We start from the raw sequence: 250214 nt of genomic DNA on the forward strand, positions 1-250214 counted from the left end.
CAGCACATCCGCAGATAGTGTGGGTTGTTAATGCAAACAGAACGTTTCACTGTATGTTTTAGTGTACATGCGATTAATAAATACTTATAATCTAATCTAAATTAGGGAGGTTCTTGCTGAACTGCCAAGACGGTGTATGAGGTGTTTGCTCCTCCAACCCGGACTTATCTGGCTTCTGCCTCCTCCCTTTCCAGCCCTGATGAAAGGTCTTGGCCCAAAACGTTGATTGTTTATTTCCTTCTATGGGTGCTGCCTGACCTGCTCCAGCGTTTTGTGTGTGTTACTCAAGATTCCCAGCATCTGTAAATCTCTTCTGTATTCCATGTGCGATCTTGTCAGCGGCCTCACTAAAGTCCATCTGGATGATATCTACTGCATTGCCTTTGTCAATTCCCTTTGTCACCTCTCTGAAAAACTCATTAAAAATGTGAGATGTGAATTTCACACGGAAGCCACGCTAACTATTCAAAATGTAAATAAATCCTGTCTTTCAGAATGCCCTCCAGTAACTTTTCCAGCATTGATGTTAGGCTCTCCAACCTGTAGTTTCCAGGCTTGTCCTAGTAGCCTTTCTTAAATAAGAACACAACAATAGGCTCCCTCCAGTTTCTTGGTACCTCATCTGTGCCTAATGCAGGTAGATAAATCTCCGCCAGTCCCCCAGTAATCTCCTCCCTTGCTTCCCACAACTTCCTGGGAGACACCTGTTCTGGCCCCAGGGATTTATTCACTTTAGTGTCACTCAAGACCGCTAACATCTCCTCCTTTGTAATATCAACATGATTCAGGACATCATAATACTCTTCCCTGAATTCCCAAGCTTCAAATGACCCCCTCCCCCCACAGTAAATATGAGAAAATGTATTAAGATTCCACCTATCCCCCATGGTTCCGCATTGATCCTTGCAGGAACCTACTCCCTCCCAGTTATCCTATTGTTATTAGCATGTTTAACATGGGACACTATAGAATCAGAATCAGAATCAGACTTTAATCGCCAAGTACCTGTGCGCATGCAAGGAATTTTCTTCCGGCAGATGTTGTCTCTCTGCTCATAACAATAATAATGATAAATATAAATGAAAATATAGATTATATATACAGGTAGTGCAATCCAAGTAATAGTTAGCCGACAGTTAGCCGGCAGTTAACTGTTCAGCAAAGTGACTGCAGTAGGGAAAAAACTTCTCCAGTGCCTATTAGTCTTAGTCTGGAGGGATCTGAAGCGCCTACCAGACGGAAGCAGTTCAAACAGTCCGTGTGCAGGATGGAAGTGCGCAAGAACAGGCTCTTTGGCTCATCTTTGCCGAATGTGATCCCAATTGCTTGCACATCTCAATAACTCTCTGCTCCTTGCCCTGTCCAACTACACTTAACTTATTTGCAATCCATTGCTATGAATGGGGAGGAGGTTCAGGAGTATGTAGACAGACTCTCAACATTTTGGAAGAGTTTCTTCCCATCCACCATCTGATTTCTGAACGAATCATGCAGATGACCTTGGATTTTGCCCTACTTATTTGTTTTAGTAATTTGATGTCTTTGCACTTTACTGCTGCTTCAAAACAATGAATTTCACCTAATACCAGACAATAATAAATGCCATCTGTTCAAGTGTTTATCTAAACACCTCTGAAATTTTATATGCTTTGACCACCTCCCTGGCAGCGCATTCCAGGCAGCCACACTCTCTCTGTAAAAAGTTGTCACACGCATTTCCTTTAACCTGCGACTTGACACTTGCTCCCTGATGGGAAAAAAAACTAACCCATCTACAGAAAAGGATCTTGGCGATTGTAGGGATGACTTACAGCGGACTGAAAAACTTGAGCATATAGATATTAAGTAAGAGGGTGTGCTGGAGATTTTGGAAAGCATCAAGTTGGATAAGTCACTGGGATCGGATGAGATGTACCCCAAGCTACCATGGGAGGCAAGGGAGGAGATTGCTGACCCTCTGCCGATGATCTTTGCATCATCAATGGGGATGGGAGAGGTGCTGGAGGATTGGAGGGTTGCAGATGTTGTTCCCTTATTCAAGAAAGGGAGTAGAGATAGCCCAGGAAATTATAGACCAGGAGTCTTATTTCAGTGGTTAGTAAGTTGATGAAGAAGATCCTGAGAGGCAGGATTGATGAACATTTGGAGAAGCATAATATGATTAGGAATAGTCAGCATGGCTTTGTCAAAGGCAGGTCATGCCTTACGAGCCTGACTGAAGTTTTTCAGGATGTGACTAAACTCATTGATGAAGGTAGAACAGTAGATGTAGTGTACATGGATTTTAGCAAGGCATTTGATAAGGTACACCATGCAAGACTTATTGAGAAAATAAGGAGGCATGGGATCCAAGGGGACCTTGCTTTGTGGATCCAGAATTGGCTTGTCCACAGAATACAGAGTGGTTGTAGACAGGTCATATTTTGCATATCAGGTCAGTGACCAGGGGTGTGCTTCAGGGATCTGTTCTGGGACCCCTTCTCTTTGTGATTTTATAAATGACCTGGATGAGGAAGTGGAGGGAGGGATTAGTAAATTTGCTGATGACACAAAAGTTGGGGGTGTTGTGGATAGTGTGGAGGGCTGTCAGAGTTTACAGCAGGACATTGATAGGATGCAAAACTGGGCTGAGAAGTGCAGATGGAATTCAACCCAGATAAGTGTGAGGTGGTTCATTTTGGTGGGTCAAATATGATGGCAGAATATAGTATTAATGGCGAGACTCTTGGCAGTGTGGAGGATAAAGAGGGATCTTGAGGTTCATAGGACACTCAAAACTGATATGCAGGTTGACTCTGTGGTTAAGAAAGGCATATGGTGCATTGGCCTTCATCAACCATGGGATTGAGTTTAAGAGCCAAGAGGTAATGTTGCAGCTAAATATAAGCCTGGTCAGACCCCACTTGGAGTACTGTGATCAGTTCTGGTCACTTCACTAGAAGACGGATGTGAAAACCATAGAAAGGGTGTAGAGGAGATTTCCAAGTATGTTGCTAGGATTGGGGAACATGCCTTATGAGAACAGGTTAAGCAAACTTGGCTTTTTCTCCTTGGAGTGATGGAGGATTAGAGGTGACCTGATAGAGGTGTATAAGATGAGAGGCATTGATCATGTGGATAGTCAGAGGCTTTTTCCCAGGGCTGAAATGGCTAACACAAGAGGGAACAGTTTTAAGGTGCTTGGAATTAGGTACAGAGGCTATGTTCAGGGTAAGATTTTTATGCAGAGAGTGGTGAGTGCATGAAATGGGCTGACGGCAGCGATGATGGAGGCGGATGAAATAAGAGGCTCCAGGATAGGTACATGGGTAAAGGGATATGGGTAAGCCTAGGTAATTTCTAAAGTAAGTACATGTTCAGCAAAGCTTTGTGGGCTGAAGGGCCTGTATTATGCTGTAGGCTTTCTATGTTTCTGTCTAAGCTTCTCATGCTTTTTATCAGGCCTTCCCTCAGCCTCCAGCGCTCCAGAGAGAACAACTGAAGTTTGTGCAAACTCTCCGGATAGCTGTGAGTGTGTGAGTGTGGGAGAAGGGTGTGAATTTTAGGGGGGGGGGTAGAGGAGGGAGGTGTATGTGTGGGGTAGTGGTGTGAAGATGTGGTTACATGTAGGGGAGGGTTGTGGAGGGGCATGCATGGTAATTGTAATGAAGACTGTGGGTGTAGGGTGAGGGTGTAGGAAGGGGAGTTAGAGTTTGAGTGTAGGGTGATGTAGGGGCTGGGGTGAAGATGGGGTTAATGTGGAGAAGGATTGTGATGGTGGGGGCAGAGATGTGAGTTGTGTCGGTGAGATCAGTGGATGGGTGTGTGTGAGGCGGCAAATTGAGGATGGACAGTGAGGGTGAGGGGGACTGATGAGGGAGATTTGTATGGGAATGAGGATCATGAGCGGTGGGGAGTGTGAAGGTGAGGGAAATCATGGAGAGATGTGAGGGAAGAGCTGGGTGAGGTGTGTGAGGAAGGTATGTGGCTGGGTTGTAGGAGTTAGGGATGATGGTGGGGATAGGGAGAATTCAGTGTGGGTGAGGAATGTGAGATATGAGTTAGGGTGAAGGAAGGGTTAGCAATGTAGTGAGGGTGTGGGTGTGAGAGAGAAGGGACAAGGATTTGGGTGGGACGGAAGGAGGAGGCAGGCGAGAAGAGAATGGGGGAAGGGATGAGAGAAGTGGTGTGAGGGAGTGGGTATTAGTTTGGGGTGAGGGAGGAGTCAAAAGTGTATGAACCCCAAGGGTAGGGTGAGGGTTCACATAGGGAGTGTCACTCAGTGAGGAGAGGACAGTCAGGTGTTGGCATTAGGGAAGGGAGTGGTTGTGACAGGGGCAGCTGCGATGGGGTGGCAGAAGATGACCAAGTTGGGTTGGGGGATGTGAAACGATGGGTGGGAAGGGAAAGAGCAGAATTACAAGGGAAGGGCTGGAGGCAGAGGGGAGAGAAGGGCTGACAAGGTGGATGGGGGAGAGCATGGGGATGATGAGCTGGGGGGGGGGAAGTGATGGGGAGATGAGGATGCCTGAGGGAGAGTAGGGATGAAGAGGTGGATGGGGGGGCCTGGGAGGGAGAGTGGGGTTGACGAGGTGACGAGGGGGGGGGGGGGGAGGGAGGCCTGGGGTAGAGTGGCGAGGACGGGGGGGGGGGCTGGGGAAGAGTAGGAATGAAGTGGTGGTCGGGGGGAGAATGGGGGTGATGAGGGGGGAGTGACGGGGAGGGAACGAAGCTCGGGGGGGGGGAGACGAGGGGAGGATTGGGGGGTGGGGAAGACAGGGTTGCGGCGGCGGCCGCCTGTGGTGGTGGGGGGGGGAAGAGTCGGGGGCTGGCGGCCCGGGGGCGGCGGTTGGCGCCCGGACTCCCGCCCAGCAGCAGAGCCGGTGAGGAGGGACCGCGGGGCGGTGGGCTGGGTGAGCGGGACTGCGGCCGGGTCCAGGCACTGACGCCACGGTGGTAGAAGCGGAGGAGGAGCGGATTCAGCGGGAGAGGTGGGAGCCGGGAGCGGACAGGCCGGTGGGGAGGGGAGGGGGGGTGTGCGCCGCGCCGGGGCGGACCGGGTCGGGCCGCGGGCTCTGCGGAGCTCGGTCACCGGCGGAAGGGGAGGTGAGGCCGGTCGGCAGGAGCGTGGAGAGCGGCGCTCGGTGAGTGCGGCTGGAGGAAGTGGGGAGGGAGAGGACCGGGGCATGGCAACCATCAGCTTCCGACAAGACAGTCCCCCTCCTCGATTCCGATCCTCCCCTTAACACCTCACGGAACCCCCATCTTTCCTCTCATCCCTCCCCCTCACCAACACCTTCCTCAACATCCTTCTCCCTCTCACCATCCCCCCACCCCTTCATCATCTTTCTCCCTCAACATCCCCTCTTCAGTTCATCCTCTTCTTCCTCATCATCCCTCTTTCCCTCCTCAACATCCCCTCATTTTCCCTGTCCCTCCTCAACATACCCTCACCCCCATCACCACCACCTCAATCTCCTATCATCATCCCATCCATCCTTCCTCGTACAAATACCACACCCACCGACACAGGCTGAAGACGCTGTGACACTTCCTCCCCTCTCACTACATCTTCACCCCCTCACTGCATCCCCACCCCCCTCACTACATCCTTACCCCAACTCATTACATCCTCACCCCCCCCAACACTACATCCTCAACCCCCCCACTACATCCTCAATCCCATCACTACATCCTCACTCCCTCACTACATCCCCACCCCCCTCACTACATCCTTACCCCAACTCATTACATCCTCAACCCCCCCGTCACTACATCCTCAACCCCCCCTCACTACATCCTCAATCCCATCACTACATCCTCACTCCCATCACTACATCCTCACCCCCTCACTACATCCTCACCCCCTCACTACATCCCCACCCCCTCACTACATCCTTACCCCAACTCATTACATCCTCACCCCCCCGTCACTACATCCTCAACCCCCCCCGTCACTACATCCTCAACCCCCCCTCACTACATCCTCACTCCCATCACTACATCCTTACCCCAACTCATTACATCCTCACCCCCCCGTCACTACATCCTCAACCCCCCCCGTCACTACATCCTCAACCCCGTCACTACATCCTCACTCCATTACATCCTCACCCCTCACTACAACCTCACTCTCATCACTACATCCTCACCCCCACTGCATCCTCACCCCACCTCACTACATCCTCAACCCCCATCACTACATCCTCACCACCCCCCCCCCAAGACCATAAGATATCAGACTCATAAGCTGAGTCAGACCATTTGGCCCATCAAGTCTGCTCTGCCATTTCATCATGGCTGATCCATTTTCCCTCTCAGCCCCAATCTTCTGCCTTCCCCCCATATTCCTTCATGCCCTGTCTTATCAAAAATGTATTTACTTATGTTTTAAATAAACCCAATGACTTGGTCTTCAGGGACACCTGTGGCACCAAATTACACTGATTCACCAGTCTCCTCATCTCCATTCTAAAAGAATGCCCCTCTATTCTGAGGCTTTATCCTCTGGTCCTAGAGTCTCCCACCATAGGAAACATCGTCTCCTCATCCACTCTATCGAGGCCCTTCAACTTTTGATAGATTTCAATGAGGTCACTCATTCTTCTGAATTCCAGTGAGCACAGGCCCAGAGCCATGAAACACTCTTCATATGGCAAGCCTTTCAAACCCGGAGTAAACTTTGTGAACCTCCTTTGAACCCCCTCCAATGTCAGCACATCCTTTCTTAGGTAAGGGGCACACCCAGTGCTTTATAGAACCTCAACAATATATCCTTGCTTTTATATTCCAGTCCTATTGAAATGAATGCTAACATTTCCTCACCACAGACTCAAACTGCAAATCAACCTTTAAGGAACTCTGCACACGGACTCCTAAGTCCCTTTGCACCTCAGATTATTGAATTTTCTCTCCATTTAGAAAATAGTTTATGCTTTTATTTCTTCTATCAAAGTGCATGACCATACACTTCCTGACGCTGTATTCCACCTGCCACTTCTTTGCCTGTTCTCCCAATCTATCTGTCCTTTTGTAGCCACTCTACTTCCTCAAACTGCCTGCCCCTCTACATATCTTTGTATCGTCCACAAAACTATCAGCTCTATCACCCAAGTCATTGACATATAGTATAATGTAAAAAGCAGTCCGAACAGACCCCTGTAGTCACCGGCAGCCAACCAGAAAAGTCTGCCTTTATTCCCTTTTTTTGCCTCCTGCTAATCAGCCACTGCTTTATCCATGCTAGTATGTTTCCTACAATACCATGGGCTCTTTACTTGTTATACAGCCTCAGGTGTGGCACCTTGTCAAAGGCCTTCTGAAAATCCAAGTACACAAAATCCACTGATTCTCCTTTGTCTATCCTCTTTGTTATTTCTTCAAATAATTCCATCTGATTTCTCAGGCAATGATTTTCCCTCGAGTAAACCATGCTGACTATAGACTATTTAATCATGTGTCTCCAAGTACCCCGAAACGATATCCTTAACAATCAGATCCAACAACTTCCCAGCCACTGAGATCGCACTAATTGGCCTATAATTTTCTTCTCGTCTCTCTCTAGTAATGGTAACTTCACTCACTTCTGCCCCCTGACACTCTCGAACTTATGGTGTACTGCTAGTGTCTTCCACAGTGAAGACTGGTGCAAAATACTTATTCAGTTAATCCACCATTTCCTTGAACCCCATTACTATGTCTCCAGCATCATTTTCCAACAGTCCGATATCCACTCTCGCCTCTCTTTTACATTTTATGTATCTGAAGAAACTTTTGTTATCCTCTTTAATATTATTGGCTAGCTTACCTTCGATTTCCATCCTTTCCTTCTTACTGACTTTTTTTAGATGCCTTCTGTTGGTTTTTAAAAGCTTCCCAGTCCTCTAATTTCCAATTAATTTTTGCTCTATTATATGCCCTCTCTTTGGGTTTTATGTAGTTTTTGACTTCTCTTGTTAGCGACAGTTATGTCATCTTGCCTTTAGAATATTTCTTCCTCCTTGGGATGTACATATCCTGTGACTTCTGAATTGCAAGCAGAAATCTCAGCCATTGCTGCTCTGCCATCATCCCTGCCAGTGTTCTGTTCCAATCAATTCTGGCCAGTTCTTCTCTCATGCCCCTATAATTCCCTTTATTCCACTGTAATACTGATACATCTGACTTTCGCTTCTCTTTCTCAAATTTATGATCATTATCCCCTTAGGTCTGCCTTATCTTAAACTCTCCAATCAATTTCAGTTCATTGCACAACACCCAATCCATAACAGCTGATCTTGTAATGGGCTCAACCACAAACTGCTCTAAAAAGCCATCTCATAGGCATCCTAGAAATTCCCCCTCTTGGAATCCAGCAACAACCTGATTTACCCAATCTATCTGCTTATTGAAATCCCCCATGACTATTGCCCTTTTGACATGCTTCCCCATCTCCCGTTGTAATTTGTAGGCCACATCCTTACCAATGTTTGAGGGTCTGTATGTCCATCAGGGTCTTTTTACCCTTGCGATTCCTCAGCTGTACCCACAAAGATTCAACACCTTCCAACCCTATGTCACCTCTTTCTAATGATTTGATTTCATTTTTTATCAACAGAGCCACGATATCTCCTTTACTTACCTGCATGTTCTTTCGATACAATGTGTATCCTTTGAGGTTAGGCTCCCAGCTATAAACTTCTTTCAGTAATGATTCAGTGATGACCACAATGTTATACTTGCCAATCTGTACATGCGCTGTAAGTTCATCTACCTTATTTCATATTCTGCTCACATTCAAATATCACACCTTTAGTCCTGTATTCATCCTTTTTGATTTTGTCCGCCTTTTACATTACAACTCATCCTGTTGAATGCAATTTTGCCCTATCATCAGCCTCTCCTTCCTTGCAGTCTCACTACACACTGAATCTGTTTGTAAACCAACTACCTCATCCTCAGCACTATCACTCTGTTTCCCATCACTTTGCAAATTAGTTTAAACCCTCCCGATCAACTCTAGTAAGCCTGTCCGCAAGTATATTGGTTCCCCTTGGGTTCAGGTGTAATCCATGCTTTTTGTACAGGTCGTACCTTTCCAATGATCCATAACTCTGAACCACTGCCCCCTCAGGCATGCATTTATCTGCTAAATGCTCCTATTCTTCCTCTCATCAGTGTGTGGCACAGGCTGCAAACTGGAGATTACCACCACGGAGGTCCTGTTTTTCAGCTTTCTACCTATCTCCCTGAAATCACAACATCTTCCTCCACATCACTACGTCGTCACCCCTGTTAATACATCATCACTCCCATTACTACATCCTCACAACCCTATCACTACATCCTCCCCCCGTCACTAATTCCTCCTCCCGTCACTGCATCTTCACCTCTGTCACTGCATCCTCCCCCTGTCACTGCATCCTCACTCCCCTCACTACATCCTCACCCCCACTACATCCTCACCCTTCATATGATGTCCTGACACCTTGACATAGAAACAGCACCACCTGTCCAGAAACCTGTACATGCTCCCAACACACACACCCCAATGCATGCTCACCACAAATGCACACTCTCCTGTACCTAATGTACATACACCTCTGTACGCATACAAACCAGATGCATTTCAATCAGAGCATACGTGTGTACATCCTTAAACACATGCACGCTGCTTAACACAAAAGCACTCAGACAGACAGACACTCTCTGATAAGTATACCCTATCATGCATATACTTACACAAAGATGCTCCTGTGTGTTTGTGTGTGTGTGTGTCTATATATACACACACACACACACACACACACAGTCAGGCCTAAAGACAGAAGGCCACATATGTGGTGAGACAGGCACACGAAAAGACGTACAGGTACACACTGACATGCATGCATACACAGAAAATAAACTGTTGTGAGAGAGAGAGAAAGAGAGAGAGAGGGAAGGAAAGGCAGAGAGAGAGACAGACTGGTACAAGGACCACACACACACACACACACACACAAGCCCATGCAGTACTGAAGCATCAGCTTGACAAACCAACAGCAAACACGCACAGACAGACACACACACATATACACACACAGGCACAGAGCCCAGTGCACAACACAGACAGACAGGCACACGGACCAGCTGCACCTCCAGTGGATCGAGAACGGGAGAGCTGTCAGGGAACTGATATGTTATTCAGCAGAGTGCTCCATTTGCTTACGGTAACTGATGGGGAGTGGGGAAAATGTTGCCTCCCGGCCTCCATCACAATGGCTGCATGTCGGGAAAATTTACTGCCAGATACTGAACTGCTGGATCCTTCTCTGTTTAACGTGTATCCTCAGTCTGTGGGGTGTGTGAGTGAGGCCTCTTGATATTCTCAGTTTATGGGGTGTGTGAATGGGGCCTATTAGAATTATCTGTCTGTACAATGTGTGAGTGAGGCCTGTTGGTATTCTCAGTTTGTGGGGTGAGTGAGTTATCTGCCTCTCTGGTTGATGTGTGAACAAGGCCTGTTGGTATTCTGTGTCCACGGGGAATGTGTGAGTGAGGCTGCTAATATTCACAGTCTCTGTGGGGATGTGTGAATGGGGCTGCTGGTATTTACAGTCTCTATGGGGAAGTGAGAGTGGGGCTGATGGTATTCACAGTCTCTGGGGACGTGTGAATGGGGCTGCTGGTATTTACAGTCTCTATGGGGAAGTGTGAGTGGGGCTGATGGTATTCACAACCTCTGTGGGGATGTGTGAATGGAACTGATGGTATTCACAGTCTCTGTGTGCATGTGTGAATGGAGCTGATGGTATTCACAGTCTCTGTGTGGATGTGTGAGTGGGACTGCGGGTATTCATAGTCTCTGTGGGGATGTGTGAGCGGGTCCTGGTGATATTCTTTTTCCCTGTGCGGACTGTGTTAATGAAGTCTGTGGTATTCCCACTTCCTTTGTGGCATGTGCCAACCAGTTTTGTAGATATCTTTTCTCTCTCTGTGATTGAGCCCTGCTGGAATTCTTTCTCTTTGGGAGGTGTATTGTTAGTCCCGGGATATATGAGTGTAGTATGCCAGATTTCCCTTTGTTGGAATCTGTGTGTGTCTTGCTGGCAGTTACTGTCTCTGCAGGAAATATGAGTGTGTCCTGCTGGTATTTACTGTCTCTGTAGGATATGAGTGTGTCCTGCTGGTATTTGCTGTCTCTGTAGGAAATGAGTGTGTCCTGCTGGTATTTACTGTCTGTAGGATATGAGTGTGTCCTGTAGGTATTTGCTGTGTCTCTGTAGGATAAATGAATGTGTCCTGCTGGTATTTGCTGTCTGTAGGATAAATGAGTGTGTTCTGCAGGTATTTGCTGTCTCTGTAGGAAGTGAGTGTGTCTTGCAGGTATTTGCTGTGTCTCTGTAGGATAAATGAGTGTGTCCTGCAGGTATTTGCTGTCTGTAGGATAAATGAGTGTGTCCTGCAGGTATTTGCTGTCTGTAGGATAAATGAGTGTGTCCTGCTGGTATTTGCTGTCTGTAGGATAAATGAGTGTGTCCTGCAGGTATTTGCTGTGTCTCTGCAGGATAAATGAGTGTGTCCTGCTGGTATTTGCTGTCTGTAGGATAAATGAGTGTGTCCTGCAGGTATTTGCTGTGTCTCTGCAGGATAAATGAGTGTGTCCTGCAGGTATTTGCTGTCTGTAGGATAAATGAGTGTGTCCTGCAGGTATTTGCTGTGTCTCTGTAGGATAAATGAGTGTGTCCTGCAGGTATTTGCTGTGTCTCTGTAGGATAAATGAGTGTGTCCTGCTGGTATTTGCTGTCTGTAGGATAAATGAGTGTGTCCTGCAGGTATTTGCTGTGTCTCTGTAGGATAAATGAGTGTGTCCTGCTGGTATTTGCTGTGTCTCTGTAGGATAAATGAGTGTGTCCTGCTGGTATTTGCTGTCTGTAGGATAAATGAGTGTGTCCTGCTAGTATTTGCTGTCTGTAGGATAAATGAGTGTGTCCTGCAGGTATTTGCTGTCTGTAGGATAAATGAGTGTGTCCTGCAGGTATTTGCTGTCTGTAGGATATATGAGTGTGTCCTGCTGGTATTTGCTGTCTGTAGGATATATGAGTGTGTCCTGCAGGTATTTGCTGTGTCTCTGTAGGATAAATGAGTGTGTCCTGCAGGTATTTGCTGTGTCTCTGTAGGATAAATGAGTGTGTCCTGCAGGTATTTGCTGTGTCTCTGTAGGATAAATGAGTGTGTCCTGCTGGTATTTGCTGTCTGTAGGATAAATGAGTGTGTCCTGCAGGTATTTGCTGTGTCTCTGTAGGATAAATGAGTGTGTCCTGCTGGTATTTGCTGTGTCTCTGTAGGATAAATGAGAGTGTCCTGCTGGTATTTGCTGTCTGTAGGATATATGAGTGTGTCCTGCTGGTATTTGCTGTCTGTAGGATAAATGAGTGTGTCCTGCTGGTATTTGCTTTCTGTAGGACAAGTGAGTGTGTCCTGCAGGTATTTGCTGTGTCTCTGTAGGATAAATGAGTGTGTCTTGCAGGTATTTGCTGTGTCTCTGTAGGATAAATGAGTGTGTCCTGCAGGTATTTGCTGTCTGTAGGATAAATGAGTGTGTCCTGCTGGTATTTGCTGTCTGTAGGATAAATGTGTGTGTCCTGCTGGTATTTGCTGTCTGTAGGATATATGAGTGTGTCCTGCAGGTATTTGCTGTGTCTCTGTAGGATATGAGTGTGCTCTGCTGGCATTTGCTGTCTCTGCAGGAATTGTGATCAAGTTCTCTGTCTTGGTAGCATTGTGAGCGAGTCCTGCTGGTGTTCTTTGTCTCAGTGGGATGAATGGGCAGGGCCATTTGCTCTTTGTCACTGTGAGTTCTCTTTAAGAGTTGTGTCACGCAGCCTACTCTTATTGCCTTCGAGATCCCTTTATGGGATGTATGAACTATTCCTGCTGGAATCCTCTCTCTGCAGGAGGTGTGAACAGATTCTGCTGGGATGCGTGATAGGGGTATGGTGGATTTTACCGAACTTCAGAATGTATAAACACCCCTGCTGGTATTCTGTGAAATAGTGAGAGTGGGTTCTGGTATGACGTGTGAGCGAATCCTGCTGGTACCTCTGATCCGCAGGGCATCTGTAGGCTATGTTCAAGTGGCTGCTGGTATTCTCTGCAGGATGTCTGAATAAGTCTGCTGGTTGTGCCCCTGCAGCTTTTGAGTAAGTGCATCATGCGAGAAGTGTTGACACCTGCTGGTAACACTGGATGAGTCTGCAGGTATATGCTGTGCCTCTGCAGCTTCTGAATGGGTCAGTGCATCCTCCTGCTCCTCTCTGTATCTCTGCAGGATGTGTGTTGAGCTCTGCTGGTATAGACTCCCCACGGTCTGTGTCAGCAGGGACTTCAGGTGGACAGTGATGTGAGAGCTGCTGGGATTCCCTTTCTTGGTGATAAATCTGGGTGGTGTGATCGTCTCTGTCACAGTGAGGTGTACGAATGAGTCCTGCTGGGAGCGAGGTCTGTTGGTATTTTCTGACTCATGATGTCAGCGAAGTTTGCTGGTTTTCTGTCCCTATGGTGTTCTCAGTACATTCATGGGAAGTGTGTGTAAGAGGTATTATCTGTCTGCAGTATGGGTGAGCAAATCACTGTGGGTTGCTGTATTTCTTGTCTCTGTGGGATGTGTTGGTTCAGCCTGCAGGCTACTTGCTCTTTCTGCTGGGTGCAAAAGTCAGCATACTGTCTCTGCAAATGTATGGTTGGGACTGCTGGTATCCTTGTGAGATGTGTTGGTGTGGCTTGCTAGTATTCTCTGCCTCTGGAACAGGTTGTGGGGGGGTGGGGAGACAAAGGATTCTGCTGTTCAGTCTCTGCAGGATGTGTGAAATTGGCCTGCTGGTGTTTGAGTCTGTGCAGGATTTGTGTGTGTGTATGGGGGTTGGGTGGTTGGGGGGAGGTTGTGCTGTTATTGTCTGCTTCTCCAGAATCCGGGTAATGCCTGCTGGTATTTCCTGTTGCAGGATGTGTGGGTGAGGCCTGCTGGTTTTTCTCTCTCTCTCTTGCCTATGAGCATCTGTGTGTGATGTGTGTGCAAGGGCTGCTGCTTTCTCATGCCCTCTGCGGGCTGCTGGTGTTCTCATTCCCTCTATGGGATGTGTGTGTGAAGGCTGCTGGTATTCTCGTTCTTTTTGCGGGATGTGAGAGAAGTTTGTTACTCCCAGATCCATGAGCAATAGCTGCTGGGATTGTCTGTCATCCTGTAGGAGATATGGGCAAGGTCTGCTGGTACTCTCTTGCTTTATGGGGTATACTCTGCAGAGATGTAAATGTAATCTGTGGAGTTCTGCTGGTATTGGTTCCTACAGGGATTCTTGCTGTGTGGGAGGTCTGCTTGTGTTCATTGTCTTTGCAGAATTTAGAGACACATGCTGCTGGCAGTTTTGCTCTCTGCAGGTTTGTGTGAGCGAGGCTCCTGGTACACCCAGCCCCTGTGTAATGGGTGCGTAGGCCTGCTGACATTCAGGTCTCTGGGATGTGTGTGGGGCTGTGGTGTTAGCAAGACCTTTCAATATTCTTTGCTTCAATGGGATGTAGAAGCGTGGCCTGCTGGTATTCACTGTATGTCTGCGGGATGTGTGGTGTGCCTTGTTGGTGTTCCCTTTCTCTCTCCTCGCCCTCCCCCTTCCCTTCCTCTCCTCCCCTCTCTCCCTCTCCCACTCCCTCCCCCCCTCTCTCTCTCTCTTCCTCCCCTCTCTCACTACCCTTCCTCTCCCTCCCCCTCCTCTCCCTCCTCTTCCTCTCCCTCCCCCTCTCCCTCCCCCTCTCCTCCCTCCCCCTCTCCCTCCCCCTCTCCCTCCCCCTCTCCCTCTCCCCCTCTCCCTCTCCCTCCCCCTCTCCCTCCCCCTCCCCCTCCCCCTCTCCCTCCCCCTCTCCCTCCCCCTCTCCCTCCCCCTCTCCCTCCCCCTCTCTCCCTCCCCCTCTCCCTCCCCCTCTCTCCCTCCCTCTCTCCCTCCCCCTCTCTCCCCCCCCTCTCTCCCCCCTCTCTCCCCCTCTCTCTCCCCTCTCCCTCTTTCCCTCCCCCTCTCTCCCTCCCTACTGGTATTCCCTATCCCCATGAGATGTGTTAGCATGACCTATAGTAGGTTATAGGGAGAAGTTCAATATGTTAGGACTTTATTCCCTCGAGTGCTGGAGATTGAGGAGAGATCTTGTAGAGGTAATGATGGGTAAAGACAGGGTGAATACATAGAGGTTGGCTGGAATACTCTCCTTCTGGGAGATGTATGAGGGAGGACTGCTGGTATTGTAGGACCTCCATAGGATGTCAGTGTATGTCTTGCTGGTGTTCACATTCCCTGTGCAGGATGTGTGGGCGATGCCTGCTGGTATCCTCTATCACTCTAGATGGATATGTGTGTGAAGCTTGCTAGTTATGATCCGTCTCTATAGGATGTGTGAATGAGTCCTTCTGAAACTTTCTCTCTCTGCATGAGGCGTGAACAGACCCTTCCGGAGGTGTGATAGACGCCTGTCTGTGTTAGTCTCTGTCTCTCTGCAGTAAGTCCTGCTGGTATTCTCAGTCTCTGTGGGATCTCAGTCTTGTTGGTGAGGACTGCTGGTATTCTATGACTGTGTGGGATATGTCATGAGGCCTGCTGGTATTCTGTGTCTTTGTATGAGATATATTATGAGTCCTGCTGGTATTCTGTCTCTGTGGCGTGTGTGAGCTGGTCTGCTGGTATTTCACAGTCTGTGGTCTGTGATGAACCATTTTCTGTTTCTGTATAGTGTGATTGAAGCCTGCTGGTAATTCCTGTCTCTCTGTGGAATTGTGACTGAAGCCTGCTGCTAATTCCTGTCTCTCTTTGGGGTTGTGAGTGAAGCCTGCTGTTGTTTTCCATCTCCTTGAGATATGTCAATCCAGCGTGCAGTTTCATTTCAGTCTACAGGATGTGTGAGCCTGGCTGCTGTTATCTCCTCTCTGTGGGATGTGTGAGCTTGCAGGATGTGCTGGTGTAGCCTCACTAGTAATCTTTGCAGGATCCGAGAGTTGGCCAACTGGTGTTCTTTGTTTCTCTGCAAGGTATTTGTGAGTGAGGCTGCTGGTGTTCCTTGTCTCTGCAGGATGTGTTGGTGCTGCCTACTGGTATGCTTTGCCTCTGTGGGAAAGGCCTGCTGGTTTTCTCCCTATGGACCAGTGAGGCTTGTTGGTATTCACTTGTGTTCTGTGGGATGTGTGTATCAAGCTTGTTATCTGGGCAGATGGTGCTCGTCAGCCGTGGTTAGCAACTCATCTCTGATTTAAAACTTCCGCTGCCTTGTGGCAATACTTAATCATGGAGAATGCTTCCGGAGTAACTACCAAGGAAAAATCCGGAATTGGAGTCTCTAAGGCAGTCCTACATTGAGTTCAATGCTGACTGGCAACTCCTGTGACGTCTCTGCCATTCCTTTGGATTCATCGTTGTGTGGAGAGAGGAAGCCTGCTGCATTGCCGCCAAGGCAGTGTATGGCCTAAACCATTGTGGCCTAACTCCCACCAAGAACCATGAAGGGGGACACGAGTAAGCCTCCTAGTATTAAAGAGGTGCAGACGGCTTTGCAAGAGATTGATGAAGAACAAGGCCACTGGGTCTGATGGAATTCCATCAGAAATCCTCAAGAAAGGTGACACAAAAGTTTTAAATCATATTCATGACCTGCTTGTCAAGATCTGGGACCAAGAGAAGAATCCAGCTTTCACCTCTGGCAGAAAATCTCCCCGTTCAGTCAGAGGAACATCTGACATGATTTTTACAGCATGCCAATTGCAGGAGAAAGCCCAGGAACAAAATCTCCCACTTTATATGGCCTTCTTAGACCTTGCAAAAGCATTTGACTCTGTAAATTGTCCTGCCCAAAAGCCGGTGCCTGGAGAAATACCTCAATGTCCTGCAGCTCTTACACTGTGTTTGCCATTTTCATTGCAACCATTCTTCACTTCACAGACCAAGACATCCCACAAGAAGGCCAGATTCTCTATAGGACAGATGGGTGGAGGGCACTTTAACCATCACAGGTTCAATGCACAGCAAGGTGTCAACTACTTTCATCATGGAACTCCAATATGCAGACGACAACGCTGATGTAGCTCACTCTGAGGATGATCTGCAGTGCATCATGGGAGCTTTTGCCAGAACGTACAGACTCCTGGGACTTGATCTAAACATCAAGAAAACCCAAGTCCTGCACCAGCCTGCTCCAGATCAAGCTCCTAAACCTCCAACCATCCAAGCTGACAACATCCTTCTGGAGAACATTGATCATTTCCCATATCTTGGCAGTCTTCTTTCTTCAAGAGCCACCATTAACCTTGAAATAAATCGCAGAATAGGCTGAATGAGTGGAGCTTTTGCCAGGCTGAGAAAGAGGGTTTTTGAATATTGGGATATCAAGACCAACACTAAGCTTCTGGTCTATAAAGTTATAGTCCTCCCCTCCTTGCTATATGGAGCAGAGTCATGGACAACATGCAGCAGGCACGTAAAATTCCTAGAAGCTTACCATTAAAGAAGCCTCCAAAAGATTCTGAGAGTTAGCTAGTAGAGCAGGCGTACTAACTCCAGCATCCTGGAGGAAGCTAACATTAACTCCACGGCCACAATCGTGACTCAACAGCAGTTGTTATGGGTCAGCCACATCATCCATGTACCTGACTCCTGCCTCTGTAAACAACTCCTGTTCAACCAACTCAAAGCTGTAAAGTACACTCCTGGAGGGCAGAATAAGTCATTCAAGGACAATATCAAGAGTCGTCTGAGGAAGTGCCACATCGACCTGAATGGGTGGGAGAAATTAGCACAGGATAGAGAAAGCTGGAGAAGGACTGTCTATGAGGGGTCTGCCACGAGAGTCAGCCTGCTAGTATCCCACATTTCTGTGGGATATGTGAGTGAGGGCTGTTGGTATTCTCTGCCTTTCTGGGGGAGGTTTGTGCAAGGGATTTTGTTGTTTACACTCTCTGTGGGATGTCTGGGTGAGGCTTGTTACTATCCATCACTCCAGCATCTGTCACTCTCTGGGATATGTGTGTGGAGCCTTCTGAGCCACAATAGATCACCCCCCCCCCCCACCCCAGTAATGTTTACTCATACAATGTGTGAGCCAGTCCTGCTGGGATTCTCTCTCTCTTTCTGCAGTCGGTGTGACAGAGGTCTGCTTGATTTCATACTGTTAGCACAGCCTGCTGGTATTCCCACTCTCTGTGGGATTAGCAAGTGGGGCTGCTGGTATTCTCTGTCCTTGTGGGATGTACAAGGCAGGGCTGCTGGTATTCTGTGCCCCTGTGGGATGTATGGTCGGGCTGCTGGTATTCTTTGTCTTTGTGGGATGTAGAAGGAAGGGCTGCTGGTATTATGTGGCCCTGTGGGATGTGTGGTCGAGCTGCTGGTATTCTACTTCTCTGTAGTTTGTGTGAGCGAAGATTCTGACACTGTAAGTCTGATATAATGTGTCTGCAAAGCCTGTTGGTGATTTTTCTCTCTGTGGGAGCTGTGAGTGGTCTCTGGTGTTCTCCATGGGGAGTGCCATTGAACCCTGGTAGTAATTTCCCTCTCCCTGCAGGAAGAGTTGTGTAGCCTGCTGGTAATTTTCCTTTCCCTACTGGAAGTGTCAGTACAGATTGCTGTTGTTTTCTCTCTCTCTGCATGATGTATGAGCCAGGTCTGTTGGTATTCCCTGAGAGATGTGTTGGTGAGGCCTTCCCTCTCTCCCTCTGGGATGTGAGAGTTCATCTACTCTTTTTCTCTCTCTGAAGGATGTATGTGTGGGTGCTGCTGGTATTCTCAGTCTCAGTCTTTGTACAATGTGGGAGTAAAGACCACAGATGTTTCCCTCCACATGAATTTTAGTAAGGTCCTTCTGGTGAGGTGGCCATTTAGATTTAGAATAGCACTCACAAAATGCTGGATTTCACTGCATCTGTGGGTCTGTGATTGTGTCTGGGTTGTATCAGTGAGACCTGGTAGTATTTCTCTCTCTGGGAGGGTTGTGTTTATGATTTCCTTGGGCATTTGCAGTCTCTGTGGGATATGCCGGCAGGTCCTGCTGGTATTTTCTCCCAGTCTGTGGTGAACAAAAGATGCTTGATGGAATATGTGGTAAAGTCTGCTGGTTTCGCAGTACTTCAGAAGGATGAGTAGTAAGCGCTACTAGTATTCTCTATCTCGCTGCAGGATGTGTGAGTGAGCCCTGCTGGTATTCACACCCTCTATGAGATGCTACGTGAGTTCTGCTGGTATTTACAGTCTCTACGGAATCTTGTTTAATATATCACCAGCAAATGTGAAATTTGTTGTCTTTGCAGCAGTGCAATACATAAAACGCAATACCTAAAAACAGAAAAAAACTGTGAATTGCAGTAAGCATCTATCTTATATATAAAATTTTATACATATTTAAATAGTTAAATGAAGTAAAATGGCTGTTGTGACACGTTTCGTGTGGTAGTATACTGGGTAGTGCTCGTCTCTCTCACTTAGCTTCCACCGTTGGCTGGCAGTCTTGCAAAAAGGGGAGCTGAGTACGTAAGTCTCTCCCTTCCAGTGCACGGCCTCTTCAACAGCAAGCCTCATGTGTTGTCTCCTCGCTGGTGACACACGGAAAATGAACTCGTTTTGGACTCAGGCTGAACTACAGTGGACAGGGAGGGGGTCTGGCTCCTGCACACGTAGCACGCCGGCCCACCAGTATATGGACATGCTGAGGTGCTCGTGAACCTGATCCCTAGCTATGGGTAAGTAGCTCCATTGCCTTCTGGGCAGTCTCGGGAGAGACGAAAACTACAGGAGTAAACCCAGACAGCAAATCTGGAATGGAGCCCCTAAGGCGCCTGGATATCATTGAACATCTTTCTGGCAATTCCTTGAGCCAAGCTAGTGCCAAGAATATTGCTTTATGAGCTTTCCTTTGAAGAGCAGGACCTTTGATGACTGGGCATCTCAGGATCTCTACACCTTCTGTCCAGGCTTGTGATGACGATCATCATCACCTATTGTCCTTCAAACTAACCAGCAAATGAATTAAGTAGTGTAAAAATTAAACTAATTAAAAGTAAGGAGGTAGTGTTCATGGGTTCAATGTCCATTCAGAAATCTGATGACAGAGGGAAAGAAACTGTCCTGAAACTCTGAGTATGTGCCTTCAGGCTCTCGTACCTCCTTCCTGATGGCAACAATGAGAAGACGGCAAGTTCTGGGTGATGGAGGTCTTTAATAATGGACGCTGCCTTTTTGAGGCATTGCGCCTTGATGACCTGGATACTCTGGAGGCTAGAGCCCATGATGGAGCTGACTGAGTTTACGACTTTCTGCAGCTTATTTTGATCCTGTGCATTAGCCCCACCCCCCCATACCTGATGGTGATGCAGTCGTTTAGAATTTTGTGAGTGAGTCCTACTGGTATTCGCAGTGTCTGTGGGATGTATGAGAGTGCCCTGCTGGTATTCGCCATCTCAACTGGGGATATGAATAAACCCTGCTGGTATTCACAGTCCATGTGGAACGTGGGAGTGAGTACTTCTGGTTTCTTTGAAGTGCTTGAGCGAGCCCTGCTGGTATTCACATGCACTCTGCCAGGTGTGCACGGTCTGCTGGGATTCTCTGTGTGATGTGAGAGTGTGGGCTGCTGGTGTTCTGTCATTGAGATGTGTGAATTGGTGCTGCTAGTAGTCTCACTCTCTTTGTGGAAGGTGGTTGCATGGCCTGCCAGGATTGTCCATATCTCTACTGGTTGTGTGGGCAAGGCCTGTTGGTGTTTTCATCCCTGTGGCACGTGATTGTGGTTGGTTCACCCTGGAACCTGCGTGATCATAACACTTTGTGGGATCTTCCAAAGGCCTTGCTAACGTCAATATAGAGAATGTCTATCTCTCTGTTGGTCAATCTTCTTGCTCCCTTCTTCAAAAATCTCAATTAAGTTCATGAGGCACCATCTCCAGACCATCCTTAATCAGTCCTGCAAGGGCAAATAGATTCCATCCAATAACTTCTCCCCAACCCCCAACTCATTGCAATCTGGATCACTCATATCCTTTGTGGTTCCGTGTCTTCTCCTGGCAGCCCTCCTTAAATAACAGCACCACGTTTGCCACTTTTCAATCTTCCGGGACCTTGCCCATGGCTAATGAGCAAACAGGAGTTTCTGACACAAGAAATTTTGCAGATACTGGAACACTCACAAAATGCTGGAGGAACTCAGTAGGTTAGGCAACATCTATAGGTGGGGGAGAATAAGTAGTCAAGGTATATTTCTCTTCATAGGTGCTGACTGACCTAAGTTCCTCTTGCATTCTGTGTGTGTTATACAGGGCTCAGTGCCAGCACCCTAGTAATTTCTTACCTTGCTACCCACATCATCCTAGGATACCCTTTGTCAGGCCTCAGGAATGTGTTCACAGCCATGCACCTGTAGACCACTACCACCCCTTAAAATATTTCAGGACTTCACTATTGTCTAGTTTCCATGGTCTTCTCCACAGTAAATGTAAATGAGAAATATTCATTCCTTTCTCATTTCCTGTGGCTCCATATTTAAACTACCACACCAAATCTTAAGGGGATCTATTTTCTCCATAGCTACTCTTCTGCCTGTTATATACTTAGGGAAGGTAAAGGAGAATACTAAAAATTCCCTATCAAGGATATCTAATGTCCCGTTTTTGCCCTCCTGAATTCTTCCTTAGGTGTATTATTACCTCCCTTAGACTTCTCAAGGGATTTGCTTGAATATTTGCAGTCAGTATTCACTAAAGGAGAAGAATGGGGAGGGACTGAGTTAGTGGAAGGGTTTGCAGATATTCTGGAACATGTTCATATCAGGAAGCATTAAGGACATTGACATGGATATTGTCATGAGGAAAAGTTAAGAGGATCAGAGGCAACTTGATAGAGAAGCATAAGATTATAAGAAGCATAGATAGAGTGGACAGAGTGTACCTTTTTCCCAGGGTGGTAATGGTGTTCACTGGCTGACGTCCTTTTAAGGTAAGTATAAGAGAGTTTAGGGGAGATGACAGCGGTAAGCTTTTATATAGAGAGTGGTGGGTGCTTGGAACGCACTGCCAGGGTTGGTAGCCGAGGCCGATTCAGTGGGGACAATTAAGAGATTTTTGCATAGGCACATGTGTGTAAGAGAAATAGACAGTTATGAGAGGAAAGGGTTATATTGATCATGGAGTAGGTTTCGTGTTTTACGTTATATGTATTAAGATAGAAAAACCCCACAGTGTTTGATGGGATTTATCTAAGGTTGCTATGGGATGTAGGGAAGGAAGTTGCTGGGAACTTTTGCATCCTTGTTATCCTTGGGTGAAGTATCAGAAGTCTGAACAAAAGCAAATATTTCCTGATCCAAATAAGATAACTCGGGTAACTCTGGGTCAATGAGTCTTATGTCTGCAGTAGAGAAACTATTTTGAAAAATTCCAAGAGACATGATTTATGTTCACTTGCAAAGGCAGGGACTGTTTAAGGGGAGTCAGCATGATTTTGTGCAAGAGAAATTATGTCTCGCAAGTCTGATTGAGGTTTTGACAGTGGTAAGTAAGAAAGTTTATGAATGTGCATTTGGTAACATGGCTTTTCACAGGGTCCAGAAGGTTGAAGGACAAGGAATCTGAGGTTTTGGCGCTCTGGTTCCAAAATTGACTTGGGGCTTGGAGTTAGAGTGTGATGTTGGAGGGAGGTGTTCTGACTGGAGATGTACCACAGGGATTGCTGGTGGTGCCTTAGCTATTCGTAATCTATAAATAATTTGGATGAGAATGACAGGAAAACAGGTGCAGTCACAGATAGCAAAGAAGCGGAGGGGTTGTTTAAGGATATATCGGGATTGACATAATCTGGAAAGTTGGGTGCAGATGTAATTTAATCAGGACAATTTTAATCTAGATAATGATTTTGGTAAATTGGTTTATTATTATCACATGTACTAAGGTACAGTGAAAAACTTTCTTTTGCATGCCGCTGTACAGGTTATTTCATTACAACAGTAAATTGAATCAGAATCACATTTAATATTACTGACATATGTCATAATTTTTTTTGTGGCAGCAGTACCGTGCAAAACATAATTAAAAAATAAAGCCCTATACAATCGGAACTGTTGCTGCTTATGTTTTAACTGTTGGTCAGGAAGTCAAGGATTCAACTGCAAATGGAGGTGTGGAGTGCCATGTCTAGGAGTCTGGAGATGAGTTTGCTTGGAATTATAGTATTGAAGTCAGAACTGTGACCAATGAACAGTCATTTACCATAGGTGTGTTTACTGTCTAGATGCTCCAGAGATGAGTGTAAGGCCAGAGAGATGGCGTCTGACATGGACTTCTTTCAGTGGAAGGTGAATTGCAGTGGGTCAGGGTTGTCTGGGAGGCTGGAGCAGTTGGTCCCATGACCAGCCTGTTGATGCTGGTGGATGTCAGAGTCACTGGGCAAGTTTTATTAAGGCTCTTGGGCATTTTGGTTGGTCATGTACTGGCAGGACCTAAACAGTGAATGATAGGAACTTATGAGTGTTGATATAAAAGAGATGCAATTTGATAATTCTCTGGAAATGGCAACACAGGTGGATAGCGCAGTGAAGAAGGCAACTGGTAAAATTGTGTTACAGAGGCTGATGAATTAAATTTCATCTGTCACTCCATGTCTATGTGGCCAACTGTCATAGATGATCTAGGGACGTTATGTTTAGCTTTATAGAAAATTGGTTAGGCCTTGATTGGAGTATTATGTACAGTTCCAGTCCCAACAGTGCAGGAGTGGTGTGGCAGCGACAGAGAAAGTACACCAGGATGTAGCCTGAAATTAAAAGCAATGCAAATAAGGAAAGAATGGATATTCTTTCCTGACGAAGGGTCTCGGCCCAAAACGTCGACAGTGCTTCTCCTTATAGATGCTGCCTGGCCTGCTGTGTTCCACCAGCATTTTGTGTGTTTTGTTTGAATTTCCAGCATCTGCAGAATTCCTCGTGTTTGCTCTTTAAAGAATGGATATGCTGGTCTTGTTCTCGCTAGAGTGTGGGAGGTTGAGGGGTGATCTTATAGAGGTTTATAAGATTGTAATGGACATGGATAGGGTAGTTGGTTGTTATCACAGGCCAGGGGAGTCTAGAACTAGAGACCAGAGTGGTATGGTAGCATGACAGCACCAGCAATCAGCGATTGGAGCTCAATTTCCACCATTGCCTGTAAGGTGTTTGTTAATTCTCTTGGTGGCAATGTGGGTTTCCTCCAGGAGCTCTGGGTTCTTCCCGCATTCCAAAGATGTGCGGGTTGGGGGTTAGTAAGTTGTGGGCATACTACGTTGGTGCCAGAAGCATGGGTAACACTTGAGTGCTGGCCAGCAAAATCCTCTCTGATTTAATTTGACACAAATGACACATTTCACTGTATGTTTCACTACATGTGACAAATAAAGCCAATCTTTAACACAGGGTTAGGTCGAGAAAGGGAGGTTTATAGGGAATTAGACAGGCAAGATTTTCACAGAGAGTGATAATTGTGTGGATGAGTTGCCAGTGGAGGTGGTAGAAGTGGGTCAATAATGTTTGAATGGCATTTGAATGGGTAGATAGGTAGCAAAGGAGTAGAGAGATATGGGGTTAATACAGGCGAATGGCTTTGTGTGGGTAATCTGCACAGTCAGCATGGATGAGCTGGGCCAATGGATCTGCTTGTGTGCTGTACGGATTATGACAGAGGAAGGAAATATTGGTATATATTTTGTCACTGGTTATAAAATTATGATTCGATTTGATGTGCTTTTTTGACTGAGAGCCGGCATCGTATATTCACAGGATGTTTCTCATGTAGAGAGTGGTCATTCATTCTGTGTGTCTCTCTTGGTGGAGCTCCTCCCCCTACCCTGAACCCTCACATTCGCTCTGTGAATGTTCACAGACAGATTGTTCAGCCAGTATCTTTTTCCCAGGGTTGCAACGTCTAATACTAGAGGTCGTATGTTTGAACTGAGAGGGGTAAGTTCAAAGGGGACGCGTGGGGCAACTCTTTTGACACAGTGCCTGGAATGTGCTGCCGGGGTGGTGGTGCGGGTAGATACAGTGGAGGTTTTCAAAGGCAGGATATGGGCAGAATGGACTAGTTTAATTAGGCATTTAATTTGTTCAGCACATCATCCTGGGCTGAAGTGCCTATTCCTGTGTTGTACTGTTATGTGCTCTGTGTTCTAATGAAACCCCTTTGAATGCTGCTGTTAAGTATGCTTCTCCAAGCCACTCCAGTAATGAATTCCAGACTTAAACCGTGAGTTGTGTGAAACATTTCTCTCAACTCTCTCTCTTGGTTCATATGTCAATCACCTTAGGCCTCTTGTCTCCTGGTTCTTGACCCCCTCCATCAGCACTTTCTATCTCATCTGTCTACATTCTTCATGAGTTTAAATGTCTCAATAACTAGTCTGTCCTGAGGAGAGTAATACCATCTTCTCCAGTCTACACGCATAAGAGGTCATTGTCTCTGCAATTATTTTGGAATATTGTTCTCCAACTCCACCAGCGCTTGAAAACATTTCTATATAATGTAAAGATTCATAAAATGAACCAGTCTATTTATCAATTTCTTGCACAGATCCCAGTGTATTTACTCTCTCCCCACTGATCCCAGTGTATTTACTCTCCCCACTGATCCCAGTGTATTTACTCTCCCCACTGATCCCAGTGTATTTACTCTCCCCCTGATCCCAGTGCATTTACTCTCCCCACTGACCCCAGTGCATTTACTCTCCCCACTGACCCCAGTGCATTTACTCTCCCCACTGACCCCACTGTATTTACTCTCCCCACTGACCCCAGTGTATTTACTCTCCCCACTGATCCCAGTGTATTTACTGTCCCAACTGATCCCAGTGTGTTTACTCTCCCCACTGATCCCAGTGTGTTTACTCTCCCCACTGATCCCAGTGTATTTACTCTCCCCACTGATCCCAGTGTATTTACTCTCCCCCTGACCCCAGTGTATTTACTCTCTCCACTGACCCCAGTGTATTTACTCTCCACACTGATCCCAGTGTATTTACTCTCCACACTGATCCCAGTGTATTTACTCTCCACACTGATCCCAGTGTATTTACTCTCCACACTGATCCCAGTGTATTTACTCTCCACACTGATCCCAGTGTATTTACTCTCCACACTGATCCCAGTGTATTTACTCTCCCCCTGACCCCAGTGTATTTACTCTCTCCACTGACCCCAGTGTATTTACTCTCCACACTGATCCCAGTGTATTTACTCTCCACACTGATTCCAGTGTATTTACTCTCCACACTGATCCCAGTGTATTTACTCTCTCCACTGACCCCAGTGTATTTACTCTCCACACTGATCCCAGTGTATTTACTCTCCACACTGATCCCAGTGTATTTACTCTCCACACTGATCCCAGTGTATTTACTCTCCACACTGATCCCAGTGTATTTACTCTCCACACTGATCCCAGTGTATTTACTGTCCCCACTGATCTTAGTGTATTTACTCTCCCCACTGATCCTGGTGTATTTACTCTCCCCGATCCCAGTGTATTTACTCTCCCCACTGATCCCAGTGTATTTACTGTCCCAACTGATCCACTCTGCTCTGTTTCCTAGCTCAGCGTGCTGTGCCCACAGTTTACTGTGTCTCACGAGTCCTGATGCCGGTGAGTAATTGGGTGATTTAGTTTTGCATGTTGAATTGTTTCACTTAGTTTAAAGTGTTCGATTTGTTTATTCTTGTAAATCTCATCTTCAGTGTGAAACAAGTCCTACAGAAGTGGTTCTGATGAGTCTTCTGCCTGATTGGTGACTGGGTAACCAGCCATGTACTGAACATGCTGAGCCAAGGGACCAATGTCTGGGCACAGTGTCCTTTCCCCAGTTTGCAGTGTCTGGTGAATGTATTGGCACAGACAGGAAAAAATGAGCCATTTTTTGTCTGTGAGTGGTAGCTACTGGGGCCCCAGCTGTTCACAGTCTAAATGAATGAATTGTATAAGTGTAATATATCCAAGTTTGCTGATGATATAATGCGCCTGTGACTCAGTAAAAGATAACATGGATTAGCAGGTGATTAGGAATGTGGACAGTATGTTGGCATTTATTACAAGAGATTTGAATTCAAGAGTTGTAATGATACAGGATCCTTGTAAGACCACACTTGGTGCTTCTGATCTCCCTCCCTGTGGTAAAAGGGCTGCAATGAAGGTTAATGAGATTGATTCTTGGGATAGTGTATTTGTCTCTTTGACAAGTGATTAAACAAACTGGGTCAATATGGGTTTAATGAAAGGATGTACTGGCTAGGTTCAAGTTTATATTTGCCAAAGGTAAACTAACTGGGTATAAATGCTGTGAAAAGTAACTTTTTTGCAACAGCAGCACACAGCTCAAGATGAGGACAAACTTAAATTAAGGTAAACTTAATTTAACAAAAATCAAGCACAACTTGCATATGCAAAATATCAAAGAAAGTAAAGACACTAGTTCAAGATGAGGGAGCAAAAACATTTATAATTAAAGGTAATTTTAAGGTTTTTCCAGGTTGGTTCAGTAACTGGATGAAAGTGGGGAAGAAGTTGTTGTTGAACCCTGAGGTGTAGGTCTTTAGGCTCCTGTGCCTCCTGCCTGATAGCATGCTGTTCATGATATTGGATGTTTTTCATGTTGAGGCTTGGCTTCTTGAAGATATCCATGACAGTGGGAAGAGCTGTACCTGTACTGTACCCAGGCGAAGGCTCAGCCATGATCTTTGAGACACCAAATAATGCAGATTCTGCAGTCCAGAGTCAAATGCAAGCTGCTGGAGGAACTCAGTGGGTCAGGCAGCATCTGTGAAGGCGGGGTGGGGTGGGGAGGAATGGGCAACAGTTTGGAATGCAATATTCTGGTGTAGATGGAAATTTACCACCCACCTCTCTCCACAGTTGCTGCCTGACTTGCTGAGTTCTTCCAGCAGTTTTTCTGCTGAACCATGATCTTATTGGCAAGTGCAATGGGTCCAGGTTGCCCAGATGACAAATCCAACTGCTTTTTCTGATCATCCTCATGATCCCAACATATTTAATCTCAGAGCATTCCGTTTGCTTGTACTTTTAAAAGCGCAGAGGAAGACACTTCAACGTGTCAGGTGCTGCTGGTTCCGAGTGGAACAAACCCATCTGTTTTCCAGTACCTTCTCTCCCACATGCCCATCAACTCTTCTTTCATTGTTTTTGACACTAGCAAAAACTTAGATAATACAGATAAAGTATATAACCTGCCTGTAAAATCTTTCAGTTGGGGCATACAAAACAGATCACCCAGTGGAAATCCATACTGTCAAGTGGAGCTCGTGCAGACTCCACAGAGACAGTGCCAGAGGTCAGGAGCTGTGAGGCCAAAGCACTGTCAGTTCTGTCATCATGCTGTTCAGTGTATTTACTCTCCTCATTGGTCCTGCTGTACTTAGTGTCTCCCTATTGGTCCTAGTGTATTTACTGTCACACCATTGGTCCCAGTGTATGTACTGTCTCCCCATTGGTCCTAATATATTTACTCTCACCCCAGTGATCCCAGTGTATTTACTGTCTCCCCATTGGTCCAATTTATTGACTTTCTCCCCATTGGTCCCAGTGTATTTACTCTACCCCCACTAGACTCAGTGTGTTTACTTTCCTCTCCCTGCTTTCTAGCTCAGCCTGCCGGGCCAACAGAGTGTTGTGACTGGATGTTGGTGAGTAAATGGATAATTTAATTTTGGATGTTGAATTGTTTGATTAAGTTTTCCTATTTAATTTGCTCAGTCTTGTAATTTCCACCTGATTTGGGTGGTATACAGTTAGAAGGTATCCTGTACCTGTCTTATATTTAGGTAACTGCAGTACTATATGATGGAAGTCAGAGTCTTTGATCTTGTTGAACCTGGTGATCTAGGACTGGGCTCTAGTGATATTTGATGTATTTTAGCCCAGTGTACAGTGCTTGTTCAGTGTGATGTGCGGACAGCAGTAACTGGGTAGAATAAGCAGCTCATTTATTTTGCATCCATCATCAAGGACATGTCCTCTTCGTCCTACCATTGGGGAGGAGGTACAGGAGCCTGAAGTCTCACGTTTAGGAACAGATGCTTTTCCTTCACCATCAAATTTCTGCATATTCCATGAAACCATGAACAAGACCTCCCTATTATTTATGTATTTATTTTTATGGATTGCTCTGTACTGCATCCACAAAACATAAAGTTTCACAATGTACAGTATGTCAGCAATGCACTGGCATTGAAGAGGGTTCATGGGAGAGTCATGAGAATAGACAATAGACAATAGGTGCAGAAGTAGACCATTCGGCCCTTCAAGCCTGCACCGCCATTTTGAGATCATGGCTGATCAATTACTATCAATACCCGGTTCCTGCCTTGTCCCCATATCCCTTGATTCCCCTATCCATAAGATACCTATCTAGCTCCTTCTTGAAAGCATCCAGAGAACTGGCCTCCACTACCTTCCGAGGCAGTGCATTCCAGATCCCCACAACTCTCTGGGAGAAGAAGTTTTTCCTTAACTCTGTCCTAAATGACCTACCCCTTATTCTCAAACCATGCCCTCTGGTACTGGACTCTCCCAGCATCTGGAACATATTTCCTGCCTCTATCTTGTCCAATCCCTTAATAATCTTATATGTTTCAATCAGATCCCCTCTCAATCTCCTTAATTCCAGCTTGTACAAGTCCAGTCTCTCTAACCTCTCTGCATAAGACAGTCCAGACATCCCAGGAATTAACCTCATGAATCTACGCTGCATTTCCTCTACAGCCAGGATGTCCTTCCTTAACCCTGGAGACCAAAACTGTACACAATACTCCAGGTGTGGTCTCACCAGGGCTCTGTACAATTGCAAGAGGATTTCCTTGCTCTTGTACTCAATTCCCTTTGTAATAAAGGCCAACATTCCATTAGCCTTCTTCACTGCCTGCTGCACTTGCTCATTCACCTTCAGTGACTGATGAACAAGGACTCCTAGATCTCTTTGTATTTCTCCCTTACCCAACTCTACACCGTTCAGATAATAATCTGCCTTCCTGTTCTTACTCCCAAAGTGGATAACCTCACACTTATTCACATTAAACGCCATCTGCCAAGTATCTGCCCAATCACCCAGCCTATCCAAGTCACCCCAAATTTTCCTAACATCCTCATCACATGTCACACTGCCACCCAGCTTAGTATCATCAGCAAATTTGCTGATGTTATTTTCTATGCCTTCATCCAAATCGTTAACGTAAATAGTAAACAGCTGTGGTCCCAATACTGAGCCCTGTGGCACCACACTAGTCACCACCTGCCATTCCGAGAAACACCCATTCACCGCTACCCTTTGCTTTCTATCTGCCAACCAGTTTTCTATCCATGTCAATGCCTTCCCCCCGATGCCCTGAGCTTTGATTTTACCCACCAATCTTCTATGTGGGACCTTATCAAATGCCTTCTGAAAATCGAGGTACACTACATCCACTGGATCTCCCCCGTCTAACTTTCTGGTTACATCCTCGAAAAACTCCAACAGATTAGTCAAGCATGATTTACCCTTGGTAAATCCATGCTGGCTCGGCCCAATCCTATTACTGCTATCTAGATATGCCACTATTTCATCCTTAATAATGGACTCTAGCATCTTTCCTACCACCGATGTCAGGCTGACAGGTCGATAGTTCTCTGATTTCTCCCTCCCTCCTTTCTTAAAAAGTGGGATAACATTAGCCATTTCCCAATCCTCAGGAACTGATCCTGAATCTAAGGAACATTGGAAGATGATTACCAATGCATCCGCAATTTCCAGGGCCATCTCCTTTAGTACCCTAGGGTGCAGACCATCTGGACCTGGGGATTTGTCAGCCTTCAGTCCCATCAGTCTTCTCATCACCGTTTCCTTTTGAATGTCAATCCGATTCATTTCCTCTGTTACCCTATGTCCTTGACCCATCCATACATCTGGGAGATTACTTGTGTCTTCCTTAGTGAAAACAGATCTAAAGTACTCGTTAAATTCTTCTGCCATTTCTTTGTTATTCCCAGAGTAAAAGGGTTAACATATGAGGATTGTTTGATGGCTCTGGGCCTGTGTTTAGTGGAATGAGGGGGGGATCTCACTGAAACCTAGATAGAGTGGAGGCAGAAAGGATGTTTCAGATACTGCACAAGTCTAGGACCAGCCTCAGAAAAGTGGGACATCCATTTAGTGCTGAGATGAGGAGGAATTTCTTTAGCCAGAGGGTGGAGAGTCTGTTGAATTCATTGTCATGGATGGCTGTGGAGGCCAGGACGTTGAGTATACTTAAAGTAGAGATTAATTATAGATGGGATTCAAGGGTTACAGTGAGAAGGAGAACAGGGTTAAGAGACAAAACAAATCAGCCATGATGGAATGGTGGAGCAGACTCGATGGTCTGAATGGCCTAATTCTGCTCCTAGAGTATGTCAAGGTTTTGTGATCTTATAATAATTCTGATAAGGTTATGAAGGAATATGGGGAGAAGGCAGGAGTTTGGGGCTTGGAGGAAAATTGGATCAGTCATGATGAAATGATGGGGCAGACTCGATGGGCTGAATGGCCTAATTCTACTCCTATGTCTTATGATTCTGACTTTTAGCTGGTGAGCCTATGATTAGTGTGTGATACAGTGATGAGTCCCGAGGACTCATCCATTCACCATCTCCATTAGCAAATTGTACCAAGGCACCAAGTGTAATACATCTAAGCTTGCTAATGGTACGAAGTGGCATGAGTGTGGGCTTCATGAGAGACTTTATAGGCAGGCTAAAGGTGTGGCAGATGGAGCATGATGTGAAGTGAAGGTAAGTGAAAATTGAATGTTGTGAGATTGAAAACAATGAGGAAGGCAAAGACCATGCCCTCTGACCTGCCCAGAGATCCTCCAGCCTTTGTATGTTGTTTTAGATTTCCACCTCTGCTATCTTTCTTGTGCACAAGAGTGAGGTAGCAATGCAGAGCCCAGGTGAAACTGGACCTAGAGTTCTGTGCACTCAACTCCTCTCCCCACTGAAGCGAGGACGTTGTCATCATGGGTGAACTGATTCCCAAGGTACTGGTTTCATCAGAGGGTCATAAATTGAACATAAGGCTAGAAGACGTAGGAGCAGAATTAGGCCATTTGGCCCATCGAGTCTGCTTGCTATTCAAGCATTGCTGCTTTATTATCGCTCTCAATCCCATTCTCCTGCCTTCTCCCCATAACCTTTGATGCCCTTACTAATCAAGAACCTATTAACCTATTTAAGTATACCCAATAACTCGGCTATCTGAGGCAATGAATTCCACAGATTCACCACCCTCTAGCTAACAATATTCTTTCTTATCTCTGTTCTGGGGGACGTCCTTATATTCTGAAGCTGTGCCCTCTGGTCCTAGATTTCCCCACTATAAGTAATATCCTCTCATTGTCCACTCGTCTAGGCCTTTCAATATTGGACAGGTTTCAGTGAGATCCTCCTCATTCTCCTAAACTGCAGCAAGTATAGACCTAGAGCCATCAAATGCTCTTCATATGCTAACCATTTTATTCCTGGGATCATTATTGGGAACCCCCTCTGGATTCTTTCTAATGTCAGCACATCTTTTCTTAGATAAGAGGCTGGAAACTGCTCACAATACTCTAAGTGAGCAAGCTGAACCTATAATCTGTTGCATTTCAAAGAATGAGAGGTGAGCTCATGAGAACATGCAACATTTTTAGGGAAGTGAGAGTGGATGCAGAGCTAATATTTCCTCTATCTGTAGCGTCTAAAGTTTTGAATGGCAGACAGACTCACCGAAGTCCATCCACAATGCTCTGGGTACCAGGCAACCCAGACACACAGATACACTGTGGTAGACTGTGGGGGAGGGGAAAGTACCAATGGTCAAGATTGTGGCAACCACAATTGACTCCGCAGCAGAGCAAGAGAGGAAAACCACTAATACTATAGTGGATTAGAGAGTTTTAGCTATAAGGAGAGCTTGGACAAACTTGGATGGTTTTAGAACACAGTACATATAACATACAACACAGTGCAGGTTCTTTGGCCCACAATGTGGTGGTGACCTTTTAACCTACTCCAAGATCTAATGTTTCCCTCGATTTTTCTTTCGTTCAAGTCCTAATCTAAGAGATCGTAAATGCCCCATTTGTTTCTGCCTCTACCACCACCTCCAGCAGCATCTTCTAAGCACTTACAATTCTCTGCTTAAAGAAAACTACCTCTCACATCCCCTCTATACTTCCTTCCAATTGTCTTAAAGTTGAATTAGGCATTGTCATCCTGGGTACAAAGTGCTGGCTGTCCACTCCCAACTATACCTCTTATCATCTTAAACACTTCAGTCGTCACCTGCCTTTCACTCACTGGGCCTCTACTCGGCCTTGGATCAGCTGGATGACAGCAATTCCTATAGAACGTTTTTTATTGATTACCACTCAGCATTTAACGTCATAATCTCCTCAGTACTAATTAACAAGATTCAAAACTTGGGCCTCTGTACCTCCCTACAACTGGGTCCTTGGCTTCTTAATCAAGAGACCACTGTCAGTGTGGATCAGAAACAATTTCTCGTCATTGACAATCAACACAAGTGCACATCAAGAATGCGTGCTTAACCCATTGCTCTGTTCTCGCTACACTCTTAACTGTGTACCTACGCGCAGCTGAAACAGGTACAGGAGTCTGAAGGCATATGCTCAGATTTAAGGAATATCTCCTTTCCCTCTGCCATCAGACTTATAAGTGGCCAATGAACCCCTGAACACTACCTCACTATTTTGCTGTCTTTTTCAGTGCTTGTTTAATTTTAATGTTTGTTATTATAACAGAGTATTTTTTATTATGTTTTGTATGGTATTGCTGTCACAAAACACCAAATTATATAATACGCATCTATGATTCTCACCTCTGATCCTCCTTCTCTCCAAAGAGAAAAGCCCTAGCTTCCTCAACCTATCCTCATAAGAAATGCTTGCTAATCTGGACAGCATCTGGTATATCTCCTCTGCACCCTCTCTAAAGCTTCCATATCCTTCCTATAATGAAATGAGCAGACTGAATGCAAAATTCCAAGTGTGGTCTAACCGGAGTTTTATAGACCTTCAATATTACCTTGCAACACTTGGACTCAGACCCCAACTAATGAAGGCCAACACACTCTACAGCTTCTTAACCACAACTTGTGAAACAACTTTGAGGGATCTATAGACCCTGACCCAAGACCCATCTGTACCTCCACACTGTTAAGAATTCTGTCATTATCCTTGTACCCTGGAATGTCAGAGAATGAGGGATGGCCTGGCAGGAGTATATAAAATTATGAAAGGCATTGTCTGGGTTGATAGGAAGAGCCTTAGACCCATGGCAGAATGCCAATTACCACAGTACATAGCTTGAAAATGAGGGAGGAAATTTAAAGGAGATGTGTGAGGCAGAGCATGTTAGGTGTCTGGAACAAGCTGTCGGGGAAGTGGTGGAAATGGATGCATTAGCACTGTTTTAGAGGCATTTAGACAAACCTGTGAACAGGCAGATTAAATTGGCTTTGTGGTCAGTACAGATGTAGTGGGCTGCAGGGGCCTTTTCTTGGGCTGTACTATTCTATCTTCCAGTAGTACAGTTTTCATCTGTAAGGGGTGGGTGGGGGGAGGTGGCGGACAGCTGTTTCTGTGGCTACAAACTAGACTCTAAAATGGAAATTCCAGTGTCAGCAATGTTATCACCATGATATGAAGTTTCTTGTTTTATTGCAGTAGAACAGTGCAAAAATCACTATAAAGTACAGAAATAAATAAATAGTGTAAAATAAAAGGAATAATGAGGTAGTGTTGATGGGCAGGGGTGGCTGAACAGCCAATAGTTCAGAATCAGGTTTATTACTACTGACATATCTCATGAAATTTGTTGTTATATTTCAGCAGTACGGCACAAGACATAACACATTATTATAAGTTACAATAAAAATAAATAATTAGTGCAGAAGAAAAATATGAGTAGTGTTCATTGATTCATGGACCATACAGAAACCTAATGGCAGAGGAGAAGAAGGTGTTATAGACAATAGACAGTAGGTGCAGGAGTAGGCCATTTGGCCCTTCTACCCAGCACCACCAGTCACTGTGATCATGGCTGATCATACACAATCAGTACCCCATTCCTGCCCTCTCCCCATATCCCTTGACCCTGCTATCTATAAGAGCTCTATCTAACTCTCTCTTGAATACATCCAGAGACTTGGCCTCCACTGCCTTCTGGGGCAGAGCATTCCACATATCCACCACTCTCTGGGTGAAAAAGTTTTTCCGCATCTCTGTTCTAAATGACCTACCCCTTATTCTTAAACTGTGGCCTCTAGTTCTGGACTCACCCATCAGCGGGAACATGCTTCCTGCCTCCAGTGTGTCCAATCCCTTAATAATCTTAGATGCTTCAATCAGATCCCCTCTCATCCTTCTAAATTCCAGTGTATACAAGCCCAGTCGCTCCAATCTTTCAACATATGACAGTCCCTCCATTCCGGGAATTAACCTTGTGAACCTATACTGCACTCCCTCAATAGCAAGAATATCCTCCCACAAATTTGGAGACCAAAACTGCACACAATACTCCAGGTGGGGTCTCACCAGGGCCCTGTACAGCTGCAGAAGGACCTCTTTACTCCTACACTCAATTCCTCTTGTTATAAAAGCCAGCATGCCAGTTACCATGTTCTGCAAACGCTGAGTGTACGTCTTCAGGCTCTCGTACCTCTTCTGGATGGTAGTAAAGAGGAGACTGTCCATAATGATGGATGCAGCCTTCTTGAGGCATCGCCTTTTGAAGAGATCCCCGATAGTTGATAGGTTTTAGGGTACAACTTAATGTCAGAGAAATGTATGCATTATACATCCTGAAATGCTTTTTCAAGGTGCTTTGCCTGTGAAGGAGCACCAAGATGGTGGAGAGGCTTATGCCTGTGAGGGAGCTAACTGAGTCTTCAAGCCTCTGCAGCCTCTTTCGATCCTCTGGATTGGAGCCTCCAGCCAGAGGTGAGGCAACCAGTCAGAATGCTCTCCACCATACAGTAGAAATTTGCGAAACTCATTGGTGACATAACCAAATCTCCTCAAACTCCTAATGAAGCATAGCCACTAGTGTGGTTACATTGTGACTGCATCAACATGTTGGGACTATGATAGATCCTCTGAGATGTTCATGCCCAGGAACTTGAAGCTGCTCACCCATTCCACTGCTGATTCATCAATGAGGGCTGGTGTGTTTTCTCCCAGCTTCCCCTTCCTGACGTTCTTGTTTCTTATATGTCAGTACCAATGACAGGGGTAAATTCTATTTGCCATTGCTCTGCCCACCTTACCAGCTGTTCAGTATTCTCCTGTAGCATGTCTGACTGTTAACACCACTAATTTTGTGTCATTTCAAGATAATTGTATATCTCCTGAAATCATATTCAAACAGGTAATGATGGTAACAAGCAGCATCAATCCCCACGATACGCCTCTGGTCACAGGCTTTCAATCACAGAGCGACAATTCAGCAATCAGCCTTGGTGCCTTGCCAATTTTGGATCCAATTTGTCAGCTTGCCTTCAATCACATGGACTGTAACGTTACATTTAACATGGAACAGTATAGCACGGGATCAGCCTCTTTCACTCATGATGTTTTGCTGAATGACAGTACTGTGCAAAAGTGTGAGGCACATGTAAAAAAATTCTGAAAAGCGAAGATGTTTTCAAAAGTAATTGAATGAAAAGTTTCTAAATAAGAAAGAATTTTCTATGAAGAGCAGTAAACAGTAAAAAACTAAAATCAATTATTTGATGAGACTACACTTTCCCTTTAAAATTCTCTTAGGTACACCATTGTGCAGTCTTATAAGAAAATCAGCTGGTAGGTTGTTCTAAGCACCTTGGAAGAACTTGTCCCAGTTCTGCAGAATGGCTGTCTCGCTTGCTTCTGTCTCTCCAGGTAATTCGGGACAACCTCGATGATGTTGAGATCAGGGTTCTGTAGAGGTCAGACCATCTGAAAACATATTTTAAAAAATCTAGGGTGTCTAAGACTTTTGCACAGTATTGCAGTTAAAATAGTAATCAAATGCTAATTCCTTCACAATACTGTATCTATATCCCTCCATTTCCTGCACATTCACGTGCCATTTGAAGAGCCTCTTGAACGACTATAGAATTTGCCTCCACCACCACCTGGGTAGTGTATTCTAAGCAGTCACCACTCTGTGTAAAATCATGCCCCACACATCACAAAGTTCAAAGTACATTTATTATCAAAGTATGTATATGTTAATATATACTACCCAGAGGTTAATTGGCTTGCTGGCATTCACAGTAAACAAAGAAATACAATAGAATTAATGAAAAACACATAAACATTGATAAAGCAATCAATATGCAAATACAATAATAATAACAACAAATAAATAATACTGAGTACTCCTTTCCTCTCCTCTTCTGAAGTCCTTTGAGCTTGCTCCCCTCACCTTAGATACACACCCTCTGGTATTAGAAATTTCAACCCTGGGAGAAAGATGCTGTTTGCCTACTCTGTCTATGCCTCTCATAATCTTATGAACCTCTGTTTGGTCTCCCATCAGCCTCCACCACTCCAAAGAACAACTCAAGTTTGTTGATCCTTTCCTTATTGTGCATGCCCTCCAATCATAGTGAACCTCTTCTGTGCCCTCTCCAAAACCTTCACATTCTATCTGTAGTGCAGTGACCAGAACTAACTACTTCATATGCTGCCTAACTAGAGACTTATAAAGGTGCAACGTAGTTTCCTGACTTTTGAACTCAATCCTTGACTAATAAATAGAATCATGCCATATGTCTTCTTTACTACCCTGTCAACTTGTGTACCCACTTTCAGGGAGCTATGCACCTGGACCCCAAGACACTTCGTACATCAACACTGTTAAGGGTCCTGCCATTAACAGTGTACTGTTTCTTTACATCTGATCTCCCAAATTTGTTTGGGTTAAGTTCCATATTTGCCTATCTTCAGTGCTATCCACACCGCTAATCTTTATATCATCTACAAACTTACTAACCCACCCAATTACATTTTGAACCAGGTCATTTATAAACATCACAAACAACAGAGGTTCTATTGTGAATCCACTAGTCATGACTTTCATCCAGGATAAGTCCCTTTGACCACCACTCTCTGTTCTAAGAGTAAGTGGTTTCTGAATCCCAGATGGCCAATTCACCATGAATCTCATTCATCTTAATCTTCTGGACGAGCCTCCCATGCAGGTCCTTGTCAAACCCCATACCAAAATCCACGTAGACAACATCCACAGCTCTCCCATTATAAATCACCTATATCACCTCCTTGAAAAATTCAGTCTTTAGTAAAATGGTGCTAGCTTTGCACAAACCCATGCTATAGTTTTCCAATTGCTCATAGATCCTACCTCTGACCTAGGTTCACAAGGTTAATTCCCGGAATGGAGGGACTGTCATATGTTGAAAGATTGGGGCAACTGGGCTTGTATACACTGGAATTTAGAAGGATGAGAGGGGATCTGATTGAAACATCTAAGATTATTAAGGGATTGGACACACTGGAAGCAGGAAGCATGTTCCCGCTGATGGGTGAGTCCAGAACTAGAGGTCACAGTTTAAGAATAAGGGGTAGGCCATTTAGAACAGAGATGCGGAAAAGCTTTTTCACCCAGAGAGTGGTGGATATGTGGAATGCTCTGCCCAGAAGGCAGTGGAGGCCAAGTCTCTTGATGTATTCAAGAGAGAGTTAGATAGAGCTCTTATAGACAGTGGGGTCAAGGGATATGGGGAGAGGGCAGGAATGGGGTACTGATTGTGTATGATCAGCCATGATCACAGTGAATGGCGGTGCTGGCTAGAAGGGCCGAATGGCCTACTCCTGCACCTACTGTCTATTGTCTATTGACATGAGAAACACTGGTCTATATTATTATCCCTATTTCCCTTCTTGAATAATGGAACATCATTAACTTCTCACCAGTCCTCTGGTACCTCACTTGTGGCTAAACAGAACATAAAGATATTTGTTAAGGCTCCAGCAATCTCATCTTTTGCCTCCCTCAGTAACCTGGGATTACATTAGATGCTGTAGACTTATCTAAATTAATATTCTTTAAGAGACCCAACACTACCTCCTTCTTTATCACAAAATGCTCTAGCAAATTAGCATGCTTCACACTGATCTCCCTATCCTTCACATCTTTCTCTTTGTAAATATCGATGCAAAGTACTCATTAGGAGCTCATTCACATCCTCCACCTTCATCCAAGCACACATTCCCTCCTTTATCCTTGATTTGTCCTACCCTTCCACAATTATCCCCTTGTTCTTGATATATAGAAAGTCTTGGGATTCTCTTTAATTCTACTTGCCAAGGATTTTTCATGGCACCTTCTGGCTTTCCTAATTCCATTCATTACAAAGTCATAGAGCATTACAGTACAGAAGCAGTCCATCTAGTATGTGCCAAAATATTTGCTGCCTAGTCCTATTAACCTGCACCTGAACCTTAGCCTTCCATATTCCTGTCATCCATGTGCTTATGTAAACACACACCATCCTCTGGGTGAAGAACTCTTCTCTCAGTTTCCCCTTAAATATTTCAACTTTCACCCTAAAGCTATAGCCTCTAGTTCTAGATTCACCCAACCTAAGGGGAAAAAGCCTGCATGCATTCACCGTATGTATACCCTTGTGATACCTCCTATCTCCTACGTTGTGAAGGCTGAATATGACCCCATTGCTGCACAACGTCCCAGTCAACTGGATATTGCCACACTAGTTGCCTTCATCCTTCTAAATCAACACCTTTGACCTCAAGTCCGTCAGGTGATGATCAGTATGGAACGTCGTGCAGATATTGTAAGAGGAGGACTTGAAGGACACTGTGGGGTGGTTCCCTGAGCAGTCTGTCCAAACCACCTGGCAAAATACTTCATAGCCAGATCTTCCCAACAAGCACCAAGACCTTGCTTGGCTGCCTGTGAGAGTGTGCTTCCCTGTCAGATCCCTCCTATATGCCCAGACCATGTACCTACTGCCGAGAGGACTGTGGTGGGGACAAGACGGTTGCTCACCTCTTTGTGGGCTGTGAGTTTGAGAAGAAAGTGTGGATGAAGATGCAAGGGCTTTTGTCACAGTTCACTCAAGCAGCTGCGTGATAGACGAGTGTCTAATCTCTGGGCTGTTCCCAGGGACATCCAGAGAGATGGACATCAAGTGCTGCTGGAAGATCATCAACTCAGTAAAAGATGCCCTTTGTTCTGCCTGAAATGGGTTAGTCTCTAACACATTGAGGTATCAGGAAAGGAATGCTGCTGACTGGCACATTCTAGGCTGGACCACAGTTTATGGTTCTTCTGTTACTGAACAGGGAGGGGCTGGGTTGGAAGCTCCTCAGTTATTGTCCTGTGATACTGTAGTGCTGTTGTTTTTAAAATTTAATTTACCATTGTCTCTGAACACAAGAATGAAATATTCTTGTAAATATTTTTATTATGAATAAAGTTTATTTTGGATTAAAAACACCGCTATCATGTCGTCTGTCATCCTTTTTCGCTTCAAAGAGAAAAGTCCTAGTTCACTGAACCCTTCCTCACAGGATAATATGAGGGAAAGGTGAAAGACAACATATTTGTTCCTTCCAGCTCCTGGTTCCAGCCAACCAAAATGCCACGGATCCATGCACTCTGTCCAAGTTTTCTGAGGATACTAGGCTGGGTGTCTCTGTAGATCTTAGGGAAGGTGCAGAGGGAGGGAGTTGAACAAGTGAAGATGTGCGAGATGGAAGACAGTACGGCAAAGTGTCGAGAAAAAGGAAGTGTTTGCTGTGACCTTTTCCTGGCAAAGCGTTAACATACCGAAAGAAATCAGAAATGTAAACACAATGAACACACTAAATACTATTTCTGGGGTCCTAGTTACGGTGACTTGAAGTGGCGCAGCTTGATGGAAACGATCACATATTCATATTTCAGCCTGCTACAGCTAAAAACCATGACTGCATCTAAGGTGTGTACAGTCAGTAGCAATGTTTTAATGCAATTAAATAATCTATTGCTGCTAAAAACCAATGGAAATAGATCCAGCAATGGTGATGGAAACAAGGTAGTTGCAGTGGGCTAATTGTGTGTTTAAAAAAATGAGGTTTTTGACTCTCAATGCTGACTATCTTGCTGGCAAACGTGCAGTCTCTGGGAAATAAAATTGAAGATCTTGGAGCTAGGGGACGTTAGGACCACTTGCATCTTTTGTTTCACGGAATCTTGGTTAACTACATATACCTGTCTGGACACGCCCCCCCCCCCCCCCCCCCCCCGCCGCTGACTGCTCCTGTGGCTCCTCCCACAGACCCCGGTATAAAGGCGATTGGCGCCTGAGCCCTGCCCTCAGTTTCCAGGATGTAGTATGATGGTCAATTGCTGCTTGTTCTTTCTTCCAGTCAATAAAAGCCTATATCTCGCCTCACGTCTCAGAGAGTTATTGATGGTGCATCACCTATATTCTGCCAAGATAGGGTTGCTAAGTCTTTTAAAGCCAAAGGCAGGGGGTTTTGCTTCATAATCAATTCCTCGTGGTGTACAAACGTGGCAGTACTGTCCCAATCCTGTTCAGCTGATCTGGAACACCTTGTGATTACTTGCCAGGCATCTTACCTGTCACAGGAGATTTTAGCCATCATTTTGGTAGCCATGTACATTCCACCTCAGGCCGATGTCCAGCAGGCTCTAGGCAAGCTGAGCGATGTATCAACAGGCATGAAACAACACATCCTGATACCTTCCCCATCATTTTGGGGGATTTTAATAAGGCCGACTTGGAAAATAATTACTATCAATAAATCACTTTTAGTACCAGAGGAAACAACACACTGGACCACTGTTATACCACCATCAAGAGTGCTTACTGTACTATTCCACGCCATGCTTCAGCAAGTCTGATCACCTGGCTATACTTCTGCTCCCTGAGTGTAGGCAGAGACTTAAGGCTGCAGCACCAGTCGTGAGGAACAAGAAGGTATGGACCAGGGAGGCACAGGACTGCTCTGAATTGGTGGACTGGATTGTATTAGGGATTCATCTTTGAGTGTCGATGAATATGCTGCAGTTGTCACCGACTGCATTAAAACCTGCGTGGATGAGTGTGTGCCTATGGAAACTAACTGTACATTCCCAAACCAAAAGCTGTGAATGAACCAGGAGGTTCGTGGTCTGCTGAATGCTAGATCTGTGGTATTTAAGCCTGGTGACCCAGGTCTGTACAAGAAAGCCAGGCAGGACTTGGCAGAGAGCTATTTCAAGAGCGAAGAAGCAATTCCAAGCGAGGTTGGAGGCAACATCAGATGCATGATAACTCTGGCAGGGCTTGCAGGACATTACTTCCAACAAAGCAAAACCCAATAGCATAAATGGCAGCAATGCTTCACTGCCAGATGAACTCAACGCCTTTTATGTTTGCTTTGAAAACTACAGCTGTGAGGATCTTTGCTGCACCCGGTAATGCTGTGACCCTGTGTTGGTATCTCAGATGTCAGCATCAAGCTGTCTTTCAGGAGGGTGAACCCTTGCAAGACAGCAGGCCCTGATTGAGTACCTGTTAAGGCGCTGAAAACTTGTGCCAACCAACTGGCAGGGATATTCAAAGAGACTTTCAATCTCTCACTGCCATGGTCTGAAGTACCCACCTGTTTCAAAAGGGCAACAATTCTACCAATGCCCAAAAAAATCAGTGTGAGCCGCCTTAACGACTGTTGTCCAATAGCACTCACATCTGCGGTGATGAAATGCTTTGTGAGGTTGGTCATGACTAGAATCAACTTCTGCTTCAGCAAGGACCTGGACCCACTGCAGTTTGCCTGTCGCCACAGTAGGTCTACAGCAGACGCAATCTCAATGGCTTGCCACATGTTCTTGGATCACTTGGACAATATAAATACTTATGTCAGGATGCTGTTCCTTGACTATAGCTCAGTGTTTAAAATCATCATTCCTACAATCCTGATTGAAAAGCTACAGAACCTGGGCCTCAGTATATCCCTCTTCAACTGGACCCTTGACTTCCTAACATCAGATGCACAACAACTCCGGCAGGGTTTGCAAGACATTAAGTCCTACAAAGCAAAACCCAATAGCATGAATGGCAGCGATGCTTCACTACCAGATGATCTCAATGCCTTCTATGCCTGCTTTGAAAGGGGAAAAATAACTACTGCTGTGAAGATCCCTGCTGCACCTGATGACCCTGTGATCTCTGTCTCAAAGGCCGATGTTAGGCTGTCTTTAAAGAGGGTGTACATTGCAAGGTGGAAGGTCGCGATGGAGTACCTGGTAAGGCTCTAAAAACCTGTGTCAACCAACTGGTGGGAGTATTCAAGAATATTCTCAACCTCTCTCTGCTATGGGCAGAAGTTTCCACTTGCTTCAAAAAGGCAGCAATTATACCAGTACCTAAGAACAATGTGAGCTGCCTTAATGTCTATCACCCAGCAGCACTCACATCTACAGTGATGAAATGCTTTGAGGAGGTTGGTCATGACTAGACTGAACTCCTGCCTCAGCAAGGATCTGGACTCATTGCAATTTGCCTATCATCACAATAGGTCAAAGACAGATGCAATCTCAATGGCTCTTCATCCTCGACTTCCTAACCGGAAGACCACAATCTGTGTGGATTGGTGATAACATATCCTCCTCACTGACAGTCACCACTGGTGCTCTTCAGGGGTGTGTGCTTAGCCCACTGCTCTACTCTCTCTATACCCATGACTGTGTGGCTAGGCATAGCTCAAATACCATCCATAAATTTGCTGATGATACAACCATTGTTGGTAGAATCTCAGATGGTGACAAGAGGGTGTACAGGAGTGAGATATGCCAACTAGTGGAGTGGTGTCGCAGCAACAAACTGGCACTCCACGTTGGTAAGACGAAAGTGCAGATTGTGGACTTCAGGAAAGGTAGGACGAAGGAACACATATCAATCCTCATAGAGGGATCAGAAGTGGAGAGAGTAAGGAGTTTCAAGTTCCTGGGTGTCAAGATCTCTGAGGACCTAACCTGGTCCCAACATATCACAGTTATAAAGAAGGTAAGACAGCGACTATACTTCATTAGGAGTTTGAAGCGATTTGGTATGCCAACAAAAACACTCAAAGACTTCTATAGATGTACAGTGGGGAGCATTCTGACAGGCTGCATCACTGTCTGGTGTAGGGGGGGGGGGGGTGGGATCCTACTGTACAGGACCGAAGGAAGCTGCTGAGGGTTGTAAGTTTAGTCATCTCCATCTTGGGTACTAGCCTACAAAGTTCTCAGGATATCTTCAAGGAGTGGTGTCTCAGAAAGGCAGTGTCCATTATTAAGGACCTCCAACACTCAGGACATGCTCTTTTCTCACTGTTATCATCAGATAGGAGGTACAGAACCCTGAAGGCACACATACTCAGCGATTCAGGAACATCTTCTTCCCCTCTGCTATCCAATTCCTGAATGGACATTGAACCTGTGAACACTACCTCACTTTTTTAATATATATTTGTTTTTTGCCTGAGTTTTAATCTATTCAATATACATACACTGTAATTTATTTATTTATTATTTTTTTTTCTCTTCTGCATTATGTATTACATTGAACTACTGCTGCTATGTTAACAAATTTCACAACATACGTTAGTGATGTTATACCTGATTCTGATGGTAAAGTAATGAGTGACATAGGTGGGGTAGACCATGATGAAGCCACTCTCAGGGTGGAGGAGCAACATCACATATTCTAACTAGGTAGCCTCGAACCTAATGGCATGAGCATCGATTTCTCCTTCCAGTAATTTTTTCTCTCCTTTAATTTTTTACCCTTCCCACCTTCCCTCTTCTTCTATTCATCACTGTGGCCTCTTGCCTCTTCTCCTCACCTGTTTATCACTTACCTCTGGTGCCTTTCCTTCTGTTTCTCCCATGGTCCACTCCCCTTTCAGCTATTTAGTTGAATGGGACCCTGAGATTAACAGCAGTCCTGGTAAAGTGAATGGCAGGGGAGCTATATGACAAGCTGAATGGCCACTATATTTTATTTCTGATATTCCAATGATCCCAGTATGTGCACCCTCTTCCCACTGATCCCAGTGTATTTACTCTCCCCACTGATCCCAGTGTATTTACTGATCCCAGTGTATTTACTCTCCCCACTGATCCCAGTGTATTTACCATCCGCACTGATCCCAGTGTATTTACTCTCCCCACTGATCCCAGTGTATTTACTCTCCCCACTGATCCCAGTGTATTTACCGTCCCCACTGATCCCAGTGTATTTACTCTCCCTGATCCCAGTGTATTTACTCTCCCGACTGATCCCAGTGTATTTACCGTCCGCACTGATCCCAGTGTATTTACTCTCCCCACTGACCCCAGTGTATTTACTCTCCCTGATCCCAGTGTATTTACTCTCCCGACTGATCCCAGTGTATTTACCGTCCGCACTGATCCCAGTGTATTTACTCTCCCCACTGATCCCAGTGTATTTACCGTCCCCACTGATCCCAGTGTATTTACTCTCCCTGATCCCAGTGTATTTACTCTCCCGACTGATCCCAGTGTATTTACCGTCCGCACTGATCCCAGTGTATTTACTCTCCTCCCTGATCCCAGTATATTTACTCTCGCCCTGATCCCAGTGTATTTACTGTTTGTCTCCCCACTTTTCCAGCCCTGTCTGCAGTGCCCACAGATCGCTGTGTGTAGGAATTCTGGATGTTGGTGAGTAAACATTTTTTATCTTAATCGTGCGACTGTTATAACAGTGCCTTTCTTTTGCAGTAGTTAGTATTGCTATTGAGTTCTTGAATGCTAGCCTTTCTCTATAAATGTGCTCCTATCCCTGTGGTCCACATGTACAGGTGTCTCCCCCTTTTCAAAGATAGAACGTTCCTATGAAACATTTCTTAAGTTGAAATGGTGTAAAGCGAAGAACCATTAATTTATATAGGAAAAATTTTCGTAAAAGCGAAAATCCTCTTTGTAATGTGAAAACAGGTTACTAATGTAGGTCTTTTGTAAAAGCAAAGTGGCGTAAAGGGAACATTTGTAAAGTGGGGTCACCTGTATTTATTCTCACCCTCAATGGTGTCAGAGTGTTTACTCTCTCCCCACTGATCCCAGTGTATCCTTTCCTATAGCTGCTCTATCACTGATGTAAGCCTCACTGGTCTGTAATTTCGAGGACTTCCTTTCTTCTACAGCAACCTGTCAATCTTCCAGGAAGTCATTTGCAGTTAAAGGGGAATAAGGATCTTGGCTAAGGCTCTCGCAATCTTATGTCTTGCCTCCCTGTATATTTCTTCAGGCCTTGGGAACTCGCCCAGCGTAACATTCTTTAGGAGACCACCTTTTCTCTTTGCATGCTCTTTTCCCTTTTTCTGCCCATGTCGTTGTGCCAATGTGCATCACAACCTCTGGTTGCTCATCCTCCCCCTTGAGAAAGTCCTGCAGCCACTCAGAGACATCCTCGGCCTTGGAACCGTGGAGGCAATACACCGTCCTGGAATTTCTTTTGCTACCACAGAATCCCTTGTCTTCCTGCAGTCAAGCCTTCTATAACTATAGTCCCAGTCTGACCTCACCCTTCCCCATTGTGGCCGAGCCAGAAGTGGTGCCACAGACCCAGCTGCTTCTGCTGCTTTCACCTGAACGGTCATCCTCCCCTAGCAGTATCTAAAGTGTTACGCTTGTTTCCGAGCTGATTGGCCATAGGGGAATCCTGCCCTATCAGTTTACCCTCACTGCCTTTCCTCGTGGTCATCAGTATTACCCAAATTGTAAATGTATATTACAAATGGCGAGGGTACAGAAGCAGAATTAGGCCATTTAGGCCATCGAGTCTGCTCCACCATTTCATTGTAGCTTATCCATTTTCACTCTTAACTCCATTCTTCTGCCATCTCCCCATAACCCTTATGCCCTGACTAATCAAGAATCTATCCTACTCCACCTTAAATAGACTCAGTGACTTGGCCTGTGCAGCTGCCTGTGGCAATGACTTCCACAGATTTGCCACTCTCTGGCTCAGGAAATTCCTTCTCATTTCCATTCTAAATGGATGCCTCTCTATTCTGAGGTTGTGTCTTCTGGTCCTAGAATCTCTCACTATGAAACATCCTCTCCACATTCACTCTGTCTAGGCCTTTCAACAATCAATTGATCTCAATGGGATCCCTCCTTATTCTTCTGAATTCCAGTGAGTAGAGAGCCAGACCATCAAATGCTTCTCATACAATAACCTTTCCATTCCCAGAATCGATTCCCGTGAATCTCCTCTGGACCTTTTCCAATGCCAGCACACCCTTTCTTAGATAAGGGGCCGAAGACTCCTCACAAGACTCTAAATGAGCAAGCTGAACCTATAATCTGTTGCATTTCAAAGAATGAGAGGTGAGCTCATGAGAGCATGCGCATCTTGTTAGGAAAGTGAGGGTGGATGCGGAGCTGATATTTCCTCTATCTGTAGTGTCTAAAATTTTGAATGGCAGACAGACTCAGCGAAGTCCATCCACAATACTGTGGGTACCAGGTGACCAAGACACACAGATATACGGTGGTGAATACTGTTGGGGGAGGAAAGAACCAGTGCAGCATAGTACTCCAAGGGAATTCTCACCAGTGCATTTTAAAACCTCAGCATTACATCCTTGCTTTTATATCCTAGTCCTCTCGAAATGAAGGCTAACATTGCATTTGCCTTCTTCACCCCTGACTCAACCAACAAACTAACTTTTAGAGAATCCTACACAAGGACTCTCAAGTCCCTTTGCACCTCAGATTTTTGAGTTATCTGCCCGTTTAGAAAATTGTCTATGATTTTGTTCCTTCTATCACAGGTTATACCGTACTCTTTTTGACACTGTTTTCCATCTGCCGCTTCTTTGCCCATTCTCGTAATCTGCCTAAGTCCTTCTGCAGCTTCCCTGCTTTCTCAATACTATCTACTCCTCCACCTATCTTTGTATCATCTGCAACTTTGACCACAAAGCTATCAATTCCATCATCCAAGTCATTGATAAATAATGTAAAAGAAGAGGACCTAACACTGACCCCTGCAAGACACTACTAGTCACTGGCAGTCAACTAGAAAAGGCTCCTTTTATTCCCACTCTTTGCCTCATGCTAGTCAGCCGATCTTCTATCTGTGCTACACATACAACATGCTAGAAGAACTCAGCAGGCCAGGCAGCATCTATGGAAAAAATTACAGTTGACGTTTTAGGCCGAGACCATTCATCAGGTTGCCCAAAACTTTGACTACTTACTCTTTTCCGTAGATGCTGCCTGGCCTGCTGAGTTCCTCCAGCATTTTGCGTGTGTTGCTATAATTTCCTTTCTTATGCCTCCCTCCCTTCTTGAAGAGTTAAGAAACTACAAGGGTAAAAAGATGGCGGCACATATACACGCAGTGGCCCCTCAGGAGCCAACCAAAGGTAGTTTGTTAAGTGTGTTTTTATACTTAGTAAGACTATTCTTGACTCCAATAACTATGTGTGCAGCAGGTCTAGTGCATCAGTAAGCTGCTCATTGTTTGGAGTAGCCAGCCGGGGAGTTTGAGTTGGGCTGTCAGGCTACAGGAGAAGCCGGACTGTGTTCCAAAGGGCTGACCTAGGTACAGACCATGCAGCTGCCTGCTACTCGGAGGCACCGGAGCTGGTGGATTCGAGTTGGTGTGAAGGCGATGTGTAGTGAAACTGTGTATGACTGTCTTGGACAGGGGTGACTACCTCCTCGTAGCTTCTATCTGTTACCCCTTCAGTTTCCCGTGTGAGCCAATTTTGGAACCAATTTGCTAACTTGCCTTAAGTAGTGTGGGACATCATCTTCAGGATTAATTTTGCTTATATTAGTGTTGATTTATTATGGTCACATATACCAAGATACAGACAAGTCTTGTCTTGCATACTGTTCACACAGATCAAATCATTACACAATGTATTGGACAATGCAAAACAGTAACAATACCAAATAAAGTGTAACAGCTACAGAAAAAGTGCAGTGCAGGTAAACAATGCAATACAAGATCATAACGAGGTAGATTAAGAGGTTGACTCCATTTTATTGTACATGAGGTCCATTTAAGAGTCAGGGAACAGCAGGGTTGAAGTTGACCTTAAGACTGGTGGTACATGCTTTCAAGCCATCTGTTGCCTGATGGGAGGATGTGAGAAGATAGAAATGTCTGAGGCGGTAGGGGTCCTTGATTGTGTTGGCTGCTTTACTGAGACAGCAAGAAGTATATACAGAGTCTATAGAGCAGAGGCTGTCAACTCTCTGCAATTCCTTGTGGCTCTGCAAGATCAAAGAGCAGGACCTCTAAACTCATAATCTCTGGATTACTTCCAGTGCCACACGCTGAGTGTAGGACTAGTTTACATAAATTTGGAGTGATCGGGAAAAATGTAAAAGAGAAGGAGGCTTTTGTTATGAGTGAAGGAGAGAGTCACTGCAGTAATGAGGGAAGATGTCTGAGTTAATACTACAGGCCTCCCTCTAGTCTAGTGGTCACCAACCTTTTTAAGCCCAAGATCCCCTAGCTCAGCCTTAGTGAAAGGCAAGTTTGACCCCAAATTGATTAGTTACACACATGCGTACCGGAGCAGAAAAGACCAGAAGTAAAACCCAGCAACCCGGAAGTAAAAATACTGTACGAGCACCAGGAGCCACCACCCTTCTTTTGCACCGCGGGCTGGTTTAATATTGACAATATTCTTGCAGACTGGCCGACGGGGGGGGGGGGGGGGGGGGTGCAGGGGGGTGTTAAACACGATCGGAATACAGCGATACTCGAAGCAGGTTCCTTATGTCCAGTCTATTCCGCAATTTAGTTTTCGCGGCTCTCAGCACTTAGCTGCTGTCCTGCTTGCTCACGTTTTTTCTGCTGAAAAAACTCAAAAGGTTTGGCTTTAAGTGCAGGGCGCCGAAGCAGTTTTGAGGGCTTCATTGCCTCATTAGATAGCCTCCGGGCCCGAACTCCAGCCGCTCGCCCGGCTGCCGCCAGACGCCTTGGCCAGGTGCGGCTGTTCCCGTGCCAGGGCTGCGGCGGTTGCAGTTCAGAGAGAGTGACCAACTGACTGAGCAAGGAGTGTGACAGTGCGCCTGCCCTGTTTGTAGGATCTTTTGGCCGACAAAAGTTTGGCTGGAGGGATGTTTTTCAGTGGATCGCAGCAAGGTAGCTGCTCTGCTATTTACGAAAGCCTGAGCCTGAATCAGGTCGTCTGTGAATATTTTAGCACCGGGTTCCTCACAAACATTCAGTGTGCTAAACAGGTTCAGAGCCGGCGCCCATCTGTCTGCGCTCCAGGCCAGTAGCAACGGCACTTCTCACCGGCTGCATGAAGCAGCCGGTTACCCGAGGCCAACCAGTGATCACTGACGCGCTTGGGTAATGACCTCGCTGTATTCAAGTTCAACAGTAGGCGTGACAGGGAATGAGGAAAGGTGCAGCTGACTCATATCATTTCATACCGCCAAATCATATCTTTTCCAGTGGTTGGGGACCACTGAAGTACACTGTAGTGTGTGGTGGGGGAGCTACATGCATGCGCACTGGGCAGAAAGAATGGAACTAAAACCCTGCAACCCAGAAGCAATCTCTCAACAGTATTTGTGTATTTATTTTTCTTTTTTCTTCGGGATCTGCTGGGAAATTCTCAAAGATCGACAGGTTGGCGATCACTACTCTAGTTGGTGGGAGAAAGGAATTAAGTGTTTGTGGAATGTGTGATATTAGTGTAAAGGGGGTTTCTTTTTTTTCTTTGTTACTGTTGGGAAAGGGTTTCCTTTTGTTAACTAGCAGGAATGCTAATTTACTGATAACGAGAATGGTATTCCTTTGTAAACCAAATGGGGATTAATGTTCTTTCTTCTGAGTCTGTAAGCTTTTGTTGATGGGCTTTTGGGCAGATCGGCGCGAGGGGGTCGAGAGAGAGGACGCAATGCTCTAAGCTGGGCGAGGCGAGGCCGGGAGATTCTCCGAGGGGGGGGGGGATGAAGCTAGATGTGCTTGGTTGACCACTCGGAGGGTCCTGAGCTGTTTGGAGAGTCGAGGAGTTCGGAGGGTCCTGAGCTGCGAGTCGAGGAGTTCGGAGGGGATCGAATGGTGGCCAGAAGACTTCAGTAATTGAGCTCCAACGGTTGTGCACGAAGTGGTTTGGACTTTGGCGCCTTTTCTTTAATTTTCTCTTCATATATACTGTATCGTTATTAATCACTTAGTTATAGTAACCTTTATAAATTGTACTCATTTAATCGCATATGGTGTACTGTCTGATTTTGGGCGAGGCGGGGACATCACACAGCATCCACACCAGCTGATTACCCAGTTTGGCGGGGCCGAAGGCTGCTCCCCCTAGACAAGAACGAGCTGAGCGAGCCTGAGGCGACCCAGGGAGTAACATTGTGGGGTGCTCGTCCGGGGTTGATTTCTGTGGAAGCTGTGTGATCACCCTCTTTAAATTGTGTCTGCGGCGAAGAGCTGGTGTGCCTTTGTGGGTGTGCGATTGCTGGTTATCGCTGTGTATGTGTTGGGTGGGGTGGTTGCTGTTGGTAGCAATTGTCGTTGTTCGAGTTCCGACTAGTGCTGACGAAATGGTGGTGGGACCATGGGTTGTCCGTACTGTTTGGAGAGTGAGGAGTGACAGGTTGGGATGTTTCAGCAGTGGTGAGCTCTGCCCAGTTATTGGAATAACGTCCAGCCCTAAAGGGGCGGAGGCGTGGGCGGAGCGGACCTCTCAGTTGTTGGGTGAGTGGCAGTGCTTGGCTGAGGAAAAGCGACAGGGACGGGTTGAAAGTTTGAGTAGGCGGGCTGGTGACTTTGTTAGAACTGTCAGGCGCAATTACCTCGAAGTGACCGCTGCCAGTTCTGGGAAAGTGTGGGAAAATGGGTGTGGTTCGACTGGAAGTCAAATGCCGCAGCTGGGGGGCTTATTATATCTGTGGCAGGAGATTGGTGGGAAGTTTTTAGGGTATCCCTTTTTGCCTAGGGGGGCAGATAAATTGCTTGTGGTGCCAAGGGGATCTGTCAAGGGGATCAGTTGTTCCGTTGATTCGAGAGGTGTCGGGAAACTTAGAGGAGGCCCAGTGGGGGAACGGCTTGGGGTCTCTGGGGGAGCACGTTCCCAGCAATGTACCAAGGAACTCCCGAAAGGAACAGACCCTATTCCTGAAGGCTTAGAGGGGCCATGCGCACAGGTGTTGTTACAGATGGATGGAAGTCAAGTTAAAGCCATCCTTGGCACCGGGGCGCCGGTGAAGTTGCTGTACAGTTTGTTTCATAACCGTTATTGGAAGCATTTACCCTTGACAACATTGAGGACACTGGAGATTCAGGGTACCAGTGCCGGTGATTATCCAGACAACGGTTGTTGGTCAGTGAAAATGGAGTTCTTAGAGGCAAATGTGGAGGAGACTGAGGTTCATGAATCGTTAATGCTGATGTGTCCGGACCCTGTTGAGACGGGCAGCGTTTCTGTTCTAGAGAGAACCAATATCCTGCTGGTGCGCTTGGGAGCCTGCCCGGAGGAGGCGGGTGAGCGCTGTTTGGAGGCACTGTCGATGCACCCAGGGTTTCGAGCTGCTTGTGCGGACATGTGTAGCAGCATTGGGCTGATACCGAATTCAAACAAGAGCCAGTGGTGGTACGGCCTGGGGGAAGTATCTGAGGGTGAGACCCTCTTCGTGGACGCTGCGAAATACCACAAGGGAGGGGAGTTGACTGCTGAAGACACCTCGGAGAGAGAGAGATTGCGGCGACTGGCCCCTACAGCCGTGGAAGATGTAGTCAGCGTGTGTATGGATTATATTGCGTTGAAGAGGCGCACTGTCAGTGACCAGAATATGGCCCTGAGGGCCAGAGAGGTGATGGCCTGTCTGAGTGGTGTGAAGTGGTTTAAGTGGATCTGAGGAGTGGATGTTGACAGATCCCGATGAGTGGGGCCAACAAGGAGAAGACGGCCGTTATAAATTCCCTAGGAGTCTTCGGGTCCGAAAAGATGCCACAGGGCATATCTGGAGCCCTTGCAACCTTCCTGCGGGGCAGGTGGAAGACCATAGGGAATGTGGAGGCGTTTGGAGTTTTGGTGTATGTGGATGATCTCTTGGTATTTGGATTTGCCTCAGGAGAATATGAAGTGAGGTCGTTGCAGGAGGAGCTGAGAACTACTGAGTTAAAGTGTTTTCGGGACATGTGCCAGGGCTGGCGAAGGTCGCAGCTCGTGAGAGACTGTCTCTACGGAATCAAGTTTGAAATGAAGACGGAGAGACTGGAAAAAGTGATCTGGAACCATTCGGAAGACTTATAAGTTGGAGAGAATGAAGAAAGTTGTCTGACTGAGGGTAATAGCAAACTGAGAACCCGGAGAGGGGAGTTTGCAGAGGTGAAGAAATTACAGACGAATCTCAGAAGAGAGAAGCGGAAGCTTGAAGGGAACCTGAAGATGACCATCGACAGTTCAAATGAAGTGCAAAACCTGAAAGTTGATCTGGAAGAAGACATGAGGAAGAAAAAGCTGGAGAGAAGTGCAGTGAATACTGAACAGGAGGCTGAAGAGACTGCGGGAGCAGTGCAGGCCACGTGTTTCCGTTTGGAGAAGATCAAACAGCAGCTACTGATCACAGGAATGAGGAAGAATACAGATTCGATGGATGATGTGCTGGATGTGTGGTACATGCTGCCTTTTGCTGACTTTCCCTTGATTGAGTAAGAGACCTTTGGCCCTTCTCCCATTGAGTCAGGTGTAGCGGGGAGGGTTAGCTCTGTGCAGTGTGGGGCAAGAGTGAGAGGTTGAGAGAGGAGTTGGTAGTGGGCCCAAGGTATCCCCAGTTGTGTCCGAGCCTGAAGGGTTTAGGTGAGGGGGTACGGAGGCCTCAGAAGGGTTAGGGAACTCCCAGATAGTTGGCCTAAGTAGCGCCTGAGGAACAGGGCGTGAGGAGATGTCACTGTTTGTGCTTGGGTTACGGTGTGTTGGCAGGAAAGGTGGCGAGTTATTTAGTAGTCATGAGGACATGACTTTTATTTGGTGGAGGAAGTGTGTAAAGGGGGTTTCTTTTTTTTTCTTTGTTACTGTTGGGAAAGGGTTTCCTTTTGTTAACTAGCAGGAATGCTAATTTACTGATAACGAGAATGGTATTCCTTTGTAAACCAAATGGGGATTAATGTTCTTTCTTCTGAGTCTGTAAGCTTTTGTTGACGGGCTTTTGGGCAGATCGGCGCGAGGGGGTCGAGAGAGAGGACGCAATGCTCTAAGCTGGGCGAGGATCGGACCCCAAAGGGGGGTCCGAGGCCGGGAGATTCTCCGGGGGTGGGGGGGGGGATGAAGCTATATGTGCTTGGTTGACCACTCGGAGGGTCCTGAGCTGTTTGGAGAGTCGAGGAGTTCGGAGGGTCCTGAGCTGCGAGTCGAGGAGTTCGGAGGGGATCGAATGGTGGCCAGAAGACTTCAGTAATTGAGCTTCAACGGTTGTGCACGAAGTGGTTTGGACTTTGATAAGTTTGGCGCCTTTTCTTTAATTTTCTCGTCATATATACTGTATCGTTATTAATCACTTAGTTATAGTAACCTTTATAAATTGTACTCATTTAATCGCATATGGTGTACTGTCTGGTTTTGGGCGAGGCGGGGACATCACACTGCATCCACACCAGCTGATTACCCAGTTTGGCGGGGCCGAAGGCTGCTCCCCCTAGACAAGAACGAGCTGAGCGAGCCTGAGGCGACCCAGGGAGTAACATTAGGAGATTGTGTTGATAGTGAAGTTTGCCAAGGGGATCTTGCTCAGTTAGGGAAGTGGGCTAAGGAATGGCAAATGAATTTCAACATAGATGAGTGTGAAGTGATGCATTTTGGAAACTCAAACCAGCGTTGGACTTGTACTATAAATAGGCACCGGGGAGTGTTATGGAACAGAGAACTCTAGGACTACAAGTACATGTTTTGTTGAAAGTAGCGTCACAGGTAGACTGGGTGGTAAAAAAGTCGTTTAGCACACTGGCCTTCATCAATTAGGGCACTGAGTATTGGAGTTGGGACATAATGTTGCAGTTGTATAGGTCATTGGTGAGGCTGTACTTGGAGTATTCTGTACAGTTTTAGTCACCCTGTTATAAGACTCGAATTAAACTCAAAATAGTGTAGAAAAAATTTATGAGGATGTTGCAAGGTCTAGAGGGCCTGAGTTATAGGGAGAGATGGGCCAGGCTTGGTCTTTAATCTTGAAGAATAAGGGTTGACCTTATAGAAGTTTATAAAATCATGAGAGGCATGGATAAGGTGGGTGGTAGCAGTCTTTTCCCTAGGAGAAGGGAGTCCAGAATTGAGAGGCATTGATTTTGGGTGAGAGGGGAAAGATTTAAAAGGTACGTGAGGGGCAACTTTTTCATGTGTTAGTGATTCTATGGAATGAGCTCCCAGAGCAAGTGGTTGAGAACGGTACAATGGTACAAACACTGGATAGGTACATGGAGGGTTAAGAATAGGGGCCAAACACAACAAATTGGAACCAGCTGGATGGGCACCATGGTCGGCTTAGACTCATTGTGCTGAAGGGCTGATATTGGTGCAATATTACTCTATGATTCTAGATATGTAAACCAATGAGAGAGACAGAATTACAATAATAGGGGATTTGAACTTCCATAGTTTAGAAAGGGCAAAAGGATTAGACAGGGTAGAATTTTTATAATGCTTTCAGAAATGCTTTTAGTACTGGTACATATATAGTCGCACTTGGTACCTAATCCCAGGCATCAAAGGAAGGCAAATGGTTGAAATATCAGTAGGCAAGTGCTTTGGGGATAGTGACCATAGCTGAAAATTTCATATTTATGTGAAGGGACAAACACAGTCCAGAAATTAAAGCTGAATTTAATATCACTGTTTATCTATATGCACCAAAGAGAAAGCTGTTGTAGTTGGAGATGTCTAGAGCATGTTAAGAACATAGACCATAGAACAATACAGTGTAGGAACAGGCCCTTTGTCTCACAATGTTTTGTCAAATTAACCAAATGAGTAATCAGATGTCCAACTAAACTGATCTGTTCTGCCTCACAATGTCCATTTCCTTCATTCTCTGCACATCCACGTGCCTATCTAAGAGCCTCATGAACAATCTACCATGTCTGCCTCCACCACCACACCAAGTAGCACATTCCAGGTGTTGTTGCTGAATAACTCATCTCTGAAAACTCACACTCGTTCCTTAGACACACTTTATTTACTTATGCATAGGGAGAGCAGCATGGCCCATCACCACACTGTTCAGAAGTTTGAGCAAAGAAATGCCACTTTGAGACAGTAAGTGAATAGTTGAATGCAGATACTAACCAATTGGAAACACTGTGGATATTGAGATTCCTTATTTTCAAGCTCAATCGTCAATCACTGTACAATAATACAGGTATTAATAGTTAATAGAATCTACATGTTAAAGGCCAATAATACTTCAGAATTAGTAAAGTAATACCAATAGTAAGTGTTACTCTAGATTTCTTTGCATCCTTATTCACACATTGGATGTTTGACTGTCTTTGTGGTGTGGCGCTTATTGTGTTTCTTTGTTTTGTAGCTGCCTGAGAAGATAAATCCCAAGGTTGTTTAGGGATACATACTTTGATATTAAATGTACTTTGGCTTTGAACTATTTTGTCTTGGTGTGCCAAATGGCTCCAGTCCACTGCTGTGCAAAGGAGATCTATGCTCTTCAAACAACTCTCTACCAGGGTTAACTGTACATTATTTGTAAAGTATCCATGCCTGCACATTATCTGAGCTTTTGCGTTGTCACAACTTCCACACAGGCACCCAGCACTCATTTAAAAAAGACCTGCCCCCTACATCTCCTTTGAACTTACTTCCTCTCACCTTTAATACATGCCCTCTGCTATTACATTTTTTAATTCTGGGAAAAAGATACTGGGTGTCTATCTATGCCTCTCATAATCTTATAAACATTTATCAGATCTCCCCTAAGCCTCTGCCACTCCAGAGAAAACTACCAATTGAATCGCTAGGCCTGATGAGTTGTGCCCCAAGCTGCAAGGGAGGGGATTATTGGGATGCTGGTGGACAGATTTAAGTCATCTGGAGGAACTCAGCAGGTAGGGCAGCATCCGTTGAAACGTATCGGCCGAGACCCTTTGTCAGGACTGAAGAAGGAGGGGACAGGGGCCCTATGGAGAAGGTGCAGGTGAAAAACCAATCAGAGGAAAGATCAAGGGGCGGGGGAGGGGATAGGCAGCAGAGGTGAAGAACGAGTGTAAGGGGAAAGCACTGTGAGTAGTAGAAGAAGGCAGAATCATGAGAGAGGTAATAGGCAACTGGAAGAGGAGGCAGAGTCAAAGTGGGATTCCCTCCCTCTCCCTTCCCCCATCCCACTTTCACTCTGCTACTTCTTGTACTACCCATAGTGCTTTCCCCTTACATTCCTTTTTCACCTCTCCTGCCTATCCCCTCCCTGCTTCCCCTCCCCCACCCCTTGATCTTCCTCTAATTGGTTTTTCACCTGGCACATTCTACCTTCCCCCACCTTCTTTATAGGGCCCCTGCCCCCTCCTTCTTCAGTCCTGACGAAGGGTCTCAGCCGGAAACATTGACTGTTAGTTTCAACGGATGCTGCCCGACTTGCTGAGTTCATCCAGCTTGTTTGTACGTGTTGATTTGACCACAGCATCTGCAGTGTACTTTGTGTTCAGATTTAAATCATTGTTGGCCACAGGTGAGGTACCAGATAACTTGAAGACAAGAAAGATTGTGTGAAGGATTTTGTGCATGATGACTGGATAATTATAAGGCAGTAAGCATCTGTATTGGTGAAATTATGGAAAAAATATTCTGAGAGACAGGATTTATCTATTGGAGTTAATCTAAGGTAATCAGCACAAACATGTTAGTGGGAGGTCCCTTCTGACTAATGTTTCTTTTTGAAGAGATAAATATATTGATGAGGAAATGTCAGTGATATAGTCTTCATGGATTTCAGTAAGGCCCTGATAAGATCCCATATGGTAGATTAGTGCAAAAGATTAAATCTCAGGTAAATTGGCAAATTGGATCCAAGTGGTAGCATAGCTGTTAGTGCACCAGTATTACAGCTTAGGACATTGGACTTCGGAGTTCAATTCTGGTGTGGTCTGTAAGGAATTTGTATGTCCTTCTTGTGAATGTGTGGGCTTCCTCTGGGTTTCCTCCCACTTTCCAAAGACGTACCACTTAGTAGGTGAACTAGTCATTGTAAATTGTCCAGTGATCATACTAGGGTTAAATGGGTGGGTTGCTGGGCTGGAAGGGCCTGTTCCACGCTGAATCCCTAATAAAAATAAAATTAAATTAAAAATTGGCTTGGTCATAGGAGACAGAGGGCGAGTTTCGGCCGGAAACGTCGTCACTACCTCCACCATAGATGCTATCTGGCCTGCTGAGTTCTGCCAGCATTTTGTGTTTTTATTTATTTCCAGCATCTGCAGATTCACTTGTGTTGCAATGGTGCAGATCACTTTTGTGACTGGAAGCCGGTGACCAGTAATGTATGAAAGTATCAGTGCCTAGATCCCTGCTGTTTGTTGTACACTAAAGTGTGAATGTAGGAGGTATGATTAGTAAATCTGCAGATGAAATAGATTAGTGGTGTTGTTGATAGTGCGGAGGGCAGTCTTAGAGTACAGAATTGTGAATCTCGGAGATACAAGATACTAGAGATGCTGGAACCTGGAGCAACACACTAAGTGCTGGAAGAACTCAGTGGGCCACAGAGAGCAATGGATCTGTATTTTGGTTCACGGACACAGCCCTCCCCGCCATTGAGACACCTTGAAAAAGTGGTGCCTCAGGAAGGTGGCATCCATCACAAAGGACCCTCACCACCTGGGGCATGCCTTTTTAACGTTAATACCATTGTGAGGGGGTACTGCAGCCTGAAGACCCACACTCAAATGTTTTAAGAACAGCTTCTTCCACTCTGCCATCAGATTTCTGCATGGTTCCTGAACCCACTATTCCTCTTTTATACTACTGTATTTAATTATTTAATGTAACTTACTGTAATTTTTATGTCTTGCACTATACTGCCACAAAAATATATATTTCAATAATAATAACTTTCTGGTTTTGAGGGGAGATAGATGGTATGAAGAGGTGAGGGGAAGGGGTGTAGCAGGAGCTGGTCAGTAATATGTGGATCTAGGTGAGGGAGGTGATAGAGTGTTGAGGGAAGGGGAAGAATGGAAAGGATAGAAGATGGTGAGATCTGATAGGAGAGGATGGTGGAACATAAATTAAAGGGAGAGAGGTGGAGAGGGGATCCAGTGTGGGTGATGGGCAGATGGAGAGGGTGGAGGAGGCGAGGGAATAACCGATCAGTTTGAAACAGATTGGCTGGCACCTTGTGCAGTTGGAATTTAGAGATACAGCCTTAGAGGCCTGTGCTGCCCAATTACACCCATGTGACTAATTAACCTACCAACTTGCATGTCTTTGGAATGTGGGGGGAAGCCTGAGCACCCTGAAGAAACCTGCACGGTCATGGGGTGAACGTATAAACTCCTCACGGTCAGCAGCAAGAATTGAATCCCAATTGGTGATTGCTGGTGCTGTAAAGCGATTGAGGTAACCGCTAAACTACGGTCTTACAGGTGGACTCCGAAGGTGACAGCAGAAGTAGGTAGGGTGATGGTGAAGGAAGCATACAGCATTTGCTGGAATGTAGAAAATAAGTACAGACCAGTCTTAGTAAAATTTATAAATCATTGGTTTAGCTACAGGTGGAGTATTGTGTGCGCTACTGTTTGCGACATTATAGAAATGATGTGGTAAGACTGGTGAGAGAATAGTATAGTTGTAGCATGATAGGAAAGATATAGAAAACATTTTGTAGGTACCACGGCATTGCAGTGGTTAACACAACACTGTTACGGCTCGGAGTGTTCCAGATCAGATTTCAATTCTGACGACATCTGTAAGGAGTCTGTACGTCCTCTCTAGAATGCGTGGGTTTCCTCTGAGGAGTCCTCCCAGAGTCCAAAGACATCCCAGTTCATAGATTAATTGGTGCTTGTAAATTGTTCTATCATTAGGCTGGGTTAAATCAGGGACTGCTGGGCAGTGTGGCTCTAAAGGTGCAGTGTGGTAGCAGCATTATATGATTGCTATAGTAAGATTGGTGAGGAGGAAAAGGAGATTCCATCAGGATGTTGGCTGGGGTGGAGCATATCAGTGGTGAGGAGAGACTGGATAGAATTACAGCAGTACAGCACAGGAACAAAACTCAAAGCTCCAAGTACATTTATTTTCAATGCATGTATACAGTATACAAACTTGAGATCTCACTTTTTGAAAGGCAGTCCCAAAACATAGAAACACAATAGAACCCTTTTTAAAAAAAATCCACACAAGACCATCAGACATCCAATGTGTGCAAAAAAAAGAACAGATCATGTGCAAACAATAAAAAGTAAACAAGTAACATTAACCACAGAGTCCCCAAAAGTGAGTCCACGACTGAAGCATGTGAAGCCAGTTCAGGAGCCTGATGGCTACAGGCCACAGCCATGGAATCAGTTCAGCTCTGCCGATGGTTACAGCCACAGTTACAGAGTCAGTTCAGCACTGACATGCCTTGATCAAATCATGCATGTAGTAAAGAAAAAGTAAACAAAACTGCATAGAGCATGACCTGCAGAGTCCCCGAATGTGAACCCACAGATGTAGAGTGTGTTCAGCACTGAGGCTAGTGAGACTCAACCAACAGCCCAATAGCAGCAGGGCAACAATTGCTCTCGAACCTGGTGGGGTGGGACCCAAGACCTTCCACCCAACAGCAGTAGCAAGAAACGAGACAAGAGGGAGGCTGGCCAAATGCAAGCAGACGGCACAGAACACCTGTTTGTTTTCCGGTCTCGTCCTCGATGATTTTAATCTTGTCCAATGCTTTAATCGGCGTGGAGTAATGGAACTGACCACAGTTTGTGCCTGTCACGATTTGTGACGTAGCTAACCCTAGCAGTGGCTGTACCTGCGCTTTCCGCTCTTATCCACACCGAATTCCTTAGGAGATCTCAAAAGCGCCAGATTGTGTAGACTGCTCAAAAATACATCCTTAAGAGGGAAAGTACAGGTTGCAATCGATCACAGTTTAGAAGAAGTATACTTAGAAGAAGTTGTCGCCATTGGTCACTGGGGCCATCTTGCCCTTTGGCCCACAGTGACCGTGCCAGCGCTGATGTCAATTTAAGTTATTTCCATCTGCCTGCATATGAACTATGTTCCTCCATGCCCTGCTTGTTCATGTGCCTGTCTACATACCTCTTATTCATTGCTATTTGCATTCACCACCACCCCTGGTAACACATGCCAGGCATCTAACTCATTATGTGTTTAAACAAAAAACTGCCTTGCAAATCTACTTTAAACTTTCTCCCTTTCATCTTAAATCTATGTCCTCTGGTATTTTACGTTCCCACCCTTGGAAGAAAAAACTCTTGACTATTTACCTTCTCTGTGTCTCTCATAATTGTATATACTTTGATCAGGTCTCCCCTCAGCCTCCAGTTCTCCAGAAAAAATAATCCAAGTTTATTCAACCTCTTGTGGCAAGTTATATGAAGCATAACAGATTACCAGTCCACCCTGCTTGTCCATGACAGTGCAGCCTCCCTTTGTGATGGGCTGAATTCTTTCTGTGTATGATTTGATGCAATTAATGATGTGACATTGAGGAAAACTGCCTCTCCCCCTCGGGAGCAGCTACCCTGTCTGGTGACAGCTGAGTTGAGGAGGATTCTAGGCAGGGTAAACCTACACAAAGCTGCAGGGACGGATATCATACTAGGCCGGATGCTGAGAGTTTGTGCGATTGAGCTAACAGGTCTTAGCAGGCATCTGTAATGCCTCTTTAGAACATTCCACTGCAGGCTTCAAGGCAGCCACCATCATTCCAGTGCCCAAGAGAATGACTGTGACTGGATTAAATAATTACTGCCCTAAGACACTCGTCTCAACAATCATGAAATGCTTTGAGCGGCTGGTAATGGATCGTATAAAATCCCACCTTCCAGCTACCTTGGGCCCTTTCCTGTTTGCCTACTGCCTAAACTAGTCCACTGATCATGTCATAGCCTTGGTCCTCCACTCCATCCTGTCCCACCTAGAAAGCAATGCCTCATACAGCAGGATGTGAGTTTTCGACTTAAATTCAGTGTTTAAAGCAATCATCTTTCAGAGGCTGGTGAGTAAACTGTCCTCATTGGTTCTCAACACCCCTCTCTGTAACTGGATCTTGGATTTCTTGATGGAAAGACCCCAGTCAGTCCGAGTTGGCAGCAACATCTCAAGCTCCATCACACTGAGCAGTGGTGCTCCCGAGGCTATGTGCTCAGGCCATTGCTGTTCACACTGCTGACTCTATTACTCCACTGCCAGATCCAGCTCAAACTGCATCATGAAGTTCGCTGAAGATGCAACAGTTGCTGGCCTCTCAGTAATAATGATGAATTAGCATACAGAGAGGAGGCTTGTCACATGTGTGAGAACAACAACTCAAGTTCAAGTTCACATGACTGTATATGTGCGTGTGTGTGTGTGTGTGTGTATATATATATATATATATGTATATCAATATATATATTGATCCAGACAACATCATAGTAAACCACTTCTGTACCTTCTCCAAAATCTCAATGTGAACAAGACAAAAGAGATGATTCAGGGAGATGCAGGTTGACCACACTTCATTGCACATCAATGGCTCTGCTGTGCAGAGAGTGAAGAGCACCGAGGTTCATTGGTGTGCACATAACAAATGATCTAACCTGAACTTACAACACATCCTCATTAGCCAAGAAGGCAAAGTGGCATCTACGTTTTCTGAGGATATTGAGGTGTGTAAGGCTCCCTGGCCCCCTTCTAACAGCTTTCTACAGGAGCACCATTGAGGATGTTCTGTGTGGTAAGGAAACAGCTAGGTATCAGACTGCAAGACCCTACACAGGATAATAAAACTCACTGACAAAATCACCGGGTCCCCCCCGCCACCTCTATTTGTGACATTTACTGGGAGTGTTGTATACGAAGTCCGAAGCATTGTTGCTTACCCACAGTCTCTTTGACCCACTCCTGTCAGGAAGGAGATACCAGAGTACAGGACTAGGACTGCCAGACTAGGTAACAGTTTCTTCCCCCAGGCTGTGAGACTAATGAATACCTGCCACCACTGAGATATCATTACTAGGATAGTATAATGTTTACTCTACTGTTTACTATTTACCTGTGCTGTGTGCTTTACATGCATTTTGAATTTTATTTAGGTAATTTATTTGTGGTCATATTTTGTTTTATGTCTAATATATATAAATATATAATATATATAGTGGGTGCATTGTGCTCTGGAAGAATGTTGTTTGGTTTGGTTGTATATATGTACATTCAAATATGAGCTTGAACCTGAAATTATAGCTCAAACCCTCCAATCTAGACGACATCATAGTAAACATCTTCAGTACCCTTTCCAACATCTACGGTAATGCAGTGACAAGAATTGACCACAATAGGCCAAGTGTGATCTACCAACGTTCTGTACAGCTGCAACATGAAATGTCAACTTTTATTCCCAGTGCTCCACCTGATAAAGGCAACTATGCTGTATGCTTTCTTTACAGCTTTCAACGTTCAAAGTAAATTTATTATTAAACATATATGTCAGCAAATTCACCCCTGAGATTAGTAACTACAAAGAAACACAATAGAAACAATGAAAAATGCACACAAGATGGACAAGCAACCAATGTGCAAAAGACAACTAGCTGCAAATACAAAAAGAAAAAAATACAAATTAATAATAAATAAACATTAAATATCAAGAACATGAGATGAAGAGTTCTTGAAAGTGAGTCCATAGGTGTGGGAACAGTTCAGAGTTGGGGTGAATGAAGCTGATTGAAGTTATCCTTTCTGGTTCAAGAGCTTGATGATTTGAGGGGTAATAACTATTCTTCGAACCTGGTGGTATGGGTGCTGTAGCTCTTGTACCTCCTTCCTGATGGTAGCAGTGAAAAGAGAGCATGTCCATAAGACATAGGAGCGGAATTAGACTATTTGACCCATTGTCTGTTCCGCTGTTTCATCATGGCTGATCCAATTTTCCTCTCAGCCCCAGTCTCCTGCCTTCTCCCTGTGTCACTTCACGCCCTGCCCAATCAAAAATCTGTCAACCTCTGCCTTAGTTATACAAAGATTTGGCCTCCACAGATGCCTATGGCAAAGAATTCCACAAATTCCCCACTCTCTGGTTAAAGAAATTCCTCCTCATCTCCATTCTATTCTGAGGCTGTGTCTTCTGGTCTTAGACTCTACCATCATAGGAAGCATCGTCTCCACATCCAGCTTATCGAGGCCTTTTACCATTCGATAAGGTCACCCCTCATTCTTCTGAATTCTAGTGAATACAGACCCAGAGCTATGAAATACTCCTCATATGGCAAGCCTTCCACTCTGGATTCATGTTCTTGAATCTCCTTTGAATCTTTTCCAGCTTCAGCACATCCTTTTTAAGGTTAGATAAGATAAGATAAAACTGCTCACAATACTCCAATTAAGGCCTCTCCAGTGCTTTATAAAGTTTCAGCATTATATTCTTGCTTTAATATTCCAGTCCTCTTGAAATAAATGCTAACATTGCATTTGCCTTCCTCACCACAGACTTAAGCTGCAAATTAACCTTTAGTGAGTCCTGTACAAAGACTCCTAACTCCACTTACATGTTATTTTTAGTATTTTCTCTCCATTTAGAAAACTGTTAACTCTTTCGTTTCTTCTTCTAAAGTGCATGTCCATACACTTCAGGATACTATTTCATCTGCCATTTCTTTGCCCAGTTTCCTAATCTGTCTAAGTGTTGAAGATGTAGCCTCTCTACTTCCTCAGAACTACTTGGCCCTCCATCTATCTTCATATCATCTGCAAATTTTGCAAGAAAGTCAATTCCATCATCAAAATCATTGACATATAATGTAAAAAGAATTGGTCCCAACACAGACCCCTGTGGAACACCACTAGCCACCAGCATCCAACCAGAAAAGGTTCCTTTTATAAGAATATAAAAATGTAAGAAATAGGAGCAGGAGTAGGCCATCTGGCCCGTTGAGGTTGCTCCGCTGTTCAATAAGATCATGGCTGTTCTGACCATAGACTCATCTCCACCTACCTGCCTTTTCCCCATCCCCCACTATGCAAAAATCTATCCAAACTTGTCTTCAATATACTCACTGAGGTAGCCTCCACTGCTTCATTGGGCAGAGAATTCCGTAGATTCATCATTCTTTGAGAAAAGCAGTTTCTCCTTATCTCTGTCCTAAGTTTACTCCTCTGAATTAAGAAGATTCTCACTCTTTGCCTCCTGCCAATCAGCCACTGCTTTATGCATGTTAGAATCTTTCCTGTAATGCCATGGTCTCGAAGCTTGTTTGGCAGCCTCATGTGTAGCACCTTGTCACAGGTCTTCTGAAATTCCAAGTACACAACATCAACTAATTTTCCTTTGTCAATCCTGCTTGTTATTTCTTCAAAGAATTCCAACAGATTTGTCAGGCAAGCTTATCCCTTGAGGAAACTACTCTGACTGTGGCCTATTTTATCATATGCCCCCAAGTACTCTGAGACCACATCCTTAATAATCAACTCAAACATCTTCCCAACCACTGAGGTCAGTTATCTTTCTTCTGCCTGGCTTTCTTCTTGAAAAGTGGAATTGCAATTTTCCAGACTTCTGGAACCATTCCAGAATCTAGTGATTCTTGCAAGGTCATTACTAATGCCTCCATGATCTCTTCAGCCACCTCTTTCAGAACTCTCTTTCAGTACACCATCTGGTCTTGGTGGCTTATCTACTTCAGAACTTTCAGTTTCCCAAGAACCTTCTGTCTAGGTATAGTAACTTAACACGCTTCATGACTCCTGACACCTGGAACTTCCACCATACTGCTAACGTTTTTCACAGTGAAGACTGATGCAAAATACTTATTCAGTTTATCCACCATTTTTTTGCCCCCATTACTACCTCTCCGGCATCATTTTCCAGTGGTCCGATATCCACTCTCATCTCTCTTTTACACTTTATGAATCTGAAGAAACTTTTAGTATCCTCTTTAATATTAATAGCTAGCTTTGTTTCACATTTCATTTTTACTTTCTTTATGACTTAGTTGCCATCTGTGGTTTTTAAAAGCTCTCAATCCTCTAACTTCCCACTAATTTTTGCACGATTATGTGCCTTCTCTTTGGCTTTTATGTTGATTTTGACTTCTTTTGGTAGCCACGGTTGTGTTGTCTTTCCTTTAGAATACGTCTTCCTCTTTGGGAAGTATATATCCTGTGCCTTCCAAATTGCTTCCAAGATTTCCAACCATTGCTGCCCACTGTCATCTCTGCCAGTAATCTTTTCCATTCAATTCTGGCCAACCCCTCTCTCATGCCTCTGTAATTCCCTTTAATACTGATACATCTAACTTTAGCTTCTCCTTCTCAAATTTCAGGGTGACTTTGATCATACTATCAGGACCAACCTGATTTTCCCAATCTACTTGCATATTGAAGTCTCCCAGGACTATGGTAACACTGCCCTTTTAACAAGCATTTTCTATCATCCATTGTAATTTGTAGGCCACATCCTTACTACTGTTTGGCGGTCTGTATCCAACTCCCATCAGGGTCTTTTTACCCTTGCAGGTCCTCTGTCTACAATGATTCAACACCTTCTAGCCTCATGTCACCTCTTTCTAATGGTTTGATTTCATTTTTTTACCAACAGAGCAACGCTGCTCCCTCTACCTTCCTGCCTGTCCTTTCAATACAATGTGTATCCTTGGGCATTAAGCTCCCAGCCATGATTCAGTGATGCCTACAACATCATACCTTTAACTGTGCTGCAAGTTCATCTACCTTATTCCATATACTGCATGCATTCAAATGCAAAACCTTCAGTTCTGTATTCACCCTTTTCGATTTTGTCTGCCTTTGATGTTGCAACTCATCCTGTTGACTGCAATTTTGCCCTTTCAACAACCTCTGCTCACTACACCTTGCCTCTGTTTGTAAACCAGCTACCTCATCTTCAGCACTATCAACCACCTTGCCTATGATACTTCTTGCAATGAAATATATGCAGCTCAGGACACCAGTCGTACCATACTCATTCATTTGATTCTTAACTTTGTCTGAGGTCTTACCAACATCTGCCTCCACAACCTCTCCACTAACTGTTCTGGCACTCTGGTTCCCATCCCCCTGCAACTCTAGTTTAAACCCCACCATGCAGCATTAACAAACCTTCCCACTAGGATATTAGTCCACCTCCAGTTCGGTGCAAACTGTACTTTTTGTACAGGCCCCACCTTCCCTGGAAGAGGGCCCAATGATCCAAAAATCTTATGCCCTCCCTCCTACACCAACTCCTTAGCCACTTATTAAACTACTATCTTTCTAGTTCTGGCCTTGTTGGCATGGGTAACAATCCTGAGATCGCAACCCTGGAGGCCCTGCCCTTTAACTTAGCATCTAACTCCTTGAACTCCCTGTGCAGAACCTCATGACTCGTCCTCCCCCTGTCATTGGTACCTATGTGACCATGACTTCTGGTTGTTCACCCTCCCACTTTAGAATGCTGAAGACTCTATCAGAAATATCCTCGATCCTGGTACTCAGGAGGCAACATACCATCTGGGAATCTTGTTCTTACCCACAGAAACTCCTGTCTGTTCCTCTATCACCACAGTGCTTCTCTTCTCCCACCTTCCCTTCTGAACCACAGAATCAACTCAGTGCCAGAGACCTGACTACTGTAACTTTCCTCTGTTCAGTCATTTCCCTCCCCGCCCAACACTATCCAAAGTGATATACCTATTGTTGAAGGGGGTTGCCACAGAGGTACTCTGCACTGGCTCTTTAACCCCTTTCCCCTTCCTGACTGTCACCCACTTTCCTGTGTCCAGCACCTTGGGTGTAACTACCTCTCTATATGCCCTGTCTATCACCCCCTCAGCCTCCTGAATGATCCAGATTTCATCCATTTCCAGCTCCAACTCCTTAATGCAGTTTGTTAGAAGCTGTAGCTAGATGCATTTCTCGCATTTGTAGTGGTCAGGGATACTGGAGGTCTCCCTGCCTTCCCACATCCTGCAAGTGGAGCATTTCACTATCCTGCCTGGCATCTCCACTGTCCTAGCTGAACAGATATAAAGAAGAAAAGGGAAAAAAAAAGATTTTCTTTCCTTTGCTTTCTCTGAGTGAAGCCTCTCTTTGTGGAAGCCTTGAAAGAACTGAAGTCTCAAGATTACCACTCTGACTATGCCCACTCAGACGATGTCCTGGGTGGTGGGGTTTCCTGATGATAGATGTTTTCCTGCGACAGCTCTCCTTGTGGATGTGCTCAATGGAGGGGTGGGCTTTACCCAAAATTTATTGGGCTGTAGCCATGACTGCTTGTAGGCTTTTATGTTCAAGGGAGCTTGCGTTTCCATACCAGGCTGCGATGCGAGCAGTCAATGTATTCTCACCCACATATCTATAGAAGTTTGTCAAAATTTTAGATGATATGCCAAATTGGCTTTCAAGGAGCTGTGAACTTGTACCTTGAGATCTGTCTGTACAACAGTGCTCCTAAGGGTCCAGCTATTCACTGCATCATTTTTCATTTGACCTGACAAAGTGCAGCACTCGTCTGGATTAAACTAAATCTACTATTTCTCTGCCCATATTTGCAAATGATCTGTACCCTTTGCGAACCTTCCTCACCATTCTCAACTCCACCAACTTTCGTGTTGTTTGTAAACTTACTAATCAGCCCATCTACATTTTCATTCAAATCCTTTAGGATGAAAATATCACAAACAACAACAGTCCCAGTATTGATCCCCTATGGAACATAAGTGGTCACAGACCTCCAGTCAGAACAACACCCTTCCAGCATCATCTTCTGACTTCTGTGGCTGAACCAGTTTTGAAACCAATCTGCCAAGTCTCTATGGAGCCCACATGCTTTAATCTTCCAGACTGGCCTTCCATAAGGGACCTTGCAGAAATATTTTTCAAAGTGCAGAGAGACAGAGTTTGTTTCCCTTGAGCAGGAGGCTAAAGGGTGTCCCGAGAGAGGTATGCAGTATAAAATTACAAAGAACATAGATAGGCTAGATAATAGAAAACATTGGCCTTTAACAAAGATGTCAAAGAGAGAGGGCATAGGATTATGGTGAGAAGTTAGTGGTTCAGTAGAGATCTGGGGAAGAAAATATTTCTCACAAAATCTCAGAAAATCTCAGAACATTTAAGAAACATCTGAATGAGCACTTGAATTGCCAAAGCAGAGGAAAATATGAATGAAATGCTAGCAAATGTGATTAGTGTTGATACAGTCATAGTCTGATGTTCATGTTCTGCTGTAGGCCCTATTCCTGTGCTGTATTACTCAATGAATTTATAACTCAGAATCAGATTTATTATCACTGACTTATGTCGTGAAGTTTGTTGTTTTGTGGCAGCAGTACAGTGCAAAACATTAAAAATTACTGTAAGGTACAATAAAAAGCAAATAAATATTGCAGAAGGGGAATAGCAAGGTAGTGTTCATGGTTACATGGAATATTCAGAAATATGATGGAATAGGGGAAGAGGCTGTTCCTAAAATGTTGTGTGTGGGTCTTTAGGCTCCTGTACTCCTCTCTGATTGTTGTAATGAAAAGAGGGCATGTCCTGGGTGGTGAGGGCCCTTAATGATTGATGTCACTTTCTTAAGGCATGCCATTTGAAGGTGTCCTTGGTGATGGAGAGGCTTGTACTTGTGATGGAGCTGGCTGAGTCTACAACCCTCCGCGGCCTCTGTTGATCCTGTGTATTGGAACTTCCATACCAGACGTGATGCAGCCGGTTAAAATGCTCTCCATGGTACATCTGCAGAAATTTGCCAGTCTTTGGTGACAGAGTAAATCTTGTCCACCATATTGCCCTTATCAATACATTTTGCACCTGTTTAAAAGTTGAGTCAATTTATGAAGATGGAATCTCTCCCTAACAACACCACAGTTACTATGTTTGGTTAGCACTCTCCTTTCCGAGTATAGATTAATCCTGGCTCTTCACAGGACTGTGCTTACCCTATCTTATCCCTGTTGCCCTTCTCGAATGAAGGTTCCATGCTTGCTGTCCTCCAGTCACCTGGAACCTCACCTGTGTCAGCAAAGGCTCGAAAATCTTCTTTCACGGCCCCTGCTATTTCCACCCTTACCTCCCACAGCGACCAGGGAATGAGGAGGAGCAGAAATTTCTGGGAATAATCAGCTGGTCATTAAGCATCTGTGTAAAGAGATGCTGTCAGTATTCTAGGGCTATTTCTCTTTCTCAGAACTTCATAGGTTTCCAGCATGGCATTGTTCTGATTTACGTCTCATCTGGGAATGTTCCCATTTTGTAGCCCACTGGCTTATCCTATTACTAATTTTTGTTAATAATAACAGTTTGTAGAATTTCACTGTTGCCATTCTTGTAATTTCCTGCTACAACATCCTTCTCCAACATCCTTCTCCTGATGAGAAGCATTTATTTAAGACCTCAATAATTATCCTCAGGCTCATACACAGGCTGTCAATTTGAACCCTACTCTTTCTGTAGTTACCTACTTGCCTTTAATGTAAAATACTTTAGGATTCTCTTTGATCACATCTGTCAGTGATATTTCATGCCCCCTCTTGCCGTCTTAATTTTCTTTTCTGAATGAAAGGTCTGCTCTCAGTTTCTGTATCTTATTCAGGTGTTACTCTCTCTGTACAGTCCAGTACATCTGACACCACTGATCGATCTCTCTCTCTCTCTCCCTCTCCCTCCCTCTCTCTCCTTCTCTCTCCCTCTCCTTTCTTTCCTAGCTCAGCCTGCAGTGCCTACAGAGTACGGTGCCTAGGGTGTCTGGATGGGTGAGTAAATGGCTCATTTTACTTGAGAAATTTAGTTGTTTAGAGTACCTTTTGGGTTTTCCTAGCCTTGTAGTTTTCAATAACAGTGGTAAACAAGAGGTGTACGGTGGTTAAGTGCTAGCCTGTGCCCTTCTGGTAATGGGATAACCAGCTCAAACTGGTTAGTGAGAGGCATCTGACTCTGGTCTTGATGAACCTGTGGGCATGTGGGTTCTGTTCATGAACAGCAAGTTTGTGGTGCCCGGTAGTATGGTGGCACAGACTAGACACAGAGAATAGAATAAATGCATGACTTTTGGTATCAATTTCTCTAACTTCCAGTAACCTCTTCCTTCTGTCCTTCCCCCTCAACACACACTTATTTTCTTTTTACCCCTGTTCTGATGGCCTTCTTATTTTTTTTCTCTCCTGCCTTCATGTCCAACTATTTACCTCCCTCTGGGTTCCCCATCTCCTTCCCTTCATTCCGCCATCCTCTCCTATCAGGTTCCTTCTTCTTCAGCCCTTTACCTCTTCCACCTATCCCTCTTTAAGCTTCTTACTTCATCCCTGCTCCCCCATCCACCCACCTTCCTCCACAAATGGTCTTAGCAATTACCTGTCAGCCTGTATTCCCCCCCCCCCCCACATTCTTATTCCAACTTCTGCCCACCTTCTTTCCAGTCCTACTTGAAGGATCTTGACCCAAAATGTCAACTGTTCATTTCCCTCCGTAGATGTTGAGTTTCCGACCTGTTGAGTTCATTTAGTGTTTGCTTAAGATTTTGAGTATCTGCAGAATCTCTTATGTCTCAATTCTGGGCTGGGAGGCTGTGCTCAATAGATACTGCAGAGAATACTTCTGAGGCCTGAAGAGATTGCCGACCACATTAGCAAATTTTGTTTACACCGAAATTTGTAAGGATATAGAGCTGGATATGATGGTGGTTTGTGAGGAGAAAAAGACAGGTTTAGGGATTGTGATGGATGGAACATGATGTGGAAAAATGTGTACCCTAGTCTTTCACAGGGGAAAAAAATTCTTATTCCACACTGATCCCAGTGTATTTACTCTCTCCCCACTGGTTTCTGAATGTTTAATCTCTGCCCATCAATCCCAGAGTATTTTCTTTCACCCACCACTGGTCCTAGTATGTTCACTCTCTGTCTCTCTCCCCACTTTCCTAGCTCAGCATCCTGCACCAACCGAGTGCCGTGTCTAGGGAGGCTGGATGTTGGTGAGTGATTATCTGAATTTGGCTTTACATATTGAATATGTCAGACTTAATTGCTTGATCCTTAAAGTTCTGATTTTCATTTGCATTGAGAGTCTGATCGTCTAAAGGTTAACAACTAGTGCATACCTCGCTGGATATTCAGGTGACCTTGAACTGGTTAACTTATTTGAGATGCCTCTAAAGAGGCAGCTCCTGAAGTTCTGCTTGTACTTCAGCCCCTTGCTTCTGATCTTCAGTTACCCAGTGAGGAGGGGGTCGGCCGCTTGGGGGATATTCTTTGGTTTCTTGTAGTCATGAAAAGAGTAGTTGCCATACCAAGATACTGATGGAACTCAGCACATTAGGCAGCACTTATTGAAAGGAATCGTCATTTCAGGCTGAGACCCAGAACGCTGACTCTTTATTCCTTTCCCTAGGTGCTGCCTGACCTCCTCCAGCATTTTGGATTTCCAGCATTTGCAGAGTCTCTTGCGTTTATTGTGTTGCTGTGCCAAGTCATAATACATCTGGACAAAGTGCTTTGATAAGGAATGGCGAGGGTCAAAGGGGATATAGCAAAAATCTTTAGACTCCTGAGGAAGCTGAGGCATTGGTGAGCTTTCTTGTCCGTGGTGCCTATATGGTTGGACTAGGTTAGACGTTCACCCCTAGAAACTTGAAGTTTTCAACTCTCTCAACCTCTACACTATTGATGTAGATAGGAGCATGTGCACTACCTGCTTTCCTGAAGTCAGTGACCAGCTCGTTTGTTTTCTGTCTGAGGAGAAGGGGTGGATGTGCCCACTACCTTAAGCAACGTGGGTGGGATGAGATTCATTATTGTTTGGGGTGTGGGGGCATTGGTGCCAGATACTGTTGTGGCCAAAAGTATGAATACTGAAGACTTCGTTGCTTGCTTTGTGCCAGGTTTGAAGGTGAACTTGGAAAGGAGAGGTCCAAATGTGGTCGCTGTGGGAAGTAATGAGACAGGTCAGAGGAAGAGGTTCAGCTGAAGGAATGGGTGCAGATAGGGTCCAAATAAACAACAACCTGAACCATAAAATGAATCACTATTACTTCATGAAACACACACAGATTTGCACAGAGCAATTTGGATGTGTGACTCAAAGATCTATGTGGGAGAAATAGCTTTCAGTTCTTGGGGCATTGACGAAAGAGTGGTCTTCACTTTGACCAGACTGAGAACAGTGAATTAAATAACTGTGACAGTGGACAACCACTTTAAACTGAATTGAATAGTAGGGGCAATGGCTTCTGGTGAGTGGTATTTTAGAAAGATAAAGAGTAAGGGCAAGGTGATAGTGCAGGGCACAGGCGTGGGTAATGATAATAAGAGTCCAAAGATTGACTGGAAGGGAATGGCTACACAAATGAAAGGTTGTCCTTCCAAATGAGTGTAGGACATTCACAATTTAGGAACCTATGGAAAGTTGTACAACAGAGGGACCTGGTTTCAGGAAATGACTGTAGCATCACACATAGACAGTGTGGTGAAGAAGGTTTTTCATCCTGGCCTTCATCAGTCAGGGCATGGAGCACAGAAGTTAGAATGTTATGTTGCATTTGTACAAGACATTGGTGACACCACATTTAGAATACCATGTTCAGTTTTGATCACTCTGTTATAGGAAAGATACCATAAAGATGGAAAGAATACAGAAGGATGTTACCAGGGCTCGAGGACTGTATTATGGAGGGAGGTTGAGCAGGTTGGGACCTTTTTCATAAGAGCATAGAAGAATAGAGTGTATAAAATCATGAGGGAATGGATAAAGTCAATGTACGTATTATTTTTCTCAGGTTTAAGGTGACAGTGGAGAGATTTGATAGGAACCTTAGGCAACTTTTTCACCCAGAAGGTGGTCAGTATATGGAAAGTGCTAGAGGTGGGTGGGTTAACAACGTTTAAAAGGTCCTTGGACAGGTACATAGAGATAGGAAAGATCCGTGGGCCAAACACAGGCAAATGAGACCAGCTCAGACAAGGATCTTGTGTGCTTGGGCCAATTAAGACAATAAATGTGCTGTAAATTGAAACTTTAAATACTGTCAAGAGCAGAGAAAATGGTGCAAAGATAACATTGAAGGATCTTTATGTGAATGCAGGTAACATTTGTAACAGAGTTGTTGGATTAACATCAGAAATGAAATAAAATGGCACATTCTAAAAAAAAATCACACACCATAATTGTTAAGGTTGCATCACAGCATAAAGGCAGACTTGGCCCACCGTGTCCAGGAAGACCATTTTGTCCATCTGCACTAACCCCATTTAGCTGCATTAAAACTGTATCCTCACATGCTCTGTTTACATTCAAACAAGAGAAAATCTGCAAATGCTGGAAATCCAAGAAGCACACACAAAATGCTGGAGAAACTCAGCAGGTCAGGCAGCAGCTTTGGAAAAAAATGTTTTGAGCCGAGACCCTTCACCAGAACTGGAGAAAAAAAAAGATGAGGAGGCAGATTTAGAGTGTGGGGGGAGGGAAGGAAGACACACAAAATGATAGGTGAAACCAGCAGAGGTGGAAGTAGTGAAGAGCTGGAAAGTTGATTGATGAAAGAGATAAAGGGCTGGAGAAGGAGGAATCTGATACGAGAGAACAGAAAGCATGGAAGAAAGAAAAGGGGGAAGGAGTACCAAAGAGAGGTGATGGGCAGTTAAGGAGATAAGGTGAGAGAAGAGAAAGGGAATGGGGAATGGTGAAAAGGGGACATTAACAGAAATTTGAGAAATCAGTGTTCATGCCATCAGGTTGGAGGCTATAAGGTGTTGCTCCCCCAATCTGAATATGGCCTCATTGCGACATGTCAGAATGGGAAGTGGAATTAAAATGGGTAGCCACTGGGACATCCCGCTTTTTCTGGTGGACGGATTGTAGGTGCTCAGCGAAGTGGTCTCCTATTCTATATCGGGACTCAGTGATATACAGGTGCCACACAGGGAGCCAGATTCAGTAGATGACTCTAACAGACCCATTCTATCACCTCACCTGGAAGGACTGTTTGGAGCTCTGAATGGTAGTGAGAGAGAAGCTGTAAGGACAGGTGTAGCAGTTGTTCTGCTTACAAGGCTAAGTGCCAGGAGGGAGAAAGCAGAAACTGAGAGGAAGGAGAGAAAGACATGCTTGGTAGTGGGATCCTGTTGCAGATGGAGGAAGTTAGGGAGAATTATGTGCTGGACGTGAAAGCTGGCGGGGTGGCGGGACAAAAGGAACCCTATCCCTGGTAGGGTGGGGTGAGGGCAGATGTCTGTGAAATAGAAGAGATGCGGTTGATGGCAGCATTGATGGTGGAGGAAGGGAAATCCCTTTCTTTGAAGAAGGAGGACATCTCCTTGGTTCTGTAATGAAAAGCCTCATCCTGAGAGCAGATGCAGTGGAGACGGAGGAATTGAAAAAATGGGATGGCGTTTTTACAAGTAACAGGGTGGGAAGAGATATAGTCCAGGTAGCTGTGAGAATCAGTGGGTTTATAATTGACATCAGTAGATATCGAGAAAGTGAGAGGGTGGGGTGGGGGGAGGTAGGTGTCACAAATGGACCAAGTAAACTTGAGGACAGGGTGGAAGTTGGAGGCAAAGTTGATGAAGTCGACAAGAAGCAGCACCAATACAGTCATAGATGTAGGGGCATCTTTTTCACATTGCGGATGTCAATTGTTGGTGAGCTGCAGAGGATCTGTTTGAGGCAGCTGCAATATTATCTTTTAAAAAGCACTTGAGTAGGTACATGAGGGGAGGAGTTTAGAGGGATATGGACTTAGCACAGGAAATTGGCACTGTCTGGGTGGTCACTGGCCAGTATGGACTGGTAGGGCTAAAGGGTCTGTATCTGTGCTACATTGCTCTGTGACTCTGTCACTTCCAGAAGGCATTCCACAAGGTGTGTAATGAACGATTCAATCAGAAGAGTCTATGGTGTTGGAGTAAAAGATTTACCGAGGGACAGGAGGCAGCAGGGAAGGATAAAGGGGACCGTGGATCTGTGCTGGGACCACAACTCACAACAAACAGTGATGTGCTAGGGATAGGAAGCACATATACAGCAGTAAGATTTACTGACCACCCAAAAATAGATGGAACGGCAGCTAGGTAGGAGACTACTGATTGTTTACAGCAAGTTATAGATCGATGAGGTGACAGAGCAATGAGTTGTCAAATTGGGGTATAACAGGGGAAGATGGAGTTGTTTGGTTTATAGAAACATAGAAAATAGGTGCAGGAGTAGGCCATTCGGCCTTTCGAGACTGCACTGCCATTCGATATGATCATGGCTGATCATCCAACTCAGAATCCTATACCTGCTTTCTCTCCATACCCCCTGATCCCTTTAGCCACAAGGGCCATATCTAACTTCCTCTTAAATATAGTCAATGAACCGGCCTCAACTGTTTCCTGTGGCAGAGAATTTCACAGATTCACCACTCTCTATATGAAGAAGTTTTTACTCATCTCAGTCCTAAAAGGCTTCCACTTTATCCTTAAACTGTGACCCCTCGTTCTGGACTTCCCCAACATCAGAAACAATCTTCCTGCATCTAGCCTGTCCAATCCCTTTAAATTTTTATATGTTTCAATAAGATCCCCCCTTAATCTTCTAAATTCCAGTGAGTATAAGCCTAGTCGATCCAGTCTTTCTTCATATGAAAGTCCTGCTATCCCAGGAATCAATTAGGGAGAGGAGCAGGGGAACGGGATTGCTTAAATGGAGAATGACAGCAGAGAGCTGCAGCACCCAAGGATGTAGCTGTGCCTGTGCACAAAACACACAAACAAGTGCAACAGGGATTAGGGAAGGCTCGTGGACAGTGTTATGGGTATTGAGGAGAGAGTGCTGCACTCTGGGTCTGGTGGTGAGGAGAGTCCTGCACTCTGGGAGGGGCAGTGAGGAGAGAGAGCTGGTCTATGGGAGGGGTGATGAGGAGAGAGTGCTGTACTGAGGGTGGGGTGTGAGGAGAGAGAGCATGGCTGCTGGAGGGGCAGTGAGGAGAGAGCACTGTGCTGTCAGAGGGGCTGTGAGAAGGGAGTGCCGCACTGTGGGAGGAGCAGTGAGGGTTTGCACTTTGGGAATGGTGGTGAGAAGAGCACTGCACTGCAGAAGTGGTGATGAGAAGAGAGTGCCACGCTGTGGGAGAGACAGTGAGGAAGGAGTGCTGAGCAGTGAAGAGGGAGTTCTGTGGGAGAGGTGGTGAGGAGAGAGCACAGGGATGTGGGAGGGATGCTGAGGATGAAGCACCATGGTATGAGGGGTCAGTGAAGGAAAAACACCGGGCTGTGGGAGGGGCAGTGAGGAGGGAGCAGTGTGGGGGGTGTAGTGGTGGGGTGGGGGGTGTTGTATAATCAAAGTTAGTTGAAGGGCTAATGGAGGATTGCTTCTCTCTCAGGTGGACATAAGGGATCCCATGGCACAGTTTGCAAGAAGAGCAGCTGAATTATCATCTGGTATGGCTTTATTTCTGTTAGACCATCCAAATTTAGTGTTACATTTCTTGCTGCCACATTGTATGCATTGCAGTTCTGCCTCTGCTAGTTGCCTCGAGACATGGACAGAAGTTCTGCTGAAATGTACTTCCCTCTCTGTTTCCCACTGTTGCCAATTATGGCCCTGGTTTGTTCACCTCTGGACATTTTAAGCTCTCAGTTTAGTTTACACAAAATTCATACTTACTCTATCCCCAGTGCATCCATGCTCACAGTGATCCCGGTATGTTTAATCTGACAGTTTTCCCACTGTTTTCACTCTTTACATTGCTCCCAACATACTCCTTTCACAGCGTTCCCAATGCATTCCTTTCACATTGTTCCCAGTGTGGCTGATGTCACAGAGTCCCTAATGGAATTTGCTTATTATTGTCACATGTACTAACATACAGTGAAAAGCTTGTCTTGCATGCTGTTCATACAGATCAAATCATTACACAGTGCATTGAGCTGGAACAAGGTAAAACAATAACAGTGCTGAGTAAAGTGTAAAAGCTACTGAAAGAGTGCAGTGCAGGCAAACGATAAAATCCAAGATCATAAAGAAGCCAAGAATCCATCTTATTTCTCAAGCGGGGTAAAGGCTGTCCTTAGGCCTGGAGGTGTGTGTTTTCAAGCTTTAGTAACTTCTGCCCTCTGGGAGAGGGGAGGAGAGAGAATGTTTGGGATGAGTGGGGTCTTTGACTGGCCGCTTGACTGAGAAGTGTAGAGAGAATGTGTTTCCTCTCACCATGTTCCCATTCTATTTGCTCTCAATGCTCCCACTATGTATTCTGTATCACAATGTTCCCACTGTACTTGATCTCACAGTATTCCTAGTGTGCTTGTTCACAGCGTTCCTAGTGTGCTTGATCTCACAGTTCCTAGTCTGCTTGTTCACAGTGTTCCTAGACTGCTTGTTTACAGTGTTCCTAGTGTGCTTGATCTCACAGTGTTCCTAGTCTGCTTGTTCACAATGTTCCCAGTGTGCTTGTTTAGGGTTCTCAGTGTGCTTGATCTCACAGTGTTCTCAGTGTGTTTGATCTCACAGTGTTCCTAGTGTGCTTGATCTCACAGTGTTCTCAGTGTGCTTGATCTCACAGTGTTCCTAGTGTGCTTGATCTCACAGTGTTCTCAGTGTGCTTGATCTCACAGTGTTCTCAGTGTGCTTGATCTCACAGTGTTCCTAGTGTGCTTGATCTCACAGTGTTCTTAGTGTGCTTGATCTCACAGTGTTCCTAGTGTGCTTGATCTCACAGTGTTCTCAGTGTGCTTGATCTCACAGTGTTCTCAGTGTGCTTGATCTCACAGTGTTCTGTGTGCTTGATCTCACAGTGTTCCTAGTGTGCTTGATCTCACAGTGTTCCTACTGTTCTTGATCTCACAGTGTTCCTAGTGTGCTTGTTCACAGTGTTCGTAGTGTGCTTGATCTCACAGTGTTCCTAGTGTGCTTGTTCACAGTGTTTGTAGTGTGCTTGATCTCACAGTTCCTAGTGTGCTTGATCTCAGTTCTCAGTGTGCTTGATCTCACAGTGTTCCTAGTGTGCTTTATCTCAGTGTTCCTAGTGTGCTTGTTCAGAGTGTTCCTAGTGTGCTTGTTCAGAGTGTTCCTAGTGTGCTTGTTCACTGTGTTCTTAGTGTGCTTGATCTCACAGTGTACCTAGTGTGCTTGATTTCACAGTGTTCCTAGTGTGCTTGATCTCAGTGTTCCTAGTGTGCTTGATCTCACAGTGTTCCTACTGTTCTTGATCTCACAGTGTTCCTAGTGTGCTTGTTCGCAGTGTTCGTAGTGTGCTTGATCTCACAGTGTTCCTAGTGTGCTTGATCTCAGTGTTCTCAGTGTGCTTGATCTCACAGTGTTCCTAGTGTGCTTGATCTCACAGTGTTCCTAGTGTGCTTGATCTCACAGTGTTCCTAGTGTGCTTTATCTCAGTGTTCCTAGTGTGCTTGTTCTCAGTGTTCCTAGTGTGCTTGTTCACAGTGTTCCTAGTGTGCTTGATCTCACTGTGTTCTTAGTGTGCTTGATCTCACAGTGTTCCTAGTGTGCTTGATTTCACAGTGTTCCTAGTGTGCTTGATCTCAGTGTTCTCAGTGTGCTTGATCTCACAGTGTTCCTAGTGTGCTTGATCTCACAGTGTTCCTAGTGTGCTTTATCTCAGTGTTCCTTGTGTGCTTGTTCAGAGTGTTCCTAGTATGCTTGTTCACAGTGTTCCTAGTGTGCTTGATCTCACTGCGTTCTTAGTGTGCTTGATCTCACAGTGTTCCTACTGTTCTTGATCTCACAGTGTTCCTAGTGTGCTTGTTCGCAGTGTTCATAGTGTGCTTGATCTCACAATGTTCCTAGTGTGCTTGATCTCAGTGTTCTCAGTGTGCTTGATCTCACAGTGTTCCTAGTGTGCTTGATCTCACAGTGTTCCTAGTGTGCTTTATCTCAGTGTTCCTAGTGTGCTTGTTCAGAGTGTTCCTAGTGTGCTTGTTCAGAGTGTTCCTAGTGTGCTTGCTCGCAGTGTTTGTAGTGTGCTTGATCTCTCAGTGTTCCTAGTGTGCTTGTTCAGAGTGTTCCTAGTGTGCTTGTTCATAGTGTTCCTAGTGTGCTTGATCTCACTGTGTTCTTAGTGTGCTTGATCTCACAGTGTTCCTAGTGTGCTTGATCTCACAGTGTTCCTACTGTTCTTGATCTCACAGTGTTCCTAGTGTGCTTGTTCGCAGTGTTCGTAGTGTGCTTGATCTCACAGTTCCTAGTGTGCTTGATCTCAGTGTTCTCAGTGTGCTTGATCTCACAGTGTTCCTAGTGTGCTTTATCTCAGTGTTCCTAGTGTGCTTGTTCAGAGTGTTCCTCGTGTGCTTGTTCAGAGTGTTCCTAGTGTGCTTGTTCACTGTGTTCTTAGTGTGCTTGATCTCACAGTGTTCCTAGTGTGCTTGATTTCACAGTGTTCCTAGTGTGCTTGATCTCAGTGTTCCTAGTGTGCTTGATCTCACAGTGTTCCTACTGTTCTTGATCTCACAGTGTTCCTAGTGTGCTTGTTCGCAGTGTTCGTAGTGTGCTTGATCTCTCAGTGTTCCTAGTGTGCTTGATCTCAGTGTTCTCAGTGTGCTTGATCTCACAGTGTTCCTAGTGTGCTTGATCTCACAGTGTTCCTAGTGTGCTTGATCTCACAGTGTTCCTAGTGTGCTTTATCTCAGTGTTCCTAGTGTGCTTGTTCAGAGTGTTCCTAGTGTGCTTGCTCGCAGTGTTTGTAGTGTGCTTGTTCTCTCAGTGTTCCTAGTGTGCTTGTTCAGAGTGTTCCTAGTGTGCTTGATCTCAGTTCTCAGTGTGCTTGATCTCACAGTGTTCCTAGTGTGCTTTATCTCAGTGTTCCTAGTGTGCTTGTTCAGAGTGTTCCTAGTGTGCTTGTTCAGAGTGTTCCTAGTGTGCTTGTTCACTGTGTTCTTAGTGTGCTTGATCTCACAGTGTACCTAGTGTGCTTGATTTCACAGTGTTCCTAGTGTGCTTGATCTCAGTGTTCTCAGTGTGCTTGATCTCACAGTGTTCCTAGTGTGCTTGATTTCACAGTGTTCCTAGTGTGCTTGATCTCAGTGTTCCTAGTGTGCTTGATCTCACAGTGTTCCTACTGTTCTTGATCTCACAGTGTTCCTAGTGTGCTTGTTCGCAGTGTTCGTAGTGTGCTTGATCTCACAGTGTTCCTAGTGTGCTTGATCTCAGTGTTCTCAGTGTGCTTGATCTCACAGTGTTCCTTGTGTGCTTGATCTCACAGTGTTCCTAGTGTGCTTGATCTCACAGTGTTCCTAGTGTGCTTTATCTCAGTGTTCCTAGTGTGCTTGTTCTCAGTGTTCCTAGTGTGCTTGTTCACAGTGTTCCTAGTGTGCTTGATCTCACTGTGTTCTTAGTGTGCTTGATCTCACAGTGTTCCTAGTGTGCTTGATTTCACAGTGTTCCTAGTGTGCTTGATCTCAGTGTTCTCAGTGTGCTTGATCTCACAGTGTTCCTAGTGTGCTTGATCTCACAGTGTTCCTAGTGTGCTTTATCTCAGTGTTCCTTGTGTGCTTGTTCAGAGTGTTCCTAGTGTGCTTGTTCACAGTGTTCCTAGTGTGCTTGATCTCACTGCGTTCTTAGTGTGCTTGATCTCACAGTGTTCCTACTGTTCTTGATCTCACAGTGTTCCTAGTGTGCTTGTTCGCAGTGTTCATAGTGTGCTTGATCTCACAATGTTCCTAGTGTGCTTGATCTCAGTGTTCTCAGTGTGCTTGATCTCACAGTGTTCCTAGTGTGCTTGATCTCACAGTGTTCCTAGTGTGCTTTATCTCAGTGTTCCTAGTGTGCTTGTTCAGAGTGTTCCTAGTGTGCTTGTTCAGAGTGTTCCTAGTGTGCTTGCTCGCAGTGTTTGTAGTGTGCTTGATCTCTCAGTGTTCCTAGTGTGCTTGTTCAGAGTGTTCCTAGTGTGCTTGTTCATAGTGTTCCTAGTGTGCTTGATCTCACTGTGTTCTTAGTGTGCTTGATCTCACAGTGTTCCTAGTGTGCTTGATCTCACAGTGTTCCTACTGTTCTTGATCTCACAGTGTTCCTAGTGTGCTTGTTCGCAGTGTTCGTAGTGTGCTTGATCTCACAGTTCCTAGTGTGCTTGATCTCAGTGTTCTCAGTGTGCTTGATCTCACAGTGTTCCTAGTGTGCTTTATCTCAGTGTTCCTAGTGTGCTTGTTCAGAGTGTTCCTCGTGTGCTTGTTCAGAGTGTTCCTAGTGTGCTTGTTCACTGTGTTCTTAGTGTGCTTGATCTCACAGTGTTCCTAGTGTGCTTGATTTCACAGTGTTCCTAGTGTGCTTGATCTCAGTGTTCCTAGTGTGCTTGATCTCACAGTGTTCCTACTGTTCTTGATCTCACAGTGTTCCTAGTGTGCTTGTTCGCAGTGTTCGTAGTGTGCTTGATCTCTCAGTGTTCCTAGTGTGCTTGATCTCAGTGTTCTCAGTGTGCTTGATCTCACAGTGTTCCTAGTGTGCTTGATCTCACAGTGTTCCTAGTGTGCTTGATCTCACAGTGTTCCTAGTGTGCTTTATCTCAGTGTTCCTAGTGTGCTTGTTCAGAGTGTTCCTAGTGTGCTTGCTCGCAGTGTTTGTAGTGTGCTTGTTCTCTCAGTGTTCCTAGTGTGCTTGTTCAGAGTGTTCCTAGTGTGCTTGATCTCAGTTCTCAGTGTGCTTGATCTCACAGTGTTCCTAGTGTGCTTTATCTCAGTGTTCCTAGTGTGCTTGTTCAGAGTGTTCCTAGTGTGCTTGTTCAGAGTGTTCCTAGTGTGCTTGTTCACTGTGTTCTTAGTGTGCTTGATCTCACAGTGTACCTAGTGTGCTTGATTTCACAGTGTTCCTAGTGTGCTTGATCTCAGTGTTCTCAGTGTGCTTGATCTCACAGTGTTCCTAGTGTGCTTGATTTCACAGTGTTCCTAGTGTGCTTGATCTCAGTGTTCCTAGTGTGCTTGATCTCACAGTGTTCCTACTGTTCTTGATCTCACAGTGTTCCTAGTGTGCTTGTTCGCAGTGTTCGTAGTGTGCTTGATCTCACAGTGTTCCTAGTGTGCTTGATCTCAGTGTTCTCAGTGTGCTTGATCTCACAGTGTTCCTAGTGTGCTTGATCTCACAGTGTTCCTAGTGTGCTTGATCTCACAGTGTTCCTAGTGTGCTTTATCTCAGTGTTCCTAGTGTGCTTGTTCTCAGTGTTCCTAGTGTGCTTGTTCACAGTGTTCCTAGTGTGCTTGATCTCACTGTGTTCTTAGTGTGCTTGATCTCACAGTGTTCCTAGTGTGCTTGATTTCACAGTGTTCCTAGTGTGCTTGATCTCAGTGTTCTCAGTGTGCTTGATCTCACAGTGTTCCTAGTGTGCTTGATCTCACAGTGTTCCTAGTGTGCTTTATCTCAGTGTTCCTTGTGTGCTTGTTCAGAGTGTTCCTAGTGTGCTTGTTCACAGTGTTCCTAGTGTGCTTGATCTCACTGCGTTCTTAGTGTGCTTGATCTCACAGTGTTCCTACTGTTCTTGATCTCACAGTGTTCCTAGTGTGCTTGTTCGCAGTGTTCATAGTGTGCTTGATCTCACAATGTTCCTAGTGTGCTTGATCTCACAGTGTTCTCAGTGTGCTTGATCTCACAGTGTTCCTAGTGTGCTTGATCTCACAGTGTTCCTAGTGTGCTTTATCTCAGTGTTCCTAGTGTGCTTGTTCAGAGTGTTCCTAGTGTGCTTGTTCAGAGTGTTCCTAGTGTGCTTGCTCGCAGTGTTTGTAGTGTGCTTGATCTCTCAGTGTTCCTAGTGTGCTTGTTCAGAGTGTTCCTAGTGTGCTTGTTCATAGTGTTCCTAGTGTGCTTGATCTCACTGTGTTCTTAGTGTGCTTGATCTCACAGTGTTCCTAGTGTGCTTGATCTCACAGTGTTCCTACTGTTCTTGATCTCAGTGTTCCTAGTGTGCTTGTTCGCAGTGTTCGTAGTGTGCTTGATCTCACAGTTCCTAGTGTGCTTGATCTCAGTGTTCTCAGTGTGCTTGATCTCACAGTGTTCCTAGTGTGCTTTATCTCAGTGTTCCTAGTGTGCTTGTTCAGAGTGTTCCTCGTGTGCTTGTTCAGAGTGTTCCTAGTGTGCTTGTTCACTGTGTTCTTAGTGTGCTTGATCTCACAGTGTTCCTAGTGTGCTTGATTTCACAGTGTTCCTAGTGTGCTTGATCTCAGTGTTCCTAGTGTGCTTGATCTCACAGTGTTCCTACTGTTCTTGATCTCACAGTGTTCCTAGTGTGCTTGTTCGCAGTGTTCGTAGTGTGCTTGATCTCTCAGTGTTCCTAGTGTGCTTGATCTCAGTGTTCTCAGTGTGCTTGATCTCACAGTGTTCCTAGTGTGCTTGATCTCACAGTGTTCCTAGTGTGCTTGATCTCACAGTGTTCCTAGTGTGCTTTATCTCAGTGTTCCTAGTGTGCTTGTTCAGAGTGTTCCTAGTGTGCTTGCTCGCAGTGTTTGTAGTGTGCTTGTTCTCTCAGTGTTCCTAGTGTGCTTGTTCAGAGTGTTCCTAGTGTGCTTGTTCATAGTGTTCCTAATGTGCTTGATCTCACAGTGTTCTCAGTGTGCTTGTTCTCAGTGTTCTCAGTGTGCTTGATCTCACAGTGTTCCTAGTGTGCTTGATCTCACAGTGTTCCTAGTGTGCTTTATCTCAGTGTTCCTAGTGTGCTTGTTCAGAGTGTTCCTAGTGTGCTTGTTCACAGTGTTCCTAGTGTGCTTGATCTCACTGTGTTCTTAGTGTGCTTGATCTCACTGTGTTCCTAGTGTGCTTGATCTCACAGTGTTCCTGGTGTGCTTGATCTCAGTGTTCCTAGTGTGCTTGATCTCACAGTGTTCTCAGTGTGCTTGATCTCTCAGTGTTCCTAGTGTGCTTGATCTCACAGTGTTCTCAGTGTTCTCAGTGTGCTTGTTCACAGTGTTCCTCGTGTGCTTGTTCTCAGTGTTCCTAGTGTGCTTGATCTCACAGTTCTCAGTGTGCTTGTTCACAGAGTTCCTAGTGTGCTTGATCTCACAGTGTTCCTACTGTTCTTGATCTCACAGTGTTCCTAGTGTGCTTGTTCGCAGTGTTCGTAGTGTGCTTGATCTCACAATTCCTAGTGTGCTTGATCTCAGTGTTCTCAGTGTGCTTGATCTCACAGTGTTCCTAGTGTGCTTGTTCGCAGTGTTCGTAGTGTGCTTGATCTCACAGTGTTCCTAGTGTGCTTGATCTCAGTGTTCTCAGTGTGCTTGATCTCACAGTGTTCCTAGTGTGCTTGATCTCACAGTGTTCCTAGAGAGCTTGATCTCACAGTGTTCCTAGTGTGCTTTATCTCAGTGTTCCTAGTGTGCTTGTTCTCAGTGTTCCTAGTGTTCTTGTTCACAGTGTTCCTAGTGTGCTTGATCTCACTGTGTTCTTAGTGTGCTTGATCTCACAGTGTTCCTAGTGTGCTTGATTTCACAGTGTTCCTAGTGTGCTTGATCTCAGTGTTCTCAGTGTGCTTGATCTCACAGTGTTCCTAGTGTGCTTTATCTCAGTGTTCCTAGTGTGCTTGTTCAGAGTGTTCCTAGTGTGCTTGTTCATAGTGTTCCTAGTGTGCTTGATCTCACTGTGTTCTTAGTGTGCTTGATCTCACAGTGTTCCTAGTGTGCTTGATTTCACAGTGTTCCTAGTGTGCTTGATCTCAGTGTTCCTAATGTGCTTGATCTCACAGTGTTCTCAGTGTGCTTGTTCTCAGTGTTCTCAGTGTGCTTGATCTCAGTGTTCCTAGTGTGCTTGATCTCACAGTGTTCTCAGTGTGCTTGATCTCTCAGTGTTCTCAGTGTGCTTGTTCACAGTGTTCCTCGTGTGCTTGATCTCAGTGTTCCTAGTGTGCTTGATCTCACAGTGTTCTCAGTGTGCTTGTTCACAGAGTTCCTAGTGTGCTTGATCTCACAGTGTTCCTACTGTTCTTGATCTCACAGTGTTCCTAGTGCGCTTGTTCGCAGTGTTCGTAGTGTGCTTGATCTCACAGTGTTCCTAGTGTGCTTTATCTCAGTGTTCCTAGTGTGCTTGTTCAGAGTGTTCCTCGTGTGCTTGTTCAGAGTGTTCCTAGTGTGCTTGTTCACTGTGTTCTTAGTGTGCTTGATCTCACAGTGTTCCTAGTGTGCTTGATTTCACAGTGTTCCTAGTGTGCTTGATCTCAGTGTTCCTAGTGTGCTTGATCTCACAGTGTTCCTACTGTTCTTGATCTCACAGTGTTCCTAGTGTGCTTGTTCGCAGTGTTCGTAGTGTGCTTGATCTCTCAGTGTTCCTAGTGTGCTTGATCTCAGTGTTCTCAGTGTGCTTGATCTCACAGTGTTCCTAGTGTGCTTGATCTCACAGTGTTCCTAGTGTGCTTGATCTCACAGTGTTCCTAGTGTGCTTTATCTCAGTGTTCCTAGTGTGCTTGTTCAGAGTGTTCCTAGTGTGCTTGCTCGCAGTGTTTGTAGTGTGCTTGTTCTCTCAGTGTTCCTAGTGTGCTTGTTCAGAGTGTTCCTAGTGTGCTTGATCTCAGTTCTCAGTGTGCTTGATCTCACAGTGTTCCTAGTGTGCTTTATCTCAGTGTTCCTAGTGTGCTTGTTCAGAGTGTTCCTAGTGTGCTTGTTCAGAGTGTTCCTAGTGTGCTTGTTCACTGTGTTCTTAGTGTGCTTGATCTCACAGTGTACCTAGTGTGCTTGATTTCACAGTGTTCCTAGTGTGCTTGATCTCAGTGTTCTCAGTGTGCTTGATCTCACAGTGTTCCTAGTGTGCTTGATTTCACAGTGTTCCTAGTGTGCTTGATCTCAGTGTTCCTAGTGTGCTTGATCTCACAGTGTTCCTACTGTTCTTGATCTCACAGTGTTCCTAGTGTGCTTGTTCGCAGTGTTCGTAGTGTGCTTGATCTCACAGTGTTCCTAGTGTGCTTGATCTCAGTGTTCTCAGTGTGCTTGATCTCACAGTGTTCCTAGTGTGCTTGATCTCACAGTGTTCCTAGTGTGCTTGATCTCACAGTGTTCCTAGTGTGCTTTATCTCAGTGTTCCTAGTGTGCTTGTTCTCAGTGTTCCTAGTGTGCTTGTTCACAGTGTTCCTAGTGTGCTTGATCTCACTGTGTTCTTAGTGTGCTTGATCTCACAGTGTTCCTAGTGTGCTTGATTTCACAGTGTTCCTAGTGTGCTTGATCTCAGTGTTCTCAGTGTGCTTGATCTCACAGTGTTCCTAGTGTGCTTGATCTCACAGTGTTCCTAGTGTGCTTTATCTCAGTGTTCCTTGTGTGCTTGTTCAGAGTGTTCCTAGTGTGCTTGTTCACAGTGTTCCTAGTGTGCTTGATCTCACTGCGTTCTTAGTGTGCTTGATCTCACAGTGTTCCTACTGTTCTTGATCTCACAGTGTTCCTAGTGTGCTTGTTCGCAGTGTTCATAGTGTGCTTGATCTCACAATGTTCCTAGTGTGCTTGATCTCACAGTGTTCTCAGTGTGCTTGATCTCACAGTGTTCCTAGTGTGCTTGATCTCACAGTGTTCCTAGTGTGCTTTATCTCAGTGTTCCTAGTGTGCTTGTTCAGAGTGTTCCTAGTGTGCTTGTTCAGAGTGTTCCTAGTGTGCTTGCTCGCAGTGTTTGTAGTGTGCTTGATCTCTCAGTGTTCCTAGTGTGCTTGTTCAGAGTGTTCCTAGTGTGCTTGTTCATAGTGTTCCTAGTGTGCTTGATCTCACTGTGTTCTTAGTGTGCTTGATCTCACAGTGTTCCTAGTGTGCTTGATCTCACAGTGTTCCTACTGTTCTTGATCTCACAGTGTTCCTAGTGTGCTTGTTCGCAGTGTTCGTAGTGTGCTTGATCTCACAGTTCCTAGTGTGCTTGATCTCAGTGTTCTCAGTGTGCTTGATCTCACAGTGTTCCTAGTGTGCTTTATCTCAGTGTTCCTAGTGTGCTTGTTCAGAGTGTTCCTCGTGTGCTTGTTCAGAGTGTTCCTAGTGTGCTTGTTCACTGTGTTCTTAGTGTGCTTGATCTCACAGTGTTCCTAGTGTGCTTGATTTCACAGTGTTCCTAGTGTGCTTGATCTCAGTGTTCCTAGTGTGCTTGATCTCACAGTGTTCCTACTGTTCTTGATCTCACAGTGTTCCTAGTGTGCTTGTTCGCAGTGTTCGTAGTGTGCTTGATCTCTCAGTGTTCCTAGTGTGCTTGATCTCAGTGTTCTCAGTGTGCTTGATCTCACAGTGTTCCTAGTGTGCTTGATCTCACAGTGTTCCTAGTGTGCTTGATCTCACAGTGTTCCTAGTGTGCTTTATCTCAGTGTTCCTAGTGTGCTTGTTCAGAGTGTTCCTAGTGTGCTTGCTCGCAGTGTTTGTAGTGTGCTTGTTCTCTCAGTGTTCCTAGTGTGCTTGTTCAGAGTGTTCCTAGTGTGCTTGTTCATAGTGTTCCTAATGTGCTTGATCTCACAGTGTTCTCAGTGTGCTTGTTCTCAGTGTTCTCAGTGTGCTTGATCTCACAGTGTTCCTAGTGTGCTTGATCTCACAGTGTTCCTAGTGTGCTTTATCTCAGTGTTCCTAGTGTGCTTGTTCAGAGTGTTCCTAGTGTGCTTGTTCACAGTGTTCCTAGTGTGCTTGATCTCACTGTGTTCTTAGTGTGCTTGATCTCACTGTGTTCCTAGTGTGCTTGATCTCACAGTGTTCCTGGTGTGCTTGATCTCAGTGTTCCTAGTGTGCTTGATCTCACAGTGTTCTCAGTGTGCTTGATCTCTCAGTGTTCCTAGTGTGCTTGATCTCACAGTGTTCTCAGTGTTCTCAGTGTGCTTGTTCACAGTGTTCCTCGTGTGCTTGTTCTCAGTGTTCCTAGTGTGCTTGATCTCACAGTTCTCAGTGTGCTTGTTCACAGAGTTCCTAGTGTGCTTGATCTCACAGTGTTCCTACTGTTCTTGATCTCACAGTGTTCCTAGTGTGCTTGTTCGCAGTGTTCGTAGTGTGCTTGATCTCACAATTCCTAGTGTGCTTGATCTCAGTGTTCTCAGTGTGCTTGATCTCACAGTGTTCCTAGTGTGCTTGTTCGCAGTGTTCGTAGTGTGCTTGATCTCACAGTGTTCCTAGTGTGCTTGATCTCAGTGTTCTCAGTGTGCTTGATCTCACAGTGTTCCTAGTGTGCTTGATCTCACAGTGTTCCTAGAGAGCTTGATCTCACAGTGTTCCTAGTGTGCTTTATCTCAGTGTTCCTAGTGTGCTTGTTCTCAGTGTTCCTAGTGTTCTTGTTCACAGTGTTCCTAGTGTGCTTGATCTCACTGTGTTCTTAGTGTGCTTGATCTCACAGTGTTCCTAGTGTGCTTGATTTCACAGTGTTCCTAGTGTGCTTGATCTCAGTGTTCTCAGTGTGCTTGATCTCACAGTGTTCCTAGTGTGCTTTATCTCAGTGTTCCTAGTGTGCTTGTTCAGAGTGTTCCTAGTGTGCTTGTTCATAGTGTTCCTAGTGTGCTTGATCTCACTGTGTTCTTAGTGTGCTTGATCTCACAGTGTTCCTAGTGTGCTTGATTTCAGTGTTCCTAGTGTGCTTGATCTCAGTGTTCCTAATGTGCTTGATCTCACAGTGTTCTCAGTGTGCTTGTTCTCAGTGTTCTCAGTGTGCTTGATCTCAGTGTTCCTAGTGTGCTTGATCTCACAGTGTTCTCAGTGTGCTTGATCTCTCAGTGTTCTCAGTGTGCTTGTTCACAGTGTTCCTCGTGTGCTTGATCTCAGTGTTCCTAGTGTGCTTGATCTCACAGTGTTCTCAGTGTGCTTGTTCACAGAGTTCCTAGTGTGCTTGATCTCACAGTGTTCCTACTGTTCTTGATCTCACAGTGTTCCTAGTGTGCTTGTTCGCAGTGTTCGTAGTGTGCTTGATCTCACAGTGTTCCTAGTGTGCTTTATCTCAGTGTTCCTAGTGTGCTTGTTCAGAGTGTTCCTAGTGTGCTTGTTCAGAGTGTTCCTAGTGTGCTTGTTCACTGTGTTCTTAGTGTGCTTGATCTCACAGTGTACCTAGTGTGCTTGATTTCACAGTGTTCCTAGTGTGCTTGATCTCAGTGTTCTCAGTGTGCTTGATCTCACAGTGTTCCTAGTGTGCTTGATTTCACAGTGTTCCTAGTGTGCTTGATCTCAGTGTTCCTAGTGTGCTTGATCTCACAGTGTTCCTACTGTTCTTGATCTCACAGTGTTCCTAGTGTGCTTGTTCGCAGTGTTCGTAGTGTGCTTGATCTCACAGTGTTCCTAGTGTGCTTGATCTCAGTGTTCTCAGTGTGCTTGATCTCACAGTGTTCCTAGTGTGCTTGATCTCACAGTGTTCCTAGTGTGCTTGATCTCACAGTGTTCCTAGTGTGCTTTATCTCAGTGTTCCTAGTGTGCTTGTTCTCAGTGTTCCTAGTGTGCTTGTTCACAGTGTTCCTAGTGTGCTTGATCTCACTGTGTTCTTAGTGTGCTTGATCTCACAGTGTTCCTAGTGTGCTTGATTTCACAGTGTTCCTAGTGTGCTTGATCTCAGTGTTCTCAGTGTGCTTGATCTCACAGTGTTCCTAGTGTGCTTGATCTCACAGTGTTCCTAGTGTGCTTTATCTCAGTGTTCCTTGTGTGCTTGTTCAGAGTGTTCCTAGTGTGCTTGTTCACAGTGTTCCTAGTGTGCTTGATCTCACTGCGTTCTTAGTGTGCTTGATCTCACAGTGTTCCTACTGTTCTTGATCTCACAGTGTTCCTAGTGTGCTTGTTCGCAGTGTTCATAGTGTGCTTGATCTCACAATGTTCCTAGTGTGCTTGATCTCACAGTGTTCTCAGTGTGCTTGATCTCACAGTGTTCCTAGTGTGCTTGATCTCACAGTGTTCCTAGTGTGCTTTATCTCAGTGTTCCTAGTGTGCTTGTTCAGAGTGTTCCTAGTGTGCTTGTTCAGAGTGTTCCTAGTGTGCTTGCTCGCAGTGTTTGTAGTGTGCTTGATCTCTCAGTGTTCCTAGTGTGCTTGTTCAGAGTGTTCCTAGTGTGCTTGTTCATAGTGTTCCTAGTGTGCTTGATCTCACTGTGTTCTTAGTGTGCTTGATCTCACAGTGTTCCTAGTGTGCTTGATCTCACAGTGTTCCTACTGTTCTTGATCTCACAGTGTTCCTAGTGTGCTTGTTCGCAGTGTTCGTAGTGTGCTTGATCTCACAGTTCCTAGTGTGCTTGATCTCAGTGTTCTCAGTGTGCTTGATCTCACAGTGTTCCTAGTGTGCTTTATCTCAGTGTTCCTAGTGTGCTTGTTCAGAGTGTTCCTCGTGTGCTTGTTCAGAGTGTTCCTAGTGTGCTTGTTCACTGTGTTCTTAGTGTGCTTGATCTCACAGTGTTCCTAGTGTGCTTGATTTCACAGTGTTCCTAGTGTGCTTGATCTCAGTGTTCCTAGTGTGCTTGATCTCACAGTGTTCCTACTGTTCTTGATCTCACAGTGTTCCTAGTGTGCTTGTTCGCAGTGTTCGTAGTGTGCTTGATCTCTCAGTGTTCCTAGTGTGCTTGATCTCAGTGTTCTCAGTGTGCTTGATCTCACAGTGTTCCTAGTGTGCTTGATCTCACAGTGTTCCTAGTGTGCTTGATCTCACAGTGTTCCTAGTGTGCTTTATCTCAGTGTTCCTAGTGTGCTTGTTCAGAGTGTTCCTAGTGTGCTTGCTCGCAGTGTTTGTAGTGTGCTTGTTCTCTCAGTGTTCCTAGTGTGCTTGTTCAGAGTGTTCCTAGTGTGCTTGTTCATAGTGTTCCTAATGTGCTTGATCTCACAGTGTTCTCAGTGTGCTTGTTCTCAGTGTTCTCAGTGTGCTTGATCTCACAGTGTTCCTAGTGTGCTTGATCTCACAGTGTTCCTAGTGTGCTTTATCTCAGTGTTCCTAGTGTGCTTGTTCAGAGTGTTCCTAGTGTGCTTGTTCACAGTGTTCCTAGTGTGCTTGATCTCACTGTGTTCTTAGTGTGCTTGATCTCACTGTGTTCCTAGTGTGCTTGATCTCACAGTGTTCCTGGTGTGCTTGATCTCAGTGTTCCTAGTGTGCTTGATCTCACAGTGTTCTCAGTGTGCTTGATCTCTCAGTGTTCCTAGTGTGCTTGATCTCACAGTGTTCTCAGTGTTCTCAGTGTGCTTGTTCACAGTGTTCCTCGTGTGCTTGTTCTCAGTGTTCCTAGTGTGCTTGATCTCACAGTTCTCAGTGTGCTTGTTCACAGAGTTCCTAGTGTGCTTGATCTCACAGTGTTCCTACTGTTCTTGATCTCACAGTGTTCCTAGTGTGCTTGTTCGCAGTGTTCGTAGTGTGCTTGATCTCACAATTCCTAGTGTGCTTGATCTCAGTGTTCTCAGTGTGCTTGATCTCACAGTGTTCCTAGTGTGCTTGTTCGCAGTGTTCGTAGTGTGCTTGATCTCACAGTGTTCCTAGTGTGCTTGATCTCAGTGTTCTCAGTGTGCTTGATCTCACAGTGTTCCTAGTGTGCTTGATCTCACAGTGTTCCTAGAGAGCTTGATCTCACAGTGTTCCTAGTGTGCTTTATCTCAGTGTTCCTAGTGTGCTTGTTCTCAGTGTTCCTAGTGTTCTTGTTCACAGTGTTCCTAGTGTGCTTGATCTCACTGTGTTCTTAGTGTGCTTGATCTCACAGTGTTCCTAGTGTGCTTGATTTCACAGTGTTCCTAGTGTGCTTGATCTCAGTGTTCTCAGTGTGCTTGATCTCACAGTGTTCCTAGTGTGCTTTATCTCAGTGTTCCTAGTGTGCTTGTTCAGAGTGTTCCTAGTGTGCTTGTTCATAGTGTTCCTAGTGTGCTTGATCTCACTGTGTTCTTAGTGTGCTTGATCTCACAGTGTTCCTAGTGTGCTTGATTTCACAGTGTTCCTAGTGTGCTTTATCTCAGTGTTCCTTGTGTGCTTGTTCAGAGTGTTCCTAGTGTGCTTTATCTCAGTGTTCCTAGTGTGCTTGTTCAGAGTGTTCCTAGTGTGCTTGTTCAGAGTGTTCCTAGTGTGCTTGTTCACTGTGTTCTTAGTGCGCTTGATCTCACTGTCTTCTTAGTGTGCTTGATCTCACAGTGTTCCTAGTGTGCTTGATTTCACAGTGTTCCTAGTGTGCTTGATCTCAGTGTTCCTAATGTGCTTGATCTCACAGTGTTCTCAGTGTGCTTGATCTCTCAGTGTTCTCAGTGTGCTTGTTCACAGTGTTCCTCGTGTGCTTGATCTCAGTGTTCCTAGTGTGCTTGATCTCTCAGTGTTCCTAGTGTGCTTGTTCACAGTGTTCCTAGTGTGCTTGATCTCACTGTGTTCTTAGTGTGCTTGATCTCACAGTGTTCCTAGTGTGCTTGATTTCACAGTGTTCCTAGTGTGCTTGATCTCAGTGTTCTCAGTGTGCTTGATCTCACAGTGTTCCTAGTGTGCTTGATCTCACAGTGTTCCTAGTGTGCTGTATCTCAGTGTTCCTTGTGTGCTTGTTCAGAGTGTTCCTAGTGTGCTTGTTCTCAGTGTTCCTAGTGTGCTTGATCTCACTGCGTTCTTAGTGTGCTTGATCTCACAGTGTTCCTACTGTTCTTGATCTCACAGTGTTCCTAGTGTGCTTGTTCGCAGTGTTCATAGTGTGCTTGATCTCACAGTGTTCCTAGTGTGCTTGATCTCACTGTGTTCTCAGTGTGCTTGATCTCACAGTGTTCCTAGTGTGCTTGTTCAGAGTGTTCCTAGTGTGCTTGTTCATAGTGTTCCTAGTGTGCTTGATCTCACTGTGTTCTTAGTGTGCTTGATCTCACAGTGTTCCTAGTGTGCTTGATTTCACAGTGTTCCTAGTGTGCTTGATCTCAGTGTTCCTAATGTGCTTGATCTCACAGTGTTCTCAGTGTGCTTGTTCTCAGTGTTCTCAGTGTGCTTGATCTCACAGTGTTCCTAGTGTGCTTGATCTCACAGTGTTCTCAGTGTGCTTGATCTCTCAGTGTTCCTAGTGTGCTTGATCTCACAGTGTTCTCAGTGTTCTCAGTGTGCTTGTTCACAGTGTTCCTCGTGTGCTTGATCTCAGTGTTCGTAGTGTGCTTGATCTCACAGTGTTCCTAGTGTGCTTTATCTCAGTGTTCCTAGTGTGCTTGTTCAGAGTGTTCCTAGTGTGCTTGTTCAGAGTGTTCCTAGTGTGCTTGTTCACTGTGTTCTTAGTGTGCTTGATCTCACAGTGTTCCTAGTGTGCTTGATTTCACAGTGTTCCTAGTGTGCTTGATCTCAGTGTTCCTAGTGTGCTTGATCTCACAGTGTTCCTACTGTTCTTGATCTCACAGTGTTCCTAGTGTGCTTGTTCGCAGTGTTCGTAGTGTGCTTGATCTCACAGTGTTCCTCGTGTGCTTGATCTCAGTGTTCTCAGTGTGCTTGATCTCACAGTGTTCCTAGTGTGCTTGATTTCACAGTGTTCCTTGTGTGCTTGATCTCAGTGTTCCTAGTGTGCTTGATCTCACAGTGTTCCTACTGTTCTTGATCTCACAGTGTTCCTAGTGTGCTTGTTCGCAGTGTTCGTAGTGTGCTTGATCTCTCAGTGTTCCTAGTGTGCTTGATCTCAGTGTTCTCAGTGTGCTTGATCTCACAGTGTTCCTAGTGTGCTTGATCTCACAGTGTTCCTAGTGTGCTTTATCTCAGTGTTCCTAGTGTGCTTGTTCAGAGTGTTCCTAGTGTGCTTGTTCATAGTGTTCCTAGTGTGCTTGATCTCACTGTGTTCTTAGTGTGCTTGATCTCACAGTGTTCCTAGTGTGCTTGATTTCACAGTGTTCCTAGTGTGCTTGATCTCAGTGTTCCTAATGTGCTTGATCTCACAGTGTTCTCAGTGTGCTTGTTCTCAGTGTTCTCAGTGTGCTTGATCTCAGTGTTCCTAGTGTGCTTGATCTCACAGTGTTCTCAGTGTGCTTGATCTCTCAGTGTTCTCAGTGTGCTTGTTCACAGTGTTCCTCGTGTGCTTGATCTCAGTGTTCCTAGTGTGCTTGATCTCACAGTGTTCTCAGTGTGCTTGTTCACAGAGTTCCTAGTGTGCTTGATCTCACAGTGTTCCTACTGTTCTTGATCTCACAGTGTTCCTAGTGTGCTTGTTCGCAGTGTTCGTAGTGTGCTTGATCTCACAGTGTTCCTAGTGTGCTTTATCTCAGTGTTCCTAGTGTGCTTGTTCAGAGTGTTCCTAGTGTGCTTGTTCAGAGTGTTCCTAGTGTGCTTGTTCACTGTGTTCTTAGTGTGCTTGATCTCACAGTGTTCCTAGTGTGCTTGATTTCACAGTGTTCCTAGTGTGCTTGATCTCAGTGTTCCTAGTGTGCTTGATCTCACAGTGTTCCTACTGTTCTTGATCTCACAGTGTTCCTAGTGTGCTTGTTCGCAGTGTTCGTAGTGTGCTTGATCTCACAGTGTTCCTAGTGTGCTTGATCTCAGTGTTCTCAGTGTGCTTGATCTCACAGTGTTCCTAGTGTGCTTGATTTCACAGTGTTCCTAGTGTGCTTGATCTCAGTGTTCCTAGTGTGCTTGATCTCACAGTGTTCCTACTGTTCTTGATCTCACAGTGTTCGTAGTGTGCTTGTTCGCAGTGTTCGTAGTGTGCTTGATCTCTCAGTGTTCCTAGTGTGCTTGATCTCAGTGTTCTCAGTGTGCTTGATCTCACAGTGTTCCTAGTGTGCTTGATCTCACAGTGTTCCTAGTGTGCTTGATCTCACAGTGTTCCTAGTGTGCTTTATCTCAGTGTTCCTAGTGTGCTTGTTCTCAGTGTTCCTAGTGTGCTTGTTCACAGTGTTCCTAGTGTGCTTGATCTCACTGTGTTCTTAGTGTGCTTGATCTCACAGTGTTCCTAGTGTGCTTGATTTCACAGTGTTCCTAGTGTGCTTGATCTCAGTGTTCCTAGTGTGCTTGATCTCACAGTGTTCTCAGTGTGCTTGTTCTCAGTGTGCTTGTTCACAGTGTTCCTCGTGTGCTTGATCTCAGTGTTCCTAGTGTGCTTGATCTCACAGTGTTCTCAGTGTGCTTGTTCACAGTGTTCGTAGTGTGCTTGATCTCACAGTGTTCCTAGTGTGCTTGATCTCAGTGTTCCTAGTGTGCTTGATCTCACAGTGTTCTCAGTGTGCTTGTTCTCAGTGTGCTTGTTCACAGTGTTCCTCGTGTGCTTGATCTCAGTGTTCCTAGTGTGCTTGATCTCACAGTGTTCTCAGTGTGCTTGTTCACAGTGTTCGTAGTGTGCTTGATCTCACAGTGTTCCTAGTGTGCTTGATCTCAGTGTTCTCAGTGTGCTTGATCTCACAGTGTTCCTAGTGTGCTTGATTTCACAGTGTTCCTAGTGTGCTTGATCTCAGTGTTCCTAGTGTGCTTGATCTCACAGTGTTCCTACTGTTCTTGATCTCACAGTGTTCCTAGTGTGCTTGTTCGCAGTGTTCGTAGTGTGCTTGATCTCTCAGTGTTCCTAGTGTGCTTGTTCAGAGTGTTCGTAGTGTGCTTGTTCATAGTGTTCCTAGTGTGCTTGATCTCACTGTGTTCTTAGTGTGCTTGATCTCACAGTGTTCCTAGTGTGCTTGATCTCACAGTGTTCCTGGTGTGCTTGATCTCAGTGTTCCTAGTGTGCTTGATCTCACAGTGTTCCTAGTGTGTTTGATTTCACAGTGTTCCTAGTGTGCTTGATCTCAGTGTTCCTAGTGTGCTTGATCTCACAGTGTTCCTAGTGTGCTTGATCTCACAGTGTTCCTAGTGTGCTTGTTGGCAGTGTTCGTAGTGTGCTTGATCTCTCAGTGTTCCTAGTGTGCTTGTTCAGAGTGTTCCTAGTGTGCTTGTTCATAGTGTTCCTAGTGTGCTTGATCTCACTGTCTTCTTAGTGTGCTTGATCTCACAGTGTTCCTAGTGTGCTTGATTTCACAGTGTTCCTAGTGTGCTTGATCTCAGTGTTCCTAACGTGCTTGATCTCACAGTGTTCTCAGTGTGCTTGTTCTCAGTGTTCTCAGTGTGTTTGTTCACAGTGTTCCTAGTGTGTTTGATCTCAGTGTTCGTAGTGTGCTTGTTCACAGTGTTCCTAGTGTGCTTGATCTCACAGTGTTCCTAGTGTGCTTGATCTCACAGTGTTCCTAGTGTGCTTTATCTCAGTGTTCCTAGTGTGCTTGTTCTCAGTGTTCCTAGTGTGCTTGTTCACAGTGTTCCTAGTGTGCTTGATCTTATTGTGTTCTTAGTGTGCTTGATCTCACAGTGTTCCTAGTGTGCTTGATCTCACAGTGTTCCTGGTGTGCTTGATCACAGTGTTCCTAGTGTGCTTGATCTCACAGTGTTCCTAGTGTGCTTGATCTCAGTGTTCCTAGTGTGCTTGATCTCACAGTGTTCCTACTGTTCTTGATCTCACAGTGTTCCTAGTGTGCTTTATCTCAGTGTTCCTAGTGTGCTTGTTCTCAGTGTTCCTAGTGTGCTTGTTCACAGTGTTCCTAGTGTGCTTGATCTCACTGTGTTCTTAGTGTGCTTGATCTCACAGTGTTCCTAGTGTGCTTGATTTCACAGTGTTCCTAGTGTGCTTGATCTCAGTGTTCCTAGTGTGCTTGATCTCACAGTGTTCTCAGTGTGCTTGTTCTCAGTGTGCTTGTTCACAGTGTTCCTCGTGTGCTTGATCTCAGTGTTCCTAGTGTGCTTGATCTCACAGTGTTCTCAGTGTGCTTGTTCACAGTGTTCGTAGTGTGCTTGATCTCACAGTGTTCCTAGTGAGCTTGATCTCAGTGTTCCTAGTGTGCTTGATCTCACAGTGTTCTCAGTGTGCTTGTTCTCAGTGTGCTTGTTCACAGTGTTCCTCGTGTGCTTGATCTCAGTGTTCCTAGTGTGCTTGATCTCACAGTGTTCTCAGTGTGCTTGTTCACAGTGTTCGTAGTGTGCTTGATCTCACAGTGTTCCTAGTGTGCTTGATCTCAGTGTTCTCAGTGTGCTTGATCTCACAGTGTTCCTAGTGTGCTTGATTTCACAGTGTTCCTAGTGTGCTTGATCTCAGTGTTCCTAGTGTGCTTGATCTCACAGTGTTCCTACTGTTCTTGATCTCACAGTGTTCCTAGTGTGCTTGTTCGCAGTGTTCGTAGTGTGCTTGATCTCTCAGTGTTCCTAGTGTGCTTGTTCAGAGTGTTCGTAGTGTGCTTGTTCATAGTGTTCCTAGTGTGCTTGATCTCACTGTGTTCTTAGTGTGCTTGATCTCACAGTGTTCCTAGTGTGCTTGATCTCACAGTGTTCCTGGTGTGCTTGATCTCAGTGTTCCTAGTGTGCTTGATCTCACAGTGTTCCTAGTGTGTTTGATTTCACAGTGTTCCTAGTGTGCTTGATCTCAGTGTTCCTAGTGTGCTTGATCTCACAGTGTTCCTAGTGTGCTTGATCTCACAGTGTTCCTAGTGTGCTTGTTGGCAGTGTTCGTAGTGTGCTTGATCTCTCAGTGTTCCTAGTGTGCTTGTTCAGAGTGTTCCTAGTGTGCTTGTTCATAGTGTTCCTAGTGTGCTTGATCTCACTGTCTTCTTAGTGTGCTTGATCTCACAGTGTTCCTAGTGTGCTTGATTTCACAGTGTTCCTAGTGTGCTTGATCTCAGTGTTCCTAATGTGCTTGATCTCACAGTGTTCTCAGTGTGCTTGTTCTCAGTGTTCTCAGTGTGTTTGTTCACAGTGTTCCTAGTGTGTTTGATCTCAGTGTTCGTAGTGTGCTTGTTCACAGTGTTCCTAGTGTGCTTGTTCTCAGTGTTCCTAGTGTGCTTGTTCACAGTGTTCCTAGTGTGCTTGATCTTATTGTGTTCTTAGTGTGCTTGATCTCACAGTGTTCCTAGTGTGCTTGATCTCACAGTGTTCCTGGTGTGCTTGATCTCAGTGTTCCTAGTGTGCTTGATCTCACAGTGTTCCTAGTGTGCTTGATCTCAGTGTTCCTAGTGTGCTTGATCTCACAGTGTTCCTACTGTTCTTGATCTCACAGTGTTCCTAGTGTGCTTGTTCGCAGTGTTCGTAGTGTGCTTGATCTCTCAGTGTTCCTAGTGTGCTTGTTCAGAGTGTTCCTAGTGTGCTTGTTCATAGTGTTCCTAGTGCGCTTGATCTCACTGTCTTCTTAGTGTGCTTGATCTCACAGTTCCTAGTGTGCTTGATTTCACAGTGTTCCTAGTGTGCTTGATCTCAGTGTTCCTAATGTGCTTGATCTCACAGTGTTCTCAGTGTGCTTGTTCTCAGTGTTCTCAGTGTGCTTGTTCACAGTGTTCCCAGTGTGCTTGATCTCACAGTGTTCCTAGTGTGCTTGATCATAGTGTTCCTAGTGTGCTTGATCTCACTGTCTTCTTAGTGTGCTTGATCTCACAGTGTTCCTAGTGTGCTTGATTTCACAGTGTTCCTAGTGTGCTTGATCTCAGTGTTCCTAATGTGCTTGATCTCACAGTGTTCTCAGTGTGCTTGTTCTCAGTGTTCTCAGTGTGCTTGTTCACAGTGTTCCTAGTGTTTTTGATCTCAGTGTTCGTAGTGTGCTTGTTCACAGTGTTCCTAGTGTGCTTGATCTCACAGTGTTCCTAGTGTGCTTGATCTCACAGTGTTCCTAGTGTTCTTTATCTCAGTGTTCCTAGTGTGCTTGTTCTCAGTGTTCCTAGTGTGCTTGTTCACAGTGTTCCTAGTGTGCTTGATCTCACTGTGTTCTTAGTGTGCTTGATCTCACAGTGTTCCTAGTGTGCTTGATCTCACAGTGTTCCTAGTGTGTTTGATTTCACAGTGTTCCTAGTGTGCTTGATCTCAGTGTTCCTAGTGTGCTTGATCTCACAGTGTTCCTACTGTTCTTGATCTCACAGTGTTCCTAGTGTGCTTGTTCGCAGTGTTCGTAGTGTGCTTGATCTCTCAGTGTTCCTAGTGTGCTTGTTCAGAGTGTTCCTAGTGTGCTTGTTCATAGTGTTCCTAGTGTGCTTGATCTCACTGTCTTCTTAGTGTGCTTGATCTCACAGTGTTCCTAGTGTGCTTGATCTCACAGTGTTCCTAGTGTGCTTGATCATAGTGTTCCTAGTGTGCTTGATCTCACTGTCTTCTTAGTGTGCTTGATCTCACAGTGTTCCTAGTGTGCTTGATTTCACAGTGTTCCTAGTGTGCTTGATCTCAGTGTTCCTAATGTGCTTGATCTCACAGTGTTCTCAGTGTGCTTGTTCTCAGTGTTCTCAGTGTGCTTGTTCACAGTGTTCCTAGTGTTTTTGATCTCAGTGTTCGTAGTGTGCTTGTTCACAGTGTTCCTAGTGTGCTTGATCTCACAGTGTTCCTAGTGTGCTTGATCTCACAGTGTTCCTAGTGTTCTTTATCTCAGTGTTCCTAGTGTGCTTGTTCTCAGTGTTCCTAGTGTGCTTGTTCACAGTGTTCCTAGTGTGCTTGATCTCACTGTGTTCTTAGTGTGCTTGATCTCACAGTGTTCCTAGTGTGCTTGATCTCACAGTGTTCCTAGTGTGTTTGATTTCACAGTGTTCCTAGTGTGCTTGATCTCAGTGTTCCTAGTGTGCTTGATCTCACAGTGTTCCTACTGTTCTTGATCTCACAGTGTTCCTAGTGTGCTTGTTCGCAGTGTTCGTAGTGTGCTTGATCTCTCAGTGTTCCTAGTGTGCTTGTTCAGAGTGTTCCTAGTGTGCTTGTTCATAGTGTTCCTAGTGTGCTTGATCTCACTGTCTTCTTAGTGTGCTTGATCTCACAGTGTTCCTAGTGTGCTTGATTTCACAGTGTTCCTAGTGTGCTTGATCTCAGTGTTCTCAGTGTGCTTGTTCACAGTGTTCCTAGTGTGTTTGATCTCAGTGTTCGTAGTGTGCTTGTTCACAGTGTTCCTAGTGTGCTTGATCTCACAGTGTTCCTAGTGTGCTTGATCTCACAGTGTTCCTAGTGTGCTTTATCTCAGTGTTCCTAGTGTGCTTGTTCTCAGTGTTCCTAGTGTGCTTGTTCACAGTGTTCCTAGTGTGCTTGATCTCATTGTGTTCTTAGTGTGCTTGATCTCACAGTGTTCCTAGTGTGCTTGATTTCACAGTGTTCCTAGTGTGCTTGATCTCAGTGTTCCTAGTGTGCTTGATCTCACAGTGTTCTCAGTGTGCTTGTTCTCAGTGTGCTTGTTCACAGTGTTCCTCGTGTGCTTGATCTCAGTGTTCCTAGTGTGCTTGATCTCACAGTGTTCTCAGTGTGCTTGTTCACAGTGTTCGTAGTGTGCTTGATCTCACAGTGTTCCTAGTGTGCTTGATCTCAGTGTTCTCAGTGTGCTTGATCTCACAGTGTTCCTAGTGTGCTTGATTTCACAGTGTTCCTAGTGTGCTTGATCTCAGTGTTCCTAGTGTGCTTGATCTCACAGTGTTCCTACTGTTCTTGATCTCACAGTGTTCCTAGTGTGCTTGTTCGCAGTGTTCGTAGTGTGCTTGATCTCACAGTGTTCCTAGTGTGCTTGATCTCACAGTGTTCTCAGTGTGCTTGATCTCACAGTTCCTAGTGTGCTTGATCTCACAGTGTTCCTAGTGTGCTTTATCTCAGTGTTCCTAGTGTGCTTGTTCAGAGTGTTCCTAGTGTACTTGTTCATAGTGTTCCTAGTGTGCTTGATCTCACTGTGTTCTTAGTGTGCTTGATCTCACAGTGTTCCTAGTGTGCTTGATTTCACAGTGTTCCTAGTGTGCTTGATCTCAGTGTTCCTAATGTGCTTGATCTCACAGTGTTCTCAGTGTGCTTGTTCTCAGTGTTCTCAGTGTGCTTGTTCACAGTGTTCCTCGTGTGCTTGATCTCAGTGTTCCTAGTGTGCTTTATCTCACAGTGTTCTCAGTGTGCTTGTTCACAGTGTTCCTAGTGTGTTTGATCTCAGTGTTCGTAGTGTGCTTGTTCACAGTGTTCGTAGTGTGCTTGATCTCACAGTGTTCCTAGTGTGCTTGTTCACAGTGTTCCTTTTTTTAAAAAATCTTTTTATTAGTTTTAAACAAACATAAATGAAACATGAATACAAAGTGTTTGAGAGTACGTAATTAATAGTTTAAATAGACATTCAGATATATAATAATAAAAATATATAACCTCTCAAACTCAGAACATTAATGAACAAAGAAGTAAAAAGAAAAAAATATGAAAGACCCCCCCAAAAAAAGAGAGAGAAAAAAAACAAAAAAAAAACACTATCCAACATGGGCCTTTGAATAATATTAAGTACATATACAGTAGTGCCAATAACTCCGAACCTCCATCCAAATAATTAAGTAAAATATAAGTAAGGTTTAGGAAAAGACAATTCAACTCATATGAAATGTTGAATAAATGGTCTCCAAGTTTCTTCAAATTTAACTGAAGGATCAAAAACCACACTTCTAATTTTTTCTAAACTCAAACAAGAAATAGTTAGAGAAAACCACTGAAATACAGCTGGAGGATTAATTTCTTTCCAATTCAATAAAATAGATCTTCTAGCCATTAATGTAACAAATGCAATCATTTGTTGAGATGAAGCAGATAAACGGTTATTATCCATCACTAGTAAACCGAAAATTGCAGTAAGAGGATGCGGCAGGAAATTAATATTTAAAACTCTTGAAATAATACTGAAAATATCTTTCCAATAGTTTTGTAAACAAGGACAAGACCAGAACATATGAGTCAATGAAGCAACAGAATGACATCTATCACATGTTGAATTAAGATGAGAATAAAATTGAGCCAGTTTATCCTTAGACATATGAGCTCTATGTGCAACCTTAAATTGTATTAGGGCATGTTTAGCACAAATAGAGGATGAATTTACCAATAATAAAATTTTATCCCATTGCTCAGTAGATATAGGACAATGCAACTCTTCTTGCCATTCCTTCTTAATTTTTTCTGATACATCTGACTGTAAATTCATGATCATCTTATAAATGATGGCCACTAAACCCTTTTGATAAGGATTAAGGGCTAAAATTCTTTCTGTAATGTCCAATGGACATTCTTTCGAAAAAGACTGTAACTCATTATACAAAAAATTTCTAACTTGCAAATATCTAAAAAAATGGGTTTTAGGTAAATTATATTTATTAGATAGCTGTTCAAAGGACATAATGTTATCATCCAGAAACAGATCACGAAAACATATTATACCTTTTGTTTTCCATAAAAGAAAAGCTTGATCCATAGATGAAGGCCGAAAAGAATAATTAGATACTATAAGACATGATAAAATAAATTTATTCAAACCAAAAAATTTACGAAATTGAAACCAAGTTCGTAATGTATATCTGACTATAGGATTAGTTATCTGTTTATTCAATTTGAATAAAGAAAAAGGAAGTGAAGATCCTAAGATTGAAATCAGTGAAAAATCTTGCATAGATTTACATTCCAAATTTACCCATTGCGGGCAAGTAGCTATAGTCAATTCTTGTGTCCAGAATATTAAATACCGTATATTAACTGCCCAATAGTAAAACCTTAAGTTTGGTAAAGCCAAGCCGCCCTCCTTCTTAGGCTTCTGTAAATATTTTTTGCCCAATCTAGGATTTTTGTTCTGCCACAAGTAAGAAGATATTTTGGACTCAATAGTATCAAAGAAAGCTTTAGGAATAAAAATTGGTAATGCTTGAAATAAATATAAGAATTTAGGTAGTATCATCATCTTAATAGCATTAACTCTACCAACCAATGACAAAGATAGTGGAGAGCACCTAATAGCAAGTTGCATAATTTGATCAATTAAAGGTAAAAAGTTAACCTTAAATAAATCTTTGTTTTTTAGTAATTTTAATACCTAAGTAAGTAAAATAATCTGTAACAATTTTATATGGTAAATTTTTATAAATTGGAACTTGCATATTTAATGGAAATAGTTCACTCTTGTTAAAATTCAATTTATAACCAGAAAAATTACTAAATTGAGCAAGCAAAGACGAAATAGCAGGAATAGATCTTTCAGGGTCAGATATATATAATAACAAATCATCAGCATATAATGATACTTTATACGTCCTCACCCCACGGGTAATACCCAGAATATTAGGTGATTCACGAATAGCTATAGCCAAAGGTTCTAAAGCGATGTCAAATAGTAAAGGTCTTAAAGGGCAACCTTGCCTTGTACCACGAAATAGCTGAAAAAAAAGGGATCTTTGATTATTGGTAAAAACCGAAGCTAAAGGTTTATGGTATATTAATTTAATCCATGATATAAATTTTGAACCAAAATTAAATTGTTGCATTGTAGTAAATAAATATGGCCATTCAACTCTATCAAATGCTTTTTCAGCATCTAAAGAAATAACACATTCTGGTATTTTTGATGAAGAAGTATAAATAATATTAATTAATTTTCTAATGTTAAAAGATGAATAGTGATTTTTAATAAATCCAGTCTGATCTTCAGAAATAATTTGAGGTAATATATTTTCTAATCTAATAGCCAAAATTTTACTGAAAATCTTAAAATCTGTATTTAACAAGGATATAGGCCGATAGGATGCACATTCAGTAGGGTCTTTATCTTTTTTAAGAATTAAAGAAATAGAAGCTCCATAAAAAGATTGTGGTAATTTACCTATACTTAATGCATCTTTAAAAATTTTACAAAGCCAAGGAGAAAGTATAGAAGAAAAAGATTTAAAAAAATCTACGGAAAACCATCTGGACCAGAAGCTTTACCAGAATTCATTGAAAAAATAGCCTTTTCTATTTCAGACTCCGTAATAGGTGTATCTAAAATTACATTATCCTCAACAGTTACTTTTGGAAATTTTGAATTTCCTTAAAAATTCATTTATTATAGAAAAGTCCTTAGTGAATTCTGATTGATATAAGGAGTTATAAAAATCTTGAAAGGCTTTATTTATCTCTTTGTGGTCGATCGTCAGAGTACCATCTTGTTTACGAATCCTAGTAATCTGTTGTTTATCCAAAACAATTTTCAATTGGTTAGCCAATAATTTACCAGACTTATCTCCATACATATAGAATTGGGTTTTTGATTTAATTAACTGACTTTCAATTAAAGAGGATAATAATAAACTATGTTCCATTTGAAGTTCCACTCTTTCTTTATAAAGTTCTTTGCTAGGGGTCATTGAATAAATCTTATCAATTGCTTTGATTTTATCAATTAATGTTAATATTTTAGAATTAGTTAATTTCCTAACTCCAGCAGAGTATGAAATAATCTGTCCACGAATATATGCTTTAAAAGTATCCCACAAAATTCCACTAGAGGTCTTTGCTGTAGAATTTGTTGAGAAAAACAAATCAATTTGTTGTTTAATAAAGTTAACTAAGTCTAAATCCTGCAATAAAATAAGATTAAACCTCCAAAATTTAGCATTGATATATGAATCCGTTATTTTAATAGTTAACTTCAGAGGTGCATGATCAGATATGGTAATACAGTCATATTTACAATCAGTAACATCTGTAAGTAAATGGTGATCAATGAAAAAGTAATCAATTCTTGAGTAATTATGATAAACATGGGAAAAGTATGAAAACTCTTTGTCATTAGGGTGTAGAAAATGCCAAATTTCACAAATAGCTGAATCAATCATAAAAGAGTTAATAAGAGAAGCCGATTTATTCGGAAGAATTTGGGTGGGCTTGTATCTATACATCAAAGGGTTTAAACAACAGTTAAAATCCCCAACCATTATCAACCTATATTGATTCAGATTAGGAAAGGATGTAAATAAGCATTTAAAAAATTCAGGACAATCAGTATTTGGAGCATAAACATTAACTAAAACAACTTTTTGATTAAAAAGTAGACCAGTAATAAGCAAAAATCTACCTTGTGGATCTGAAATTGTTTCATGATGTATAAAAGAAGTTGATGAGTCTATAAAAAATAGAAACACCTCTTACTTTGGTTTGCGAATTTGAGTGATACTGTTGTCCCTACCAAAACCTAAAAAAACGTTGACTATCCACCTTCCTTACATGAGTCTCCTGCACAAAAATAACATTGGCATTCCTTCTATGGAATACTTTGAATATTTTTTTCCGTTTGATCGGATGATTTAAACCATTAGTATTCCAAGAAACAAAATTAATAATCCTATCCATATTGACAATATTTATTACAGTTAACACATAAGTTTAAAAAAAAGTGAACTCATGAACCCGGAAGAAGGAAGAGAGTTCAAGGAGAAACCGGACGTCACGGCACTGCAACCATTTTTGTAGTTTCGTATAGGCCCATGAAATAAAACTACGCAAAAAGCAAGCAAAAAGAAAAAAAAGAAAATCAAAAATCCCCCTCCCTCCACTCTCGAAACCTCAGGAAAAAAGCCAAAAAGAGGCAAGCAGGCAATCTAATACTAAAATTACCCCCGTGTCTCAGGACGGCAACTCAGACAAAAAAAAATTGAAAAAAAATACAAACAACCCATATTATAAGAAAGGGTTAATATTATAAAAGTTAAAATATAAAATTAGTATTATATATATATAACAAAAGGGTTAAAAAAATTAAATTGATAAAACCCATAAATAAATAATACTAAATTAGTATTTTAAATGAGAGTTTAAAACTTTCAAACTCATCAAAACGGATATGACGTTCCAAGCACGAGAGTCTGTCGGGAAGAAGAAACGCCATTTTCTTATTATTTTTTTTAAAAAATCTTAATATTTAAATATTAAAAATACAAAAAAGTGTATACACACTTAAAAAAAGGAACCCTAATAAGTTATTTCAAGGCTAATAGATTAATAATATATATAAAAAAATAATAAAGTCAGAATAAACCAAAAAAAACTTTTACCGTATATAAAAAATACATGTAAGCCATACCCAAAAAAAACATCATTCTGTAAAAGATCAAAATTTATAGACTAATTATTACATTAGTCAACCCAATACAGTGTCATTGTTCCAAAAAGCTTTGAGCATCCGCTGGAGATTTGAACAGCCGAGAAGTTCCATCTTCAGAAGTAACTCTCAGGTGTGCTGGAAATAACAGCGCTTGGTGAATCTTCGACATAACCGGTCTAACAGCCATTCTTGCCCTTAAAACTTCAGGACTATAATTTTCCATAATACAAAATTTAATTTCTTGAAAGTTAATCATACCCTTTTTCCGAGCCGCCCGAATCAGACGCTCTTTGGTATGTGGGTAATGGATCCGGAGAATTACATGTCGTGGTTTATTTGAATCAGAACGATAGCGAGAGACACAGTGTGCACGATCGATTATTGGAGGAGAGGCCAGAACTTCTGAACCAAAGATATCCATTAGAAATTTAGAAAAGAAAGCGGTAAGATCACCATTCTCAAATTTTTCCGGAATCCCAATTAGCCGAAGATTTTGGCTCCGAGAACGATTTTCAAGATCAGTAATTTCACAGTGACCTTGATCTCACAGATTTCCTAGTGTGCTTGTTCACAGTGTTCTTAGTGTGCTTGATTTCTCAGTGTTCCTAGTGCGCTTGATCTCACAGTGTTCCTAGTGTGCTTGATCTCAGTGTTCTCAGTGTGCTTCATCTCACAGTGTTCCTAGTGTGCTTGATCTCACAGAGTTCCTAGTGGGCTTGTTTGCAGTGTTCCTAGCGTGCTAAGAAACAGTAGTGTGTTTGATTTCACAGTGTTCCTAGTGTGCGTGTTCACAGTATTCCTAGTGTGCTTGATATCAGAGTGTTCCTAGTGTGCTTGTTCACAGTGTTCCGAGTGTGCTTGATCACACAGTGTTCCTAGTTGACTTGATCTCACAGTGCACCTAGTTTGCTTGTTCACAGTGTTCCTAGTGTGCTAGTTCACAGTGTTCCTAGTGTGCTTGATCTCACAGTGTTCCTAGTGTGCTTGATCTCACAGTGTTCCTAGTGTCCTTGATTTCACAGTGTTCCTAGGGTGCTTGATCTCAGTGTTCCTAGTGTGCCTGTTCACAGTGTTCGTAGTGTGCTTGATCTCACAGTGTTCCTAGTGTGCTTGATCTCACAGTGTTCCTAGTGTGCCTGTTCTCACAGTATTCCTGGTGGGCATGATCTCACAGTGTTCCGGGTGGGCTTGATCTCACAGTGTTTCTAGTGGGCTTGTTCACAGTGTTCCTAGTGGACTTGATCTCACAGTTTTCCTAGTGTGCTTGTTCACAGTGTTCCTAGTGGGTTTGTTCACAGTGTTCCTTGTGTGCTTGATCTCACAGTGTTCCAAGTGGGCTTGATCTCACTGTGTTCTCAGTGTGCTTCATCTCACAGTGTTCCTAGTGTGCTTGATCTCACAGAGTTCCTAGTGGGCTTGTTCGCAGTGTTCCTAGCGTGCTAAGAAACAGTAGTGTGTTTGATTTCACAGTGTTCCTAGTGTGCGTGTTCACAGTATTCCTAGTGTGCTTGATATCAGAGTGTTCCTAGTGTGCTTGTTCACAGTGTTCCGAATGTGCTTGATCACACAGTGTTCCTAGTTGACTTGATCTCACAGTGCACCTAGTTTGCTTGTTCACAGTGTTCCTAGTGTGCTAGTTCACAGTAGCGTGCTTGATTTCACAGTGTTCCTAGTGTGCTTGTTCACAGTGTTCCTAGTGTGCTTGATCTCACAGTGTTCCTAGTGTGCTTGATCTCACAGTGTTCCTAGTGTCCTTGATTTCACAGTGTTCCTAGGGTGCTTGATCTCAGTGTTCCTAGTGTGCCTGTTCACAGTGTTCGTAGTGTGCTTGATCTCACAGTGTTCCTAGTGTGCTTGATCTCACAGTGTTCCTAGTGTGCCTGTTCTCACAGTATTCCTGGTGGGCTTGATCTCACAGTGTTTCTAGTGGGCTTGTTCACAGTGTTCCTAGTGGACTTGATCTCACAGTTTTCCTAGTGTGTTTGTTCCCAGTGTTCCTAGTGGGCTTGTTCACAGTGTTCCTTGTGTGCTTGATCTCACAGTGTTCCAAGTGGGCTTGATCTCACAGTGTTCCTAGTGGGCTTGTTCCCAGTGTTCCTAGTGGGCTTGTGCACAGTGTTCTCAGGTGGCTTGATCTCACAGTGTTCCTAGTGGGCTTGTTCCCAGTGTTTCTAGTGGGCTTGTTCACAGTGTTTCTAGTGGGCTTGTTCACAGTGTTCCTTGTGGGCCTGATCTCACAGTGTTCCTTGTGTGCTTGATCTCACAGTGTTCTCTGTGGGCTTGTTCTCAGTGTTCCTCGTGGGCATGTTCACAGTGTTCGCAGTGGGCTTAATCTCACAGTTTTCCTAATGGGCTTCTTTACAGTTTTCCTGATCGGTTTGTTCACAGTTATCCTAGTGGGGTTGTTCTCACAGTGTTCTCAGTGGGTTTGATCTCACAGTGTTTCTAGTGGGCTTGTTCACGGTGTTCCTTGTCGGCTTGTTCACAGTGTTCCTAGTGGACTTGATCTCACAGTTTTCCTAGTGTGCTTGTTCACAGTGTTCCTAGTGGGTTTGTTCACAGTGTTCCTTGTGTGCTTGATCTCACAGTGTTCCTAGTGTGCTTGATCTCACAGTGTTCCTTATGTGCTTGATCTCACAGTTTTCCTAGTGTGCTTGTTCACAGTGTTCCTTGTGGGCTTTATCTCACAGTGTTCCAAGTGGGCTTGTTCACAGTGTTCCTAGTCTGCTTGATCTGACAGTTTTCTGAGTCTGCTTGATCTCACAATGTTCTCAGTCTGCTTCATCGAACAATGTTCTCTCTGTGCTTGATCTGACAGTATTCCTAGTGTGCTTGATCTCACAGTGTTCCTAGTGTGCTTGATCTCACAGTGTTCCTTGTGTGCTTGATCTCACAGTTTTCCTAGTGTACCTGTTCACAGTGTTCCTTGTGGGCTTTATCTCACAGTGTTCCAAGTGGGCTTGTTCACAGTGTTCCTAGTCTGCTTGGTCTGACAGTTTTCTGAGTCTGCTTGATCTCACCGTGTTCTCAGTATTCTTGATCTCACAGTGTTCCTTGTGGGCTTGATCTCGCAGTGTTCTCAGCGGGCTTGTTCTCTGTGTTCCTTGTGGGCTTTATCTAACAGTTTTCCTATTGTGCTTGATCTCACAGTGTTCCTAGTGTGCTTGATCTCACAGTGTTCCTTGTGTGCTTGATCTCACAGTTTTCCTAGTGTACCTGTTCACAGTGTTCCTTGTGGGCTTTATCTCACAGTGTTCCAAGTGGGCTTGTTCACAGTGTTCCTAGTCTGCTTGGTCTGACAGTTTTCTGAGTCTGCTTGATCTCACCGTGTTCTCAGTATTCTTGATCTCACAGTGTTCCTTGTGGGCTTGATCTCGCAGTGTTCTCAGCGGGCTTGTTCTCTGTGTTCCTTGTGGGCTTTATCTAACAGTTTTCCTATTGTGCTTGTTCACAGTGTTCCTAGCGGCTTTGATTACAGTGTTCCTTGTGTGCTTGATCTCACAATGTTCCAAGTGGGCTTGATCTCACAGTATTCCTAGTGGGCTTGATCTCACAGAGTTCCTAGTGGGCTTGTTCACCATGTTCCCAGTGGGCTTGTTCTCACAATGTTCTCAGTGGGCTTGTTCACCGTGTTCCTAGTGGGCTTGTACACAGTGTTCCTCGTCTGCTTGTTCACAGTGTACCTAGTTTGTTTGTTCACAATGCTCCTACTCTGCTTGATCTGGCAGTGTTTCTAGACTGCTGGATCTGACAGTGTTCTGAGTCTTCTTGCTCTGACAGTGTTCTGAGTCTGCTTGATCTCTCAGTGTTCTCAGTCTGCTTGATCTCAGTGTACCTAGAGGGCTTGTTCACATTGTTCCTGGTGGGTTTAATCTCACAGTGTTCCTAGTGTGCTTGATCTCACAGTGTTCCTTATGTGCTTGATCTCACAGTTTTCCTAGTGTGCTTGTTCACAGTGTTCCTTGTGGGCTTTATCTCACAGTGTTCCAAGTGGGCTTGTTCACAGTGTTCCTAGTCTGCTTGATCTGACAGTTTTCTGAGTCTGCTTGATCTCACAGTGTTCTCAGCATTCTTGATCTCACAGTGTTCCTTGTGGGCTTGATCTCGCAGTGTTCTCAGCGGGCTTGTTCTCTGTGTTCCTTGTGGGCTTATTCACAGTGTTCCTAGTGTGCTTGATCTCCCAGTGTTCTTACTCTGCTTGATCTCTCAGTGTTCTCAGTCTGCTTGATCTCAGTGTACCTAGAGGGCTTGTTCACATTGTTCCTGGTGTGTTTAATCTCAGAGTGTTCCTAGTGTGCTTGATCTCACAGTGTTCCTCGTGGGCTTAATCTCACAGTGTTCCTAGTAGGCCTGTTCACAGTGTTCCCAGTCGGCTTGTTCACAGTGTTCTTAGTCGGCTTGTTCACATTGTTCTCAGTGGGCTTAATCTCACAGTTTTCTTAGTGGGCTTGTTTACAGTGTTCCTTGTGGGTTTGTTCACGGTGTTCCTAGTGGGGTTGATCTCACAGTGTTCCCACTGGGCTTGATCTCACAGTGTTCCTTGAATGCTTGATCTCACCGTTTTCCTAGTGTGCTTGATCTCACAGTGTGCCTAGTGGGCTTGTTCACAGTGTTCCTAGTGGGCTTGTTCACAGTGTTCCTAGTCTGCTTGTTCTCACAGTGTTCCTAGTGGGCTTGATCTCACAGTGTTCCTAGTCTGCTTGATCTCACAGTGTTCCTAGTGTTCTTGATCTTTAAAAGCTCCAAGTGTGCTTGTTCACAGTGCTCCTTGTGTGCTTTATCTCACAGTGTTCCTAGATTGTTTGTTCGCAGTGCTCCTAGTCTGCTTGATCTGACAGTCTTCTGCGTCTTCTTGCTCTGACAGTGTTCTGAGTCTGCTTGATCTCACAGTGTTCCCAGTCTACTTGATCTCATAGTGTGCCTGGTGGGCTTGTTCACATTGCTCCTAGTGTGCTTGCTCTCACAGTGTTCCCAGTGGGCTTGTTCACAGTGTTCCCAGTGGGCTTATTCTCACAGTGTTCTCTGTGGGCTTGTTCACAGTGTTCCTAATTGGCTTGTTCACAGTGTTCACATTGGGCTTAATATCACAGTTTTCCTACTGGGCTTGTTTACAGTGTTCCTAGTGTGCTTGTTCACAGTGTACCTAGTTTGTTTGTTCACATTGCTCCTAGTCTGCTTGATCTGACTGTGTTACTAGTCTGCTGGATCTGACAGTGTTCCGAGTCTCCTTGCTCTGACAGTGTTCTGAGTCTGCTTGATCTCACAGTGTTCCTCGTCTGCTTGTTCACAGTGTACCTAGTTTGTTTGTTCACATTGCTCCTAGTCTGCTTGATCTGACTGTGTTACTAGTCTGCTGGATCTGACAGTGTTCCGAGTCTCCTTGCTCTGACAGTGTTCTGAGTCTGCTTGATCTCACAGTGTTCTCAGTCTGCTTGATCTCAGTGTACCTAGTGGGCTTGTTCACATTGTTCCTAGTGGTTCTGATCTCACAGTGTTCCGTGTGGGCTTGATCTCACAGTTTTACTAGTGGGCTTGTTCACAGTGTTCCTTGTGGACTTGTTCACAGTGTTCCTAGTGGGCCTGTTCACAGTGTTACTAGTGTGCTTGTTCACAGTGTTCCTAGTGGGATTGTTCACAGTGTTCCTAGTGAACTTGATCTCACAGTTTTCCTAGTGTGCTTGTTCACAGTGTTCCTAGTGGTTTTGTTCACAGTGTTCCGAGTGTGCTTGTTCTCACAGTGTTCCAATTGGGCTTGTTCACAGTGTTCCTAGTCTGCTTGATCTGACAGTTTTCTGAGTCTGTTTGATCTCACAGAGTTCTCAGTCTGCTTGATCTCACAGTGTTCCTTATGGGCCTCTTCACAGTGTTCCTTGTGGGCTTGATCACAGAATTCCTAGTGGGCTTGTTCTCACAGTGTTCTCAGTGGTCTTGTTCTCCGTGTTCCTTGTGGGCTTTCTCACAGTGTTCCTAGTGGGGTCATTTCACTGTGTTACTAGTGGGCTTGTTCACAGTGTTCCTAGTGTGCTTGATCTCACAGTCTTCCTAGTATGCTTGTTCACAGCGTTCCTAGAGTGCTTGTTCACTGTGTTCCTAGTGTGCTTGTTTACAGAGTTCTCAGTGTGCTTGATCTCTCAGTGTTCTCACTGTGCTTGATCTGACAGTATTCCTAGTGTGCTTGATCTCACAGTGTTCCTAGTGTGCTTGGTCTCACAGTGTTCCTTGTGTGCTTGATCTCACAGATTTCCTAGTGTGCTTGTTCACAGTGTTCCTTGTGGGCTTTATTTCACAGTGTTCCTAGTGGGCTTGTTCACAGTGTTCCTAGTCTGCTTGTTCTCACAGTGTTCCTAGTGGGCTTGATCTCACAGTGTTACTAGTCTGCTGGATCTGACAGTGTTCCGAGTCTCCTTGCTCTGACAGTGTTCTGAGTCTGCTTGATCTCACAGTGTTCCTCGTCTGCTTGTTCACAGTGTACCTAGTTTGTTTGTTCACATTGCTCCTAGTCTGCTTGATCTGACTGTGTTACTAGTCTGCTGGATCTGACAGTGTTCCGAGTCTCCTTGCTCTGACAGTGTTCTGAGTCTGCTTGATCTCACAGTGTTCTCAGTCTGCTTGATCTCAGTGTACCTAGTGGGCTTGTTCACATTGTTCGTAGTGGTTCTGATCTCACAGTGTTCCGTGTGGGCTTGATCTCACAGTTTTACTAGTGGGCTTGTTCACAGTGTTCCTTGTGGACTTGTTCACAGTGTTCCTAGTGGGCCTGTTCACAGTGTTACTAGTGTGCTTGTTCACAGTGTTCCTAGTGGGATTGTTCACAGTGTTCCTAGTGAACTTGATCTCACAGTTTTCCTAGTGTGCTTGTTCACAGTGTTCCTAGTGGTTTTGTTCACAGTGTTCCGAGTGTGCTTGTTCTCACAGTGTTCCAATTGGGCTTGTTCACAGTGTTCCTAGTCTGCTTGATCTGACAGTTTTCTGAGTCTGTTTGATCTCACAGAGTTCTCAGTCTGCTTGATCTCACAGTGTTCCTTATGGGCCTCTTCACAGTGTTCCTTGTGGGCTTGATCACAGAATTCCTAGTGGGCTTGTACTCACAGTGTTCTCAGTGGTCTTGTTCTCCGTGTTCCTTGTGGGCTTTCTCACAGTGTTCCTAGTGGGGTCATTTCACTGTGTTACTAGTGGGCTTGTTCACAGTGTTCCTAGTGTGCTTGATCTCACAGTCTTCCTAGTATGCTTGTTCACAGCGTTCCTAGAGTGCTTGTTCACTGTGTTCCTAGTGTGCTTGTTCACAGAGTTCTCAGTGTGCTTGATCTCTCAGTGTTCTCACTGTGCTTGATCTGACAGTATTCCTAGTGTGCTTGATCTCACAGTGTTCCTAGTGTGCTTGGTCTCACAGTGTTCCTTGTGTGCTTGATCTCACAGATTTCCTAGTGTGCTTGTTCACAGTGTTCCTTGTGGGCTTTATTTCACAGTGTTCCTAGTGGGCTTGTTCACAGTGTTCCTAGTCTGCTTGTTCTCACAGTGTTCCTAGTGGGCTTGATCTCACAGTGTTCCTAGTCTGCTTGATCTCACAGTGTTCCTAGTGTTCTTGATCTTTAAAAGCTCCAAGTGTGCTTGTTCACAGTGCTCCTTGTGTGCTTTATCTCACAGTGTTCCTAGATTGTTTGTTCGCAGTGCTCCTAGTCTGCTTGATCTGACAGTCTTCTGCGTCTTCTTGCTCTGACAGTGTTCTGAGTGTGCTTGATCTCACAGTGTTCTCAGTCTGCTTGATCTCACAGTGTGCCTAGTGGGCTTGTTCACATTGCTCCTACTGTGCTTGATCTCACAGTGTTCCGAGTGTGCTTGTTCACAGTGCTCCTTGCGTGCTTTATCTCACCGTGTTCATAGATTGTTTGTTCGCAGTGCTCCTAGTCTGCTTAATCTGACAGTCTTCTGAGTCGGCTTGATCTCACAGTGTTCTCAGTCCGCTTGATCTCACAGTGTGCCTAGTGGGCTTGTTCACAGTGTTCCTAGTGGGCTTGTTCACAGTGTTCCTAGTCTGCTTGTTCTCACAGTGTTCCTAGTGGGCTTGATCTCACAGTGTTCCTAGTCTGCTTGATCTCACAGAGTTCCTAGTGTTCTTGGTCTTTAAAAGTTCCAAGTGTGCTTGTTCACAGTGCTCCTTGTGTGCGTTATCTCACAGTGTTCCTAGATTGTTTGTTCGCAGTGCTCCTAGTCTGCTTGATCTGACAGTCTTCTGCGTCTTCTTGCTCTGACAGTGTTCTGAGTCTGCTTGATCTGACAGTGTGCCTAGTGGGCTTGTTCACATTGTTCCTAGTGTGCTTGATCTCATAGTGTTCCCAGTGGGCTTGTTTACAGTGTTCCCAGTGGGCTTATTCTCACAGTGTTCTCTGTGGGCTTGTTCACAGTGTTCCTAGTGGGCTTGATCTCTCAGTGCTACTAGTGGGCTTGTTCACAGTGTTCCTAATTGGCTTGTTCACAGTGTTCGCATTGGGCTTAATATCACAGTTTTCCTACTGGGCTTGTTTACAGTGTTCCTGGTCTGTTTGTTCACAGTTATCCTAATGGGGTTGATCTCACAGTGTTCTCAGTGGGCTTGATCTCACAGTTTTCCTAGTGGGCTTGTTTACAGTGTTCCTTGTGGGTTTGTTCACAGTGTTCCTAGTTGGCATGATCTTACAGTGTTCCTAGTGTGCTTGTTCACAGTGTTCCTTGTTTGTTTTATCTCACAGTGTTCCTAGTGGGCTTGTTCACAGTGTTCCTCGTCTGCTTGTTCACAGTGTACCTAGCTTGTTTGTTCACAGTGCTCCTAGTATGCTTGATCTGACTGTGTTACTAGTCTGCTGGATCTGACAGTGTTCCGTGTCTCCTTGCTCTGACAGTGTTCTGAGTCTGCTTGATCTCACAGTGTTCTCAGTCTGCTTGATCTCAGTGTACCTAGTGGGCTTGTTCACATTGTTCCTAGTGGTTCTGATCTCACAGTGTTCCGTGTGTGCTTGATCTCACAGTTTTACTAGTGGGCTTGTTCACAGACTTCTCAGTGTGCTTGATCTCTCAGTGTTCTCTCTGTGCTTGATCTGACAGTATTCCTAGTGTGCTTGATCTCACAGTGTTCCTAGTGTGCTTGATCTCACAGTGTTCCTTGTGTGCTTGATCTCACAGTTTTCCTAGTGTGCTTGTTCACAGTGTTCCTTGTGGGCTTTATCTCACCATGTTCCTAGATTGTTTGTTTGCAGTGCTCCTAGTCTGCTTAATCTGACAGTCTTCTGAGACTGCTTGATCTCACAGTGTTCTCAGTCTGCTTGATCTCACAGTGTGCCTAGTGGGCTTGTTCACAGTGATCCTAGTGGGCTTTATCTCACAGTGTTCTGAGTGTGCTTGTTCACAGTGCTCCTTGTGTGCTTTATCTCACAGTGTTCCTAGATTGTTTGTTCACAGTGCTCCTAGTCTGCTTGATCTGACAGTCTTCAGCGTCTTCTTGCTCTGACAGTGTTCTGAGTCTGCTTGATCTCATAGTGTGCCTAGTGGGCTTGTTCACATTGCTCCTAGTGTGCTTGATCTCACAGTGTTCCCAGTGGGCTTGTTCACAGTGTTCCCAGTGGGCTTATTCTCACAGTGTTCTCTGTGGGCTTGTTCACAGTGTTCCTAGTGGGCTTGTTCACAGTGTTCCTAATTGGCTTGTTCATAGTGTTCGCATTGGGCTTAATATCACAGTTTTCCTACTGGGCTTGTTTACAGTGTTCCTGGTCTGTTTGTTCACAGTTATCCTAGTGGGGTTGATCTCACAGTGTTCCTAGCTGGCATGATCTCACAGTGTTCCTAGTGTGCTTGTTCACAGTGTACCTAGTTTGTTTGTTCACAGTGCTCCTAGTCTGCTTGATCTGACTGTGTTACTAGTCTGCTGGATCTGACAGTGTTCCGATTCTCCTTGCTCTGACAGTGTTCTGAGTCTGCTTGATCTCAGTGTACCTAGTGGGCTTGTTCACATTGTTCCTAGTGGTTCTGATCTCACAGTGTTCCGTGTGGGATGGATCTCACAGTTTTACTGGTGGGCTTGTTCACAGTGTTCCTTGTGGACTTGTTCACAGTGTTCCTAGTGGGCTTGTGCACAGTGTTCTCAGGGGGCTTGATCTCACAGTTTTCCGTGTGTGGTTGTTCACAGAGTTCTCAGTGGGCTTGTTCACCGTGTTCCTAGTGGGCTTGTTCACAGACTTCTCAGTGTGCTTGATCTCTCAGTGTTCTCTCTGTGCTTGATCTGACAGTATTCCTAGTGTGCTTGATCTCACAGTGTTCCCAGTGTGCTTGTTCACAGTGTTGCTTGTGGGCTTTATCTCACAGTGTTCTTAGTCTGCTTGATCTCACAGTGTTCCTTATGGGCCTGTTCACAGTGTTCCTTGTGGACTTGATCACAAAATTCCTAGTGGGCTTGTTCTCACCGTGTTCTCAGTGGGCTTGTTCTCTGTGTTCCTTGTGGGCTTTTTCAACAGTGTTCCTAGTGGGGTCATCTCACTGTGTTCCTAGTGGGCTTGTTCACAGTATTCCTAGTGTGCTTGTTCACTGTGTTCTTAGTGTGCTTGTTCACAGTGTTCCTAGTGTGCTTGATCTCTCGGCGTTCTTACTCTGCTTGATCTCACGGTGTTCCGTGTGGGCTTGATCTCACAGTTTTACTAGTGGGCTTGTTCACAGTGTTCCTTGTGGACTTGTTCACAGTGTTCCTAGTGGGCCTGTTCACAGTGTTACTAGTGTGCTTGTTCACAGTGTTCCTAGTGGGATTGTTCACAGTGTTCCTAGTGGACTTGATCTCACAGTTTTCCTAGTGTGTTTGTTCACAGTGTTCCTAGTGGTTTTGTTCACAGTGTTCCTTGTGTGCTTGTTCTCGCAGTGTTCTCAGTGGGCTTGTTCTCACAGTGTTCCAATTGGGCTTGTTTACAGTGTTCCTAGTCTGCTTGATCTGACAGTTTTCTGAGTCTGTTTGATCTCACAGTGTTCTCAGTCTGCTTGATCTCACAGTGTTCCTTATGGGCCTGTTCACAGTGTTCCTTGTGGGCTTGATCACAGAATTCCTAGTGAGCTTGTTCTCACATTGTTCTCAGTGGGCTTGTTCACTGTGTTCCTAGTGTGCTTGTTCACTGTGTTCCTTGTGTGCTTGATCTCACGGTGTCCTTACTGTGCTTGATCTCACGGTGTTCTTACTGTGCTTGATCTCACGATGTTCCTTGTGTGCTTGATCTCACAGTTTTCCTAGTGTGCTTGTTCACAGTGTTCCTAGTAGGTTTGTTCATAGTGTTCCTAGTGGGCTTGATCTCACAGTGTTCCGAGTGTGCTTGTTCACAGTGTTCCTAGTAGGTTTGTTCATAGTGTTCCTAGTGGGCTTGATCTCACAGTGTTCCGAGTGTGCTTGTTCACAGCGTTCCTAGTAGGTTTGTTCATAGTGTTCCTAGTGGGCTTGATCTCACAGTGTTCCGAGTGTGCTTGTTCACAGTGCTCCTTGTGTACTTTATCTCACAGTGTTCCTAGATTGTTTGTTCGCAGTGCTCCTAGCCTGCTTGATCTGAAAGTCTTCTGCGTCTTCTCGCTCTGACAGTGTTCTGAGTCTGCTTGATCTCACAGTGTTCTCAGTCTGCTTGATCTCACAGTGTGCCTAGTGGGCTTGTTCACATTGCTCCTAGTGTGCTTGATCTCACAGTGTTCCAAGTGGGCTTGTTCACAGTGTTCCTAGTTGGCTTGTTCACAGTGTTCGCATTGGGCTTAACATCACAGTTTTCCTACTGGGCTTGTTTACAGTGTTCCTGGTCTGTTTGTTCACAGTTATCCTAGTGGGTTTGATCTCACAGTGTTCTCAGTGGGCTTGATCTCACAGTTTTCCTAGTGGGCTTGTTTACAGTGTTCCTTCTGGGTTTGTTCACGGTGTTCCTAGTTGGCATGATCTCACAGTGTTCCTAGTGTGCTTGTTCACAGTGTTCCTTGTTTGTTTTATCTTACAGTGTTCCTAGTGGGCTTGTTCACAGTGTTCCTCGTCTGCTTGTTCACAGTGTACCTAGTTTGTTTGTTCACAGTGCTCCTAGTCTGCTTGATCTGACAGTGTTACTAGTCTGCTGGATCTGACAGTGTTCCGAGTCTCCTTGCTCTGACAGTGTTCTGAGTCTGCTTGATCTCACAGTGTTCTGAGTCTGCTTGATCTCACAGTTTTACTAGTGGGCTTGTTCACAGTGTTCCTTGTGGACTTGTTCACAGTGTCCCTAGTGGGCTTGTGCACAGTGTTCTCAGGGGGCTTGATCTCACAGTTTTCCTTGTGTGGTTGTTCACAGACTTCTCAGTGTGCTTGATCTCTCAGCGTTCTCTCTGTGCTTGATCTGACAGTATTCCTAGTGTGCTTGATCTCACTGTGTTCCTTGTGTGCTTGATCTCACAGTTTTCCTAGTGTGCTTGTTCACAGTGTTCATTGTCTGCTTGATCTCACAGTGTTCTCAGTCTGCTTGATCTCACAGTGTTCCTAGTGTGCTTGATCTCAGTGTTCCTAGTGTGCTTGATCTCAGTGTTCCTAGTGTGCTTGATCTCACAGTGTTCCATGTGTGCTTGATCTCAGTGTTCCTAGTGTGCTTGATCTCACAGTGTTCCAAGTGGACTTGATCTCACAGTATTCCTTGTGGGTTGTTCTCACAGTGTTCTCAGTGGGCTTGTTCTCACACTGTTCTCAGTGGGCTTGATCTCACAGTGTTCCTAGTGGGTTTGTTCACAGTGTTCCTAGTGGGTTTGTTCACTGTGTTCCTAGTGTGCTTGTTCACTGTGTTCCTTGTGTGCTTGATCTCACGGTGTCCTTACTGTGCTTGATCTTACGGTGTTCTTACTGTGCTTGATCTCACGATGTTTCTTGTGTGCTTGATCTCACAGTTTTCCTAGTGTGCTTGTTCACAGTGTTCCTAGTAGGTTTGTTCATAGTGTTCCTAGTGGGCTTGATCTCACAGTGTTCCGAGTGTGCTTGTTCACAGTGCTCCTTGTGTACTTTATCTCACAGTGTTCCTAGATTGTTTGTTCGCAGTGCTCCTAGTCTGCTTGATCTGACAGTCTTCTGCATCTTCTTGCTCTGACAGTGTTCTGAGTCTGCTTGATCTCACAGTGTTCTCAGTCTGCTTGATCTCACAGTGTGCCTAGTGGGCTTGTACACATTGCTCCTAGTGTGCTTGATCTCACAGTGTTCCAAGTGGGTTTGTTCACAGTGTTCCCAGTGGGCTTGTTCACAGTGTTCCTAGTTGGCTTGTTCACAGTGTTCCTAGTTGGCTTGTTCACAGTGTTCGCATTGGGCTTAACATCACAGTTTTCCTACTGGGCTTGTTTACAGTGTTCCTGGTCTGTTTGTTCACAGTTATCCTAGAGGGTTTGATCTCACAGTGTTCTCAGTGGGCTTGATCTCACAGTTTTCCTAGTGGGCTTGTTTACTGTGTGCCTTGTGGGTTTGTTCACAGTGTTCCTAGTTGGCATGATCTCACAGTGTTCCTAGTGTGCTTGTTCACAGTGTTCCTTGTTTGTTTTATCTTACAGTGTTCCTAGTGGGCTTGTTCACAGTGTTCCTCGTCTGCTTGTTCACAGTGTACCTAGTTTGTTTGTTCACAGTGCTCCTAGTCTGCTTCATCTGACTGTGTTGCTAGTCTGCTGGATCTGACAGTGTTCCGAGTCTCCTTGCTCTGACAGTGTTCTGAGTCTGCTTGATCTCACAGTGTTCTGAGTCTGCTTGATCTCACAGTTTTACTAGTGGGCTTGTTCACAGTGTTCCTTGTGGACTTGTTCACAGTGTCCCTAGTGGGCTTGTGCACAGTGTTCTCAGGGGGCTTGATCTCACAGTTTTCCTTGTGTGGTTGTTCACAGACTTCTCAGTGTGCTTGATCTCTCAGCGTTCTCTCTGTGCTTGATCTGACAGTATTCCTAGTGTGCTTGATCTCACTGTGTTCCTTGTGTGCTTGATCTCACAGTTTTCCTAGTGTGCTTGTTCACAGTGTTCATTGTCTGCTTGATCTCACAGTGTTCTCAGTCTGCTTGATCTCACAGTGTTCCTAGTGTGCTTGATCTCAGTGTTCCTAGTGTGCTTGATCTCAGTGTTCCTAGTGTGCTTGATCTCACAGTGTTCCATGTGTGCTTGATCTCAGTGTTCCTAGTGTGCTTGATCTCACAGTGTTCCAAGTGGACTTGATCTCACAGTATTCCTAGTGGGTTGTTCTCACAGTGTTCTCAGTGGGCTTGTTCTCACACTGTTCTCAGTGGGCTTGTTCACAGTGTTCCTCGTCTGCTTGTTCACAGTGTACCTAGTTTGTTTGTTCACAATGCTCCTACTCTGCTTGATCTGACTGTGTTACTAGTCTGCTGGATCTGACAGTGTTCTGAGTCTTCTTGCTCTGACAGTGTTCTGAGTCTGCTTGATCTCACAGTGTTCTCAGGACTGGGTATTAATAGTGAATGATCAGCCATGATCTCAGAATGGCGGTGCAGACTCGAGGGGCCGAATGGTCTACTTCTGCACCTATTGTCTATTGTCTATTGTCCTTGCGTGCTTGATCTCACAGAGTTCCTAGTGGGCTTGTTCTCACAGTGTTCTCAGTGGGCTTGTTTTCACAATGTTCTCAGTGGGCTGGTTCACCGTGTTCCCAGTGGGCTTGTTCACAGTGTACCTAGTTTGTTTGTTCACAATGCTGCTACTCTGCTTGATCTGACTGTGTTACTAGTCTGCTGGATCTGACAGTGTTCTGAGTCTTCTTGCTCTGACAGTGTTCTGAGTCTGCTTGATCTCTCAGTGTTCTCAGTCTGCTTGATCTCAGTGTTCCTAGTTGGCTTGTTCACATTGTTCCTGGTGGGTTTAATCTCACAGTGTTCCGAGTGGGCTTGATCTCAGAGTTTTACTAGTGGGCTTGTTCACAGTGTTCCTTGTGGACTTGTTGACAGTGTTCTCAGGGGGATTGATCACACAGTGGGTTTGTTCACGGTATTCATAGTGGGTTTGATCTAACAGTTTTCCTTGTGGGCTTCTTGACAGTTCTTTTATGGGTTTGTTCACAGTGTTCCTAGTGGGCTTGATCTCACAGTGTTCCTAGTGGGCTTGATCTCACAGTGTTCCTAGTGGGCTTGTTCTCCGTGTTCCTTGCGGTCTTTTTCTTAGTGTTCCTATTGGGCTTTTTCACAGCGTCCCTTGTGGACTTGTTCATAGTGTTCCTAGTGGGCTTGTGCACAGTGTTCTCAGGGGGCTTGATCTCACAGTTTTCCTAGTGTGCTTGTTCACAGTGTTCCTAGTGGGTTTGTTCACAGTGTTGCTAGTGTGGTTAATCTCACAGTGTTCCTAGAGTGCTTGTTCACCAAGTTCTCAGTGTGCTTGATCTCTCAGTGTTCCTAGTGTGCTTGATCTCAGTGTTCCTAGTGTGCTTGATCTCAGTGTTCCTAGTGTGCTTGATCTCACAGTGTTCCATGTGTGCTTGATCTCAGTGTTCCTAGTGTGCTTGATCTCACAGTGTTCCAAGTGGACTTGATCTCACAGTATTCCTAGTGGGTTGTTCTCACAGTGTTCTCAGTGGGCTTGTTCTCACACTGTTCTCAGTGGGCTTGTTCACAGTGTTCCTCGTCTGCTTGTTCACAGTGTACCTAGTTTGTTTGTTCACAATGCTCCTACTCTGCTTGATCTGACTGTGTTACTAGTCTGCTGGATCTGACAGTGTTCTGAGTCTTCTTGCTCTGACCGTGTTCTGAGTCTGCTTGATCTCTCAGTGTTCTCATTCTGCTTGATCTCAGTGTACCTAGTGGGCTTGTTCACATTGTTCCTAGTGGGTTTAATCTCACAGTTTTCCTAGTGGGCTTGTTTACAGTGTTCCTTGTGGGTTTGTTCACGGTGTTCCTAGTGGGGTTGATCTCACAGTGTTCTCAGTGGTCTTGATCTCTCAGTGTTCCTTGTGTGCTTGATCTCACAGTTTTGCTAGTGTGCTTGTTCACAGTGTTCGACTTGTGCTTGATCTCATAGCGTTCCTAGTGTGCTTTACTCACAGTGTTCCTAGTGTACTTGATCTCACAGTGTCCCTAGTGTACTTGATCTCACAGTTTTCCTAGTGTGCTTGTTCACAGTGTTCCTAGTAGGTTTGTTCATAGTGTTCCTAGTGGGCTTGATCTCACAGTGTCCCTAGTGTACTTGATCTCACAGTTTTCCTAGTGTGCTTGTTCACAGTGTTCCTAGTAGGTTTGTTCATAGTGTTCCTAGTGGGCTTGATCTCACAGTGTTCCGAGTGTGCTTGTTCACAGTGCTCCTTGTGTACTTTATCTCACAGTGTTCCTAGATTGTTTGTTCGCAGTGCTCCTAGTCTGCTTGATCTGACAGTCTTCTGCATCTTCTTGCTCTGACAGTGTTCTGAGTCTGCTTGATCTCACAGTGTTCTCAGTCTGCTTGATCTCACAGTGTGCCTAGTGGGCTTGTACACATTGCTCCTAGTGTGCTTGATCTCACAGTGTTCCAAGTGGGTTTGTTCACAGTGTTCCCAGTGGGCTTGTTCACAGTGTTCCTAGTTGGCTTGTTCACAGTGTTCCTAGTTGGCTTGTTCACAGTGTTCGCATTGGGCTTAACATCACAGTTTTCCTACTGGGCTTGTTTACAGTGTTCCTGGTCTGTTTGTTCACAGTTATCCTAGAGGGTTTGATCTCACAGTGTTCTCAGTGGGCTTGATCTCACAGTTTTCCTAGTGGGCTTGTTTACTGTGTGCCTTGTGGGTTTGTTCACAGTGTTCCTAGTTGGCATGATCTCACAGTGTTCCTAGTGTGCTTGTTCACAGTGTTCCTTGTTTGTTTTATCTTACAGTGTTCCTAGTGGGCTTGTTCACAGTGTTCCTCGTCTGCTTGTTCACAGTGTACCTAGTTTGTTTGTTCACAGTGCTCCTAGTCTGCTTCATCTGACTGTGTTGCTAGTCTGCTGGATCTGACAGTGTTCCGAGTCTCCTTGCTCTGACAGTGTTCTGAGTCTGCTTGATCTCACAGTGTTCTGAGTCTGCTTGATCTCACAGTTTTACTAGTGGGCTTGTTCACAGTGTTCCTTGTGGACTTGTTCACAGTGTCCCTAGTGGGCTTGTGCACAGTGTTCTCAGGGGGCTTGATCTCACAGTTTTCCTTGTGTGGTTGTTCACAGACTTCTCAGTGTGCTTGATCTCTCAGCGTTCTCTCTGTGCTTGATCTGACAGTATTCCTAGTGTGCTTGATCTCACTGTGTTCCTTGTGTGCTTGATCTCACAGTTTTCCTAGTGTGCTTGTTCACAGTGTTCATTGTCTGCTTGATCTCACAGTGTTCTCAGTCTGCTTGATCTCACAGTGTTCCTAGTGTGCTTGATCTCAGTGTTCCTAGTGTGCTTGATCTCAGTGTTCCTAGTGTGCTTGATCTCACAGTGTTCCATGTGTGCTTGATCTCAGTGTTCCTAGTGTGCTTGATCTCACAGTGTTCTCAGTGGGCTTGTTCTCACACTGTTCTCAGTGGGCTTGTTCACAGTGTTCCTCGTCTGCTTGTTCACAGTGTACCTAGTTTGTTTGTTCACAATGCTCCTACTCTGCTTGATCTGACTGTGTTACTAGTCTGCTGGATCTGACAGTGTTCTGAGTCTTCTTGCTCTGACAGTGTTCTGAGTCTGCTTGATCTCACAGTGTTCTCAGGACTGGGTATTAATAGTGAATGATCAGCCATGATCTCAGAATGGCGGTGCAGACTCGAGGGGCCGAATGGTCTACTTCTGCACCTATTGTCTATTGTCTATTGTCCTTGCGTGCTTGATCTCACAGAGTTCCTAGTGGGCTTGTTCTCACAGTGTTCTCAGTGGGCTTGTTTTCACAATGTTCTCAGTGGGCTGGTTCACCGTGTTCCCAGTGGGCTTGTTCACAGTGTACCTAGTTTGTTTGTTCACAATGCTGCTACTCTGCTTGATCTGACTGTGTTACTAGTCTGCTGGATCTGACAGTGTTCTGAGTCTTCTTGCTCTGACAGTGTTCTGAGTCTGCTTGATCTCTCAGTGTTCTCAGTCTGCTTGATCTCAGTGTTCCTAGTTGGCTTGTTCACATTGTTCCTGGTGGGTTTAATCTCACAGTGTTCCGAGTGGGCTTGATCTCAGAGTTTTACTAGTGGGCTTGTTCACAGTGTTCCTTGTGGACTTGTTGACAGTGTTCTCAGGGGGATTGATCACACAGTGGGTTTGTTCACGGTATTCATAGTGGGTTTGATCTAACAGTTTTCCTTGTGGGCTTCTTGACAGTTCTTTTATGGGTTTGTTCACAGTGTTCCTAGTGGGCTTGATCTCACAGTGTTCCTAGTGGGCTTGATCTCACAGTGTTCCTAGTGGGCTTGTTCTCCGTGTTCCTTGCGGTCTTTTTCTTAGTGTTCCTATTGGGCTTTTTCACAGCGTCCCTTGTGGACTTGTTCATAGTGTTCCTAGTGGGCTTGTGCACAGTGTTCTCAGGGGGCTTGATCTCACAGTTTTCCTAGTGTGCTTGTTCACAGTGTTCCTAGTGGGTTTGTTCACAGTGTTGCTAGTGTGGTTAATCTCACAGTGTTCCTAGAGTGCTTGTTCACCAAGTTCTCAGTGTGCTTGATCTCTCAGTGTTCCTAGTGTGCTTGATCTCAGTGTTCCTAGTGTGCTTGATCTCAGTGTTCCTAGTGTGCTTGATCTCACAGTGTTCCATGTGTGCTTGATCTCAGTGTTCCTAGTGTGCTTGATCTCACAGTGTTCCAAGTGGACTTGATCTCACAGTATTCCTAGTGGGTTGTTCTCACAGTGTTCTCAGTGGGCTTGTTCTCACACTGTTCTCAGTGGGCTTGTTCACAGTGTTCCTCGTCTGCTTGTTCACAGTGTACCTAGTTTGTTTGTTCACAATGCTCCTACTCTGCTTGATCTGACTGTGTTACTAGTCTGCTGGATCTGACAGTGTTCTGAGTCTTCTTGCTCTGACCGTGTTCTGAGTCTGCTTGATCTCTCAGTGTTCTCATTCTGCTTGATCTCAGTGTACCTAGTGGGCTTGTTCACATTGTTCCTAGTGGGTTTAATCTCACAGTTTTCCTAGTGGGCTTGTTTACAGTGTTCCTTGTGGGTTTGTTCACGGTGTTCCTAGTGGGGTTGATCTCACAGTGTTCTCAGTGGTCTTGATCTCTCAGTGTTCCTTGTGTGCTTGATCTCACAGTTTTGCTAGTGTGCTTGTTCACAGTGTTCGACTTGTGCTTGATCTCATAGCGTTCCTAGTGTGCTTTACTCACAGTGTTCCTAGTGGGCTTGATCTCACAGTGTCCCTAGTGTACTTGATCTCACAGTTTTCCTAGTGTGCTTGTTCACAGTGTTCCTAGTAGGTTTGTTCATAGTGTTCCTAGTGGGCTTGATCTCACAGTGTTCCGAGTGTGCTTGTTCACAGTGCTCCTTGTGTACTTTATCTCACAGTGTTCCTAGATTGTTTGTTCGCAGTGCTCCTAGTCTGCTTGATCTGACAGTCTTCTGCATCTTCTTGCTCTGACAGTGTTCTGAGTCTGCTTGATCTCACAGTGTTCTCAGTCTGCTTGATCTCACAGTGTGCCTAGTGGGCTTGTACACATTGCTCCTAGTGTGCTTGATCTCACAGTGTTCCAAGTGGGTTTGTTCACAGTGTTCCCAGTGGGCTTGTTCACAGTGTTCCTAGTTGGCTTGTTCACAGTGTTCCTAGTTGGCTTGTTCACAGTGTTCGCATTGGGCTTAACATCACAGTTTTCCTACTGGGCTTGTTTACAGTGTTCCTGGTCTGTTTGTTCACAGTTATCCTAGAGGGTTTGATCTCACAGTGTTCTCAGTGGGCTTGATCTCACAGTTTTCCTAGTGGGCTTGTTTACTGTGTGCCTTGTGGGTTTGTTCACAGTGTTCCTAGTTGGCATGATCTCACAGTGTTCCTAGTGTGCTTGTTCACAGTGTTCCTTGTTTGTTTTATCTTACAGTGTTCCTAGTGGGCTTGTTCACAGTGTTCCTCGTCTGCTTGTTCACAGTGTACCTAGTTTGTTTGTTCACAGTGCTCCTAGTCTGCTTCATCTGACTGTGTTGCTAGTCTGCTGGATCTGACAGTGTTCCGAGTCTCCTTGCTCTGACAGTGTTCTGAGTCTGCTTGATCTCACAGTGTTCTGAGTCTGCTTGATCTCACAGTTTTACTAGTGGGCTTGTTCACAGTGTTCCTTGTGGACTTGTTCACAGTGTCCCTAGTGGGCTTGTGCACAGTGTTCTCAGGGGGCTTGATCTCACAGTTTTCCTTGTGTGGTTGTTCACAGACTTCTCAGTGTGCTTGATCTCTCAGCGTTCTCTCTGTGCTTGATCTGACAGTATTCCTAGTGTGCTTGATCTCACTGTGTTCCTTGTGTGCTTGATCTCACAGTTTTCCTAGTGTGCTTGTTCACAGTGTTCATTGTCTGCTTGATCTCACAGTGTTCTCAGTCTGCTTGATCTCACAGTGTTCCTAGTGTGCTTGATCTCAGTGTTCCTAGTGTGCTTTATCTCAGTGTTCCTAGTGTGCTTGATCTCACAGTGTTCCATGTGTGCTTGATCTCAGTGTTCCTAGTGTGCTTGATCTCACAGTGTTCCAAGTGGACTTGATCTCACAGTATTCCTAGTGGGTTGTTCTCACAGTGTTCTCAGTGGGCTTGTTCTCACACTGTTCTCAGTGGGCTTGTTCACAGTGTTCCTCGTCTGCTTGTTCACAGTGTACCTAGTTTGTTTGTTCACAATGCTCCTACTCTGCTTGATCTGACTGTGTTACTAGTCTGCTGGATCTGACAGTGTTCTGAGTCTTCTTGCTCTGACAGTGTTCTGAGTCTGCTTGATCTCACAGTGTTCTCAGGACTGGGTATTAATAGTGAATGATCAGCCATGATCTCAGAATGGCGGTGCAGACTCGAGGGGCCGAATGGTCTACTTCTGCACCTATTGTCTATTGTCTATTGTCCTTGCGTGCTTGATCTCACAGAGTTCCTAGTGGGCTTGTTCTCACAGTGTTCTCAGTGGGCTTGTTTTCACAATGTTCTCAGTGGGCTGGTTCACCGTGTTCCCAGTGGGCTTGTTCACAGTGTACCTAGTTTGTTTGTTCACAATGCTGCTACTCTGCTTGATCTGACTGTGTTACTAGTCTGCTGGATCTGACAGTGTTCTGAGTCTTCTTGCTCTGACAGTGTTCTGAGTCTGCTTGATCTCTCAGTGTTCTCAGTCTGCTTGATCTCAGTGTTCCTAGTTGGCTTGTTCACATTGTTCCTGGTGGGTTTAATCTCACAGTGTTCCGAGTGGGCTTGATCTCAGAGTTTTACTAGTGGGCTTGTTCACAGTGTTCCTTGTGGACTTGTTGACAGTGTTCTCAGGGGGATTGATCACACAGTGGGTTTGTTCACGGTATTCATAGTGGGTTTGATCTAACAGTTTTCCTTGTGGGCTTCTTGACAGTTCTTTTATGGGTTTGTTCACAGTGTTCCTAGTGGGCTTGATCTCACAGTGTTCCTAGTGGGCTTGATCTCACAGTGTTCCTAGTGGGCTTGTTCTCCGTGTTCCTTGCGGTCTTTTTCTTAGTGTTCCTATTGGGCTTTTTCACAGCGTCCCTTGTGGACTTGTTCATAGTGTTCCTAGTGGGCTTGTGCACAGTGTTCTCAGGGGGCTTGATCTCACAGTTTTCCTAGTGTGCTTGTTCACAGTGTTCCTAGTGGGTTTGTTCACAGTGTTGCTAGTGTGGTTAATCTCACAGTGTTCCTAGAGTGCTTGTTCACCAAGTTCTCAGTGTGCTTGATCTCTCAGTGTTCCTAGTGTGCTTGATCTCAGTGTTCCTAGTGTGCTTGATCTCAGTGTTCCTAGTGTGCTTGATCTCACAGTGTTCCATGTGTGCTTGATCTCAGTGTTCCTAGTGTGCTTGATCTCACAGTGTTCCAAGTGGACTTGATCTCACAGTATTCCTAGTGGGTTGTTCTCACAGTGTTCTCAGTGGGCTTGTTCTCACACTGTTCTCAGTGGGCTTGTTCACAGTGTTCCTCGTCTGCTTGTTCACAGTGTACCTAGTTTGTTTGTTCACAATGCTCCTACTCTGCTTGATCTGACTGTGTTACTAGTCTGCTGGATCTGACAGTGTTCTGAGTCTTCTTGCTCTGACCGTGTTCTGAGTCTGCTTGATCTCTCAGTGTTCTCATTCTGCTTGATCTCAGTGTACCTAGTGGGCTTGTTCACATTGTTCCTAGTGGGTTTAATCTCACAGTTTTCCTAGTGGGCTTGTTTACAGTGTTCCTTGTGGGTTTGTTCACGGTGTTCCTAGTGGGGTTGATCTCACAGTGTTCTCAGTGGTCTTGATCTCTCAGTGTTCCTTGTGTGCTTGATCTCACAGTTTTGCTAGTGTGCTTGTTCACAGTGTTCGACTTGTGCTTGATCTCATAGCGTTCCTAGTGTGCTTTACTCACAGTGTTCCTAGTGTACTTGATCTCACAGTGTCCCTAGTGTACTTGATCTCACAGTTTTCCTAGTGTGCTTGTTCACAGTGTTCCTAGTAGGTTTGTTCATAGTGTTCCTAGTGGGCTTGATCTCACAGTGTTCCGAGTGTGCTTGTTCACAGTGCTCCTTGTGTACTTTATCTCACAGTGTTCCTAGATTGTTTGTTCGCAGTGCTCCTAGTCTGCTTGATCTGACAGTCTTCTGCATCTTCTTGCTCTGACAGTGTTCTGAGTCTGCTTGATCTCACAGTGTTCTCAGTCTGCTTGATCTCACAGTGTGCCTAGTGGGCTTGTACACATTGCTCCTAGTGTGCTTGATCTCACAGTGTTCCAAGTGGGTTTGTTCACAGTGTTCCCAGTGGGCTTGTTCACAGTGTTCCTAGTTGGCTTGTTCACAGTGTTCCTAGTTGGCTTGTTCACAGTGTTCGCATTGGGCTTAACATCACAGTTTTCCTACTGGGCTTGTTTACAGTGTTCCTGGTCTGTTTGTTCACAGTTATCCTAGAGGGTTTGATCTCACAGTGTTCTCAGTGGGCTTGTTCACAGTGTACCTAGTTTGTTTGTTCACAATGCTGCTACTCTGCTTGATCTGACTGTGTTACTAGTCTGCTGGATCTGACAGTGTTCTGAGTCTTCTTGCTCTGACAGTGTTCTGAGTCTGCTTGATCTCTCAGTGTTCTCAGTCTGCTTGATCTCAGTGTTCCTAGTTGGCTTGTTCACATTGTTCCTGGTGGGTTTAATCTCACAGTGTTCCGAGTGGGCTTGATCTCAGAGTTTTACTAGTGGGCTTGTTCACAGTGTTCCTTGTGGACTTGTTGACAGTGTTCTCAGGGGGATTGATCACACAGTGGGTTTGTTCACGGTATTCATAGTGGGTTTGATCTAACAGTTTTCCTTGTGGGCTTCTTGACAGTTCTTTTATGGGTTTGTTCACAGTGTTCCTAGTGGGCTTGATCTCACAGTGTTCCTAGTGTGCTTGATCTCACAGTGTTCCTAGTGGGCTTGTTCTCCGTGTTCCTTGCGGTCTTTTTCTTAGTGTTCCTATTGGGCTTTTTCACAGCGTCCCTTGTGGACTTGTTCATAGTGTTCCTAGTGGGCTTGTGCACAGTGTTCTCAGGGGGCTTGATCTCACAGTTTTCCTAGTGTGCTTGTTCACAGTGTTCCTAGTGGGTTTGTTCACAGTGTTGCTAGTGTGGTTAATCTCACAGTGTTCCTAGAGTGCTTGTTCACCAAGTTCTCAGTGTGCTTGATCTCTCAGTGTTCCTAGTGTGCTTGATCTCAGTGTTCCTAGTGTGCTTGATCTCAGTGTTCCTAGTGTGCTTGATCTCACAGTGTTCCATGTGTGCTTGATCTCAGTGTTCCTAGTGTGCTTGATCTCACAGTGTTCCAAGTGGACTTGATCTCACAGTATTCCTAGTGGGTTGTTCTCACAGTGTTCTCAGTGGGCTTGTTCTCACACTGTTCTCAGTGGGCTTGTTCACAGTGTTCCTCGTCTGCTTGTTCACAGTGTACCTAGTTTGTTTGTTCACAATGCTCCTACTCTGCTTGATCTGACTGTGTTACTAGTCTGCTGGATCTGACAGTGTTCTGAGTCTTCTTGCTCTGACCGTGTTCTGAGTCTGCTTGATCTCTCAGTGTTCTCATTCTGCTTGATCTCAGTGTACCTAGTGGGCTTGTTCACATTGTTCCTAGTGGGTTTAATCTCACAGTTTTCCTAGTGGGCTTGTTTACAGTGTTCCTTGTGGGTTTGTTCACGGTGTTCCTAGTGGGGTTGATCTCACAGTGTTCTCAGTGGTCTTGATCTCTCAGTGTTCCTTGTGTGCTTGATCTCACAGTTTTGCTAGTGTGCTTGTTCACAGTGTTCGACTTGTGCTTGATCTCATAGCGTTCCTAGTGTGCTTTACTCACAGTGTTCCTAGTGTACTTGATCTCACAGTGTCCCTAGTGTACTTGATCTCACAGTTTTCCTAGTGTGCTTGTTCACAGTGTTCCTAGTAGGTTTGTTCATAGTGTTCCTAGTGGGCTTGATCTCACAGTGTTCCGAGTGTGCTTGTTCACAGTGCTCCTTGTGTACTTTATCTCACAGTGTTCCTAGATTGTTTGTTCGCAGTGCTCCTAGTCTGCTTGATCTGACAGTCTTCTGCATCTTCTTGCTCTGACAGTGTTCTGAGTCTGCTTGATCTCACAGTGTTCTCAGTCTGCTTGATCTCACAGTGTGCCTAGTGGGCTTGTACACATTGCTCCTAGTGTGCTTGATCTCACAGTGTTCCAAGTGGGTTTGTTCACAGTGTTCCCAGTGGGCTTGTTCACAGTGTTCCTAGTTGGCTTGTTCACAGTGTTCCTAGTTGGCTTGTTCACAGTGTTCGCATTGGGCTTAACATCACAGTTTTCCTACTGGGCTTGTTTACAGTGTTCCTGGTCTGTTTGTTCACAGTTATCCTAGAGGGTTTGATCTCACAGTGTTCTCAGTGGGCTTGATCTCACAGTTTTCCTAGTGGGCTTGTTTACTGTGTGCCTTGTGGGTTTGTTCACAGTGTTCCTAGTTGGCATGATCTCACAGTGTTCCTAGTGTGCTTGTTCACAGTGTTCCTTGTTTGTTTTATCTTACAGTGTTCCTAGTGGGCTTGTTCACAGTGTTCCTCGTCTGCTTGTTCACAGTGTACCTAGTTTGTTTGTTCACAGTGCTCCTAGTCTGCTTCATCTGACTGTGTTGCTAGTCTGCTGGATCTGACAGTGTTCCGAGTCTCCTTGCTCTGACAGTGTTCTGAGTCTGCTTGATCTCACAGTGTTCTGAGTCTGCTTGATCTCACAGTTTTACTAGTGGGCTTGTTCACAGTGTTCCTTGTGGACTTGTTCACAGTGTCCCTAGTGGGCTTGTGCACAGTGTTCTCAGGGGGCTTGATCTCACAGTTTTCCTTGTGTGGTTGTTCACAGACTTCTCAGTGTGCTTGATCTCTCAGCGTTCTCTCTGTGCTTGATCTGACAGTATTCCTAGTGTGCTTGATCTCACTGTGTTCCTTGTGTGCTTGATCTCACAGTTTTCCTAGTGTGCTTGTTCACAGTGTTCATTGTCTGCTTGATCTCACAGTGTTCTCAGTCTGCTTGATCTCACAGTGTTCCTAGTGTGCTTGATCTCAGTGTTCCTAGTGTGCTTGATCTCAGTGTTCCTAGTGTGCTTGATCTCACAGTGTTCCATGTGTGCTTGATCTCAGTGTTCCTAGTGTGCTTGATCTCACAGTGTTCCAAGTGGACTTGATCTCACAGTATTCCTAGTGGGTTGTTCTCACAGTGTTCTCAGTGGGCTTGTTCTCACACTGTTCTCAGTGGGCTTGTTCACAGTGTTCCTCGTCTGCTTGTTCACAGTGTACCTAGTTTGTTTGTTCACAATGCTCCTACTCTGCTTGATCTGACTGTGTTACTAGTCTGCTGGATCTGACAGTGTTCTGAGTCTTCTTGCTCTGACAGTGTTCTGAGTCTGCTTGATCTCACAGTGTTCTCAGGACTGGGTATTAATAGTGAATGATCAGCCATGATCTCAGAATGGCGGTGCAGACTCGAGGGGCCGAATGGTCTACTTCTGCACCTATTGTCTATTGTCTATTGTCCTTGCGTGCTTGATCTCACAGAGTTCCTAGTGGGCTTGTTCTCACAGTGTTCTCAGTGGGCTTGTTTTCACAATGTTCTCAGTGGGCTGGTTCACCGTGTTCCCAGTGGGCTTGTTCACAGTGTACCTAGTTTGTTTGTTCACAATGCTGCTACTCTGCTTGATCTGACTGTGTTACTAGTCTGCTGGATCTGACAGTGTTCTGAGTCTTCTTGCTCTGACAGTGTTCTGAGTCTGCTTGATCTCTCAGTGTTCTCAGTCTGCTTGATCTCAGTGTTCCTAGTTGGCTTGTTCACATTGTTCCTGGTGGGTTTAATCTCACAGTGTTCCGAGTGGGCTTGATCTCAGAGTTTTACTAGTGGGCTTGTTCACAGTGTTCCTTGTGGACTTGTTGACAGTGTTCTCAGGGGGATTGATCACACAGTGGGTTTGTTCACGGTATTCATAGTGGGTTTGATCTAACAGTTTTCCTTGTGGGCTTCTTGACAGTTCTTTTATGGGTTTGTTCACAGTGTTCCTAGTGGGCTTGATCTCACAGTGTTCCTAGTGGGCTTGATCTCACAGTGTTCCTAGTGGGCTTGTTCTCCGTGTTCCTTGCGGTCTTTTTCTTAGTGTTCCTATTGGGCTTTTTCACAGCGTCCCTTGTGGACTTGTTCATAGTGTTCCTAGTGGGCTTGTGCACAGTGTTCTCAGGGGGCTTGATCTCACAGTTTTCCTAGTGTGCTTGTTCACAGTGTTCCTAGTGGGTTTGTTCACAGTGTTGCTAGTGTGGTTAATCTCACAGTGTTCCTAGAGTGCTTGTTCACCAAGTTCTCAGTGTGCTTGATCTCTCAGTGTTCCTAGTGTGCTTGATCTCAGTGTTCCTAGTGTGCTTGATCTCAGTGTTCCTAGTGTGCTTGATCTCACAGTGTTCCATGTGTGCTTGATCTCAGTGTTCCTAGTGTGCTTGATCTCACAGTGTTCCAAGTGGACTTGATCTCACAGTATTCCTAGTGGGTTGTTCTCACAGTGTTCTCAGTGGGCTTGTTCTCACACTGTTCTCAGTGGGCTTGTTCACAGTGTTCCTCGTCTGCTTGTTCACAGTGTACCTAGTTTGTTTGTTCACAATGCTCCTACTCTGCTTGATCTGACTGTGTTACTAGTCTGCTGGATCTGACAGTGTTCTGAGTCTTCTTGCTCTGACCGTGTTCTGAGTCTGCTTGATCTCTCAGTGTTCTCATTCTGCTTGATCTCAGTGTACCTAGTGGGCTTGTTCACATTGTTCCTAGTGGGTTTAATCTCACAGTTTTCCTAGTGGGCTTGTTTACAGTGTTCCTTGTGGGTTTGTTCACGGTGTTCCTAGTGGGGTTGATCTCACAGTGTTCTCAGTGGTCTTGATCTCTCAGTGTTCCTTGTGTGCTTGATCTCACAGTTTTGCTAGTGTGCTTGTTCACAGTGTTCGACTTGTGCTTGATCTCATAGCGTTCCTAGTGTGCTTTACTCACAGTGTTCCTAGTGTACTTGATCTCACAGTGTCCCTAGTGTACTTGATCTCACAGGGTTCCTAGTGTGCTTGATCTCACAGTGTTCCTAGATTGTTTGTTCGCAGTGCTCCTAGTCTGCTTGATCTGACAGTGTTACTAGTCTGCTGGATCTGACAGTGTTCCGAGTCTTATTGCTCTGACAGTGTTCTGAGTCTGCTTGATCTCAGTGTACCAAGTGGGCTTGTTCACATTGTTCCTAGTGGTTCTGATCTCACAGTGTTCCGTGTGGGCTTGATCTCACAGTTTTACTAGTGGGCTTGTTCACAGTGTTCCTTGTGGACTTGTGCACAGTGTTCCTAGTTGGCTTGTGCACAGTGTTCTCAGGTGGCTTGATCTCACAGTTTTCCTTGTGTGGTTGTTCACAGAGTTCTCAGTGGGCTTGTTCACCGTGTTCCTAGTGGGCTTGTTCACAGACTTCTCAGTGTGCTTGATCTCTCAGTGTTCTCTCTGTGCTTGATCTGACAGTATTCCTAGTGAGCTTGATCTCACAGTGTTCCCAGTGTGCTTGATCTCACTGTGTTCCTTGTGTGCTTGATCTCACAGTTTTCCTAGTGTGCTTGTTCACAGTGTTCATTGCTTGATCTCACAGTGTTCTCAGTCTGCTTCATCTCACAGTGTTCTCAGTCTGCTTGATCTCACAGTGTTCCTTATGGGCCTGTTCACAGTGTTCCTTGTGGACTTGATCACAAAATTCCTAGTGGGCTTGTTCTCACCGTGTTCTCAGTGGGCTTGTTCTCTGTGTTCCTTGTGGGCTTTTTCACAGTGTTCCTAGTGGGGTCATCTCACTGTGTTCCTAGTGGGCTTGTTCACAATGTTCCTAGTGTGCTTGATCTCTCGGCGTTCTTACTCTGCTTGATCTCACGGTGTTCCTTGTGTGCTTGCTCTCATAGTTTTCCTAGTGTGCTTGTTCACAGTGTTCCTAGTGGGATTGTTCACAGTGCTCCTAGTGGTTTTGTTCACAGTGTTCCTTGTGCGCTTGTTCTCACAGTGTTCTCAGTGGGCTTGTTCTCACAGTGTTCCAATTGGGCTTGTTTACAGTGTTCCTAGTCTGCTTGATCTGACAGTTTTCCGAGTCTGTTTGATCTCACAGTGTTCTCAGTCTGCTTGATCTCACAGTGTTCCTTGTGGGCTTGATCACAGAATTCCTAGTGAGCTTGTTCTCACATTGTTCTCAGTGGGCTTGTTCTCCGTGTTCCTAGTGGGCTTGATCTCACAGTCTTCCTAGTATGCTTGTTCTCCGTGTTCCTAGTGGGCTTGATCTCACAGTGTTCCTAGTGGCCTTGTTCTCACAGCGTTCTCAGTGGGCTTGTTCTCACAATGTTCTCAGTGGGCTTGTTCACCGTGTTCCCAGTGGGCTTGTTCACAGTGTTCCTCGTCTGCTTGTTCACAGTGTACCTAGTTTGTTTGTTCACAATGCTCCTACTCTGCTTGATCTGACTGTGTTACTAGTCTGCTGGATCTGACAGTGTTCTGAGTCTGCTTGATCTCTCAGTGTTCTCAGGACTGGGTATTAATAGTGAATGATCAGCCATGATCTCAGAATGGCGGTGCAGACTCGAGGGGCCGAATGGTCTACTTCTGCACCTATTGTCTATTGTCTATTGTCCTTGCGTGCTTGATCTCACAGAGTTCCTAGTGGGCTTGTTCTCACAGTGTTCTCAGTGGGCTTGTTTTCACAATGTTCTCAGTGGGCTGGTTCACCGTGTTCCCAGTGGGCTTGTTCACAGTGTACCTAGTTTGTTTGTTCACAATGCTGCTACTCTGCTTGATCTGACTGTGTTACTAGTCTGCTGGATCTGACAGTGTTCTGAGTCTTCTTGCTCTGACAGTGTTCTGAGTCTGCTTGATCTCTCAGTGTTCTCAGTCTGCTTGATCTCAGTGTTCCTAGTTGGCTTGTTCACATTGTTCCTAGTGGGCATGTTCTCACAGTGTTCCTAGTGGATTTGTTCATAGTGTTCCTAGTGTGTTTGATCTCACAGTGTTCCTAGTGTGCTTGTTCACAGTGTTCTCAGTCTGCTTGATCTCACAGTGTTCACAGTCTGCTTGATCTCACAGTGTTCCTTATGGGCCTCTTCACAGTGTTCCTTGTGGTCTTGATCACAGAATTCCTAGTGGGCTTGTTCTCGCCGTGTTCTCAGTGGGCTTGTTCACAGTGTTCCTAGTGGGCTTGATCTCACAGTGTACCTAGTGGGCTTGTTCACATTGTTCCTAGTGGGTTTTATCTCACAGTGCTCCTAGTCTGCTTGATCTGACAGTGTTACTAGTCTGCTGGATCTGACAGTGTTCCGAGTCTTATTGCTCTGACAGTGTTCTGAGTCTGCTTGATCTCAGTGTACCAAGTGGGCTTGTTCACATTGTTCCTAGTGGTTCTGATCTCACAGTGTTCCTAGTGTGCTTGTTCACAGTGTTCTCAGTCTGCTTGATCTCACAGTGTTCACAGTCTGCTTGATCTCACAGTGTTCCTTATGGGCCTCTTCACAGTGTTCCTTGTGGTCTTGATCACAGAATTCCTAGTGGGCTTGTTCTCGCCGTGTTCTCAGTGGGCTTGTTCACAGTGTTCCTAGTGGGCTTGATCTCACAGTGTACCTAGTGGGCTTGTTCACATTGTTCCTAGTGGGTTTTATCTCACAGTGCTCCTAGTCTGCTTGATCTGACAGTGTTACTAGTCTGCTGGATCTGACAGTGTTCCGAGTCTTATTGCTCTGACAGTGTTCTGAGTCTGCTTGATCTCAGTGTACCAAGTGGGCTTGTTCACATTGTTCCTAGTGGTTCTGATCTCACAGTGTTCCGTGTGGGCTTGATCTCACAGTTTTACTAGTGGGCTTGTTCACAGTGTTCCTTGTGGACTTGTGCACAGTGTTCCTAGTTGGCTTGTGCACAGTGTTCTCAGGTGGCTTGATCTCACAGTTTTCCTTGTGTGGTTGTTCACAGAGTTCTCAGTGGGCTTGTTCACCGTGTTCCTAGTGGGCTTGTTCACAGACTTCTCAGTGTGCTTGATCTCTCAGTGTTCTCTCTGTGCTTGATCTGACAGTATTCCTAGTGAGCTTGATCTCACAGTGTTCCCAGTGTGCTTATCTCACTGTGTTCCTTGTGTGCTTGATCTCACAGTTTTCCTAGTGTGCTTGTTCACAGTGTTCATTGCTTGATCTCACAGTGTTCTCAGTCTGCTTCATCTCACAGTGTTCTCAGTCTGCTTGATCTCACAGTGTTCCTTATGGGCCTGTTCACAGTGTTCCTTGTGGACTTGATCACAAAATTCCTAGTGGGCTTGTTCTCACCGTGTTCTCAGTGGGCTTGTTCTCTGTGTTCCTTGTGGGCTTTTTCACAGTGTTCCTAGTGGGGTCATCTCACTGTGTTCCTAGTGGGCTTGTTCACAATGTTCCTAGTGTGCTTGATCTCTCGGCGTTCTTACTCTGCTTGATCTCACGGTGTTCCTTGTGTGCTTGCTCTCATAGTTTTCCTAGTGTGCTTGTTCACAGTGTTCCTAGTGGGATTGTTCACAGTGCTCCTAGTGGTTTTGTTCACAGTGTTCCTTGTGCGCTTGTTCTCACAGTGTTCTCAGTGGGCTTGTTCTCACAGTGTTCCAATTGGGCTTGTTTACAGTGTTCCTAGTCTGCTTGATCTGACAGTTTTCCGAGTCTGTTTGATCTCACAGTGTTCTCAGTCTGCTTGATCTCACAGTGTTCCTTGTGGGCTTGATCACAGAATTCCTAGTGAGCTTGTTCTCACATTGTTCTCAGTGGGCTTGTTCTCCGTGTTCCTAGTGGGCTTGATCTCACAGTCTTCCTAGTATGCTTGTTCTCCGTGTTCCTAGTGGGCTTGATCTCACAGTGTTCCTAGTGGGCTTGTTCTCACAGCGTTCTCAGTGGGCTTGTTCTCACAATGTTCTCAGTGGGCTTGTTCACCGTGTTCCCAGTGGGCTTGTTCACAGTGTTCCTCGTCTGCTTGTTCACAGTGTACCTAGTTTGTTTGTTCACAATGCTCCTACTCTGCTTGATCTGACTGTGTTACTAGTCTGCTGGATCTGACAGTGTTCTGAGTCTGCTTGATCTCTCAGTGTTCTCAGGACTGGGTATTAATAGTGAATGATCAGCCATGATCTCAGAATGGCGGTGCAGACTCGAGGGGCCGAATGGTCTACTTCTGCACCTATTGTCTATTGTCTATTGTCCTTGCGTGCTTGATCTCACAGAGTTCCTAGTGGGCTTGTTCTCACAGTGTTCTCAGTGGGCTTGTTTTCACAATGTTCTCAGTGGGCTGGTTCACCGTGTTCCCAGTGGGCTTGTTCACAGTGTACCTAGTTTGTTTGTTCACAATGCTGCTACTCTGCTTGATCTGACTGTGTTACTAGTCTGCTGGATCTGACAGTGTTCTGAGTCTTCTTGCTCTGACAGTGTTCTGAGTCTGCTTGATCTCTCAGTGTTCTCAGTCTGCTTGATCTCAGTGTTCCTAGTTGGCTTGTTCACATTGTTCCTAGTGGGCATGTTCTCACAGTGTTCCTGGTGGGCTTGAATTCACAGTGTTCCTAGTGGATTTGTTCATAGTGTTCCTAGTGTGTTTGATCTCACAGTGTTCCTAGTGTGCTTGTTCACAGTGTTCTCAGTCTGCTTGATCTCACAGTGTTCACAGTCTGCTTGATCTCACAGTGTTCCTTATGGGCCTCTTCACAGTGTTCCTTGTGGTCTTGATCACAGAATTCCTAGTGGGCTTGTTCTCGCCGTGTTCTCAGTGGGCTTGTTCACAGTGTTCCTAGTGGGCTTGATCTCACAGTGTACCTAGTGGGCTTGTTCACATTGTTCCTAGTGGGTTTTATCTCACAGTGATCCTAGTGTGCTTGATCTAACAGTGTTCTCAGTGTGCTTGTTCAGTGTGTTCTCAGTGTGCTTGATCTCACAGTGTTCCTAGTGTGCTTGATCGCACAGTGTTCTGAGTGTGCTTTTTCACAGTGCTCCTAGTGTGCTTGATCTCACAGTGATCCTAGTGTGCTTGATCTCACAGTGATCCTAGTGTGCTTGATCTCACAGTTTTCCTACTGTGCTTGATCTCACATTATTCCTAGTGTGCTTGTTCTCAGTGTTCCTCGTCTGCTTGTTCATAGTGTACCTAGTTTGTTTGTTCACAATGCTCCTACTCTGCTTGATCTGACTGTGTTACTAGTCTGCTGGATCTGACAGTGTTCTGTGTCTTCTTGCTCTGACAGTGTTCTGTGTCTGCTTGATCTCTCAGTGTTCTCAGGATTGGGTATTGATAGTGAATGATCAGCCATGATCTCAGAATGGCGGTGCAGACTCGAGGGGCCGAATGGTCTACTTCTGCACCTATTGTCTATTGTCCTTGTGTGCTTGATCTCACAGAGTTCCTAGTGGGCTTGATCTCACAGTGTTCTCAATGGGCTTGTTCTCACAATGTTCTCAGTGGGCTTGTTCACCATGTTCCCAGTGGGCTTGTTCACAGTGTTCCTCGTCTGCTTGTTCACAGTGTACCTAGTTTGTTTGTTCACAATGCTCCTACTCTGCTTGATCTGACTGTGTTACTAGACTGCTGGATCTGACAGTGTTCTGAGTCTTCTTGCTGTGACAGTGTTCTGAGTCTGCTTGATCTCTCAGTGTTCTCAGTCTGCTTGATCTCAGTGTACCTAGTGGGCTTGTTCACATTGTTCGTGGTGGGTTTAATCTGACAGTATTCCTAGTGCGCTTGATCTCACAGTGTTCCTAGTGTGCTTGATCTCACAGTGTTCCTTGTGTGCTTGATCACACAGTTTTCCTAGTGTGCTTGTTCACAGTGTTGCTTGTGTGCTTGATCACACAGTTTTCCTAGTGTGCTTGTTCACAGTGTTGCTTGTGGGCTTCATCTCACAGTGTTCCAAGTGGGTTTGTTCACAGTGTTCCTAGTGTACTTGTTCACAGTGTTCCTCATCTGCTTGTTCACAGTGTACCTAGTTTGTTTGTTCACAATGCTCCTACTCTGCTTGATCTGACTTTGTTACTAGACTGCTGGTTCTGACAGTGTTCTGAGTCTTCTTGCAGTGACAGTGTTCTGAGTCTGCTTGATCTCAGTGTACCTAGTGGGCTTGTTCACATTGTTCGTGGTGGGTTTAATCTCATAGTGTTCCGAGTGGGCTTGATCTCACAGTTTTACTAGTGGGCTTGTTTACAGTGTTCCTTGTGGACTTGTTCACAGTGTTCCTGGTGGGCTTGTGCACAGTGTTCTCGGGGATTGATCTCACAGTTTTCCTGGTGTGGTTGTTCACAGAGTACTCAGTGTGCTTGATCGAACAGTGTTCTCTCTGTGCTTGATCTGACAGTATTCCTAGTGCACTTGATCTCACAGTGTTCCTAGTGTGCTTGATCTCACAGTGTTCCTTGTGTGCTTGATCACACAGTTTTCCTAGTGTGCTTGTTCACAGTGTTGCTTGTGGGCTTCATCTCACAGTGTTCCATGTGGGTTTGTTCATAGTGTTCCAAGTGGGTTTGTTCACAGTGTTCCTAGTCGGCATGATCTCACAGTGTTCCTAGTGTGCTTTATCTCAGAGTATTCCTAGTGTGCTTGTTCACAGTGTTCCTTGTGGGCTTTATCTCACAGTTTTCCAAGTGGGCTTGTTCACAGTGTTCCTAGTCTGCTTGATCTCGCAGTGTTCTCAGTCTGCTTGATCTCACAGTGTTCTCAATCTGCTTGATCTCACCGTGTTCCTTATGGGCCTCTTCACAGTGTTCCTTGTGGGCTTGATCACAGAATTCCTAGTGGGCTTGTTCTCACCGTGTTCTCAGTGGGCTTGTTCACGGTGTTCCTAGTGGGCTTGATCTCACAGTGTTCCTAGTGGGCTTGATCTCACAGTGTACCTAGTGGGCTTGTTCACATTGTTCCTAGTGGGTTTGTTCACAGTGTTCCTAGTGTGCTTAATCTCACAGTGTTCCTAGTGTGTTTGATCTCACAGTTTCCCTAGTGTGCTTGTTCACAGTGGTCTTTGTGGGCTTTATCTCACAGTTTTCCAAGTGGGCTTGTTCACAGTGTTCCTAGTCTGCTTGATCTCATAGTGTTTTCTGTCTGCTTGATCTCACAGTGTCCTCAGTCTGCTTGATCTCAGTTTTCCTAGTTGGCTTGTTCACATTGTTCCTAGTGGGCTTGTTCTCACAGTGTTCCTAGTGGGCTTGATTTCACAGTGTTCCTAGTGGGCTTGTTCACAGTGTTCCTTGTGGACTTGTGCACAGTGTTCTCAGGGGGCTTGATCTCACAGTTTTCCTAGTGTGCTTGTTCACAGTGTTCCTAGTGGGTTTGTTCATAGTGTTCCTAGTGTGTTTGATCTCACAGTCTTCCTAGTGTGCTTGTTCACAGTGTTCTCAGTCTGCTTGATCTCACAGTGTTCACAGTCTGCTTGATCTCACAGTGTTCCTTATGGGCCTCTTCACAGTGTTCCTTGTGGTCTTGATCACAGAATTCCTAGTGGGCTTGTTCACATTGTTCCTAGTGGGTTTTATCTCACAGTGATCCTAGTGTGCTTGATCTCACAGTGTTCTCAGTGTGCTTGTTCAGTGTGTTCTCAGTGTGCTTGATCTCACAGTGTTCCTAGTGTGCTTGATCGCACAGTGTTCTGAGTGTGCTTTTTCACTGTGCTCCTAGTGTGCTTGATCTCACAGTGATCCTAGTGTGCTTGATCTCACAGTGATCCTAGTGTGCTTGATCTCACAGTTTTCCTACTGTGCTTGATCTCACATTATTCCTAGTGTGCTTGTTCTCAGTGTTCCTCGTCTGCTTGTTCACAGTGTACCTAGTTTGTTTGTTCACAATGCTCCTACTCTGCTTGATCTGTCTGTGTTACTAGTCTGCTGGATCTGACAGTGTTCTGAGTCTTCTTGCTCTGACAGTGTTCCTTGTGTGCTTGATCTCACAGTTTTCCTAGTGTGCTTGTTCACAGTGTTCCTTGTGGGCTTTATCTCACAGTTTTCCAAGTGGGCTTTTTCACAGTGTTCCTAGTCTGCTTGATCTCGCAGTGTTCTCAGTCTGCTTGATCTCACAGTGTTCTCAATCTGCTTGATCTCACCGTGTTCCTTATGGGCCTCTTCACAGTGTTCCTTGTCGGCTTGATCACAGAATTCCTAGTGGGCTTGTTCTCACCGTGTTCTCAGTAGGCTTGTTCACGGTGTTCCTAGTGTGCTTGATCTCACAGTGTTCCTTGTGTGCTTGATCTCACAGTTTTCCTAGTGTGCTTGTTCACAGTGTTCCTTGTGGGCTTTATCTCACAGTTTTCCAAGTGGGCTTGTTCACAGTGTTCCTAGTCTGCTTGATCTCGCAGTGTTCTCAGTCTGCTTGATCTCACAGTGTTCTCAATCTGCTTGATCTCACCGTGTTCCTTATGGGCCTCTTCACAGTGTTCCTTGTGGGCTTGATCGCAGAATTCCTAGTGGGCTTGTTCTCACCATGTTCTCAGTGGGCTTGTTCACGGTGTTCCTAGTGGGCTTGATCTCACAGTGTTCCTAGTGGGCTTGATCTCACAGTGTACCTAGTGGGCTTGTTCACATTGTTCCTAGTGGGTTTGTTCACAGCGTTCCTAGTGTGCTTAATCTCACAGTGTTCCTAGTGTGTTTGATCTCACAGTTTCCCTAGTGTGCTTGTTCACAGTGGTCTTTGTGGGCTTTATCTCACAGTTTTCCAAGTGGGCTTGTTCACAGTGTTCCTAGTCTGCTTGATCTCATAGTGTTTTCTGTCTGCTTGATCTCACAGTGTTCTCAGTCTGCTTGATCTCAGTTTTCCTAGTTGGCTTGTTCACATTGTTCCTAGTGGGCTTGTTCTCACAGTGTTCCTAGTGGGCTTGATTTCACAGTGTTCCTAGTGGGCTTGTTCACAGTGTTCCTTGTGGACTTGTGCACAGTGTTCTCAGGGGGCTTGATCTCACAGTTTTCCTAGTGTGCTTGTTCACAGTGTTCCTAGTGGGTTTGTTCATAGTGTTCCTAGTGTGTTTGATCTCACAGTCTTCCTAGTGTGCTTGTTCACAGTGTTCTCAGTCTGCTTGATCTCACAGTGTTCACAGTCTGCTTGATCTCACAGTGTTCCTTATGGGCCTCTTCACAGTGTTTCTTGTGGGCTTGATCACAGAATTCCTAGTGGGCTTGTTCTCACCGTGTTCTCAGTGGGCTTGTTCACGGTGTTCCTAGTGTGCTTGATCTCACAGTGTTCCTTGTGTGCTTGATCTCACAGTTTTCCTAGTGTGCTTGTTCACAGTGTTCCTTGTGGGCTTTATCTCACAGTTTTCCAAGTGGGCTTGTTCACAGTGTTCCTAGTCTGCTTGATCTCGCAGTGTTCTCAGTCTGCTTGATCTCGCAGTGTTCTCAGTCTGCTTGATCTCACAGTGTTCTCAATCTGCTTGATCTCACCGTGTTCCTTATGGGCCTCTTCACAGTGTTCCTTGTGGGCTTGATCACAGAATTCCTAGTGGGCTTGTTCTCACCGTGTTCTCAGTGGGCTTGTTCACGGTGTTCCTAGTGGGCTTGATCTCACAGTGTTCCTAGTGGGCTTGATCTCACAGTGTACCTAGTGGGCTTGTTCACATTGTTCCTAGTGGGTTTGTTTACAGTGTTCCTAGTGTGCTTAATCTCACAGTGTTCCTAGTGTGTTTGATCTCACAGTTTCCCTAGTGTGCTTGTTCACAGTGTTCCTTGTGGGCTTTATCTCACAGTTTTCCTAGTGTGCTTGTGCACAGTGTTCCTTATGTGCCTGTTCACAGTGTTCCTTGTGTGCTTGATCTCACAGTGTTCCTAGTGGGCTTGATCTCACAGTGTTCCTAGTGGGCTTGTTCTCCGTGTTCCTTGCGGGCTTTTTCACAGTGTTCCTAGTGGGCTTTTTCACAGCGTCCCTTGTGGACTTGTTCATAGTGTTCCTAGAGTGCTTGTTCACCGAGTTCTCAGTGTGCTTGATCTGTCAGTGTTCTCACTGTGCTTGATCTGACAGTATTCCTAGTGTGCTTGATCTCACAGTAATCCTGGTGTGTTTGATCTCACAGTGTTCCGAGTGTGCTTTATCTCACAGCCTTCCTTGTGGGCTTGTTCACAGTGTTCCTAGTCTGCTTGTTCACAGTATTCCTAGTCTGCTTGATCTGACAGTATTCTGAGTCTGCGTGATCTCACAGTGTTCTCAGTCTGCTTGATCTCACAGTGTTCCTTGTGGGCCTGTTCACAGTGTTCCTTGTGGGCTTGATCACAGAATCCCTAGTGGGCTTATTCTCACAGTATGCTCAGTGGGCTTGTTCTCCGTGTTCCTAGTGGGCTTGATCTGACAGTGTTCCTTGTGTGCTTGATCTCACAGTGTTCCTTGTGGGCTTGATCTCACAGTGTTCCTAGTGTGTTTAATCTCACAGTGTTCCTTGTGGACTTGATCTCACAGTGTTCCTTGTGGGCTTGATCTCACAGTGTTCCTAGTGGGCTTCATCTCACTTTGTTCCTAGTGGGCTTGTTCACAGTGTTCCTAGTGGGGTTGTTCACAGTGTTCCTAGTGGGCTTGTTCACCGTGTTCTTAGTGTGCTTGTTCACAGTGTTCCTAGTGTGTTTAATCTCACAGTGTTCCTTGTGGACTTGATCTCACAGTGTTCCTTGTGGGCTTGATCTCACAGTGTTCCTACTGGGCTTCATCTCACTTTGTTCCTAGTGGGCTTGTTCACAGTGTTCCTAGTGGGGTTGTTCACAGTGTTCCTAGTGGGCTTGTTCACCGTGTTCTTAGTGTGCTTGTTCACAGCGTTCCTAGTGTGCTTGATCTCACAGTGTTCTTACTGTGCTTGATCTCCCGGTGTTCTTACTGTGCTTGAACTCATGATGTTCCTTGTGTGGTTGATCTCACTGTTTTCCTAGTGTGCTTGTGCACAGAGTTCCTAGTAGGTTTGTTCATAGTGTTCCTAGTGTGCTTTATCTCACAGTTTTCCTAGTGTGCTTGTTCACAGTGTTCCTAGTGGGATTTTTCACAGTGTTCCTAGTGTGCTTGATCTCACAATTTTCCTAGTGTGCTAGTTCACAGTGTTCCTAGTGGGTTTGTTCACAGTGTACCTTGTGTGCTTGATCTCACAGTGTTCCAAGTGGGCTTGATCTCACAGTATTCCTAGTGGGCTTGTTCTCACACTGTTCTCAGTGGGCTTGTTCACAGTGTTCCTAGTGGGGTTGATCTCTCAGTGTTCTCAGTGTGCTTGATCTCACAATTTTCCTAGTGTGCTAGTTCACAGTGTTCCTAGTGTGCTTGTTCACAGATTTCCTAGTGGGCTTGTTCACAATATTCCTAGTCTGCTTGTTCACAGTGTTCCTAGTCTGCTTGTTCACAGTGTTCATAGTTTGCTTTTTCACAGTTTTCCTAGTCTGCTTGATCTGACAGTGTTACTAGACTGCTGGATCTGACAGTGTTCTGAGTCTTCTTGCTCTGACAGTGTTCTGAGTCTGCTTGATCTCACAGCGTTCTCAGTCTGCTTGATCTCAGTGTTCCTAGTTGGCTTGTTCACATTGTTCCTAGTGGGCTTGTTCTCACAGTGTTCCTGGTGGGCTTGAATTCACAGTGTTCCTAGTGGGCTTGTACACAGTGTTCGTTGTGCACAGTGTTCTCAGGGGGCTTGATCTCACAGTTTTCCTAGTGGGTTTGTTCATAGTGTTCTTAGTGTGTTTGATCTCACAGTCTTCCTAGTGTGCTTGTTCACAGTGTTCCTAGTGGGTTTGTTCACAGTGTTGCTAGTGTGGTTAATCTCACAGTGTTCCTAGAGTGCTTGTTCACCAAGTTCTCAGTGTGCTTGATCTCTCAGTGTTCCTAGTGTGCTTGATCTCAGTGTTCCTAGTGTGCTTGATCTCAGTGTTCCTAGTGTGCTTGATCTCACAGTGTTCCATGTGTGCTTGATCTCAGTGTTCCTAGTGTGCTTGATCTCACAGTGTTCCAAGTGGACTTGATCTCACAGTATTCCTAGTGGGTTGTTCTCACAGTGTTCTCAGTGGGCTTGTTCTCACACTGTTCTCAGTGGGCTTGTTCACAGTGTTCCTCGTCTGCTTGTTCACAGTGTACCTAGTTTGTTTGTTCACAATGCTCCTACTCTGCTTGATCTGACTGTGTTACTAGTCTGCTGGATCTGACAGTGTTCTGAGTCTTCTTGCTCTGACCGTGTTCTGAGTCTGCTTGATCTCTCAGTGTTCTCATTCTGCTTGATCTCAGTGTACCTAGTGGGCTTGTTCACATTGTTCCTAGTGGGTTTAATCTCACAGTTTTCCTAGTGGGCTTGTTTACAGTGTTCCTTGTGGGTTTGTTCACGGTGTTCCTAGTGGGGTTGATCTCACAGTGTTCTCAGTGGTCTTGATCTCTCAGTGTTCCTTGTGTGCTTGATCTCACAGTTTTGCTAGTGTGCTTGTTCACAGTGTTCGACTTGTGCTTGATCTCATAGCGTTCCTAGTGTGCTTTACTCACAGTGTTCCTAGTGTACTTGATCTCACAGTGTCCCTAGTGTACTTGATCTCACAGGGTTCCTAGTGTGCTTGATCTCACAGTGTTCCTAGATTGTTTGTTCGCAGTGCTCCTAGTCTGCTTGATCTGACAGTGTTACTAGTCTGCTGGATCTGACAGTGTTCCGAGTCTTATTGCTCTGACAGTGTTCTGAGTCTGCTTGATCTCAGTGTACCAAGTGGGCTTGTTCACATGTTCCTAGTGGTTCTGATCTCACAGTGTTCCGTGTGGGCTTGATCTCACAGTTTTACTAGTGGGCTTGTTCACAGTGTTCCTTGTGGACTTGTGCACAGTGTTCCTAGTTGGCTTGTGCACAGTGTTCTCAGGTGGCTTGATCTCACAGTTTTCCTTGTGTGGTTGTTCACAGAGTTCTCAGTGGGCTTGTTCACCGTGTTCCTAGTGGGCTTGTTCACAGACTTCTCAGTGTGCTTGATCTCTCAGTGTTCTCTCTGTGCTTGATCTGACAGTATTCCTAGTGAGCTTGATCTCACAGTGTTCCCAGTGTGCTTGATCTCACTGTGTTCCTTGTGTGCTTGATCTCACAGTTTTCCTAGTGTGCTTGTTCACAGTGTTCATTGCTTGATCTCACAGTGTTCTCAGTCTGCTTCATCTCACAGTGTTCTCAGTCTGCTTGATCTCACAGTGTTCCTTATGGGCCTGTTCACAGTGTTCCTTGTGGACTTGATCACAAAATTCCTAGTGGGCTTGTTCTCACCGTGTTCTCAGTGGGCTTGTTCTCTGTGTTCCTTGTGGGCTTTTTCACAGTGTTCCTAGTGGGGTCATCTCACTGTGTTCCTAGTGGGCTTGTTCACAATGTTCCTAGTGTGCTTGATCTCTCGGCGTTCTTACTCTGCTTGATCTCACGGTGTTCCTTGTGTGCTTGCTCTCATAGTTTTCCTAGTGTGCTTGTTCACAGTGTTCCTAGTGGGATTGTTCACAGTGCTCCTAGTGGTTTTGTTCACAGTGTTCCTTGTGCGCTTGTTCTCACAGTGTTCTCAGTGGGCTTGTTCTCACAGTGTTCCAATTGGGCTTGTTTACAGTGTTCCTAGTCTGCTTGATCTGACAGTTTTCCGAGTCTGTTTGATCTCACAGTGTTCTCAGTCTGCTTGATCTCACAGTGTTCCTTGTGGGCTTGATCACAGAATTCCTAGTGAGCTTGTTCTCACATTGTTCTCAGTGGGCTTGTTCTCCGTGTTCCTAGTGGGCTTGATCTCACAGTCTTCCTAGTATGCTTGTTCTCCGTGTTCCTAGTGGGCTTGATCTCACAGTGTTCCTAGTGGGCTTGTTCTCACAGCGTTCTCAGTGGGCTTGTTCTCACAATGTTCTCAGTGGGCTTGTTCACCGTGTTCCCAGTGGGCTTGTTCACAGTGTTCCTCGTCTGCTTGTTCACAGTGTACCTAGTTTGTTTGTTCACAATGCTCCTACTCTGCTTGATCTGACTGTGTTACTAGTCTGCTGGATCTGACAGTGTTCTGAGTCTGCTTGATCTCTCAGTGTTCTCAGGACTGGGTATTAATAGTGAATGATCAGCCATGATCTCAGAATGGCGGTGCAGACTCGAGGGGCCGAATGGTCTACTTCTGCACCTATTGTCTATTGTCTATTGTCCTTGCGTGCTTGATCTCACAGAGTTCCTAGTGGGCTTGTTCTCACAGTGTTCTCAGTGGGCTTGTTTTCACAATGTTCTCAGTGGGCTGGTTCACCGTGTTCCCAGTGGGCTTGTTCACAGTGTACCTAGTTTGTTTGTTCACAATGCTGCTACTCTGCTTGATCTGACTGTGTTACTAGTCTGCTGGATCTGACAGTGTTCTGAGTCTTCTTGCTCTGACAGTGTTCTGAGTCTGCTTGATCTCTCAGTGTTCTCAGTCTGCTTGATCTCAGTGTTCCTAGTTGGCTTGTTCACATTGTTCCTAGTGGGCATGTTCTCACAGTGTTCCTGGTGGGCTTGAATTCACAGTGTTCCTAGTGGATTTGTTCATAGTGTTCCTAGTGTGTTTGATCTCACAGTGTTCCTAGTGTGCTTGTTCACAGTGTTCTCAGTCTGCTTGATCTCACAGTGTTCACAGTCTGCTTGATCTCACAGTGTTCCTTATGGGCCTCTTCACAGTGTTCCTTGTGGTCTTGATCACAGAATTCCTAGTGGGCTTGTTCTCGCCGTGTTCTCAGTGGGCTTGTTCACAGTGTTCCTAGTGGGCTTGATCTCACAGTGTACCTAGTGGGCTTGTTCACATTGTTCCTAGTGGGTTTTATCTCACAGTGATCCTAGTGTGCTTGATCTAACAGTGTTCTCAGTGTGCTTGTTCAGTGTGTTCTCAGTGTGCTTGATCTCACAGTGTTCCTAGTGTGCTTGATCGCACAGTGTTCTGAGTGTGCTTTTTCACAGTGCTCCTAGTGTGCTTGATCTCACAGTGATCCTAGTGTGCTTGATCTCACAGTGATCCTAGTGTGCTTGATCTCACAGTTTTCCTACTGTGCTTGATCTCACATTATTCCTAGTGTGCTTGTTCTCAGTGTTCCTCGTCTGCTTGTTCATAGTGTACCTAGTTTGTTTGTTCACAATGCTCCTACTCTGCTTGATCTGACTGTGTTACTAGTCTGCTGGATCTGACAGTGTTCTGTGTCTTCTTGCTCTGACAGTGTTCTGTGTCTGCTTGATCTCTCAGTGTTCTCAGGATTGGGTATTGATAGTGAATGATCAGCCATGATCTCAGAATGGCGGTGCAGACTCGAGGGGCCGAATGGTCTACTTCTGCACCTATTGTCTATTGTCCTTGTGTGCTTGATCTCACAGAGTTCCTAGTGGGCTTGATCTCACAGTGTTCTCAATGGGCTTGTTCTCACAATGTTCTCAGTGGGCTTGTTCACCATGTTCCCAGTGGGCTTGTTCACAGTGTTCCTCGTCTGCTTGTTCACAGTGTACCTAGTTTGTTTGTTCACAATGCTCCTACTCTGCTTGATCTGACTGTGTTACTAGACTGCTGGATCTGACAGTGTTCTGAGTCTTCTTGCTGTGACAGTGTTCTGAGTCTGCTTGATCTCTCAGTGTTCTCAGTCTGCTTGATCTCAGTGTACCTAGTGGGCTTGTTCACATTGTTCGTGGTGGGTTTAATCTGACAGTATTCCTAGTGCGCTTGATCTCACAGTGTTCCTAGTGTGCTTGATCTCACAGTGTTCCTTGTGTGCTTGATCACACAGTTTTCCTAGTGTGCTTGTTCACAGTGTTGCTTGTGTGCTTGATCACACAGTTTTCCTAGTGTGCTTGTTCACAGTGTTGCTTGTGGGCTTCATCTCACAGTGTTCCAAGTGGGTTTGTTCACAGTGTTCCTAGTCTGCTTGTTCACAGTATTGCTAGTCTGCTTGATCTGACAGTTTTCTGAGTCTGCTTGCTCTCACAGTGTTTTCAGTCCGCTTGATCTCACAGTGTTCTCAGTCTGCTTGATCTCACAGTGTTTCTTGTAGTCCTGTTCACAATGTTCCTAGTCTGCTTGATCACAGTGTTCCTCGTCTGCTTGTTCACAGTGTTCCTAGTTTGCTTTTTCACAGTGCTCCTAGTGTGCATGATCTGACAGTGTTTCTAGACTGCTGGATCTGACAGTGTTCTGAGTCTTCTTGCTCTGACAGTGTTCTGAGTCTGCTTCATCTCACAGTGTTCTCAGTCTGCTTGATCTCAGTGTTCCTAGTTGGCTTGTTCACATTGTTCCTAGTGGGCTTGTTCTCACAGTGTTCCTAGTGGGCTTGATTTCACAGTGTTCCTAGTGGGCTTGTTCACAGTGTTCCTTGTGGACTTGTGCACAGTGTTCTCAGGGGGCTTGATCTCACAGTTTTCCTAGTGTGCTTGTTCACAGTGTTCCTAGTGGGTTTGTTCATAGTGTTCCTAGTGTGTTTGATCTCACAGTCTTCCTAGTGTGCTTGTTCACAGTGTTCTCAGTCTGCTTGATCTCACAGTGTTCACAGTCTGCTTGATCTCACAGTGTTCCTTATGGGCCTCTTCACAGTGTTTCTTGTGGGCTTGATCACAGAATTCCTAGTGGGCTTGTTCTCACCGTGTTCTCAGTGGGCTTGTTCACGGTGTTCCTAGTGTGCTTGATCTCACAGTGTTCCTTGTGTGCTTGATCTCACAGTTTTCCTAGTGTGCTTGTTCACATTGTTCCTTGTGGGCTTTTTCACAGTGTTCGTAGTCGTCTTCATCTCACAGTTTTCCTAGTGGGCTTGTTCACAGTGTTCCTAGTAGGTTTGTTCACAGTGTTCCTAGTGTGCTTGTTCAAAGTGGTCCTAGTGTGCTTGATCTCATAGTGTTCCAAGTGTGCTTGTTCTCCATGTTCCTAGTGGGCTTGATCTCACAGTGTTCCTAGTGGGCTTGATCTCACAGTGTGCCTACTGGGCTTGTTCACGGTGTTCCTGGTGGGCTTGTTCACAATATTCCTAGTCTGCTTGATCTCACAGTGTTCCTTGTGTGCTTGTTCTCCGTGTTCCTAGTGGGCTTGATCTCACAGTGTTCCAAGTGGGCTTGATCTCACAGTATTCCTTGTGGGCTTGTTCTCAGAGTGTTCTCAGTTGGCTTGTTCACCGTGTTCTTAGTGTGCCTGTTCACCGTGTTCCTAGTGTGCTTGATCTCACGGTGTTCTTACTGTGTTTGAGCTCATGGTGTTCTTACTGTGCTTGATCTCACGGTGTTCTTACTGTGCTTGATCTCACAATGTTCCTTGTGTGCTTGATCTCAGAGTTTTCCTAGTGTGCTTGTTCACAGTGTTCCTAGTAGGTTTGTTCATAGTGTTCCTAGTGTGCTCGATCTCACTGTGTTCCTAGTGTGCTTGTTCACTGTGTTCTTAGTGTGCTCGATCTCACAGTGTTCCTAGTGTGCTTGTTCACTGTGTTCTTAGTGTGCTTGTTCACAGTGTTCCTAATGTGCTTGTTCACAGTGTTCCTATTGTGCTTGATCTCACAGTGTTCTGAGTGTGCTTTTTCACTGTGTTCCTAGTGTGCTTGATCTCTCAGTGTTCTCACTGTGCTTGATCTGACAGTGTTCCTAGTGTGCTTTATCTCTCAGTGTTCCTAGTGGGCCCGTTCACAGTGTTCCTAGTAGGCTTTTTCACAATGTTCCTAGTCTGCTTTTTCACAGTGCTCCTAGTCTGCTTGATCTGACAGTGTTTCTAGACTGCTGGATCTGACAGTGTTCTGAGTCTTCTTGCTCTGACAGTGTTCTGAGTCTGCTTGATCTCACAGTGTTCTCAGTCTGCTTGATGTCAGTGTTCCTAGTTGACTTGTTCACTTTCTTCCTTCAGGGCTTGTTCTCACAGTGTTTCTGGTGGGCTTGATTTCACAGTGTTCCTTGTGGGCTTGTTCACAGTATTCCTTGTGGACTTGTGCACAGCGTTCTCAGGGGCTTGATCTCACAGTTTTCCTAGTGTGCTTGTTCACAGTGTTCCTAGTGGGTTTGTTCATAGTGTTCCTAGTGCGTTTGATCTCACAGTCTTCCTAGTGTGCTTGTTCACAGTGTTCTCAGTCTGCTTGATCTCACAGTGGTCACAGTCTGCTTGATCTCACAGTGTTCCTGATGGGGCTGCTCACGGTGTTCCTTTTGGGCTTGATCACAGAATTCCTAGTGGGCTTGTTCTCACAGTGTGCCTAGTGGGCTTGTTCACGGTGTTCCTTGTGGTCTTTTTCACAGTGTTTGTAGTGGGCTTCATCTCACAGTTTTCCTAGTGGGCTTGTTCACAGAATTGTCAGTGTGCTTGATCTGACAGTGTTCCTAGTGTGCTTGATCTCACAGTGTTCTCAGTCTGCTTGATCTCAGTGTTCATATTTGGCTTGTTCACATTGTTCCTTTTGGGCTTGTTCTCACAAGTGTTTCTGGTGGGCTTGTTCACAGTGTTCCTAGTGGATTTGTTCACAGTGTTCCTAGTGTTCTTGTTCACATTAGTCCTAGTGTGCTTGATCTCAGTGTAACTAGTGGGTTTGTTCACAGTGTTCCTAGTGTGCTTGTTCGCAGTGGTCCTAGTGTGCTTGATCTCAGTGTTCCTAGTGGGTTTGTTCATAGTGATCCTAGTGTGCTATATCTCACAGTCCTCCTAGTATGCTTGTTCACAGTGTTACTAGTGTGCTTGTTCACAGAGTTCTCAGTGTGCTTGATCTGACAGTGTTCCTAGTGTGCTTGATCTCACAGTGTTCCTAGTGTGCTTGATCTCAGTGTTCCTAGTGGGTTTGTTCACAGTGTTCCTGGTGTGCTTGATGTCAGTGTTCCTAGTAGGTTTGTTCATAGTGTTCCTAGTGTGCTTGATCTCACAGTCTTCCTTGTATGCTTGTTTACAGCGTTCCTAGAGTGCTTGTTCACAGTGTTCCTAGTGTGCTTGTTCACAGAGTTGTCAGTGTGCTTGATCTGACAGTGTTCCTAGTGTGCTTGATCTCACAGTGTGCCTTGTGTGCTTTATCTCACAGATTTGCTAGTGTGCTTGATCTCACAGTGTTCCGAGTGTGCTTAATCTCACAGAGTTCCTAGATTGCTTGTTCGCAGTGCTCCTTGTTTGCTTGATCTGACAGTGTTCCTAGTGTGCTTTATCTCACAGTGTTCCTAGTGGGCTTGTTCACAGTGTTCCACATGGGGTTGATCTCACTGTGTTCTCAGTGGGCTTGTTCTCAGTGTTCCTAGTGGGCTTGATCTCACAGTGTTCCTAGTGTGCTTGTTCACAGTGTTCCTAGTGGGCTTGTTCACAGTCTTCCTAGTGTGCTTGTTCACAGTGTTCTCAGTCTGCTTGATCTCACAGTGGTCACAGTCTGCTTGATCTCACAGTGTTCCTTATGGGGCTGTTCACAGTGTTCCTTTTGGGCTTGATCACAGAATTCCTAGTGGGCTTGTTCTCACAGTGTGCCTAGTGGGCTTGTTCACGGTGTTCCTTGTGGTCTTTTTCACAGTGTTTGTAGTGGGCTTCATCTCACAGTATTCCTAGTGGGCTTGTTCACAGTGTTCTTTGTGGGTTTGTTCACAGCGTTCCTAGAGTGCTTGTTCACAGTGTTCCTAGTGTGCTTGTTCACAGAGTTGTCAGTGTGCTTGATCTGACAGTGTTCCTAGTGTGCTTGATCTCACAGTGTTCCTAGTGTGCTTGATGTCAGTGTTCCTAGTGTGCTTGATCTCACAGTTTTCTCAGTGTGCTTGTTCACAGAGTTCACAGTGTGCTTGATCTCTCAGTGTTCTCACTGTGCTTGATCTGACAGTGTTCCTAGTGTGCTTTATCTCTCAGTGTTCCTAGTGGGCCTGTTCACAGTGTTCCTAGTGGGCTTTTTCACAATGTTCCTAATCAGCTTGTTCACAGTGTTCCTAGTTTGCTTGTTCACAGTATTCCTAGTTTGCTTTTTCACAGTGCTCCTAGTCTACTTGATCTGACAGTGTTTCTAGACTGCTGGATCTGACAGTGTTCTGAGTCTTCTTGCTCTGACAGTGTTCTGAGTCTGCTTGATCTCACAGTGTTCTCAGTCTGCTTGATCTCAGTGTTCATATTTGGCTTGTTCACATTGTTCCTTTTGGGCTTGTTCTCACAAGTGTTTCTGGTGGGCTTGTTCACAGTGTTCCTAGTGGATTTGTTCACAGTGTTCCTAGTGTTCTTGTTCACATTAGTCCTAGTGTGCTTGATCTCAGTGTAACTAGTGGGTTTGTTCACAGTGTTCCTAGTGTGCTTGTTCACAGTGGTCCTAGTGTGCTTGATCTCAGTGTTCCTAGTGGGTTTGTTCATAGTGATCCTAGTGTGCTATATCTCACAGTCCTCCTAGTATGCTTGTTCACAGTGTTACTAGTGTGCTTGTTCACAGTGTTCTCAGTCTGCTTGATCTCACAGTGTTCACAGTCTGCTTGATCTCACAGTGTTCCTTATGGGCCTGTTCACAGTGTTCCTTTTGGGCTTGATCACAGAATTCCTAGTGGGCTTGCTCTCACAGTGATCTCAGTCCGCTTGATCTCACAGTGTTTCTTGTGGGCCTGTTCACAATGTTCCTAGTGTGCTTGTTCACAGTGTTCCTAGTAGGTTTGTTCACAGTGTTCCTAGCGTGCTTGATCTCACAGTCTTCCTTGTATGCTTGTTCACAGCGTTCCTAGAGTGCTTGTTCACAGAGTTGTCAGTGTGCTTGTTCACAGAGTTGTCAGTGTGCTTGATCTCTCAGTGTTCTCACTATGCTTGATCTGACAGTGTTCCTTATGGGCCTGTTCACAGTGTTCCTTTTGGGCTTGATCACAGAATTCCTAGTGTGCTTGTTCAAAGTGGTCCTAGTGTGATTGATCTCACAGTGTTCCTTGTGTGCTTGTTATCCGTGTTCCTAGTGTGCTTGATCTCACAGTGTTCCTAGTGTGCTTGATGTCAGTGTTCCTAGTGTTCTTGTTCACATTAGTCCTAGTGTGCTTGATCTCAGTGTAACTAGTGGGTTTGTTCACAGTGTTCCTAGTGCGCTTGTTCACAGTGGTCCTAGTGTGGTTGATCTCAGTGTTCCTAGTGGGTTTGTTCATAGTGATCCTAGTGTGCTATATCTCACAGTCCTCCTAGTATGCTTGTTCACAGTGTTACTAGTGTGCTTGTTCACAGTGTTCTTTGTGGGTTTGTTCACAGTGTTCCTAGTGTGCTTGATCTCAGTGTTCCTAGTGGGTTTGTTCACAGTGTTCCTGGTGTGCTTGATCTCAGTGTTCCTAGTAGGTTTGTTCACAGTGTTCCTAGCGTGCTTGATCTCACAGTCTTCCTTGTATGCTTGTTTACAGCGTTCCTAGAGTGCTTGTTCACAGTGTTCCTAGTGTGCTTGTTCACAGAGTTGTCAGTGTGCTTGATCTGACAGTGTTCCTAGTGTGCTTGATCTCACAGTGTGCCTTGTGTGCTTTATCTCACAGATTTGCTAGTGTGCTTGATCTCACAGTGTTCCGAGTGTGCTTAATCTCACAGAGTTCCTAGATTGCTTGTTCGCAGTGCTCCTTGTTTGCTTGATCTGACAGTGTTCCTAGTGTGCTTTATCTCACAGTGTTCCTAGTGGGCTTGTTCACAGTGTTCCACATGGGGTTGATCTCACCGTGTTCTCAGTGGGCTTGTTCTCAGTGTTCCTAGTGGGCTTGATCTCACAGTGTTCCTAGTGTGCTTGTTCACAGTGTTCCTAGTGGGCTTGTTCACAGTCTTCCTAGTGTGCTTGTTCACAGTGTTCTCAGTCTGCTTGATCTCACAGTGGTCACAGTCTGCTTGATCTCACAGTGTTCCTTATGGGGCTGTTCACAGTGTTCCTTTTGGGCTTGATCACAGAATTCCTAGTGGGCTTGTTCTCACAGTGTGCCTAGTGGGCTTGTTCACGGTGTTCCTTGTGGTCTTTTTCACAGTGTTTGTAGTGGGCTTCATCTCACAGTATTCCTAGTGGGCTTGTTCACAGTGTTCTTTGTGGGTTTGTTCACAGCGTTCCTAGAGTGCTTGTTCACAGTGTTCCTAGTGTGCTTGTTCACAGAGTTGTCAGTGTGCTTGATCTGACAGTGTTCCTAGTGTGCTTGATCTCACAGTGTTCCTAGTGTGCTTGATGTCAGTGTTCCTAGTGTGCTTGATCTCACAGTTTTCTCAGTGTGCTTGTTCACAGAGTTCACAGTGTGCTTGATCTCTCAGTGTTCTCACTGTGCTTGATCTGACAGTGTTCCTAGTGTGCTTTATCTCTCAGTGTTCCTAGTGGGCCTGTTCACAGTGTTCCTAGTGGGCTTTTTCACAATGTTCCTAATCAGCTTGTTCACAGTGTTCCTAGTTTGCTTGTTCACAGTATTCCTAGTTTGCTTTTTCACAGTGCTCCTAGTCTACTTGATCTGACAGTGTTTCTAGACTGCTGGATCTGACAGTGTTCTGAGTCTTCTTGCTCTGACAGTGTTCTGAGTCTGCTTGATCTCACAGTGTTCTCAGTCTGCTTGATCTCAGTGTTCATATTTGGCTTGTTCACATTGTTCCTTTTGGGCTTGTTCTCACAAGTGTTTCTGGTGGGCTTGTTCACAGTGTTCCTAGTGGATTTGTTCACAGTGTTCCTAGTGTTCTTGTTCACATTAGTCCTAGTGTGCTTGATCTCAGTGTAACTAGTGGGTTTGTTCACAGTGTTCCTAGTGTGCTTGTTCACAGTGGTCCTAGTGTGCTTGATCTCAGTGTTCCTAGTGGGTTTGTTCATAGTGATCCTAGTGTGCTATATCTCACAGTCCTCCTAGTATGCTTGTTCACAGTGTTACTAGTGTGCTTGTTCACAGTGTTCTCAGTCTGCTTGATCTCACAGTGTTCACAGTCTGCTTGATCTCACAGTGTTCCTTATGGGCCTGTTCACAGTGTTCCTTTTGGGCTTGATCACAGAATTCCTAGTGGGCTTGCTCTCACAGTGATCTCAGTCCGCTTGATCTCACAGTGTTTCTTGTGGGCCTGTTCACAATGTTCCTAGTGTGCTTGTTCACAGTGTTCCTAGTGGGTTTGTTCACAGTGTTCCTGGTGTGCTTGATCTCAGTGTTCCTAGTAGGTTTGTTCACAGTGTTCCTAGCGTGCTTGATCTCACAGTCTTCCTTGTATGCTTGTTCACAGCGTTCCTAGAGTGCTTGTTCACAGAGTTGTCAGTGTGCTTGTTCACAGAGTTGTCAGTGTGCTTGATCTCTCAGTGTTCTCACTATGCTTGATCTGACAGTGTTCCTTATGGGCCTGTTCACAGTGTTCCTTTTGGGCTTGATCACAGAATTCCTAGTGTGCTTGTTCAAAGTGGTCCTAGTGTGATTGATCTCACAGTGTTCCTTGTGTGCTTGTTCTCCGTGTTCCTAGTGTGCTTGATCTCACAGTGTTCCTAGTGTGCTTGATGTCAGTGTTCCTAGTGTTCTTGTTCACATTAGTCCTAGTGTGCTTGATCTCAGTGTAACTAGTGGGTTTGTTCACAGTGTTCCTAGTGCGCTTGTTCACAGTGGTCCTAGTGTGGTTGATCTCAGTGTTCCTAGTGGGTTTGTTCATAGTGATCCTAGTGTGCTATATCTCACAGTCCTCCTAGTATGCTTGTTCACAGTGTTACTAGTGTGCTTGTTCACAGTGTTCTTTGTGGGTTTGTTCACAGTGTTCCTAGTGTGCTTGATCTCAGTGTTCCTAGTGGGTTTGTTCACAGTGTTCCTGGTGTGCTTGATCTCAGTGTTCCTAGTAGGTTTGTTCACAGTGTTCCTAGTGTGCTTGTTCACAGTGTTCCTAGTGTGCTTGTTCACAGAGTTGTCAGTGTGCTTGATCTGACAGTGTTCCTAGTGTGCTTGATCTCACAGTGTGCCTTGTGTGCTTTATCTCACAGATTTGCTAGTGTGCTTGATCTCACAGTGTTCCGAGTGTGCTTAATCTCACAGAGTTCCTAGATTGCTTGTTCGCAGTGCTCCTTGTTTGCTTGATCTGACAGTGTTCCTAGTGTGCTTTATCTCACAGTGTTCCTAGTGGGCTTGTTCACAGTGTTCCACATGGGGTTGATCTCACCGTGTTCTCAGTGGGCTTGTTCTCAGTGTTCCTAGTGGGCTTGATCTCACAGTGTTCCTAGTGTGCTTGTTCACAGTGTTCCTAGTGGGCTTGTTCACAGTCTTCCTAGTGTGCTTGTTCACAGTGTTCTCAGTCTGCTTGATCTCACAGTGGTCACAGTCTGCTTGATCTCACAGTGTTCCTTATGGGGCTGTTCACAGTGTTCCTTTTGGGCTTGATCACAGAATTCCTAGTGGGCTTGTTCTCACAGTGTGCCTAGTGGGCTTGTTCACGGTGTTCCTTGTGGTCTTTTTCACAGTGTTTGTAGTGGGCTTCATCTCACAGTATTCCTAGTGGGCTTGTTCACAGTGTTCTTTGTGGGTTTGTTCACAGCGTTCCTAGAGTGCTTGTTCACAGTGTTCCTAGTGTGCTTGTTCACAGAGTTGTCAGTGTGCTTGATCTGACAGTGTTCCTAGTGTGCTTGATCTCACAGTGTTCCTAGTGTGCTTGATGTCAGTGTTCCTAGTGTGCTTGATCTCACAGTTTTCTCAGTGTGCTTGTTCACAGAGTTCACAGTGTGCTTGATCTCTCAGTGTTCTCACTGTGCTTGATCTGACAGTGTTCCTAGTGTGCTTTATCTCTCAGTGTTCCTAGTGGGCCTGTTCACAGTGTTCCTAGTGGGCTTTTTCACAATGTTCCTAATCAGCTTGTTCACAGTGTTCCTAGTTTGCTTGTTCACAGTATTCCTAGTTTGCTTTTTCACAGTGCTCCTAGTCTACTTGATCTGACAGTGTTTCTAGACTGCTGGATCTGACAGTGTTCTGAGTCTTCTTGCTCTGACAGTGTTCTGAGTCTGCTTGATCTCACAGTGTTCTCAGTCTGCTTGATCTCAGTGTTCATATTTGGCTTGTTCACATTGTTCCTTTTGGGCTTGTTCTCACAAGTGTTTCTGGTGGGCTTGTTCACAGTGTTCCTAGTGGATTTGTTCACAGTGTTCCTAGTGTTCTTGTTCACATTAGTCCTAGTGTGCTTGATCTCAGTGTAACTAGTGGGTTTGTTCACAGTGTTCCTAGTGCGCTTGTTCACAGTGGTCCTAGTGTGCTTGATCTCAGTGTTCCTAGTGGGTTTGTTCATAGTGATCCTAGTGTGCTATATCTCACAGTCCTCCTAGTATGCTTGTTCACAGTGTTACTAGTGTGCTTGTTCACAGTGTTCTCAGTCTGCTTGATCTCACAGTGTTCACAGTCTGCTTGATCTCACAGTGTTCCTTATGGGCCTGTTCACAGTGTTCCTTTTGGGCTTGATCACAGAATTCCTAGTGGGCTTGCTCTCACAGTGATCACAGTCCGCTTGATCTCACAGTGTTTCTTGTGGGCCTGTTCACAATGTTCCTAGTGTGCTTGTTCACAGTGTTCCTAGTGGGTTTGTTCACAGTGTTCCTGGTGTGCTTGATCTCAGTGTTCCTAGTAGGTTTGTTCACAGTGTTCCTAGCGTGCTTGATCTCACAGTCTTCCTTGTATGCTTGTTCACAGCGTTCCTAGAGTGCTTGTTCACAGAGTTGTCAGTGTGCTTGTTCACAGAGTTGTCAGTGTGCTTGATCTCTCAGTGTTCTCACTATGCTTGATCTGACAGTGTTCCTTATGGGCCTGTTCACAGTGTTCCTTTTGGGCTTGATCACAGAATTCCTAGTGTGCTTGTTCAAAGTGGTCCTAGTGTGATTGATCTCACAGTGTTCCTTGTGTGCTTGTTCTCCGTGTTCCTAGTGTGCTTGATCTCACAGTGTTCCTAGTGTGCTTGATGTCAGTGTTCCTAGTGTTCTTGTTCACATTAGTCCTAGTGTGCTTGATCTCAGTGTAACTAGTGGGTTTGTTCACAGTGTTCCTAGTGCGCTTGTTCACAGTGGTCCTAGTGTGGTTGATCTCAGTGTTCCTAGTGGGTTTGTTCATAGTGATCCTAGTGTGCTATATCTCACAGTCCTCCTAGTATGCTTGTTCACAGTGTTACTAGTGTGCTTGTTCACAGAGTTCTCAGTGTGCTTGATCAGACAGTGATCCTAGTGTGCTTGACCTCACAGTGTGCCTTGTGTGCTTGATCTCACAGATTTCCTAGTTGGCTTGTTCACAGTGTTCCTAGTCTGCTTGTTCACAGTATTGCTAGTCTGCTTCATCTGACAGTTTTCTGAGTCTCCTTGCTCTCAAAGTGTTTTCAGTCCGCTTGATCTCACAGTGTTCTCAGTCTGCTTGATCTCACAGTGTTTCTTGTAGTCCTGTTCACAATGTTCCTAGTCTGCTTGATCACAGTGTTCCTCATCTGCTTGTTCACAGTGTTCCTAGTTTGCTTTTTCACAGTGCTCCTAGTCTGCTGGAACTGACAGTGTTCTGAGTCTTCTTGCTCTGACAGTGTTCTGAGTCTGCTTCATCTCACAGTGTTCTCAGCCTGCTTGATCTCAGAGTTCCTAGTTGGCTTGTTCACATTGTTCCGAGTGGGCTTGTTCTCACAGTGTTCCTGGTTGGCTTGATTTTAGTGTTCCTATTTGGCTTGTTCACAGTGTTCCTTGTGGACTTGTGCACAGTGTTCTCAGTCTGCTTGATCTCACAGTGGTCACAGTCTGCTTGATCTCACAGTGTTCCTTATGGGGCTGCTCACAGTGTTCCTTTTGGGCTTGATCACAGAATTCCTAGTGGGCTTGTTCTCACAGTGTGCCTAGTGGGCTTGTTCACGGTGTTCCTTGTGGTCTTTTTCACAGTGTTTGTAGTGGGCTTCATCTCACAGTATTCCTAGTGGGCTTGTTCACAGTGTTCTTTGTGGGTTTGTTCACAGTGTTCCTAGTGTGCTTGATCTCAGTGTTCCTATTGGGTTTGTTCACAGTGTTCCTGGTGTGCTTGATCTCAGTGTTCCTAGTAGGTTTGTTCACAGTGTTCCTAGCGTGCTTGATCTCACAGTCTTCCTTGTATGCTTGTTCACAGCGTTCCTAGACTGCTTGTTCACAGTGTTCCTAGTGTGCTTGTTCACAGAGTTGTCAGTGTGCTTGATCTGACAGTGTTCCTAGTGTGCTTGATCTCACAGTGTTCCTAGTGTGCTTGATGTCAGTGTTCCTAGTGTGCTTGATCTCACAGTTTTCTCAGTGTGCTTGTTCACAGTGTTCCAAGTGTGCTTGTTGACAGTGTTGCTAGTGTGCTTGTTCACAGTGTTCTCACTGTGCTTGATCTCACAGTGTTGCTTGTTTGCTTGATCTCTGTGTTTCTGTGTGCTTGGTCTCACTGTGTTCTTAGTGTGCTTGATCTCACAGTTTTCCTAGTGTGCTTGTTCACAGTATTTTCAGTCTGCTTGATCTGACAGTGTTCTCAGTCTGCTTCATCTCACGGTGTTCCTTGTGGGCTTTTTCACAGTGTTCGTAGTGGGCTTCATCTCACAGTGTTCCTAGTGTGCTTGATCTCACAGTGTTCTCAGTGTGCTTGTTCACAGTGTTCCTAGTGTGCTTGATCTCAGTGTTCTCAGTGTTCTTGTTCACAGTGTTCCTACTCTGCTTGTGCTAACAGTGTTCTCACTGTGTTCGTAGTGTGCTTGATCTCACGGTGTTCCTCGTGTGTTTGATCTCGCAGTGTTCTCAGTGTGCTTGATCTCACAGTGTTCCTAGTGTACCTGTTAACAGTGTTTCCAGTGTGCTTGATCTCACAGTGTTCCTTGTGTGCTTGTTCTCATAGTGTTCTCAGTGTGCTTGTTCTCACAGTGTTCTAAGTGTGCTTGATCTCACAGTGTTCTCAGTGTGCTTGTTCACAGCGTGCTTGATCTGACAGTGTTCTCAGTGTGCTAGTTCTCAGTGTTCCTAGTGGGCCTGTTCACAGTGTTCCTAGTGGGCTTTTTCACAATGTTCCTAATCTGCTTGTTCACATTGTTCCTAGTTTGCTTGTTCACAGTATTCCTAGTTTGCTTTTTCACAGTGCTCCTAGTCTGCTTGATCTGACAGTGTTTCTAGACTGCTGGATCTGACAGTGTTCTGAGTCTTCTTGCTCTGACAGTGTTCTGAGTCTGCTTGATCTCACAGTGTTCTCAGTCTGCTTGATCTCAGTGTTCATATTTGGCTTGTTCACATTGTTCCTTTTGGGCTTGTTCTCACAAGTGTTTCTGGTGGGCTTGTTCACAGTGTTCCTAGTGGATTTGTTCACAGTGTTCCTAGTGTTCTTGTTCACATTAGTCCTAGTGTGCTTGATCTCAGTGTAACTAGTGGGTTTGTTCACAGTGTTCCTAGTGTGCTTGTTCACAGTGGTCCTAGTGTGCTTGATCTCAGTGTTCCTAGTGGGTTTGTTCATAGTGATCCTAGTGTGCTATATCTCACAGTCCTCCTAGTATGCTTGTTCACAGTGTTACTAGTGTGCTTGTTCACAGAGTTCTCAGTGTGCTTGATCTGACAGTGTTCCTAGTGTGCTTGATCTCACAGTGTTCCTAGTGTGCTTGATCTCAGTGTTCCTAGTGGGTTTGTTCACAGTGTTCCTGGTGTGCTTGATGTCAGTGTTCCTAGTAGGTTTGTTCATAGTGTTCCTAGTGTGCTTGATCTCACAGTCTTCCTTGTATGCTTGTTTACAGCGTTCCTAGAGTGCTTGTTCACAGTGTTCCTAGTGTGCTTGTTCACAGAGTTGTCAGTGTGCTTGATCTGACAGTGTTCCTAGTGTGCTTGATCTCACAGTGTGCCTTGTGTGCTTTATCTCACAGATTTGCTAGTGTGCTTGATCTCACAGTGTTCCGAGTGTGCTTAATCTCACAGAGTTCCTAGATTGCTTGTTCGCAGTGCTCCTTGTTTGCTTGATCTGACAGTGTTCCTAGTGTGCTTTATCTCACAGTGTTCCTAGTGGGCTTGTTCACAGTGTTCCACATGGGGTTGATCTCACCGTGTTCTCAGTGGGCTTGTTCTCAGTGTTCCTAGTGGGCTTGATCTCACAGTGTTCCTAGTGTGCTTGTTCACAGTGTTCCTAGTGGGCTTGTTCACAGTTTTCCTAGTCTGCTTGTTCACAGTGTTCCTAGTTTGCTTGTTCACAGTGCTCCTAGTCTGCTTGATCTGTCAGTGATACTAGTCTGCTGGATCTGACGGTGTTCTGAGTCTGCTTGATCTCACAGATTTCCTAGTCTACTTGTTCACAGTGTTCCTAGTTTGCATTTTCACAGTGTACCTAGTCTGCTGGATCTGACAGTGTTAATAGACTGCTGGATTTGACAGTGTTCTGAGTCTTCTTGATCTCACAGTGTTCTCAGTCTGCTTGATCTGAGTGTTCCTAGTTGGCTTGTTCACAGTGTTCCTAGTGTGCTTGTTCACAGAGTTCACAGTGTGCTTGATCTCTCAGTGTTCTCACTGTGCTTGATCTGACAGTGTTCCTAGTGTGCTTTATCTCTCAGTGTTCCTAGTGGGCCTGTTCACAGTGTTCCTAGTGGGCTTTTTCACAATGTTCCTAATCTGCTTGTTCACAGTGTTCCTAGTTTGCTTGTTCACAGTATTCCTAGTTTGCTTTTTCACAGTGCTCCTAGTCTACTTGATCTGACAGTGTTTCTAGACTGCTGGATCTGACAGTGTTCTGAGTCTTCTTGCTCTGACAGTGTTCTGAGTCTGCTTGATCTCAGTGTTCATATTTGGCTTGTTCACATTGTTCCTTTTGGGCTTGTTCTCACAAGTGTTTCTGGTGGGCTTGTTCACAGTGTTCCTAGTGGATTTGTTCACAGTGTTCCTAGTGTTCTTGTTCACATTAGTCCTAGTGTGCTTGATCTCAGTGTAACTAGTGGGTTTGTTCACAGTGTTCCTAGTGAGCTTGTTCACAGTGGTCCTAGTGTGCTTGATCTCAGTGTTCCTAGTGGGTTTGTTCATTTGTGATCCTAGTGTGCTATATCTCACAGTCCTCCTAGTATGCTTGTTCACAGTGTTACTAGTGTGCTTGTTCACAGAGTTCTCAGTGTGCTTGATCAGACAGTGATCCTAGTGTGCTTGACCTCACAGTGTGCCTTGTGTGCTTGATCTCACAGATTTCCTAGTTGGCTTGTTCACAGTGTTCCTAGTCTGCTTGTTCACAGTATTACTAGTCTGCTTGCTCTCACAGTGTTTTCAGTCCACTTGATCTCACAGTGTTCTCAGTCTGCTTGATCTCACAGTGTTTCTTGTAGTCCTGTTCACAATGTTCCTAGTCTGCTTGATCACAGTGTTCCTCGTCTGCTTGTTCACAGTGTTCCTAGTTTGCTTTTTCACAGTTCTCCTAGTCTGCTGGATCTGACAGTGTGCTGAGTCTTCTTGCTCTGACAGTGTTCTGAGTCTGCTTCATCTCACAGTGTTCTGAGTCTGCTTCATCTCACAGTGTTCTCAGCCTGCTTGATCTCAGAGTTCCTAGTTGGCTTGTTCACATTGTTCCGAGTGGGCTTGTTCTCACAGTGTTCCTGGTTGGCTTGATTTTAGTGTTCCTATTTGGCTTGTTCACAGTGTTCCTTGTGGACTAATGCACAATGTTCTCAGGGGGCTTGATCTCACAGTCTTCCTAGTGTGCTTGTTCACAGTGTTCTCAGTCTGCTTGATCTCACAGTGGTCACAGTCTGCTTGATCTCACAGTGTTCCTTATGGGGCTGTTCACAGTGTTCCTTTTTGGCTTGATCACAGAATTCCTAGTGGGCTTGTTCTCACAGTGTGCCTAGTGGGCTTGTTCACGGTGTTCCTTGTGGTCTTTTTCACAGTGTTTGTAGTGGGCTTCATCTCACAGTATTCCTAGTGGGCTTGTTCACAGTGTTCTTTGTGGGTTTGTTCACAGTGTTTCTAGTGTGCTTGATCTCAGTGTTCCTAGTGGGTTTGTTCACAGTGTTCCTGGTGTGCTTGATCTCAGTGTTCCTAGTAGGTTTGTTCACAGTGTTCCTAGCGTGCTTGATCTCACAGTCTTCCTTGTATGCTTGCTCACAGCGTTCCTAGAGTGCTTGTTCACAGTGTTCCTAGTGTGCTTGATCTCAGTGTTCTCAGTGTGCTTGTTCACAGTGTTCCTAGTGTGCTTGATCTCAGTGTTCTTGTTCACAGTTTTCCTACTCTGCTTGTGCTAACAGTGTTCTCAGTGTGCTTGATCTCACAGTGTTTGTAGTGTGCTTGATCTCACAGTGTTCTCAGTGTGCGTGTTCTCACTGTGTTCGTAGTGTGCTTGATCTCACGGTGTTCCTCGTGTGTTTGATCTCGCAGTGTTCTCAGTGTGCTTGATCTCACAGTGTTCCTAGTGTACCTGTTAACAGTGTTTCCAGTGTGCTTGATCTCACAGTGTTCCTTGTGTGCTTGTTCTCACAGTGTTCTCAGTGTGCTTGTTCACAGCGTGCTTGATCTGACAGTGTTCTCAGTGGGCTTGTTCTCAGTGTTCCTAGTGTGCTTGATCTCACAGTGTTCTTAGTGTGCTTGTTCACTGTGTTCCTAATGTGCTTGTTTACAGTGTTCCTAGTGTGTTTGATCTCACAGTGTTCCTAGTGCTTGATCTCCGTGTTCCTAGTGTGCTTGATCTCAGTGTTCCTAGTGTGCTTGATCTCACAGTTTTCTCAGTGTGCTTGTTCACAGTGTTCCAAGTGTGCTTGTTGACAGTGTTGCTAGTGTGCTTGTTCACAGTGTTCTCACTGTGCTTGATCTCACAGTGTTGCTTGTTTGCTTGATCTCTGTGTTTCTGTGTGCTTGATCTCACTGTGTTCCTAGTGTGCTTGATGTCACAGTGTTCCTAGTGTGCTTGATCTTAGTGTTCTCAGTGTTCTTGATCTCACAGTGTTCCTAGTGTGCTTGATCTTAGTGTTCTCAGTGTTCTTGATCTCACAGTGTTCTCAGTGTGCTTGTTCACAGTGTTCTCACTGTGCTTGATCTCACAGTGTTGCTTGTTTGCTTGATCTCTGTGTTTCTGTGTGCTTGGTCTCACTGTGTTCTTAGTGTGCTTGATCTCACAGTTTTCCTAGTGTGCTTGTTCACAGTATTTTCAGTCTGCTTGATCTCACAGTGTTCTCAGTCTGCTTCATCTCACAGTGTTCCTTGTGGGCTTAATCACAGAATTCTTAGTGGGCTTGATCTCACAGTGTTCCTAGTGTGCTTGTTCACGGTGTTCCTTGTGGGCTTTTTCACAGTGTTCGTAGTGGGCTTCATCTCACAGTGTTCCTAGTGTGCTTGATCTCACAGTGTTCTGAGTGTGCTTTTTCACTGTGTTCCTAGTGTGCTTGATCTCAGTGTTCTCAGTGTTCTTGTTTACAGTTTTCCTACTCTGCTTGTGCTAACAGTGTTCTCAGTGTGCTTGATCTCACAGTGTTTGTAGTGTGCTTGATCTCACCGTGTTCTCAGTGTGCTTGTTCTCACTGTGTCCGTAGTGTGCTTGATCTCACGGTGTTCCTCGTGTGTTTGATCTCGCAGTGTTCTCAGTGTGCTTGATCTCACAGTGTTCCTAGTGTACCTGTTAACAGTGTTTCCAGTGTGCTTGATCTCAGTGTTCTCAGTGTTCTTGTTCTCAGTGTTCCTAGTGTGCTTGTTCACAGTGTTCCTAGTGTGCTTGATCTCACAGTGTTCTGAGTGTGCTTTTTCACTGTGTTCCTAGTGTGCTTGATCTCACAGTGTTCTCAGTGTGCTTGTTCACAGTTCCTAGTGTGCTTGATCTCAGTGTTCTTGTTCACAGTTTTCCTACTCTGCTTGTGCTAACAGTGTTCTCAGTGTGCTTGATCTCACAGTGTTTGTAGTGTGCTTGATCTCACAGTGTTCTCAGTGTGCTTGTTCTCACTGTGTTCGTAGTGTGCTTGATCTCACGGTGTTCCACGTGTGTTTGATCTCGCAGTGTGCTTGATCTCACAGTGTTCCTAGTGTACCTGTTAACAGTGTTCCTAGTGTGCTTGATCTCACAGTTCTTAGTGTGCTTGTTCACAGTGTTCTCAGTGTGCTTGATCTCACAGTGTTCCTAGTGTACCTGTTAACAGTGTTTCCAGTGTGCTTGATCTCACAATGTTCCTTGTGTGCTTGTTCTCACAGTGTTCTCAGTGTGCTTGTTCACAGCGTGCTTGATCTGACAGTGTTCTCAGTGGGCTTGTTCTCAGTGTTCCTAGTGTGCTTGATCTCACAGTGTTCTTAGTGTGCTTGTTCACTGTGTTCCTAATGTGCTTGTTTACAGTGTTCCTAGTGTGTTTGATCTCACAGTGTTCCTAGTGCTTGATCTCCGTGTTCCTAGTGTGCTTGATCTCAGTGTTCCTAGTGTGCTTGATCTCACAGTTTTCTCAGTGTGCTTGTTCACAGTGTTCCAAGTGTGCTTGTTGACAGTGTTGCTAGTGTGCTTGTTCACAATGTTCTCACTGTGCTTGATCTCACAGTGTTGCTTGTTTGCTTGATCTCTGTGTTTCTGTGTGCTTGATCTCACTGTGTTCCTAGTGTGCTTGATGTCACAGTGTTCCTAGTGTGCTTGATCTTAGTGTTCTCAGTGTTCTTGATCTCACAGTGTTCCTAGTGTGCTTGATCTTAGTGTTCTCAGTGTTCTTGATCTCACAGTGTTCTCAGTGTGCTTGTTCACAGTGTTCCCAGCGTGCTTGATCTGACAGTGTTCTCAGTGTGCTTGATCTTACAGTGTTCTTAGTGTGCTTGTTCACAGTGTTCCTAATGTGCTTGTTCACAGTGTTCCTAGTGTGCTTGATCTCACAGTGTTCTCAGTGTGCTTGTTCACAGTGTTCCAAGTGTGCTTGTTGACAGTGTTACTAGTGTGCTTGATCTCACAGTGTTGCTTGTTTGCTTGATCTCTCAGTGTTTCTGTGTGCTTGAGCTCACTGTGTTCCTAATGTGCTTGTTCACAGTGTTCCTAGTGTGCTTGATCTCACAGTGTTCCTAGTGCTTGATCTCCGTGTTCCTAGTGTGCTTGATCTCCGTGTTCCTAGTGTGTTTGATCTCACAGTTTTCTCAGTGTGCTTGTTCACATTGTTCCAAGTGTGCTTGTTGACAGTGTTGCTAGTGTGCTTGATCTCACAGTGTTGCTTGTTTGCTTGATCTCTGTGTTTCTGTGTGCTTGATCTCACTGTGTTCCTAGTGTGCTTGATCTCACAGTGTTCCTAGTGTGCTTGATCTCACAGTGTTCCTAGTGTGCTTGATCTTAGTGTTCTCAGTGTTCTTGATCTCACAGTGTTCTCAGTGTGCTTGTTCACAGTGTTCCCAGCGTGCTTGATCTGACAGTGTGCTTGTTCTCAGTATTCCTAGTGTGCTTGATCTTACAGTGTTCTTAGTGTGCTTGTTCACAGTGTTCCTAATGTGCTTGTTTACAGTGTTCCTAGTGCTTGATCTCCGTGTTCCTAGTGTGCTTGATCTCAGTGTTCCTAGTGTGCTTGATCTCACAGTGTTCTCAGTGTGCTTGTTCACAGTGTTCCAAGTGTGCTTGTTGACAGTGTTACTAGTGTGCTTGATCTCACAGTGTTGCTTGTTTGCTTGATCTCTCAGTGTTTCTGTGTGCTTGATCTCACTGTGTTCCTAATGTGCTTGTTCACAGTGTTCCTAGTGTGCTTGATCTCACAGTGTTCCTAGTGCTTGATCTCCGTTCCTAGTGTGCTTGATCTCAGTGTTCCTAGTGTGTTTGATCTCACAGTTTTCTCAGTGTGCTTGTTCACATTGTTCCAAGTGTGCTTGTTGACAGTGTTGCTAGTGTGCTTGATCTCACAGTGTTGCTTGTTTGCTTGATCTCTGTGTTTCTGTGTGCTTGATCTCTCTGTGTTCCTAGTGTGCTTGATCTCACAGTGTTCCTAGTGTGCTTGATCTTAGTGTTCTCAGTGTTCTTGATCTCACAGTGTTCTCAGTGTGCTTGTTCACAGTGTTCCCAGCGTGCTTGATCTGACAGTGTTCTCAGTGTGCTTGTTCTCAGTATTCCTAGTGTGCTTGATCTTACAGTGTTCTTAGTGTGCTTGTTCACAGTGTTCCTAATGTGCTTGTTTACAGTGTTCCTAGTGTGCTTGATCTCAGTGTTCCTAGTGTGCTTGATCTCACAGTGTTCTCAGTGTGCTTGTTCACAGTGTTCCATGTGTGCTTGTTGACAGTGTTACTAGTGTGCTTGATCTCACAGTGTTGCTTGTTTGCTTGATCTCTCAGTGTTTCTGTGTGCTTGATCTCACTGTGTTCCTGGTGTGCTTGCTCTCACTGTGTTCTCAGTGTACTTTATCTCACAGTGTTCTCCATGTGCTTCAGCTCACAGTTTTCCTAGTGTGCTTGATCTCACAGTGGTCTGAGTGTGCTTTTTCACAGTGTTCCTAGTGTGCTTGATCTCAGTGTTCTTGTTCACAGTGTTCCTAGTCTGCTTGTTCTCACAGTGTTCTCAGTGTGCTTGATCTCACAGTGTTCTGAGTTTGCTTTTTCACAGTCTTCCTAGTGGGCTTGATCTCACAGTGTTCCTAGAGTGCTTGATGTCTCTGTGTTCCTAGTGTGCTTGATCTCACAGTGTTCTTAGTGTGGTTGATCTCAGTGTTCTCAGTGTGTTTGTTCTCACATTGTTCTCAGTGTGCTTGTTCACAGTGTTCCTAGTGTGCTTGTTCATAGTGTTCCTAATGTGCTTGATCTCACAGTGTTCCTAGTGTGCTTGATCTCACAGTGTTCCTAGCTTGCTTGTTCACAGTGTACCTAGTGTGCTTGTTGGCAGTGTTCCTAGTGTGCTTGATCTCACAGTGTTGCTAGTGTGCTTCATCTCACAGTGTTCTTAGTGTGCTTGATCTCAGTGTTGCTAGTGTGCTTGATCGTACATTGTTCTCAGTGTGCTTTTTCACCATATAGTGTGCTTGTTGACAGTGTTCCTAGTGTGCTTGTTCACATTGTTCCTAGTGTGCTTGATCTCAGTGTTCTCACTGTGCTTCATCACAGTGTTCCTTGTGTGTTTGATCTCACACTGTTCCTGGTGTGCTTGATCTCTCGGAGTTCTCAGTGTGCTTGATCTCACAGTATTCTCAGTGTGCTTGATCTCTCAGTGTTCCTAGTGTGCTTGTTCACAGTGTACCTAGTGTGGTTGTTCACAGTGTTCCTACTTCGCTTGTTGACCGTGTTCCTGGTGTGCTTGATCTCACAGTGTTGCTAGTGTCCTTGATCTCACATTGTTCCTAGTGTGCTTGTTCACAGTGTTCCTAGTGTGCTTGATCTCAGTGTTCCTTCTTTGCTTGATCTCACAGTTTTCTCAGTGTGCTTGTTCACAGTGTTCCAAGTGTGCTTGTTGACCGTGTTCCTAGTGTGCTTGTTCACAGTGTTCCCGGTGTGCTTATTCACTGTGTTCTCAGTGTATTTTCTCTATCACAGCTTTTGTTGTAGTTTTGCTATAACAGTACAGTCCTGACATGAAGCACCCCATTTTCTTCATAGATCATACCCAGTGTAAGGCACCAGGTTGGTTCAGTACAGCTGTCCTTTTCTGGTACACTAGCCAAACTGGGCAGTGTACTGGAGCCTCAGGGTCTGCCTGAGCTGTGTGAGGTTCTACCAGTTCTCTGCCTCCCGCACTGCACATTTTGTGTCATGAGGATATTGCAGGTTTACCTGTGAACGGGGCTGAGAGGCCAGCTGTTGGGGGACCACTAATTTAGTTTCGTCCCAGAGACATGTGTTTGATCCGGGTTGTGGGGGCAAGTGGAGGTTGTGTGTGTGTCTGTGTGTGTGTTCTCTCTGTGACTGCTTTACCCCCACCACCTCCAGTAGATAGCATAATTGCCCTCTATATATTGTCCCTCGTGCGTAGACAAAACTGGCATTTGATTGGAGCACAATGTAGATTGATAGAGACAGTCATACAGCATGGAAACATGCCCTTTGACCTAACTTGTCCATGCCAACTGTGCTGCCTAGTGGACTAGTCCCATCTGCTCATGTTTAGTCTATAGCTCTTTAAACCTCTCCTCTCCATGTACTTAATCTAGATGAATTTTAAATATTGCTAATGTGCTCTCTTCAGCCTCTATTTCTGGCAGCTCATTCCAAATATGCACCACCCTCTGCATGAAAAAGCTGCCCCTGTTGTCCTTTTTTAAATTTCTTCCTTATGTTATTAAACCTTTAGCTCCCTTATATTTAGTACTCTCCTCTTCCCCGAGTAAAGACTGTGCTTTCACTGTCGATGCCCTTCATGAACTTATATACCTCTATCAAGCCACCACTCAATTGCCTACGTTCTGGGGATTGAAGTGCAACTGTGCACAACATCTCTTTGTAGATTGGGCCTCCAAGTCCATGCAATGTGCTGGTAAATCTTCTCTGCACTTTTTCTAGTTAAATAACATCTTTTCTGTAACAGGATGACTAACGTTGTACATGATACTCTATTACTCATTTAACTGCAACATTACTTCCCTACTCCTCCACTCAGTTACCCTGACTGATGAAGTCCAGCACGTCTACTTCTGAATGGTGATGATACTTAATGGATGCACTGATAGTACTCAGGGCTGGCATGGGCGCAGTGGGCTAAAGGGCCTGTTTCCATGTAGTATGATGCTATGAATCTAATAAACGTCTCAAGTAATCTAGTTTTCCTTTAAAGATGTACTGGGATTACAGTTAATTGGGACACGTCAGGAGCAGTATATTATGACTCAATTAAACAGCTGCCTCAGTTAGCCAAACTTTCATGGAAATAGTTAAATAATAGTATAGAAAAAGACAGACTACTGCTTAACAGTAACAAATTTACTTAAATGAAATACAAATTAGAATACTACTAATACTACTCAGTACTATGAAAATGTGTATCATTTTCTAATAGTTATCAATAGAGGAATTCATCCAGCAAACACTGCCATGTTCTTTTGATTGATTATAAATGAACAAAATCAGTGCAGGCTACCTAGTGCATACTTCGGACTGCCTTCATACAATACTTTTAATGACTGCACCCTTTAAACCTTTGTTATCATTGTAACATTCAAGATGATGGTCAATATCTTCAAATGCTTTGTAGTTTCTAATTTGATCAATAGTGAAATTGTTTCGTTTTTACTCCTGGTCAGTTTTGGCATCTCCAAGCCTGATTGCTTGAAACTGCAGTGAGGAAAACAGTTCTGAATTGTCTTACTGCTTATTTCTCGCCAACTATCGGTGATAAAAATCGGTGTTGTTTGAAGACAAACACATGTCACTGACACTATATAAAAACTGTTCACTCAAAGCACCTGGAGTGTAACACCCACACAAGTGCACATGACTGATGCTAGCTAGAAACTGTTCAGCAATAACCTCTGACTCTGATTCACTGTATTTAATTTTTGGCAGATTTAGTGCGAGACATTCTGTCTTCACCCCTCTCCCATAGGGCAGAAGATACAGTGCCTGAAAGCACATGCCACCAGGCTCAAGGACAGCTTCTACCCCACTGTTATAAGACTCTTTAACAGAACTATTGCATGATAAGCTGGACCATTGACCTCACTGTCTAACTCATTATGAAACTGCACTTAGTTATTAACCAGCACTGCAATTATCCGGTAGCTTTTGCACTTAATTCTTAATTGTTATTCTTTTACATTGTTTGCCTTAATATACGGTCTAATGATTCAAAGTTCAAAGTAAGTTCGTTACCAAAGTACATATATGTCACCATATATCACCCTGAGATTCATTTTCTTGTGGGCATACTTAACAAATTTATAGAATAGTAATTATATCAGGAACAATGAAAGATCAACAAGAGCGGAGAAGATGACAAACTGCAAACGCAAATATAAATACCCTACGGTAAATCGCAATATATGGTGAGAGCATGCGATAAAGAGCCCTTGAAAGTGAAATCATTGGTTGTGGGAACATTTCAATGATTTCATTGACACTTGCAACAATGGTGCAAGTGAAGTTGAGTGTAGTTATCCCTGTATGTTCAAGAGCCTGATGATGAGGGGTAGTAACTGTTCCTAAGCCTGGTGGTGCAAGTCCTGAGGGTCTTGTACAGGGTAACCACCACAAATCCAGATTGATTGGGACCTGTGCAGTGCCAGATTAGTGATTTTGCCAAATCATAGGTGGTTGGGTTAGGATTAAATAAATAAAACCTCTAACCCGCTTGATAATGGCCTAATTCTGCTCCTGTGTCTTATTGGAGGAGAAAAAGGATCAGCCGTAATTGAATGGTGGAGCAGACTTGATGGGCCAAATGGCCTATTTCTGCTCATGTCTTATGATCACCTCATCCCTAAATAATAAAGAAAAAAGAAATGACAAATGAAAAGCAATTCTTTCACAAATTAATGCACTGGTCTGCCAGGATCAACTACAATCATTAGCCACTTCATAAATGGAGCAATATTTAATCTTCAAAGAACGTAATGTACCATTGTCTAGGGGTTGAATTAATAGCGTACAGTTAGGTGGCAGGTAGATATCGTAAACATTATTCTTTCTCAAGAGTTCTGCTTTTGGATGTGCAGAGCAGTTATCTAAAATCAGCATTATCTTACAATTTTTGTCCAGACCAACAGAGTCACAGTGTGCTCTCGCTTCTGGAACAAAGTCATATTCAAACCATTCCAATGTAACGTCAATTGTAATCCATCCTTGTTTTGTTGGCACTGTATATTACTGGAAACTGCTTCATACCTTTGAAAGCTCTGGGACATAAACTTTTGCCAATGGATTCCTGCAGCATTAGAGCAGCCCAACACAGTGACATGGTCTCTTGGTGCTTTATAACCTGTTGGAGATTCTGCTTTCTCTGTGGTCAATCTTCATCTCGGAGTACAATGCCAATGTAAAGCGGTTTCATCCACATTGTAGCACTGCTTGGGACTTAATTTTTCATTAGAAACTAACTCATCAATAAACTCAGCAGCTGCTTTCTTGTCTACTGACTGTTTCTCACCACACACTGCATGAAACTTTGTCATTTTTCTGCTTGAAATGCTGAAGCCACCCTTCACTGTAATCACACTGATCATCCAGTCCTAACTCTACATGAAATAATTTTGCTTGTTCCTTCAGCATCTCTCCTGACAGTTCTACACCTTCGCTGATGCGGTGTTTAAACTGCTTTATCTAGTTGTGAACATCCTCCATCTTTCATTACTTTCCTTATGCACATCTTTTTATTTTTTGATTTGCTATCAGCAAAGAACTAGACCAGCTTTTCTCTTTGTTTCTTTATATCATAAACTGTGGAAGCCAATGTTATACAAGTTGCATATGCTTTTCACAGACACACCGCTGTCAAGTTTTTTCCACATGATCTTGTATAGATAACGTATGGTGTTTGTACTTTATGAGAAGCACTTCCTTCGTCAATGAAGACATGACTGGGGTAGATAAACACAGGTTATTAAAATAAATACAGAATAACATGGAGGAATGACTTGCTTCTTTATAGAACATAGCAACAGCTGATTCTGCTAATAGGGACATCAAAAAAGTGGTGATGGGTTGGTGTGGTGACGCTCAAAATTTGAAATTAGGCTGGTGAAAATTATGTATGAACCAGTTGTGGAACCGGATTGCTGATTACTGGATTCAATATAGTCGACCTGTACCCGCCACCTGATGGCAGCAGCTAGAAGAGAGCATAACCTGCGTGGAGGGGATCGCTGATGACAGATGCTGATTTCCTACGACAGTGTTTCATAGATGTGCTCAATGATTGAGGGGGCTTTAGCCATGATGTACTGGGCCAAATCTCCTACTTTTTGTAGGATTTTATGTTCAAAGGCATTGGTGCTTCCATACCAGGCTGCACCAGTCAATAAACTTTCCACTTCACATTTATAGAAGTTTGTTGAAGTTTACATGTCATGCCGAATCTCCATAAACTCCTAAGGAAGTAGAGGCGCTGCTGTGCTTTCTTTGCAATTGCACTTACGTACTGGGCACATGACGGCTCATCTGAAATAGTAACACGCAAGAATTTAAAGCTGCTAACCCTCTGTACCTCTGTTCCTCCTGTGAGGACTGGCCCTTGGACCTCTGGTTTCCCTCTCCTGAAGTCTATAATCAGTTCCTTGGTCTTGCTGAAATTGAGTGAGAGGTTGTTATCACAGCCAGATTTTTAATCTCCCATATGCTGATTCATCACAACTGTGGTGTCATCAACAAACCCGAATATGGAATTGAAGCTGTGATAAGCCACACTGTCATAGGTGTAAAGCCAGTAGAGCAGGGGGTTAAGCACACAGCTTTATGGTACACCTAAGCTGATGAAGATCATGGAGGAGCTGTTGTTGCCAATCCAAACTGACTGGGGTCTACAAGTGAGGTAACCCACAATCCAATTGCACAAGGAGGCATAGAGGCCAAGGTCTTGGAGCTTATTGATTAGTTTTGATGGGATGATGGTATCGAGTGCTGAGCTGTAGTCCATGAAGACCATCTTGATGTATGCATCTTTGGTCTGATCTGTATGAACAGTATGCAAGCTAAGCTTTTGACTGTACCTCAGTACATGTGACAGTAACAAACAATTGACGGGGGGTGTTTATTTGTCCAGGTTTTCGCAGGGTACCATCTCTGACAACATGCCAGCATGGAACTTGTCTGTTCACATTTTGCACAGAGTGCTGCTGTGCCAGTGAAGTGCCAGGTCTCGTGTTCTTGCAGGTGGGTGTCGTGGGACTGTGAACCAAACCTTTTCCATGAGGAGCGGACGAAGATGCAGCTGCTGCCAGCCATGCTGCTTCTGTTGCTAATGTTCACCAGACGGAGCCGACAGCTGTTCTCCACACTGCGCATGGGTCAGTGAGCTCAGTCGACAGTGACGGGGCACGCGGGATAACTCACATCCGTGAATGACGTTCCCAAAGCAGCGTCTCGGTCGATTAATTCCACAGATATATTGTCGTTCACTAATAACTCCTAAAACACCAACTTGGTCAATTAACCTCACATGAATATCATCAGACATTAATAACTTCCTGAAACACCGCCACGGTCATTGAACCCGCAGATACATTATCACTCAGTAACAACGCTCCCAAAACTGTCTCGGTCAATTAATTTCACATAAGTATGGACACTCATTAATAACTCCTTGAAACACTGCCTCTGTTTCTTAAAACCACAGGTACAGCATCACTTCCTAATAACATGACCTAAATACTGCCTATTTTGATTAATGCTGCAAATACATTGTCACTTACTAAAAAAACTCTCTGAAACTCTGCCTCAGTCAATTCGCCTCACATAATATCATCACTAACAACACGACTGAAATACTGCCTATTTGAATGAATCCCACGTACTAATTGTCACTTGCTAATAACTTCCTGGAGTCCCTCACTAATAATACTGTGTCCGTTAATTAACCCCACATAAACATGGTCATTCACTAGTAACTCCCTGAAACACCGCCTCAGTCAGTGACTACACAATACCCCATCACTCTGTAATAATTCCCTGAAATACCAGCTGTCAGAGAACCCATTGACACCTGCAGTTGCTAACAATACGACTGAACACTGTCGCGTAAATCCCACTTCACTCTCCGTACTCACTCTAAATCCCTGAAACACCCCTCAGTCACTCTCGCCCTCTGCCCTCACCCTTCCCCTCACTCATTGCTCCTCCTCTCTCTCTCTCACTCATCACCCATACCTTTCTCCCCCTCACTCACTGCCCCTCCACCCTCCTCGCACACCACTCCCTCACTCACGGTACCGTCCTACCTCGCCATCACACATTAATCCCCCCTCCCTGTTCAACCTCCCCTCCCTCCCCCTCACAAATCAAACCCCTCCTCCCTCCCCCTCACACATCAATCCCCTCATTCCCCTCAGACATCAATCCCCTCCTCCCCTCACACATCAATACCCTCCTCTCTATCCCTCACACATCAATCCCCTCCCCCTCCTCCTCCTGACACGTCACTCCCTCACTCACTGCATCTTGCTACCTCCCCCATACATCCCTTCCCCATCCTTCCTCCATCTCCTTCACTCACTGCCCCTCCTCCATTCCCCTCACTCACCACTCCCTCCTCTCTCCTTCTAACCTTCACTCATCACTCTTCGCCCTCCCCTTCACTGACTACTTCCTCCTCTGTCCCATTCACACCACCACCCCCTCCTCCCTGCACCCTTCTCCCACTCCCTTGTGAGTGGCCAAGCCACTGAGGGACGTTGTGTGTTGCAGCCTCAATCCTGGATGACCACACCACGTGTGGCCGAGGGGAACGCCTGGCCCTGGCTCTGGCCCGTGAGCAGATCAACAGCATCATCGAGGTGCCCGCGCGGGCTCGCGTCGAGGTCGACATCTTCGAGCTACAGCAAGACAGCCAGTACGAGACGACGGACATGAGTACGTGTCTGCCCCTCTCCACTATCTCTGGGTCCCTGCACCCCGCCACCCCCCTGCCATCTCTAGGAGTCTGCTGCCCATTCCTCCAATCCCCCCGCACCACCTCTGGATTTCTGCGTGCCAGATGTCCTCAAAGTCCAACAGGATCCTTTCTTCTCATCCCGTCCATTCCAACATTCCATTTTCTACGTTGGGTGGGTGTTCTCCCGCGGCAGTTTCCCATTGTCTTTTACCCATACCATTCAGATCGTGAATGCGTGGAATGGCAACAAGCAGAGAGTGCTGCCCGTCCAGGCCAGGCTAAGTGTCAGGACTTGGGATTCCTTCCACTAGAGGAGAGAAGGCACACTCAGGTATGGAGTGGGAGAGCCCAGGATGAATCTGCAGACTCACTGTATGTGGGCAAAGAGGTCACATTAGGAAAAGCAGAGATCTTGGGTTGTAGGGCTGAGAAGAGTGACAGGTAACCGGGTGGGGGGGGGAAGATTTGGGTCAATCCTGTCTGACTAATAACGTCAAGGAGGTTATGGGAGACCAAATTTGTTACTCCTTTCTCTCTGTATTCCTTTCTCTGCCTGGCTTTTTATTATACCTCCATATCTTGTTACCTTTCTGTGTCCCCTTTCATTTCTCCTTCACTCCCCATCTGCATCAGTCCACCATTCCCTCTCTCCATCTTTCCCCATCTTCATCTCTCTTATTACTCTCTTTCTCCATTTTTCTGACTTGCTCTCTCCTGTCTTGTGTCTCTCCTCCATCTACATCTGTTCTTCTCTGTATCTTTTTCCTCTTCTCCTTTTACCTCTCCCTTACCTTTTCCTCCTCTTTTCACTCCCTCTCCTCTTTTCCTCCCTGTCCTCTTTCTGATTACCTTCTCCCTTTCCTCTCATGCTTCTTCTCTCTGTCCTCCTCCTCCTCTCTTCCTTCCCTCTACCTCCTTTTCCTACCTTCTAACTGCACTCTCTTCCCTCTCCTTCCCCTCCTCTCCTATGTTTCTCCACCCTCGCCCCTCTTACCTCCCCTCTCTCCCTCTCACCCCTTCCAAATTCCCCTCACTCCTCTCACTTCTCACGTCACTCTCCCCTCTCCCTCATTTTGTACCCCTCTCACCTTTCTGTTCCCTTTCTCCCTCCTCATTTTACCCCGTCTTCAACTTGCTCTCCATGGTCTCCTCTCTCTTCCACCTAAAGTCCCTCCGTCTTTCCTCCACCCACCTTACCTGCTCTTTCCTCTCTCTCCTCCTTTGCCCCTTCTCTTTCTCTTCCACCCACTTCCTCCTTTGTCACCAGCAGGGCTGGTATTCTACCTCCACACCACTTCTGTGCACGATCCCCTCAATCCTCAGAAGCAGTCCGTCTGTGTTGTTACTAGATTTGTGACCGAACCATACCATAATCAGCCAATGTTGTACTCCCTGTATTGTTTTAACACACCACATCATGCTGAGTGATGCCGGTCTGGAACTCTTTCCCCTCAGGGCGAGGGCAACACGGTTAGTTTAGGGGGTAGAGCTGTTGCCCCACAGCAGCCCCCACCCCCACCCCCCGAGACCTGAGTTTGTTCCCAACTTCCGGCACTCTTCATGTGGCATTTGCATGTTTTCCCTGTGACCGACTGGGCTTCCCCCCTTATCCCAAAGGTGCGTGGATCAGTGGGTTAATTGGTAGCTGTAAATTGTAACCCCCCCCATACCCCATGTTGATGAGTAGGACAATCAGAAGGAAGTTGGTGGGAATGTGGGAGAATAGGTTACAGGGAAAATTAGGGCTGGGAAGGAGAATGGGACTTCTCTGTGGGGTGACTTGGTCTTGATGGCCTCCAACATGTTAAGGAGATCTGGAAGTTTAGCGAGCTGGAGAGACACTAGAGGGCTGAAATGACTTGCTGGATTGTGTGAAGTGGGACTGATGGCATTAAACAACCTGGAGCCAGCACAGAGCTATGATTGTCTTTGAGCTGTGCTGTCAGGGTTTGCAGGGCAACAGGTCACAGGACCTAACAGGATGTCACAGTTAGTGTCATCAGCGTTGGCTGTTGACACTGAAAAGGTGCTCACAGTTCTACCCTATTCCACTAAATCCCTACTTGGCCATGACTGTATCCACCTTCTCCGCAGTGATGTCACCCTCCGCCCTGACTTACATCACCTGAACCTTCCACACCCCCGCCTTCCACCATCATCACCACTACCACACAACCAATCTTACTGTGCTCTTCCTCTGCAGTGTGTCAAATTCTGCCCAAAGGTGTGGCAGCCATCCTGGGCCCTTCCTCCAGCCCGGCATCGGGGTCCTTTGTCAGTCACATCTGCGGGGAGAAAGAGGTACATGCGGGGGCGTCCGGGAATGCCAAGGTCTGGGCTGAGGGAGTTGGGTATAGTGAAGGTGTGGCTTTGAGTGGGAGAGACTGGTGCAAGGCAGGGATTCCTTTACAAGTGTGCCATACTTATGTGGCCCTTTATCAGTGAGCCACTTCCCGTCACCCTTAAATCATCATGCCATGAGTCACTGACCTTTCAAATACTGATCAATCAATGATTTTTTATACATTGATACTTCTATCAATGAATCTCTGATCTTCTGTCAGTGGTCCACTGAACATTGATCTTCTATCATCGACCCTCCATCTTTGACCCCCTGATCTTCTACCAATGACCCTTGCAACATTAATCTTCTATCAGCTATCCAATGAATATTGATCTATCAATGACCCTCCCAGCATTGATCTTCTATCAATGACCCTCTGAACACTGAGACACAAGGGACTGCAAATGTTGGAATCTGGAAGCAAAACCAATCTGCAGGTGGAACTCAGTGAGTCATGAATGGAGGAAGAGGGGATAGTAGCCATTTTGGTTGGAGACCCTGCGTTAGGACTGAGCATGTGGAGGGCAGACAGCCAGTATAGAAAGGTGATGTGGATGGTTGTGGAAGGGTCTGGCAGGAGGAAGGGTGGAACTATAGGAGGAGAGAGTTGATGGACAGATGGAGCTGTGTGGGGGAAGGGGAGGGGTGAAGTCAGGGCAGTGGTGGGTGATCAATAGAGACAGGTGCAAAAGGGGGCAGATGGAGCCAGGGTGCTGGTGGGGCAAATAATTGTGGGTTACAGATAGTGACAGAGGCTGGAAACTGGTAAGTGGAGACAAGAGGTGGTAGATACCAGAATTCTAATTAGTAAAGAAGGTAACACCTGGAACAAGATAAACAGAGAGTTGGGGTTGTTGGATCTGGTTTGGAAGAGATCAAGTAGGGATTGTGGATGGGCAGGAGGAACTGGGTGGGGGAGAGGAAGGAAACTGGGGGTGGGGGGTGGCAGAAGGAGAGAGAAAAGGGGTTTCCTTACCTGGTTTCACCTGTCACCTTCCAGCCGCTACCTCACCTCTTTATACCAGCCATCTCCCCTCAGGCCCAATGTGGTGTCTTGACCTGAAACACCGACCTTTTCTTTCTTGGAACCGACCTTGCTCAACCCGCTGAGTTCCTCCAGCAGATTGTTTTATTTACCCTTTTTGCCTTGTTACTTCTCTCGATGACCTTGCAATCCATAGCCCATATGATTGATGGCATTTGTGATCAATCATCTTTCTTGTCACTCACTTTAATCAGTGCTGATTTTGGTCAATGCCCTTTAACCACGGTACTCAGTCAGTCAGGCAACATCTCCAGGCAGAGAAATAATTAATGTTTAGTGCAGGAAAGTCATGGAGTCACAGAGCAGCACAGCATGGATACAGGCCTTCCTTCCAACCAGTCCGTACCAACCACGGTGCCCACCCAGCTAGTCCCAATTTCATGTGTTTGGCCCCCCCTTTCTGTATGTACCTCCTCCTTGGCTCCCCCTTTCTGTATGTACCTCCTCCAAGTGCTTCTTAAAGATAATATTGTACCTGCCTCACCCACTTCCTCTGGCAGCTCATTCTATACATTCACCACCCTGTTCGAAACACTTGCCCTCATGTCCTTTTGAAATCCTACCCCTCTCACCCTTAATCAAGTTTTATACTCTCCCACCCTGGGGAAAATACTGTTACTGTCCATTTATCTATGCCTGTCATAATTCTTAACACTTAAAGGAGAACGTTGGATGTTTCCAGCAGTTCTCAGTAGAGAGAGACAGAACAGGTTAACCTCGCAGCAGAATTGATCGCAATCTCAAATTCCAGTTCTCCTATATAACCTTCTGCCCCATCTCCTTCCCTGTGATCCCATCTTTCCCTCCCCATGATCTTTCCTCTCTAATCCCAATTGATTTGTACTCAGCCCACCGCCTTCCCACCTCAGTGAATCCTCAGTCCAGTGTGACAGTAGTTCGCTGTTCCTCTGTCGGGCGGCAACCTTGCTGTTTTATTTAGCACTTGTCTGTTTGTTTTACGTGGCCAAATTGCTAGTTGGATGCTCAACCCAGCACGGATGGAAAGCATGCAAGGAGCCGGCTGGATTTGAGCCCAGAACCACTGGCCTTGAAGTCAGGTGTGGATGCCACTATACCACTGGCCGTCTGATTGTGACACTTGCGTTCCCCTTACACCCCATCCTCCATAACCATTTCTCACCCCAGACTGCAGGTCCTTCAGTCCATCTCTAGAAGTCTCCATCCACCTGGACTTCTCAAAGTCCCCACCTACCCTGGACATTCACTCTTCCGCCCTCTCCCATCGGATGGAAGGTACCAAAGCCTGAGAGCATATACCACCAGGCTTCTATCCTACTTTTATCATATTCCTAAATGGTCCTCTTGTACCATAAGATGGACTTCACCATTTACCTTGTCTTGAACGTGCACTTTATCATTTACCACCACTGCACTTTTTTGGTAGCTTTTTCACTTTATTATGCATTGTTATTGTTTCACCTTATTCCAGTTCAATGCACTGTGTAATGATTTGATCTGTATGAACAGTATGCAAGACAAGCTTTTCACTGTACCTTGGGTACATGTGACAATAACAAACCAATATCAATGCTAATATGCCCCTTTGATCCCCTCTGGATCATTCTTCCCCTTCCAACGTGACATCAGCAATCTTCACATCAGCCCCATCCAAATGTTGCTCTGGATCCCGGTCTCACCATCTGACCAGTCGATGATTGGATGATGCTGTTGTGGCCTAGCACATAGCAGCCAACGGACATCAAACCCTTGCGTCACACCCCAACCTCAGCCTCATTTCCTCAGGGGATGGGGAAATCATTCCTTCACAGCTCCTGGACCCCACACAGCCCATTTTTCCCTCCTGCCCAAGATTAACAGACAGGATTGTTTGGGGGAAAATCCACCATTTCACTCTGCTCTTAACCCCTCTGATCCATTCCTTCCTTCCTCCACTGCTCCCTCTCTCAGCTTGGTCCTGTCCGTTCCCACTTACGTCCATGATACCTCTCTGTCCACCATCCGTTCAGCTGCCAGTTCCTCAATTCTGCTTTTTTTGCCTTCACCATGGGTTCACATTCCCTCCACTCCATGTTGGGAGAGACCTCCACATCCTCCTTGGATGGTTCCCCACCACCACACACTCACTCACCTGGTTAAACCATCAGCTCCACTCAACCTCCTCCATATCAATGGTGTCTCCACAGGGCACGTGCATAGTCCCGGACCACTTCTGTCTCCGTGGGATGTGAGGATGGTCTTTGTTTCAGCTCTATTTGGACCCCTTCCTCAGCTCTTTAGGAGGTTACATTGGTGTCGCTCCCTGCACCTTACCGCACAGTTCCCAATTTTTCCCATTCTTTACAGATCCTTATGTCTCCATCTCTGGAGTTGGTAACCTATGCCCACTTCAGGGTCCCAGTGATATGGACTATACTTCCTCTCAGCCCACCTCCATTTCTTCTTCCCAATAATCCCAACTCCACTGCCTTTATTGTGGCTTTCCACACAGATGGCTCCTTTAACCCTGGCTTGCCCTCTCCCATTAATGATAAAGCTTTTGGATTCCTATTTTCTACTTTCTACACCTCTGCTTTTGCCCCCTACTCCTTCTAGGCAGGGTAAGGGTAGAACTTCCTGTTCCTCACCTCCACCCTATTGACTTCTATACTGAGCAAATCTTCCTTCACAATTTCTGTTCATCAAAACTGAAAGATCTTTGATCTCTCCCCACTTGGTGGACCTTCCCCCTTCCTTTCCCACTTTCCTTTCCTCTTTCCTATTCCCCCCTTCTTTTTTCCCCTTCCCTTTCCTCTTCCCTTCCCCTTCCCTTTTCCCCTTTCCCCCTGCTCTTTCCCCATCTGTTTTCCACTTCCCTTACCCCTTCCTTTTCCCTTCCCTTTCCTCTTTCCTTTCCCCTTCCCTTTTCTGCTTCTCCCTTCTCTTCCCCACCAGATGGGCCTTTTTCCTTCCTCTTCCACACCATACGGACCTTCTCCTCCCTCTCAGCATTCTGAAGGAGTGTTCACTTTGCCATTGCCTTCTCCGCTCTTTCACAGCTAGTCACCCTTTTCTCGTGGCAGGAGATACACGTCCTTAGACCTTTCACTGATTCTCTTCCCACCATCCCTGCACGTGGATGGAAGCAGAGATTTTCCGGCACCTCCACCGGAGGTCCACTACATCTAATGATCATAAAACGGTCTTCTGTACTTCGGGAAAATCCAATATGGATTGGGTGGCCACCACATTCTGTCCATGGAGTCAACAATTAGCTTCCTGTCCACTGCCACTTTAACTCTTCCACACCCTGATCTCCCTGTCTACGATGCAGTGAGGCTGTGGTGTAGGGAACAGCTCTTCACATTCCCTCGGGTTTTGTTGTCACGTAGTTTGGTTTAGAACATAGAAAAGGACAGAAGAGGACCAGCAGGCCCTTTGGCTCACAATGTTCTGCCAGTTCAATTAAATTAGTAATCAAATGACCAACTAAACTAATCTCTTCTGCCTACACAATGTCCATATCCTTCTATTCATGTGCCTATCTAAACATCACTTAAAAGTCTCTAATGTATTTGCCTCTATCACCACCCCAGGCACCCACCACTCTCTGTGTAATAAAATTTACCCCTCACATCTCCTTTAAAATTACCCTCCCTTAACTGAAATGCATGCCCTCTGGTTTTAGACATTTCAACCCTGGGGAAAAGATACTAGTTCTCTACTCTATTTATACCCCTGATAATCTTATAAATTCCTATCAGCCTCTGCTGCTCCTCAGAAAACAACCCAAGTTTGTCTAAACTCTTGTTATAGCTCATGCCCTCTAATCTAGGCAGAACTCTGGTAAACCTCTTCTGCATCCCCTTCAAAGCCTTGACAACCTTCTTATAATGGGGCAACCAGAACTATATGCAATACTCCAGATGTGGCCTAAAAGGCTGCAACATAACTTCCCGATTTTTGAGCTTAGTACCTCGATTAAGGGTCTTGCCCTTAACAGTATACTGTTGACCTATAAAGGTGCAGCACTTCACATTTGGCTGGGTTTAACTCCATCTGCCATTTCTCCACCCAAATCTCCGACCAATTTATATCCCATTGTATACTTTGCCAGACGTCTACGCTATCTATAACACCACCAATCTTTGTACCAATTGCAAACTTACGAACCCATCCATCTACACTTCCATTCAGGTCATTTATATACAACCCAAATAGTGGAGGTCTCAGCACAGATTCCGGCAGAACTCCACTAATCACATCCCTCTAAAAAGAATAAGTCCTTTCGACTACCTTCTTTGTCTTCAATGGGCAAGCCAGTTCTGAATCCAAATCCCATCAATCCCATGCATGTTAATCTTCTGGGACCTAGTGAAACACCTTACTAAAATCCGTAAGACAACATCACAGCTTTATCTCATCAATCACCCTTGTCACCTTGTCAAAAAATTCATTTCAAATTAATTAGATAAGTCTTGCTCCACACAAAGCTCTCCCTAATTAGGCCATGGCTTAACAAATGATCATAAATTCTATGTCTAGGAAACCTTTTCAGAAGCTTCTCTACCACTGACGTGAGACTCACCAGTCTATCATTTCCAGGATTATTCCTAGTTCCCTTCCTGAATAATAGAACACCATTAACTACTCTCCAGTCCTCTGTGACCTCTGCACTCTTTCACTTTTATTGATATCTTTCCTGACCAGAACCGCACATAACATCCAAACTTAACCTCACCAACATAAGACCATTAAATATAGGAGCAGAAGTAGGCTATTTGGCCCATCGAGTTAGCTTCACTATTTCACATGGCTGATCCATTTCCCTCCAGGCCTCAATCTTGCTGCTTTCTCCCCGTATCCACTCATGACGACTAACCAAGAATCTATCAACCTCTGCCTTAAACATATGCAATGACTTGGCCTGTGGCAAAGAATTCCACAGATTCACCATTCTCTCGCTAAAGAAATTTCTCCTCTTCTCTGTTCTAAATGGATGTCTCTCTATTCTGAGGCTGTGTCTTCTGGTCTTAGACTCCCCCACCATAGGAAGCATCCTCTCCACATCCACTCTGTTGAGGCATTTCAACGTTCAATAGGTTTCAGTAAGATCCCCCCTCATTCTTCTGAATATCTGTGAGTAGGGAGTCAAAGCTATCAAATGCTCCTCATATGATAAGCCTTTCAATCCCGGAATCATTTTCATTAATTCCTTTGAACTCTCTCCAATGTCAGCATATCCTTTCTAAGATAAAGGGCCTAAAACTGCTCACAGTATTCCAAGTGAGGCCTCACCAGTGCATTATAAAAGCCCCATATTATATCTTTTTTTTTAAATACTCCCATTCTCTTAAAATGAATGCTAACATTGCATTTGCTTTCCTCACCACCAACTCATCCTGCAAATTAACCTTTAGGAAATCCTGCATGAGGACTCTCAAGTCTCTTTGAACCTTAGGTTTTTGCATTTCTATCCATTTAGAAAATAACCTGCTCTTTTATTTCTTCTACAAAAGTACATGACCATACATGTCCCGATACTGTATTCCATCTGCCATGTCTTTGTCCATTCTCCTAATCTGCCCAAGTCCATTTGTAGCTTCTCTACTTCCTTAATACTAACGACCTCTCTACCAATCTTTGTACTGTCCACAAACTTAGCCACAAAGCCATCAAATCTGTCATCCAAATCTTTGTATATAACATATAAAGAAGTGGTCCCAGTCCCCTCTGGAAAACTACTAGTCATTGGCAGTCAGCCAGAAAAAGCTCCCTTTATTCACACTTTTTGCATCCTTCTAATCAATCATTGCTTTAGCCATGCTAATAACTTTCCTATGATACCATGGACTCCTAACTTACTGACAGCCCCTTGTTTGGCATCTTGTCAAAAGCCTTCTGAAAATCCAACTATACAACATCCACCAGTTCTCCAATGACTATCCTGCTTGTTATTTCTTCAAAGAATTCCAACAGATTTTCCCAAAAGATTTTCCCAAAAGGTAACTATGTTGACTTTTTATGTTGACATATTTTATCATGTGCTGCCGAGTAACTTGAAACCAAATTCTTAGCAATCAGCTGCAAAATCTTCCCAACCACTAAGGTCAGTCTAATTGGCTTATAATTTCTTTTCTTCTGCCTCTTTCCTCTCTTAAAGAGTGGAGTAACATTTGCAATTTTCCAGTCCTCTCGAACTATGCCAGTATCTATTGATTCTTTAAAGATCATTACTAATACCGCCACAATCTTTTCAACCACCTCTTTCAGAACCCTGGCATGTAGACCATCTGGTCTGGGTGATTTATCTACCTTCAGACCTTTCAGCTTCACTCACTTCTGCCCCATAACATTTTCGAACTTCTGGCATACTGCTAGTGTCTTCTACAATGAAGGCTGATGCAAAATACTTATTCTGTTGGTCCACCATTTCCTTGCCCCTATGTAATACCTGTCCAGCATCATTTTCCACTTGCTTTTACACTTTATATATCTGAAGTGTCTTTAAAGAATTTGATGCCCTCTGTCGGTTTTTAAATGCTTCCCAATCCTCTTATTTTTAATCTATTATCTGCCCTCACTTTGGCTTTTATGTTGGGTTTGACTTCTCTTGGCATCCTGCCATTAGAATACTTACTCTTCTTTGGCTTTATCTATCCTGTGCCTTCTAAATTGCTGCAAGAAACTCTAGCCATTGCTGTCCTGTTGTTATCCCAGCTACAGTTTCATTCCAATCAGTTTTGGCCAGCTCCTCTCACATGTCTCTGTAATTCCTTTTACTCCACTGTAATACTGGTTCATCTGCCTTTAGCTACTCCTCCTCAAAGTGCAGGGTGAATTCTATCATATCATGATCCACGGCCCCTAAGGGTCCCTTTATCTTAAGCTCTCTAATCAATTCTGGTTCATTGCGCAACACCTAACCCAGAATAGCTGATCCCCTAGTGGGCTCAACCATGAGCTGCTCTAAAAAGCCATCTCACAGGCATTCTACAAATTCCCCCTCTTGGGATCCAGCACCAACCTGATTTTCCCAATCTACCTGCATATTGAAATCCCCCATGACTATCATAACATTACCCTTTTGACGTGTATTTTCTATGTCTCAGCCACATCTTTTGCTACTGTTCAGAGGCCTGTTTATAACTTCATCAGGGCCTTTTTATCCTTGCAGTTTCTTAGCTCCATCCCCAGTTCTACACCTTCCGATCCTATGTTACTTATTTCTAATGATTTCATTTCATTTTTTACCAAAGGAGGCACCCCACTTCCTCTGCTTACATGCTTGTTCTTTTGATACAACGTGTATCCTTTGATGTTACGTTCTGAGCTGTACTGTATTCTTCTTGCAGCCACGACTCAATCATGCCCACAATATCATACATGCCAATTTATAACTGTGCTACAAGTTCCTCTACTATATTCAGGTATAACACTTTTAGTCCTATATTTATCACCCTTTTCCATTTTGTCCTCTTTTCAGCAACTTCTCCTTGCTAGTGTTCTCACTACACACTCCCTCTGTTTATAAACCAACTACCCCATCCACAGCCCCGTCACTCCGGTTCCCATCACCCTGCCAAATTAGTTTAAACCCTCCAAACAGCTCTAGCAAACCTGCCTACAAAGATATTGGTCCCCCTCAGGTTCAGGAGTAATCTGTCCCTTTTGTACAGGTTGTAACTTCCCCAGAAGAGATCCCAATGGTCCAAATATCTGAACCCCTGTCCCCTGCACCCGTTCCTCAGCCATGCATTCATCTGCCAAATCTCACCGGCATGTGGCATAGGGAGAAATCCAGAGATTACTGTCCTAGAGGTCCTGTTTTTCAGCTTTCTACCCAAATCCCTAAAATCTCTCTTCAGTATCTCCTCACTATTCCTACCTATGTCATTGGTGCTGATATGTAGCAAGACTTCTAGCTGCTCACCAACTTCCTTTAGAATGCTGTGGACCCGATCTGAGACCTCTCTGACCCTGGCACCATACCATCCAGGTGTCTTTATTGTACCCTCAGAATCTTGTTTCTGTTCCTCTAACTATAGAATTTCCTACCACTAGTGAAGTCCTCTTCACTTCTCTCCTGAGTCACAGTGCCAGAGATCCGGTCGCTGCAGCTTCCCCTGGTAGGTCATCCCCCTCAACAATATCCAAAGCTGTATATTCATTATTGAGGGGAACGACCAAAGGGATACTCTGCACTGGCGCGTTTCTCTTCCTTTTCCTGACGGTCACCCAGTTACCTGCCTCCTGCAACCTAGGAGTGACTACCTCCCTGTAGCTCTTATCTATCACTTCCTAAGTCTTTCGTATCAAGCCGTAGTTTGGTACGCCTGGTTACCCAGGATGCTGGAGGGTCACCTAGATTTCCCACATCTCACACACAGAACAAAACACTGCCACTGGAGCCATTCTCACTGTACTAACTGTGCTTTAACAGACGAGAAATGAAGAATAAAGAAGAAGAAGCTTACCAGCTACTTCATCTGAGCCTGATCTCTCCAAACAATGATGAGCCAAAGCCAACACTGGCCCACTCACATGCTGGCTGCTCTGCTTGCCCTTGCTTTATTTTTTTTATTCACCCTTTCTAATGAATCCTATTCACCGGGCGCAGTGCAAATTTGAAAGTGCTGCAAAGTGCTGCCTTTTTTAAATCTTCATCCGTGAACCTAAGTCTCGTGCTTCCGTTCACCGATTGGGCACAGTCTAACAATGTCATTTTATACAACTTAAACACAACATCCCAACTCCTGTACTCCTGATTTACGAAGGCCAATGCGTCAAACGCTTTCTTTGCAATCCTATCTGCTTGTTTCAAGGGATTATAGATCTGTATTGACAGGTCCCTTCATTCTTTAGCAGACCTCAGTGCCCTAACATTCAAGTTAACTTGTTTCCTCATGTTTCGAGCCCTGGTCAAGGGTCTTAAATTTTTCTCTCCCTGCGGATGCCAGCTTACCTGCTGAGTATTTTCTCAGCTTCTGTTTTCCACCCTGTAATCATGGTCCTTTCCAATCGATGCCCTGCCCCAAATTAGCAATAGCTAGGGTTATGGTATGGGTTGGGATATGGGATGTGTTGTTGAGGTTGTGAGTTATGGTCACTGGAGCTAGGGTTGAGGTTGGGGATTGTGGACACTGGGGTTAGGGTTGTGGGTACTGGTGGGGGGACGTGAGATTTGGGGTTGGAATTAGGGTTGGGTTGGGGATGCTGGGATTCGGACAAGGGGCTGGAATGCGTCCTGCCCGGGGTTTCTGCATGAGATGTCTTGGCTCTGATGAAATCCTTGCCTGGCCACCTTTCTGTTCTACACCCCCACCCCACAGATTCCACATATTAAGGTGGGCCCAGAAGAGACGCCCAAGCTGCAGTACCTGAGGTTTGCCTCCATCAGCCTCTACCCAAGCAACGAGGACATCAGCCTGGCTGTCGGCAGCATCCTGAAGTTCTCCAGCTGCCCCTCTACCAGTCTCGTCTGTGCCAAGGCTGAATGTAAGGCTTGCGGGCGGGGCGGCACTCTGTACCCAGGGCCCAAAGGGACTGGGACCCTCACCTCACTGTCAGCTCGGTTGGTCCATACAATTACCCTCCCTCCCGACCAACCCCAAACTCTCTCATACATATGACCCCTTTCCCCTTCCCCTACCCCTCCCTACAACCCCTTCTCCCTCTGCTCCCTACCAGTCTTCTTGTATCTACAATCTGCTCCCCTCCCTACAACACCCTTCCCTCCCTACATCACCTACCTCTGCTTTTTACTCCGCTCCCCTCCCTATGATCTCTTGCTGTCCATCCTATGACCTTTCCCCCTCCCCTCCCTAAAAAAATCTCTCCCCCTTCTACAACACCCTAACCCTCTCCTCTCTCTCTTCCCTACAAACCCTTTCCCCTCCCCTCCCTATGATCTCTTGCTGTCCATCCTATGACCTTTCCCCCTCCCCACCCTAAAAAAATCTCTCCTCCTTCTACAACACCCTAACCCTCTCCTCCCTCTCTTCCCTACAAACCCTTTCCCCTCCCCTCCCTACAAACCATTCCCTTCCTCCCTATGACACCCTCCCCCTCTCCTCACCAACACCCCTTTCCCCTCCTCCCTACAGCCCCTGCTTTTTAAACACCTCCTTCCTCTTAACCACTCTACAAAACCTGACGGGAGTCTCAGTAACCCTCCGTGCAAGCCCCACACTTGCCTGTAGTGTTCCCTCCGGAGGTAGCCATCACCCCAACTCACTGAACACAATGCACTCTGTTTGTTAGAGCCGCACTGTGATAAAACCATTAATTAGACTTCTTGTACATTAAAGCTGCCCTCTTGATCTCTGGGTGCACCTCATTGTGGCCCTTGTACGTTGTGTACCTGCACTGTACTTTTCCTGTACGTGAATTACCACAGTCTGCAAATTAGTTTTGTCTGTATGCAATGATGTGTCTGGATGGAATATAAACAGTATCTTGGTCTGGTTTAGTATTGTCTTACGTACCAAGATACACTGAAAAGTTTGTCCTGCATATTGTTGTACACTGCCTTGAGGTAATGCAGGGTAAAACAGTAATAATGCAGAAAAAGGTATAAAACATTCAGTGCAGGTAAATTATAAAGTTCAAAATCATAATGAGGTTAAGAGCCTTTATCTTATCATACAAGAGGAGTTCTGATGTCCTTGAGCCCAGTGGTATGCACTCTGGCTTATGAGCCTTCCGCCTGATGGGAGAAAGGATGAGAGAGAATGTTTGTGGTGGGTGGGGTGTCTGATTATGGCTGGAGGAGTGAATCTGACTGTGTGTCATGTGAATCTGACTGTGTGAATGTGTGTCTGGGTTGTGTTTGACCCTGTGTGACTGGGGGTATCTGCCCCTGTGTGTTGGAGGATGTCTGATCCTGTGTGTCTGGGAGGGGGTATCTTACACTGTTTCTTGGGGGGGGGGGGGTTGAATCTGACCCTGTGTGTCTGGAGTTGTGTCTAACCTTATGTGTCTGGAGATGTGTCTGACCCTGTGTGCCTGGAGGGTGGAATCTGACCCTGTGTGTTTGGAGCTGTGTCTGACCCTGTGTGCCTGGGGGGTTGAATCTGACCCTGTGTGTCTGGAGATGTGTCCAACCCTGTACATCTGGGAATATCTGACCCTGTGTGTCTGGAGATGTGTCCAACCCTGTACATCTGGGAATATCTGACCCTCTGTGTCTGGGGTGGAGGGGAAATCTGACCCTACATGTCTGGGGTAACTGACCCTGTGTGTCTGGGGGGAATCAGACCCTCTCTGTCTGGGTATCTGACCCTGTGTGTCTGGGGAGATCTGACCCCATGTGCCTGTGAAGTATCTAACCCTGTGTGTTGGGGTGGGGAGGGGGGATGTATGATCTTGTGTGTCTGTGTGGAAGTTGTCTGACCCTGTGTGTCTGGGGGAGTTGTGTCTGACCTGGTTTGTCTGTGGGTGTATCTGGTGGGGGGGGTAAAACTGATCCTGTGTGTCTGAGGAGGATATCTGGGTGGGTATCTGACCCAGTGTGTCTGTGGGTGGGGAGTGTCTGATCCTGTGTGTCCCCGGGTGATCTGGTGAGTATATGGGCAGTTGTCTCACCTTGTGTCTCTGTGCATGTTGCCTGACCCTGGGTGTTGAGGGGTGAGTATCTGACAGTGTGCCTGACCCTGTGTGTCTAGCGTTGTCCATCCCTGTGTGTTTGGGTGAGTATCTGACCCTATGTCTGGGGAAGAAGGTTTGATACTGGGAGAGGGCCTATTTGTGCAGGGCGAGTGGTATCTGACCAGTGTTTCCGGGTGTCTGACCCCTGCACCGCCTCCGCCCCCACCCGCTATACCCTGACTCTGCCCCTCGTCCCATGCAGGCCTGCTGCGGTTGGAGGAGCTCGTTCGCCAGTTCCTCATCTCCAAGGATTCACTGTCGATCCGAATGCTGGACCACTCCAACGACCCCACGCCTCTCTTGAAGGAAATCCGCGATGACAAAATCTCCACCATCATCATTGATGCCAACGCCTCCATGTCATACCTCATCCTGAAGAAGGTGATGTGGGGCCCTCTCATCTCCCCCCCTCCCCTGCTGGGCTGGGTGGGCAGCAGAAGATCTGCTGCAGTGGGTGGTAGAGGAGAGGGGCGATCCTGGGAACCTCGGCCAGCAAGGACTGGGCAGCACAGTTGACACACACATCCCATCCATACTCAGGGTTTGCCTGGAACCAGGGCACAAAGCTGGGCTCTGACTCTGAGACCTGTTTCCCATTACAACACTGACATCTATTTTCCATAATGACAGAATCAAAATCAATTTAAAGATCAGTAGCATGCGTTGTGAAGTTTGTTGTTATGTGGCAGCAGTACATTGCGATACATAATTATAAAGTATAAATTATGTATAAAATTTTAAATTAAACAAGTACTGCAAACAAAGAGGGAAAATATAGTGAGTTAGTGTACATGGGTTCATTGTCCTTTCAGATATCTGATGGCTGAAGAGTAGAGTTGTTCCTGAAATGTTGGGTGTTGTGTCTTGATGGTAGCAATGAGAAGAGGGCATGCCCTGGATATTGGGGATCCTTAATGATGGATGCTGCCTTTTTGAGACATCCATCATTAACTTTCGACAACTGCCTCTCCTTACAACACCAACACCTATTTTCCATAACAACGCCAACACCTGTTTCTCATTACAACATTGACACCTGTTTCCCATTACAACACTGGCACTTGTTTCCTGTTACAACACAGACATCTGTTTTCCAAAGACACATTCGACACCTGTTTTCCATTACAACACTGACACTTTCCATTAGGACACCTGTTTTCCATTACAGCACCAACATGTGTTTCCATTTACAACAGTTACATGTTTCCCATTACAATACCGATATCTATTTCCCTTACAGTGCTCAGATCAGTCTTCTATTACACCATCAACATGTTTCCTTTTACAATGACAACTTCTTACTGCTACGGTAATGATGTCTGTATCTTGTTACAAAGCTGACATCTGTTCCGCATTACAGGCAGCAGAATTGAGAATGACCTCAGCCTATTACAAGTACATCCTCACAACAATGGTGAGTATGCTGTCTGCGTACACTCATTTCCCAGACGTCCCACCCCCCCCACTCCCTGACCATCATTCTCCATTCTTTCAACAGGACTTCCCGGTGTTACAACTGGGTGAGATCGTGGACGATCACGCCAACATCATCGGGTTCTCCATGTTCAACCCCCGGCACCCCTTCTTCCTGGAGTTTATCCGCAGCCTTAACATGTCCTGGCGGGAAAACTGCGACTCATCCCAATTCCCGGGAGCTGCGGTAAGTCCCAGTGGGACACCGGCTACAGGGGACGGAGGAAGGGAAGGTGGACATTGAGTCAGGTCACTGTTTGAGCGGTGGTCAGCGAATGGAGGTCAGTGTTAGTCAATCACAGGGTGGTACCACACTAAATCAGGCCATTCAGCCCATCACATCTATGCAGGCTGTTGCACTGATCTGTACCAAATCCATTAGGTCTGTCACCTTTTGTTACCTTGTCTGAGTCCCTGCCTCGGAAACCCAGTGACTGTATCTGACTCCACTGTCTCCTCAGGCAGACTGTTCCAGATATTAACCACCGTCTGGAAAATATTTTCCCTTTACAACTCCTTTAAAATTCCTCCCTCTCACCTTAAACCCAAAACCTTTTGCTTTAGGGATCATCACTATGGAAAAGTATACTGAGCGTCTGCTCTATCTACACCCATAATCTCACAAACTCCTTCAGGTTAGCCCACAACCTCCTCTGCTCCCCAGTTTCTCCAACCTCTGCCCCTCAATAAAGTCTTCCGATTATTGAGTCAAACATCGGCCAAGTTCATCCACACTGACCAAGATGCCCCATCCAAGCTAGTCCCACTTGCCAGCGTTTGACCCATAAGAATGTTTAACTTTTCCTATTGATGTCTGTCCAGCAGTCGTTTAAAAATTGTTATTGTGCCTGCCTCAAAAACACTTCATCTGGCAGCTTTTTGTACGTGCATGTCACCCTTTGTGTAAAAGGAGTTAAACCTTATTAAGCCTCTCACCTTCAACTTGTGCTGTCTAGTTCTTGATTTCCCAAACTTGGGAAAAACATTGAGTGTATTCATCCTCTCTTTGCCCCTCATGAATACATAAGCCTCTATAAGATCTCCTCACAGTCTTCTGTGCTCGATCCAACATGCTGGTGAATCTCCTGCAGTCTCCCAAGTGTAACCACAGCTTTCATATCGTATGGTGACCAAGACTCTGCACAATGCACAGGGACACCATGGTAATGTAGAGGTTCGTGTGACTCTGTTACAGCACGGGGCATTGGAGTGCAGAATTCACTTCTGGTGTCCTCTGTAAGAAAGTGTATACATTTCTGCCCCCTGCGGGTGGGATTCCTCCAAAGATGTGCTGATTATCAGGTAATTGGTCATTATAAATTGTCCTGTGATTAGGCCAGGGTTAAATTGGTGGGTTATGGGCAGGTCGACTCAGTGGGCCAGAGGGGCTTGCTCCACGCTGTACCTCGAATAAATAAAAATATCCCAAACTCCACCAGAGTTTTGTAGACCCATAACACACCCGGTGTTTTATATTCTGTGCAAACCTGTGAAGGCAAGAATGCCAGCTGCCTCGTCATCACCCTAGCTACCTATGCTGCCACTTCCGGGAGCTATGGACTTTGGCCCCTAAGCCTGTCTGTTCGTCAGCATTCCTTAGTGCCCTCCACTTAGCTGTATATGACCTAGCCCTGTTTTCCACCACAAATTCTACCACATACAGTTGCCAGGGTCAAGTTCAACCTGCCAGTGCTCCACCCAACTTACCATCTGATGTAGCCTCAGACAATCTTCCTCAGTCTTACTGCTCGGTCGCGCAGTAGCTGAAATGTTCCTGCACACATAGCCTTTGCTGCCGTGCAGCTGGAGTTCTTTTTTATCTAATGTGCAGTTTTCAGGCCGTGTAAAAATTTCCTGGTCAGAGCAATAGTTGGTCCGCGCAGCTGTCAAAAAAATTAGAGGGAATGTTGGTGACGTTGTTCTCCAACACTGTTTCTTTGATCACACCTTCTCCACCCCCCTCCTTCTACCATTCCTTTCCCTTCTACCTCCTCCCTCCCTCTCCCTCCCCACACCCCTCCCAGTCTCTCCCTCCCCCCTCTTCCTCCCACTCTCCTCTTCCTCCTACTCCCCTCTTCCTCCCTCCTTTCCCCCTCTCCCACCCCATCCCTCCCCTCTATTCGTTTCTTCCCTTACCCTTAAACATTTCCCTATCCCCTTTTCTCCCTGCATCTGTTGCCTTTTCCTCTCCCACTTACCCTCTCGCCCTTCCCTACCCACATTCCCTTCCTCTCCATCCCCCTCACTTTTCCCTTTATCTCTTTCCCCCTCTCCCCTTCTCCCCCTCCCCTACACCACACCCTCTCTCCACCTCCCCTCCCCATCTATTCCCCCTTCACCCCCTCATGCTCTCCCTTCTCCTCCCCTTCCCATACCCCCTCTCAGCCTCCCTCTTCCCATCTCCCTCCTCTTTTTTTCACTTTTCCTCCCTCCACCATTTCCACTGACTTTCACCCATTCTCTCTCCACCTCTCTCAGTCTCCCCACTACCTATTTCCCATTCTCACTTCTCTTGGCCCTCCCTACCTCTCTCTCTGTCTCCCCTACTCTTCCCACTACCCATTCCCCACTCACCCCTCTCTGGCTCTTCCACACTGCCAGTGATGCCGTCTTCCTTCCCTTGCAGCTCCCGTCAGCCCTGATGTTTGACGCCGTGCACGTGGTGGTGAACGCCGTTCGGGAATTGAACCGCAGCCAGGAGATTGGCCTGCGGCCCCTCTCCTGCACCAGCTCCCAGATCTGGCAGCACGGCACCAGCCTGATGAACTACCTGCGCACAGTGAGTAGGGCCGGCGCACGGGTATGGTTTTGTGTGTGACAGACCACAGGGAGAATGGTGAGCAGACCCCATTCGCTCCCGCTCATAACCCCCCCCCCTCTTTCTCCTTTGATGAGATTTCCCTTCCTTGGAGAACAAAGGTTCTTCCTCCCTGGTGAGATTTCTTCCTAGTAAGCAGATCCTGTCCCCGCTCAGTGAGACCTGTCTTCCCTGGTAAACAAGTACCTCTGGTAAGCAGATATACCCTCCCCAAGAGCAGATCTCTCTCCCTGGAGAGCAGATATTCCTCCCCTCACCATGGAGAGCAGTTGCCTCACTACTCTCATTGCATTTTCTGGTACAAATCTCTGCCAGATACTTTGGGGTTGGGCAAGTCTCTGTTTCCACCGGCCCCACTGGCAGCCTGCTCCTGATTCTCACCCCACACTCCATGCTACTCCATGATAATTAAGGCCAGTGCATTTGCAGAGCAACACACAAAATGCTGGAGAAACTCAGCAGGTCAGGCAGCATCACTTACGAATGTGATGAATTTCCGGCTGATGCTTCAGGCTGGGGCCCTTCATCAGGACTAGAAAGGAAGGGGGTGTTTGCCGGAGTAAGAAAGCAGGGGAGTGGACGGAGAGCAGGCTGGAAGGCAGGGGGGTGGAAAAGCCGAAGGGCTGGAGAAGAGGCAATCTGGTAGGAGGGGAGAGTGGACTGGGGAGAAAGAGAAGGAGAGGGCATCAGGGGGAGGTGATGGGCAGGTAACGAAAAGAGGTAAGAGGCCAGAATGGGGAATAGAAGAGGGATGGAGGGAAAAACTACTGGAAAGAGAAATCGATGTTCATGCCATCAGGTTGGAGGCTACCTAGAGAGAATATGAGGTGTTGCTCCTCCAACCTGAGAGTGCCCTCTTTGTGGCAGAAAAGGAGGCCACTGAACAGAAATAAGGGTACCTATTTTAATCGTGTACCTTACAGTATCTACCTGTGCTTCACCTTCAGGGATCTCTGGATTTGTACTCTGAGGTCCTATTGATCCTCAATACTTTCATTAACATAATGGTTAGTGACACACTTTACAGTGCAAGTGCTAAGATCAGGGTTCTATTCCCACTGCTTCTCTGTAAGGAGTTTGTACGCTCTCCCTGTGACCATGTGGGTTTCCTCTGGGCGCTCTGCTTTCCTCCCACATTCCAAAGACATAACGGTTAGGCTTAGTGAGTTGTGGGTATGCTGTGCTGGCGCCAGAAGCATGGTGACACTTGCAGGCTGCTAAGCACAATCCTTGCTGATCTGATCTGACACAAAATGATCCATGTATGTCTTGATGTACATGCAACAAATAAAACTAATCTTTAAAAATCTCTGATTTTCAAAGCATTCCAAACAAGGTAGTTAATGTGTATAGCAAGCAGCAAGGGTTTCAGCACCAATCCTTGTGGATGTGAACTTCACTGATCTTGGGATTCCAGTCACAAAAGCAACTCAATACCATGACAAACAAGAAAAAATTTGCAGATGCTGGAAATCAAAGCAATACACACAAAATGTTGGAGGAACTCAGCAGACCAGACAAAAAGGAAAAGAGTAAGCTGTTGATGTTTCGGGCCGAGATTCTTCATCAGAACTCATCTGCTCTTCCACCATGTGCTCACCAGTCCTGATGAAGGGTCTCCGCCTGAAATGTTGACTGTTTACTTTTTTCCATTGATGCTGCCTGGCCTGCTGAGCTCCCCCAGCATTTTGTGTCAATACTATGATCTTCTGCTTCCTGTTGCGAATTTCAAAGGGCTTTAATCTTTTGGATCACCTTTCTCTGTAGGACCTTGTCAAGGCCTTCCTGGAATCCATGTGAGCAAAATCAGCTGTACATTCCTCATTAATATATTTTGTTACCTTTTCAAACTAAATCAAAATCATATTGGTCAGACAGGATCTTTCACCAACAAAGCTGTGCTAACTATCCCTCATCAAGGTCTCTGATGATTGGGGTCAGCAGTGGACGCTGTGTCTTAGCTATCTATGTGATACACAAGCTAGTACTCAAGCTAGTACACTACGGAGAGCAGGCTGTTACTAATGCAGCAGTATCCCCTCTCTGCACAGCTGACGAATCCAAAGGAATGGCGGAGACCAATACAGTTTGGGACTCGCAGCACTGCAGGAGCTTCCAATCAGCATTGAACTCAACTGGGAGTTGCCTTAAGGACTCCAGTTCTGGATTTTTCCTTGGGGTTTAGTCCCAAAGCTTTTCCTGTGAGTGGGTGTAGCTGCAAGGCAGTGGAGCTTTGAGATCAGAGTTTTCCTTCTAGATGAGTTGCCAACCATGGCTGATGAGATCCATCTGCCTGAATTGACTGGTTTTAAGATGCCAATAACCTGCCTTTGCCCTTTCTCCTCATCAGCTTCTGCCATTCCAAGTGTAGATTAATCCTGCTCCATCAGAGTCTTTTCCTATAACTTCCCTTTCACTGGCGATAGGCTCACATACCTCTGATTACTGGGCTTCTGTCTGCTCTCCTTCTTGAACAAAGGGACAACAATTTGTCTTCTGGTTACCTATCATATCACCTGTGGCCCCAGCAATCTCCTACCCAATATCTCATCCAGGTCTGGGGATTTGTCCACCTTTATGTCCACTGATTCATCTCGTGCACTTTTTTTTAACAACAAATGTGTTCTTGAATTTTGCTTTTCCTCTCCCTGAATTCTCCTGACACAAGTGTTCTTTCTCAGTGAAGCTGATTAGAACTATTCATTAAGATCTCACCCACACCCTCTGGCTCCAGACACCCATTACCCTTTTGATCCTTAATAAGTCCCCCTCTTTCTCTGGATACACTTCCCCATAATGCACTTATAAAATGCTTTGAGATTTTACTTAATATCACCTGCCTTTTCATAATCCATGGCTTCTCTTTGCCCTCTTAATTTATTTTGAATATCCCCATATGTTCTCTATACTTATATATTTTTTTTATTTTAGAGATACGGCGCAGAACAGGCCCTTCCAGCTTACTGAGCTGTGCTGCCCACCATCCCACCAAATTTAAACCTAACTTAATCACAGGACAGTTTACAAAGACCAATTCACATACAAGCTGGTACGTCTTTGGACTGTGCAAGGAAACCGGAGCACACAGGAAGAAGCTACAAACTTTCTTACAGAGGGTGCTGGAATTGAACTCTGAACTCCGATGCCCCGAGTTGAAATAGCATCACACTAACCACGACAATACCATGACACCACACTTCCTGAAGGGCGCAATTGTTTTCAGGAGATTCATAGAGTAATACGCTCTAAAACATGGCTTTCAGCTCAACTCACCCATGCCGACCAAAGAGTCTATCTGTGCTAGGTTCATTTGCTCACACTTGGCCCATATTCTTTTAAACAAGGGGTTCCCAATCTTTTATATTCCATGGACCTCTACCATTAACACAAGGGTTGAACCCCAGGTTGGGAACCCATGCTCTAAGTGTTTCCTATTCGTGTAGCTGTCCAAGTACCTTTTAAATATTGTAATTTCAATCCCTGTAAACCTTTCCTATCCACATACCTGTGAAATTTTGAACTTTTACCCATTGCTTCACTTCCTCTGGCAGCTTGTCCCATATACCCACTACCCTCTGTATGACGAAAATCCCCCGCAGATCCTTTTAAATCTTTCCCCTCTCACTTTAAACTCCCACCCTCTAGTTTTGAACAGATTAGAGTGAATAAACCTTCTTACTGAGTCATGTTAGTCACGGTGCATACAGGGCAACTTACAGTGTGGGAGTGACAAATGGCCTGCCAAAACAGAAACTGTGCACTTGAAAACTCACACATAAAGAGAGAGCTTCCCCTGGGTAAGAGGTCCAATCAATTCACTGCGCAATCAGTCAGGTGCGTGCCCTTTTGCCTCATTCTCGCCAATGACATAATTCAAAAGATTCTCCTCTGCTATAGATGGGAACACAGGGGAAGGGAATAAGGGAGGTAAACAGAGGTAATACTGGTTGCCACAGTAGCTTAGTGCTAGCATGACACTATTACAGCTTGAGGCATGTTCAGAGTTCAATTCCAACGTCACCTGTAAGGAGACTGTACATCTTCCTCCATGGAGTATGTGGGTTTCCTCCAAATGTTCCAGTTTCCTCCCACAGTCCAAAGACATACTGTACCCAGTTAGTAGGTTGATTGGTAGGTAAGTTGTCCCATGATTAGGCTACTGTTAAATCAGGGGCTGCTGGGCAGCATCGCTCAAAAGGCCAGAAAGAGATATTCCATGCTGTGTCTCAATAAATAAGTAATGCTAAAATATCTATCCTGCTTGGTACATGTCAACCAGCTGCTGCACCCTTGTGGACTGTTGTCGGTGAGCAGGCTTTCTCTCTGTGACTTTATGGTTAGCTGATGTCGAGGGCAGTGGGCTGTGAATCTCTGCTTCTCTTGATTATGTGTCTATGGGTTCATCTGCTGAGATGCTGGCTTCATCAGCAGAGGATGTTTCTGTAGCTTTCCTGGGTCCCCTGTCAGTTGTCTGGAGTATATGACCCAAATGTTGCCTAACAATCTGCCCATCTGTCACCCCAAGCACTACTACATGAACATGATAATACCAGACATCAGCTGATAGCCAGTTTTCTTCTTGTAGTAGATTAATTGTTGACTTCGTCTCTGGCACCAAACATTTGCGGCCTGGTGTGTGTATCGTATTTTTGTTTCATGGCCTCTTTCATGCTGCAAATTTGCTCCTGGACAGCCAGCTGTAGGAGATCTAATCTGGTGCATAATGTGTGCTTAAGCACTAATTTGGCAGGTGATGTAGCTGTAAGTTTGTTTGGAGTAATCCGATAATGGAAAAGGAAATGGCTTAATTTCATCATTGTGTGGAAACTGTATTTGTTTGGAAAGGCCTCATTTCTGCTCCACCAGGCCATTTGATATTGTGTGTAATGTATTGTTGTCAGATGCCTAATACCATTCTTTTCGATAAACTCCATACATTCTGCAGGGCCAGGTCATTGTCAATCATTTCTGAAATACCAAAAGTGATGAAGACCGACTGTAGCTTAGTGATCTTAGTTATGGAAGAACAGGACAAATTAGTGGGTAATATCTCAATCCACTTCAAATGAACATCCGCAATAACCAGAAACATGTCCCCAGCATGGTCCAAAATAGTCGATGTGGATAGACTTCCACAGGCTTTGGTATAAAGGAGGCCTTTGACAATGTTTTTTGCATCTGCTGGTAAATAGGGCAGATGTCCTCCATGTTCTCAATATTGATGTCATCGTAAGCCACCACACGTAGCTTCTTATCAGTGCCTTCATTCTCGCCACACCTGGGTGGGCATCCTGCAAGTACACACTTGCAGCCCTGGCAGGGAGCCACTACACTACTGCCCCATAGTGTGCAGCCACACTGTAGGCATTTTGGCCATTTGTGATTGATTAAAATTCTGGTAGATGGCTGGTGAGACAGCCAACCTGTAGAGCTGTTTTCACTTGTGACAAGAGTGGATTCCGGGTGGTCTGCTACCTAACAAGGTGACTTTTGTTGGGTGTCTTTTCAAGCCTTTATAACAAGTGGACAATTTTGAATGGTGGTATGCCAGATGTAGTGGCCCCTACTATTGGGAATCTGTTAAGGTGTCTGCCACCACCTTTTCGTTTCCAGGGGTATACCTCATTGTATAAGAGTAAGAGGATAAGATCAATGCCTGTCATTGCAGTCTGTACGATGACATCTGTTGGATACCTCGTGTCTACCCCATTATGCCTAGTAGAGGCTTATGATCTGTATGGAATTCAAATGGATGCCCAATAGATACAATTGGAAATGCTTGACACCAAACATAATGCTCCACAGCCTACCTGTGAATAGCTTGTCTCTACCTGAGACGTTGTCCTTGAAGGAAAGGCAATAGGCATTCCTGTTCCACAAGGCATTTGATGTGGAAGCCCCAACCCCATATGGTGAAGCATCACATTTCATTAGGTTTTCTGGATCATAATATACCAGACGGAGCTTGTTAGCTATGGTTGGCAGCTCATCTAGGAGAAGGAAAACTTTGATCTCAACCCTCTGTTGCTTTGCGGCTGTACCCAGTCATGGGGAAGGCTTTGGGAGTAAACTGTGGGAGAGTGGAAGTTTAAAGTATGTGACAGAAGGCAAAGAGTGATTGTAGACAGATCATATTCCGCATGGAGGTTAGTGACCAGTGCTGTGCCTCAGGGATCTGTTCTGGGACACCTTCTCCATGATTTTTTGTAAATGACCAGGATGAGGAAGTGGAGGGATGGGTTAGTAAATTTGCTGATGACACATTTGGAGGTGTAGTGGATAGCATGGAGGGCTGTCAGAAGTTACAGCGGGACAAACTAGGCTGAGAAGTGGCAGATGGAGTTCAACCCAGATACGTGTGAGGTGGTTCATTTTGGTAGGTCAAATATGATGGCAGAATATAGTGTTAATGGTAAGACTCTTGGCAATGGGGAGGATCAGAGGAATCTTGGGGTCTGAGCCCATAGGACGCTCACTGCTGCACAGGTTGACTCTGTGGTTAAGAGGAATACGGTGCATTGGCCTTCATCAACTGTGGGATTGTGTTCAAGAACCGAGAGGTAATGTTACAGTTTTATAGGACCCTGGTCAGACCCCACTTGGAGTACTCTGCTTATTTCTGGTCACCTCACTACAGGAAGGATGTGGAAACTATAGAAAGGGTACAGAGGAGATTTACAAGGATGTTGCCTGGATTGGGGAACATGCCTTATGAAAATTGGTTGCATGAATTCAGCCTTTTCTCCTTGGAGCGGCGGAGATCGAGAGGTGACCTGATAGAGGTATATAAGATGATGAGAGGCATTGATCGTGTGAATAGTCAGAGGCTTTTTCCTAGTGCTGAAATGGCTAACATGAGAGGACACAGTTTTAAGGTGCTTTGAAGTATGCACGGAAAGAGATGACAAAGGTAAGTTTTTTACACAGAGTGATGAGTGCGTGGGATGAGCTGCCAGCGACGCTGGTGGAGGCGGATACAATAGGGTCTTTTAAGAGACTTCTGGGTAGGTACATGGAGCTGAGGAAAATAGAGGACTCTGGGTGACCCTGGGTAATTTCTAAGTAAGCACATGTTCGGCACAGCATTGTGGGCCAAAGGGTCTGTATTGTACTGTAGGCTTTCTATGTTTCTATGTATTTCTACTCGAGTCTTCCCAAGTGCATATGGAGCATCTTGAGTTTCACTGCTTCCTCCAGCTTTGCTGCAGGGATTAATATTGGTAGGAGTTCGATGTTGCCCTGGAGGATTTTTTTCCATTGCAACCAGGTTCCAGGGGTCAGTTTTGCCATAGCTGCAGCCCAAGATGGATTAGACACTTGCAGTAGAGAGGCTAATCTTGTTTTGATCCTTGTGGCCAATTGTTACGCACGCACAGAACACGAATGACAGTGGAGCAGTATGATCTTTACTGAGTCATGTTAGTAATGGTATACACTGGGCAACTTGCATTGCTGGTACATGAATGTGAACATTTGAAAGCCCACGCAGAAAGAGAGGGTCTCCCATGTGTGAGCAGCTCAATTGGTTCACCATGTGATCTACCAGCTGCATTTGGACTTGCCACTTTCACGATCCGATACAGTTCACTCCCCTACCCTGGGAGTAAAGACTGTGGCTGAAACTCTACTTTTTTTTATCAACCCCTGGTGTGTCCTGACACCCAGAGTTCCTTTGATTTGAACCAGAATTCCTTTTTGAGACATTACCTTTTGACAGATGTCCTCAATGCTGAGGGGCCTAGTGCCCATGATGTAGCTGGCTAAGTTTGCAATTTTCTGCAGCTTTTTCATTTGACCTGCTCTCCTTCATTGGAAATGTCTGCCTTGACTGCCTCCCACACATCTGACATAGACTCACCTGTAAATAACTGCTCACAGTCAATTTCTGCCAGATCTTGTCTACTGATATTAAAACTGGTCTTCCCTCCCCAACAGTCCGGGCCTTAATTTACAGACCACTCATAGCTACCTACAAACAAGTTATGATCACTCTTCCCAAAACTGTCCCACAGGTGCTATTGGCCTGGACACATTCATTGAGATCAAATCCAACCACTCCCAGGGTCCTGAAGAGTTGTTTTCCAATACATTATTCCCCAGAGAGATATTCCCTAGTGAGTGATTTCCCAATGAGTTATTCCCCAGAATTATTTATTACAGAACTGTGACTATGTGAATTTATCCCCTCTGAGATATTCCCAGGTGAGAGTATCATGGAAAAATATTCCTTGGTGAGGTATTCCCCAGAGAGATCCCTGGAGAGTTATTCCCAGGGGAAATATTCCTGAGGAACATGACCCAGAGTGTAGCTCCGTGATGAGTAATTCCCCAGTAGAAGGAATGCCTCTGATTCTTCTGGTATCCGATGGTTATTCTCCAGTGAGTGTCCTGGGAGATATCTCCCTGATGAGTAGTTCCCCTTAGGAGAATTGTCTGTAATAATTCTGGTGTCCGATGGTTGCACTGGGTGGTGGCACAGTCAGAGAAGGATTGGAGAAGGTTCAGGTCTGTCACTAATCAAAGCACAAACTGTGCTCTTTCTGTTATCTCCTTTAGGAACACTTCATTGTACAGTCACCTTGAATTTCATTTTGTATTCACTGTACTCGTTTTATTTCTCTCTCCTTCTCCAAACCCTTCTCTCATACATCCTCCTTATCATTCTCTCCCATTCCCTTTTCTTCACTTCCTCCTCCCCTCCGTGCCTCTCCCTCTCTCTCTGCTTGTCCCTTTGACTATTCATCCCTCCCTCCCACTCTTCCCATGCTTTCATCTAACCACCACTTTCCTGTCTCCATTTCTCACTTTTTCCCCCTTCTCTCCCCATCCTACTCTCTCTAATACTCTCCCCTCCCTCATATTTTCTGTCTCCATCTCCCCCTCTATCTTGCCCTTCTCTATCTTCTTCTATCTTCTCTCTCACTCCTGCATGATCCTCTCCCTCCTCTATTCTCTCTCTGCCCCATTTTCCTGCTCTCACTTCTCTTTTCTTCCATCTCATTCCCCCATGCTTCTCCTCCTTCCTCCTACCACAACTCTGTTCTCCCCACATCTGGATATCTCACTCTTTCCTTCTCTCCCATCTTTTCTCTCTATCTCTCTCTCTCTCTCTCCCTGCATCTCTCTTACTATCTATCTATCCCTCTCTCTTTCCTTCTCCCTCTCTCTCTACCCCTCCCACTTCCTCCCTCCACCTCTCCCCACACTCCCTCCCTCTCGGGTCCCCACCCTGTGCCTGACTCTGCTGTGCTCAGGTGGAGTACGACGGTCTAACTGGTCGGGTGGAGTTTAACAGTAAGGGCCAGCGGATGAACTACACGTTGAGGATCCTCGAACAGGGGAAGAACGGTCACAAACAGGTGTGTGTGCACAGTGGGGATCACGATCCGTACAGTATGGGTGTTTCCTGCCACCAAGGAGAGGGTGCATTGTTTTATAGAGTCCAATGTGAACACCCTGCCGTTAGACACTGGGTATGTAGACAAAAGTGACGTTCTTAATCGCCAGGAGACATACAGTTGGAGCAGAATTAGGCCATTTGACCCACAGAGCCTTCTCTGCCGTTGAATCTTGGCTGATTTATTTTTTCCCCTCAGATCCATTTTTGTGCCTCTCTGTAACCTTTGATGCTGTTAATTAAGAACTTATCAACCTTCACTCTATATATACCCAATGACATGGCCTCCACAACCGTCCGTGGTAATGAATTCCACAGATTTACTACCCTCTGGCTAGAGAAATTCCTCCTCATCTCTGTTCTAAAAGGATGTCCTTTTATTCTGAGCCTGTAGCCCAAGGATCTCCCATTATTGGATATATCTGTTTAGACCTTTTAATATTTGGTAGGTTTCAATGAGATCTCCTCATTCTTCTAAACTCCAGCAAGTACAGGACCAGAGCCATCATACATTAACCCTGTCAATCCTAGAGGTTCCTCTGCACTCTCTTCAATGACAGCAAAATCTTTCATAGATATGAGGCCCAAATCTCCTCATAATACCCTATTACGGTCTGACCTATGCCCTATGAATCCTCAACATTACATCCTTGCTTTTGTATTCTAGTGCTCTCGAAACTTATGCCTAAGTCACATTTGCCTTCCAGTTGACTTGCAGAAGAGGGTCTGCCTGTCTTTCCTTGCCAATCACCAGTGCCCCACCATCAACATCTCAGGGAAGGGAGGCAGGGGAGACACTTCAGCCAAAGCAGCCACTGTGGCACCAGGAGCAGGGCAGAGGCTGGGGATCCTCTGGAGAATGACACCCCTCCTAACACCCCATGCCCTTCCCCATCTACAAGTCGAGGTGTGGTGAAACACTCCCCACTTGCCCAGGAGACCGTGGCTCCAACAACTCTTGAGAAGCTTGGAACTGTCACAGACAGTGCTCAGTTGGCACTTCCCCCAGCCCTTCTAAACATTCCCACCCACAGCTCCTCCCAACTCCACACAGGACAAGGGCAGCAGGCACAAGGGGACCCCACCAACTGCATGTTCCCCTGCTGTAATGCACCACCCTGACTCGCAAGCATGTCACTGTTCCCTTAATGACACTGGGACCAAATCCCAGCTCACCCCTCATGACCTGCAGCAGATGCAGGAGGCAGCCCATCCCAATCTTTCCAGGGGCATTGAGAGATGGACCAAAATAAATAGCGCCAACAAGCACCTGGACCAAAAGGAGATCCAGAATCCGGGCCTGGCTGAGTGAGGGCAATTGAAATTACCAGCCACCCTTATCCAGGTACCAAATCCCTCTCTCCCCTGAAGATACCTACTCTTCCATGCTCTCCTAAAGATACCAACTTCCCACCCCTGTCCTGAAGGTGGCAACTCTCTCACCCCTCCTCTAAAATTCCGACACTCCCCCATCCCTTGAAGGCTCTGATTCCCACCCCTCTCCTGACGATCCTGACTCCACCTCCCCTGAAGGAACCAGCTCTACCCCTTCTCCCAGAGATCCCAACTCTCCACAAACCTCCTCTAAAGTTCTGACTTCCCCCTCCCATGAAGATCTTGATTCCTCCACCTCCCTAAGTGCACATGAAGGTGAAGGTGGGTGGGGCTGCTGAGGGGGAATTTAGGGAGCGTTCGCTGATGACATGTCCTCTTCCTGCAGATTGGCAGTTGGCACTCGAGCCGGGGACTTACCATGGATGCCACCTTCCTAGACATCAACATGTCTGAGACCCTCATCAACAAAACACTGATCGTCACCACCATCCTGGTAAGGAGTGGGGGCACCTCTACAGCATCCTTCACACCCCCAACCCTGTCCCCCACCCAATACAATCCCCCATCACACCCCATTCTTTCCTTTACCCAATACTACCCCATCGCACCCCCTTTTTTATTCTCCCACCCAATATTATCCCCATCACAACCCTTTCTTTCCCTTACCCAATACTACTCCATCACACCCCCCTTATTCCCCCACCCAATACTATCTCCGTCACACACCCAATCCTTCCCTTACCCAGTAACATCCCATCCCTTACTCCATCCAATACCTCCCACACCCAATATCACCCTATCCCCTCCCCCATCCTGCTCCCTTACCCAATACCACCCCAACCACTCTCCTTAATCCAATACTACCCCATCACAGCCCAACCCCTCCCAATCCCCATCCCTCCCTCACCCACTATTAACCTAATTGCAGCCCCATCCCATAAGACCATAAGAGATAGGAGCAGAATTAGGCTATTCAGCCTGTCAAAGCTGCTCCACCGTTTCACCATGGTATGACTTACTTTCCTTAAAACCCCATTCTCCTGCAGTCTCCCTGTAACCCTGATTAAACAAGATCCTATCAACCTCTGCGACCTGGCCCTCATGGCTGCCTGTGGCAATGAATTCCACAGATTAACCACTGTCTGTCTGAAAAAATTTCTCCTCACCTCTAAATGAATGTCCTTCTATTCTGAGGCTGTGCCCTCTGGCCCTAGACTCTCCTGGTAAGGAAACATCCTTTCCACATGCACTCTATCTCTAGACCTTCGATAGGTTTCAATGAGATTTCCTCCTCATTCTTCTATATTCCAGCAAGTAAAGGACCAGAACATCAAATGCTCCTCATTCAATCATTCTTGTGAGCTTCCACTGAACCCTCTCCAATGTCAGCACATCCTTTGTTAGATAAGGGGCCTAAAACTGCTCACAATACTCCAAGTGAGGCCTCAGCAATGCTTTATAAAGTCTCAGCGTTACATCACTGCTTTTATATTCCAGTCCCCTTGAAATGAATGCCAACATTGCATTTGCCTTCCTCACCACCGACTCAACCTGCAAATTAACCTTTAGGTTATCCTTGACATGGACTCCCGTCCCTTTGAACCTCAGATTTTTTAATTTTATCCCTATTTAGTCTACACTTTTATTTCTTCTGCAGCCTCATTGCTTCCTCAACACTACCTGTACCTCCACCTTTCTTAGTATCATCAACAGACTTCCCATCCTATTCCCCTTGGCCCTCCCTCACCCATCGCCTGATCATCACTGACCCTCCTTTCCCTCCTCCTCCTGCCCCCTCTACCATACCCTTTCTCATTCACTTCCCTCACACCCTCTTTAATACTCCACATCACATCACCCTCTCAACCCTTCCCTAAAGCTCTTATCCATTCTCACCCCCTTTCCCAATGGTCCCGGTGACCGCTCCTGCTCTCTCTCTCTCTCACTCTCTTCCGACTCTGAGTGTGAGCAAACATGGTGTGTTGTGTTGCGTATGGACCTGAAAGCCATGCACTGTGTGAGAGAACATGGTGTGTGTGCTGTGCGCCAACCTGAGGTGCACTATGTACAGACCCAAGGTGTGCGAGCTGTATGCAGGCCTGAGGAACACCTGCTGCGTGAGTGAACATGGCACAGTGTGTGTGCTTTGCACAGACCTGAGATAACGTATATTCTCTGTGGATCAGACCTGAGGTGCCAATGCTATGGACGTGAGCTATGTGCACTATATGTGGACCTGACATGTGCAATCTTAATGCAGACCAGAGACATAGGAGCAGAATTAGGCCATTCAGTTGATTGAGTCTCCTCCGCCATTCTATCGTGGCTGGTTTATTTTCCTCTCAATCCCATTCTCCTGCCTTCTCCCGGTAACCATTGACGTCCTGATTAATCAAGAACCTATCAACCATCGCTTTAAATATACCCAATGAATTCTGCAGATTCGCCACCCCCAGTCTAAAGAAATTACTCCTCATCTCTGCTCTAAAGGGATGTTCTTCTGTTCTGAGGCTGCGGTCTCAGGTCCTAGATTCGTTCACTGCAGGAAAGATCCGCCCCACATCCGCTCTATCTTGGCCTTTCCATTTTCGATAGGTTTCAATGCGATCCTCCCTCATTCTTCTAAACTCCAGCGAGTACAGGCCCAGAGCCTCCAACACTCCTTAACCATTTCATACTCGGGATCATTCTTGTCAACCTCTTCTGGATCCCCTCCAATGCAACACATCCTTTCTTATATAAGGGGCCCATACTGCTCACAATATTCGAAGTTTGGCCTGATCATTGCCTTATAAAGTCTCAGTATGGCATCCCTGTTTTTATATTTCTATCCTCTTGAAATGAATAATAACTTCACATCTGGCTTCCTTGCCCTGATTCAATCTACATCTTAACCTTGAGGGAATCCTCCTCAAGGACTCCCTAGCCCCTTTGCATTTCCAGGTTTTGAATTTTCTCCCTGTTTAGAAAGTAGCCTACACCTTTATTCGTTCTACCAAAGTGCATGACCATGCACTTCCCTACACTATGTGCCACTTTGTTGCTAATTTTCCTAATCTGCCTGTCCCTTTGCAGACTCCCTGCTTCCTCAACATGACCTGCTCCTCCACCCACTCTATCCGTCATCCAAATCATTGACATATAATGTCAAAAGAAGTGGGCCCAAAACTGACCCATGTGGTACACTACTAGTCACCGGCAGTCAACCAGAAATGCCCCCCTTTATTCCCACTCTTTGCTTCCTGCCAGTCAGCCAATGCCCTATCCATGATAGTATCTTTCTTGTAATACCATGGACTCTTATCTCGTTTAGCAGACACTGAAGATCAAAGTAAACATTATCCACTGACTCTCCTTTCTCTGTCTTTATCTAGACCTGTGCTCTCTATGTGGGCCTGAAATGCGTAGGCAACACACGTGAGGTGTGTGTGCAGTGCGCGGCGGACCTGAGATGGTGTGTGTGTGTGAGAGAGAGAGAGAGGACACGGTGAGCACACTGTGTGCAGGGCTGAGGTGTGTGTGCTGTACGCGTACCCGAGATGTGTGCACTCTGCATGGTCCTGAGGGTGTGTGCTGTGCGCAGACCCAAAGTGTTTGCATTGTATGTGGTCGTATGTGTGCAGTGTTTGCATGCTGGGCGCAGCCCAAGTCTCTGTCCCAGCCCTGCGCATTCTGACTCCGGGTCTCTCCCCAGGAGAATCCATATGTGATGCGGAAGCAGAATTTCCAGGAGCTGCAGGAGGAAGAGCGTTACGAGGGGTTCTGCGTGGACATGCTGAAGGAGCTGGGAGACATCCTCAAGTTCAACTTCCGCATCAAGTTGGTGGAGGACGGTCTGTATGGGGCACCAGAACCCAACGGCTCCTGGACAGGCATGGTGGGAGAGCTGATCCAGCGGGTGAGCACAGGCACTGGGTCATTCCCCCCACCCTCACTCTCCACCCTTGCTGCACTCCACTCTCACCCCTACATTCACTTCCCACCCTCACTCTCCATTCTCACCCCCTCCCTCTCATTCCCCATCTTCACCCATTCACCCTACGTCATTAACCTTCCCACACCTCACATCTCATACTCTCAACCCCCACCCTCATCAATGGAATCCCTCCTCCCACATACCCCCAGCCTCATTCATTTCCCCCCCCCCACTACTTCAAGTTCACTGCCCCAGTGATTCAGATGCATGTCTAGATTCTTTTTCAGTGCCGTGGGATTGGCTGATATGACACTTGCTCCACCACCACACTCAGGCAGTGTATTCCAGATTGCAACCACCCCCATCTGAGAGGAAGATGTTAGCAAACACTTTACAGCATCAGCAAGCTGGACTCAATTCCTGCCACTGTCTGTAAAGAGTTTGTACATTATTCCTGTGACCCCATGGGTTTCCTCCAGGTGCTCCAGTTTCCTTCCATGTTCCAAGTGTGTACGTGTTAGTCATGGGCATATTATGTTGGTGCTGGAAGTATGGCGATACTTGCAGGCTGCCCCCAGCACACCTTCGGACTGTGTGTTGGTCGTTGACACAAATGATGCATTTCACTGAATGCTTCAATACTTCGATACACATGACAAGCCCTAATCTTTCTTTCTTTTTCTTCTCTCTAAACCTACTACTCCTTACCTTAAACCTTTGCTGTTTTGCCCACCCCTGTTCTTCGAAAACACTTCCTACCGTCTGCTGTCCATGTTCCTCACAATTTCAGGTTTCCTTTCAGTCCCCTCCGCTTCAAGTAGAACAGACTCAGCCTCTCCAATGTCTCCTCATAACCAAAATTATCCGAGCCTGACAACAGCCTAGCAAATCCCTTCAGCACGCTGTCCAGCGCCACCACCTGCTCGCTGTGGCGTGGTGATTGGAAATGCACTCCATATTGAGGTTGTGGCCTTAACCAATGTTTTTTTTTTAATTGTATTGTGTGCTCCATGTGCTCAATCTCTATGCCCTTGGCCAACATCCCACGTTCATTCTTCGCCACAGAGACCAAGTTGCCAGAGGAGCTGGTGAAGGCAGGTGCACTTAAGAGAGATTTGGCCAGGTACAAGGATATGAATGGTTTAGAGGGATTGGGGCCACACATGGGGAAATGGCTCAGGTAGGTTGATCAGCATGGGTGAGTTGGGCCAAAGGGCCTGTCCCCATGCTGTACTTGTGCTGAATTCCTCAGGAGCCTTTGGATGTACACTGATGTCCCTCTCTTTCTCAATACCCCCTTTGTGGTGTTTGTCCTACTCCTGTTAAACCTCGTGCTTTTCAGGGGTAAGTTCCATCTGCAGTTATCCTATCTACTTTACCAACTGAGCAAGATCACAATCAGGTCAGAATCACTGACATAAATGTTGTTTTGTGGCAGCAGTACAGTGCAAGACATAAAAATCACTGTAAGTTATAGTATATAATAATTAGTGCAAAAGAGGAATAAATAGTGAGAGAGCATTTGTGGTTTCATGGACCATTCTGAAATCCAATGTGAAGGGAATGAAGTTGTTTCTAAACCACTGAGTGTGGGTCTTCAAGCTTCTGCATCTATCCTCTGATGGTAGTAATGCGAAGAGGGCATGTCGCAGATGATGAGGGTCCTTAGTGATGGATGCCACCTTCTTAGTTCCACTTGTCCTACATTAATTGTTTCCTGTCAGTCACTCAAAAAGCAGTCCATGTCTGCACAGAGGAAGGTCCAGACAACACTTGGACATGGACTTAGAAATGGCAAGGAACATTCATATGACAGAGAGAAGACAATGATCATCTTTAACATTTGACTTCAAATCAAATTCCCAGTGCTGAATCCCTCACCATCAACATCCAAGGGGGGGATGGCCACCACAGACCAAAGACTCGACCGCACCCGCCACTTAAATCCTGCGGCCACAGGAGCAGGCTGGAGTCTGGGGGTCCTGCAGAGAGTGGCTCACCTGACACCCCAGGACTTCTCTCCCATTTATGGAGCACATCTCAGGAGTATGGTGGGTCTGACCCCGCTTTCCTGGTTGACTGTGACACCAGTAACTCCTGAGAAACTGAACACCATACAGGACTGAGAGACTCAATTGGTTCCCCATCCACTGCCTGAAATATTCCCTTTCTCTGTCTGCAGTGTCCCCGCGCTTTCTCTTCCCCTTTTGACCCCTTGGTCCGCCACTGCTCCCTGTAGCCCTGATTGAGTTTGCCTGCAAGCTGCCCATCTGATGTCTGTTTATCCCTCTGTAGAAAGCTGATCTTGCTGTCGCTGCCTTCACCATCACAGCCGAGAGGGAGAAGGTGATCGATTTCTCTAAACCCTTCATGACGCTGGGGATCAGCATCCTGTACAGAATGCACATGGTGAGAATGGTTGGACCAGTATTGGAGACTGTCCTGCTCATCACCATTTACACACGCTCTCTGCAGTTGACAATGTTGTTCACACATGCTTCCTGCCTTCTGCTCCCTATAGCCAGCAGTGTAATTTATACACACTCCCTACAGTTTGCAGTGTCACTTACAGGTGCTCCCTATAGCCAGCAGTATAATTTATACACACTCCCGACAGCCAGCAGTGTCACTTACAGGTGCTCCCTATAGCCAGCAGTGTAATTTATACACACTCCCTACAGTTTGCAGTCTCAATTACAGGTGTTCCCTATACCCAGCAGTGTAATTTATACACACTCCCTACAGTTTGCAGTGTCACTTACAGGTGCTCCTTATAGCCAGCAGTGTAATTTATACACACTCCCTACAGTTTGCAGTCTCAATTACGGGTGTTCCCTATACCCAGCAGTGTATTTTATACACACTCCCTACAGTTTGCAGTGTCACTTACAGGTGCTCCTTATAGCCAGCAGTGTAATTTATACACACTCCCTACAGTTTGCAGTCTCAATTACAGGTGTTCCCTATACCCAGCAGTGTAATTTATACACACTCCCTACAGTTTGCAGTCTCACTTACAGGTGTTCCCTATACCCAGCAGTGTAATTTATACACACTCCCTACAGTTTGCAGTCTCACTTACAGGTGCTCCCTGTAACCAGCAGTGTAATTTATACACACTCCTTACAGTTTGCAGTGTCACTTACAGGTGCTCCCTATAGCCAGCAGTAAATTTATACACACTCCCTACAGCCAGCAGTGTCACTTACAGGTGCTCCCTATAGCCAGCAGTGTAATTTATACACACTCCCTACAGTTTGCAGTGTCACTTACAGGTGCTCCTTATAGCCAGCAGTGTAATTTATACACACTCCCTACAGTGTGCAGTCTCACTTACAGGGGCTCCCTATAGCCAGCAGTGTAATTTATACACACTCCCTACAGTTTGCAGTCTCACTTACAGGGGCTCCCTATAGCCAGCAGTGTAATTTATACACACTCCCTACAATCTGTAACTTCTCTTACACATGCTCCCTGCAGTCTGAGGTGTCATTTACAGGTGCTACTTGCAATCTGCAGTATAATTTACACGAACTCCCTAGAGACTGCAGAGTCATTTACACACACTTCCTACAGCATGTGGTGCTATTTACACATGCTCCCTGTAGTCATTGATTGTGATTATACACATTCCCTATAGTATTCAGTCAGTTCCGTTGAGACTCCAGTGTCATGCACACACATTCTCTAGGATCTACTATGTCACCATGTCCCTGCAGTATCTCAAAAACCATTTACACATATAGCCTACCTAATCTCCAACATCATTTACACATGTAAAATGCTGGAAGAACTCAGCAGCTGAAGCAACCTTAACCCGAAATGTCAGCTGTTCATTCCCCTCCATAGATGCTGCCTGACCTGCTGAGTTCCACCATTACTTTGTGCATTGCTCTGGATTTCCAGTATCTGCAGAAATTCATGTGCTTATCATTTACGCACACTCCCTACAGCATTACTAGCTCCATTTACACACTCTCCCTACAATATCCATAACCCCATTTACACACACTCACTACAATATCCACATCTCCATTTACACACACTCCCTACAATATCCACAACTCCATTTATACACACTCCCTACAATATCCACAACCCCATTTACACACACTCCCTACAATATCCACAACTCCATTTATACACACTCCCTACAATATCCACAACCCCATTTACACACCCTCCCTACAATATCCACAACTCCATTTACACACACTCCCTACAATATCCACAACCCCATTTACACACCCTCCCTACAATTTCAACAACTCCATTTACGCACCCTCCCTACAATATCCACAACCCCATTTACACACCCTCCCTACAATATCCACAACTCCATTTATTTATTTTTATTGAGATACAGCACTGTATAGGCCTTTCCAAACCTTAGATCTTGACCGCCCAGCAATTCCCTGATTTACTCTGAGCCTAATCACAGGAGGATTTACTATGACCAATTAACTCATGTTTCTAACCTACCAACTGGTAGGTCTTTGGACTGTGGGGGGAAACCAGAACACCTGAAGGAAACCCATGCGGTTATGGGGAGAATGGACCGACTCCTTACAGCAGCAGCAGGAATTGAATCCAGGATGCTGGTACTTGTAAAGTGTTGTGCTAATTGCTACACTGCTATGAACCTTGGGTTAATTGGTCACTGATGACACTATGGTTATATCAGGGGTTGCTGGGCAGCATGGCTTGAAGGGCCGGAAGTGCTTGTTCCGCCGTGTATCTCAGTAACTAAATATCACCAACACACGAAGTGCTAAAGGAATTTAGCAAATCAGGCACCATCTCTGGAGGATCGAGGTTTTGGGCAAAGGCTGACTGGGACTGTTTATTCCCTCACCATTTATTTCTCCATTTTCAAACACTCCTGAAGGTATACGATCAATAACCTGATGTATTCTCAGCCACACCAGTACAATTTATAGCACCATTTGACTTGTTATCTGCTATTCCCATTGTCAGTTAAACATGCTCCCTAGGCACAGGTCCTGAGCACTTCTTACACAGTCAGACAATCTCACCAGGCACTTAGAAACACTCCCCAACTGACCTCACTAGATCTGGACATCACCTTCACAGTGGCCCCTGTAGGAGCTGCAATGTGGTTTGTGGGCTGTGGAGATGATGGACGGGTGGTGGTTGTCGTGGTTTCTGGTGCCCCACAAACAACCAGGAGACGCAGAAGATTCTTCCAGAAGTATTAAACTTTAATTTGCAAGTCAAAGCGAAGACAGTCATTGAGCTAGTCGCTGATTGCCCACCCACCAATCCTTGTACATAGCATTTTTTAGAGCAATCTCCTGGTTTAGTTGCATTAGCATATCCAATAGGTCTACAGTTGCTTATCACAAGTACATCCGCCACTATTGTTCTATTGTTTCTACCATTGACTTAATCATGTTCTAATCTACATCTCTTAGCTACCTCTTATTAACACACCATTTTCTTCTACATTCTTAAGATTTCATTCTCCTTCTAAATTGGATACATGCATAGCAAACAGCAAACTCAAAGCTGACTTCTCTTAGCTAGCCCCTCATTAACACACCATTATCTTCTACATTCTTAAGATTTCATTCCCCTACTAAATTAGATACATGCATAGCAAATAGCAAACTCAAAGCTGACTACATAATCTACATCTCTTAGCTAGCCCCTCATTAACACACCATTATCTTCTACATTCTTAAGATTTCATTCCCCTACTAAATTGGATACATGCATAGCAAATAGCTAGCTCAAAGCTGACTACATAGTTTTGGTTACACAGCAAACAATGCAACTTTTATACTCCAATATGGTGAGCAACATTTCCCCACACTTAAACTAAGAGATTCATCTGTCCAGTGTATCAATAATCTCTCCCCCCTCCTTGCCCCTCTCTCTTGCTTCCTCTCCCTCTTGCACTCTTTCCCCTTCCTTTTTTCTCCCCCTCTCTGTCCCTCCCCTCCCTCTCTATCTGTTAACATTCTTTCCCATCTGTCTCTTTCCATCTCACCTACTCCCAATCTCTCTGTACCCTCTCCACTCCACACTTCATCCTCTCCCCTCCACCTCCCTCCCACCTTGTCCCTGTGCCCCACTTCTCTCCTATCTCTCCCTGGCCCCATCACATGCTCCCACCCTCCCCCTCCTCTTCCACCTTCCTTTCTTTGCTCCCCTTATCCTTCCCTCTCCTCTCCCCTTCCTTTTGTTCTTTACTCACTCTATTCGTCCTTCTCTCAATTCCCTTCCTGTTCCTCTCCTGTACATCCTCTCCCTATCCCCCTCCTTTCTGACAACCTCCGCCCACAGGGTCGAAAACCGGGCTACTTCTCGTTCCTGGACCCCTTCTCCCCAGCCGTCTGGCTCTTCATGCTGCTGGCCTACCTCGCTGTCAGCTGTGTGCTCTTCTTGGCTGCCAGGTGAGTTTCACTTTCCTCCTCCCTCCACAGATACCACTACCTTTCAAGCATGCAGACTTTGGCCCCTCCCTGGAGCTCCGCAGTTCTGGGCTGGACCCTTTCTGTCCTCCCTCCCCCTGCCCTGCACACAAACCAGGCCTGAACACTCCCCGCACTCCCTCCCACTGGCCCACACACAAACCAGGGCTGAACCCTCCTCATCCTCTCTCCCACTGGCCTGCACAAAGAGTAGGGCTGGTCGCTCCCTGCACTCTCTCCCCTTGTTCCAGCACAAAGACTTGTAAAGGACCCTTCCCATCTTTTCTCACCCTGTCCAGCAACCAGACCCGGGACTTTCCCAGACCACTGTGACCTAGGGCTGGACCTGCCCCACTCTTTCCTAATGCAAGCACACACCTGACCCTTGGGCTGATCATCAGAGAACCAAATTGACTCCTCCAGGCCAGACTGCAGAGGCCATATCTGGGCTCCCCACCCCCCACCACAATGGTCCTTCTGTCTCCAGCTGACTCCTGCCTCCCCACACCCACACATGTACACACAATAGCTCAGCAGGGAGGGATCAGGTTCTCAATACCCCCCTTACTCTGCTCCCATGGTGGGGTGCTTCATCCCTGGGGCTGGTGGGATTCCTTTTCCCCTTCCCCATCCCCAGAGTCCCCTAGGGCAGACAGATAAGGAGCTTGTCTCCCCTGATCCTGGATCCAGCATCCACCTGCTAAGATTTTTGGAGGTAATGGTTGGCACTGGGGCTGAATGACCTGTGGGTGCCAGTGGTTATGCTGACCGTGACCTTGCCTTCTCCTCTCTCCTTGTGTAGGATGAGCCCGTACGAGTGGTACAACCCTCACCCGTGCCTACGGGAGCGGATGGACTTCCTGGAGAACCAGTACACTCTGGGCAACAGCCTCTGGTTTCCAGTGGGAGGCTTCATGCAGCAGGGTTCAGAGATCATGCCCCGCGCCCTCTCTACCCGCTGTGTCAGCGGAGTCTGGTGAGCCCCCACCCACGGGGTTGGTTTCAGTACCCCTGCTGTAGTATTGTGGCTGGATAATAGTCTCCATTGTGATTTTAGTACCAGGGTAACTGACTCCAGTGGGTTCCTAGCACTGAGTAACTGGCTCCACTGGGATTCTAGCACTGGGTGGCTAGATTCAGTGGGATTCAACCATTGTGGTATCTGGCTCCAGTAAGGTTCTAGAACTGGGACATGGACTTGGTAAATTTGATTCCTGTAAGCTGAACTAATGACGTGTGGTTCCATCAACGCCTCGGGGGTTTGATCTGCAGAGCTTTGACAAATCCACACGATTGTTTTGATCAGAGTAATATGATCCACTTGAGGGGTTAAGACCACAGAGATCCTGTCCACTGGAACACTAATCACATAGATTTAGCACACTGAGCTGTTTTAATGGTGATGATCTTGCAGAGTGAAACACCAAGATCCGATCAGCCTTGATCCCTTGTTCACCAGTATCCCTTGAATGAGGAAAACCAGTCTGCTGGATATCATCAAATCCACATGATCTGACCCATGATTCCTTGAATCAGGGAGATCTATACTACTGGAGCCCTTGACTCAATCAATTCCAATGGAACCCTTGAATCAAGACCTGATTCACTGGATCCCTTTAATCAGAGAGATCTATTTACTGGAACTCTGCAAATAGGGCTATTTGATGCACAGGGATTCTTTAGATCAGGGAAACGTGGTCAGTTTAGATTACAGAGATGTCTGTTTGATCCCAGGGCATGGCGTGTTGTGGTAATGTTGCCTCATATTGTGCCCTCGTCCACGCCCTAAGCCGTTCTCTCACTGGAAGTGTCTGTGTCTGCATCAGGTGGGCCTTCACCCTGATTATCATCTCCTCATACACTGCCAACCTGGCTGCATTCCTGACCGTGCAGAGGATGGAGGTCCCGATTGAGTCCGCTGACGACCTCGCTGACCAGACCAACATTGAATATGGGACCATTCAGGGAGGCTCCACCATGACATTTTTCCAGGTACCTAGATACCCCTTGCCTCTGCCCAATGTTGTCCACAGATCAGGCAACGGGGGAGGACTCCAGGGCGCCCCGTGTAATGGCTCTACAGAGAGTAACCTCACGTAAGCACTCAGCAGGTCAGGTAAATCATAGACACAAGAGATTGTGCAGGTGCTGGAAATCTTGAGCAACACACACAGAATATTGGAGTAATTCAGTACGTTAAGCAACATCTATGGAGGGAAATAAACAATGCATGTTGACGAATGTTCTCAGCTCAAAATGTCAACTGTTTATTTCCCACCAGAGATGCTACCTGCCCTGCTGAGTTCCTCCAGCATGTTGTGTGTGTTGCCAGGTCAGGCAGCCTCTGCAGAGAGAGCAACGAGGTCAGAGTTTCCAATCAAAGCTCCCTCATCAGAACCGGGAAGGCTCTGAGATCAGATGGGTTTTGTGTGTAAGGGGGCTGAAGAGGACACAGGGAATATTCCAGGATCATTGGAACCAAGAAGGTTTAGAGACCAAGTAGGCTTTGTACAAGAGGGAGATGGAAAGGATGCAGGGAGTTCTGAGATAGGAAGGAGACAGGGAAAAAGAAATGAGACAAGAGATAGATAGGGTGGCAAAGAAGGCATTGGTTATGCTGGTCTTCATCAGTCAGGGCACCGGGTACGGGAGTCGTGATGTCATGATGCATTTGCAGTTGGAGTCACCCTGCTATAGGAAAGACATGGTTAAATGGGAGAGTGGGTAGAAAAGATTTATGGAGATGTTGCCAGGACTAGAGGGCCTGAATTATCAGGAGAGTTAGATACAGCTGTCTTTATTCCTTGGCTCATAGGAGACAGAGAGATGACCTTGTAGAGACATGTAAAATCACGAGGAGTATGGATGAAGTGAATGGTCCCAGTCTTTTACCCAGCGCTGAGGAATCAAATTAGTATATTGGTTTGCTATTGTCACATGTACTGGGGTACAGTGAAAAAAACTTTGTTTTTCATGCCAACCACACAGATCAGTTCATCACAACAGTACACCGAGGCAGTATAAGGAAAAAGCAGTTACAGAGAACTAGAGAGCGTGTTTATGGTGAAAGGGCAAAAATGTAGAGTCAAAGGGCAATGCATCATGGATACAGGCCTTTCAGCCCAACCAGTCTGTGCTGACCATATTGTCCATAAGACACAGGAGCAGAATTAGGCCATTCAGCCCATTGAATCTGCTCTGCCATTTTATCATGGCTGACTCTGGATCCCATTCAACCCCATACACCTGTCTTCTCATCATATCCCTCGACGCCCCGATCAATCAGGAAACTATCAACTTCTGCTTTGAATATACCCACGGACTTGGCCTCCGCCGCAATCTGTGGCAGAGCATTCCACAAATTCACCACTCTTTGGCTAAAAAAATTCCTCCTTACCTCTGTTCGAAGAGGTCGCCCCTTAATTTTGAGGCTGTGCCCTCTATCCTCAATACCCTCACCAGAGGAAACATCCTCTCCACATCCACTCTATTTAGTCCTTTCAACATTCAGTAGGTTTCAATGAGATCCCCACACATTCTTCGAAATTCCAGTGAGTACAGGCCCAAAGCTGCCAAATGCTCCTCATATGTTACACCTTCATTCCTGGAATAATCCTCATGAACCTCCTCTGTACTCTCCCCAATGACAATACAACCTTTCTGAGGTAAGGGGCCCAAATCTGTTGACAGTGCTAATTGCAGCCTGACTAGTGTCCTACAAAGCTTCAGCATTATTATTTTATATTCTATTCCTCTTGAAATAAGTGGCAACATCACATTTGTCTTCTTTATCACAGACTCAACCTGTGAATTAACCTTCTGGGAGTCTTGCACGAGGACTCCTAAGTCCCTTTGCACCTCTTATGTTTGAATTTTCTCCCCATTTAGAATTAGAATTCCGCACTATTGTTCCTTTTACCAAAATGTATAATCATACATTTCCCAACACTGTATTCCATCTGCCACTCTTTTGCCCATTCTTCCAATTTGTCAGTCCTGCTGCAATCGCGTTGCTTCCTCAGCACTATCTACCCCTCCACCTATCTTCATATCATGTGCAAACTTTGCCACAAAGCCATCAATTCCACTATCTAAATCATTGATAAACAATCTGAAAAATAGCAGACCCAATACTGACCCCTGAAGAACCCCATTAGTTACTGGTAACCAACCAGAAAAGGCCCCCTTTATTCCCACTCACTGCCTCCTGCTTGTCAGCCATTCCTCCATCCATGCCAGTATATTTCCTGTGACCCCAGAGGATTTTATCTTTTTAAGTAGCCTCATGTGAGACACCTTTTCAAATGCCTTCTGAAAATCTAAGTAAATGACATCCACTGCCTCTCCTTTGTCCACCCTGCTTGTTCCTTCCTCAAAGAATTCTAACAGTTTTGTCAGGCAAGATTTCCCTTCACAGAAACCTTGCAGACATTGACTCATTAGTCTCCAAGTATCCCGAAACCTTGTCCTTAATAATGGACTCCAACTGTTTCCTAACCACTGAGGTTAGGCTAACTGACCTATAATTTCCTCTCTTCTTAAGAGTGGAGTGACATTTGCAATTTTCCGGTCCTTTGGGACCATGCCAGAATCAAGTGATTCTTGAAGGATCATGACCAATGTTATCTCTTCAGAAACCTCTTTCAGGACTCTGGGATGTAGTCCATCTGGCCCAGGTGATTTATCCACCCTAATACCATTCAGTTTGCCTAACACTTTTTCCTTTGTAATCGCAATGGCACACGCCTGCTCCCTGGTACTCACCATTCTCTGGCATACAGCTAGTGTCTTCCACAGTAAAGACTGAAGCAAAGTATTATTAAGTTCATTTGCCATTTCTTTGTCCCCATTACTACCTCACCAGCATCATTTTCCAGTGGTCCAATATCAACTTTCACCTCCCTTTTATTCTTTATATAACTGAAAAATCCTGCTTTATATTATCGGCTAGTTTGCCCTCATATTTCATTCTTTCCCTTCTTAATAGCTTTTTTAGTTGCCTTTTTTTGGATTTTAAAAGCTTCTCAATCATCCAGCTTCCCACTGACGTTTGCTACTTTATATGCCCTTTCCTTGGGTTTTATGCAGTCCTTAATTTCCCTCGTCAGCAACAGTTACCTAGCCCTGCCATTTGAGAACTTCTTATTCTGTGAGACATATTTATCCTGCGCCTTGTGAACTACTTACAGAAACTTCAGTCACCTTTGTTTTGCCATCATCCTACCAGTATCCTCCTCCAAGCCACCTGGGCAAGCTCCTCTCTCATGCCTCTGTAATTCCCTTTATTCCATTGTGATACTGATACATGTGACTTATGCTTCTCTCTCTCAAATTACAGTATGAATACAATCATATTATGATTACTGCCTCCTAAGGGTTTCCTTACTTTAATCTCCCTAATAAGATCTGGGTTATTGCACAACACTCAATCTAAGACAGTCTTTCACCAAGTAGGCTCGAGCACAAGCTGCTCTAAAAAGCTATCTTGTAGGCATTCAACAGATTCCCTCTTTTGCAATCTGACACCAACCTGGTTTTCCCAGTCCCCTTGCATATTGAAATCCCTGATTACAATTGGGACATTTGTAGCGGTGTGCTACACACAGCGCTGAAATAACGACACGTAGTCGATGAGCTGCAGTTGCAAAAAAGATTTATTCGAACTTCGTGGCCTCGCTTTAAAGCCTTCCTGATCCTGCCCTCCCCGGGCGGGAATGCTGTAGGGGGCATGGATCAGTTGGGCCGAATGGCCTGTTTCTCTGCTCTATGGCTCTCTGTGGTCTCTGTGATGCTGGCTGAGAAAGGTGGGGAATGCTGGTTATTGATCACAGGAGGTGTAGGTAAAGGACAGAGGAGACAGGAAGCCAAAATTTCAGAGCTGGAAATCTGGAATAGATTCACAGAATCAGAGAGCAAAGCTTTAGTAGTAAGAGATTCATCAGGAATCTGAGGGCTTGGAGAAAAGTTTCTCCACCAGAGGGTGGCTAGAATCTGAAATGAGTTAACTGAGCAGGCGATGGAAGCCGAGACTGGACGAGCGCTGGAATCGCCAGGGCAGAGGAGGCACCGACGTAGAGGCTGAGCAGAGACCTGACTGAGAAGTTTCTAAAGTTATGAGAGGTTTAGGACTGGCAGAATCCATTAACACGCGAGATTCTGCAGATGCTGGAAATCCAGACCAGGGTGAAAATGTCAAGTACTGGAGGGTATAGGTTTCAGGTGGGAGGTGTAAAGTCAAAATGAGAATTAGCTGGCAAGGGAGAGTGGTAGGTGCCACGGGTTGCGGTAGAAGCAGATACAATTTTACTGTTTAAGAGACATTTAGAGAAACGAGTAAACAGGCAAGGAATGGAGGGATATAGGACTTGTGTACACAGAAGAGATTAGTTCAAATTGGTATCATGGGATCAGAGGCTGTGCTGTTCTGTGTTCAGTGTTCTTAAGGCTAAGGATCAAGAACTGGTAACGGATCAGTATAGAATTGCTTTGTTATTGTGACATGTACCAAGTTACAGAGAAAAGCTTGCCTTGCATACAGTTCATACAGATCAAATCATTACACAGTGCATTGAGGTTGAACAAGGTAGAACAGTAACAGAATGCAGAATAGAGTGTTACAGCCACAGAGTTTGTGCAGACAGACAAAAAGGTGCAAGATCATAATATAATAGACTGTGAGATCAAGAGTCCATCTTATCATTCAATAGTCTTTAACAGTGGTGTAGGAGCTGTCCGAGCCTGGGGATGCGTGCTGGCAGTGGCGATTAGTATGGAATTGGAATTGGTTTATTATTGTCACATTATTTTCACTGAAGTACAGTGAAAAGCCTGTCTTGCATAGTGTTCATACAGATCAACTCATTCCACTGTGCATTGAGCTAGAGTAGCTGAATCCAGAATAAAAAGTGTTGCAATTACAGAAAAAGTGCAGAGTAGGTAAACGATAATATAAAAGATTATGAAGAGGTAGATTGTGAGTCAGCAGGTCACTTTATCATAGGGGACCATTCAATAGTCTGGTAATGGCAGGGTAGAAACTGTCCTTGAGCTTGCGGGTATGTGCTTTCAGGCTTTTCTATTTTGTGTATGACGGGAGGGGGGAATCAAGAGACTGCCCGGAGTGAATGAGGTCTTTGAGTCTGTTGGCTACTTTACCGAGGCAGTGACAGGTGTAGACAGAGTCTACAGTGGGGGATTCCACTGATGCATGACTCACCTGGTTTTAATTCCCTGATTTGTCCCTACTGTCCTTAAAACAAAAGAACAATTTTGGTTATTGTCTCATCTTCTGGGACCTCTCATGTGGCTGAAGAGGAAACAGAGTTTTTAGTCAAGACCCTAGCAATCTCATCTATTATTTCGGATTGGTGGAATCCTGGGATTTGGGATCTGGGGTGTCCTGAAGTTTGGAAAGTTCTGCAGACTCTGTGAGCAGGGCTTCCCCATGGAGGTATTGACTGGTTTTCCTGTGTCACCACCTGGCCAGAACTCTCGGTACCAGACGTACCAGCGGATGTGGAACTACATGCACTCGAAGCAGCCCAGCGTCTTTGTGAAGACCACTGAGGAGGGCATCGCACGTGTCCTCAACTCCAAGTATGCCTTCCTCCTCGAGTCCACCATGAATGAGTACCACCGGAAACGCAACTGTAACCTGACCCAGATTGGGGGACTGCTCGACACCAAGGGCTATGGCATCGGCATGCCACTGGGTGAGTGCGGTTGGGGGGGTTTGGGTGGGTGAGAGAGTGGGGGCTGGGAGGTAGGGGAGTTAGGAGTGGAGGTGGGGAAGGTGAAGGAGGTGGTGTAAGTGGGGAAAGTGGAGGAGTGGAAGAGGCGGAGGTTTGGGATGGAGGTGAGAATGCCAGGGTATGAGGTAGGGGAGGTAGAGGAGCTGGAGGGGTAGGGGGTGGATGTGGGGGAAGTGATGATTTTAAATCAGGTTGGGGTGGTATGTGGTGCATGTGGGGGTGTTGGAGTCAGCAAGGTGTGACCCTTTACCCTTGTCTTCACTAGGGTCGCCGTTCAGGGATGAGATCACCCTGGCCATTCTCCAGCTGCAGGAGAATAACCGGCTGGAGATTCTGAAGAGGAAGTGGTGGGAGGGGGGCAAGTGTCCCAAGGAGGAGGACCACCGGGCCAAAGGTGAGATCCCCAGCGTCTGTCTGATCCCCAGATCAGAGACTTGTTTCCACTTCACCCAGATCAGAACCTCATCCCCCACCCAGATCAGAACCTCATCCCCACCCAGATCAGAACCTCATCCCCACCCAGATCAGGACCTCATCCCCCACCCAGATCAGAACCTCATCCCCACCCAGATCAGAACCTCATCCCCCACCCAGATCAGAACCTCATCCCCCACCCAGATCAGAACCTCATCCCCACCCAGATCAGAACCTCATCCCCACCCAGATCAGAACCTCATCCCCACCCAGATCAGGACCTCATCCCCCACCCAGATCAGAACCTCATCCCCACCCAGATCAGAACCTCATCCCCCACCCAGATCAGGACCTCATCCCCCACCCAGATCAGAACCTCATCCCCACCCAGATCAGGACCTCATCCCCCACCCAGATCAGGACCTCATCCCCACCCAGATCAGAACCTCATCCCCCACCCAGATCAGGACCTCATCCCCCACCCAGATCAGGACCTCATCCCCACCCAGATCAGAACCTCATCCCCCACCCAGATCAGAACCTCATCCCCCACCCAGATCAGAACCTCATCCCCACCCAGATCAGAACCTCATCCCCACCCAGATCAGAACCTCATCCCCACCCAGATCAGGACCTCATCCCTCACCCCTTCCCAACCCCTACCCGCAACTCCCGATCCTGACCATCCACTCTTAGCCTTTCTCCCTGCAGACTACTCTTACCCTATCTCCCATAAGGCCTCTCCTTCCCTCTCCCCCATCCCAAGTAACATTCCCCTAGTAACATCGTCCCCACCCCTTGAGGTCTCTACCAGTCTCCCAATCCCACTGCAAACCATCCACACCTATCTCCTCCCCCAGTTTCTCCCACCTCGAATTTCATCCCCTCTACCTCCATCTCTCTATCTCTCTCTCTCTCATTGTCTCCCCCAGTTTCTCTTCTATCTCTCTGACCCTTCTGCCCCCAGTCTCCAACTCTTCCCCTCTCCCCCATTCTCTGCTCCTCTTTACAGTTCCTCTCCCTTTTAGTCTCTCCCCATCTCTCCCTGGTCTCCTTCCCTCTCCCCCTCAAGACTCACTCACTATCTCTTTCACACTCTCCCCCCTCCCCTACTGTCTCTGCCTCGCAATCTCTCCACCCCCACTCTCCCCCTCACTGACCCTTCCCCACAATCTCCCTCACACACTCTCTCAGTCTTTCCACTCGCTCTCCTCCTTGTCTCCCCAATCCTTCCCCTCTCCTCCCAGTCTCCCCCCAACCTCTCTCTCCCCAGTTACTCTTACCTTCCCCCAGCAGAGTGTCCCTGACTCTCCCCCTGCTTTTCTCCCCTAGTTCCTGTATCTTCTTCCTTGGTCTGTTGTCCCTACCCACTCTGACACTGTTCTGTCTGTCCCCACCCCTCCCAGGTCTGGGAATGGAGAACATCGGTGGCATCTTCGTGGTGCTGATCTGCGGTTTGATCATTGCCGTCTTTGTGGCCGTCATGGAGTTCGTGTGGACCACCCGCCGCTCTGCAGAGTCTGAGGAGGTACAGTGGTGGGGGGGAAGGGGCAGGGCTTTGAGGATAGATGATGGGTTGTGAGGGTAAAGGAGGGGGCTGAGTGCAAGGATGATGGGAGGTTGAGGGGTGGGGAGGGCACAGAGCCTGATGGATAAGGGTGAGGGAATAGGGAGGGGTAGTGTGTGAGGAGGTGTGTGGGGTGGGGAGTGAGAGGTGGGGAACGGTCAGGGCTGCGATTCCTCAGTCAGTGGGCTGTGCTTCCCCCTCCAGGTAAGGGTGGAAGAGAGGGGCTGGATAGGCTACTATGGACTGGACAGTAGTGTTTCCCCCACATCTGGGATCAGTGGGTGACCTGCCTCTGCTGGGGTCAGTGACGCAAAGTCACGCAGCATGGGAACAGGTGCTTCAGCCAACCTGACCCAGATTCCCATCTTACCTGGACCTGTTTGCCCGCGTTTGTTTGACCACTGTCTGGGTGAAAATGTTACCCCTCAGGTTCCTATTAAATCTCTCCCTTCTCTAACCTTTGCCCTGTAACAGGATTCCCCATCCCTGGGAAAAGGACTATGCACAGCAACCCTGTCTCTGCTCTCCATGACTTAAGATCACCACTCATTCTACTACATTCCAGGAAAGAAGTCCCAACCTGCTTAACTTCCCTCCATAACTCAGTCTCTTGAGTCTCAGTAACATCCTTGTAAATCTCTTCTGCAAACCTCTTTCCAACTTTATGGCATCTTTCCTATAGCAGAGTGACCAAAACTGAACACAGTATTCCAAATATGGTCTCACCAACGGCTTGTACAACTGCAACAGGACCTCTGAAATGCTATACTCAGTGTCCTGCCTAATAAAGACCAGAACACCAAAATCTTTCTACACCACCCTGTGACCTGTGACCCACTTTCAGGAACCATGTACTTGAACTCCTGGGTCCCTCAGTTCTACAACATTCTCCAGGGCTCCACTGTTCAGTGTGCAAGTCCTCTCCTCATTATGGCTTCCTCAAAATGAAACATCTTGCACTTACCCAAATTAAACTCTATTTGCCATTCCTTGGCCCACTTCCCCTATTGATCAAGATCCCTCACAGCCATCTGCACTGTCAATGATGTCACCTATTTTAGTGTTAACTAAAAATATACCAACTATGCAAGGTATATTCTCATTGATATAGATGACAAATAGCAGTAGTCCCAGCATTGAACCTGGGGAACAACTCAGACCATAATAGGCATCTGTCAATTCCAGGGGACCATGGGTTTGTGCCTCTGGTGGACTGTGTCCTCTCCAGGGTGCAAGCCTGGGCAGGAAGATTTGAATAACCGGCTGTTGCCCATGCAGCGGGTTCCCTCTTTCCACGTCACTGATGTAGTCCACGGGAAGGGCAAACATTGATACAGCTTGGCACCAGTGTCATCACAGAGGTTGCCAGAGTGAAGTTGTAAACAACATCAAACTACTTTAGGGACCCCAGCTACAGATTTCTTCCTGAAGGTAGTTTGATGTTGCTTTACTCCCGAAGCCTTACCCATGGGTGGGTATGGCCGCAAGGCAGCGGAGGTTTAAAATCAAAGTTTTCCTTCTCCTAGGTGGGCTGCCATCTGAGACAGATGAGTCCCACCTGCCCAAACACTCAGACCACTGCCAAAGCATCCTCTGTAATCAGCAATGCAACACTCCCTCCTCTCATCCTCCATTCTATCCTGCATATAGCACCAGTACCCTGGAACATTTAGCTTCCAGTCCTGACCTTCCCTTGTATATTTCTGTAATAACTGTGATGTGCCAGTCCCACAGAGCTCCTCGGTTCATCCTCTTTACCTGTCAGAACTTTTGTGCTGAAATAAATGCAATTTAATACAAAATGGCTCCCCACCATACTTCTGCCTGTGGTTTACTGACCTTACCACTTCTAATTCCAGCTACAGTACTGTCTGGAACCCAACTTTCTGCCAATATAGTTCAGACCCTGCCTTGTAGCACGGACAAATCTGCTCACAAGGATATTGGTCCTCCTCCGGCTCAGCTACGAATCGTCCCTCTTGTACAGATCACCTCTATCCCGGAAAAAAACATTACTACAAGAAACCTTAATCTGCGCCTCTTGTACCAACTTCTCAGCCACACATTCATCTGCCCAATCCTACTCTTATCCTTACTGGCATATGGCACAGGGAGTGTTCCAGAGATCACTACCCCGGAGGTCCTGCTTTTTAACTCCTCTTTCCTGAGTCCTGTAGTTAATATGCTAGATCACTTCACCCCCCCCCCCCCCCACTTCCCTCTGTGTCATTTGTACAAATGTGCACCATGACCTCTGGCTGCTCACCTCCCAACGGAGAATGTCCTGCAACCACTCTTCGACCCTAGCACCAGGGTGACCTGGTGACCTCTGCCCTCTGCCCCCAGGAGTCAGAGTGTGTGGGATGGGCGGAGATAGCAATATGTCCACTCTCTCTTCCCTCTCCCTATCCCAGGTGTCAGTATGTGTGGGGTGAGTGGGTTTGGCAATGTGACCCCTTCACCTATTCTCCCCCTCCCAGGCATCAGTCTGTGTGAGGGATAGATGGGTTTTGACATTGTGACCTCTCTCCCCTTCTTACGAGGAGCCGCTGTGTGTGGGGGTGGGTGAGTTTGGCACTATGACCTCTTCCCTCTCCCTATCCCAGATGTCAGTGTGTGTGGGAGGGGCGGGTTTGACACTGTGCCCACTCCACTCACCCTTTCTACCCTCCCTATCCCAGGTGTCAGTGTGCCAGGAGATGCTTAGTGAACTGCGACAGGCTGTGTCCTGTAAGAAGACGTCGCGGTCACGGCGGAGGCGCCGTCCGGCCCGGGTGGGGACCTCTGTGTCCCGGCAGATACGGCTGGGCCGTGACCTGCGCCTCAGCAACGGCCGCCTCTACCCGGGGGGAGGAGGCCCTGAGGGGCGGCCGGGGGCAGGGGGCCAGCGGCTACTAGAAGAGGCCGTCCCCTTGCGGGGCTGCGCCCATGTTCGTGTCTGCCAGGAGTGCCGGCGCATCCAGGGGGCCCGTGGTGCCCGGCCCCCCCGCCTCCCTCCTCCTGTCCAGGAGCCAGCCCCTGCCCGGACTGGGGTCCCTGCTGAGCGCCAAGCCCAGGACTGAAGGACAGAAGGAACAGAGGGTGAGATGATGTCTGTCAGGGCCCCTACTACTGCTGACAGCCCCAGGATCGTCCTCACCGCAGCTGGGGGTGGCCTGATACAATCCCACCATTAACTTGATCCTTGACTTAACCCTGATCCTTGACCTTACTCTGACTCTTGACTCATTGCTGACCCAACTCCCACTGTTGTCACGACACTTGACTCAACTTAATCCAATTGTCTTTCGACCCTTGACCTAACCAAGACCATAGACCCAACTTTGACCATTGACCCAATTCACCCTTGACCTCCCTCCAACACTTGACCTTTCTCAGACTCCTGACCTGATCCTTTGACCTTGCCTTGGTGCTTGACCTTGAATTAACCTCATCCCTCTATCTTACCCCCATGTCCTCGACATCATCTCTGACTTTTACTTATCACCAAACCTTGACCTTCACCCAACCTTGACCTTCACCCATCCTTTGACCCTGCCTTTTACTTTCACCCTAAACCTCCAAGCCTCCACAAAATAACTGACCCTGAACCATGACTCCACACCCCCCACCCAGCAGAATCTTGGCCTCAGCCTGACACTGGACTGATCCCTGACCTTTCATCCCAACCCCTGAACCCTCAGCTTCAATCCTTGGACGTTACCCTGCATATACCTCACATCTACCAACAAATTAACCTGATGATGACCTTGTGAGCCCAGATGTCAAACCTCTGACTTTCAACCCTGGCCAATCTACCAGCTTCAACTCATCTCAACCATTACCTCACCCAAATCCCCTTCCCTCCATCAACCAACAACTCCTCAATGCCCTGTCGTCAACCCCCTCCACGGTGGCCGTGGGAAGATGGAAGCCCCTCACCCACATCTCTCCAAGCAGCCGGACAAGAGCAAGAAAGGCGAGTGGGAAGAGGAGGATGACGGCTTGGACGAGGGAAGGAGGCATCTGCAGCGATGGGGTCAGCCCTTCTACAGCCCCTCTTCTTTGGGGTGATGGGGACTCACTACCCCACAAGCGTGACCAACTGCGTGTGTGAGGACTTGCTCACCCAGCGGTGGACTGTTGCCCGAGCTATGGCTGGGCCGAGTCTGGAGATAACTTGGCACAGCCAAGCGTTCTTTTTGACCTTTTTTTGCTACTTTCTATGTATAGTTACCAAAAAAAAACAGAATAGCAACTGAAAAGTGGCGAGGAGCCGTGTGCTAATTGGAATACAATAAAGGACTCTCCTATGCATTGCTCCTGTCAACGGTGTCATTCACATCAGATCACCAGGTGAAAGAAGCTACTAACCAGGTGAAGGGGTCATGGACCAGGTGAGAGATAACTGACCGGGAGAGGGGACATGGACCAGGTGAGAGAGAACTGACCAGGTGAAGGTGGTTATGGACCAGATAAGAGAAAACTGACCAGGTGAGTGGGGCGTGGACAGGTGGAAGGAGTCACTGACCAGGTGAGAGGGTCATGGACCAGGTGTGAGAGAACTGACCAGGTGAGAGGATCATGGACCAGGTGAGAGACAACTGACCAAGAGAAGGGGGTCAGGGACCAGGGGAAAGAAGCCACTGATCAAGTGAGAGAGAACGGGCCAGGAGAGGGGTGTGGGGCATGGAAGGGGGAAGTCACAGACCAGGTGAGGGAGTCACGGACCATGTGAGAGAGAACTGACCAGGAGAAGGGGAGGAAGGTAGGTTAGTGGGGAAGGGGAATGAAGTAAGAAGCTGGGACATGATAATGGAAGAAGGCTGAAGAAGAAGGAATCTATTCGGAGAGCAGAGTGGAACATGGAAGAAAGGGAAGGAGGGGGGAATTCAGAGGGAGATGATACACATGTGAGAAGAGGAAGGGGTGAGGGAACCAGAATGGGGAATAGAAAAAGAGAAGAGCTGTGGGAGGAATCATTACCAGAAGTTAGGGAAGTAGATTGTCAGTGATGTCCTATTTGGGGGCGAATGTACACAATATGTACATTATTACTATTGTGTGTACATTAATACATTTATAAATCAGCCATGATGGAATAGCAGAGCACACACATAGGCTGAAAGGTGTAATTTTGCACTGACCTTATGGTGTAATACCGATACATGGGGGATGAGTGTCTGCAGCATAACGTTACCCTGGGAGTCTGTACATTAGTACCATTACCTGGGTGTATGTGTGATATTACTGTTCCCCAGGGTGGTAAATATTTATATGGTCACTAGGAGGATTACCTGGGGTGGGTGTACATTATACCAGTCCCGGGGAGATGGGTACATTAATAGTGTTACCCAGAACTGTGTACATAAACACCATTCCCTGGAGGGGTATGTTAATAGTGTTACAGAACTGTGTATGTTAATTCCGTTATCTGGGGAGGTACATTAATAGTGTTACCCAGAGCTGTGTACATAAACACCATTCCCTGGAGGGGGTATGTTAATAGTGTTACAGAGCTGTGTACGTTAACACCATTCCATAAGACAAAGGAGCAGAAGTAGGCCATTCGGCCCATCGAGTCTGCTCCGCCATTTCACCATGAGCTGATCCAATCACCCCTTTAGTCCCATTCCCCTGCCTTCTTACCATAACCTTTGATGCCCTGACTACTCAGATACCTATCAATCTCTGCCTTAAATACACCCAATGACTTGGCCTCCACTGCTGCCCGTGGCAACAAGTTCCAGTTTCACCACCCTCTGGCTAAAAATACATTCCCTGGGGAGGGTACTGTGTTGTGTACATCCAGATAGTTACCTGGAGCTTGCATACATTAATACCATTATATGGGGGTTCTGTGTGTTCATACTGTTTTCTGGGGTGAGGGTTTGGGTTGTGCATTGTTACCGTGATCCAGGATTGTGTACAGTAACACCATTACCCTGGGAGTGTGCATTAATACTGACACTTGGGATGGTGTACATTAATCATTAATACCATTACCTGGGGGGGGGAATTCTATATTAATTAATAATAATGTTACATGGGAGGGGAGATTGTACATTAATCATTAATACTGTTACCTATGGGGGGGTGGGGGTGTACATTGATTACTAATACTGTTACCTGGGAGGGAGAGTTGTACATTAATCAGTAATATTATTACCTGGGAGGATGTATATTAACCAGCAGTACTGTTACCCGGGGTGAGGGGAGGCTGTACTTTAATAATTAATGCTGATACCCGGAAAGGGGGGATTGTACATTAATCATTAATACTGTCACCCTGGGGGAGGGGAATTATGTATTAATCAACAATACTGTTACCCAGGAGGGGGATACATTAATCATTAATACTGTTACCTCAGGGGGGTGATATGTTAATCATTAATACTGTTACCCAGGGAAGGGGGTGGTACATTATTCATTAATATTGTTACTTGGGAGGGAGAATTGTACATTAATAATTAATACTGTTACTTGGAGGGAGAATCTGAGAGAGAACTGACCGGGTGAGATGATCATAGACCAGGTGAGAGAAAACTGACCAGGTGGAGGGGCGGGGGTATGGACCAGGTGAGAGAGAACTGATGAGATGAGGGGAGCATGGACCAGTTGAAGGTGGTCATGGATCAGGTAAGAGAAAACTGACCAGGTGAGGGGGTCATGAGCCAGGTGAGAGAAAACTGACCAAGAGATGGGGGGGTCATGGAGCAGCTGAGAGAAAACTGACCAGATGAGGGGTGGTCACGAACCAGGTGAGAGAGAACTGGCCAGGAGAGGGGTGTGGGGTGTGGAGGGGGGGAAAGTCACAGACCAGGTGAGGGAGTCATGGACCATGTGAGAGAGAACTGACCAGGAGAAGGGGAGGAAGGTAGGTTAGTGGGGAAGGGGAATGAAGTAAGAAGCTGGGACATGATAATGGAAGAAGGCTGAAGAAGAAGGAATCTATTCGGAGAGCAGAATGGAACATAGAAGAAAGGGAAGGAGGAGGGAATTCAGAGGGAGATGATACACATGTGAGAAGAGGAAGGGGTGAGATGGAACCAGAATGGGGAATAGAAAAAGAGAAGAGCTGTGGGAGGAATCATTACTAGAAGTTAGAGAAATAGATTGTCAGTGATGTCCTATTTGGGGGCCCTCATCTGCATTCAGGGCCCCAAACCATCCTTCCAGGTGAGGCTACCGTTCACCTGCAGATCTGTCAGGGTCGCCAATTGTATCCAGTGCTCCCGATGTGACCTCCCCTGCATCGGTGAGATCCGATGGAAATCGGTGGACCGCTTTGTCGTGCACCTCTGCTCCAACCGTTAAAGGTGGAATTTCCCGGTGGCCAACTATTTTAATTCCAGTCCCCATTCTGACCTGTGGGGATGTGTTCCCGGGTGGTTTGTACATTAACCTCATTGGGGCGGCTGGTGGGTGGTGTATATAGATACAGTTAACTGGTAGGTGTGTGGACATCAATACCATTAGCCAGATTGTATGTTTACATTAATTTCTGTTACCGGGGTGAGAGTTGGGTGTGTATTCATACTATTCCCTGTGGGGAGGGATATGTGTACTTAAGTATAAGACCATAAGACATAGGAGCAGAATTAGGCCATCTGGCCCATCAAGTCTGCTGTGCCATTCAATCATGGCTGATCTTTTTTCTTCTCCTCAACCCCAGTTCCCAACCTTCTCCCCGTAACCTTTGATGCCGTGTCCAGTCAAGAACCTATCAATCTCTGCCTTAAATACACCCAACGACCCGGCCTCCACAGCTGCATGTGGCGACAAATTCCACAAATTCACCACACTCTGGCTAAAGACATTTCTCCACATCTCTGTTTTGAAAGGGCACCCCTCTATCCTGAGACTGTGCCCTATTGTCCTCAACTCTCCCACCATGAGAAAAATCCTTACCACATCTACTCCGTCTAGACCTTTCAACATTTGAAAGGTTTCAGTGAGATTCCCCCCATCCTTCTGAATCCTAGTGAGTACAGACTCAGAGCCATCAACATCAAACGGTCCTCGTATAATAACCCTTTCATTCCTGGAACCATCCTTGTGAACCTCCTCTGGACCTTCTCCAATGCCAGCACATCTTTTCTAAGATGAGGGGCCCAAAACTGTTCAGAATACTCAAGGTGAGGCCTTATAAAGCCTCAGCATCACATCCTTGTACTTGTATTCTAGACCTCTTGAAATGAATGCTAACATGCTAAATATTAATGCGTACATTACTATGGTTACTTGGGGATGTGTGTGTTATAACCATTACCTAGACACATTAATATCGATACCCAGGAGGTGGAATACAGTTCGTGAATACTGTTACTCAGTGTGTGTGGACATTAATACCATTACTGGGGTGGAGAGGGGGAGTGTACATGAACTCTGTTATCAGGTGTGTACATTATCCGGGAGTGTATATTTACTCCATTACCAGGGGGTGTGTGAGCATTAATAGTGTTACCTGTGGCGGGTTACATAAGTGCCGTTTCCTGGGGGTTGTTACATAGGGGTGTGTATGATGTTACCTTTACCCAAGATAAGTGTGAATTAATAACATTTGCTCGGTGGGGGGAGGTGTATATTAATAGTGTTATCCAGGGAGTTTGTTCATAAGACATAGGAGCAGAATTAGATCATTTGGCCCATCAAGTCTGCCTCGCCATTCCTGGGATCTTTCTCATAAACCTCCTGATGCCAGCACTTGCTTCCTTAGATAAGCGGCCCCCATGCTGTTCTCACTTTTCCATGGCCAACGCCTTAGAAAGCTTTCCCATTGGCTTTTATATTCTAGCCCTCTCAGAATGAATGATAATTGCCTTTGCCTTCCTCACCACTGACTGAACCTCTGGGGAATCCTGCATGAGGATTCCCCAGTCACTTTGCACCTCTGATTTCTGAATTTTCCCCGTTTAAGAGATAGTCTACACCTTTATTCCTTCTATCAAAGTACATGACCACACTTCCCTACACTGTATTCCATCAGACACTTACTTGCCCATTCTCCTCATCTGTCTAAGTCCTTCTACAGACTGGCAACTTCCTCAACACTACCCGTCCCTCTACCAATCTTTGTATTGTCCACAAACCCGTCCATCACTTCCAGCATTCAAATCATTGATATTTAAATGTGAAAAGAAGCGGTCTCAACACCGACCCCTGTGGAGTTCACTGAAACACATTACCCTTCTGTTTCTACAGGCAGGGGGAGGCGCCGTGTATATTCAAGCTCTTACCATGGTTGTGTACATTAATACTGTTACCCAGGGGTGTGTACATTATTACCATTTTGTGACGGGGGTGGGGCTGTACTTTCACACAGTTAACTGAATAGGTGTGTACATTAATACTATCACTGGGGGGTACATTAATACTGTCACGTGGGGAGGTAGGGTGTACATTCAAATCTTTACCCAGGGGTTGTGTACATTAATACCATTTGCTGAGACTATTTTTATACTGTCCTTTCCCTTATCACCCCAACTGCCCCCCCTTCCCTGGGACAACCCTCACTAAGCTGCCACCAGCTCTGTCTCAGGGCTCTCTATAGAGGGGGATGTAGATCCATTGGCAGTTTTTGTTGACTAGTACCAGTCAGTAAGATTCCGGCACCACAGTGGGGATGCCATGTCCACTGACTGCCCATCCAAAGTATTCTCTCCAGCCACACATCACTCCTATCCCACCATAAACCCCCTCTGATATCCTGAGAATTCCACGAGCAACCTACACTTCTCTTTCTCCGATCTCCTCTGCCCCCTTACCCCTCTCTCTGCCCCTATTTTCCCCTGTCCCTCTGTCCTGCTTACTCCCTCCCATCCCTCTGCTCCCCCACCCCAGTACCAGGCCTCTCTAACTCCTCTTTTCTTCAACCTTCTGCAGTCTCTCTTTCTCCCCTCAACTACTGTTCCCCTCTGCCCCTCTCTCTCCACCCAGTCTGCCCTGCATTCTCCTCACTCTCCAATCTCCTCCCTACTTCTACACACTCTCCCTTCCTCCCTCCCTGTTTCTCTTCTTTCCCTCTCTCCCTGTGACCCTCTCCCTCCCTCTAATCCCTCAGCTGCCTCTCTCCTCACCCTCTGCACCTCACGGCCACTTCCCTCTTTCCCCTTCCGGTTTGCCCCTTCGTCCTCTTCCTCAGCCGCTTCCCTCCATCTGCCCTGCCTCTCAGAATCCCGTCTGTACCTCTGCACGTTCAAGCGCTGGTTGAGATCCTGCTTCTCTGCCTTCACTCCACCCCCCACCTGCCACTGCAGTCAGATGGTTCCAGACTCCTCCCCCCCATGGAAAATTCCCTTTAGATCCTTTCTGAATCACTTCCCTCTTCCCTTCACCATACCCTCCACCTTTCTGCTCCACGGGAAGGTTTCTCATTCTCTGCCCTATCAGTTTATAACCCCCTTTTAACCCCAAGGATAACGGACCCAGCCTCTCCAGTCTCCCCTCATTACTGTAATATTCCATTCCAGGCGCCACCCTGGGGAATCTCCTCTGCACCCTCCCTTGTCGAACGTTTTGCTTGATCGCTTTCTCCTAATCCCAGGCTCTCTCACTTCCTCTCTGTAACTGAGAATCTTTAACCCATTCATTCTCATTATCTCTCTCTCTCTCTCTCTCTCTCTCTCTCCCTCTCCCTCCCTCCCCCTCTCCCTCCCTCCCTTCCTCCTCCTCCTCCCCCCCCCCCGACACACGCACAGTCATACACACACGTTATGTCAGCAGCCGTAGCAGATGGAAAATCTGAGGCTACCACGTCCATGGAAAGAAAAGTTGCAGAGGATTATTCGGGCACTGAGGGACTGAATGGCATCTGTGTTCGCTGAGACCTGGGTGCCGCGCATGAATCACTCTAAATTAATATTTGGTCACAATGAACAACAACCAAGGCAAATAGTACCTTAGCCTTAGCTGCAAGTTTTGACCGCAAAGGTACTATCGGCTTGTTCAGATTCTGCCTAGGTGAGAGTGTGTGTGGGTATGTACTTGACTGTGTATGTGTGTAAATGTGTCGGTGTCTGCTTTGTGTGTGTGGGGCGAGAGTGTCGGGTTCTGGGAAGCTTGTTCCCGTGACGGGGCGTTTCCCTGCCGCTGCAGCAGTGAAACCTCGCACCGACAAACCGCCGAACCCTTGCAGGAAGTGACAAGGTTAAATCATAACTGACGACTCTTCTGCCTGTCGTGCCTCGCATCAGAGATGTGTGGTCTCGGGACTCACGCACTGGCTGTCAGGAGTGAGGCAGAGACTAAACTTCCTCAAACACCACGGGGCATTACAGACTATTCCGAACGCGCTCTATAAACACACTTCAGCCCACATCAAACATGCTCCGCCCTGCCTTTTCTGCGGGAGGTACGGCACATTGTTAACGTCGGTGCTGGGTCATTGAGTACACGGGAGCTGGATCACGGGGAACACCGGCGCCCTCAAGGTTGCGTGCTTAGCCTCTCCCTATGCTCCTGCCCGTTTAACTAGGCATTCATCTATAAATTGGCCGATGACACCATTGCTGGTGGCAGAAACTCAGCTGGTGAGAAAGATCGCCTGCTGGTCGAGTGGTGCGGCGGCAACTACCTCGCACTTAGCATGGAACTGACTGTGGACTTGAGGAAAACGAGAAAGGACATACCAATTCGCATTGAAGGGTCAGCGGTGGAAAGTTGAGCACCCATCTCCAAGTACTTAGGCGTCAACGTCTCAAAGGATCTATACTGGGCCCAGCACACCAGCAACTTTACCTCATTTGGACTTTGAGGAGATCTGGTACCTCACCAAAAGCCCTAGCAAACTTCTACAGATGTTCGGTGGAGAGCATTCTGAGTGGTTGCGCCTCCGCCAGGTATGGAGGCTCCGGGGCCCAGGATCCAAAGAGTCCATTAAGGGTTGTAAACTAATCCAGCACTTCCGGCACTACTCTCCCCACTGTGGCTGACATGGCAAGCGGCTGTATCGCACGAGGGCCACACCCATCATTAAGGGCCCTCGGCACCTGGGACATTCCCTCTTCTGTTCACCCTCAGGGAGGAGGTACAGGAGTCTGAAGACCTACACTCAGCATTTGTAGGAACAGGATCTTCTCCCTTTTGACGTTAGATTTCTGAACGGCCCATCAAGACGTTCCTCTTTTACACTATTTATTTAATTTTTGCATTGTAACTCCTAATAGTTTTTGTGTCTGACACTGTACTGCTGCCACAAAGCAAGACATTTTTTAACGTATGTCTGCGATAATAAACCCGATTCTGAAAACAAAGCCTGAAACAGGCCCTTCAGCCCATCGTGTCCCTGCCAACCTTTTCAGGACAATTACCATCTGCCTGTATCTGGTCCATATCTCTCTGTTTCCTCGCCATTCATTAACCAAACTGAATGGCTTTTGAACAAATCATTTCTACTTCTACCACTTCACACACCCACCACTCTCAAAATCAAAACTTCCTTCACAAAACTAAGCTTTCCCCTCTCACTTTAAATCTTTGCTCTCTAGTGTTAGACATTTCTACCCTGGGAGGAAGACTCTGATTGTCAGAATCAGGTTTATTATCACTGATGAACTTAATGAAATTTGTTTGTTTTGCAGCAACAGTCGTGTGCAAGGCATAAAAATACGCCAAGTTACAGTAAATACATAAATAGTGCTGAAGGGAAATACCTAGATGGTGCTTACTGTTTCAAGAACAGTTCTGAAATCCCGTGACAGAAGGGAATAAACTGAATTGTTCCTGAATCGTTGTGTGGGTCTTCAGGCTCATTTACCCACCCCCCAGATGCAGTAGTGGGAAGTGGGCATGTCCCAGATGATGAGGGTCATTAGTGAGGCACTACCTCTCATTGATGGTGGGGAGGGTTGTGCCTGTGATGGACCTGGCTATCTACACCCACTTGCAATCCTGTGCATTGCATACGCAATGCCGATGCACAGTCAGAATCCTCTCCACTACACAAAGGCAGAATTTTTCAAGAGACATTCCCAAATCTCCTTAACCTCTTAATGACACGGTGTGCCCTCTTTGTGATTTCATCAATGCGTTGGGCCCAGGATAAATCCCCTGAGCTTTGGACATCCAGGAACTTGAAAGTGCTCACCCCTTTCACTGCTGATCTCTCAGTGAGGACCGGTGTGTGTTTTCCAACGTCCCAAATCAGTTCCTTGGTCTTGTTGACATCCTACCCTCTCTATACCTCTCATAATTTTAGTCACAAGAAATACACACAGTAAGTAGTGCAAATGAGGAATATAGTCCATGCTAAGCCATTTAAACTGTCAGTCCCATTGACCTGCACCCAGACCATAGCCCTCTATACCACTCCCATCCATGTACCTATCCAAAGTTCTCTTAAATATTGACATCAAAATTGCATCCACCACTTTCGCTGGCAACTTGTTTCCCACTCTCACCACCCTGAGTGAAGAGATTTCCCCTCATGTTCCCCTCTTACCCAGAACCCATTACCTCAAGTTGAAGTCCCACCCAAACTCAGTGGTAAAAGCCTGCTTGCATTTACCCTATCTATACCCCTCATAAATTTGTATACTATCAAATCTCCTCTCAATCTTCTAGGTTCTAGAGAATAAGTTTTCTAATTTGTTCAGTGTTTCCTCATAGTTCAGGTTCTCTAGTCCCGGCAACTTTCTTGTAAATTTTCTCTGTACTATTTCAATTTTATTTTCATCTTTCCTGTAGATAGGTGACCAAAAGTGCACAAAATAATCTAAATTAGGCCTCACCAACATCTTATACAACTTTGATATAACATCCCAACTCTATTACTCAGCACCTTTGATCTATGAAGGACAGTGTGCCAAAAGCTTTCTTTACAAACCTATCTACCTGTGACACCACTTTCAAAGAAATTTGAATCTGTATGCCCAGATCCCCTTTTACTACCACAGTGCCCTAATGCTCACTGTGTAAGACTTACCTTGGTCAGTCTTCCTAACATGTAACACCTCACACTTGTCTGCATTAAATTCCATCTGCCATTTATTAGCCCATTTATCCAGCAAGTCCTGATCCCACGTCATACTTTGATAGCCTTCCTCAATGTCCACTACACCCCCAATCTTGGTGTTATCTGCAAATTTGCTGATCCAGTTAACCAAATTATAATCATTGATATGACTGCCATAGTTGGGTGCATCAGCAGGGGAGATGAGGCTGAGTACAGGGCTATGGTGGGAACCTTTGTCACATGGTGTGAGCAGAATCATCTGCAACTTAATGTGAAAAAGACTAAGGAGCTGGTGGTGGACCTGAGGAGGGCTAAGGCACCGGTGACCCCTGTTTCGATCCAAGGGGTCAGTGTGGACATGGTGGAGGATTAAAAATACCTGGGGATACGAATTGACAATAAACTGGGTTGGTCAAAGAACACTGAGGCTGTCTACAAGAAGGGTCAGAGCCGTCTCTATTTCCTGAGGAGACTGAGGTCCTTTAACATCTGCTGAGGATGTTCTACGAGGCTGTGGTGGCCAGTGCTATCATGTTTGCTGTTGTGTGCTGGGGCAGCAGGCTAAGGGTAGCAGACACCAACAGAATCAACAAACTCATTTGTAAGGCCAGTGATGTTGTGGGGGTGGAACTGGACTCTCTGACGGTGGTGTCTGAAAAGAGGATGCTGTCCAAGTTGCATGCCATCTTGGACAATGTCTCTCATCCGCTCCATAATGTGCTGGTTAGGCACAGGAGTACGTTCAGCCAGAGACTCATTCCACCAAGATGTAACACTGAATGTCATAGGAAGTTATTCCTGCCTGGGGCCATCAAACTTTACAACTTCTCCCTCAGAGTGTCAGACACCCTGAGCCAATAGGCCGGTCCTGGACTTTTTCCACTTGGCAAAATTAGCTTATTATTTAATTATTTATGGTTTTATATTGCTATATTTCTTCATTATTCTTGGTTGGTGTGGCTGTAACGAAACCCAATTTCCCTCGGGATAAATAAAGTATGTCTGTCTATATAGATAACAAACAACAATGGACCCAGCACCAGTCCCCGTGGTACACCACGAGTCACAGGCCTCCGGTCGGAGAGGCAGCCATCTACTACCACTCGGGCTTCTCCTGCAAGGCAATGTCAAATCCAATTTACTACCTCATCTAGACGCTGAGCAACTGAATCTTCTTGAGCAACCTCCCATATGGGACCTTGTCAAAAACCTTGCTAAAGTCCATGTGGACAACATCCACTGCCTTGCCTTCATTCACTTTCCTGGTGATGATAATGATGGCTGGTTCTTCACTTTCCTGGTAACTTCTTCAAAAAACTCTATAAATTCAGTTATGCACAATCTACCATGCACAAAGCCATGCTTACTATCTCTAATTGGTCCCGCTCTATGCAAGTACTCTGGATAAGGAAGTGGAGGGATGGGTTAGTAAGTTTGCTGATGACACAAAGGTTGGGGTTGTTGTGGATAGTGTGGAGGGCTGTCAGAGGTTACAGCAGGACATTGATTGGATGCAAAACTGGGCTGATAAGTGGCAGATGGAGTTCAACCCAGATAAGTTTGAAGTGGTTCATTTTGGTAAGTCAAATATTATGGCAGAATTTAGTATTAATGGTAAGACTTGGCACTGTGGAGGATCAGAGAGATCTTGGGGTCTGAGTCTATAGGACGCTCAAAGCTGCTGTGCAGGTTGACTCTGTGGTTAAGAAGGCATGCGGTGTATTGGCCTTCATTAATCGTGGAATTGAATTTAGGAGCCGAGAGGTAACGTTGCAGCTATATAAGACCCTGGACAGACCCCACTTGGAAAGCTGTGCTCAGTTCTGGTCACCTCGCTGCAGGAAGGATGTAGCCATAGAAAAGGTGCAGAGGAGATTTACAAGGATGTTGCCTGGATTGTGGAGCATGCCTTATGAAAACAGGTTGAGTGAACTCAGCCTTTTCTCCTTGGAGCAACAGAGGATGAGAGGTGTCCTGATAGAGATGTACAAGATGATGAGAGGCATTGATCGTGTGGATAGTCAGAGGCTTTTTACCAGAGCTGAAATGGTTGCCACAAGAGGACACAGGTTTAAGGTGCTAGGGAGTAGGTACGGAGGAGATGTCAGGGGTAAGTTTTTTATGCAGAGAGTGGTGAGTGCGTGGAATGGGCTGCCAGCAACGGTGGTGGAGGCGGATACGATAGGGTCTTTTAAGAGACTTTTGGATAGGTAGGTGGAGCTTAGAAAAATAGAGGGATATGGGTAAGCCTAGTAATTTCTAAGTTAGGGACGTGTTCGGCACAATTTTGTGGGCCGAATGGCCTGTATTGTGCTGTAGGCTTTCTATGTTTCTATGTTTTCTATCCGGTCCCTATAATACCTTCCAATATCTTTCCCATTACTGATAGCAGGCTCACTGCTGGTAATTTTATTAATTTTATTAGTAATGTGTATTTTTTTATGTAACTTCTATCAGGTGTCCCCTCAGCTTTGGCTGCTCCAACCTTTGCTAATCCAAGCAGCATTGTGGTGAACCTCTTCTGTACCCTTTCGAAAGCCTCCATGTCCTTCCTGTAATGAGGGAGCCAGACATGCACCTGATACTTTTACACTCAACACCCCGACCAATGAAGATCAACATGCAACTCGCCTTCTTCAATACCTGGCACACGTGTGTTGCCACTTTCAGGGAGTTATGGCCTTGCATTTGAAGATCCCTCTGTACATCAGTGCTCTAAAGGCCCTGCCATTTTGTCTTCGGACAAGTTATTGGGTATATTTAAAATAGGTTCTTGATAAGTAAGGGAAGAAAGAGGGAGAATGTGTATTTGAGAGGGATAATAAATTGTAGAGCAGATTCAATGGGCCAAATGGCCTAATTCTCCTATGCTTTATGGTCTTGTGGTCTACACCTTCCCCTTACATTTGACTTCCTACTTAACCAGATTAAACTGCATCTGCCACTTCTCTGCCCATATTTCCAAATGATCTATACAATGCTGAGTCCCTTGGCAACCTTTCTCACTATCCACAGCTCCACCAAGTTTTGTTCCCTCTGCAAATTTCCTAATCAGCTCACATATAGCCAAGTCAATTACATAGTTTACAAACAGCAGAGGTGCTGACACTGATCCCTATAGAACAGAACTGATTACAGACCTCTGATCAACGCCACATTCTTCCACCGCTACCCTTTGCGTTCTATGTCTGCTAATTCTGAATCCAAGTTACCAAGTTTCCATGGATCCCGCAAGCCTTAATCTTCTGGATCAGCCTACCATGAGGAAACTTTGTTGAAAGCTTTACTGATGTCCAAGAAGACATCATCAACGTCTTCTCTGTGATCAGGAAATCATTGTGGCTACATCACAGGAAGTTATAGCTGTGGAACTGAGTCACAAGGATATTACATGGAAACTTGGACACAGGCAAGGTCACATGAGAATGGGGTCATGTGGAAGGTCACATGGGGGCAGTGCCACTGGAAATGTTACATGTGTGCAACATAACAGGGAAGATTACAAGGGATCTGTGTCACAGAGAACAATGCATGGGAGTGTCATAACAGGGAATAGTACTCATGAGCTGAGTTGTGGGAAAGTCTACCCATGCCACAGGAAATATCTCTCAGGGGATGTTGCACTACTGAATACTAGATGGGAGCTGGGCCACAAGAATATTACACAGGCGCCATTTCTCAGGGAAGATTACGTGGGATCTATGTCTCGGGAGCTGGTCATGAAATGGGGTTATGGTCTTGTGCTAGGTTAGGTGACATCAGTGCCTTATTATCTGACCTTGAAGCCGTGCTCTCCATGAGCCCAGTCTCTCTGGGGCTCTGACTGCTCCAGTTCTGGCTAGGGTGCCAAATTCCCGAGATATCCTCCGCTCTGAGACCGCAGGCTGCCATAGATAGAGAGGGCCCACTGTGGAGGGAGTTCTGCGGCCCAGCGCAGGGGATTGAGGCCAGCTAGAGATTAGAGGATCAGTGAGAGTGTCAGACATAGCTGCTGAGATCCCGGGATTACGTCTCGAAGCTGCCAGTCTCGGAGAGGCGGACCAGGAAGAGAGAGACGCACAGAGGAAACACCCGGCCAGTCCTCATGGTGAGTCTCCGCAGCTGTACCCTCGATTCTTCCAGCCAGTGATCCCCTTTCCAGAAACTGGGGTCTAGGCTGATCAGGGTGGGTGGTTGGGGTTGATGGAAGAGGGGGTGGGGAGTCTGGAGATCCCTACCAGATACAGAGTCAGAAGTCCCTGTGCAGGGGAGGCTGGTGGCAGAGGTATCAGGAACACTGCTGTCCTGCTCAGTGCTCCTGGGAGATGTGGTGCAACAGTCAATGTACTACATACAACATAAAACAGTACAGCACAAGAAACAGGCCCTTTGGCCCACAATGTGACAGACTAATGAAACTAGTAATTAAATGCCTAACACAATGTCCATATCCCTCCATTTCCTGCCATTCATGTGCCAATCTATATGCCTCTTAAACGCCTCAATCGTATCTGTTTCCACCTCCACCCTGGCAGCGCAATCCAGATACCCACCACTCTCTGATAGAAAAATGCCCTGCACATCTCCTCTCTCATCTTAAATGCATGTCCTCTGACCCTGTGAAAAAGATACCGGCTGCATACTCATGCCTCTCATAATCTCAGGTCTCCCCTCAGCCTCCGCTGACCTGGGGAAAACAGCCCAAGTTGGTCCAATCTTTCCTTATAGCACATGCCCTCTAAACCAGGCATCATTCTGGTAAATCTCTACTGCGCCCTCTCTAAATCCCTCCTTCCTAAATGTGGTCAAGCCAAAATAACTTACAAATTCTTGAACTCAGTTCCTCGACTCATTAAGGCAAATATGCCATATGTCCTCTTTACCACCCTGACAACCTGTGTTGGCCATTTTCAGGGAACTTTGTAGTTGGACCTCAAGAACCCTCTGCTCATTGACATTGTTAAGGGTGCTGTCATTAACAGCGTTTTATGTCTTTATCTTTGATCTCCAAAAGTGCAACATTTCACACTTGGTCCTTCCTGTCTGTGCTGACGTTGTTATTCCTACAATGGGGTCTGGAATCTCATGCAGTGGAGCAGCATGGGAACAAACCCTCTGGCCCAACATTTCCCTTCTGCCCATCAATTCTGACCCACTTTGGTCTGCACCCCTGGTGATTCATGTGCTCACTCAGATACTTGGAAATGGAATTGGTTTTATTATTGTTACATGTTCTGAAACACAGTAAAAAGTTTGTTCATATTGATTAGATCATTGAACACTGCACTGAGGTGGATGGGGGGAAACATTAACAGAACGCAGAATAAAGTGTGACAGCTGCAGAGAAAGTGCAGTGCGAGCAGATAGTAAGGTGTAAGATCATAATGAGGGAAATTGTGAGTCCATCTTGTTATACATGGCACTATTCAGACCGTGCAGGATAGAAGCTCTCTTTGAGCCTGGTGCACGTGTTTTCAGGCTTTTGTATCTTCTGTGAGAGAGGGGAGAAGAGAGAATGTTTTGGGGGGGTAGGTCTTTGATTACACTGGTTGCATTGCCAAGGCAGTGAGGAGCATTGACAGAGTCCGTGGAGGAAAGGCTGTTTTCTGTGATATGCTGACTTGTGTCCACAATCCTTCAGTTTCTTGCAGTAAGTGGTGTGGGAGTCTTTGTCTCCACCTCCCCCTCTGGTAGTGTCTCCCAGGATCTGGTTTAGGGTGGGGTGGGGAAGTGATTTAAAAGGGGATTCCTTCCCACCTCACCCTATACCAGCACCCTCCACTTACAGGTGCCTCTGCCCTGACAATGCTTCTTACCCTCTGCATCCCTCAGAATTTTATGAACCTCTCCAAAGAAAACATAACTGCCTCTCCATTCTCTCCTTGTGTTTGTTACATGCCAGGCCTCATTCCTGTGGATCTCCAGTCCACACTTTCACCTCTGCACTCCATTCCAGACTCCAGTCTGAGCTCGGCTCCGCGTTTTTCCAGCTGGACATCTGTGAGCGATGATGTACCGCAGGGATGAATGTGGGGATCTTTAATGTTTGTGATGCATATAAATGACTTGGATGAAATAGAACATAGAACAGTGGAACACAGGAAAGGCACCTTTGCCTACAATGTCTAAGCCAAACACGATGCTGAATCACTTCAGCTTTATCTACCTCCACCACCATCCCCGGAAGCCCATTCCAGGCACAAAAATGCCCTTCATGCCCTTAAACTTACCCCCTCTCACCTTAAATGCACGCCCGCTAGTATTTGGCATTCTACTCTGGGGAGAAAGAAGATTTGCATTGTCTACCCGATGTCTCTCATAGTGTTATACTCTATCATCGTTCGTCAGCCTCTGCAGCTCCAGAGAAACCAGCTCATGTTTGGCCAGCATCTTCTTTTTGCTCCTATCGTCTTATCCAGGCACAATCCCGGTGCACCTCCTCAGCAAGTCCCCACATCCTCCTTGTACTGGGGCAACAGAAAGGCTTGTAGGCGTGGCCTAACCAAAGTTTAGTTCAGCTGCAATATGACTTCCTGGCACTTACACTCAATGCCTGACTAATAAAGCTTTCATGTCAATGGCCCTTCTTAACCACCCTATCTACTTGCGCAGCCACTCTCATAAAGCTATGGACTTGGATCTCAGGATCCCTCACTACATACGTGCTCTAGAGGGTCCTGCCATTGACTGCATTAAACCTCCCAATGTGCAACATCTTACGCTTGTCCAGATTAAACTCCCTCTGCCATTTCTTCACCCATACCTGTAAGTGACCTGTATCTCGTATCATTTGAGAGCTTCCTCACTGTCTACAACTCCATCAATCATTGTTTATGAATAAGTTCATCTACATCTTCATCCAGATCACTTATATATAACACAAAAAGCATAAGTCCTGTTACAGACCCCTGCAGGACACGGAGCTCTAGCCAGAGTAAGTACTATCACCCCACTACCCTCTGCCTCCTATGGCCAAGCCAGCCCCGAATACAAACAGCCAAGTCACCAAGGGCCACACGCATTTAAATCTTCTAGAATAAGGTGCTTGGAATGTAGGGGGTACGATCAGAATCCGAGCCAGATTTACTATCACTGACATATGCCATGAAATTTGCTGTTTCATCACAGAAGATCACGAACAGCAAGACATAAAAGCTACTATTTAAACATGTTTTAAAGTGTATGAGATGAATAGTGAGGGAGTGTTACTGGGTCCATGTACCGTTCAGAAATCTAAAGCTCTTCTTAAAACATTGAGAGTGGGCCTTCAGGCTCCTGCCTGATGGTAGTAATGAGATGACAGACTGCCCCGGATGGTGAGGGTCCTTAATGATGGCCTTCCTGAGACACCCCTTTTTGAAGATGTCTTTGATGGTGGAATGATTGTCCCCGTGATGGAGCTGGCTGAGTCCACAGCCTCATTCAATCCTGTGCATTGGAGCCTCCATATTAGACAATGATGCAAACAGTTAGAATGCGCTCCACGGTGCACCTGTAGAAATCTGCTAGAGACTCCGGTGAATTTCCCTCAAGCTTCTACTTAAGTACAATTTCTGAACTCCCAGTGAGGAGTGGTGTGTGTTCTCCGACCTCTCCCTTCATGAAAGCCAGATATTTATAAGTTTGCAGATGACCCAAAAATTGTTAGGGACTTAGATAGTCATCTAAGGATACACTGGAACACAGATTAACTGGAAAGTAAACTGGTTTATTGTTAGCACAGCTACCAGAATACATGAAAAGCTTGTCTTGCATAACATCCATACAGATTATTTCAATGAAGTGGTGCATTAATATAGAACAAGTTACAACAATAACAGAATGCAGACTGAAGTGTTAACAGCTACAAAGAAAGCGAACTGCAGGCAGACTATAAGGTGCAAGGCCACAAAAAGATAAACTGTGAGGCTAAAGGTCCATCTTATCATACTAGGGACCATTTGTTCAAGGGGAAAGTTGGGTGGTACGTTGTCAGCTGGAATTCAATCCAGACAAGTGTTAGATAATGCAACTTTGGAGATCAAGTTCTGATAGGACATGAGCCGTAAATGGCAGAGACCTTTGAGACATTGATATGCAGAGAAATCATGGAGTGCAAGTCCACAGATCCCTGAACGCCGTGACATTGAGGCATTGGGATGTCATGTTGCAGTTGTATAAAACACTGGTTAGTCTGCACTTGGGGGTATTGTTAGGAGCATTATTTGGAGTATAGTTCTGGACTCACACCATATAGAGGATCAGGTAGCAACGGAAAGACTGTAGAAGATATCTAGTGGAATGCTTGCCTGGTAAGGAGGGATGTTGTTATACGGAGAAATTGGATTGGGCGGGTTTATTCTCAGAGGATGTAAGAGATCGAGCAGTGACCTTACAGGAGCTTGTAAAATTATGGGGAGCATAAATAGTATAAATAATATATCTTTTCCTTGAGGTAGAGGAGTCTAAAATAAAGGGAGCAAGTTAAGGTGAAAGGGGATTTGAAGGGTAGGTTTTCCTACTCAGAGGGTGGTGAATATCTGGGGCAAGCTGCCAGAAGGGGTGGTGGATATGGGCACAATTGTAATGTTTAAAATGCATTCAGATTGGTGCTTGGATTGGAAAAGTGTAGGGGGGAATGTGTGCCTAATGCAGGCAAAGGGATTAGCACAGACAG

The 250214-nt window shown here is 45.7% G+C and overlaps 1 protein-coding gene across 12 annotated transcripts; it reads left to right on the forward strand.

Annotated features, from left to right (window-relative positions):
* Nucleotides 1-4802: 4802 nt before the first annotated feature.
* On the forward strand, nt 4803-231953 carry LOC132393150 (glutamate receptor ionotropic, kainate 5-like). Of its 12 annotated transcripts, none has more exons than XM_059968039.1 (26): nt 4803-4862; nt 26562-26611; nt 28622-28662; nt 45690-45739; nt 70917-70964; nt 72132-72181; nt 77567-77624; nt 175716-175959; nt 177356-177520; nt 177767-177873; nt 190222-190387; nt 192741-192919; nt 193899-193952; nt 194037-194198; nt 196638-196790; nt 206084-206188; nt 207947-208054; nt 211256-211459; nt 213773-213886; nt 217787-217896; nt 218717-218890; nt 219741-219906; nt 225401-225626; nt 225931-226059; nt 227486-227607; nt 230328-231953. In XM_059968039.1, the coding sequence occupies exons 8-26, from the start codon at nt 175752-175754 to the stop codon at nt 230706-230708; spliced, it is 3033 nt and encodes a 1010-aa protein (XP_059824022.1). In that variant the 5' UTR covers nt 4803-4862; nt 26562-26611; nt 28622-28662; nt 45690-45739; nt 70917-70964; nt 72132-72181; nt 77567-77624; nt 175716-175751; the 3' UTR covers nt 230709-231953. The 12 variants fall into 12 exon arrangements, with proteins under 12 accessions (XP_059824022.1, XP_059824033.1, XP_059824075.1 ...); XM_059968050.1 differs by having other exon boundaries at nt 4834-4970; XM_059968030.1 differs by lacking the exon at nt 4803-4862 and adding an exon at nt 5025-5123.
* Nucleotides 231954-250214: the final 18261 nt, after the last annotated feature.

The sequence above is a fragment of the Hypanus sabinus genome, chromosome 1 (assembly GCF_030144855.1).
Source record: "Hypanus sabinus isolate sHypSab1 chromosome 1, sHypSab1.hap1, whole genome shotgun sequence".
NCBI lineage: Eukaryota > Metazoa > Chordata > Chondrichthyes > Myliobatiformes > Dasyatidae > Hypanus > Hypanus sabinus.

What these genes read in the sequence shown, in the direction of transcription:
- LOC132393150 (XM_059968039.1), top strand. Translation starts at nt 175,752, where the DNA reads ATGGAACTTGTCTGTTCACATTTTGCACAGAGTGCTGCTGTGCCAGTG. An exon ending in CCCAATTCCCGGGAGCTGCG is followed by an intron (nt 194,199 to 196,637) that starts GTAAGTCCCAGT and finishes CTTCCCTTGCAG; the next exon opens with CTCCCGTCAGCCCTGATGTT. An exon ending in TCCTGTACAGAATGCACATG is followed by an intron (nt 213,887 to 217,786) that starts GTGAGAATGGTT and finishes CTCCGCCCACAG; the next exon opens with GGTCGAAAACCGGGCTACTT.